Source organism: Sebastes umbrosus, chromosome 18 (assembly GCF_015220745.1).
Source record: "Sebastes umbrosus isolate fSebUmb1 chromosome 18, fSebUmb1.pri, whole genome shotgun sequence".
Lineage (NCBI taxonomy): Eukaryota > Metazoa > Chordata > Actinopteri > Perciformes > Sebastidae > Sebastes > Sebastes umbrosus.
In genome coordinates, this window is record NC_051286.1 from 19,103,224 (window position 1) to 19,350,219 (window position 246,996).

Sequence of the window (246,996 nt, forward strand, 5' to 3'; positions counted from 1 at the left end):
TCTTTGTATTTATCCTTGTGTACATGGAAAAACTATTTCTTCTTAATCGTATATCTCTACAAGTATCCAAATAATTGGTTCACAGAAATAGATCACCTTTTTCTAATGAGTCCAGCACACTTCAAACCAGCGAGAAGAGCTCAGACAAAACAAAAAACACAGATATCACTCCATAAATAACCAAAACTGTTTGAACTTTGGCAGGAAAATGCGTATTTATGTAGGACCCCATCGCCCAGTTTTCTGCAAGTTCATTAGTTTAAATCTCAGAACTTGTTTGAGCCAGGTTCAAAAGGGGCATTTTTTTAAACAGACATTTAAATCACTCAGTTTAAGATGTGTTATTTAGAAGTAATTTAACAAATCTACTCACATTACTTAACTGTCTAAAAAAATCTACTTAATTGTGATTGACAGTAGAAACAGCTTAATTAAATGCTCTTTAATGTCCACATCAATTTGTTCTATACAACGCTGTTTGCCACCAATTAATATCAAAGAGGAATAAGTGTACATGTATGCATGAGATGTGTGTATGGCTTCCCACGCGACCTGTTTTGCGGATAAATCATTTCCCCACTTCAGTATTATACAAGTTTGACAAGACAATCCATTCACAGCTCAGTGTCACAGTCTTCACTCTTGTCTTTCTTGTTTCGGTCATGTTTGCAGGCCGAAAAAGAAATCAAAAATCTGGCGGAGACCTCCAGATCTCTGGAGGAGAAGAAGAGGAGGCTGACTCAGATGCAGGCTCTCTATGTGAAGGAGCTTTCCTTTTTGTCTGGTATGTACAATTTGTGTTGCTGCATGTTGTTGCATTTTGTAGTAGTGAGTCTCACTTTGTGCCCTATGAGACCCCCAATAGTCCAGTTTTTGTCTTTTTTAGGAGGGGGAGAGGGGTCTTTATGAGGAGATAGCAGGTCAACAGTATATTTCACATAGAAGTGGTGTACTTCATCTGAAAGGGGCCCCAGTATGCAGAAATATTCAAATACACCATTTTAGAATTGGTGAAAATAACACATCTATACTGCATGCATAAAACTGCATGTTTTATGCCCAAAACTGCATGTGATTATCATAAAGTGGGCATGTCTGTAAATGGGAGACTCGTGGGTACCCATAGAACCCATTTCCATTCACATATTGAGGTCAGAGGTCAAGGGACCCTTTTTGAAAATGGCCATGCCAGTTTTTCCTCGCCAAAATGATCTATCGTTATTTAGCCTCCTCACTGACGAGCTAACATGACATGGTTTCTTTAGGTCCTTTCCAGTAGATTCCTTAGGTTTTGTAGTTTCATACGTTATCAGTACCTTCACTATAACTCTAAAACTGAGCCTTCTACAACCTCTGAAAGACAGTAAAGTCGGTCGGGATCGCATGTGAAATCGGTCTTGGGATTAATGGAAGCCTGTCACAGAGAATTACTTATGGTGACATGATGATGGTTAGATCATTGGATTTGCCATCAAATCTACTGCAAGTCTTGATCCGATAACCATGAATAATGAGCAGCGTAACACAGTTATTGCAATGAATAACAGCGTTTCCATTGCTAATGTCTGGATGAACAGAATATGTAATAGCACATACAGTTTGTGGCTGCCTTTACTGAAACTTGTGCCATATGAAATTTCACTTTTTTAGGGAAGCCGGACAAGCTGATTAAAAACAAGCTGAAGGAGATCTGCGAGAGGCAGAAAATCAGAGAAAAGGGGATGGAATGGAGGCCTTTCTTTTCCCATCTACTCCAGTCCCGAGCTGCTCTTCTGCAATCCATTACTCCCCAGTCCAAGCCCCCGCCCAAGCCCCTGTTACAGCCTAACTTCTACATGGCTCCGTCTCAGGCTAAGCCAACCATGACTGAATTCCGAAACAAGATCATGTCCCTGCTTCAGCCTAACCTACTGAGTGCTCCAGCCACATTTAATGTACAGACTTTCATGCCTCAACCAGTGTCCACTCCAGATCAGGCTGAGGCCACTGCACCCTCACTACAAGGTGGTCAACATCAGACAAAGATAGAGGCCCAACAGGAGATACTCAAAGAAACAGAGTGCCCAGTCCCAGCTCCACTTCCGGTCACTGCGGCCCAGGATGGAGCCCCACCTACATCCTCTTCCAGTAAGCCTCCTATTCAGCTTGCACAACCTTTTTCTCTTCCTCTGATTCGCTCCAAGAACGGCAGAATCATACTTCCCTCATCTCTGAAACCACGTAAGTTAAGACATCCTGCTCTGGCCATGATTTAATCCCTGAGTCAAATTATCTTCATTTATATGTATTATTTAGGGCTGTCAATCTATTAACATTTTTAATCGCAATTAATCAAGATTGTTCATAGTTAATCGCACACTTTTTATCTGTTCAAAATGTACCTTAAAGGGAGATTTGTCAAGTATTTAATATTCTTATCGACATGGAAGTGGACAAATATACTTGCTTTATGTAAATGTTTGTATATATTTATTATTGAAAATCAATTAAGAACACAAAATAATGATAAATATTGTCCAGAAATCCTCACAGGTACTGCATTTAGCATAAAAAATATGCTCAAATCAGCCCAACAGGCAACAACAGCTGTCAGTGTGTCAGTGTGCTGACTTGACTATGACTTGCCCCAAACTGCATGTGATTATCATAAAGATGGCATGTCTGTAAAGGGGAGACTTGTGGGTACCCATAGAACCCATTTTCATTCACATATCTTGAGTTCAGAGGTCAAGGGACCCCTTTGAAAATGGCCATGACAGTTTTTCCTCGCCGAAATTTAGCACAAGTATTGAGCGTTATTTAGCCTCCTTCGCAACAAGCTAGTATGTCATGGTTAATACCAATGGATTCCTCAGGTTTTTCTAGTTTCATATGATGCCAGTATCTTCAAAACTGAGCCCGCTACCACCTAGAAATTGCGTTAACACGTTAAAGTAATTAGTGGTATTAAAACGCATTAACTTTGACAGCCCTAGTATTGTATATTATTATTCTTACATATGTATTTTCCTCTCTTCTCACAGTTGGTCAAGGCTTCTATACACTCATGGTTATGAAACCCAAGGAGGAGGATGAAGGTAGCTCTTCAACTAAGACGCAACCTTCTGATGTGGACTCATCCACAAACCAGGACAAGAGCTTGTCTGAAAATGGCCACCCTTTTAATTCAGGAAGCAGTCAGGAGGACAAAACTGCACAATCCTCAAACTCTAAACCAAAGTGTTCAGGTGGAACAGTCCCCCTGGCTAAGCTCGCCCTCCTTAACAAATCAATCTTCATGCCGTCGGTGGCTCTGCAAGATGTGGAGAAGAGCCAGGAGGGGAGTGCGGCGCTGGCCCGGAAAAAAAAACTGTCAACTGCCTGCTTGAGTTTTCAGCGTGTGAAACAGGTTGCTACTTCTGTTGAGCCTGATCCTACTGGTGCCCCTCCTAGGTGCCCCAAACGCAGAGGCAGGCCTCGAAAGAACCCCGTAACCCCTGTTAGTGAAAATGAAAAACCTACTGGGGTAGAAGACGCCAGTAAAAGCGTCGGTGAAAGTGAAACGTCTGTTCCGGTTGAAGAAAAAGAAAAAATGACTATGGAGGTGACGAAGACGCAAGCCGAGGACTCCCCAGGAATGGTTGGTGATAACCCTGCGCCGGTCAAACGAGGCAAAGGAAGGCCTCCGAGGAAGAAGAAGAAGACCGCAACGCTATGGAGACCTCCGGTTGTGCGAGGAGGAAGTAGTCCATCTAAATCCAACGAGGACAGCCCTGTCAGAGTTCCTCGCAGTTTTAAAAGCCCAGTCTACACATCTCGGCCTTTAACCCGAGGCGCTTTAGGAAAAGACTTCCCCAGTGCCAAGAAACGCTCCTGGATAGACATGGAAAAGGAACTGGAACCAGATCTTGAATCCGATGTTGAATATGAATAGTCCTCACATCTTCCTGTAGCTGCAGAAGCCAACGCACACAATCAGTAAGTCTCAGAGCTGGACGCTGATCTTTTCTGTATATGTTGGCACAAAACTCAGTGGACTTTTTTCATACTATAGAGAGGCGTTTTTGTTATAAAGAATATAAGAGGAAGCATTAATTGACCTGCTGAATGTATGAATATAATGAATTCAGTTTCGATGTTATGTTTTCTAAGATTAATTTCTCTCACGTGTACTTCTCTTCAGAAACCACATATTGATTTATTCAAATCATGTTTTTTTGTTTTGTCATTTATTACTGATCTGTCTTATGCAAATGAAAATAAAACTCTACAGATTATGTAATTCCAGTACGTTAACGCCTTACAGTGTCTGTATCCTGATTAGGATCAGACAATACTCTGCTTCATTAACTCCGTAAGATGTTAACTTATGTCTTTTCCATTTTTATTGAGAGCTAGTGTGATGCATATATCCATTCTTGAGATTCTTGTTTTCCGTTATTAATTCAGTGAAGATGATCTGTAGTAGCACTTTATGTTTTTGGTAGAAAACCACCCATGATGTCTGTCTAGTAGCAGTAGTGATCTGTGTTCTTGGGAGCGGGAGATGGCTCAGTAATGTGCATATAAACCTGATGTGTCACAAACAATCAAGATAAATGCTGTTAGCCATATATTGTATGTATGAAAATAACCTCTGTAAATATTGTATTTCTTTTTTAATCGCAATACATTTACTTTGTGGATGGTTTTGAAACACTGGTTGTCCCGTTAACTTCAGTTCAATTGAAAATGTGAAAAATAATGTGGCCTTTATAATCAATAAAAACTACATGCATTTATTATGGCACTCTTCACTCACTCAAAAACAAACACATTTTGTATTAGTTTCATGTTTTTTGGACACAGAATTTAGCTGTTTTTGTGTAAATGGGGGAAAATACTCTCATACCATGTTTTGTCCACAACTCAGATATTCAGTTTACTGTCATAGAGGAGTAAAGGAACCAGAAAATATTCACATTTAAGAAGCTGGAATCAGAGAATTGTGACTTTTCTTTCTTAAAATGAAATACTCAAACCGATTTAATATATTATCAAAATAGTTGCAAATTAATTTAATAGTTGACAACTAATGGAATAATCGTTGCAGCTCTACATTTTAAACTGATCCCATCTTCAGTAATTCCTGCCTAAAACAGCAAAAATAGGAGCTTATCATGTGGGCAGAACACACTCAATAGAACATATCAGCAGCCTATTGTAGTTGCGTTATCATGGCAACACACCACAGTAACCTGTCCTGTCATGTCTGCTGTGAAGGATTACGCTATTTTCTTGATTAAATGAATTATTTTTCTTTACAATCTCATTATTACTTGACGCTTTGGCAATATAGTCCTTGTTACATTCATGCCAATATCATATTGAATTGAATGAACGTGAAGAAGAGCATTACAGAAATGTAATGAACTTTATCACAATGAAGCTTATTTTCAATGTTCTATTATTCGAGTTAAGCTAAGGTGTTCCTACTAATAACTGCAACTATATGGTTACTCTTAATGTGTATACATATACTGTATATTAGAGCTGTCAAAGTTAATGTGATAACGCGTTAACGCAAACCCTTAACACATTAATGCAATCAATATTTCGGAGGTTGTAGCGGGCTCAGGTTTAAAGCTAGAGTGAAGATACTGGTATCAGAAAACCAAAGGAATCCATGTCATACTACTGACCTCAAGATACGTGAATGAAAATGGGTTCTATGGGTACCCACGAGTCTCCCCTTTACAGACATGCCCACTTTATGATAATCACATGCAGTTTGGGGCAAGTCATAGTCAAGTCAGCACACTGACACACTGACAGCTGTTGTTGTCTGTTGGGCTGCAGTTTGCCATGTTATGATTTGAGCATATTTTTTATGCTAAATGCAGTACCTGTGAGGGTTTCTGGACAATATTTATCATTGTTTTGTGTTCTTAATTGATTTCCAATAATAAATATATACATACATTTGCATAAAACAAGCATACTGTATTTGTCCACTCCCATGTTGATAAGAGTATTAAATACTTGACAAATCTCACTTTAAGGTACATTTTGAATAGATAGAAATTGTGCGTTTTTGCGATTAATCGCGATTAAGACAATATAAGATATTCCTTTATTAGTCCCGCAGTGGGGAAATGTGCAGTGTACAGCAGCAAAGGGGATAGTGCAAAAAACAAGATGCATCAGCTAACACAGTAAAAAGAGTTAAACAAAGTGTAACAAAATATGAACCCTTTAAATAGAAGGAAGTATAAAAATAGGAGCAGTATATACAGTATTGACAATAAACAGACTATTAACAAAATTGCACAAGTGGAAAATGATATTGCACAGTGAGAACGAAATGAATGAATGAATGAAACTCCACCTGAAAATATCAGAAAATTAAGGAATATTAAGCCCTAATATATATATATATATATATATATTTATATTAATATACAATGAAAAAGTTAGTATACTGATTAAATCTACAGTCCCTGTTATGTGCAAATATATATTTCAAAGTTTAATGCTGGATTAAGTTTAACATCTCAGTTTCTCTAGGAGGATTGTGATTGGTCTGACGTCATCGAGTGGGCGTGGTCTATTTTTACAGGAAGACTCGTGGAGCAGCACGTGGTTCTTTCAATGCAAATGACACCTTACTTGTCAACCAAGCAGAATTTAGATAATGTTACAACCTGATATTGATTTACGATAATGATTGAAGGTAGGTACATTAGATAAAGTAGGACTGCAAGAAAAACTATGACTTTTACTGTGTTAAATTGGCATCAACATGCCTTTGGTGGATTTAATGATTCATTATCCTGTGCAGAAATACAACTTTAAATTACTTTAACGAAAGCAAATTTGCACATAAAAGAAGAAATGGCACATTATGCATGTAAAGATAAGCTGTATGGTCCAATCAGCAGACAAACAAAGTGCTGTTTGGTACACAAACATCCGCCATGCAGCTTTAAGACTGCCCACGGTCTCTCTCCCTCTCTCTCTCTCTCTGTAATCCTATTAAATCAATTATGTACAACAGCAAACAAAAGCAATCATTGATGTAATCATGAGACCGGTGCAGGTTGACATTAATCTGGTGATGTCACGCAGGAAAACAGCTGAGCAAGTCGGTGCAGATCGCAGTTTTGAGACATCATCAGTCCAGAGGTGGTGGGAGGCTGCAGGATGTGAAGAGACAGAATACAGCAGCAGAGACAGAGACAGAGGACAGCAGTAAACCCACTCAGGAGATTAGCGTCCACATGTCCCGGCAGCAGGAACACTGTCCGACTTTGTAAACCTCTCTATAGTCCGAGTGTGGTGGTGGGAGGAGCATTACAGGCTTCTCATTCACTCCTTCAGACCTGCACAGACACACAGTGGGCTGGATGGTGAGCAGATCTCAGAGCAGAGCCACCAGACAAGATGCCAGGAGATGGGTTCACCATTAAAACTCGCCTCAGGAATTTGCTTCGTTCTCCATCAACCAAACACAAGAAGAACAAGAAAGAGAGTCTCACCAGCAAGGTATTTATTCATCTACACTGTTAAGAATGTCCCAGTAGAATAACAGTAAAGAAGTGGCAGCAGGGTTTCCTTTATGCTACTGTAAAAATAACATTATTATACTGTCGCTGACATTTACAGCTTTGTACTGTTAATGAAAAATACAGTTTGAACTGTTTTTTTTATTAATTTCACAGTTAATTTACTGTTAAAAGATACATTATATAGCTGTTTTTCCACCTTTCTTTTACATTATCTTACTGATTTGTTTTAATGCACTATTTAGGTTGTATTTTTTACATACATTTTAATAAACATTATTTTTTGCCTATAGATGAATAGACTTAGCAGGTTACAGACATAGGAATAGTCACACTAAATACAATTAAAGGCACTTGTTAGGAAAAAGGCTATAATAAACTTGTTGAAACTTTTCCCATAATGTGTGTCTATAGCTGGCTACAAGCACAGAATGCAAACCAGAACAACATGTGAGTGAAGAACAATAAAGCTAATTCACTGATTTTACAATCATGTACAATGTACAAGCCTCACATGTGCAGATCAGGTCCCAGAGGTCAAACCATTCTGCATGAAGCTGTTACTGATGATACTTTAGACAGCTGATCAGCAGTAAAGTGCTGTTTTTTAAGAATGCATTATAGTTCAGTTAAAAAACGGCCTATGAGCGTAATTTAACAGGTTTTCTTTTGTATTAACAGTAAAGCACTGTTTTTTAGCAATAACAGGTTAATACTGTTGAAATCCTGCTGTAAATTAACAGCAATTGTTTACAGTGCAACAATACAACGACACACAGTGGCCAAAATAACTAAACATTAGCCTTAGATCCCAAACACAATATATATACATAGCACATAATATACTCAAAGAGATGATTGTACACAATCACATAAATATGTAGCGGAAAATATAGCATCTATTTATGTATGATATGTATAAGGATAAGGAGGCGCTCAGTTCGTTACAGTTGATTACAATAGATTGCGATGCAACAACAAAACATTTAAAGAAAAATAAGACAACAAAAGAAATAAGTGGGTAAATAAATATCTCACCTTACGACCCAAAAATGTCAATTACCAGCATATTTAAAAAATAAATAAAAAAAAATGGATGTCCAAGTCTTAAAGAAATCACCCATTTTACATTTCAATCTGTATGTTAAATACTCCATCCTCCCCAATATCAGTTTATGCCACGCCACAATTTATCATCGATCCATCTAAGCAATATATTTTTCCGGGCAGCAAATGTAAGAATGCTAAACAGCCTTCTTTGAGGAAAGACTTTAATACGAGGACTGGGTAGACCGAGAAGCAACATCTGAAGTTCAATGTCAAGGTGGACATTAAAAACCAAGTTAGGTTTACCAACAATTTTACCCCAGTACTCCTCAATGTGGATACATGACCACATATTTGCATTGATTATTGATCCAAACATCATAAGAAACATATAGAAAATGCAACAGTATATCTGTAAGGGCAGGAAAAGGTACTACTCTAATAATAATAATAAGGCACCCTTTATAATATTTTAGTTTATATAGTTACTTAATAGGTTGTAACTAATGTTAATAAATCATTTACTAATGCTTTATAGATTAGTTTTAAGCCATTCAAGATAACTTTTGAGTGGCCAGTTAGTGAAAAATCCATTTGAGTAATTGGACTGAAAATCTATTTATTAACAACTTTATTAAGCAGTTATTAATGACTTTTTTCACAACCTGGCAACTTGGGCTTAACGACTTTGAAAAAAAATATCTAATTGCAATTGCGAGTATTCTCATTTTCATTGAAAAACATATTACAATGATTCTGACATGATTTTTGCAGGGATCTGTTCCAAAGATGTTTTCTCTGTAGTCTGTAGAATATTTAAAATGGTATTTTTACACACATTTAGCCTTTGACAAATATTGCACCCCCAGTAGGCCATATTGCGATTTCAATTAAAATTTGATTAATTAAGCAGTTAATTATGCACTGGCAACCCTAAATTTGGAATGTTTTATAACTTGTCTGTTAAGACTATTAAATGGTTTTCTAAACTATTAATAAAGCCATTGGTTCCAACTTTTAATTAAAGGGGCCTTATCAGAAAGTTATACTCTAATATGAGACTCTAGAAAACCTTAAGCTCACAGTAGTTGAGTTGAAACTGTGTTTCTGCATTTATGTTTTTTATTATTCGCTACTAATATTTCATATATGTTAATAGGACACCATAGACTCAGGTACAACCATGTCACTCCAGAGAAATCAATGACACCTAACAGCTGCTTTATAATTCCCAAGACACACAGACAGACACACAGACGGCATGTCTTGCCAAGCCTTCTGTCACATCTGTTTAATGACTAGGTTAAACCTGATCTTTTACATCATGTTTTTACAACTTTTACACCCTAAAGATGAAATAATAATATCATTTATAATATATTTTGATAATAATTGTATCGTTTGCTTATCGAAACTGTTGAAGGCACATCATGCATTCTTGGTATAGATAATCCCTCAAACATTCCTCCAGATCCATTAAAACTCTTGAAAATCATCCTCTTCTGTGCTTGGAGATGCATTTTATTAAAGTGGAACCCACTAACATCACACAATGATGTCCTTTTGCAACTTATTTAGGACCCGATTGTTTACGAACAATGACAGCAGGGCTCTGTGGTCTGGCGTGGGGACAGTAGATGTTTTATTTTCAATGAATTGTGTTTGTACATTCCTGTTTTTTATAATCTCATCATCTGGGAACCATAAATATCTGTACAACATTTTGTGGCAATGCAATGACTGGATAAATTTGCTCTTGTTGGTGGTGCTAGATGAAAAATCAGGGGGGATCGGCAAAGTCCATAAGATTCACAAGTTTTTCTTCCGTCAAATCTGTCATGTACTATAAACCTGTCGATGTTTAAATAAAATTCATTCATTCATTTGAAAAAGATAGAGTAGATAGACCCTGAAAAAACAATTGAACAAAACTATCAAAAAATAAATAATATATAAAAAAATAACTACAAATAAAATAAATACATAATATATAAATAAATAAATCTAAATAAAATAAATAACTTTAAATAAAATAAAAATAAATAAATAAATAAACTCACATTGCAGGGAGATAATTGTTTTTTTTGTATCTTAAAAGTGACATTAAATTCAGTGTTTTGGAGATATAACAGCAGAACTCCTTTAAATTATCTGAACTAAAGTGGACACATTAGTTGAGCCATCGTCCTCACATGTTTCAACCAAACCAATCTATTTCTGTCTTTGATTCATTGACGGAGGTGCTTAGTTACATCACTGCTGCTTCAGTATTTATCCCTCCGTCAACCAACTCTACTTTCACTTCTCTGTGTGATTAAATCCTCAATAAAAAAAAAAAAATCCCTGCTTTGTGTCTCTCCAGGTGACTTTGGAGAAGGTGCTAGGAATCACAGCTTCAGGAAACAGTGGTCTGGCTTGTGACCCCCGATCTGGACGAGTCGCCTATCCTGCAGGGTAAGGAGAGAGAGAGAGAGAGAGAGAGAGAGAGAGAGAGAGAGAGAGAGAGAGAGAGAGAGAGAGAGAGAGAGAGAGAGAGAGAGAGAGAGAGAGAGAGAGAGAGAGAGAGAGAGAGAGAGAGAGAGAGACCATTTCTGCATCCTTATCTCGACATCTGACCTTTGACTTATCAACACTTCCTTATCATATCTAACTCACACAGGCGTTTAGTGTGCAAATTTATGTGTGTGTGTTATCTCTTCACTATCTCCGAGGAACTGAGGAGGAGAGCTCTGTGGGCTCTCTCATCAGAGAAACTCCAAAGCTTCTTTTTATCCTATCCTCAGGGAGGTTTCCTTTAACTCTCTCAGTGATGTAAAGAGCCTTGTGTGTAGTATTATTAATTCTGTGCAAACAGTGACACTAGCTGTGTTAACTTGCTCAGTGCAGAGGAAGAGAAATGTGAGCTGGAGTATTGAGATCTACAGCGGCGATGCTCGAGGCCTCAGCTGCTGCTGCACCACCACCAGGGTGAGAGCAGACTGTAAAAAAACAAGCACACTGGGCTGTAACAGAAACAGTGCACTGAGCCTCCTTTGTGTTGTTCTCAAATCTTCTGACAAAGCTGTATTAATACTAAGAAGGTCAATGGCTGTTTGCAGTATTGTTGCCTCACTGTGTAGCAACGTCTGTATGTGTGTGTGTGTGGTTCTGACTGTCATTCTAGCAAGCTTTATACTTCCCAAATTGTGCAGAGTCTGGCCACCCACCTGCCGTCTCAGTTTAAATCTGCACAGACTGTGGCACCAGGAATACAGTTTCCTGGCACCGAGCTACGTACCTGGCAGCTTAACAGGTGCTCTCATACAGGTTGTTTGAGGACGTTTTATTAGCGGGAAACAATGTGGTTATGGCTGAATAAAAGCTTCTCAGACTGCATTGTGGGGGATTGGATATCTCCTTCCTTTGGGTTCCTGCACACGTAGGGGTGGAAGGAAATGAGAAGGCAGATATATTGGCCAAACAATCATTAAAACAACACTTAATTAACATACAAATACAGTTAAGTAAATCATTAAGGGCTACATGCACAAAACCTGGCAAGAATACTGGGACTTAAGTGACACAGGGAGACATCTGTACAGTATTCAGACACATGTAGGAGCTGGTGGAATACGGAGCGGGAGCCCAAGGGAAGAGATGGTCATTACCCGTCTGAAAATAGGACATACAGGATTAAACCAAACACACCTTAGAATAGGGCAAGCACCCAACTGGACTATGCACGCACTGTAATAAACTGGAAACTGTCAAGCATGTTCTTATAGAGTGCAACAAATATGACGAAGAAAGAAGGGAATTGCTATCAGGAGTAAATTATATTACATATATTAATATTACAATGGGGAATCTGCTAGGAAAGACATCTTATAAGTACACAATCTTCTAATTAATTACTTAAAGGGACTGTTTGTAAGAATCAGAAATGCTTGTTAACAGCGACACTTGTGGCCGTTAAGTCAACGAAAGTCAGCGTCGGGCTTGCGCTTGTGCTCGCGCTTGTGCTCGCGCTTGTGCTCGCGCTTGTGCTCGCGCTTGTGCTCGCGCTTGTGCTCGCTCTAAATAGACATGAACGAGCATCGCTCAAAACAGTGAGGCGACGAAGGTCAGCTAAAACCACAATATCACTCTATATTTCACCTGCTTGGCAGTAATGTTAGCTGACCAGACGAAGGTCTCTCCATGAATCACTGCTGATCCTAGTGTTGGCTTTTCCTGCCTCAGCCTCCCGACCGCGGCCGGAGGGAACAGGGGAGACACCGGAGTTTTGGTTGGAGACAATAACGTTTCTCTCTGCGGAGCCCCGTCACTTCACAAGACACGGGAAACCTCTGTTGGTCTGGAGGAGCTGCAGCAGTTATTTCTGCACAAACGTCCATTCACGAGATATTCTCAGAGCTAAACTAACTGTTCTGCAGTTTGTAGTGTGCGCGCATGCACGTGAGGTGGAGCGAAAGAGCGAGAACGAGCACGGTGTGTGAGTGAAGGCAGGCAGGCAGAGGAGCAGAGTACAGCAGAGACTCCGGCCCTGGAGACCAAAGCTACGGTCCTCCGACCGCGGCCAACACTGTTTTGCAAGACGGGCTTCACTAGATAGAACTTTGCGGTTTTGGTGCTTCCGTGTAGTTTGTGTTGGAGTCTGAGTCTGAACAGCATATCCACACGCGAGCGCGCATGGGACACCGACCCGGTTTGATTTATACGTGTAAGAAGTTACAAACAGTCCCTTTAGGTAATTTCAGATTTTCACTAAAATGTGGTCGCAAACAGTTCGGATCTTTCTGCTACTTTATTTTACAGTTCAGAAATGCTTCTAATTGGCGTTCAACGTGTTATATGACCCACTTTTGTAGGAGTGTTTGTAAGAGTAAATGCATGAATGAGTACAGTGTTATTTAATTTCTTGTAATCATCTGGAAAAAAAACAGGTCACAGAATAAAGTTTAATTACGGATCAACTGAGATTTGTACTTGAAGGCTCACTTCTGTACATATTAGTTGCTATTAGAGTAATGCCCTATTGATTCCTGTGTTACATCAGAGTTTAAGTGTTTACAAGGTCATTGTTGATACCCAGTAAGTACTGTATGTTAAGCAATGCCACAAGTATGCACTGTGAAAAGAGAGTTCAATTATTCCTTGACCTTAAAATGTGTTATTTTCCACTCAGCCATGGACAAGTGTTTATATTTCTTGCAAACACCTTGACTAAATATATTGAAAAACACTTAAACTATTACCTCAGTATGAGGAATACATACCAAACATGAGTTTCTAGATCTGTTCCAAGTCAAATATTGTATTATATCATATTGTGAAAAAACACATATGGTGAATTCTGATTGTATTTTTCCGTGTGTAGATGTGTGGTAGTTTTGCTGAACCCCAAAAAGAAGAGAGAGCACCACATTATCAACACGTCAAGGTGAGTTGAACACCAATACAATCTGCATTTAAACAGGGATGACGTTTAACTGTCAAAACATGAGTCACGCTGAGCTGTCTTTCTCTCACTGTTCACAGAAAGACCATCACGGCTCTGTCCTTCTCCCCTGATGGCAAGTACTTGGTCACAGGAGAGGTGAGTGTTCTCATTTTTGGCTCTGCAGTTATCTGTTTTTTTCACAAGAATTCAACATCTTTCAGGCTGCAGAAGTCCAAGAAGTGAGCATATTTCATTGCGAATATCCCCGCAGGATGTAGGCCTACAGTCATTTTGTTAATAGTGATCATGCAGTGCTTATTGTGGAAGGGCCCAAGAAGACTGAGTAATGTCAGTCAAGCATCTGTAGTTCTGTTGTAGTTGGAGTGTTTCCCTCAACACAACACAACACACCTTAATCCGCCCCAGCCAATCAAAGCCGATTAAAGACTTCTGCGTGTAAGTGGATGAGCACGCAGTAGTTGCCATGACGGCAGAGACCAAAGTTCAAAAGATCAAACGCGATGAAAATCGTCTGTTTTTGGTGCCATTTAAAAAGATACCAAATGCCAAATTTTGTAGACTGCCACTGTGCAGTATTGGATTTTTTGAAAGTGATTTCCCTAAAAGCCTTGAAAGAGGAGAGGATATTCCTGAGTGAATGAGAAAAACTCATTGCACATCTTTTTTTTTTATACGTCTTTCTTTCCGTCTCCTTTGTATGCAGCTGAGTCTTCAGTTGAATGTCATCCATATTCAGCGTCCTTCAGGCCTGCTTTTCCTCTCACCTATTAACTCTGACCTTTGAAAGGTTGTTCTGTCGTTCTATAATAAGAGGCCTCGCAAATAGCCTGCTGACCTTTTGATCCCTGAGAGAGAATAATGTGAAGAGGTTGAGGGACAAGTAACTGTATACAGTGAGCAGAGGTCAGAGGAGTATAATCTCCCAGAGAGCTGGATAGACTGGACTGACAGGTGACTCTGTGTTGTTCCAGTGGATTGAAAGACTGGAGACACAATATAGCACTTAGACACAGATAGGAGCCCTTTCTTTAATAACAATGTTCTCACTTTGTTTCAACTACTCACTCTCTCCTCCTCCACATCCCTCTGTCCCTTTCACCAGAGCGGTCACCTGCCAGCGGTGAGACTGTGGGACGTGGCAGAGCGGAGACAGGTGGCGGAGCTCCAGCAGCACAAATATGGCGTCTCCTGCGTGGCTTTCTCCCCCAACGGCAAATACATTGTCAGTGTGGGAAACCAGCATGACATGATGGTCAACGTCTGGGTGTGGAAGGTACGCCTCACGGCCCACAATCAGCTCCTGTTTGCCAAGGCTGATGTTATTGCGCCATGGAAACACTCGATTGTGTTTGTCATATTGGTGCAAGTTAGACACACACTCACTCCTTGTTCTGTTAAAGGAATAATTCAACGTTTTGGAAAATGCGCTTATTTGCTCTCAGCTTCGCATAAAGACTGGAAACAGGGGAAAACAGCTATGTTGCGTCCGAAATTCCATACTAACATGCTCTTTAGTACGCTAAAACAGTATGTGAGATTTTTTAGTATGTCTGAAACCTTAGTATGAAACCAGTAGTACGCGAATTGCATACTATTTCCGGTGAAATATTACAGTATGCAACACTGGACTCTACGGTGGCATAAATATCCCACAATGCAATGTGGTAGTGACGACAATGTTCATAAAAGACATTGACAGACAGCTCTGTAACATCAATAGCGCTTCAATTTAACTGTAAGTATAAATATTTCACTTTGTTAAGTGTAATATATATTTTAAATTAAGTCGTTTAATGTCGTTTTGGTCACATGAGGTCAGTACGGGTTACCATGGTGATACGTCTCCAGCCGGCAAGGAGGCTCTCAGGAAGTAACGACGTAAATCACTGCTCAGTGCGTCCGAAAAGACACATACTACTGTTTATTCACACAAAAGTATGCTGAGCGAGAGTACACATATTGGTTATGTAGTGCATAGTATTTGACTTGAAGCACATTTTTTTAGCATATCAAAATGTGCTTCAGTTCACAGAATGATTTTTAACTTGTATTATTCTCTTGCAGAAAGATGTAGTTGTGGCTGCCAACAAGGTATCCAGTAAGGTGACAGGTGTGTCTTTCTCTGAGGACAGCTCCTACTTTGTCACTGTGGGGAACAGACATGTCAAGTTCTGGTATCTGGACCACTGCAAGGCCAGCAAGGTAACATGTAATGTTGGTGTGTCTTTTATAAAGTTTGTGTCAACCATGTTCCCTTTGCTTTAGTACTGCTTTGAGTAGGAGTCCTTTTTCTACCAAACATTTTTTTACACTGTATGAAAAAAATCATCGTTGCCTTGAAAATGGTCCGAGCTATAAAAACCATCACAGTTAAAGTGGGTGTTTGGTTTGTCACACTTCCTATTTCATTGTTATTTCATTGTTCCAGAGCTGAGTGTCTTCACATCAATGAACTTCACACAGGCGTCTTCACAACTTCACTACTGCTTACTGTGTAATCAAATAAAGAAACACTCACATAAAGAAATGGAGTATATTAAATTGGGTAATACAAGTCACACATTTTATTGTGAAATCCATTGCTTCTCATTTGGCCTTTTCTTTGTTCTTTTTCACACCGAGAAGTTCTGCTTTTAAAAAATTGGCACACAAAAATACAAATATTTAAGAAAAGATGGGGGTGTAATGTCGACATACTTCCGGTGTAAATGTAGCCAGTATTCTGCTTTAACCACTTGGAGTCTGAGCTTCGTCCGTCAGCTAACCCTCACCCCTCTGTGGTATTCAGGCCAACGCTCCTGTCCCTCTGCTGGGCCGCTCCGGGCTGCTGGGGGAGCTGAGGAACAACTTCTTCTGTGATGTGGCCTGTGGACGGGGCTCCACATCTGACTCCGTCTTCTGCATCACCTCCTCCGGCCTGCTGTGTGAGTTTAACAGCAAGAGGATGCTGGACAAGTGGGTGGACCTGCGGGTGAGTGGCTTCACAGGAAGCATCCAACAGTGGAGGAGAAGAGGTTGTTTTTGGCTCTTTAGCTACCACTACTTTTAATCTCATGTATTATTTACCCCATATCGGAGTGATGCAAGGGGATATTGATTGGGCTGTGTCATTCTACCTAATGTGGGTGCTAACATTTATTACTGTGTTTAAACCACAAAGGTTATATCTCAGCTAGCCTGTCTCTGTCTGAAGGTAAAAAAGTACCAGCAGCTCTAAAGCTCAGTATTTGAAGTTGAAGTCCCTTTTCTACCTTCAGAACAATCCTTTTACTGCCAACTATTCCTTTAAGATTGACATTAATAAGCGTGGTTTGAAAACTAAGTGGCATTAATTGCACATTTCCAACTTTGAAAGGCCATAAATGCTTCTCTAATAGTTTCTATGAAACATTCATTTAGTTTTTTTTATTAATTCAGTAGGTTGTCACCACCATTAATGGGACATTTCACTCATCTAATTTACCTTTACCGGTGTTAAATCTACAGTAGATTTATGTATCCATTACTGAGTGCTGTATAATAATAATAGAGCGCATGGTCAGTGTCCAGCTGTGGTGTTTAATCAAGAGGTGAAGATGAAGGTGTGTGAGTCCTGCTTCTGCCTTCTGTCGGAGGATCAAAGAGGGATTAGCAGCAGGGACGAGGACAAGTACAGGATGTGTTTGGAAATATTCCAATAAGGATGCATTTCTGTCTCACTGCAACCTTCTGTGACCTTTATCATTATTGACACACAGGACTGTTGTGGAATCCCCTGCACTTAATTATGAAACTATAATACTGGTGATTGTTGCTGGAGGTTGCTGTTACTTTGCCTTTTACCTTTTTGTTAACCACGACTTTATTGTGGACAGATTTCCCTCCCTGCTCCTGTACAGTAAACGATAGAGCCGTGAAAATGAGCTCATGTGTCTGTTGTGTTGTATCCTGCCTTGCAGACGGGCGTGGCCCAGTCTCTGTCTCTGTCTGAGGATATGATCTTCTGCGGCTGTGCCGATGGAACGGTGCGAGCCTTCAGCTCTGTCGACCTTCACTTCTCCTGCACGTTGCCGCGGCCGCACCCCCTCGGCTCTGATGTCTCGGCCATCACGGAAGCCAGGTGAGGAGGAGCTCAGGAGTACCGCGGCCTTTCCCTTGGCTGGGATCCACTGCAGGATAAAATGCTCCCAATTTATAGTGCCTCCTGTCTCAAGTGGCTCCATTTCACAGTTTAAATAACTCCTAGATGTTTCTAGCCAGAGAAATCTATAATGGATTTTGTGGTTCTTTAAGTAATGTAATATTTTAAGCTCTAAGTTACTACCACATCTGTTCCAAATCCAGACAGAGATATGATGGGAATATTATAGTAATATTATACAAGGCTTAAAATGATAAATTTTATTCAGTAGGCATACGTTTTAGCAATTTCTTTACTGTGTTTAAGAGCAATGTGACTGATTAAATTATTCAGTAGGCCTGCCCCGCCCCTGGTCAAAATGTATTACTATCTTTTGGAAAACATCTGACTCTGTACTCCAATCCCTCTCCAATCAGCCACCTGTTTTCCACCAAGACGGACGCCCGTTACCCAGACGCCATTGCTGTTACCTACGACCCCATCAGCCAGTGGCTCAGCTGTGTCTATAATGACCACAGTCTGTACGTGTGGGATGTGAGAGATGTCAACAGGGTGGGGAAGGTGCACTCTGCCCTCTTCCACGCTGCCTGTGTCGGGGACCTGGAGGTAAACAACGGAATGATACGCACCTCCAGATTCAGTGTGTAGTCAATAATTATTCAGTGGGTTGAATGTTGCATTGACTGGAACATTGGGGGATTGATCAATACCACCCCGGTGCCAAATTGGGCAGCTTTAGGCAGTTCATATCTCTACTGAACTCAGGACCAATTTGGGACACACTAATGGATATTATTATTATATTTTACAATTTGTAATTACAGTTAATATGTATATATTAATATTACACTCTTAGGGCGTTTTATATTAGGTACAATTGATTCGCTAGTTGTTCTGTACTCTTGTACACTTCCGTCATCATACACATGTATTTGATTATGCTGAGATCAGCTGTTCTAGTGGCGGAGCATCATAAAACACTTCATTCAAACTTGACAGAAACAAAATAAAACTCACCACAAAACTGTTGTTGTTAGTCTTTCCAACCATCACCAGCTCTGGTTTGGTCGAAATAAACCCGGGGGACTCAGTGAAATAAACCAAGTTTGATGTTAAAATATGTTTGCTCTAAACGTTATTTCCCCCGCTGTCTCTCTCTCTCTGCCCGCTGAGCAGCTGAGCGGCCCTCGTTCTTTGGAGGCAGGCCATTAAATTAGCTGAATAAAGTAACAAACATCGCCCAACCCCAATGCCTACTTTTGTATATATCTTAAGGACCTCTCGCCTGCCTTCCTGCTCTATCACCCATGGCCGTGCAGTTCAGAGGATGACATCAGTGCATGCTGCACGCATATATAGACAGGGGACTGACGGCGTTGAAAATAGTCTGCCAAAACTACTCTCTGACTGCTAACGTTACTCGCGTTAAATAGCAGTCCCTTTCCATGTTTTAGTAGAGTTGGCTTTCACACACTGCAGACCACCTTTTCAAGTGGACTCGAGTATGGATCAATGAACCGATCGATGAAGTACGCTACGGACGTTCACACTAACAAACGAACTGGACTTTGGGGTCAAGTGTACTTGGATCAAGTCCAGGGTCCCTGCTGTGAAAGCACCCTTACTTGTGTGTGAGTTTTTAACTTGCTAATGATAGGCAATAAAAGGCAATTCATGCTTTGCATTATAGATAGAACTTTGCAGCTTTTGAGCTGCAGTGATTCTGACTATAGTTATGAGTTATGGATGCAAAGGCTTGTCTAGGCTGGCCTTAGTCATTCACAATGAGCATTTTCACAACCAAAAACATGCATTTCAAATGGAAACGTACCAAAGCTGATGGTTACAGTTCTATGGTACAGCATTGGAGTTCTACATAATTGATATTCCCTGAACTCCAACCCAACTAAACACCTTCTCTCTCGTCCTTCCTCAGATGTTCCCAGATGTTCCTGGTGAATTTGGAGCTGGTTTGTCATCAGGTGCGTTCCTTAGCTGCTCGGCCGATAACACCATCAGACTGTGGCGCGTGAACGATTGGACACAAACTCCCGTTCATTCTCAGAACATCCTCAGCAGTGTGAGTTTGGCATCTGTATGTCTTCATGTCATACAAAAGAAAATGTTGACATTTCAGAAGCACAAATTCTCCCCCTGATGGGTTATTTCTCTATCGCTTTGCAGGATCTCCTGAATATAATCTACATAGACGGAAACACTAGCGCCTTGCTGGATCCAGAGTGTCTGACAAATATGAACGCAGACAAACCAGGAGATGGACCGACAGCAGAAAGCAAGACCGGCATCAGGACCATCTGTATCAGTCCAGACGGCAAACACCTGGCATCTGGAGATCGCAACGGGATGCTGAGGTAGGACAAGGAGGCTTAGACTGAGAGTGATGACTGACTTAGGTGACCTCCATCCTAAAAATAATATTTTGATTTTCACTCTACAGGGTTCATGACCTCAGCAGCTTGGAGGAGATTCTGAAAGTGGAGGCCCATGATGCTGAGATCCTCTGTCTGGAATACAGTAAACCAGAAACAGGTCAGTGTGTGCGTCTGTGACGGTGTCATAATGATAGCATGCAAGAAGAGTATCTGTGCGTCGGCTGTGTATACGATTATGTGATTAAGTTGTCTTATTACTGTCAGGTCTGAAGCTGCTGGCCACCGCTAGCAGGGACCGTCTGATCCACGTCTTGGACGCCGAGGATGACTACAGTCTGGTGCAGACACTCGACGAGCACTCCTCATCCATAACAGCCGTCCGCTTTGCTGGTGAGCCACTTGAGACTCTGTCAACATCTGACAGCTAATCTTTGCTTAATCCTCGCTTTCATCTCCATTCAGTCCCACTCTTTTATTTCGCTCGCAGCTCTGCTTGTTTAGATAATAGATGACAACGATACATGTGTTAGGTGGAGCTTTGTTTGTTATAAGCAAACCCTTTTCTGTTGTGTGCTTTTTTATGTTCTCTCAATTTGCATACTTGGCATCAGTTACTGCTCTTGATTTTGAAATTTGGATTAATTTAGTCTGATTTTTTTAAATCTTCTTTGTCTCTAGACTTTGCCTAAGATTGTAGAAAAAATATGATTAGTAGCTGACTGATGAAGACTGGTATATTTTTTTGCATCGCCTACAGGCCGTAATAACTCAATGTTTCTTAGTCATCATACAATTTTTGTCTTTGTTCTTCAGCCAATGACAACAAGGTGAGGATGATCAGCTGTGGGGCAGACAAGAGCATCTATTTCCGCACTGCACACAAGGTAAGACACGTCTGAGCAAAGATACAATCCATCGAACAGGTATTTTTCCACAGGTGGAATCTGTTGTAGAATATCCAATAAACACACACACGTTAACACACTAACTAATAATCTCCATCATATACCTAAACTTCAACTATATTGCTTGTTGTTAGGTAGAAATTGATTTTTCCAAGACTTATATGAGAAGATCGGTGTCACTCTCGTGTCTGTACACTAAATATGTAGCTGGAGCCAGCAGCCAGTTAGCTTAGCTTAGCACAAAGACTGGAAACAGGGGGAAACAGCTAGCCTGGCTCTGTCCAAAGATAGCAAAATCCGCCTACAAGCATCTCTAAAGCTCGATAATTAACACGTTAAATGTTGTTTGTTTATTCCAACTATTCCTTTAAATAATAAATGTATTACTCAACAAGTAATATAGTTCTAGTTTAAGTATATGACAGTGATTTTCAGCTACGCTTCGTTTCCACATAAGTCTTTGTACGTATGTGAGTCAAGCGGAAGTTCATTCATTCCTATGGGAACTTTTGTGATTTCCGATGTGTTTGCGAAACTCCTCCTTACGTTTTTTATTTTTTTCTCTCCATAATTTGCCTTTAGTACGTTGAAAATTCAGCAGATGACGGACAGACCTTATGCACTGTGTGCCACAGGAACTTCCTGTGGAATTAACAAATTAATAAACTGTTTGATGAATGTTATACAGCTCTATTTCTTTTTTAATAAGTGAAAAGCTTCACGGCATATATAGCAGTTCTGTGAACGATTTTGTCAAAAGACGTATGAACCACTATATGCAATCTATGTTACACAGCTGGCATGCTACCAATGTTAGATGATTTGCTTGCGTTGAACACTGGGGTGGTAATCCGTACACGGATTTATGGACACAAAACAAAACTGTGTGTAAATGAGGCGTTACTGCACTCGCTACATATTTACCGTACAGACATTAGAGAGCAGTATTGATCTTCTCATCTAACTCTCGTATTTACCAAAATGTCAAACTATTCTTTTAAGTTTTTTTGTCATAATCACATGACATTACAACATTTCATAAAAAGCTATACACAATTGAAGTCTGTCTTATGCTGCAGCTATTTTTACATCACTGTAAAATGCCTGGTTTCTCCTGACTTACTGCTTAATGTTGCTACAGAGGAACACTCTAATTATACAACAGAGTTACTTGCTTAACCAAGAATCATTTCCCAAAAAAAATCTCATAATTATTTCTTGCCATAAAAAGACACAATAGGGAGCTAATCTTGGTTCAGCATTCTTTGCTGCTTCATTGCTTTTTGACTAAAATTAATTATTAATGAATTAATTCCTCACACTAATGACTCACTGTGGAGCACGGCAGCAACACAATCTATTTAGCTTCTACAGCGTGTACCACAGGAGGAGGATTTGGACTACAGGTTGTATGCTAAAGGAGACATCCTGCTGCATGCTTTCCTCTAGATTTGCTTCTGGGTCACTGGGACAATTTCGTGTTCGGTCAGAGTTGCATAAGTTACAACATTCTTCGTAATCTTCATACACGATTCAGGCCACTGCAGTTACGTTTTGTAGAGCCCAATAAACAATGGCTTGTTAGTCTTCAGTAAAACCTCTCCTCAGCATCCAGACATTTATGGCGTGTTCATTTAAGAAACTTGTTGTGACAGGCCTGTGCTCCACGGAGAACGTAAATGAGCATCTTTCATGCAGCCTGCTGTCGAGCTCTGTGTTTTCAAGGTTTCTAAATGAACCACAGTTGTCTTTTTTGACCATGATTGGATGCGCAGACACTGATTTTTTTCTATGGCCCTAGTATTCATTCCGCCAAACTTTAACTGAGGAAAAATACTTAATGTTTAGCCTTTCATATATCCACTTTTAAGATGCACATATTTATATTGATTTAAACTGATCTCTGCGACTTTTAGATATCTGAAGGCATAGGTCAAGTTTGCTACTTTCTTTCCAAACAATGTTAATCATTTAGATGATTTCAATATGTGAATCCATAAAAGATGCTGAAACAGAATGACACGCCCAGTAGAATAACTGTAGGCCTATACCAATTCAAATATGAAGCGGTAAGCTGTCATTTTCAGATTATGTGACTTTGGTATCATAGCTTGCGTTTGAAATGCTGTATTTTGTATTTTTTGTACTCTATTGCTAAAGCTACAGCAGCCTTCCTTCTCAGCACAGACCTCCTGTTTACCTTCATCATGTGGAGTGACAGTAACCATCTCATTTTAAGTGCCACCGACACACAGGAGATGTGTCCTTGACCCGAGGCAAGTGACCAACCATGAGCCAGTGGTCAATGAAAAACCAGACAATCTCGTACAGATCTTTCTTTTTCTTTGCTGGAAAACACGCATTGATAATCTGTTCAAGAGGCTACAGCAGAGCAGTGAGTTTACTTTCTAAGGTGATTGAGGCTGTATGGAGTAAGCAGCCAGATCATGCTGATGTTCTACCGGGCAGAGAGCATCATTAGATATGGAATTACAGCATGGTTTGGCAACCTAACAGTGCAACTGAAAAAGGAGGCTTGCCAGCATGCACAAAAGCAGCTATGAAGGTAATAGGGAAGAAAGACAATGAGTCCATGTAGAGCCTGTACGAGCAGGCAGTTATGAAACAAGCAACAAAAATCATTGCGGACTCTTAACATCATCTCTTCTCTGAATAAATATAAACCTCAGCCATCAGGAAGAAGACTTTGTGTGCCAAAAGTTCAAATCAAACCACTTGAAAGCTATCGTTTGTTCCAGCCTCCATCAAGCTGCTGAACTCCTAACGCGAAATCTTAGTGCAACAGAGCAATGTGCAATAAATACTCAAGCATTTTAGCACTTTAATACTACATGTTCTTTTTTTTAAACTGCCGTGTTGTCAATGTCAAATGTCTCTTATGTTTGAGAAGTTGTTTTTGTGCAACGGACTGTATCACTGTGCCGAAGGCAAAATTTCTACCTGACAGTGTTTCTTTTTGTTTCGCAGACTGACAGAGGAACAGAGTTCAGGCGTTCTCACCACATGGTGAGGAAGGCCACGCTGCATGACATGAGTGTAGACCCCACCTGCAAGTACGCTGCTGTCGGCTGTCAGGACCGCTGCATCAGGTGAGTGTGCGTGTGTTTTTGAAGGTCCACGAAGTTAGCAATGGGAAACAACATTTTTTTCCTTCTGACTGCAGGATTTTCAACATCAGCAGCGGCAAGCAGAAGAAACTCTACAAGGGATCGCTGAGTGAGGACGGCAGTCTGCTCAGGGTAACATCACAGTCCGTACTCCACATGCCGTTCCCTCCCTATATACAGTACATACGGTATGTATTAACTCTTTTGTCTTCTGTCCTGGCAGGTCCAGCTCGATCCGTCAGGTCAATACGTGGCCACAAGCTGCTCCGATAAAAACATCAGCATCTTTGACTTCTTCACCGGGGAGTGTGTCGCCACTATGGGCGGACACTCTGGTAACAGAACACACACCTACACCTCACATGCACAAATGTTATGTTGTCAACCTGAGCTGTGAGTAAATTACACTTTTATAGCAGCAGGGAATCTATCACCTACAATTGACCCTTCGCTTAGTCCCGCTCCTCGAACTCAGACTGACCAATCATAGCGTAGCATTGGCTTAATACAGTAGTACTATACTATATACTATATATACTACTATACTGCAGGTATACTGAATGTATACACAGCCTGCTTTTGATTTTTAATGATTGCAACAGTGAATAAAGACGTACCCGGCTTTGCTGGAACAGTAGTGTTGTTGCCAGGTGACATGGTGGTTCACATTTACACTGATCTGTAGTCTTTAGCTTCTATCTTTATCTTTTTATTCTGTTTTCGCTGCTGAATCAGTTTAACATATTGTAGAATTTTCTGTCTGCTTCTCTCTGAAATCTCTTTTTTGTTTTTCTAAAAATTAGATGATTTTGCAGGGAGTGCAGTTAGGGACAGTGTGGGCTCTATGGTAGCTCTTAGCAAAGGGTCAACTGCCAGGAGCCATGATATAACTATCTTTGCCATATATTTTTGGTTTTGCAGAGATTGTGACCGGGATGAAGTTCACCAACGACTGCAAGCATCTGATTTCTGTGTCAGGGGACAGGTGAGTAACGGTCCTGTGTGTGTGTGGTCCTACTAGTGGCTCCCTTAGATTCACTTATTGGAGACAATCCAGCGTTTAGAATATTATAATTCAGTTGTATTTCTAAAAAAGATAACAAGCATTAGTTCTATATTTAAAATGAAAGACCTAATAACAAGGAGACATCCAAATATGAATAGCGCACTAGAATAAAAACTACTGTAGATAACCAGGATTGGAGCCGCAAATTAAAATCATCTTCAGCCTCTGCTGCCAGAGGAAATGAGTGGGGAAATGTGTTTGCAGACAGTTTCCTCAATAGTCGAGCTGAAATGAAACGTTGAATTTTTAATGCCTGAATGCTTTTATCTCCCAGCTGTATCTTTGTGTGGCGACTGGCTCCCGAACTGACAATCAGCATGAGAGAGAGGCTCTGCCAACTCCGACAAAATCCAAACACACCATTCTGCAACAAGACCCCCGGTCTCAGGTGACGACACACGCCACCTTTTACCACCTTTCATTGGTTACATTCAATCCATAAACCTGATGATGAAGTATAAAGACTGCCAGAACACTCACACTCTTCATATTGTCTGACACTCTGATCCTAGGCGAGAGGTGTACAGCGCCCCCACTCTGGCTGGTCTGTCCTCTGACAGCGACCGTGAGCATGAGGAGGAGGACGCAGCAGAGAACGACGACCCCAACGACCCTGAAGACGTCGCAGTCAATACATCCTCTGACAGCAGCCATGGAGACGAGGACACAGGTACTGTCTGATTATGAGCTGAATGAGACAACAAACACAGTGCTGCTGACTCTAAGCCAGGTGACTACATGTTGGTGCATTTAGGTGGAACCACTTGCGTTGAAGAGAATCTGCCATCTGTAATCCTGACCTTTATTCTCTCTGCGGAGTGCAGCTTTTGATAAAAGACATCAAACAAGTATTATTTCATTATTTTGAAGCGTGTGATTATTGTGTTTCTTTCATACAACAGGTGGCTCAGATGAAGGACAGGACTGGGAGCTGGCAAAGGTTGGTGGTTATATATTCAATGTGAAGCAACTTTTTTTTTTCAGTTTCAATTAAATACCAAACATTGGAAATGCTTTTTTTTAATGCTTTTGTAATAGAAACATTTAATGTGAAGACCATTTTCATTGCACCATCCAATCATTTTTCTATCTCGTCATTCCCATAGAAATATACTGGGCAGGAAATGTATTTTCTAAAGAGTGATGATGATTGAATGATAGACAACAAAGTGTGAAGAGTGTGATGAATGCTCTTTTTCTACATGTTTCGAAGGGCATCTTCTACTTGAACATGTTTTATTATTATTATTATTTCATCCTAAGTACATCCCATTTATGGAAAGTAAAGTACAGTATCATCATTCCCCTTAATTCAGTTCCTGACAAACACGTCATAGTTTTTAGTAACAGATGTAACAATCGGTACAAGCTTTACGTATGTAGAATGGACAGTTAATGAACCATTCAGCTGCTACTCCAGTCTACTGTCTCTTTTATTTTTCTCTCAGTACTTCAGAAGGACTGAAGTAGCTTAAGGATCTCGGGCTTCACTCCACCACACATGAGATTAAATCCTCTGTGATGTACTGGGGGAGGGGCGGGGGGGATACCCTGCTGAGTCTTAAAAGTGATAAAAGGAATATGTGAAATCCAATGTGTGGCTACTAAAAACTAGATCACACAACGTCATCTAAGATGTGAACAACTGTAGTAAATTGTCACTTTTAGTACTTGTCAACATTAATTTCCAGAACTGCTGGATGACATTTTTATGCCTCTGCGCCGGCGACAGCCGTGGCCGGAGGTATTATGTTCTGGGGTTGACTGTCCGTCTGTCCGGACCATTGTCGTGAACGCGATATCTCAGGGACGCTTGGAGGGAATTTTTTTTCAAATTTGGCACAAACATCCACTTGGACTCAAACTGATTATAATTTAGATCAAAGGTCAAGGTCACTGTGACCTTACGGCCATCCCATTCTCATGAAAGCGATATCTCAGGAACCCCTGGAGAGAATTGTATTACATCTGGCACAAACATCCACTTGGACAGTGCTGCTGCTGCACTACTGTACAGTACACACAAGTACCTCTACACATAACAAACAGCGACATCCGTCTGAGAATAACTAATAATAATATGAATGATATGAATATGAATAATGTCGTGGGATTATTCTTTATTTCATGGCCTAATTTGGGATTTATATATTATTATGACATACTTATAAAAAAACAAAGCATTCAAATACTGATTTGGAGGTTGATTACCATGGCAACGGTCAAAGCTTCGAAGCATTCGGATCAGTCCTAGACTCGAGGATGAACTGATTAGATTTTGGTGGTCAAAGGTCAAGGTCACTGTGACCTCTAAAAACGTTTTTTGGCCATAACTCAAGCATTCATATGCTAATTATGACAATTTCACAGAAATGTCTTTAACAGGATAAAATGATGAAGTGATGACATTTTGGACACGCATGGATGTAAACTGCAACTTTACACACACTAGGCGGTAATTCTACTTCATTCATGTCTTTTACAAGAGAAGTCGTGTCAACTTGTACATCTTCTGTATATCCTCTCTAGCACGGAGTCATCAGCCAGGTCACACCCGACCCCTCTAAACGTCCTCGGAGGCGCTGGTCTCATCGTATGGGCTCCATGGAGCTGAAGGTGAAATCCATGCTGGACCTAAGGCAGCTGGAGACCTTTGCTCCCAAGAAAAACCCCAACTGCTCCCCTCATGACCGAGAGAGACGGAGCATGTTCAGCCTCCAGGAGCCAGTGGTATGCGTGGATCTATGTGTAAGAGAGAGAAAGAGGATCCATGTGTGTGTAATTGCACTGTGCTAAGTCACCTCATTTTTCTGCAGCTGCAGTCGGAGGAGAGAGCCAAGAGGCATCGGGCCTGGCCACATGCTGACTGGCTGTCCTCGCACCCATCCAAGGGCATCAGGGGGGCCGATGGAGCCGTGCTGTACCCCGAGGAGGATGAGGGCGATGCAAGTCTGCAGGGCGGGTAAATCCCCACACATGCTTTCACTCCAGTGTTCACAATGACACCGAAAGAGAACAAAAGTGCTTTTCTATTCTTGGTTTAATGTATCCCTCCGCCCCTGTTCCTCATTGTTTCCAACCTCTCTTTGCTTTCATACGTCAGTGATTACATGGTGAAGGAGCAGCACTGCAGGATGCAAGGGCGAAGGATCCGCAGTGAGAGCAAGGAAAGCCGCAGCCTGGACAGCGCTTGCTCTCTGGGATACGACAGCAGGGAGTCCAGCCCGGATCCTGTCCTGGATGGTGAGGTTTTACTCTGGTGACAACAATAAAAGTCCAAAACGGTTCAAGCAATGCACAATAATGAGTGACATAAAGTTTCTTTTAATAATTTACTTTTGCTTGAATGAAAACACAAGAGTACAAGAAGCGAAGACAGAAGCCACTTCTGTAGGTGTACAACTTGTACATTTCTGACTTTAGCACCCCCTAGTGGTACTATCAGAAAAGATACTGTGGCAGACATCAATGCATGTTTCTCTTTTTGCCAAGATTGAACAAATTTCACCAGGATTGTACCATCTTCATTCATACAAAAACGACACTTAATTTAATTAAGTTTTTAATTTAAGATGCTAAAATCATAAAACATTTCTACACATAGCTGCTTTCAGTGAAGGTTTTTCACTCTTTTTCTTCAATAGCAGAGTGAGCTTGACTAAAACAGACTAATGTGGAATTTTAAACAGATATCAAAGTCACACTTGTATGCTGTATTTCAGTATCTCTATCTGTCTACATTTCTGTTTCAAGCTATAAATGCATTCTCAAAGTATGTCAAGTGCTGGATTTAAAATGAAAAGCTAAAATGTACATGAAAGCCGTGATATCTTTTTAACATACAGTAAAGCTGATTCCCCTCAGAGAGGGATTTGAGCACACAGAGGCTGGGATTTTTCTTTCAGTTTCAGACCTGATAGAAATGTGTCAGATAATACTACCACATAAGCCTGAGTGTTCTGGCTGCTCATTTGTTAAGGATTATCTGGTACCTACCTGTAGAGGTACCAAGGTCAAGGAGGGTTGTTTTCTCTCTGACATTTTTCTTCTTTGCACTTCTAGACTCTGCAGATGTGGAGTCCCTGAGCGAGGACAGCTCTGATGAGGAGAATGACGAGAGGAAGGAGGAAGATGAGCAAAGTTCAGAACTGACGAGTATGGATGAGGCTCTGAGGACAGTGACTGACAGGGCTGACGTCAGTCAAGAAGATTTCATCAAGCAGAACTTTGAGACATTGGAGGAGAGCAGCAGCAGCAGCAGCACGGGTAGGAGAGGCCAAACACTCACATGCTACTTTAAAAAAATAGTTCGACATTTTGGGGAAAACGCTTATTCTCTTTCTTGCTGAGTTAGTTGAGAAGATTAATACCGCTATCATATCTGTAGGTTAAATATGAAGCTACAGCCTGGAGATGTTTTTTTTAGCTTTGCATAAAGACTATAAGCAGGAGGAAACAAAACCTGGATCTGTCTAAGAAGAAAAATCCACCTACCACCTTTCTTCTTGTCTTATCTTGGCTGACCAGATTGGCAAACTCATGGTGGCTCCAGAAGGTCACTACGCCCGCCAAAGACATAGTCCGGCACATGAACCACTGTGAAAACACAGCTTGCTTTTTACACTTCACTTTTTGTCCAGATTAAACAAACAAGATATGATGTGTTAGTAGTAGTTAGTAAGTAGTCAGCTTTAGAGGTGCTGGTAAGTAGATATTTTACCCTTCGGACAGACCTGGACTAGCGGTTTTCCCGTTTCCAGTCTTTGTGCTAATCTAGGTCTCCTGGCTGCAGATATAACGGCTGGGCCACAGAGAGCTGGGTGTGTGCATCACGGAACCTCTTGTTTTTTTATTTCTGCGCCCATATTAACAGGTTAGAGCAGAGTGGCTCAGGCGCTGCTCGGCTGAGTGTCTGCTGAGATCCGAGAGATTCAAGGTCACGTCAATTTTTTCTGTGTGCCTGGAACAGTTTACAGCAAAAAAAAGACAGTGAAATTGACTTTTTTTGGTGGTATGATTGACATCATGCCAGCAACGTTACTCCAGTTTCGAAGTCCCTACCTGTAGAATATGTCACAGACATGAAGATTATTTATTTTTAACTCAACACTTCCTGTTTCTGTCTCAGAAAAAAAAACGCTGTGGTGTTTTTCCCTTGGACAATTCCTTCATTTATTAACACTGGGTTTTTATTCTGAAATATTTGCAAGACAGTGTTGTGGAAAATGCAGTGACTTTCACGGCTCCATAAATGAATAGAGTACCGGCTTTTTTTTTTCAATATTATATTTATTGTTTTTTGTTCATTTTGAAACAACATTCACAAACGTCCCCAATAATAACATTCTCGGTACAAAGAAACTCAAGAAAACTTAATATTAATATAAAATAAGGCAGTATAGATACAGGAAAAACATTATATACAAAAAAAATAGATAAATAAGTAAAAAGAATATACACAAGTAAAAAAAATTAATTAAAAACAATAAAATAAAATAAAAATCTATTTATATATACATATGTATATTGTACATATATACATACATACACATATATGCACACGCAGTATATACACATACAAAAACACATATACATATAATCAATTAAAACAAATCTGTGTACAATTCAGTCATCATCCTATTCTATCTCCCTATTAGAGTACCGGCTTTTAATCGTGGATTAATATTATTATTATTATTTATAAATGAGCATAAGCTTCTTAACCTTTTATTGTCTAAAATAAATACAAATAGCACTTATAATGACATGTAATGGCCATTATGAAAGGCAAACTATGTAGAAAGAAAGGGCTGACAGCTGCAGAAACACTGCCGGGGTGGACACAACACGCGTGAGAATCGCAGCAGTTCAGCGGGGCAACCGTCAAGTACTGCTCATGCAACCAGTGTGTCCCGGCCGTAAGACTTTCCATCTAACTCGGCAAGAAAATGAATACACTTAATTCCCAAAATGTTGAACTATTCCTTTAAATGACCTCACCACTCACATGCAAACGATATTGATTAGCCTCTCAGTTTCTCTTTCTCTTTCTCTCTGTGTCACTGTGTGTTGGTCTCCTCTCTCTGCCACTGTCTCCATTTTCCTTTTTGTTTTGTTTTTTTCCTAACGCTTGATGTCTGTCCACAGCTGAGCAGAGCAGAGTCCCTCGGCTCAGTATGTCTTCACGCTTCCTGGCCAGAGGACATAATAACAGGTACTGTTGACCACTTCAGACCAGTGTGGATTCACAGCTATAATTACAAGCCCATGTGGAATCACGCACACTGCTCTGCTAAACCATCTGTGTACCCTCCCGATGCAGCCAAGCTGTCAGTTTGAAATGACATTGTTATCTATGTTCGGGTAATTCTGTGTGTAGGAAGATTGTTTTTCATCCTTGGAAGTTTTTACTCTATTTGCTTTAAGAATGAATGTGCAGCGAGACATTTAACTGTAGGACACTGTATTATATAAAGAATACTTTTAACATTTGAGAAACATGCTATTCACTCTCTTGCAGAGTTACATGACGAGATGGAAACCCTTGTCACGTCTGTGTGCTAAATATGAAGCGACGACCAGCAGCCGGTTATCTTAGCTTCGCTTATCACAAAGACTGGACACAGGAAAACCGCTCCAAAGCTCACTAACTAACATGTTATATCTAGTTTGTTAAATCTGTACAAAAACTGAAGTGTAAAAACAAACAATTTTACTGGGTGGTATATGTGCCAGAGTATTTCTTGACCACTAACTTCATGGAGTCTCTGCTGGTTGCTTGGCAACTGCTCCTGGCCAAGAAATAGTCCAGCACATAACCCCCCTGTAAAATTGTGTTTACACTTTTTTGTACAGATGAAACAAATAAGATAATAACATGTTAATTAGTGCGTTGTTGGTGGTGGTGTTGGTAGGCAGATTTTGGTACTCATAGACAAGGCCGGCTAGCTGTTTCTTCGTTTCCAGTCTTTGTGCTAAGCTGTCTAAATGTAGTCTTGCATAGCCAGACCCAAAAGCCAAAGGTCTGCCTCCACACATTATCTTCAGGGTTTGGAAATTACCTTTTTTTTTTTACACCTGCCACTGTGGCTGGTTGTTTCTAAAACATACCAGCCACTAAATAGATTACCTTTGATTTTTTTGGCCGCTGAAGCAAATCTAGTAGCAACTTGCATATTTCACCAGCATTTGGCTGGTGGCTAGTGCTAATTTCTAACCCTGATATCATTCTGCTATGGGGGGAAAAACACTCTGGCTTGTTTGTATTTCTTTAAGCCAATCACAATTGTCTTGGGCGGCACTAAACTCAGGATGCAGCGACGGCGCGTTGCAAATTAGATAGCTCAGGTAGCAGAAAAGGAGGAGAATGCTGCGGCCAATGTCAGACTTATACCCACAGTCTACATCCGGTGAGTCAGACTAGTCCAAATTTAGAAAAATCCACCTACCAACACCTTTAAAGCTCAGTAATTAGCATGTAAATTGTAAAATCCATCAGCATGTTGTGGTCTTCTTATCTCACTCTCTGCAAGAAAGCGAATAAGCGTGTACTTCCCATATAGTATATGGTGTATTTGACTCCCCTGCTCCCTCTGACCCTGTAATGCCTTCTCTCTGTGTAGGGGCATATCTCTGTTTGCCAAAGTGCATGGAAAGGAACAAGGCAGCCACTCTGCCAAGCCCCCTGTGTCAAAAGTGCGGCCCTTGATGGAAGATAGCCAGAGCAGAAACACGGAAGACAAGACCCCCGTGTCCCCTGGCATGATCGAGGGGCCAAAGTAAGAAGAAAACACGGACTAGTAGGAGCCACTGGGGTTTATTTTTAGACAAGTGCTGCTTTGGCAGACTTGGATTAATGAATCATGAATACAAAAGATCAAAAAAGCTACTCTGTTTGCATAAATATATGATTCTAAAACATCAATAAATCCACATGGATGGAATACAAAATTATACTTGACAAAACCGGAGATTCCTGAGGTCAAACTAGGCTATTATGTTTACATAATACACTAGAAAATCATGCTGTTATTTACAGATTAATAATGGATAAGGATAAACAAGAGCAGGGAGAAACCGATTTCTCATCTAAAGTAATTATGCATGTGCAAATAAATGAATAACTTACTACAGTGGAGCCAAAATGTAGCACAAACACAAAGGAAAATGAAAACATAAAATCTACAAATTATTTTGGCTTGTTTTTGCCATTTTTGTGACTGAATTATTGTGTGCCAACTGATCTTAAAGCTGCTGTGTTGCCTCTCAGCAGGGCAGATGCTCCAGAGAGAGACTGTGCTCCGACACTTAGACCCCAGAAGAAGACGAAGACTTCAGGGTTCCACCTGTGGCGGCTGTCCAGCCCTCCGTCCAAAGCTCCGCAGCTGCTGGACAGTGGGACGTGTTTACAGAAATCACACTCTGCCCAGGACCTGGCCTCAGACCGTACGTTTCATCATCGTTTTGTTAATTTATTACTATAGATTTGCTGCCATTTCTGTAATAATTGGGTCAGATTATTCAGTGAGCTCCATTAGGTGCACATTGTGAGACAGTTTAACTGCCTCATGAGTGAATTTAAACATAATCTGCACGGGGATCTAATGTGAAATATCCCAAATAAACTACTCTGACTTTGGATAATAACCTGGAATTGGCAATAATAACTATATATGATGTAAAAATAAAAATTATCCAGTTAAGTCCTAACAATTTGACACAACATAATTAAATGCACTTCGATTTACTCAAAACAAATCTCCACTTCTCCATTTTCTCTCCAGCTCCTCGCTCCCCTGTGCCCTCTAGTGACCGAAGGGAGATGCGCAAGAGACCTCAGCATCTTTCCCTGGATCAGGACACTCCCAAGCCTTCCTTCCACTTTTCTTCCCCCTCCTCCGGGTCCCCCCAGTCTCCCCGTTCCCCTCTGCCCTGGGACAGCCCCAAACTCAAGCCCCCCCACTCGTACATGAACCCCACTGCCAGCTCCATGGCCAAAAGCAGCCGCTCCACCTCGTTGGGAGATGTGCTCCTGACTCCACCTCTCTCCCCCTCCTTCCTCAGGAGCAGGAGGTCATGTGGGGAGCTGGAGGTCGAACCTCCCCTGCTCTCCTCGTCTCCTGTCGCCGCTTTCCCCTCTACTGTCACATCAACATCACCCCCCTTAACATGTCCTCTACCAAACAGTCCCTCCCCAACTCCTCCCCATCCCACAGCTGCAGTTTCACCCACCCAGTTTCAGCCCTCCCGCATCCCGCTTCCCAAACAGCAACTCAGTCCTCGCCGCAGCCTCTGCCTGGAGGCGATGCCGAGGGCTTCCACTCCTACCGACGTCACACCTACTCCAGGAAACAGAGGTTAGACAGCCCAGCCATATACTGTAGATGTGACACATAAACGCACAAGCCAATTTCGGGGCCGATTCCCCCCCTCCCGACAATCGGCAATAAAGCCCAGATTTTTTGATAGTTCTAAAGATGATCTTTCCAGTTATTCCTGTAGTGTGAGGTATGTTAAGAGTGTTTTTTACATCCCCCGATTGGCTCGAAAGTCCATCCTGGGCGCACCGATCTCAAATCGTAAATATCATCATCTTCAATATTTACGATCGGATGCCCTGTTGTGTGTGGGGAATCCCGGGGACAACCGATGACGCAGTGACGTGTGAAAGAATGATAGCTTATTGAGAACCAAGCTGACTGAAGCGGAAGGACAATCACTGCATGAGCTAATGCAAAATGCAAAGTATAAAGTAGTAGTAAGATGGACCTCATAAGCTGAGGATCAACTTGTTGATTTGTGGCAACGACATGAGTGTTTATTTAACGTGTCTACATGACTTCATCCATCCTTTGTGAATTTTTAGTACAAAGTAGTACAATAGTGCAGTAGTGCTCAATACACACTATAGGAACAAAACTGTCCTTATGTGTGTGGTGTCTCACATTTTCAAAATCTGTTAAGATTTGAAAAATCTTTTAGTGTGTGCCAGCCTTAAGGAACTAAAAAGCAGATTACCTGTGTGTGATTTTGTGTTTATCTTGTTGTTATCAGCACCGGGCAGGAACATGTCTTTGGATCCTACTTTGCCAAGTTCACTACCAGTGAGGCAGAAGAGAGACTCTGTTTCAGAGAGGTACATTTTTAACACCACTTCAAAAACATTTTGCTGCATTTTCTATGAGACGTTTTTTAAAACTGATACACATTTCTTTCCCAGTGCCAAGGAGCCGTTACAGGTGGCCGTGGCCAAAGAGTGCCCTCTGGTGCCCGAACAGACCCACACAACGAGCTCAGATCCCCATCCAGGTCTGGCTTCCCAGAGCTCTTTTATCAACCTGTCTGTCGCTACCGTTCCTCCTCTCCATCACTGCATCTCTTCACACTGCTCGCCCTCTGCCTTCTGGCCTGTCTGTCAGTCTGATTGTCTGTCTCCCGTCCCTCCGTCTGTCTCTGTGCCGTCCTGCTGTCAACACTGTGATTACACGGGTGAGTCCACAGATGAAGGGGACGTTTGAATATCTACTCTTCTGGTTGATTTTGAGATCTGTTTGTTGAGGAAAACAAAACTTGGCAACCGGCTTCATATATTCCACTTGAACACTTGACATATCAAAAATAGCCGATATATATGTAGAGCCTGAGTTAACTGAAGCGCCACTACAGATTGTTTTCCCCTCACATTGCTCACATCCTCAGTCAATAAAAGTGTCTAATAGAGTCCAAATGCTGAGATGAATCTTAAAATAACTTCTTCATCCTGTTCTTCACGCTTCCATGCCTGCTGTTCTGTGGATGATAACTGCCTCACAAAGGCAAACAGATTTCATTTCATTTCAATTTTGAGAACACAGAAACCATAAATGCCATTAAGTGATATCCAGTCCACATTTGTACCTACCACTGTGTTTTTTGCCGGAGGATATAAGCTGTGAAATCGTTGTTCTCAGTTCCACGGCTCACACAGCTCCTGCTCTCTGGCTTTGTTCAGCAGCCTCCTCGTCTGTTCTTTTTTTTTTCTATAGTTTCTTTTCTGCTACCAAGTTTTTTTCTTGTTCTCCAACCTTTTGCTCAACGTTTACTGTGCGCCTACTTCGCTCGATAATGTGTGCAGACGCTGTACAGTCTGTGCGTCTTTGTGAACACTCGGATTTGCAACATGCTGCGCTGTACATGAAAGAGTTTCTCTCTCTCTCTCTCTCTCTCTTTCTGCAGATCACTCCATCACCTTGGAAACTTGTAGGCAGGCTGTTACGGAGCTTCACAACAGTCTGAGGAAAACTGCCATGCTCTATACTACGGTCAGTAAGTGTGTGTCTGTATGTGTGTGTGTAAAGAGTGTGTGAAGGTCAAGAGAGCCCGGAAGGAAAATATATCAGAAAGAGGGATAGGGAAGATAAAAGGGGAAAAGATAAAGATCATTTCTCACATATTACATGCCTGTTAATGCTGCCACTCTCATATTCCTCTTATTATCATAAATTGGACAAAAAGGAAAATTATTTGCTGGTTCCGCTGTCTAAAATGTGAGAATGTGCTGCTTTTCATTGTCTTAGTAACCTAAACGTTGTTTGCACACGTGGAGTTTTCCCTATAATCTGATGAGCAGATCAATCAGGGAGCGACACCGACAGACGGCCTTCCTGCCTGTTTTTCATATGTACGTATTCATTAACACCAGATGCTACAAAGCGGCCAAGAACCCAGTGAAGACCAGCAAGAAATGAGGAGCATCCTGTCAGGGGCCCTGTTCACGGTCAAGACTGAGCTGGACTCTCTGCCTCACCCCGTCTCACAGTGTGAAGGGCCCCGAGTGGACCACGGGGTCAAAGGTGAAGGAGAGAAGGCCCTGGCTCTGCTGGAGCAGTACGCCGAGCTGCTGCTGAAGTCTGTGGAGAGGAGACTCGACACCAAGACGTGAGGAGATGGACTGATGTGTATGTACACACAGTCAGACACACGCACACACACGGTAGTACTGTGAATCACACTCTTGTTATTTGCAGAGATCTTTTGAAACTTTATTTATGGACTGAATGCAGATGAGATGTCATTATATTTGGAGAAGCTGAAAGAAATGAATGCTGAGTATTATGCACAGGTACGAAAGGTTTCCTTATTTTTCAAGTTGCCATAACTCTTCTTTTTCTGTTTTCTACTTTTTAAAATCAACTTTCATACTGTAAGTGTAATAAATCATAATTATCATGAAGGGAGACACCAGAAGGACAAAGATGATGGAGTTACACGAAGAGCACAGGTAATCAAAAGATGTCTTGATCTTGAAAGATCAGAGCCTTGCCGGTAGTAAGGCTCTACGAATAAAAATGTTAAATATGTCCTTAGGGTGATATTAAAGCAAGAAACATTGGGCTATTAAAATCTAAAAGGTTTATGTTCTTGGGTGATATGAATGCACTCAGCAATTTTCATGGAAATGTGCAACACGTTCTCATCCCATCTCGTTACGTACCGCCACTTGGCCTCACTTTATTTTCGGCATCAAAAACACTATAGTTACCTCCGCCGAGGCCGAAGGCCTAGGAAGGAGGTTATGTTTTCACCAGCGTTGGTTTGTATGTTGTTTGTTGTTTTATTTTGATTGTTGGTTTGTTTGTTTATTTGTTAGTTTGTTGGTTTGTCCGTTTGCAGGATTACTCCAAAAGTTCGCAATGGATTTGAATGACATTTTTTGGAGGGGTGGGGTGTGGCACAATGAACAACCCATTAGTTTTTGGTGGCGATCCGGCTCATGATCCGGCTTCGTGAATTTTTTTTTTTTTTTGGCGGTATCGAACGCCGATGGCCGTGACAAAGACTCTGTATTTGACGCCCTGGAAATGAGAACGGGTTGACATTTCATGACTATTGTGCGAGAATATTTTGTACAATTAATACTTGGTTCCGATTGTTGCATTAAGGATGAATCACCCACTGGGTGAACCATATCACCAATTTCAATTTGGCCAGCTACAGAGACATTTTGCTCCAGACCAAATTGTTGGATGCAACTGACATCAGCATCCTTAGGCCCTGCTGCTAATGGGGCAAAACTGGTTCTGTTAGGTAGAGATGGATGCATTTAAGTGGGGGGTTGGAGGAAGTTAAGTTAAGGTGTGAGGATAGAAATGGTTATCTTGAGGTATGAGTGTCAGATGATGGACTTGTGAAGGTGTTTTGTTTAGGCTGTGTTATTCATATTTTTGTGCCAATGGTGTCTCCCCAATTGCAGAGTACTGTAGCCATGACTGATTGCTTTACTTATCTGTTAGTCTGTTTCCTTTTGTACATTTGTGCAAGTTTTCTTTGTGCTGATTTTAAGGTTTTATATTTCTCTGAAAGAGATTTTTATTCAAACTGTTGCACTGTACTTCTTTTAAAATAAATAATTAAAACATTGGACCAGATGACTGACTGATGATTTTATTTTTTTCATAATTAGTTAACAGAACCCTAATGGACATCTAATAACATAATAATAATTGGATTTTTTTTTGGGCAATATTAGCATGTTTAATTCTCAGTTAGCAATTTAAAGGGGAACACCACCCAAATTAAGAATTCCAGTATGTTATTTCCACGGCCTAGGAAAGTTCAATCAATATTTGTGAACATGAGCTCCTCTCTCTCTCTCAAAGCCAGAAACCAGAGAAGTAAGTCTCAAACTTGTGATGTCATAGGGTATAAAGTCTGGAGCTGCTCCATACACAATGAATGGAAAACTGATTTCATGGAAATGAGCTTTATTCTATTGTAATGTTGTCAGTTGTGAAACAGAAAATGTTCCCATATACATCTCTCTCCATTCATCATCTATGGAGCAGCACTTTATACCCTATGGCATCACAAGTTTGAGTTTCAGCACTCTTTGGAGAGTTTTTGGATTCGGGAGAGAGTTGTTCATGTTTACTAATCATTTTTGGACTGTCTTAGACCATAGGAATAATGTGTATACATTTTGAAAATGGGCGTAGCTCCCCTTTAATAATATAGAACATATTGTACACAATAAATACAGTAGCAGTAGCATCTACATAGAGAAGAAGATTAAAGCTTTGTGTGTGTTAAATGGTTAGCTATGTGGTAGAGGAAGTAGCATATTATAGAATGAGCTCAGCTCATGTCATAACTAATATTACATTACGTACTAACACACATTTGTTCGATCTTTAAGCATCATGATAAATAAACTGGAAAGTTTTACTTCCTGCAACATGTAGCCTGTATAGATAGCGTGTGTGTGTCTATATGTGTCTTTGTATGCATTTACATCACACTCATACATATCTGTGCCCTTGATGTGCTTTGTGAGTAATAATGTGCTTCCTATGGAAGTGTCTCCACATTGACGCAGGTGAGGACGACATCGTGCAGGATGTTGATTCTGTCGATCTGGTTGAGCTCTCTGACGCGGTGTCGGAACTCAAACAGCGGGATGTTGTTCACCGCCACCCTGAACGCCTCCTGAGTGCACAGGATCTTCATCTGGAACAGAGCACAACACCAATAATGTACTAACCTCCATCGAGGTGCATATGATTTAATCATGATTTCATTCAGGAAGAGTCATTCTGCAGGGCCAAATCTTCTAAATTGAAAAAAAGATGCATTTAATTAGGATGATTTAATGCAAAATGAAACCTTACTTAATTAAAAAATACAAAGTAAGATTGAAGGAAAAGAACCTAGTCATTATTGCTGCCAGTGCACATGGACACAGAGACAGACAGAATTAGCTCTTCCGATTAGTAACCTATTAGCGATGCCTGTAAAGCATAATTGTTATTGATGTTATTGAGCAACATGAGACCCCCACTGACCTCCAGGAGTCCTCCTGCAGTGCAGCACTTCCCTTATCTAGGACCCGATTGCACAAACGACTTTCCAACCCTTTCCATCTTTTTCCAAACGTTAGCCTGACGTTAACCATGAGAAAGTGACCTAGAGTCAGTTAAAGGCACCATGTGTAGCATTTTGAAACATCAACATAGTAAAAGTTTTACCACAAAGAAATGAGACTAAAAGATTAAAACGATTGTTATTTAATTTTCTTGTAAAAAAGCAATAGTGGATTAGTAGCAGACAATGACTCCAAATGAACGTGGTAATGATTTATTGATGTTGACATGCTACACATAGCAGCTTTAAGCATGACTTTTCAATCTACTGCCCCTTCTGATTCCTTTTTCTTGCGCTCACCTCAAAAGGGCTCCCTTGAGCGAAGGGGAAGGGTCCCTTCAGGTCCCTCTCCTCCGCGCCCCAGCGCTCACCCAGTTTGTGGTTGCGGATCAGCGCCTGTTTGCCCCCCTCACTAAAGCGAGGGTTGATGTGAAGGGCGATGTCGTTGCCTCTCAGAAAGTTCACTGTGAACCTGCGGAAAACCAAAACTAGTTAGACACTGATCATTGACACTGTATTGTTTCTTTTGTCTGTCCTCCACTAACAGGTCAGATTTGTATACTATACTTACAACTTTGAAACTAAAAATGAACTTAAAGGTCTTATTGATAACATTTTTATAGACGAATATTTAAAAAAAGGGAGAATGCGACCTCCAGTGGCTGAATGTTATCAACATTATCAATAGCACCTTTAAGAGAAAAATTTAAAAAAGGTACATAAAGGTAAAAGAATGGTTCAGAAAGAGATCTAAGTACATGTACTTAAGCTTACATTTTAGCGTTAGGTTTGACATGGCCCAAGATGGTCATCATCATCTTGTCGTAGACCCCTCGGGCCAGGTTCAAGTTGTATGGCACACTCTAAACAGCAAGAGTGAGAGAGAATAACATTAAAACAACCTGGATTATAAAGCAGCTAGTGATCAAACATATGTAGATCCATCAGTATTTTTTAGGGCTGTCAATTGATCAAAATGTTAATTGTGATTAATTACATGATTGTTCATAGTTAATCGTGATTCTTCGCAAATTAATCACACTTTTTTTATCTGTTCAAAATGTATCTTAAAGGGAGATATGTCAAGTATTTGATACTCTTATCAACATTGGAGTGGACAAATAGGCTTGCTTTATGCAAATGTATGTATTTATTATTGGAAATCAATTAACAAGACAAAATAAAGACAAATATTGTCCAGAAACCCTCACAGGTACTGCATTTAGCATAAGAAATATGCTCAAATCATAACATGGCAAACTGCAGCCCAACAGGCAACAACAGCTGTCAGTGTGTCAGCGTGCTGACTTGACTTTGACTTGCCCAAAACTGCATGTGATTATCATAAAGTGTGCATGTCTGTAAAGGGGAGACTCGTGGGTACCCATAGAACCCATTTACATTCACATATCTTGAGGTCAGAGGTCAAGGGACCCCTTTGAAAATGCCCATGACAGTTTTTCCTTAACAAAATTTTGCGTAACTCTGGAGCGTTATTTATTCTCCTTTCCGACAAGCTAATATGACCAATTGATTCATTCGGTTTTCTAGTTTCATATGGTGTCAGTATCTTCACTCTAGCTTAACTAGACTATAACTGAGCCCACTACAACCAACAAATCGCAGGTTGCGTTAATGCATTTTTATCACGTTAACTTTGACATCCCTAGTTTTTTTACATCTCTCCTTATCCTTCTCTTTAAGTCTCTGTCTCTCCTGGGCATTAGAAAAGAGACTGTAAGATGCATGCAAGTCAGATTCTTTGCATTTGACTCACAAGAGGTCCAGATGTGGGAGGAAGCCAGTGTGGAGGCATGATGGATGGATTCTGTCCAGGCCATCCTGACTGTCCCGGGTTATAAGGCCAACCAGGGTGAGCGGGCCACCCTGGTGCGTTTGGGCGGATGCCAGGAGCAGGTGCTGGGACTGGGTGGGGAGTTAGAGTTGGAGCTGGAGCAGGGACTTGAACAGGGACTTGAACAGGGACTTGAACAGGGACTTGAACAGGGACTTGAGCTTGAATTGGAGCTGATGGCTGGAGAGGCTGGTACTGGGGAGGCTGGTACTGGGGAGCCTGGTACTGGGGAGCCTGGTACTGGGGAGCCTGGTACTGGGGAGCCTGGTTCTGGGGAGGCTGGTACTGGGGAGACTGGTACTGGGGAGTCTGGTACTGGGGAGCCTGGTTCTGGGGAGCCTGGTACTGGGGAGCCTGGTTCTGGGGAGGCTGGTACTGGGTACCTCCCCAGCAAGGATTGCAGGGCTGCGGTGGAACCTGAGCATTAGCTGGAGCCTGGACTACGGTTGTGGTAGGTGCAGGGGCTGGTGCTACAGCTGGTTGTGTCCCAGGCCAGCAGGGAGTGTTTGGCTGGCCATTCCAGCACGGTGCGGGCTGGGCAGGCTGTCCCGGCTGTCCCGGCTGTCCCGGCCACCCGGGGAAACCAGCTCCAGACTGCGGCAGGCTCGGCCAAAGGCTGTTAGCCTGTGGGGCAGAACCAGAGGACGGGCAGCTGCCACACAGAGGGTCAGAGTGCTGAGAGGGAGGAGGAGAGGGGGAAGACGGAGAGAGAGAAGGGTCAGGGTCAGGGTCGGGGGCCAGGACGGAGATACGAGGAAGAGAGAGGGTTGACAGGATGGAGGACACCAACTTGCAGTTGCAAACAAGGCCGTTTGACATAAGCAAAAAAAATCAAGCATTCATATTTAGATGGAAAATGTGGAGGAAATAGCTGCAACGATTTGCGTCATTCTTACCAGTGTAGAGATCTGAGCATTTGGTGAGGTACTTACATCCATGCTGCCTGCCAGAACAAGATCAAGTACACTTTTATTTATTTTATAGCTATTACAAACAAGTCTCAGAGGACTAACAGACACAGAAAACTAAAGACAGAACAAAACCAAAATAGATCTTAGTCTGTAAATCACAAAGATAAATGCTATGGAAACTAAACAAATTTATTTTTACAAGATAGAGAACATGCACTGCAGTCAGACTGAGCTTTAATGAGCTGCAGATAGAGGAAACCTTCCTCTAGGTGACCACCAGAGGACTCTACAGCTTTTCAGGATGTCAAAGTATCAGCGAACGGTGCGCTGGCTGATTGTCTGTCTCCATATAGATATACATTGTAAACTGAAGCTTATTGGATGCCATGGAATGCACTAATTGAATGATGACCATAGAAAACATCCTGAGTCATGCAGAAGCATAATGGCATATTGATTCAGGGTTGTTTCAATGACTTATGTGCTCTTTAGAGAGGAATGTGTAGTAACAATGATTCTCTGGTGTCCAGGCCCTACCACTAATACACAGTTGTTCTTGTGACTGCAAATTCAATTACTGTTATAAAATGATCGAACTACCTAGTCTTGCTATTTCATTCTACCTATTAATGTTTGTTATTACCTGAGAAATACAACTTAACACAGAAAATAAGTTTTATTATAGGTGGTTACTTGCAAAATATTGTTAATGATTTAAAAGCATATTAATGTTATAATTATATACAGTGTATATTCATTGATTAATCTAGATAAGGGCTTTTATTTTATTTTATATAAATAAATATTTCATTTTATTTTATTTTTTAAAGTTTGTCAGTGTGACATATACAAACAGGTAACAAATAGGAGGGGAAAGAGGAGATATGTGAATGAATAAATAAGTGTGTTAATAAATGGTAATTGTAATAATGTTAATAAGTAAGTTCAATAACAACATAAACAATAAAAATAATAGTAAGGCAAAGAAAAAAGTAAATACTAATAATATTACTAAATAATAATAATAAAAAATGTAAAAAAAGTAAATGAATCAATTAATATTAAGGGGTTTGGTGTAGCCAGGGATGGGTAACATTACCAATCAACCAACAGCAATCAAACAGATTAACTACATACATACATATGAAGATAAATCATATTCTCATATTTAGATCAGTTCTATGACCCATTTGGTGCATCATTGCACTGCACACACCTTTCACTCTACAGCAGGACACCAGACCAGAACCCAGACTGTTCCTGGTACTAATGAATCTTCTAATATTGGATGAAAACAAGCTTTTTGGTTCTGATCCACAAAAATATGAACCATTTTGTATAAGCTGCCACAGATAAGATTAAGACTAGAAGTTACCTTTTCTCGTCTTTAGTCCTCAGGTGCACAGAAGGAGCAGGCTGCAGGCCGTGGTGTGGTTTAAGTGAATCAGTCGGCTTGTAGCCGAGCACATCGAAACACTCTTTTATAGCCCCAAACCCTTTCACTGCTTGGCCACTCCTCACCTCATCCCTCCACCGTCAGAACAAGAAATACCACACCCTCACATGTCACATAACATATGTGAATAAGACATAGTGGTAGATATGGTGGCGTTAAAGGTTTTAAATATGCAACTCAAATGTTATTGAGTTAACTTTATTGTCTAGGGCAGTGGTTCCCAAACTTTTTCACATCAAGGACCCCTAAACTGACAAAAAAGAGACCACGGACCCTGAAAGATTTTTGCTTTTAGATGTTTTATGTAATACAGACAGTATATTAAACCCATGACCAAAGTAGTTGTTACAGTAGTTACTTATGGATGGAATTATAGTGTAAATAAATGATTCCCCTTTTTGCTGGGGACCCCCTGGAGCCCCCTCAAGGACCCCACTTTGAAAACCACTAGTCTAGGAGGCTGCATTCCCAGATATCACTAAGTAATTAAAGTTATGATGATCTAATAAAATAAAGGAAAAGAAACTGGGGGAGGGTGTGAAAGGTTGGAAACAATATCAAAATATTGAAATGTCATGTAAAATGTTCTGTTCTCCAGCAGATGACATTCCCTTTCCGTACCTAGACTAGATCCACTGGCAGCACAATGATGTGTTTTTGTGCTGATGTGGTTCATGTCACCGTTGAGTAGTCATGGGACTGTGTAACACTCATGCCACATGTGTCTAGGCCACACAGAGTAACACAATTACAGCGGATAGACAAAGAAGTCAGGACTGTTTTCTGTACGTTCCTGTGATTCAGTCATCGACAGCTGAAAAGTCAGACATTACCGCTTCTTGGTTCACCCTCGGGTTAAGTCACTGCATTGGGTTCGGTTGTCATACTTCCGATTTAATATTTGTTGAATACGTTTACAAAGGCAGAGCTGTAAGTGTCTCACCTCTTCTAATGTTCAATTAAGATTCAAGATTCAAGGTTCTTTATTTGTCATTTGTCAATTCCAGCAAAGCAGTCATTGGCCATGGAAATCTTTTGTCTCAGGTTCCTTTAACAATGCTATATATATATATATATATATATATATATAAAAGGGGAAATCACACAAGCAAAATGATTATTTAAGGCATAAAATAGTGCAGTTAAAATAAATATAAACATAAGTAAGTATAAAATATGAATGTAAAATGAAATTTATAATTTTTTTGACGACAGTATTTCAGATGGGAAAACTGAATTTAAACAGGATTAAGTATGTATATGCATGATGAGAATTAATACTGTATATGTACATAGAGGTGCAAACAGGGATGTAGCATAGAGAAGTAATAAATATACTGTATGTATATACACAGAGGTGTGACAGTTTTTAAGACAGTAAAGTGACAATGGTAAAGTGAAAAGTATTGATTCTGGCATTTTTGATAATGTTTAACAGGAGAGTTGTCAGGTTCAAACTCAGCCAAAAAGATCTTCACGCAATCATCCAATAAATCTCCGGGGCAACCGCTTCAACAATGACAAAATATGAGGGATTCACACAGTTGCGCCGGTTGTCCTCACACCATCATTAGATTAGCAATCATCTGGGCTGAGAAATGTCAGAAATTGCAGAACTTCTTAGAATGCTAATACGTAATCCCCCGAGAATTCAGCGCCTGACGTTTATCCTACCGGGTCTTTAATTTTAAACTCCGTATGGAGACAGAAAAGGAAAAGTATCTTTTATATAGTAAATAGTGTATGCAATTCATTTTAACTCTTGCTGACGAGTTTGACCCTTTCATTTCACTTAAGTGGCCACTTGTGGTTAAAACATTTCATCTACAAGTACTACTTATTGTTGTGACATAGGCAGATCACCAGATCAGTCTTTGCTGTACTCAGGCAAAACTTTCATGCAAATGAGTGCAGCCAACAATACGGCTGTGTATGGCAAGAATCTGGTGATAAGATACATATCACGATACAGGAGTTATGATTCAGTATATTGCGATATATTGCAATACTGTAAGCAAGGCGATAAATAACGATTTATTAAATCTAATTTTAGGAAAACTGTCTATAACTACTGTATATATAATAAAGAACAGACCACCATATGCATGAAATCTGAGTAAAACAGTTTGCTTTTTTTATGCAATCAGAACAGTAGAATCTGCATTTATCACAGTTCCTGTAACATCTAACATCATGACACTATTTTGAGAGGACACACACACTGCGAGGGTGCATTGCTTTGCAAATAAAATAAAGTATTGACTGAGTTAATCTTTGTAAACTACTAATTAAAAATCAGTACCGTGTTTTTGTGAATAATATAACATAATATCACGATACTCTACACCCCTACCCATCAATGTGTTCTATTTAGTCCAGCTATAGACAATTTTATTTGTCACTAAGTGCATTTCTCAGAGCCAGTAGTTAGACAGCTTCCTGTTAGCAGGTTATTGCATCATAAACTGCTACCGCATACTGCTTCCAAGAGTACAAGTAAAAAAAAAATCATATTTGTCATTTGTATTCACCTCCACACTTTAGCAAACAGTGTTTTTAAATCTCTAAAATGTATGGGGAGACTGACACGACATAATCAGCTATTAAAAACAGTGGAATATTAGTCTACGTGTCTGCTTCCAGTAGGTATACGCAACACACTACCTGGCTAAAACTGTGTTATACTGTGTTATACTTTCATGTACAATACAGTACACATGTGCGCACACACACACACACACACACACACACACACACACTCAAAGTCATTAATTCTTCATGAGTGTATGAGAGCACCCTGCAGCCTGACCTCAGGAGGCCAGCTGTGGCTCACAGTGCCACATTAGGCAAGTGAAGGGTGCGGCCACGGTGCACAATTTGGGAAGTTGGAGCCTCTGGCTGTGTGTGTGTGTGGGTGTGCGCTCATGTTTGTGTGGCTGCACTCGAAATCTGTTGAACTGAGCATCTGTGCTGATTAGATCCTAATGTCTCATCATCTCCTATAAGCCGTTACGAGGCAAATTGTGTCGTTCTTTTGTTGTTGTTTTTTTCAATTGATTTTCAAGTGTTTTCAGAATTAAATGATAAACAGACAACTGTTTGTCATTTGCTTATGCACAACAGGGACTGGTGTCTATTACAGTAAACAATGAGATGTATAGGAAATGTTGCGGCAGTAATTGTATAGTTGTCAATACATTGATTCAATTATATATTTACCATTATATAAAGTAAGGCTGACATTGCACTCTTGACAATTAAAACAGAATGACATTTTCATTGAGTACAATTTAAAGCTGCACTAACCAATATTTTCATATGATATAGTATGTGAAAGAGGCCTGCGTAGTGACAAACCCAACTAAAAGCAGCTGTTTTCAGCAAAGATGGTCTGATAAAACTTACTGTGCGCTATCGGCCCAATTCTAAATGGCAAAAGTTAGCAACTAGCTGGTGAACATAATGGAACATTTAGCAGAGCCAGATATTTTCCTCAGGAGTAGGTGTAGACCAGCAGGCAACTCTGGGTCTGAAAAGTGAAGCCAATGTGAAAGTCCCTTAAAGTTGCATTCTTTCTAACGGCCAGCAGGGGGCGACTCCTCTGGTTGCAAAAAGAAGTCTGATTGTATAGAAGTCTATGAGAAAATGACTCTATTTCTCACTTGATTTATTACCTCAGTAAACATTGCTAGCATGAGTTTATGATTTCAATCGCTAGTTTCAAGTCTTCTTCAATACAGCATGATGTTCATTTAGTAAATTATGGTCCCATTTAGAGTCAAATAGACCATAAAGCAGGGGATGCTTTAGGGCGTGGCTACCTTGTGATAGACAGGTTGCTACCACGGTTTCTACTGGCTCCTGTCTGGGAGTTGTCCGTGTTTTCGTCTTACAACTTTAACCCTTTCACAGTGTGTCTTCAGTTCATGAAAGTCAATTATAACCTTTTTGGTCGCCTAAAAATGTCTTATTAAGCGTTACGTTGTACTTACTGTAGCTCCACCCTCCCGTGTCACTTCTGGTTGCACATACAACGACCAAAAACTCTGATGGCGATTGCAAAAATGCCGAACTCAAGGTTTCAAAACGGCAGTCCACAAACCTAATGGGTGACGTCACAGTGACTGTGACCACTTCTTATATACAGTCTATGGTGGAGACCAAAACAGAGCTAGAAAAGAGTGAATATTTTAATTCTTCAGGTGACCAGAAACAACTCCAAGTGAATGCTAATGTTGCTCCGTATCTGCTGGATGCATAAGTAGGCAATTAATATTGTTTAAATAGTAGACCTCACGTTGCAGTAATGCCTTTCATAGATCTAAAGGTAACACTTTACTGGAGAAATGTGTGTTTCTGCTTGCAAGGCATCAGATAAGCTACAACAACCTTGGATATGGTAATGAAACAGTGTCTCAAGGACACTTTAGTAGTGGTTGTTAAAAGTGAAGCTCAAACTCAGGCCTTGTGGTTGAAGGGTACGTCTCTTATACTTATTCACTACCTTTGTTGCACTAATGCAATACATTCCACATTGGAGAATCAAGGCCTCACCTCCCACGAGACTGGCATATTTGCTATTTAAAGAAATGTGAAGACATTTTCAAAATCGGTCAAACCATACCACCGTCTTATCATACCATATCTAGTCTTTGGGCACATGGGACTGGAAAAAACAGTAGTCCCATGTGCCCAAAGACTAGATATAGTAGTATAAGAAAATGACTGTATCTAACACTGAACTCATAACAAGTTGAATATCAAAGATATGCACACATATGCAGTACAAAAATATATTTCATATTGAAAAAATCGAATAAACACAATATTAGCATTTTTCCTCCTCATTTTTCAAAAATCCCGATTTTGACTATGAATAAAAGTGTGACATTTCATGTGTTCTAAATTTTTGGAAGTTGTACTGTTAGATACCTGCCCAAAGTATGTCCTTACCAAATTTCAAGACTTTTGACTAATCAGAACAAATGTTGTGGCATTTTTCCTTATCATACTAAATATACGTTTTGGGCACAAATGGTTAATCAACTTACTATATTGACAAAAGTACTCATTCATGGAGAGACTGCTGGAGAAAATCAGCCTGCATTGTCATATTCTCCAGCACAGTAACCAGGCTTTAGGCAACCACAAAATGAAGCTTCATGTGAGGATGGTGGGGAATTGTTTTGCTTGGGATGCATTATTGTCAGAAGAGATTTCTTGCCAAGAAACAATCCAGAACATTTGGTCCATGGTTAGTCTCCTGGTTTGCCTGTCTGAACTGGCAACACTTGTTTCCACAACTCTTCTATGAACTCAACCCAATCTGTGCCTATTGAATAATGAGATAAAGTAAAAAAAACTGCAATAAAAACACCATGCATAACAAATATAGCTCAAGTAGTTATTTGAATTGGGGAACAAATTACAGTGCTTCATTTGAGTGGATGGTTGCCATGTGGTCATGACATATGCTGTCTGATGGGAGAGGGAGTAATGATGTCACTTGTAGGAGATCTCCTTTTGGAGTTTCAACCAATGGGGGAGCTTAGCAAAAAGGAGGCGACCGTGAGGCGTGCTGCTGTTAGGCAGAAGAGAGCGTTCTGGCAGGAGCAGGGTTTTCCAAAGCGACGGCAGTGGCATTAGCCTCTGATAAGCTCTGGGCCTCATTCCAACACTTGCAACCTGCATCCTCTTTACATTTTCCCCTCCTCTTGACCACTTCTTTCCTAATAAAGGTGCAATAAAAGAGACAGTTCTACAAGTTAAACCCCACAATAGGTTAGAGGTCAAATTTGTGTTTTTCTATCCTGTGTGTCTAAAGATGCTTTGGTGCCTTCAATGAACGAGTGAACAAGAGAGATAAAATCAAAGAGTGTGTGAGAGCGAGTACGAGTGAGGGAGATGGTTTCAAAGAAAACTATATTGCTACAGTTGCCATGGGGACAGCAGCACGTTCTTGCAGGGACCTGAGTTTATGTTTACGTGTGTATCTTTGTTTGTGTGTAAAAAAATCATCATCCCGTCTGGACCACTATGAGATCAATTTAATATCACAAAGGATTACTCTGAGATGTCGTGGCTTATGTTTCAGACACAACCAGCAGCCACTGATACAAGTTACAGTTGGATGCACTATAGGAAACCATGTGCTCCCACAATCCACCACTAGATGGTGGTGTCAAATACTCACAGGGGGGGTGTAGCAGTCCTGTGGTGAGCACTAGTTGCTCCACGAAAGGCAATATGATTGTATGAGTCTGTAATCTATGGACTTATCTGGTCAGCTGACTCTTTCACAGCCAAATCATAGTGCATGACATGACCAGGCTAAAATGATCGGATGAAGCACTGTTAAGTGATATTCCACCCAAAATCTATCTTTTGAGCATAAAAAGCCAAAAACAAATGCAGTATAATCTACCTCAACCATCATCTTTATCATACAAATATGGCTAATTCCACTGCTTCCATGTCGTGTTATCAACCTACCCAAAGCTTTTTAAGGAACTATTTAGTGACACCTTTCAGGAGGGTGACTCTTTTGTTTCTCAAAGATATATTTTGGGTGAAGTCAATGGGCAACTCTGGGGTATGAAAAGTGAAGCCAAGGCAGAAGTGCCTTAAACTAGAAGATATCCAAGAGGGTGACTATGGATGGGAGCGAGGGCTGGGTATCATTTTCAGTTTTAGGAGGGACAAAGGCATCAAACTCTGATCAATGAAACACACTACCATATTACTGAGTGGTCTAAATGTAACTTTAGCTTTTTCTCTTAGACCACCAGGCGGCAATGTCTGGGTCTGAGAAGTGAAGCCAATGCAGAAGTGCCTTAAACTTGTATTCTTTCTAACAGCCAGCAGGGGGCGACTCCTCTGGTTGCAAAAAGATGTCTGATTGTATAGAAGTCGTGTCACTTCTGGTTATAAAAAATTAACAGGCCAAAAACCAAGATGGGGACGGCCAAAATGCCAAACTCCAGACTTCAAAACGAAAGTCCCTAAAGGGTGATGTCACAGTGACTAAGTCCACATCTTATATAGGCCTACAGTCTATGGGTGAAGTTCACAGCTCTTCACAATCCCAATATTTGCAGTATATTGAGCCCACTTACTAAAATGCATCACTAGGCTCCCCCATCTCCCCCCCAATGTGGCTAGTATAGATGTGGCTGTCCATAAAGCCCATAATAAGTGTAGCACAGCCTGGAATAGTCGTGAGCTGAAAGGGTGTTCCCACTGCACTGCACAGTCTTGGCTCTCATTTCCCAAAGGGATTTATGGGTGGTGGGTAGGGAGGCCGCATGGGAGACAGAGCAGGTGGGGACCGTATCATCACAAGAGGACAAATCACTGGAGCGAGGAAAAGATCTAGTCGCAAGGAAGAGTGTGTCAGTTTGCAAAGTGCAAGCCTATTTTTGTAAGCATCCATCTACGGTGGTTACACATGTGTAGCACATGTGTGCAAGTGAGAGCAGGAATGCATTTCTGAGTCATTCAAAGTCTCCACCTGTACGACCAGCTGTTGAAAGAGAGAAGGGGAGATGTATCCTTGCGAGCAAGTCGACTGGTGAGATTTATCGGGCTGATGAGCGGAGAAAGGGAAGGACATGTGGTAACAGCTCCCTCATTGATCTCCATGTTTAACAACAACACAAAGAGCTAGACCTTGGCATGATAATGGATACTCAGCTCTCTGCCTCCTCTCTCATTCTCTCTCCCTCAGTTAACCAGACAGTCAGACATAAGGACTTTCCTGTCACAGCGGGAGAAATTGACTCGTGCCCTCGCACATTCACTTACTGTAGTCTGGGGAAGAGCCCTGTGCTACAAATGGCACGTCGGGAACAGAGATGGGAGATCAATGAGGGCTGCGACACTGTCAGAGCTGGCAGAGACTGTCACACTGCGTGGATCCCCAGTGCTCTGGGGCTACAGCCTGTGTCTGGCTTCACTTGAGAAACACTTACATTTACACTCATGCTGAACATACTCTTTAGAAGCAGAACAATGATACAGCTTAATACAGTAATGCACTTAAAAGGATGTGAGGCAACAGATGAAGACATAGTAAAATACCCAAATATCATCATGCTTTATCGCCTAATCTTGAGACCCTGAGTCTCTGTGTCAACATGTGGTTGTAAAATATCTGTGCTTATATGTTGCAAATTCTTAAAATGTGTTTATTAAATTCCCAAAAAGCAGATATAGGTAGGCTACTATTCCAGCATAAAAAACTGTACACATTGCAAAGACACTGGAAGGAAAGAGGAGTTAATCGGCCTGCACACTGCAGATTTTATTTATGCCCCAGGGCCGCATATAGCAGCTCAATTCGACCATGTACAGTATAAATGAATAGCCGACATGATGAAATCATGACACAATCCTGTAGGCTATCATCTATCAACCTTACCACCAAAGTCTAACTTTAAGATTAAAACAATAAAAATATATATGAATTGTTCCCGGTCTTTGCTGTCCCTCCTCCTGGACTTCCCTGAATGATCTCTGGGGATCCACAGGCCCCAGGTTAGTAAACAGGCCTATGAAGCAGTTTCCCTGATTTCCTATAAAGATAGTTTTTCCTGTTTAGTTAGGATTAACTGTCCACGAGCTTCTATGTCAGTGTTTCCTGTCAGATGATCTCAAGTAACCCTCATCAACACTTTTTAAACTGGAGGCTATATAACACTATTAACGGTGCTCTATAGCCTCCAATGTCCAGAGCATTAATATAGCAGCAAACAACTATTTGATATGTAAAGATATACAGTGTGTTCCAATTCATGTACTTCCGGATGTACACTTCAATGTAGTGCACTTTGTGCACTCTGTACGTACTTGAGTAGTGCGTGAATTTCAACGGGGTAGGGTCGTCTCAAATCGAATATTCTGCGGTGCACTTACTGGACATGACGATCGCAACATTTCACCGCGGCTCGCTACCCGCCAAAATATCTTCTTCTTCTTCGGGGTTTTACGGCAGCTGGTATCCTTTGTGTTGCACTGCTGCCTCCTTCAGGTTCTACCCGTCCACTACCCGCCAAAATATCTGCCTGCTTTGTTGATCAATAATACACAAAAAATGAAAGCAAAGTGGAAATTACGCTATATCCATCAGTTAACTACACTATAGGGCTACTTTTAGCTATCTTTCTATGGAACATCCATAATTTTTTGCTAAAATTATAATTTTAACCATTTTTTCATAAGGCCTACATTTAGCTAGCTATCAATTTAAAACATTTATTCATTACTTTTAGCTATTTCAACCGTTTAGCTAACGTTACTCATCACTTTGAGCTAGGCTAACAGTAAGCTAACAGCAACATTATCTCTTACAACTCTATCAATTAACTAGGCTATAGGCCTACTTTTTTGCTATTTATTTTATTGAAATGTCCATTATTATAGCTAAAATTATCATTTTTAACCATTTATTCATTACTTTTAGCTAGGCTAACAGTAGGCTACCTGATCTCTTTTAACTACTAGCTATATCCATCAGTTAACTACACTATAGGGCTACTTTTAGCTATCTTTCTATGGGACATCCATAATTTTTTGCTAAAATTATAATTTTAACCATTTTTTCATAAGGCCTACATTTAGCTAGCTATCAATTTAAAACATTTATTCATTACTTTTAGCTATTTCAACCGTTTAGCTAACGTTACTCATCACTTTGAGCTAGGCTAACAGTAAGCTAACAGCAACATTATCTCTTACAACTCTATCAATTAACTAGGCTATAGGCCTACTTTTTTGCTATTTATTTTATTGAAACGTCCATTATTATAGCTAAAATTATCATTTTTAACCATTTATTCATTACTTTTAGCTAGGCTAACAGTAGGCTACCTGATCTCTTTTAACCTCTAGCTATATCCATCAATTAACTACGCTATAGGGCTACTTTTAGCTATCTTACAATGGAACATCCATCATTTTTAGCTAAAATTATAATTTTAACCATTTTTTCATAAGGCCTACATTTAGCTAGCTATCAATTTAAAACATTTATTCACTGCTTGTAGCTATTTCAACCGTTTAGCTAACGTTACTCATCACTTTGAGCTAGGCTAACAGTAAGCTAACGGAAACATTATCTTTTTCAACCCTATCAATTAACTAGGCTATAGGCCTACTTTTTGCTATTTACTTTATTTAAACATCCATTATTATAGCTAAAATGATAATTTTTAACCATTTATTCATTACTTTTATCTAGCCTAACAGTAGGCAACCTTATCTCTTTTAACTACTAGCTATATCCATCAGTTAACTACATTATAGGGCTACTTTTAGCTATCTTTCTATGAAACATCTGTAATTTTTAGCTAAAATGATAATTTCCAAACATTTTTCATAAAGCCTACATTTAGCTAGCTATCAATTTAAAACATTTATTCATTACTTTTAGCTATTTCAACCGTTTAGCTAACGTTACTCATCACTTTGAGCTAGGCTAACAGTAAGCTAACGGCAACATTATCTCTTTCAACCCTATCAATTAACTATGACCTACTTTTTGCTATTTATTTTATTTAAACATCCATTATTATAGCTAAAATGATCATTTTTAACCATTTATTCATTACTTTTAGCTATTTCAACCATTTAACCAACGTTACTCATCACTTTGAGCTAGCCTAACAGTAGGCTACCTTATCTCTTTTAACTACTAGCTATATCCATCAATTAACTAAACTATAGGCCTACTTTTTGCTATCTATTTTATTGAAACATCCGTTATTATAGCTAAAATTATAATTTTTAACCATTTATTCATTATTTTTAGCTATGTACTTACTAACCACTTTACTTTTTAACCTAGCTTAGCTAAGTGCTTGCTCACTAGTTATTTTTCACACACTCCCCATGGCAACACTATATTGGTCTCAGGTGTGTGTTAGGTGATTAATATGAGTTGTGTGTTGGACAGTGAACAGAAGACCTTCTCAGCTGGGAGCTCCACAGTAAAAGGTCTTTATAGTGAATGTAGGTGAGGGTCTAACTGAGGTAACGTCGACGTGAGACAGAGAGAGAGAGAGAGTCGTCCCTCTGCTCAGTACAGGTGCTCCTCTCTCTACATCTACATCTCCAGAGCTCTCTCCTCTCCTTCCTCTCCACCGCCTCGAACTGCGCTCATTCGCTCTCCTCCTCAACGAGCCCGGATGTAGCGCACAGTCAGGACCGCACAGTCCTCTCAGTGATAATAACATGGCGCTGGCAGACACATAACGGTGTCACACACACTGTAATAATAATAATATCCACTATAACAGACCAAAATAAGCGACGGGACATGTGAGCTCTTCAACCCCCCCGAGACAAGCAGGTAAGAGCATTTTTATTATTCGACAGACGCGCTTTGGACGATGGTTAAAAATGTGGCTGCTTCTTCTTCTTCTTCTTCTTGCAGGGGTGCAAAAGAAGCCGCTCTGCAAAGACGAAATGCATGTCTAAGGGTTTAGTTTTTGTGTCTGCGGGTTTAATGCATCACACAGAAACAGCAGTGTCATTCAGGAGCAGGTTTGTGTCGCTGCTTGTGGTGCATCCGTGCAGAAATGAATCAGTCATTTTGTAGTGTGCATGTGTTGTCATGGCTGTCAGGCTCTCCGTGCGTCGACCGCTGTCCTTGGTATTGAACTGGGGTGGGCATCACACCTATAAGCATGTTGCTAAATAGATTGTGAAGGCCTGGTTTCTCTTGAATGCTGTCATTGTTGCTCAAATGAGGAGGAATTGTGGTCGATGGCTGGAAAATAATGCACCTATATCCTTATAATGTAGCTCACAGTAGGCTATGGTGAGTTTATAGCCTTAATGGACTCTCATGTTGTTATATCTCTTTGTTTTATTGCAGCACTACTCCTCATTTATGACAGTGATGATGTCAGTGCACATGTATTTTGCACTGCCCATGTTTTTTTTTTTTTTTTTTGCTTGCAGCCCAGCCAGCCAGAGTGTGGAGTGTGTGCTGCTCAGGCTAATGTAGGCCAGGTATAAGGGCAGGAACAGATGGCTTGTTTTCAAGTTCAATGTGGCTTTCGGATTAGAATGTGTAGACGAAAATTAAAAGTGGTGGCTGGGCCCTCTGAGCTGGGGTTCCCCCTCATAAGCTCATAATCGCCCTAACAGCAACACTCCTATTAATAGGGGCAATAATAACATGTAGCACAACACCTCTAAAGCTGTCAGGAGGCCTATATTTTGCCCTAGAAGATGGATCATATACCAATGTTGCTTACTCTCATGTCCTATATATGTATAAAGGGAGCTAACTATGACCTACAGTCTACCATCCTAATGCAAAGTAATGGGGCTGAAACAGTCTATTAGTCAATCCGCAGAAAAGGAATCAACTATCTTTCATAGTTGATCAGTCTTTTTTTTGTAATTTTTCAAGCAAAAATATAAAACACTACCTAGATCTAGATCAAATGACCATTAATGGGGAGGGTATTGAAGTGATAGATGACTACAAATATTAAGGAACAATAATAGATGCCAAACTGTCATGGAATTTGAACACAGATGCTATCTATTAGAAAGGTCTGCAGCATCTATAATTAATGTTTAAACTGACATATATTGGTCCTCTTCTATCGCTCCTTTGTGGAGAGCATTTTAACCTTCTGTTCTATTGCCTGATACTTTTGATTGTCGGTGAATAATAAAAACAAACTGCTTAAGATAGTCAATTGCTGGACAACAGCATCATTTCATGACGATGACCTGTGAGTCCCAAGTGATGAGGAAAGGGCAGGCGATTATTAGAGAGGCATCACATACCCTATTTAGTTACCATCAGGTAGACGATATAGGGTGCCATCACTCCGAACCGATCGGGCTCGTAGATCATTTGTGACTACCAGTATTGCACTGTTGAACAAACTCTGAAACAAAAGAATGACTGAACCTCTGTGTGTGAGGATGCTGCACCTTATGACCTTATATGTAGAGCACTTTAATGATGTTGATATATTGTAATGATGATAATGATATGGTGAACAGGCCTATAGTAGGCTAATGTTGAGGTGTTCTGTTGTTGATGTCTGTTGTTGTTGTCGGTGGTTATATAGTTTTATATACAGTATATAGTCTTGCTTCTCTAATGTGAGGAGGAGGATTTGCTGCTTTTCTCTCCCTTATGTGATAGTAGCTTTGGATTTAGGTTCAAACAATACCTTTAAGGATGTCACCTTGTGGTTGAGGAAATTGTGAGGGTCATTTGGCAATGATTAATCAGAATATGGCTGGATAATCATCATCTAGGGTCGTATTTCAGCAGTTTGCATTTATTCACCATTGGATTAATTAAGGCAGCAGTTGGCCATTTCGGTCTTCAGGGCTGTCACTGCTGAAAAATATGTGGCATTTTACCTGCCGATGAATTACTCTATTGTCATACTATACCTTATAATATCAGTTTATATACAATAAATCTATCATATTCTTAGGGCTGTACCGCAATATTGCAATACCACGCTATTGATAAGCCAACCGCAGAGGATGCCAATTAACAGCCCAAACCGCTATGTTCACATTTTTTCCTTTTAAATTCTTTGCAATGGGAGCGCCGCATATTTCGCATATATCCAGAGCAAGTACTCTACCTTGTGCGGACATTTTTACTTCTGCGGATATTCCATATCATGGCAACCAGACGCAATCAAAGCGTCTCAGCTGAAAAGAAACCCCCACTGCCCCTCATTACCCTTCTGTGTTCTGCATTTAACAACAAACAAGTATTTCATTAGTTTTAAAACTGTCATCTTTGTCATTTAAAAAGCAACAATATACCTAATAATGGCCTTACATTAAAACTTATTTATACAGCATTAAAATCAGGATAAATTAGGTAATTTGCAAATAAATATTTAATAATACCGCATATCGCACTGTTGAGCCAACCATTGTCACTGCAGGGGAAATTCCTTGACTACCCTACATATTATTATATTCAGCAGAAAATTATGGTGGCTGAACTGACCATAACAGGTCCTTTCACTAAACTGCCGCACTTTGACCTCTATTCTTATGCCACCAGTTTTTTTTTTGCAGTCTTTCTGTAATGCATTTGTCTCCAAACCAAAGCAGAGATAACCTTGATATCATTATTCTCCCAGACTTAACAAAAAACTCCTCCAGAACCAAAATAGACATTATACAACTGTTCTCGCAGGCTGTGTGGTACTTCTTGTGACTAGTACACTGATCCTCACGTGTAAAATTGGTGGAGTGACCCTTTAAATATCGTTGATGGTGGTGTACGACCTTTCAGACCATCTGCATCTCCAGATCACACGTCATGGTGAAATCAGATAAAAGGTTCTCTTTGTTTGTCCTTTACAGACGATGGGATGCGTGTTATTTTAAAATTGGAAGAAACTTAGCTGAGTCAATGTGTCGGTCCGTGTTCGTACTCCCTGGTTATCCACTCTGTAATGTATTCGGTGGCAGCACCGAGCACAACAGCTTTACATAATGATCAAAGCTTGAGGGATGCCAGAGCATGGCTTCAGCCTGCAGTAATAATAATAATAACCTTTGAAGTTATCACAATCCCACAACCTCATTCCCTTCTCTCTCTTTCTGGTTGTCATTCTCTCTCAACCTTGCACGCAGACACATGCACAGACCCACTCGAAGGTCCTCTCCTGTTTAATGTTTCTGGATACGGGGTGAGTACTTAAAAAAGAGGATAGCGATAATGACCACATGACTAACTATTTTAGTCCCTATGGCTCTGCACTAGACTGCTCTTGCTGTCTATGAGGAGGCAGCCGTCCTCGCTCGCACACATTCACAATTACATAAGAGTCAGGGGGAGTCGTACAATGAATAATTTGACCAGAAGAAGGAAATCTAGCACCCTTTTTGCTATGCACACTGTATTACGTCTCCTCTATTGGTCCTTCAAGACTGACCTCATGTGGCCAACATCTCTATCGCTCTCTCTGTGGTTAAATAGTGTTTGAAATGCAAGGGTGGGAATGTGTTATCTGTAATTGAAGCGTCTGATTCAGCCCTTTATTTATATATAGGAGCCCCCTCGAAAAGACTCATTGGCCATTTTTAACCAAGTGTCTGGCGGACTTGCGCTGGTCGATCTCGCTAATCAAGGAGCGGAGTGAGGGAGCATGCAAACAAGGTTTCGGATAGAGGAGTGGAAGAGAAAGAGAGAAGTACAGAGAGGGAGGAAGACGGCGGAATAGATAGAGACGTGAGAAGAAAGGTTATTATGAGAGGAGGGCAGAGAAGAGGAAGAGCAGGACAGGTGACCATAGGAGAGGGGGGGGATGAGGATAGAGAGATGAGCTGCATCCCAGAAGGAATATCCAGATGGGTAAAGTATTGGGATAAAATGGGGGAGTGAAGAATAAAGATGAGGGGAAAAAGAAGGGGGAGAATAAGAGGATCAGAAGGCCGGAGACGAGTACAAAGAGTCTATAAAAGGAGTGCCTGTCTGTCTGTCTGTGTAGGGGGTCTTGCTTCCTCTCAGTCTGTCGCTTCTGCTCATTTCAGCTGCAGCCTAGCAGCCCGTCTGAACGCCACGCTCATCTTCAGATGTCAGCACTTTTGTCCCAGGTTATTGCATTTTGCTGTTTTTTGTCCCGGGATTAAAAAAAAAAAAAAAAGCTTCCCTTGTGTTTTCTGCATGACTTGGCATGTCAGTAACAAAATGAAGAGTGTGTATATGTGTGTGTATGTGAGGGAGAGATTGAGCGTATGAAAGAGACATTGTGACAGAGGAGGAGACATGAACAGGAAGCAATTTAGAGTGATATAGGAAGATATCATGTGTGTGCATATAGTAGGCTTCATGTTAGTGTCGTTACAAGCTGTAGAATGGATGTTACATATAGTAGTAAATGGTACAGGTTATGGGTGTAAGAAAATATCCATACACAGTATTATATTGTACAATACTGTATCGATTCTCCAAAACACTGTATCGATTTTTAATTAACCTCTTAAAAATCCGACAGCCCGCCGTCGGGCCCGGTCGCTATTCGATCTTTGGGAGGTTGTAGCGGGCTCAGTTTTAAAGCCAGAGTGAAGATACTGGCATCATATGAAACGAGAAAACCTAAGGAATCCATTGGCACCAACCATGTCGCGAAAGATGCTAAATAACACTCCACACTTATGCGAAATTCTGTCGAGGAAAAACTGGCATGACAATTTTCAAAGGTGTCCCTTGACCTCTGACCTCAAGATATATGAATGAAAATGGGTTCTATGGGTACCCACGAGTCTCCCTTTACGGACATGCCCACTTTATGATAATAACATGCAGTTTGTGGCAAAAAACATATAGTTTACACACAGTATAAATGTGTTATGTTTGCCTATTCTAAAATTGTGCATTTCTGTCCTTTATGCTATGATAGTTTTCCTAAAATGAATTGCTTACAGTGTAGCAATATATCGCAATATATTGAATTGTTACCCCTGTATCATGATGTGTATCGTATCGCCACATTCTTGCCAATACACAGCCCTAGTACAGGTGTTGCATCATGTCTTTATAATCTAAACTGGTGGTAAATTTACAATTAAGCTTTACGAATCAAAGTAGATCTTGCACAGCATCTCGTGTTATCTGACATTCAGCAGCCCAAATAAAGTGTCGTGGATCTAAAATGCTGTACTGCCTGTCTTTGAGCTGTGTCATGTCTGTGTCCTTACTCAGACAGAGAACACACATGCACACACACACACACACGCGCACACACACACACACACACTCACACTCACACACACTCACACTCACACTCACACACACACACACACACACACACACACACACTTAAAGAGTTAACCTAGATACTCCAATAGCATAGCAGAGGAGACACAGTCCACCATAACCTACATCCTCTACCGTTTTCTCAGTCTAACTTGTGTGTGTCTGCTCTCAATGAGGCTGTTCTACTTCTTTCCCGATTCCCCTCTTGTACGAAAGGCTGGAAAGGCCCGACTGGCTCTGTGCTGGCTCTCTGTGTGTGTGTGCCGTTGGTCATGGAGCTAAGGCATCAGAGGGCACCGATGAAGAGGCCCAGTGAAGCTTGAATACCCAGCGATGCCCTCAGGCCACCGAGCGCTGCATCTGCCTCTGTTGCTGCCCAGCACAGCGCTGGCCCTTCCAGCTCTGTCACCCGCCCTCCGGGCTGAGGGAGTTACGCTATTTCTGTGTGAGCGTGGTGGTGAACGTGTGTGTTTGTGAAGTGTTAACATGCCTCGACTTCCCTGAATGTTGGCAAAAAGGGAGGGTGATTCTGCATGGTTGTACATGTGCAATAGAGGCCTTACATTTCCTGTTTCTGTGTGTGTTTGTGTGCACGAATTGTACTGGTAAACTGCTGTAGTAACCAGTTGGAGCCTAATTCCAGTTTAATCACTATTAAAGCGATACCTGTTTAGAATGGGAAGCCTTAGAAAGCCAATTGCTGTGTCTGCGCCTTTCCCCCAGAGTGCTTTTTGAGACTGCGGTTTTAGGACTATGAATGTGCAACGTTTTCTTCATCTGTATCGATGCAAAAGAAAACCAGCGTCGCTCTCATTTGTTTCATTTCCACCATATTACACAGGTCAGTTCTGCCCTTTCAGGACAGCCCATTAAAAATTAAAGAGGCAGACTGGGAGTACATTTAGTTTCTAAAACATATTAACTCTCAAATAAATGTATGTCAGTGATAAAGAATATGTTCTTAATATGAGAATTAATCTAAAATGTAGTTTGAATAAAAGCAGACACAAAAGCTGGTGCCTACCTTGTTATATTCATTGTTCTCAACTTGATTTTGACTTAATCGACTCTTCCTATGTTGGGACGGCTGTGGCTCAGGAGTTAAAGCAGGTCATCCACAAATTGGAAGATCGGTGGTTCGTTCCACGGCTGCTCCAGTCCACATGTTGAAGTGTCCTTGGGCAAGATGCTGAACTCCAAGTTGCTCCTGCAGGCTGTGCCATCGGTGTGTGAATGAGCTTTTATGTGTGAATTTTGACATGTAGTGTAAAGCGCATTCAGTGGTCGGAAGACTAGAAAGGCGCTATATAAATGCAAGTTCATTTACTATTTACCAGTTTGGTTGAACTCTTAATACCTCAATTCCACTGCGTGCTACAGCTTGATTTGACTTAAATCGAATCACTTTTGGTACCAGGTACATTTCTAGATTTTGTTGTCCATTGCACGTAGTACCACGTCAATGTAGGTGTGATTCTTAGCTGATCGTCATAGCGACGCCACGTGAAACTGCCGTGACATCATCTTCAACGCGACGGCTGCACTTCATCCATTAACCACGTCATGGTATTGCGGTCTGCCATTTTTTAAAATCTCGATCAAGTGAATAAAAAAAATGTGGGCGTTATTGACGGTAGCTTGTAGGGGTGTCACGTTACCAGAAATGTAGTAGTCGATACCAATACCAGTGAAATTCCACGATTCTCGATACCAATTCGATACCGCGGAAAAAAACCAAAGTAAAACAATAAATCCCCTGTACTTCAACATACACTCCTTTATTACCGTTTGCATAAAACAGGTCATAATTCCCTCTCTATTATCTGTTTTATATTGCTGTGAAAATGTGTCCTTCAAACATGTATTTATTCAAGTTTCTCGCCAAAAACTACATTTACAAGATTACATTTGAACACATGATGTAGAATTTACCTTCGCCCAATACTGAATAGAGCCTGAACGCATCATAATGTAAATCAATGGCGTTACTGTAGACAAAAATTGGTTCTCGTGACAGCCTTGGTAATGTAGCATGGCTATTTAAAAAAGTGACGATTCTGGTGACGATTCTCTGACCAGGTCAATCAGTGGTCTGCGGTGTTTTGACTCCACCTTCTAGTATCGGTTCAGCTCGCTTGGAACCTCAACGGAGATGATACCAAAATAAGTAGCAGGTACTATCCACAACTTTTGTCAATAGAAAACCAAAAAAGAGTGAGTCGAGTTGAGTCGAGCCAGGGGAAAAGAGACATACTGTAAGTGTGAGCCTCACACAGACAGGGTTTTCACTGTTGTTTAAAATGCAATTTTACTGCAGTATTATTTAAACACTAAAAGTTGCAAAGCAAACCGTCATAAACACAACTCATAACCTGGAGCAGCAGCAGCAGTTCCTGCTATGCGTGCACAGCTAAATGCCGTTGGCAGTCTATTGCTTTGTCTATGAGATCCCTCTATATAATTACTTACTTCTTTTGTTACTCCTGGCAGTCTCTTCTACCTATCGTGAATACCGCAGGCCTCCAGATGGGCCCCAGACTTCCACAAAGCATGTCGACAGTGCCGCCGCACCTCATCTCATACGAAGTGTGAAAAAAGCCATTTTGCTCATTTCTATGGCCTAATGCGGCACGCTGACAGTGATTTTGCAATGAATTGTGAGACGAGTGAGATTGCAGCTCGTAATGTATTCATTATGTCAACTTTGTTAACAGGGTTATTGTTCTAGAGTGAAGATCAGTTCAGTGTATTTTATGACGTCTTAATGTGTTTGATGTATTTACACAATGGACAAGGCTCACACTGGGTAAATCACTCTATGGAGCTCATAAATCTTTATTGCTGCACATGTGCATATTTGTAACACCAGGTCCCAGTTCAGGATTACAACCATAAATTATGTCTCATTTCTTTCAATTCTCCTCTGGGTGTATTCTCTTCTTATAGAGATGCATTGTAGGGGTATGACGACCGTAAACATTAGTGCAAATGTAGACACTCATCAGATTTCGTCCTACTCAGTGACTGATCACGGAGGAAGTAGGAAGGAAGTTAAGAAGCGGAGTAAAGTATCCTGAAGGGATCCTTGAAGTCGATCAACGCTCTCCCATCATATTGCCAGCCAGTATAGCTTTCATAACAGTTGTCAGCAAGCTCTCGCTGTTTTGTTCTGTGATTTGAGATCAGTCAGGTGGAATTTCATCAAAGCAGACTTGAATAAGGACATTCATTATGGCTCAGCTTGATTCATTACCAACCCCCAGCTCCCCGCACCCCCATGGGGAGACTTCAAAGGGAACTGAGAGGTTGGAGATGCGGGCTGCTATCGCACTGAGGCTTACATCATAGCATCCTATCCGCCATCCGCACGATGTATCCCCCATCTGAGGGGCAATTATGAGACGGCGTGCAACATTGGCCCAAACCTGACCGTTGTGTACTTTCACCAGTCTGACCTTTAGGACATTGTTTCATTTGAGTATGATTGACTGTTTGCCCTCCTTTAGTTACTTTTTGATACTTCTAGTTTCTTGCCCGCAACCGTTGATTTTGTTGGCTGAAATGACGACTGCCGTTGTCAGATTTGATCAGCTGTAATCCAGCTAGCTAGCTAGCAAATTAAGCTAACGTTAGCTCCTTTAGTAGGTTGAAAACGCTGTCTCTTGCGGATAATGTTTCCAGCTGACTCATTTTAAAAAGGAGAATCTTATAAGGGGTCTTGAACACGAACTTGATGGTTATACATAGCTACATAATATTGACTTCCCATGTTGTAAACACGAGCTCACGAGTTTCATTTGAAGGCACCATATGGAAAAAATGTAATACAACATAACCATGTGTAGTTGCTTAGCTTAAATATTTGTTCATATTTTACTGTTAAAAGAGAAAATTAAGGGTTTTAGGATAAGAAGTAACTATATGTTTGGCAAATGTAACGTTATCTCAGGTAATGAGTTTGTCTGGGGTTGCTTGAGTGTAAACTAATACAATAAGGAGCAGGACTGAACTGCTAACATTCGCCTAAACAGTGGGCAAATACCTCACAGTGGATGTGTGACCTGTAACCCCACAAACTAAAGTAGACCATTAACAATTTACTGTAAGGCTTGGATACTAGATTTTAAGCTTTTTAGCCGAACATGCAATATTTGAAGCTTTGGTTGGTTCCTTAAATTCTTTCTTTTATGTTTTTGGTGATTGTGTCTATGTACTAAGGTTAAGGCTAAGGTAACCGCCAAATTGCGAAAACTTACAAAAACTCTTGCGAAAACTTGCTGCCCGACAACCTAACCTTAACCATTCAAGGTCAATGCCTAACCTTGACCATCTCACGAGAGTTTGCAATTTGTGCTTCACCTTTTAGACATGACCGTTTTTGGTTTTGGAAAGGCTAAAGAAGACACCACCCTCCAAACTCTTTGAATGCAGTGTATCGCTCTTACTACAGCCCCGAGCACGCGACTTGAACATGTAGAGAAATCAATAGTTTGGTAAGCCTGTTGTGCCTAGTTATGGTTGCTGAGCTATGATTGGATAATCACTGTTCAGGGGAGAGATTTAACAAATAGTCAACAGGACTAAATCCCTTTAATGTTAAGGTCTGATTTAACTAAACATCAAACCATAATAAGTCAAAGCGACTGAGCTTAAACTGGACAACTGCGTCCTCCTATTGACCAGCGAGTGCTTGGATCCCCATTCATTCTGACCAAATGAGTGAAATTCATTCAATCAGCATTTCAGAAGACAAATAGCATCCTGTTTCTAAGCTAATTATACAGAATAGATGACTTTCTGATTGGACGCAGTCAGTTGACAATGATTTATATGAGCCAAGACAATCTAATCTATCCCAACATTTGGTTTGTGGCTCTATAAAAATCGACTCCGTTCAGTTCCCAGAGTCAATTTTCTCAATCAAGATTCCTGCCATGCTTTTCGGTCAACGCGGTGGATGTGCTCATGTGTCAGCTGATGTGGCGTTGTAAACACAGACGAGTTTTTCTGGACAACAGTGTCGGAACTGTATTAGTATTCTGGGATGAGGATGATGGCTTGTGGGGATCTCCTGTCGAGCTCTGCTTCTTCTCTCACCATCCCTCCTCTTTTCTGCGACTACGTAGAATTTCTCATCCCTTGTCAGTCAAAAGCAGCGATCCGACCTAAATTTAGCACCGCTTGGAAACTTGACCATCACATAGATTAGCGTTCTGCGATGTGATGTCTTAATATGGCCAACGGCCCGGGAACCCAACACAACTTCGGGCATAAAAAAGTCCCTCATTATCCTCTCATGTCATCATCTGTGTGTGTGTTTGTCACTGTGTATATTTACTCTGATTCCCGCATGAGAGCACACACGGACATATGCAGCCGGACTCATGCATACTGTATGTGTGCACGACCGAATGCATATGCCCTCACATGAATACTCACATAACCCTAACCAGCCACACACACACACACACACAAATACACATTATGGCGGGCGGCTAATGACGTAGCGTAACACAGAGCACACAGATGCGCCGGCTGAATAGATTAAAGCGTTCATCCAGTGACACAGCTGTGCTCTCTTTGATGCCTGGGCATGAAACTGCAGGAAATTACAACAAAAGAGGGATGCAGAGACTTAGCTGATATAAAAAAAAGAGATCTGACGTGTATGGCATGTTAACGCTGTGTAACTTGTCAGAGCGGCAGCTGCAGGCAATGCTCTTGTAGTGCACCCATTAGATTGATTGATATACTTCTATATTTGTGGAGTGTAATGCTATAAGACCGATATAAAATCCTGAACTATTTGTTAGTATGTACCGGCCGACTATTCACAAATTACAACTACATCATGCACCTATTGTTTGCCGTCTAATAGCATTTAAAAGCAGGATTGTGCAGATGAACTGGTGTCTATATGTACAGGAAGCAGCATGCGTTTGGACTGACTTGCTAATTCGTAGCTGGGTTAAATGTAGCTTTCTATTAGTGTAAGGGGAGGCTAAATGTGCAGCATATAGGCTTGTTAGCTGTATGTACTCCATGGGGGTTTGTTGTGCGCCTGCTTGCCGGGCTGTTTTTTTTTTCGGAGGAGCTCCAGCAGCCTCGCAGGGTTCTGGTTGTGCGGCGTTCACAGCGCTAGCTCTAATTAAGCCAGGCACGAGTTTCTTTTAAACCCCCCGTGTGTTTAGGAAAAAAGAAAAGACAACTCCCTAAGTCAGCCGTGAGATGCAGGAAGAAGAGGAAGAGGAGGAGGAGGAGGAGGATGAGGAGGAGGAGGAAGCCGCATGCTGCTGAAATATAAATGGGCTGCACATCTTTGTTTGTTGTGAGTTTTACTGCAACAGAGCAAACAAAATGGTGGACCCCTCTAATGGCAACAGTTAATCCCAGATTTCTAATTGGTTAACAAAGGGATCATGTAATTCTAAAGTGATTATCCCTGAATCCATGTGGGTAGATTAGGTAATTGTCTTGTCACTCATGCGTTCCTCATGTAGCATCATATTCAGTCGCTTCCGTTTACAGTGTCTGGTTTAAAAATAGCATGACCTCCTTCACCTAAAAAGCCAGCAGCAGAAACTAGGTCCTTCACCTCTTTCAGCCCTGTAAGCATGCTGTCTCGTCTCTTCTGTAATGCTCCGGGAAAAAAAGGCAGTTCTCCTGATTGTGCAGTTATGCAGCATGCAACAATGCATTATGAATTATTTGGCTTTTGTTTTTCCCCCGCCGTTCTATTATCCTTCCAGCTAAGCCTCTTCATTTCCTCTGCCTCGTACGGCTGCGCCACTGTGCATTTCCCTCCCTGTAATTTATCCATCTGCAGAAATGGACCATGAGTGAGCGCGTGTGTGTGTGTGTGTGTATTTGTGTGCGTGTGTGCGTGCGCGCTGAGTAATAGGAAACGTTGTGTTTAAAGGGTGATGATTGCTCTAGCCCTCGTGGTTTACAAGCAGACAAGGTAATGATGGCTGCTACTTTCTCAGCTAGCTCCAGTCAATCCCCCTGAAGTGAGTGTGTGTGTGTGTGTGTGTGTGAGTGTGTGTGTATTTGTGTGCTAGTAGTGGGAAACGGATCTAAGAGCTGTCATGGTTTACACACAGTAGCTCGGGGTATTGCTGGATATCTTCATGAGCAACACAGTTTCTGAATGTGTTTTTTTTCTGCTGACTGAAATGACAAAAGCCTCGAGCTGATTTTATCAGCTGAAGCAAGCTACATCTAGCTAAGCTAACGTTAGCTCCAGGAATCAGTTGAATATGCTGTCTCCAGCTGTTTGATATTTCTTAAGTACGTTAACGCCACTTGTATCCCGTAACCCCACAAACTATTGTAGTTGTTTATAAAGTCTTCTTTGGTCTTGGAAGTAACGGTTACTACTGTAGGTAGTAAGCTATCCTGCCAGACATGCTAAGGATTGCAGCTTATGTTAGAGCAGATAAACACACCGTTTAATATAGCCTATTCCTTACATTTATTAGGAGTCACCGATGCGATACGATATTATCAAGGTACTTAAATCACGATATGATCTTGTTGCAATTTTAAACATTTGCAATATGCTGAGCATTGCAATAAGCTATATTGCGATTTATTACCTTTTTCCAACTGCAAATTATGCAGTTTGTCAACATCTGTTTTATCTAATAAGATACCATTTTCACTCTGTTCATCTCAGAGTTTTATACCTTGAGGTCAGAGGTCAAGGGACCCCTATGAAAATGGCCATGCCAGTTTTTCCTCACCAAAATTGAGTGTAACTTTGGAGCGTTATTTAGCATTTTTTCGCCGACAAGCTACCATGACACGGTTGGTATCAATGATACTATCTATGATATCAGTATCTTCATGCTAGCTTTAAGACTGAGCCCGCTACATCCTCTGAAAGACAGAATAGTGGCCAGGCCAGCTGGCAGGCCACCGGATTGTTAAGAGGTTAATAGTTCGATACTTGACTTGACTCGATACTTGACGTCCGTGTATCGATACACTATATTGCCACGCAAAATATCCCGATACTATGCTGTATACATTTTTTTCCCGACCCCTATCCTCTCGTATTTTATAGTTTTGGAAAGGCCAAATGAAATTCCCCACCCTCTAAAAACGGCCTCATGCACACTTCCTCAGTATGTGGAGAAATCAAAGCTTGACACCCCTGCCGTGCCAACTTGTCTCTCAGATCTCTCACATTATCAAGGATTTTAACGATTTTTTTTTAAATAAGTGGCATTAGTTAAGCATATAATTCGACATCTCACAGGAAAATTAGATTCCAGTGATTTGTGATGCATTTTGATGACATTGACATGAAAAATCAGTACATTACTGCTATTAGCTATCTTAGACTGTCCTTGAAAAAACAGACACGCATTATGCCTGCTACTTCACATCTTGCTCATGCCAATCATTGTCTTTGTCAGTACATCTGTGTGAAGTGTTTGTGTGGATGTGCTACAATGTATTTATAGCATTTATGTTGAAATATGTGATGGGCATATTCATTTGTGATCCTGTTTATGTAAAACATTACGTTGTAGTCAGAGATTATTGAGACTTTAAAGAAGAACGGTTTCATCAAATTATACTTTAAATGCTAAGATGAACTGATAAGATAGGACAGAGTGAAACAATGAGAGGAAAAGAAAAGACGAGTGAAGAGAAAGAGATGGGGGAAAAAATAAGCTTACTAGTTAAGCTGTGTGATATCTGAGAGTAAGAACACGCCCAGTCTCACTTTGTATGAGTTGCACATCTGATTTTAGCTCTGACAGTATTATCTTCTCCTACTTCTTATTCTTCCTGGGATACAATGAGTAAGGCAGGAGTAGTCAGAGAAAAATAGAGCCAAAGCAACCAGGGAAATACAGAAAAGGCTTTTGCTCCTTTTTACACTTCAATACCATTAAAGGGACTCAATGTAAGAATCAGAAATTGCTTGTTAAAAGCGACACCTGTGGCTGATAAGTCAACAACAGTCAGCGTCCTGTTGCTAGCGCTCATGAGCATAGGTCAAAACAGTGAGGCGACGCACATGTGATTGACAGCTAAAACCACAATATCACTATATATTTCACATGCTTGGCAGTAATGTTAGCTGACCAAAGGAAGGTCTCTCCATGAATCGAAGGCCAGGCCGATGTTGATTGTAGTGTTAGCTTTTCCTGCTGCAGCGTCCCGATCGTGGCCAGAAGGCAGAGGGGGGACACCGTAGTTTTGGTCGGAGACGATAATGTTACTCGCTCCGGAGCCCCCTCACTTCACTCAGCAGCAGGACACAAGACACGAGAAACCTCTTTTGGTTTTGAGAAGCTGCAGCATTTATTTCTGCACAAACGTCCACTGTACATTCACTTGATATTCTCAGAGCTAAACTAACTCTTGTGCTCCGCTGCTCGCTTGTTTCGCTGATGCTCGTGCACACACTCTCCCACAACACTAGTTTTCCTCCGACGTCGGGTCACATTCCTGTTTTGCAAAATGAGCTTCACTAGACATAACTTTGCTATAAATTATAAAATTGTGCTGTATCATTAAAAAGTGCAAATCTACAGATGGGAACTATTTGTACCAATAAAACAAACATATTGTGTCCATTACTCCCACCCATGTTAGTTTTGGGCCAACAGAAACTCTGATATGATTGTGACACAGCAAGTTCATTATTTCTAATTTGAAACACTTACTGAAAGTCAGCTTTAGACTCTGGATTTATTTGGACTATGCTAGTCTTGTTAATGTTCATTTTCTGAAAACTTTTAAGATCAATTACTTGAAATCTAGGCTATAAATGCTGTCAAGTTGAGTCCAAATGCAATTTGAATTCAATCACCTTCTGTTTATAGGTATTTAAGTGGTATTAACATTCAATAACATCACTGTGGGACTAATAAAGTATCATCTCATCTTATCTTAACATGATTCAAATTGAAATGTGTTTCTGTTTATCACTATGAAACAAGTCTGAAGTATTTTGATTGGAAAGTTTTAGAATATAGTTCCAATGGCATCTAAGAGTACAAATAATAGTAAGCATATGCTTAATTGGTGTTACGATTAAGAGGGGGTCGTTGGAAAATGTTCTCCCCTTTAAGGGGTCCCTGACCCCAAAAAGTTTGAGAACCCTACTTTAAAGCATTTCAAATGTTTATTTCTTGCCTACACAATTTTGCATTGTTAGCACTGATCAGTGACCTAGATATACATTTCATTTACCTGTTCATTTTTAGTTACTTTCCTCAGCGATTTAAGTCTTTTGGCCATTCTACTATCTCCAGCAAAAGTTGAATAGTCAAGCTTTTCGGTAGTCCATCCTTACTCTCTCCTATCCATAGTCCAGTGGTTTCTAAACACTTGGACTTGTGACCCTTAATACAAAAAAATGTCTACTTTTTGATTTGTTATTGACAAAGAAAGGATTTTTTTCTTTTTTGGTCCATGGTAAACATCTTGTGACCCCTTAGATTCATGTTGCAACCCCCTAGGCATGTCCTGACCCCCAGATAGGAAAGCCAGCGTTTCAGACACTCACTGTTGTAGTGCTGGTGGGTGCTGGCAGGAATCAGTGGCTATATGGGGTGTGCATATCTGTGGCTTTTCCACAGAGATTTGGCCTCACACTCACACACACACACACACACACACACACACACACACACATTCATGTACTCGCTCACATATCGACACGGTGGCCCTAATCCCAGCCCGTTATCAGCGAGCATCAGCGTGTGAAGTCATGTGGACTGGAATGAGTCAGGGGGCTGAGCCTCAAACTCTGTGCAGCTGAGATCCGCTGATGAGAGCATCTCCGCTGGACGCATGTCATCGTTTCACACCCGGACCCACTGCCGCCTAGCAGCCCACATTAGCTCCAAAGCTGTTTGGTGGAGAAAAGAGACCGGCTATATTTAGCCTTTCATGTAGACAAGGGACTCTGTAGTCGGGAGACCAGTCAAAAGTCATATGTAGTCACAATTCTCAGTGTTTACAGTTCTGACAGCTGCTGCACTACTACTAGATGTTTCATGGAACAAAAATTACGTCTGCCATTTGTTTTATCTTCCAGAAGACAAAGAGATGCTTTGTTTCTTGCCCTAGAGACTCTGGATAGAGAACAGATTTTGTTAATCCACAAATGTTTGTTTCAGCTTTTACTATTGAACATTGTAGTATGTGTTGGCACAAACCAGAAAATGAGCCGGTCTCTGTATCAATTCATCATTTTGCCATCAATGGAGGAGGTCCGGGATCTGTTCCATGCTGATATTGACATTCAGGTGCATCAGCTCAGTTTATACTAAGTGAATTAGAGAGAGTGTTTAGTCGCTCAATAGATCAATCTGAACTCATTACATATCTGTATTTGTTTGTTTTTCTGGAACATGACTCACTTTGTGCGCTCCACAAACTCAAGCAATATAGTACTGTCACCCTGTAGGTCAGTTCATGATGATGATTTTTAACCTTTGACCTCTGTGTTGATTATCTCATGCAGATTTACCTTTTAAAAGTATTGATTAGTGACATCATACAAATACATTTTAGATTTGCAATTCTACAATGCGACTTTATATAACATAATAATAATGTGTCAACACAAACTGAAAAATTCCAGAGACAAAGGGCTGAAGCAAGGCTGCTGAAATGAAAGGGAATATTTCAAAGACAACAGTAAAGTGAACATCAGCGTTACCTTTCCGAGATGAAAGGGGGCCGAGGGGGGAGTGATGCAGATGTGTCTTATTGAGCGCTGCTGAATCTGTTGCTGCTTCTTTGGAACTGGTTGAGTTTGCTACTTCGTTGTTAGTCTGCACTGAGTGACTGTATTATTATTTTGGACTGGTGCCTGAATTGAATTACGGCTTGTTAGATCAATAGAGCTGATACTTTTAGCCACTGACTGTCTTTTCTCTGTGGTGATGTTTTTCCGTGGCTTTTTCAGTATTTGCTTTCACAGAATCCACTGAACTATATTACACATTATGTTTGATACACAGTATCTATGTAATATAGATATTACAGTCTCCGTAGACGTAGTTTTATACTATTTCCAGACCTGCATTCTGAATCTTTACACTGTATTTGCACTGTGCCAGCAATGAGGAATTGTCTCGCAGAACCCAATATCATTCTGATGTAGTTATGTTGGACAACAGAGCCTGTTGGGGACATTGTTTATAACAAACTGAAACCATTGAGCATTGACTTTCTGTCCATAATCTTGTTTTCACATAGTTCCAGGAGATAGCTTCTCCCCTTATGAAAGTCAGTGAGATATAGGTCAACATTTTTATGCTGCTGATCAATGTTTGTTGCCCTAACAACATGAATACGTGGCTAACTGGTCTGACTGTCTATTACCTTTCAATCAGGTCAAGTATAAACATTACAAAATCATATGAATCTATAATAGCTACTCCAGACGCTGTTGGCTGAATCGTTGACTCATGTTGATGAAAACCATCTTGCCATTGATTTGGTTGTCCTGTTTGGCTCTCACTCTATCAGGGCTGTACCGAATAGTTCGAAGCTTCAAACAAAGTGACAAAGCAGCATCCGAATTAGTTATTAATAACTTACAGAAACATTGTGTGCAATAGTCCACCTTCCACCTTCTCTTCTCCTCTCTCTGTCACTCTCTCAGACACATACAGCGAGCGCTGCAGCGTTTGGTCCTCAGTCCGCACCTTCATGTATCTACGTTGACGAAACTGACGAGTTATGTTTATTATAGAAAGTTGACTTAAAAAAAAAAGACTAACTCGTTTAATCCGATGAATCACCTTATTCAAATTGAGGATTTAGGTTGTTTTTTTTCCCAGGGTGATGACGTCATAAAATATGACAACAGACATTCAAAGCTTCATTTGAAAACCTCAATAGAAGCTTTGAATGTAAAAAAAAAATGAAATTCGGTACATACCGGCACTCTAGATTCATTCATCTCCTGCAATCCCTATTTTACCTTCGAGGACAAGGATAACAGTTTAATAATATATTATTTGCTGGGGGGGGCACGTAATAGTGGTGCATTCATAGCTAACTATACAGTCTTGATAATCAGTCAGCAAGCCTGCAAAATCTAATTAAATTTTGGGTTTTATTTTTTTGAAAAAGTGACTTAATATCATAAAAAGTAACCCACAAAATGAACCCAGCAGGCCTGAGTAAATGTTTTTAGCAAAGTTTTCCATCATGTGCATCAACTTGTTAGCTTGAGTGTGTGCGGTTTAATGTTTCGGACGATGATTGGCTTTAAAAATGGCAACAGAAAGGAGAGCAGAAGGAACTAGTACGCAATACGCGACCAATAGGAAGCTTATATCCCAATGGTCTTTATGAGCAGCACCTGACATTCTGTTATAGTTGCTTCTTGCCTCTAAGAACAAAAGCACGATTATCATACAGGATGTGTTTGAGTGAACCCAAGTAGTCCAGTCAAAGGCCTGTCTCCTATATATTACTGTGCTCTCAATAGAATAGAAGAAGCTCAATCTGTTCAAGCCTGGCAAGACAGCGATAATGTAGGTCAACAGGTATAAAGCCTCCATTTACCATTTGCAGCTAAAGACAAGTGGGGTGGAAGAGGAGGCAGTGGGACGTAAGCATCATACAGAGAGAATGGATAGTGGAGGGGGAAGAGATAGAGAGGGCAGGAAGGCGCATGATTGGTCCACAGACTATAGTGGCGGTCTGATTAATGTTTTATAAGTATCACTACTCCGTTTGTAGGTTAGACTTATCTTTCCTCTCCCGTGTGTGGGCTAATGGTGGAGATGTGAGTCATACTGGGCTGTGTCGTTAAGATAACTCCCTGTATTGTGTGTCTGTGTGTTTGTGTGTGTGTGTGTGTGTGTGTGTCCAATACAATTAACCAGCAATACAATTAAGCAACATTACGTTTAATTTAGAGAGAATGAAAACATTTAATTTATAAAATTTGAGGTTGAACAGCAATCTTGTCAGATTTGTTTACGTTGCTATGGTTGCAGTTGTGCTGTGATGTAGAGCAGATACAGATGTGTTTACAGATGCCTTCCTGCTGAATTTTTTTTTTTATTGTTTTAGCATTAGGTTGCAAATTACTTAAGCTTATATTTAAATCATATTATAGTGAAATTTCACCTCAAATGGTAGATAAGTAGAAGTATAATAAGTCAAATACTGCACATGGAGCTGTTCATTGTTCTAAAATCCAGATCAAGATGTCCTGAGTCACCCGCATGCTGAACATCTATCTCCTCATTATTCCCCCTGTTTGCTCATGTTCTTTATCTTTTCCTTTCTGTCCACAAATACGTGGTCATATGACCTTTTGCTCTTTGAAACGAGGTCACACTGGTGCCTCTCCGCTGCATGTGTGTGCGGCTTTCTGAGGATTAATAGTCATACTAGAAGTGGCTCGAAGCGGTGGTGTTAACTGGATAGTCCTCCGCTGTTATGGTGAAAATCCCGGGCTGCATCATCTGTCAAAGCTGACGTTTTTCTTGGTGTCCTTGGCTGAAATGTGAGGGATTGATACCCTGTCGGAGCCATGTTATCCAGCTCATAAACAGCTTGCCACAGCTTTTACGGAGGCGTGACCCCTAATATACCAGCCCCACACATACTGTTGAACCTGTCCTGCTTTTTCACGTCTCAGTTAGAAAGAAAAGCTGTCGTTGAATGAAGAGATTTCTTGCTTATCAGTTGACCATTTGAAAAACCCTTTCCCCAAATTTTCAGATCATAGCTTTAGCAACTGTAACTACACACGGCAGGCCTGTCAAGTTTTGGACTTCCTCACATGCTGGAGTGATGCATGTGGCCGTTTTTTAAGAGCGAGTTTGGAGGGAAGCTTGCTACATACAGTGGTAACCTAGCCTTACTTCCAAGGTCAGCAACATTTCATTAGCTTAGTACATTTTGTGAAGTTATGTTAAAAAACATAAATCTAACCTCTGTCTTGCTTGTCCTACTGAGCTAAGCAGCTAACAGGGATACCAGACTAATTAGCTCTACACTGCAGTACAAGAATGTGTTTTTTATTTATTTCCATGTCTTCTACATGGATCATGGTGAGGACGCTGACTTTTTGTCTGGGACATGCAGCTAGCCTCAGTCTGTTTGCGCAGTATCATGCATGTAGCCAACAAGTGTATATTTACGATCCCTTTAAAGGTGCAGTGTGTAGGATTTGGCAATATCTAGCAGGGACGGGTCATGATTTTAGATTTTTCGAATAGTCGTTAAATTATAAAAAATCAAATAGTGTATGTGACCAGGGCGAGGCTGCCACGCCGCACTTGGTTTAAGGTTCCGAATGGCAGGCCGGGCCCGTTGGCACCGGACCACCCTCCCCGGGCCTCCCTGTGTCCGTGTGCAAGCGGCGCCGCGCCCTTCGTAGTTTCAGCAAGTAGAACAGCTGTTCCAGCAGCGGAGCATATCGTTTCAAAACCGACAGAAACAATTAAGGCGATTATTCGAATAATAATCAACTAATTCCCAGTGATTTTCGAATAGTATTTTTGCTTGAAATGCACATCCCTAGTATCTAGTAGTGTGGTTGCAGATTGCAACCTCCTAAAACGTGAAAGGCTCCCTCTAGAGCCACTGTTTGTTTTTTTCGTTCTGGGTTACTGTGGAAACATGGCGGAACAACATGGCGGACTCCGTGAAGAGGACGCACTCCCTATGTAGATATGAAGGGCTCATTCTAAGCTAAAACACGATTCTCAGTTTCAGGTGATTATACACTAAAGAAAACATAATTCTGAATATTATATTCCATTTCTGCCCATAAATCCTACACAGTGTTCCTTTAAAGGGTTCTTGTTTTAAGACGAGTCAGCTTGAAACATTAACAAGTCAGCCTTAGAAGGCGTTTTCATGCAAAGCATGAAGGTAACGTTGGCTTACTTAGCTAGCTACCTACAGCTGTCATTTCAGCTGAAATTAGAAGCCTGAGAGCCTGTCTGAAATCAAGGATGAAGTATTTCCAGTGGTAAATGTGCCACCATGATCACTGTAAACTGCATTATGTGCCGTGGGAGAATGGAAAGCTTGACAAGCGTAGCAACATTAACTAAGGGTGGGGGGGCTTAGCGAATGGTCAGATATAAAAGATAATTTTGTTCATATAGCAAAGGCTCATTCTTTTGCTCTCATGATAGATGTCTTACTCCTGCTCTGTAAGCACGTTGGCCATTGCCACTGTAAAACACACATATATGCACTTCCTTATCCACACACTGACATACATGCAGGAAACCTGCTGGGTGGTTGACTTTAATGCACACCTTTCATCAGCACTTTTTAGCTGGAGAACATTCATAAACAACAATACACGTAAACACGGCTCACACAGCTCTTCCCAGTGAAACGCTGCCACGCCGTGCAGTGGCTGGCTCCACAAATCCTTAACCTACATCTTTTACATCTCAGCTTTAACCATTTTCACATAACACCAGGAGGGAAGGCTTCTTGCCGAGCCATCAATAATAAACGATTAAGTTGAGGGTTTAACATGCTTGTGTAGATAATGGGGTGGAAAGGAGGAGGCTTTCAAAGAACAGAGTGCTTTCAGCCCAGAAAACCAGCAGCAGGAAGAGCAGAGTTTTTAATGGTCAGGACCTGAAGGCTGTGGGTTACTTTTCAAGCATCATCCGTCACAGATGGTTAATGACTTATTCAAAATTGTAATCCTCAATGCTAATGTACAGTATGTTATACATACAGTATATATTCTATAAAACGAAAAATGTATTATCATTTTGTGTCATTTAAAAAAATGGTGATCTATTTATTGATTACAAGTTAGGACAATGGTACACATTAAGGAATGCATTCACAAAGAGGTTAGTCAATCAATAATCTGCCCCAAAACGGGACAGTTGTTTTTCAGATCTTCATTATGATGACAGGAATAGCTCCTTTTCTTCTTTTGGTAGTTCAGGTTTCCCTCAGTAGAGGGTGGGAATCACCAGAGGCCCCACAATACCATATTATCACGATACGATATTATTGCGATTTTAAACATTTTGCATTATGCTGAGTATTGCGATAAGATATATTGCGATATATTGCAATTTATTATCTTTTTTCAACTGCAAATGATGCAGTTTGTCAACATCTGTTTTATTTCACTCTGTTCATCTCAGAGCTTTCATTCAGATATCTTGAGGTCAGAGGTCAAGGGACCCCTGTGAAAATGGCAATGACAGTTTTTCCTCGCCAAAATAACATTTGAGTGTTGTTTACATGGCAAAGACAGAAAATATAAATATTTGGTTTGGTACCAGAGGTTGCATCAACCAAATATTTTCCGTCAAAATGATGGAAAACGAGAAAGTCTAACGCAACTACTGGTTGGTACCAATGGATTCCTTAGGTTTCCAGTAGGTTTCCAGTATCTTCACTCTAGGTTAATAGTTTACATAATAAAAGATGGATACTTGACGTCAGCGTATCGATACAGTTTTGCCACGCAAAATATCGCGATACTATGTAGGGATGGGTCATGATTTTAGATTTTTCGAAGTCATTAAATTATAAAAAATCAACTAGTTTATGCAACTACGGTCCCGTCTTAAAAAATGCGTGGATTTTTGGAAATGAATCAAGTATTTCCCAGTGATTATCGAATAGTATTTATGCTTGGAATGCACATCCCTAATACTATTACTATACTATACTATACTATACTATTTTTTACCCCCACCCCGACTATGGATGCAATTTATGATGCAAACCCGGGGAGGATTTTGTAATTACAAGATAAAAGTGTCTTAGTAGATTGAAACTAGACTTAATTTGGTTTGAAATGAAAGTATTTTATACATCTAGGTGGTATATAACCGTTGTTTCAACATTATTTTAATGACTTCATTTCAATGCGTCACCTGCTACATGTTGAAATATAGTCATTATAGCCCAACTATTGAACTCAGGAGTATAGCTAGATGTAGTTTATTGCTCTCAACACCATTTAAATACTTGATAACAACACTGGAGCAAATCAGCAATAGCAGTAAAACGTAACGAAGGGCTCTGGATACTTTTGCACCGTGAGTAAATAAGTACAGTGCAGGCAGGTAATAACGGCGTAATGTGTGTCGCACATATTAATATATTTAATAGACACTATAGACATTTATCCACTAAGGCTGTGGCTCACTGGGCATCAATAGCTGACCATCACAAAAATCCACATAGACACATGCACACACACACTCACCCAGATGCTACATAAACAAATAGTCACAGAGCGCCCTGCAGCGTTGCCAGTCATTCTCTTTATGTCTGACTGCTTCTCATTGAAACGGCAAGTCTATGAAAAGACTGCTCTCAGTTTTGAAAAAAAAGCAACATTTGTCTGTGCAGTCTGGATGTGGATGGTGTCTGCATACAGATGTTAGCCCTGGGGCTCTGAAACTAACACCATATGGCAGGACCCTCTTTTCACGTGCTTGATCGTGTTGATAGCAGGACTGAATAATGGTTATTTCTTCTTTCTTTATCAGTGTAAAGGTACTGTTGTGCAGATGGAAACATGGCTTTATCTACGTTTGCTTGTTGGCTAAGGCATACAGCATGGTGGTGGACTTCCACTGTATTATTTTACATGCTGTGTTTGAACAACTAACAGCCACAAGAAACAGCAGGTCTCACAACAGGTGCCAAGGCAAGATAAGAATTGCTTGTACTGACTTTTATAAAAGTCTTTCTTGCTGTTTTATTTATTTATTGTTTCTCATTTTGGTTCCACTGTGAAGGTTATTATTTCTGTTGTGTTATTATGCCACATTTCAAACCCTGCAAATTCTTTCTGAATGGATGTTTGAATTGGAAAGCTGCATTTTTCAAAGTCTGGGCAGGAGGTGGACTGCAGGGAAACAATGCATCATGGAAGAGTTGAAAAACTTAATCTGTCACTAATAGATGCCTTTGGCTGTGTTGGCAGCAGAAAACATTGGTAATAGGTAAATTAGCCTACTACTTGTTTTGAAATATTGAAATGTTCCCCAAGAGTCTTTGGATTTATGGAGTGTATGTAAAAATCATGCCGGATTGAACCTTCAGGGTCTGTGTGAGTCATTGAAACATATACAGACTTATTTATCTTTCCAAGGGTTATGGCTACTAAAGATTGTATTTCATTTCATTTTTATTTCCAAAGCACAATAGGTATCCAGAGGTTTTCAAACTGGGAGGTGGCTTCCCCCGGAGGGTTGCAGGATAGTCGGCGTGGAGGGAGAGACATGAGGCAAAGATACTATGTCAGGTGAAAGGGACAGGTGCATGCCAATGTTCTAAAAACAACAAAAAGAAGTTATTGTTGTTTAACCCGATGATTTGGCCCTCATGTCAGCAGTTGGAGCTGCACCAGTTCAATATTGGAGATTCAATATTTTTTACCATGTCAATGAAACATTGATTGGAATTTGTCTTGGTGTGTACCAGTGTATGTGGAGCACAGCTCATGGAGGCAATTAAAGTACTTTAAAACCATTAGCGCCCGATAGCCACAATTTGCGTCTAAAATCATGCTCCTTCTTGGAGTCACAACTCAATCAAATCTGAACACATAGACATGATGCACATATTTTTAAGTTATATATATACATTTCCATAAATCCATTTGAAAATCATAGAATAATTACACTCCTTATGAATCCAGGACTTGCCTGAGAATCATCAAGTTTTTAGGTTTTCTTCTGTATCAAAGTATTGTAGTGATAGTTGTCTGTACATGCATGGGTGCATTGTAAAGGAACTGCTGATAGCTAATTCAGCATACTTTTAATGTTGCCAATTTGCCAAAAATGTAATCAATTATTTACTAAAGATATACAATTATACTTTGTCTGATGGGAGGCCCACACTGTCGCACTTTGAAAACCTCTATTCTAAACTGATCCGAACTTTCCACTGAAGTCATTTTGAATGCATTCAACTGTGCAGTTAAACTTGTAGTAGAGAATTAAACGGTCATTAATAATTTGAATGACTGACATTGAAGCAGGGATTCAAAACTTTTTGTTTATATAGGCTACTTGTTCAGGCGTAAGATGAAGTGTGAGATCAACAGGTGGATTTGGTATGTGGGTGTCATGTTGAAGCGGGCTACCATCCGAAGGCGAGGTTCTTGATTTGACAATCTATATTCCAACCTTTACCTACAGTATGGTTATGAACTTCATGTAGTAGCCAAAGAGAGATTGTCCATACAAGCAGCCGAAATGCTTTGCTTAACCTTAGTGAAAGGGTTAGGAGATTGGATATCTGAGAATGGACGTGTTGCTCCTTGACGTTGAAAGGAGACAGGGAGGCCCGTGATGGTATTTCGGGCACTATTAACTGGAAGCAGACCCAGAACAAGCTGGAGGGATAACATATTCCATCTAGCCTGGGAACGCCTCAGGAGGAGCTGGAGGATGTGGCTGGGGAAAAGGATGTCTGGGCTAATCTAGTAAGTGTCCAGCAGAAGACCAGGACCAGGATAAGTGGCGTAAAATGGATGGACAGCATTGGTCACAGCCATTCCCAATTTAACAAAATCCTGGTCTCTCAAATGATATGTGAAAGCACTAGCATCTCGGCTTTTGTGCCTTGCATGGTTCCTTGTAAGGCAGAAATAGTAGACACCAGAGACACTATCAGAGACGTAGTTTCAGTGCGCTTTAGTTTGACATTAATGTGCTTTTAAAGTCGGGACGCACAGCTGCACACATGGTCACACGTGCACACACTCTTCGTCAGACAGTGACACACACTCTCCTGTCCTCAGGACGGCACAGATCTCATTTAGATAACTCTCCTGATCTCTCAGTACCTCCCAGAGTCGCCCTCTCCTGCTATATTCATCCATTATGTCGCCACATGAGGAGATAGCAACAACTTTAGCTGATCCTTTCACCCGATAGTGAAAGATCAGCGGGAGACTTAAAGACGGTGTCTGAACTAGATACCTCAAATTCTCTTTACTTGTCTTTTGCAGTGATTTTGATGTTGCTAAACATTACGCCGCCAAAGAATCACAGCCTGTACTTTGCACTAAAACGCTTTGCAGGAATTACCATTTATCTCCCTAACAAGCATTCGTCTTGTGACAGTTATGATGTAGCCGCCCATTAGCCATGTGGAGGCTGCTATAGTGATGCTGTTAAAGAGTGGGGTACTTAGCATAGCCAAATCAGCCTCAACTGCCATAATTCTAGTTGTCTCTTTCTCTATTTAGTCTGCAGCTGCCCCTGCAGCTCCCCACCTCCAGAGCACTTACTGCATGTGTGTTTGTGCCGGGATAAGACCCTTGAAGGTGGCATGTGTATTTATATCCAGCAGTACTCGTGGAGGGGCGTGTCTGCTGCTCAAGTCTTTTAAACATCAAAAACATTCTCTCTTCCCATAATGCTAAAGCAGCTTTGCGGGCAAGTGGGCTGATATCAAAACCTCATGAGATATAGTAGTCAGCCACAGGCGACCTCCAGATTCGGATAATAAAAATAATTGCTAGTTGCACGCCCAACCATCTGACTCGTGTGTGAAGGGATGTCACACGTCCTGGATTGGAGAATGTAATCCACACTGTAAAAGATGAACAAAGGTCCGTCCCTGCTAGGTGTTATGGGGTACTTCAGATATCCTGCAATATTCATGTGATGTCTTCACTAAACTATGCCGTAGGAATGTCATGAATAACGATGTGTTTTGCTAGTAAGTCATTCATGAACATTATGAAAGTACTGAAACTGTCTACTTGTTTTTTTTTTGTTAAGAGACTTTCGTCATCCCTTAATGCCAGATCCAGAGTGTTTAGGTGTTTTGATTTCACAGAGGAAGTCGTTTTCTGCCTTGAATTTCTCATACAAATGTTTCACAGCCCATTTGTGCTGCTGTTTGTGGTGGAAAGACAATCTCTCGTTTGAACCTTCAAAGTGGTTAATTTTGAAACATATAACAGCCCAAACCTGTCGAAAAATGGAAATTCTGTGGACTGGAAGTTCATAATTCATACGATATGAGCTGTATGATAAATGATTCAATGTAAGAGCTGCATAAACTCTATGAAGCTATGGAACCTGGTTTCTGTACACTGCATTTAAAAGAATACTTCACCCACAAAATTACCATTTGTACAGCAATTAGGCACCCCGTGTTACCTTGAATTCATGAAGAAAACATAGTTTTTCTTGCATGCCTCCATGACGAACAAAGAAAACAAAGAAAAGTCTTGATAAATTGGAAGTAAGTGGGGGCAAAACTATATCAAAACATCTGTTTACAAACTCTCACACAACTCATGCAGAATAATCTAGTCATATCTTTGCTAAAACCTTACTATTTAAAACACTTCTGCATAATCATTCTCACGTTAGCGCAGGGGCGCTAAGTCCAAAGTGATTTAAATAGTAAGATTGTTAAACGCAGCCCCCATTTACTTCAATTCATCAAGACTTTTCTCTGTTTTTTGAATCTCCGTTCACAGTGGAGACTAGGGCTTCCCCCTCGTAGTCGATTAGTTGACTAATTGGTCATTTTGGTCTTAGTTGACTAAGATTTCTTTAGTTGATTAGTTGATTTTTATGCTTTTTCATGCTGAATGACTTATTTTCAAGAAACTTATGAGCACATGTGATTCTTCGTGGAGAAACTCAGTTTTACAGATCTGTCGATTAAATCAACTAATTGATTAGTCTCTGGTCGAGGATGGCCCTAATACAAATGGTCATTTTGTGGGTGAAGTATTTCTAAGACAAAAAAAACCATTGTGCTTCTCTGTCAGGTTTCATTCAGAAAAACAGATGAACAGAAATGTCAGCTCTTTGCTTTTATCAGTGCCTCTTCCATTAACAGTTTTAAAGGTGCAATGTGTAGGATTTAGAGGCATCTGGAGGCGAGGTAGCAGATTTCAACCAACTGAAACTTCTCCCATGTGCCAAGCGTGTAGAAGAACTATAGTGGCCAACACGAAAATGGCCCTATCTAGAGCCAGTGTTTGGTCTGTCCGTTCTGAGCTACTATAGAAAGATAGCGGCTGGTTCCGTGAAGAGGACCGCTCCCTATGTAGATATAAATTACTTATTCTAAGGTAGCGAAAACACATTGATTCTTATTTTCAGGTGGTTATACACTAAAGAAAGCATAGTTATGAATATTGTATTCCATTTCTGCCAATAGATCCCCCTAAATGCTACACACAGGTCCTTTAAACCATGAAAATACTGACACTGATTGGCTGTAATGAAGGTCAGATGTTCTTTCTTTTAGTCTCTCGAAATGAATGTTTTATTAAATTGCCTTACAGAGGTGCACCGTGTAATTACCCATGCACCCTCTACTCACTAACACACACCTCTCTCTCCCTCTGTGACAGCCTCGCACTGCCTGTGTGATAGTGTGTGTTTGCCCTCAGCACAGCGCCCGTCCCTGGCTGCCACAGCTAAACGTCCCCTCGGCGTCGGCAAACGGCCAGACTCTGTCACAGCCGCTGACTGGACCAGCTGTTTCTTTCTCTTTCTTCCATCTTATCTCCTCCGTCACACGATCTGTCTTCCTCTCTGTGAAAGAGGCAGTGATAGGGCGCCTGGTGGTGCAGCACTTGACACTAAAAGTTGATATCCACACATGCTGGCATCAGTGGGAGACAGTTTTGAGCGTGTTTGTGTGTATGTGTGTGTGTGTGTGTGTTTGACAGGGCAGCCGGGACACAAACACCATCCTGTGGATTGTGAGAACACAGAGGACACTTACACTCTCTGTTGTTTTTGCGGTGCTGGTGACAGACCGACAAGCGGGAGGAGGACAGTGAAGGTCAGATGGGTGCTCGGTTTGGGACGTGGCTGGTCAAACCCAGTTAGACAAACAATGAAAGTGAAATGGGATGGGTCCGGGCTTAAGCTGTCTGGCCGTGCCTTGGCCCAGGCTGCTGGCGTAGGCACTTTTTGGTGCCCTGTGCATCTCACATGGGGAGTTATCAGAGCGTGCAGGCAGAGAGAGTCATACTGTAGCGGAAGCTAGCAGTAGTAGTAGTAGTAGCAGCTCGCTGGGGGCTGCAGAGGGTCCTGGATCTGACCTGATTTGTCTATTCGATAACTTCACTGAAGTGTCGCTCCTCCGGGGAATCATTTGCTTCTAATTCAGCAATTATTGCCCAGGCTGGGGACTCGCTGTTTCATGTTTTGTTGAGAGAAAATTGAGGTGCATGATGGATTTATCAGGAGAGCAATTTGACATCAAAGTGTAACATCAGAGGATTGTCCTGGACTGTCTCACCATGGCTTACCCAGAGCACTTTGATTGGCTGAAAGAAACCGTCAGTTTTTGGCCAGGTAAGAGCAGTGATTTAATGAGTTTACATATGGGTTGAAATAAAAATTTAAGATGAGATCATCGGAGCCATAATTTAACACGCTGCAGCTTCCTGATCAGTCTTTAAATGTGATGTGAATGAGGGATGTTACACACTCCTCAGTGTGTTGTAAACACTGTGCGAATGATATAAAGCATCTTCTTCTTCAGCTGAAGTTGTTTACTGCTCTACAGATACATCTACGGGGAACGAGGGGGGGAAAACGCATGTCTGTGTAAACAGTTTTTGAGCCAATTAAATCATCTGAAGGAACAAGGTCTGGAGAGAACAAGTGAATGCAAATGGGACAGAACTGAACAGCGCACAACAAAGCGGGGCAGGACAAAAGAGGCGAGGGATAACAGAACCTAGACACCGCTGATGAGGAACACATTTTGCCTCACTTCTGTCACTCAAAACCAAGTAAAGCTGCATTTAAGAACACTGGGAAACACCTTGAACAAAAATGTACCATCAGGTTTTGGTTTTCCTGAAACATTTGACCTTTTAATTAAATCAAGCATTCCACCTCTTCCCTTTAGCGGCAAATGAAGCAGAGAACTTTGCCCCTCCCTCAACTTGTTTATCAGAAGGAACTTGTGTCCTTTTTCATGTTGCATTTTAAATTATGTATGAAATGTATTTGCATACTTGTGCATGAGTGAATGATCTGCATCTCAATACCAAATGATGCTTCTAAATTACAATCTAAAGGACACAGAATTAATGTGGTGTTTTGGAAAACACATGAATACGTCACGCTGCCGCAGAGCGCTTAGGAACCAAAAATAGACACGGTATATATACACACAACACCAACACACACACACAAACACACACACACACACATGCATGAAGCCATGTTTTGCTGTAGCGTGAGGCAGGTCCCAGTGAAAGTGTGTGTGTGTGTGTTGAGGTGTTGTACAAAAGGGGAAATGCCTGTGGAGGCTCAGATGGTGACAGATGGTTTGAAGACAAATCAGCCTGGGAGTCAGGATCTCTGATCTGGGACTAGTCGCCCCTTTAAGTATGTTTGTGTCAATATGTCAGTGTATATGTGGAGCGTGTGAGCTCTTATAAATGCTCTGCGTGGCTCTGTGTTTTGTGTTCACAGTTTGTTAAATTCACAGTTTGTGTAACGACACACTGAATGTGACAGTAGCAATAAAGTACATTTGTTCTAGGGCTGACAAAGTTAACACGACAATAATGCAAATTTGTTGTAACACCACTAATTTCTTTAACGCATTAATGCAACTTGCGTTTTTTTAGGTTGTAACGGGCTCAGTTTAAAGCTAGATTGAAGATACTGGTATCATATGAAACTAGAAAACCTAAGAAATCCATGTCATACTAGCTTTCCGCCAAGGAGGTTAAATAACAATCCAAACGTACGCTACATTTTGGCTAGGAAAAAATGTCATGGCAACATTCAAAGGGGTCCCTTGACCTCTGATCTCAAGATATGTGAATGAAAATGGTTTTATGGGTACCCACGAGTCTCCCCTTTACAGACATGCCCACTTTATGATAATCACATGCAGTTTTAGGCAACACTGACACACTGACAGCTGTTGTTGCCTGTTGGGCTTGAGTTTGTCATGTTATGATTTGATCATATTTTTATGCTAAATGCAGTACCTGTGAGGGTTTCTGGACAATATTTGTCATTGTTTTGTGTTGTTAATTGATTTCCAATAATAAATATATAAATATATTTGCATAAAGCAGCATATTTGTCCACTCCCATGTTAATAAGAGCACTAAATACATGACAAATCTCCCTTTAAGGTACATTTTGAAGAGATAAAAAATGTGCGGTTAATTTGACAATCATGCGATTAATCGTGATTAAATATTTTAATTGATTGACATCCCTAATTGTTTCATATTGATAATCGATTCATGGCAGAAGAATATGCATTTTCAGTTATAGCTTCACTCAGCTCTAGAGCCCTCAGAGCTGTGGTTCATGAGTGAACACGTACAACACAGCTCACTCCAGTCACACCTAGAATAATGGAGTTTCATAATCTCTGCCATATATTACCAGGCGCAATACCTCATCGGAGTGACATTGTTACTCTTTGGCAGAATAACCTTGCAGGCATTAGTCGGAAACTTCACAAAGTGCTTTACAATCCGCCCGTAAATTACAGCTCAAGAGGTGCTTATGTTGCAGCCAGGAGGAGTTGTATAGCAAGTCGTTCCTCGGGCCTATGCACGGAGGCAATTCCCAGAGGTCTCTACACTTAAAGTAGTCCAAACCTGCTTCAACTGTTGTGAGCTGCTAAAAGCTCTGTAACAGTAAGTTTGTGACCGAACATGCACCTCCATCTGCTGTCTTATATGCACTCGACAGTGTGTATGTGTGCACGCATGTGTTGTTGTGTCTCCTGGCAGTTGAGCCTGGCCTAGACGCCTTTAAGCCCCACTAGCCTTTAATAATCTCATTCTCAAGACGTACCATCTAGGTCAGGGGTTTCCATCGTCACTGTGGCTTCTTACAGACCACAGAGACGTTGAGGGATGGCGTCCCAAAAACATTTTTTGACTGTCTTAAAATGAAAGTTTAATAAACCTCTTGTCAAGCCAGCCGATTAGACTGTCAGGCTATTAGGCATTATCGGTCACTATAAGCACCATAGATGTGGGTCAATAGGGGCCTTCTAAACCCACTAGTAGGTTTTATCATCTTTTCACATGGTAGAAAGAAGGTTAAAGAACACAATAGCGACCTCTAGCGACTGTAGTAATTATGACAGGAGCAGATGCGGAAGTGAGGTGCTGTATAGACCGTGTAAAACCAACAATGTGTAGTTGTCTTTGTGTTCACAAGCGTTAAGTTTCACTTGTGAAATGTAGTTATCTTAAGCCAAAACACAATGTTTTTTCCTAAACTTAACCGAGTGATTTTGTTGCCTAAACCTAAAGAAGCCTTTTTGTTTGTGTTCATATTGTGACGTTTCATTCAGTTTTACGTGTTAAAACATGTTGCTTTTAAGTTTCGCTTTCACTTTTACAACGTAGTAGGCCCCGGATGCACCGATCCGACTTTTTCTGTCCCGATACCGATAGCAATACCTGGGCTTTGGGTGTGCCGATACCGAGTACCAATCCGATACCAGTGTTTAATTAATAAGCTGTAATGCTCACTGTGTGGAAATGACTGGGATCATTCTTTTATGTATAAGGCAACATCAGGCTTGACTTAATCATTGCTTTCCTAGCTTTGGAAAACAAAATGTGACCACTAAATATATAGATATAGATTTATGTAATTGCTCTTTATTATTAAAATAATAAATCATACACCAGCAACTTGTTAAAAAATTGTCAAAATTAACAATTCAAGTGTAAACCTTTTTAATGCAACAACAAATTGCACAACCCATTTCACAGGAAACCATACCTCCCTTAGTTACTGTTGCCGTTATAGCACGGCACAAAGTGATAACAGTGGCAGATTTACCACACAAAGTTTTTAGACCCAGTCTAATTATCGCTTCATCTACACATTGCTCCAAGGTAAAAAGGGCTTCAGCTACCGCATGTGTCAGCTGATGATTCAGCGCAAGGCTGCGATCAGGCCCAGTTTTAGTCACTGTGTGTTTCAGAGCGGCGACTGCAGACGGCAACTTTGTAGTCGATATTTACAAAATATTTGAGCGTTGCCTTCTGTCAGACTGTTCCTCTCCCAGGAGCTGTTGTTCAGCCTCATCCTTGACGTTGTCTTTATCGACTTTGTTTTTGGGAATGTCATTTCCAATCAGCACAATGTCTACATGTCCCAGTGTTTTCATCTCGCAGGAGCCACTTTGTGTACATGCTCTAAAAATAGCAACAAGGTCAGAAACCTTGGGTCGATTTGTGGAGGTTTAGCTGGACATCAGCCAGAAAGTGGAAAGGGTTGCTGACACGTCCGCATTGCATAAGAGATTTGTAGCTCAGCACAAAAAGGAAACGATTAGAGCTAAGGATTGTTAGGCTTTTGTTTTTTGCTGGTTATCTAAGGGGGATACCTGAGGGGAGTATTTGAGTCATGTGTTTTTCAGATTATGTGATGAATCAGGAGAAAGAGCAATCATGTGTTTCTTTAATGACCTACCTCTCCCTTAGATGTTTATACTAGTTTGTTTTTGTTAAAGGACCAAACCAGTAGTTTTGCATGTTTAAGTCAAATAACTATTATCTGCTTTACACCTTTCATTAGTGGCAGCTATTTACTTTGTGTTTACGAACTACTCTGAGGGTCGTCCAGCCCTGATCATCCAATGGTAGCGCTAACCCTGAGTTAGACTTAGAGTAATGGTGCATTTTTGTGTTGTTGTGTAGCTAAAACTGTCTTCTACTCTGAAGTCGACAAAATAATATTCGTAGGCCATTCAATGCAAATAACTGTCAAACTGAGTTTACCAAACATCGTAGCTTATGAATGCAATACTAAGTGGCAGCTGAATGATGGAGCTCTGTTGTCAGACCTTCACTTGAATGCACCACCAGGAAGGATTGACTTGCATGAATTGGGAAATGGTTATCAGTTGTAAGTTGTAAACTCATAGGATTCACTGGGCTGATGGTGCAAAACCACTGGTATGGTCCTTTAAATGCACAATTCAGTGGATGGTGTCATATGATATATGATAGTTGCATAAAAAGTTCTCTATAAGCTATATACTGTATACTGTATATATATATATATATATATATATATATATATATTAGTGCTGTCAATTGATTACATATTTAATTGCTATTAATCACAAATTAATCACACATTTTTTAGATTTATCAAGTTATTATTACTCTTATCAACATGGGAGTGGACAAATATGCTTGCTTTATGCAAATGTATGTATATAGTTATTATTGGAAATCAATTAACAATACAAAACAATGACAAATAATGTCCAGAAATGCTCATAGGTACTGCATTTAGCATAAAAAATACGCTCAAATCACAACGTGGCAAACTTTAGCATTTAGTCTCCTTTAGGACATGCTAGTATGACCAATGGATTCCTCAGGTTTCTAATTTCATATGATGCAAGTATCTTCACTCTAGCTTTAAAACTGAGCCTGCTACAACCTCTGAAATATTGATTGCGTTAAAAACATTAGTGGCCTAATGTCAACGCCTTATTATCACGTTAACTTTGACAGCCCTAATATATACCGTATATATATATATTAATATTATAGTCAATAATATATAATACTATAGTTAATATTTTGCACATTTAAATTTAAATGATTTGATTTATACATAACCTTGTCTATCTTTCCCTTTTTTCTAAAAAAGATATTTTTACTCACATTGGTGCAATACATCCTCGAGTCTTCACAGTGTAAACCGAAGCTGACAGTGAATGCAGCATAGAAAGCAGAGTTGTGTAAACATGCCTGTGGCATAAGGTTTCTATCTATGACTTAACACCTTTTTGATCCAGTATTGAGCTTTCTAAGGGCAGCAGTGTGCTGCATAATAATCTCTTGTGCTGTGATTGTGCTGCTGTATGCATCACAAAAGCCTTAAGTCTTCTCAGCTTCCATCCTCTCACCATGACTCTTTACATCTTTGTCTCTCCTCTTCCTGTTGTTCCCTCCATCCGTTCATTTCTCTATCTCTCTCTAACTTCCCCACTGTTCCCTGCTTCTGTTCTCATCTTCTGCCTCCACCATCCCCCCCCTCCTTCCTCTCCCTCTCCCATCAATCTATCTCTCCATCTTTCCTGTTTGAGGCCACTAATTTGGTCTGTCTGGCTCTCCTGCAGGGCACCAAAGGAAATGATTGAGAGAGATTTCCATGATTACATTTTTTGCTTTGTCTGTTTGAAGTTGCATTTAGAAATAGACTCTTTGGTGATTTCTGTCATTGCATCTACTCAGGAGGTACTGCCAAGTCAAAAGAGTTAATCATTTTTCACAACTCAAACTGATTAAGCACACTGACTTCATTAGCACTTTTTAATAACTTACCAGCATGTTTTTTAATATCTTATTCAACAATTGACCATTCACTAAATCTCCTGCTAATTCTCACATACACATATTGAAGCAGTGTGCATGGGGCTCTAATAAACTCTGAATCTTAGAATATTTGAGAGGGGTGACTTTTTTTAGGCTTTTCCAAAATCAAAAATACAAGAAAAACGTGTAAGAATTAAGCAATGAATTGTGTGTTTATCTACTCTTGCATAAATGTTAGCATGCCCGGATACTAGATAGAGTTATTAACTTACTACTCACAGTAGTAAATTGTTACTTCCAAAGACAAGGGGCATATTGTTGGCTAATATTATTTTGTGAGGTTACAGTTACATTACAAAAATACCTGTTCAGGACTGGAACATCCGCTGTGTGGGACTCAAGATGCTCCAGTAGTACAATGACAGCCAGTGCAAATATAAAATGTATATATATTTTCATATTAACAGGGGAACCATGTGCTTTTTATTCCTTAAGACAATCTAGACAGTAAATCCCCAAGCGGCTTCGCTGAAACCTTATGTGTTTGCTTAAAGTGAAGGTTTGTTGCTTATTTTGTGCACAATGCACATGTACTACACACATAAATAAATAAATGAATGTTTGGTATGGACTGGCACAGCAGACGTTATCTGTGCAAAAGCCATAACAGCGGAGGGGGAGAGAGAAAATAAGAAGGTGGGGGGGGAAGAAGGATGACTTTGTTTTCTCTGAGGACAATGCCTCCTAGAAGGGAATGACACAATAGACTCCATTCACAGCTACAACGACAACATCATGACATTTTGTTCCTATGACTGGACATCGTGCATCCGCCCATACCACCACTACCACAATGGGATTTCCAAACAGTTCCTCTTGGTGGTGGAGTAAAAGCACAGTGGCTACGTATCTAAATCACTATCAAAACCTTACATAACCCTCCCCACTATCCCCCCCACAATCCTAACTTGGCATCATTTTTCTTCTTTTTGTCTTCACTTCAGTGCATCCGTTTTTTTTCTTTTGATGTTTATGTTACGCAACCAAAGTGGACACTTGCTTTTTCTAGCATGTTTGGACATTTTTGCTTGTTCTTTGCTTGTTTGTATCCTGCAGCATTAGAAGGCTGTGAACTTAGCATGCTACAGATCAGCAGAGCAGCACAATACGTATAAAACATCAGTTTAAACCTGGCACTTACAGCCAATCAGTGTGTCACTATGTGGGACACTTCAACTGTGCCGCTGGCAGGCATGGCAAGTAAAATGTAGACTTTATAATAACCAGGGTGATTATCAGTTCAGTTGTCTTTCTTCTCATTATTGCCTGCTTTTAAATGCGATGTTCTCTATCATATAGTGCACCAGTGAGCCATCTGTGAGGCTCAGTATTGGATTGAAAGGCTGGTGAGGGATAGTTGGTAAGATGTTGAGAGATCCTCAGGCATATTTAGACAACTTCAAGTGTTGCTGCGCACCAAATCTCTACTAATTATTCTTTACTTTTACACAAGATAAACAAGTTTTATGGAGCTTTTTCAGGTTTGCTCGTTAACTCGAGCAGGAGGGTACAAACCGTCAGCTGCATTCACCATATAAAACTCATGGAAGGAGCTCCTTGAATAGTACCTGCTAATTAAATGTCCGAACTTGTATTTACTATTTACTTGTATTTACTTATATTTAATGTATTTACTCGTGCTCTGGTGTGTGCAACAAAACATATAATGCATGCCTTATGTTGTGTTGTAATTTCAGAGGAAAAGTGAACATTTGATAATGCTGTGATTCAAACTAGATTAATAACACACTCGTCTGCATCGGGATGTTCCCAGGGTCCTATGTTCCCCAGCTCAATATCCTCTTAATATGGAACATTAAGGAGACCTTTCAAAGATTTAGTGTTCTCAGGGCTGTCAATCGATTGAAATATTTAATCATGATTAATCGCATGAATGTCCATAGTTAATCGCGATTCAGCACCGGTTAATCACACATTTTTTATCTGTTCAACACGTACGTTAAAGGGAGATTTGTCAAGTTTTTAATACTCATATCAACATGGGAGTGGGCAAATATGCCTGCTTTATGCAAATGTATATATTTATTATTGGAAATCCATTGACAACACAAAACTATGACAAATATTGTTTAACATGGCAAACTCAAGCCCAACAGGAAACAACAGCTGTCAGTGTGTCAGTGTGCTGACTTGACTATGACTTGCCCCAAACTGCATGTGATTATCATAAAGTGGGCATGTCTGTAAAGGGGAGACTCGTGGGTACCCATAAAAACCATTTTCATTCACATATCTTGAGGTGAGAGGTCAAGGGACCCCTTAGAAAATGGTCATGCCAGTTTTTCCTCACCAAAATGTAGCATAAGTTTGGAGCATTATTTAGCGTCCTTTGCAACAAGCTAGTATGACATGGTTGGTACCAATGGATTCCTTATGTTTTTCTAGTTTCATATGATACCAGCATTAGCTTTAAAACTGAGTGGTGATTAGTGGCATTAAAACATTTTTTAATGTGTTATTATTGCGTTAACTTTGACAGCCCTAGTTCTTAGCAATGTTTTTTCTCCCTGGGTCAAATGTTCAATGTATGTTTCCCTGGGTATCCCAATTCCCAATATGTTGCAATCACCCACCTACAACTTATAGCCTACTCTTATACAGTACTCCTTAATACACCCTCAAATTTTTCAGGAAAGACTTTTGTTATTTATATGTCCACAGTAGCTGAACAGATTTTTACCATTCAAACTGCATTTGAAACGTCTATGTTCCTTTGTTCTTTTGCGATTTGAACTCCTAAGATGGCCGTCACCAATCCTTTAATGTTAGTTTATATCAAGAGACACCTAACCTGCTGTAGTGTCACACCTGCCATATACAGTTAGATATAAATAAAAGCACTCAAGGTCATAGTGCTGAAACCTCTGAAAAGGCAAGAACCTGCACTGACCTTCAAAATACTGTAGTAGAGTATTCAGACTATAGTCCATATTACAGACAGTATGCAGTCATGGATCCCTCTCTGTATTTATTTCATTAAAGTCAACCAATCAGTGTACTGATCTAGAGCTATCTTCTTTGTTTCGTCAGGTTTGCCAGGGTTTTCCAGCATGTTTGGGAAGAAGAAGAAACGGCTGGAGATCTCCGCTCCGTCTAACTTTGAGCACCGGGTCCACACGGGCTTCGACCAGCGGGAGCAGAAGTTCACCGGGCTGCCGCAGCAATGGCAGAGCCTCCTGGCGGACACTGCCAACCGGCCCAAGCCCATGGTGGACCCTTCCTACATCACCCCCATCCAGCTGGCACCAATGAAGGTAGAGTGTGTATGGACAGAGGGCGTCAAGCCTGAGCACTGGGGACAAATCATTATCATTTTCTGTGTCTTGCTCACCTCTCCTGCTCTTCATCCTTCTGTTTCTCACCCACGCCCCTGCCCTCTCTGTCTATAAGAACTTTCCTCCCCCACCCATCATTTTTACTTTTACTTTTCTATCTTTGCCTTCTCACTCTGTATAGCTATGTTTCACTTCAATATCGCTTTGTCTCACCACTCCATCCTCCACTTGTTATACTCTGTTTTTCTTCTGAGTCAAAATAGATCATTCTCCAGTGCCATCTGGCCACTTTACACTATTCAAATTGCCCTAGTATATGAAGTTACAGTCCTATTGTTGTACATTATGTTGCTTTAAACCTGCATTAAGCAATTTTGTGATATTAAAGTAACATTGAATGACTCCCTCATAGTGAAAAACTCTCTGAGAATTAACACCAGACAATATAACTTTTACAAATCAAACATTGAATTCATAAGCAATAAAATGAACTCATGCTCCAGTTTCACTTGGTCTGATACTGTATGACCAGTAGCTTTTGGTGGCTATTGTTGGCTTCAGTGGTTTTATCACAAAAGTAAAGTAGCAAAGGTTATACTGTAGATATCCACATTTTAACAAACAACTCAATCAGTTTTCTGTTGCTTCTAGCAAGAGTTCAGTCATGCAGTTCTACTATACTAACTATTCTTACTACCGAAGACAGACAAAAAGTCGCCCAAAATGATACAAAATAAAGACCTGCAATGTTTGCTAACATGTTAGCCACAAACACTTTTTTTTATTTCCGTCTGGAAACACAAGTAGAGTTTAATTAATTAAATGCTTTATTTGACTCCAACTAGTGCATCACAATTGTACAAGATACAAATATTTACCTTTTTCAGCTGAGATGTAACAACAGTTTTCCGGCTGTCTAGCTCTGTTTTGTGTGAAAGTTTAGTTTGTGAACATGCCCAAGGGTGTTAAATATCAGTATAACTAATCTATATTTGTATCCTAGTACAGGGATATTTGCAACCAGAGGCTGGTACAAAAACACAGAACATCGCTATGAATAAAACAAAACAACAACAACATATGTCGATCATAATGTAGTCACCAGGTATATGTACACAGATAGTGTCGAGGCAAAAAGCCCCCCAAAATGATACAAAAACAAAAACCTGCATAATTTTTTGAGCAGTTAAGCTGAAACCATAGGCCAGAGAATATGACTTAGATCTTTTTTTAGCAGACCTATGACACACTACATTCTCCAGGAGGACAGCAACATGACTTCAGTGGGATGCTCATGTTGTGTATGTAAGTAGACAAATGTTTGCTAACAGTTAATAAACCCATAGACTTTCTGCCCCCTGCTGGTCAACAATTGCTTAATGCAGCTTTAAAGACAACACCTCGTTTGACTCTTCCATTAGGTAATGTCACAATCTCACAAACCCTAATGCAAACTGATGTTTCTCTTTCATTCGGCTGTGTGATCTCTCTTTCTTACCTCCCCTGTGACTGTCTCCCCTTGTCTCTGAACCTTCTGAGTGTCTCCTCTGATGTGTTGTTGTTCATTGGTTCTTCTTAACGTATCACATCGACACATTTGATCTACTGAAAAATAGCTAATTATAGTCACTTACACACCAGAATGTTTGATAAAAATGCTCCTTAGTATTTCTGTGCACCTTTCTCTGGGTTGTAGCAGAACATATAATAGTTTGGAGGCCTTTCTCTTGCACATTGGAGGTATTGGAGGTTGTTTTAGGCCTCACAGGGGCACTGCTTAAAATGTGGTGTTGTATATCTTCCATTGTGCCGTCTGTGGTCCCATCATACTGCATGTGTGACCCACTGCCCTTCAGCTTTGAAATCTAGGAGCCTTTCCTGTGTGTGTTACAACACCTGCTTACACCATTTTGTTGACCTTGATAATACACTTGCCTCATAAACATGTCGATTTTAAACTCATGTTTTGATGTTGACATAAAGCACTGCAGCACTTTAACACATCTAAAACAATAAGACTAAAAGCACCATTGTGAGCATTAATCATCAAGCGAACTTGTGCATTAGTCTCTGAGGAACCACTTACAGGTCCTGCTGACAGGAAAATACATGATCAGACATCCACATAAGTCCTGTAAGAGAGAACAGCAATATGCCACAGGAGATATCTCTGAAGAGGGGGAAACAAGAAAATAATTCTCTTGCTCTCTTCACAGATATCTCCCAAGAAAGTCCGGTCATCCGAAACGCCGTTGCCCAAAGTATGACTTCCTCTTCCCTTCTGTTTTTAACCCCCCTCTCTTCTTCTTTTTTTTTTTTTTGTTGGTCGCTCTCACACAGTCACAACTTTTGTTTCCACATCTCTCCTCCGCTGCCTGCTGCCATGCATTCAGGTGGAGGTGGTGTGTCAGCAGGAGCAGGGAGAAACACTGAGAATGACTCCACACATGACATAACTACATTGCTCTGCCAAGTCTTTTCTTAGGCCTCATCTCCACTCTCCCTTTGTTTCATTCGCATGAGCCTCCCCAGAAATGAGGAGATTAACTGTAGCGGCATGCTCCCTTGTTTCTCCCCCCCTTTGCTGCTATGGAGCGCCATTGATAATGATGATGATAATCATAATGATGATAATGATGATGGTGATGATGATGGGTGCTGAGATGTGAAGTGCATGTTGCCATGACAGCTGATTCTGCTCTGCCGTAGGCCACCACTCTGTAGAAAATAGGTCAGAAAGGGTTTGCATGTGTTAGAAGAACCCTTTCTACGATCCACCTCTTGATCCAACCCAAACCAGCCTAGTCGGGCTCTCCTCTCCTCTCCTCTCCTCTCCTCTCCTCTCCTCTCCTCTCCTTCTCTCTTCTCTCCTCTCCTTCTATCTCCTCTCCTATCCTCTCCTTCTATCTCCTCTCCTATCCTCTCCTTCTATCTCCTCTCCTCTCCTCTCCTCTCCTCTCCTCTGGAGAACAAACATGATTTGGTCTGGATGGTTTGCAAGCTCTACATTTTTTTTCAGATAAAAAAGAGCATTTATAAATGTACGTACATCTGGAATCTTTATAATGAAAAAAAATACATTTAAAAAATATTAAATAAAAACTATTGACTGAGCAATGCATAAAACAGGTCACTCAAGGCAATTGCAAAACAAGTTTTGAGAGTAAAATTCTTTTTTTTCCTCCAGCTGTTTTGGCAGTTACTGAGCACTTGAGAAGGTGCCTGCCAACAGTTTTTAATCAAAAGGCTTAAACAGGGCATGCCCACACCTGTCAATATGTTTTTATAGCTCAATATAAAAAGAACTAATAGTGGAGGAGGTGGATTGTAAAATATGTGTCATGCTCCTCAATAACCAAAGTCACTGCCCCAGACAACTTTTGAACCAATGCCAAATTTCAGGAGGTAATTCATAATAGACGAGGAAATTTCAAAGGGACAAAAGAAGTGATGAAACCCAATAAGAGGAAACAAAAGTCTTTATGTGTAAAAATTAGGGCTGTCAAAGTTAACACGATAAAAACACGTTAACAAATTTGTTTTAACGGCACTAATTTATTTAACGCATGAACGCAACTTGCAATTTTTAAGGTTGTAGCAGGTTCAGTTTTAAGGCTAAAGTAAAGATACTGGCATCATATGAAACTATAAAACCTAAGGAATCCATTGGTACCAACCATGTCATACTAGCTTGTCACAAAGGAGGGACATTTCCAAAGGGGTCCCCTTGACCTCTGACCTCAAGATATATGACTGAAAATGGGTTCTATGGTACCCACGAGTCTCCCCTTTACAGACATGCCCACTTTATGATAATCACATGCAGTTTGGGGCAAGTCATAGTCAAGTCAGCACACTGACACACTGACAGCTGTTGTTGCCTGTTGGGCTGCAGTTTGCCATGTTATGATTTGAGCAGATTTTTTATGCTAAATGCAGTACCTGTGAGGGTTTCTGGACAATATTTGTCATTGTGTGTTGTTAATTGATTTCCAATAATAAATATATACATACATGTGCATTAAGCAAGCATATTTGCCCACTCCCATGTTGATAAGAGTATTAAATACTTAATTAATCTTCCTTTAAGGTACAATTTCAACAGATAAAAAATGTGTGATTAATTTGGAATTAATAGCGGTTAACTATGGACAATCATGTGATTAATCATGATTAGTTATTTGAATCAATTGACAGCCCTAGTAAAAACGTAGAGATCATTTTTAAAACACAAGGAGGACCAGCAGTTTTGCTGAAAAACAGTAGTTATTTGGGACTTTAGTTACTACTTGGGTAGGATGTGGGAATCACAAACATACTGTTCTGATTAAAATCACTGATCAGCACATGTGAATTTAAAATCACCCAGCCTCCCCTCGAGGAAAAAAATCCCATGTGAACGGGGCTCTAGTTGAAGTCTGATCACAGAAACGCTGTGGAAAGTAGTTTGATGTTAACTTAGAAGTCGGGGTCACTTCACTCCCACGTCAAATCCAAAGGATTTTGCATCGCTCTCACTCGCAGTGTGCATGCAAAGAATACAAACGAACACATTTGTGTGTAAGTCGTGTGTGAGCGCGCTAGTTTGAGGAAGCAAATGAAGGAAGTCTCGTTGCTTTGCTCAAAGTTAGTGACACTGATGAAACTATTCAGACCTGTTCTGTGCTTGCAAATCTGTCTCTTGACACTACAATAAATTTGACTTTCAGATTGTTTTCGTTGATTTTCTTGGTATTTAGTTGCTTCTCTGTCACGCATTTGTGTATATGCTAGTCTGTGTGTGTGTGTGTGTGTGTGACCCTGACTCCCAAGGTAGGCCGGGTTATTTATAGTGTCTCACCCATGGCCTGATATCCTTCTCCCCTGGTTGCCCTGACACTTGATTGACATAAGGCTTCCTCTGCTTGGCAGACTCCCCCAGCTCTGTCTACTAAGTGTGTGTGTGTGTATGTATCTGTGCATACACCAGGTGGGCATGGATGAAGCGGTCTCCAGGCTGGCAGACCTCCAGTGCTGTCCTCACCAAACAGTACAGAGGGACAGAGTACAGTAAAAGGTCAACATGACGTGTGTGTGTGTGCATGCGTGAACATATATTCTTCTGTGTATGTGTGTGTGTGTGTGTGTGCACGTAGAGCAGTTAGAGAGGTCATGATGCTGAAATAACTACTACCTCTGCCCTCTGGCGTGTGCACTCATCGTTTATTCACAAGGCTTGTAGCCTTGTTGTCAGACTGCTCATCTCGGCTGAGCATTAGTATTGCTTAAAGCCTTGGCTCTCATCTCTTTTCTCCCCCCACCCCCCGTCCTCACCCACCAGCCTTCAGCACACATGCTAATCCAGAAGTATAGGCTAACACCATGCCCTAACAGCATTTCCATGTTTTAAACATTGTGCTCTTAAAGCTTCTGCAGTCTGACAATTTGAAGTGTGTGGTGGTGCATGAGTAAGTGCGCTATAACTACGTCTGTGCAAAAAAAGTCTACATTTTTGTGTGCTCTTGTTTTGATGTTGACGTAGATGGTTTGTGTGTGTATGTGGGTGGCTTGTTGTGTGACACACGAGGTCACATGTGTGTTAATGTGTTGCATTCATTAGCGCCAGCAGGGGCAGCGCGGTGGCTATTATTAATGGCGGTCTCATGTTGCACCTTGACTTTGACACCCTCAAATTGTCGACTCCCATGGAGCTGAGGAGGTAATTTACCATGATGGCGTGTGTGTGTGTTTGTAGATCGGTGTGTGTGAATATGGGGTGTGTTGGCATTGCACGTATGTGGTTTGTGCTCGTGAGTGCCTGGGCCTGCTAATGCTATCTCCTTGTTCCTATTTTCTCATGTTTCCTCAACTGTGGGCCAGCATTAGCTGTTCTTGTAAATGAGAAAGGGAACGACCTGTGTAGGAAAGATGTAAAGAAGTTTAGTGGGAGCCGATTCTTCTGTTAGTGGTTTCTATTTCTTGCCTAAGTTAGATACTTTGCTACCTCTGTTTACAGGATACCTTTTTCCTCTGCTTGTGTCATTTGCATTATTTTGCATTTGGGGCCTTTGGAAGGTGCAGAGAAACTAAAATAGAATACGATTTCCTACATAGTCAATACTGCAATCAATTAGTAGTATTTTTAGTAGGGAGGCACCACGATACGATATTATCACGATACTTAAGTCATAATTTATTGTGATTTTAAAAATTTTGTGATATGCTGAGCATTGCATTTTGTCAACATGTTTTTTTAACTAATAAGATACAGTTTTCCCTCTGTTCATCTCAGAGTTTTCATTCACATATTTTGTGGTCAGAGGTCAGGGGACCCCTTTGAAAATGGCCATGCCAGGTTTTCTAGTTTCATATGACACCAGTATCTTCACTCTAGCTTCAAGACTGAGCCCGCTATGACCTCTGAAAGACAGAATAGCAGCCGTAGGATTGTTAAAGAGTATAGTTTATATGATCAAAGATCAATACTTGATGAATATTGCCATGCAAAATATCACAATACTATGCTGTATCGTGGTTCCCCCCACCCACAGTGCCAAAATAGAGTGCTACAGGAATGCATCCTAAAACCTGGAAATGAGTTAGCATTTTAGCACTTCCTGTTCCCTCATCTGGAAGTCAATGGTTTTTTTGAATGTGTTTTTAGTTAGATGCTTGAAATAAGATCTGTGATCAACACAAGCTGAAAAGATTTTAATGTTTTTTTCTATGATATAAGATACATCAATGAATAAATAAAAACTCATGAATTTTGAAACCTTTATGTGTCTTAAAAAAGGCGGTTGCTAACAAGTGGCTAAATGAGACTACTAAACATCATCACGCCGACACGTCCGCCTTTACAGCCTCTTTGTTTATACTTGTGCGACCGAGGTGTAGTTCCTTTATAGCCTAACGTTAGCTTTTTACTTCTGCCGATTGCATTTAAGCCTCAAAAATCATAGAAGTAGTGTTCATTTGTGAAGATTATCCTGCTGAACAAAACGTGTAAGTATCATAAATGTTTATTATAGCTTATTTTCTGCACTAATACAAAACCCAATGGAAAAATCCCATTGGCTTTTTGTCGAGGGGAACCAGGGCGATGCCAACTTCCTGGTTGGCCTACAAGAATATGTAATTTCTGGAGCAGTCTATAACTTGACAATATAACTGTGAAAAGATAAAGTGCTCAAGAGAGAAGCAGGAAGATGTGCCTGCAGTGAATTAATAACATCATTGTTATAATGGGATTCTATTAAACAAATGCAGTAAAGTTTATATCCCTTACACAAGGTCAGGGCAATGGCAGACAGTGCCAACTCACACAGAGAATAATATACTGAGTAGTAGTGGCCGATGAAGTAAAAGCCAAATTCCACCTTTTTATCAGTGTGCTGAAGAAAGAGTAAGGCTAAATGAGGAATGCTCATTTCCACTTTTACCCCATAGCATGTTTTATTTGAAAGCAATTTAAATTCTTTGTCTTGATCCCAGGGTTATCAAACAGCCCTCGAGGCATGGACATCAGCATCAGTAAGCCCGTTAGAGAGAAAAGAGAAAAAAAAGAACTTTGGTTTTTAAGACAAACCCATCATGATTCCTGAGTCCAACTTAAAAAGCTTATTCCTCGTAATTCTAGCCGTAGAAGAGTGTTCACAGATAATAAGTGAGCCTGGAGAGCTCACAAGGATAATATATGCGCATCATGTTTTAAAGGTGGATATTTCACCTCTTCTTCAAATAACACGCTCCTCTCCTTGATGAAGATCAAATCCGTTGTATCCTAATATCTGAATTCCTCTTATTATTCCTCCTGTCTGTGACAGCAAATACAGCAGAGCACTGACTGCTTATTTTCTAAAAATAAAATGAACATTAGAGCGCTTTTGTATTACCACCTAAGGTAGTTCGTTTTCAGCTTGAATTATGTGTCGTTTGACACTTACAGCAGGGCTTCGTAATAATATCAATTTCAGTCTGGCGGCGTGTGGGAGGGAAGTTAATGTGATAGCGGTTTAATGGCTTGAGTTGATCCACAGGTTTTCCTCACATGAATCAGATAAGGAGCAGTGAGGAACGGAGACATTTGAAGAAAATCAGACGTAAGAGATTAATATTATAGACCGAATGGATACAGGCAAATTAAAGCTGCATTTAGATAATTACATCTTCAAAGTAACAGACTGGTTTCAGATTCTTAGTGTAGATGGCGTTAAAGGGGAACAACGGGCATTTTTAAAACATTGATATTATTCTGGAGGCTGTATAACATTATGGAAAAAAGACTGTAACTTGCTCATGTTGCATATTGCGAGGCAACTAAACAGCAACTACCTGTCAGTGGCGATTTGAATGGAGTATAGATTTTCAACATTTGCAATATAAATAAATATGCTGTCACTTTCTAAATCTATTTTATGTTAACAATAAACACTAAATAAGACAAGGAAACTGTGTCAGAATTTACTGACTTCTTTCATTTTCCAGTATTTATGGTTTATGCAAGTGCTGTCCATTGGAACAGAGAAATCCATTGGAACGTAGAGATCCATGACAGGATTTGGGCAGCAGCTAGCTTGTAGCAGCTAGCTTGTAGCAGTCATGGATGTATTAAGAGAACTGGATACAGCGTTGGAGGCGGGGCCCCGTTCATTCCTATGAAAGTTGCTCAGTGGCGCATGATGCCAAAATGGCTTGACTTCCGACTGGAAAAGAACCCGGATCTTCTGGCAATCTTCCGCATCCATTATGCCCGTGGAGCAGGCGCAGTAGCGTCCGCTCAGTCACATGGCTCGGTCACGGGGGTCACAACGTCACGCTATCGTCACGGCTTGCCAACTCCCCCTCCCAGCCCTCTCTCTAGCCTCGGTCTGGGGCTCATTCACATGAACGGAAGAGATATAACTCTGGATGAGTTACAATATGTGCGTGCATGAGCAAGTTGCAGGATTTTTCCATCATGTTATATACCCTCCAGAAAAATATCAATGTTTTAAAAATGGCCGTTGTTCCCCTTTAAAGACGATGTTGGTACTAAATCTGTATTCGAGTCAGGATGGTGTTGTTTGGTGTTGCTGCTGCACGGCCTGCAGGGAGGGAACCATGTGGCAGGTGAGAGTACGACATGTACATCACACATGTTGAAAGCCAGTGAAGGTCCATGAATCAGATATGTGCATAATAAAGACTTAGAGGTAAAATCCACCCTAGGATAGACACACATATATATATATAAATCCGTGAGGAGTTATTATGCAATGAAGATGTACTTCTTCCCTCCATCCTGGCTTGTCTTTCTCTTCTCCTGTTTGTGATTTCATTTCATTGCATTTCCAAAAAATGACTGCTGACAACCTCCAGAGTGCATGCCTAAACTTCTTGCATTGAGCTGTGGGTTACATGTACTGTAGGTAGCGTAGGTGGAGAGAGCTCGCTGATATTTTTGGGTAGCTGAACATCTCGGTGCTGTCAAACCCATTATAGCTGCACTGAAAATATCTCATCCTTACATCACATTGGGAGGAGAAATAATGCAGCACAATGTGCCCAGAACTGTGAGGTACGCTGCCAGTAGCTGCTATTTAAGAATGTGTAGTGTTGATTTAGGGTTTAGGGTTGATTTGTTCATTTTGGTTTTGTTTGAAGAACAGTACAGCATTGCTGATTTACACTTTTTAGTGTTGCAGCTTCGGTGAAAAATCAAACTGTGACAGTTTTGCTATCAGATAACATGAAATGCAGTCTTCTTTACAGCAATTCATCCACAAAAGTCATATTTCAGTGAGTCTTCCACTCCTTGAGGGTGCGGGCGCCCTCGGCTGACTTTACTGTCTTTCAAAGGTTGTAGCAGGCTCAGTTTTAGAGCTAGAGTGAAGGCACTGGTATCACATGAAACTAGAAAACTTAAGGAATCCATTGGTACATGTCGTGAAGAACGCTAAATAACATTTGGCTAAATTTTAGTGAGGAAAAACGGGCATGGCAATTTTCAAAGGGGTCCCTTGACCTCTGACCTCAAGATATCCAAATGCAATGACCGTGCAGTTTTTTGCAATGCAGTATAAATGTGTTATTTTTGCCTTTTCTAAAAAAGGTTTCTGCATACTGGGGTCCCTAAATAGTCTTGGAATTACATAACTTGGGTATGACTGTAAAGCTGAGACTCTTGTGGATCCAATGAGCCCAACTGTATTCATGTGTGTTGATGTTAGTTCCCATAGTAGCCATTTTTATTGTATTGAGATAATTTTTTTAAACTTGGCCTCACTGTATAAAAGTACCTGTGGTGACCTCTAGTATAATCACAGCCTCATGAAACTTTACAGCCACAAACTACAGACCTAGGGCATTCAGAGGATGGATGGCTTTCCTAGGTATATTGACAAAAAGGGGGTTTCTGAGAAGTTTCCAGAACTGAAGTGCTCCCCATCAAATCACCGCGAAATGCAATTCTTGCAGAAATCTCCAAATGTGAAAAGTTTTTGATACCAAATCACAGCATGGCTTTTTCTATGGTGTTCCTCAAGGTCTTGGTGTCTTCATTTTGTATTTTGGAGGGATTATCAATCATTTTTATCAATTCTCAAGTGGTAAAAAATGGTTAAATTTAGCACCAAATCTGTGTAGCAAATGGTATCGACCCAAAAATTGCTGCAACAACTTATAAGACAAAATAGAGCATGGGAATGACCATCATATACTTCTATCATAATGTTCTAAACCCTATACACTTTCACAATTTATGTTGATTAATGAATTCATGTTTATTTCTTCTTTATGACTGTAAAAACTTGACATACAAATTAATCTTGAGGTTCCCAGCTTTCAGATGATGTATACCACTTCTATGTGACATCTACTGTTGACCTGCTATCTCCCCCTAAAACCCCCCCTGTACCACTCTAAAAAAGACCAAAATGGCTCGGCAGTAAAAAGAGGAGAGGAGTGGAAAAGGTTAAATGACACTGAATTTTCACATTTTTGACATTGGACATTTAGTCCAGGTCAGACAGTCCAGGTCGCGGTGTGTGTGACAGTGAGACAATGGAGTGGACTGGCACAGCGAGGGTAAAGTATAAGGCACGTGACAATGGGCATGACTCGCAAGGTGATAACTGGTACAGCGTTACTGTAAATGTCAGTGGGTCAGTGATGGCAGAACACAGCCGCCCACCTTCCCCCCACCAGCTCTCTGGCAGGTGACGGAGGAGGAAACTCGATCATCGGGTCTCTCAGAGGGTAGCTGCTGCGGGCGCAGAGGGCCAGACTTCCAGTCAAGCCGCGTCTGGATGCAGCTGCTGCCGGGCAGAGCGACTTATCATGGCGGGGGGGAGAGGAGCGGTGGTGGAGATCGGGACCGGTGCAAGCAGGAGAGAGACGGGGAGGCCGAGGCAGCTGAGGCAGCCGGTGGGAGCAGTGAAGGCTGAGGAGGCGGTGGTGTTTAAAACCCAGGCACAGACGATTCATAAACAGTCACAGGTGGGGTTGTTCGACTGTTTCTGTTTTGTGGTGTGCCAAGACTGCATGCTGGTATGCTGGCTATGCAGATTTGTCTGTGCAACAGGTCTCAGCTCTCACTGCCAGCAGTTCTCAGCACTTAGTGTAAACATATTAGACCAAACAGTGATGATGCAGGTAAGGCAGTAGTTGTTCCATTCAGCATTTATTCTGCCGTTTTGTGCTGACTTTGCAGAGATCTGGAGTTTAAAGGGTCACATGTTTCTATTTCTGTTGCATTCTTTACCCTGAAGTGTGACACACCGTGAATTATAGCTGTGCAGGTTGTTTTACTCATGTTTCTGGAGAGGGCAGGTTTGTGCTCCGAGCACTGTGCATGGCAGGAGTTATTTTTGTAGCTTTGCTGGGTTTGCTGTACGTATACATATGGAAACGGAGCTTAGAGAGATAGTGTTTCTGATTGAACAGGGTCACCCAGTCCTTGCTTCAGGGGGCAGAAATGCAATCTTGCGTCTTTATTGAATAGGGAGAAGTGGGCTATTATGGATCTTACATGTGCAAGCAGGGAGACGCTAATTCGAGGAGGATTTTTTATTGCAGTGTGTATTAATGATATTGGGCGAGCTCCAAGGCAAGTGGAGTGTCCAGACTGAGAATGAATGAGGTCTAGACAAGTGTTCGGATGTGGAGCAGCTCCAGAATCTCTAACACGGCCACTCATTACGAGTTGTCTTAACCCAAAAGCATGTCACGGTTTATTTTTTGGATGGCCGTTTTTGAAATGTGACAGTTGAATGCTTCCTCCATCACCATATAGATACAGACACACACATAAATACAGTATTTCTTTGCTCCAAATATGCCAAACTGCACTTGCTGCTCATGCACAATGACCGTGGCATTCATTCAACTTCTTAATGGACAGAAAAGAAAGTGGGACGCTGTGATCGATATATGCGTTTAATTTCAAGTTTGATTTGGCTCAGTATCTATGTATTGCACTCCATCTTACATTGATTTAGGATTAAATTGGTCAAAGCAGAAATAGACTTGAGGGAAAATAACTCCTGATTGATGCGTGTCTGCGCAGGCCTGCACCCTCATGCACACACAAACAGATAGAGAGAGCATCTGTCTTTCTTGGCACCGAGCTGAAGTGGATGGCATTGATTTAGACCCCTCTCATTCCTTCCTCCGCTCCGCTCCTCCTCCCTTGCTTTCTCACTTTGTCTTCTCTCGCGGCTGCCATTCACAGTCACACTCCGCAAATCACCTCTCACGGAGGCTTCGGAGCCACAGTCAGCGGGGGAATTTTGGCTTTTCTGCGACGTGGGTTTGCCAGGGCAGCTCAAAAATGTCCTGGCTAACAACCATCCTTCAGTGTCTGAATGTGGGTTGTTTTGGAAGGACATTTAGGCTGTGAATTTTAAATAGGGAAGGATTGTTGCAGGAAAAACTGATTTGAGATGCTGCAAGTTTGTAATGGATTTGAAGTGCTTTCCAACTTTAGGGTGAATTTTTCAAAATCCAGATCTTCTTGAACCTTGTGTCTTGTCAAGTTAGAATAAATGTGCTTATTCCTTTTATCCACAACTCTAACGTGGATATTTTTAAGTGAACCACATTATTTGAAAACCAGCATCATCACTGTTTACGAGCTAGTGTGTCTCAAAATGAAATAACACAGGCTCTATAAACATTATTTGCTTCCTTTGTTTCTCACTCGGTGGTGTGAGGTGATTTCATGACTGGACCTGCAGTATCCTCGTGTGGCCGGATAGAAAACTACAACCACACAATTAAATTTTTTTCAAATCATACTCTTCCTTTATCCCCGTGGAAGGATATTGAATGAAAATCGTTATCCATCCATCAGCATTTCAGGGGCAGATTAGAGTAAGCATCATTTTTATTGTTTCATAAGCCTCATCTGTGCTATTATTAGATCTATTTTAATGCCAGAAAATTCCTGACAAAATGAGTTTAATACACTTATACATGTACAAAAAATACAATTTAACAGTTTTCTTTTAAGGTAAATTATATATATTACCCCTGTATTGAATGCTATATTGTTTTCTATACTCTGTAAAATGCCAGAAGACAAGGATATCCATGCTGTAGAAATAGAAATATTACTGTAGCTTACTCTCAGCTAAGATCTAGTTATTGATTTTGATGCTTACTGCAGGACCTTTACTGTTTTCACTTTTATTTTTCCAAAATATCAAGCTGTGAGTCAGTGACAGACTAAGCTGTGTCTCAATTCAGATACTTCCGTTAGTACACTTCCATGTAGTACACACTGTGCACACTATGTACTTACTTGCGTGGTGTGTGAATTTCAACAGGGTAGTGTTATCTCAAATCTCACTTGGCTGTTTTGCACTCACCGGAAGCTCGGTAGATCAGCTGGTGATGCCACGGACATCACGGCGTATCGCCATTAATTCAATTCAGACGGGTAAATTAACCCAATAATGGCTTCTATCTGACTACAGTACAGTGGTAATATAAAAAAAACCCACATGTATAAATTAAATTTGTATAGTTTGGTGTTCGCCGTTTCAATCGCAACGTCTACAGCTTCCTCGCCCGCCATTTTCACAAGTTTGAAATAGGTTGGTGGCCCATCCCCTTCCGCTGCGTAGCAAAGATGGCAACCATTGAGGGTGAGAAGTGTCCATTTGGCCATACCTCTCAGTGTGAACGCACTTATGCACTCAGAATAGCAAGTGTAAGTGCGGAAGTATCCAAATTGAGTCTCAGTAATATAAAAAAAACCCACATGTATAAATTAAATTTGTATAGTTTGGTGTTCGCCGTTTCAATCGCAACGTCTACAGCTTCCTCGCCCGCCATTTTCACAAGTTTGAAATAGGTTGGTGGCCCATCCCCTTCCGCTGCGTAGCAAAGATGGCAACCATTGAGGGTGAGAAGTGTCCATTTGGCCATACCTCTCAGTGTGAACGCACTTATGCACTCAGAATAGCAAGTGTAAGTGCGGAAGTATCCAAATTGAGTCTCAGCATAAGAAGGCTACAGCCATGCTAGCGGCTCTGTGAGGCTGTACGTGCATGGTACTCAGCCAACTGGGGTGCTTCGAGCTGAATGCTTACGCCAGCATGCTAACATGCTGATGTTTAGCAGGTATGATGTTTACAATGTTCACCATTTTAGTTTAGTGTGTTTGCATCATACTATAAAAAGGCTTCAATCTATCTTTTGATAGTAACCTTGACAATTGCAAATGTAACATAGGAAGAAAGCGTGTATGTGTGTGTGTGTGTGTGTGTGTGCGACAGCAGTGGAATAGAAACTAGAGCAGAGAAGACGACAGGAGAGCGGTCTACTGAGTGGAAAAAGGAGTAGAAAGTGAGCGCTGAATGAGGATAGAAGGGGGTGGAGATGTGATGTAGAGGCTGACGGGGCTCAGATTAATGAGCGCCGGTGTGTAATTAATCTATAGCGGGCAGCTGTCTGTTTATCTGTCTCAGAGTTGACAAGAAGATAACTGAGGGACATCTAATTGATCCCCTCCTCTTCTTCTTCTTCTTCTTCTCCTTGCTCTCCGTCTCCGTCTCCTCTCTCCTCCTTTAGATCAGAAAGTTTCCTTGACAGTGACAGACTCACTTGGAAACTCCTTCGAAAAGAGATCATGTAATTGGTCACACTGGCAAAGGCACAGCAGTTTGTTTTATTCCACTTATTCTTGTTATATTTTCTAGCAATTTTTTTCCCAGCTATGTTTCTGAATCAACCTAAATCTGCCAGTGCTTAGAGGGATGGAAAAAAAGAATGGTGTCCAGGCTTTACTGCGCTAATATGCTTAAGGTCGGGGATTTGGTCTGATTGTATGTTTGTATTTCATTATGCTTCCGCCACTAATCCATTTTGCTGGAAATCATCCCTCATTCCATGCGTTGAACCCTGTGTGACTCATGGATCCTGGAGCTTGTAGCTGAGGCTCTACCCAGCTGAGGTCAAAGGTGACTGGGTCACACTGGTTTGAGCTGCCGGCTCGGGAGCTGTGGGGGTCGGAGGCATCTCGCCAAGAGGAGGAAAACATAGTCTCAAATACTCAGCAGCTCGTGTAAGGGGCTCCACAGACTGCCTTCAGCAGCATGATACGCATAAACACGCATAGACACGATACATTAATCCTACTGAGCACCACCAGAGGCTTCCTCTAGTTCTGTGTGGGCAAAAATGTACACAAATGCACGTGACAAAAAGGGAAATCCCTAACCCTATAGAAATATACTACTGAGATTTAAGCAGTTATTTAAGTAGTTCACAACCTTTTTTGCTTTTGAGCCCTTGAAATAATGCAATGTCTACTCGTGACCCCTCATTACGGAAGCCCTGAGCAAACATGATTCAAACATTCAACGGTTTTCTTGTTTTAAAACAAAAAGTTGTTTTCTTTTATTACTCATAATATTTGGGTCAGCTGACGGTAAATGCATTCAATCGGCCCAGATTGAGCTGACAGCATGGACGTATACATCCATGGCTTACAGTGATGGACTTGGTGAAGTTAGCGGAAGGATACGCATCTGATTATGTCTGGTTTTCAAAATAAGGGTACATACAAAATACATATATGTAAATAAGATTAAATGGATTATATTCACAAGCAGTATAAAACATGTGACCTATGTCCCTTATGTATTAAAAAGAAAATACCACTAAATTGTGAGGGAAATGTTTTATTCTTTGATTTTTGGTTGCTGAAAAACAATTAAATGATGTTTCCTGACAATGACTGATACATTTGAGTTGAAGACATATCTGACGACATACAGACACAAAATCCTTCCGCTAACTTCACCAAGTCCATCACTGTCAGCCATGGATGTATAGACCTCCATCACTGTCAGTTCACGCTGGGCTGTTGGAATGCATTTACCATTGGCTGCAATAAAAGTAATAAAAGAAAACAACCGGCTTCCGTACCTCACATCTATGAGTTCTATGAGCAGGTCAGTTACAGACAGATTTTCTGTTTTCAGACTGTTTCATTTGAATAGTTTTTAGTGGCATGAAGAGGTCAAACTAATAGTATTTCAAAAGAAAAAAAGATGAGATTAAAGAAAATTAACTTAATTTTTAAGCAGAATTTAGTTTTTTTTCTTTTGTTTCCTACCCTGATAATTATCTCATAACATCTTTTCTTATGTTCATCTTGTGACCATGGCCTGTATGTATAAAGCTGCTCAGAGTCATTTTAAATGTGTCAAAATGATGTAATTTTTTTGTTATTGTCACAATTAAGAATAGGTGCCATGCATGTATGCGAACAAGCATTCAGCTTCCAAATTATTTAAGAGGTCAATTAAGTCAGTTTTTGGAGTGACTAGAAAAGGTCATTAAATTATGTATTTAGCAATTATTAATTATGCAATTATTATTTAATTTTTATTATTTATTATTAGTTAAATAAATACAAGAATTTTGATGAGTTTTAAAGTCGATGAATAACAAAACATAGAAACTACAGATTAAACAGGTTCTGAATAGGTAAACTTGCTGTTAAACCTTTTACGCTAACGTTTAATGTTTAGGTTGACCCTTATGTTCTCTCTTTTGCAAAACAGAAACTATTAAAAATGTATTTTGTATTACATTCAAATATTTTATAAACCCTTCATAGATGAATATCACTTAAAATGGTTCATACAGCCTTCTTTTGGGATAGTCTTAGTTAGAACAAGGTGTGCATAAAGCTGTGATGATGGATGTGATATGTCAGCGACTGAATGGAAGCCTGCTATTGGCTGTGCTGGAAGGTGGGCATTTTGGGTACCCATAATTGTAGTCCTTATTTTATTCAATTTAGTTTTAGCTTCTTTATATAAAGCTTCTCAGTCACTTTATACTAAGGTTTTTTTTTTATACACACCAGCTGTGTTGTTGCCGTCCCCCAGGTATAGAATCATTGCATCACTTAACAGTAACAGTAAACTCTCTTGATCTCCCTTTATATTCCTTGTTTTCAATGTTTTGTTAGAGGCAAAGGCTTCTATACTTCCTTTCCCCTTATACAAAACACAGAAGCATTTGCTGTAAGACAGAATCATTTTCAATTCAACTTTCATTACTATGTATCATACTGTATGATGGTATTCACCTATTCAATGAGCAGCCTCTCCTCCTCCTCCGTGTTGAGATGATAGTTATTAACTAACAGGCAGCAGGATGGCCTGAGGAAACAGGTCAGCTCACAGCCTATTAATCATGGAAATGCTCCAAAATCCGCTCCTTGAATAATCCTGTTCATGTTTGCTGAGACCTCATCTGTAGTTTCACTAATAACATGTCAAGAAATCAGTGAAACTGCTCCGTGAAATCCTCCACTAAGTAATACAGGTGGGTCAACCTGTCAGCTTGCGTACTGATCTGAGGTCACATTCGGCTGGGTTTTGAGGTCAGGATTAGTCGTTCTAATTAATAACTGAGATGGGAGATATGTGCCCCCGGGGGAATCTTATTACCAGAAGCCTCGCTGTACTTTGTCCCTTAATCAGTGAAATTAACATCCACATCATTTTAATTCACGGTTATTTAATTCACAATGAATGTGTGGTGGTTCAGATATGAACTACTGAGTCAGTCCAGTAGAGAGCAGCAGAGCACTTCATGCTTCTCCCACGTTATACATACAAAACATTGCTGTCAAGGGAAAAGCTGACTGACTGCTCATTTTGACATTGCTTGACACTAAAACATTTTGTTATTACTTTAGATACAATTACATTTATGCCTGGCTTTATGATGATCTTTTCTTACAAGGCGTGACTACAGTTCTGATCAAATAATATTGACATTCTAGAGATTAGTATGAGAATACTGAGCTCACCTCAGGAACTGTGTCTTGACTTCAGTCCCTCTCCCATTAAATCAATTAACACTTAATATTTAAAGGACAAGGTTGGTAATATTCAATATTGTTTTTTACTGTCAACAAATCCCATGTTAAGACCAAACAATACATTGGTACTATTAAGTATTATCTGTGTAGCCAAAGCCTGATATAATCTCATTAGCTTATTGGCTAATTTAATAATAAACTAACAAGTTTATTAGATCATTCCTCTGTGCCATAGAGATCCATTGTTGTCCAAAAACACATTATTGAGCTACACCTTTGCACTGACCAACATTCATTATCATAAACGTGGGCACTGTAGTTTATTTTTGAGTCAGTCATACACCGTTCTGCTGCCGTAAATACTAGCGCACCAAATGTGTATTAATCCACAGCTGAAAATAGTCCCAAACAAATGAATCATTTGCTCATGTTTGAGTAATGATTGCTAAAAACTACAGTGTCCAGCTGTTTTAGGAAAATAATGAGCCCTTTAAAAAAAAAAAAAAATAGAACTATACATTTCTGAGCCATATTTAAAGATCTATCTTCAGTAGGAACTAATGGACTTGGAGAAGTACAGGCAGGGCAGAGTCAGAAAATATTGAAACTAACGCATCGTTGGTTTTGGTCTTTTTGACTGATTTATTGACAATAGGAAAAATATAGAATAAAACCAGCATTATCATTTAATGTTTATTTCTTGTTTCCCACCACTATGTTACTTGGTATGTGGTTAGAGTCTCCGCTGAGGTATTTTATGTGTGTTTGTGCAGAAACATTCTTGAAAACTCAAGAATAACAAACATTTCCACCGTGGTTGTTTTATACAGAACCATCTCCTTCTAAAACCTGATTAGGGCTGCCTCCAAAATCACCACGGTAACCCATGCCAACTTCATGTGACCAAAACGACAATTTGTGAGAATCAAAGTCTGAATTATTTTTTAAAATATATTACACCTAGCAAAGTGAAATCTTATACATACTCTTAAATCGAAGCGTTATTGATAATGACGAGTTTACAGAGCTCTCCGTCAACGTCTGTTATGAACGCCGTCATCACTACCGCATTGCATTGTGGGATATTTATGCCTCTGTAGTGTTCAGCATTGCCTACTGTAATATTTCACTGGAAATAGTATGCAATTCACGTACTATTGGTCTCATACCAAGGTTTCGGACATACTAAAAAATCTCAGATACTGTTTTTGGTACTAAATAGCATGTTAGTATGGAATTTTGAACGCAACCTAGATTTAGGATCACCTTGCTGTTATTTACATATTAACAAACAATTTAATTAAAATTGTTGTATATAATATCATAATTAGAAGTATGAGTAATATGTTGAAAAAAGTAATAATAACTTTATTTATATAGCACCTATCAAAACAAGGTTACAAAGTGCTTTACAATAAAAGCATGATAAAAATAATTAATAAAATAATAATAAATAAAATAAAATCAGAAGTGCACCATCAGTCAAGAAAAAGCCATAATATAAAAGTGAGTCTTAAAAAGAGATTTAAAGGAATATACTGAGTTTGCCTGTCTGAGATGAATGAATATATAAATTAATTTGATCAATTGCTTTACTTAAAAATAATATTTTGAATATATTCTGCTATTCAGTGATGACATTAGGCTTCCTCTTTTTAGTATTGTACACTTACCCTGAAATATTTTATTAAATAAACAATAGTAGTGGACAGTGGAGCATTTCATCTTAAGCAGTTTGTTGCTTTTACCACTAATATCCACCAGAGAGAGCTAGAGGATAAGAACACTTTAATTCTGCTGCTCACCTGAATCATGTGAGATTATCTATTTAAATGCGTGCTGTGAATTCGTGCATTGTTCTTAAAGATATGAGCCCCTTGTCTTGTACAGTATCACCTACATCAAAGTAGAGGCTGATACACCTCGCTGTTTTTATCACTCTGTGAATGATGGATGTTTACAAACAATATCTTCCCTCTTTGTTTATGCATCAGCTGTGGTAGCTGCTTATTAATCAGCACTGCAGGTCATGTTCGGCCCTCAGCCAGACACTCAAAGGAGAGTCGTGAGTAGTCTCTTTGTCTGCCGTCTCAAGGGCTCGCTGATATTATCTTCCTCAGACGGCCGTGAATACGCTACTGTTCACAAATTGGTCACTGATGCAAAGGGATACTGCACTTCAGGAGCAGCGGTGGGCTTTTTGATATAGAATGAGGGAGATAGAGAGAGAGAGAGAGAGAGAGAGAGAGAGAAAGAGAGAGAGAGAACGGTGCGATGTGGACAGAGGAAGAGAAGTATTTCTGTTGTAAGACATGCACAATAGTGTATTACAGCATGTCAGCAAACAGACAAAAAACATAATTTCTATGTGGTCGTGTTCTGGCAGGAGTTGAGAGTGGGTGTGTGGCGTAGGCGATGTTCTGCAGTGTGTGTGTGTGTGTGTGTGAGAGAGAGAGATAGAGAGAGAGAGAGAGAGAGAGAGAGAGAGAGAGAGAGAGAGAGTGGGGGTGTGGTAGGTGATGAGCTTTCATGTGTGACTAAAGACTCACGACTGGGAGGAGTTACACATCTGCCTCTGTTGTCGCGCATGTGTGTATTTCTCTAAATCTGCCAGGCTGTGTACTGTATATATCTCTTTGTGTTTGTGTGTGTGTGTGTGTGTGGATACATAAAGGTAGTTCCCATCCTATGTTTAGTCAGGCTGTTCTCATACACCGTTCGTAGCTATACCTACAAACAAGTAATGCACTGTAATCTGTATATACCCCACAAAATCAATTTGTATGTAATCCGAGTAATCGCGGAGCAGGAAGTATGAAGAGTGAGTCTCTGCGTAGTTGTCGAGGGAGGAGGTAGGGGCGGGTGGCTAGGTCAAAAAACATCGGACTTTCGCCCAGGAGACCGTTGCAAAGGAACGTATAATTGACTTTCACTTCTTAGCAATACAAGTTCTTTGCATAAACCTAATCAAGTAGTTTTATTTTGAATAGGCTGGAGCGGAAATTGACACGTGCATCACGTCTTTCTGGACATCTGTAGGAAAACGTGCGAAAAATGAGGAATAACTTTTTCGTAAGAAATCACAAGAACTGTTGTATGAGACCATCCATGTACAGGTTAGCAAATTCAGTGAAGGAAAAGGTAGAAAATATTCAGATACCAATCCATAACTGGACTGAAATAGACAACGTTTCAACAAGGGCTGAAACAATTGGCTGATTAATCAATTAGTGGATCAGCAGAAAGACATTTACACCCACTTCACGCCGTGATTGGTCAGCTGTGCAGAGGAGAGACTGTCTGAAAATGTGTTATCTCCCGTATTTAAACAATGGCGCATCTCCTTCCTTTATGACAGCAAGCTTTTTTTTCACTTTGCCTTCCAGTGTGGTCGTTCGGATCACCTACAGACAACACAAACTAGTTCTGAAAGAGGATATACAAACTTTTTCACCCCATACTGGAGGGTTTCAGTTAAAACAGTTAAAAGGGTGGAGAAGTTGTTTGATTTGTGTCAGATTCCCGACCAAAATCAAATGAAACAGCAGTGCAGAGGAGCGATGCAGCAGAGTCGCAGAGTCGCCGCTCCTCCTCCTCCCCCTCCTCTTCCTCCGGCCCCTCAGCGGTCCCGGGACCCTGCTGGCCAGTGAAGCGCAGCCTCCAAACCAGGGTTCTAGCTAGGAGTCACAGGAAGGGCAAGCTCATTAATTATCTCTCCCTCTCTTCCTCCCTCCATCCTCCCATCACACCCTCCCTTCATTACCAGCAAGGTTAATCCCCCCTTATCTCCCAATGAGCCTCATTTTTCATGGCTCCCTTTCTACGACACTTCCTCCCTCCCCTCCCTCGTCACCCTTTCTCCATCCCTTTCTATCTGTGGTTCCTCTTTCTCTTCCTTCTCAGCTGCTTTTCAGAGTTTCTTCTTCTGCTTCTCTATTGCTAGTTTTGCATCATCCCACTTAGATTGTTTTTTGTCACTCCTCCCACACATACTTTGTATTTCATCTGCTCTTCTCCCACCCATTTCCCTCTTTCCTCCTCTCCTCTCCTCTCCTCTCCTCTCCTCTCCTCAGCTTCTCCTCTCCTCTCCTCTCCTCTCCTCTCCTCTCCTCCCCCCCTCTCCTCAGCATCTCCTCTCCTCTCCTCTCCTCTCCTCTCCTGTCCTCTCCTCTCCTCTCCTCCCCTCCGTCTCCTCTCCTCTCCTCTCCCCACTGTGCTTACCTTGAACAGGCCGTAGTGAGTGGAGAGAGTAGATCTATTACAGCTTATCACTAAAGGACAGGCCAACGCCGCACGCCGGTGAAATATGGCTGCTGTCACAGCCGCCGCCGAACACGACCCGTGCACAGAGCTCGCAGAGCTGTAAGGACAGGGGGGAAGAGGGGAGAGGAGAAGGGGGGAAGGAGAGGGGGTGTACGGGAGCCAGTATCAGCCCCCTAATTCAAATTAATGGAAAGATTTTCAGTCTTGATGCCGACCGTTTGACAGTGATTTGGCACACAATTAACCTTGTCTCCCTCTCCCCTCTGCACTCTCATCACCTCCTCGCTTTCCTCCGCCGTGTGTTTTCTCCGACTCTCTCTATCCGCTGTACCTGTCACGCTCCCTGACACAGTCTTATTGATTATGAACCAAATGGAGATGACGATGTTTTATTAGATAACTGACACTCCCTACTGTTGTACGCCAATTGAATTAGCTCTCGACATCCGCGCAGCGTAACACGATGTGACTCTTCCTCATTTTAGGTTTCACACAAAGCACGCCATTCACAAATTCGTAGCACAGTTCAGAGGAAGTGTGAGGATAATTTTCATGACAATACCAGCAGCAGTGATCATTTGTAGCAGTTTTATTTGCATCGGTTAACAACATTGAGCTTTATTTATAAGGAAAATGCAGCTTAACATGAAGAGCAGAGTGTACGACCAAGCCTGCTCTATGCACCGCAAAACATCTGTCCAAGGCGTGATAGATTTCCACTCACCGACCTGTTTAAAAGACCATCCGTCCTGCAGCCTCCGCCTCTCAGCTAGTCTTTACTCGCTGCTTTTATAGGCCATTTCACCTTGGGTTCCAGGTCACGGCACCAAACAGCCTATAGCTCTCAAACAGAGGAGAACAACTGGAGTGTTAAAGCGGGAGAGGGGGGGAGGTGGACCAAGTAACAAAATAGAAGGAAGAGATGATGTGTGAAAGAAACAGCCTTAGTAATGAGTAAAGTCAGAAATAACCCCCCAAAAAAGTTGTGTCAGATTGGTTTAGGTTCAAGAACCTAAACCAAGTCCAGTTGCTGCTGATTTAACCCGTCCTCGGTCAGATACGCTAAAACAGGAAGAGAAAGGTGAGTTACTATAGCAACCCCCATGAATTGCTATCGTGAGCTTGTTCTGTAGGACTTATTGTATGGCTAGTTTTCCGTATTCTTTTCACAGAGTGATAAGTCACGTTCATGTTGTATTGTGGGAACCGTAATTACAAGGAGCCGAGTTATAGGCGCTACCGTATATACTGCTTGTATCTGTTTCACTCATAGACTGTATATAAAGACGGATGACGTGTCTCCACTTCCTCCCACTGTACAGAAGTGAAGCCAAAATATTCTGGATAGAGGAACTGCCATCTTGAGATTTTGACATCATTTGGAGCCAGAGACTGCGCAGTAGTGATCGGGGGCCTGGAGCCACGGTATCGAGGTCACCCGAACCAACTGAGAGCCGAGCACAGCCACAGCTAGCTAGCGAGAGAGAATCACAGCTGTCAATCATGACGTCACACCCCCTTTTTATAGCATCAAATAACTCATTAAAATCAAACTTGGAAACATCTTTGGGAAAAAACTATTTGACGTGTACTTTGACTTTTTATTTTATGTCCCATCCGCTAACATGGAGGGGACGGGATTTATGACCTATACTGCAGCCAGCCACCAGGGATCCAGATGTTTTGGCTTCACTTTTGGGGAGCTGTCATGTCGTCCATCTTTATATACAGTCTATGGTTTCACTTGGTAACAAACTACTAGTGTGACTACAAGGTTAGCACTATAGGGCTAACCACCTTGGAATAATCCACCCAGTATTTGTTGAGATGTTTCAGTCTTGGCTAAAAAGGTGGACAAACAGACAAACATTGCCGTCCCCAGAGCCACGCAACTAGCTTGGCTGAAAATGTGAAACAATGTGGAACCAATCAGCAGCAAGGGAGATTGATTTAACTGAAGAGCTCTCAGTCAACAGCTCTGTCAGACGTTCTTGTATGGGCGAAAGGGGAAAGAGAGTGTCCTTAACACTAAGCAATAATACTACTTTTAATAACTGTGGTAGCCCATTGAGCCACAGTCTCAGAGATAGATGAGATGAGAGGAAGGGAGTGTGTTTGCAGTGACAGTTTGCAGGTAGCTAAGTGAAGGCGTCTAGATGCATCCTTGTGTCAGCACAATGTTGCTGAGAGTCAATGATTATCCCCGCTTTTCTGAGTCTCTGCCTCAGCACATGTGACATGGACAAAGTACAGCGGAGACGTGTATGACAGTTATGTGACAGACAGCGAGGCGTGAGAGCTGTCAAAGGGTGTCAAAGAACTTGCTGACGTGACATTTGTTGGGTATAAGAGTGAGGTTCAGCAAACACCTTCAGAGGTGGGAAACACTAACAAGAATACATGCGAGTAATACAGCGGGTATATTGTAAACCGAAATTAATAATATGAGAGTTTTATCTCTAAAGCGTAATAGAAAATACTCATATGAATTGTGGTTATTTTAAGTCATCACATACCATATACCTTCTGTATCCAAAGTGCCTCACATTATGATGAGTGTGTGCGGTACATTTCTAGCAGTGGGAATTAAAAAGCTGTCCCTGTGGAACAGGCATGCTGGGTTACAGCTAGCTCATTTAGCTACTTGAATTCAGTTCAGTTTTATTGTACTCCATGGTAGTTGCAGCTTTGACAAACCCATTAATTTTATGATATTCTGGGGAATATATATATATATATATATATATATAGTTTTAGTTTTGAGGGATTTCTGCAGGCTTGTGAAAGCCATACGAGTTAGCATTGACAGGTGGGCGGGTAATTTGTGTGGATAGGGAGCTGAAAACTGACTGAGACCATAAAAACATCAAGGTGCAAATACACTAAATGCCTAAAGTATGATGGGCACTTTCATGACCAAGAATGTTAATCCTGAATGGAAAGTAGTGATGTAAAAGCAACACAAGGATTTCTAAAAAACAACCGAGATTGTGCAAAATATAACAAATCACAAGATAGATTTGATACTAGAGGTACTTTAAAGGCTCCGAAACACAGTCAGATATACAAAAATACAATTTTGCAGTTTTTTTTTCATCATCACAAAAAGCTCTCGGATAGATTATGTAAGAAATTCAAACAATAATCCCCACAGCTCAGCCTCCTCTCAGCACTCAGCAGTCACGCAACATGTTTCCATTGTTCTAATGCAGCGTTTCCTGCAATGTCCAAATAGAGAGACAGGTACATACAAGCTGTGTGTGTCTCTCATGATGTTCACTGTCTGGAGGTGGTGATCCTCACAGTCTACACCACAAAAACAGTATACGCGCACGCACATCATGCGTGAGTTTAGTTCAGAGAGTCCCGCTGTAGCACCAGTTCCCCATGACTCACGACACATCCGTGTAAAGGGCTTAACACAAGGTAGGAGGGGATAAGCAGCACCCCTGATGTTTAAGCTGCCTTTGCTTTGAAGCAGATGTGAGCATGTGTGTTCGGTCTCTCTCTCCTCCTCACTCTCTTTTTCGTTTGTGTGTGCGAGCGCATGCTGGTGTGTTCATGCACCTCACGAGTGCTAAACCACGCGTCACGACTATTAATGTATCCCGATCAGCCCACTGAAAAATTAAGCTAATCTGTTGCGAGGGAAATGGGGCAGGAATTAGCTCCTCCAATCCGACACCGGTTTTCCTTTTAGCATCTGAGGTACCCCGCCATTTATCTCCATGCATTTTCTAGCTGCATCCCAACTCACAACAACTAGTGGTTGTGTAGACTGATGCCTGCCGTTCTTTCAGATGACAAATACCGGTGTTCATTTATTTGCAAGTGATGATTAATTTCATACTTGTCACGAAGCCCTGATACACATGAATTGAAATTCCAGCCTGAAAATTGTTTTTTAGTTGACTGAAGTTGATTAAATGGGAATTTCAATTCATCTCATTCAGTTTTCAGCCAGGAATGATTTAACTGAAATTGAATGTACTGCAACCCAAAGTATCAGGGCTACCTCCATCAGACTCTCAGGCAGCAGACTCTCTTGTATGTTAAGTGTAAATGTGTTTGCTCTTCTCGTAGACCATTGTTCGAGGGAACCGGCCACCCAAAGATGCTTCCATCAACGGCCTGCTGGAGGATTTTGACAACATCTCAGTAACGCGCTCCAACTCCCTGCGTAAAGAGAGCCCGCCAGGCCCCCACCAGGCTGGGAGCAGCTCCAAACCTTCCGGGAGTGGTCACCCCAACGCCCCAGAGGAGAATGGATTCAACCATTACTATTCCCGCTACTCCTGTGACCTAGACACCTCCAGCAGGGACTTCTCTCTTGATCCCAACAAGCCAAGCTTCTCTATAGATGGAGACTGGGCAGTTGGGAGGCACTATCGATTCACTAAGCAGAATGGTCACTCGTACCCCATACGCAGCCCCTTCTACCCGGACGCCATGCCCCAAAAATCAGACTATGGCAAGCTTCCCCCGGACTACCACACCTACTTGGAGAGCAAAGGTCGCTCAGCCGATGAGGTGGCCTCCACGGTGGGGAGTGGTGTGGGCTCCAGCGGCTACTACCGGGCGTCTGTGGGTGGCTCGTCCAGCCAGGACTACCGGGACACTTCAGTAGGCACGCCTTCTCGTGCCTCGCTACACAGCGAGCAGATCAACTACCCGGACAGTGAGTGGAGCTACGGCGGCCTGCGGGACGAATACGAAAAGCGACCCAAGAGCTCCTATGTGACGCAGACTAGCCCCACGCCGGCTATAAGGCAGCGGTCTCGGTCAGGCTCTGGGCTGCAGGAGCCGAATGTCCCCTATGCGGCCAGCGGGGCTTTCAAGAACCCTCCACAGGCCCACCCATACAGCTCCTACACCTACCCTCGCCTCTCGGAGAGTCTCGGTAACTCACAGACCCTAACCAAGGTAACTACACCATCACAAAGACTAAGCATTCTAGTAATTTCTTATATATGAAAATTAGGGGGGTGTCAATCGATTAGAATATTTATAATTTGATTAATCGCGTGATTGTCCATAGTTAATAGCGATTAATCGCAAATTAATCGCACATTTTTTATGCTCAAAATGTACCTTAAAGGGAGATTTGTCAAATATTTAATACTCTTATCAACATGGGAGTGGACAAATATACTTGCTTTATGTAAATGTATGTATATATTTATTATTGGAAATCAATTAACACAAAACAATGACAAATATTGTCCAGAAACCCTCACAGGTACTGCATTTAGCATAAAAAAGTATGCTCAAATCATAACATGGCAAACTGCAGCCCAACAGACAACAACAGCTGTCAGTGTGTCAGTGTGCTGACTTGACTATGACTTGCCCGAAACTGCATGTGATTATCATAAAGTGGACATGTCTGTGAAGGGGAGACTCGTGGGTACCCATAGAACCCATTTTCATTCACATATCTTGAGGTCAGAGGTCAACGGACCCCTGTGAAAATGACTATAACAGTTTTTCCTCGCCAAAATTTAGCGTAAGTGAGATGTAGAGCGTTATTTAGCCTCCTTCGCGACAAGCCAGTATGACATGGATGGTACCAATGGATTCTTTAGGTTTTCTAGTTTCATATGATGCCAGTATCTGCACTCTAGCTTTAAAACTGAGCCCGCTGAGCTCGCTATTGCAAGTTGCGTTGATGCATTAAAGAAATTAGTGGCGTTAAAACAAATTTTCGTTAACGCGTTATTATCGCATTAACTTTGACAGCTCTAATGAAAATAGTTGTGACAGAAACTTTGACAGTGTTTACTTTCAACTGCTGAGCATATTGTATAAGCAACCAAATGGCTACAGTGGCTGTCCAGGAAGCATGTTTCAACACAGCACTCCACACATCCCTGACAAGCCTGTAGAAACATTTCAGAGAAAATTACACAGATGTGTCCCCACATTTAGTCCCACCTCCCATCCACCTGCAGTTCCTTTCAAATATTCAGGTTTTTTTTTCTTTCTCTGTATCTCTCTCTCTCTCTCTCCCTATGTTTCTAGTTCTCTCTCATTCTCACTCTATACATTTTTTCTGGCCTTCCTGCCAGATAGATGGTGTCAGCTGTTAATCTACTCTTCCCCAAAGGAGGCAGTCGCCGCCACATACAGAATTACCCCTCTTCTAGTCACTGTCTCTGCACACAGATCAATTAATGCTCATGCTGACCATCGACCAGAAGGCTCTGAATCACAGAAAGAGTTACAGAGACTAGACAAAGAGAGGCACAAAGGGATGTAGAGAACAAAAGAAAGAAGTGAAAGGCAGCGACATAGCAGGAAAATGAGAATACCAGAACAAGAGAAAGTAAAAGTAGACAAAAACTGTGTAATAATCTGCCACGTTTTGATAGTAATTGTGTGTTTTTACTATGATAAAAAGATACGAAACTTAAAAGTATTAAAACAAAGAAAGAGTGCAGACAATAAATAGAACATTATACAAAAATATGGACACAAATGTACACTTTTAGTAGTAATTTGCAAGAGAATATGGATTTAGCTATCTTAAACCTCTGGGACACAATGTTCCTAAGGTGTCATGAGAAGCTTAAATTGGAGTAACGTGTCTTGCTCTTCAGATATCTGCAGATTTCTGTTTATTTTTTTTACATTTTCATCAAATAAAGGCAAACATTTAAGGTTAAAAGAGGATATATTATGATGATAATTACAACCACAACAGATATCAGGCAAACTTCAGGTCAGATCAAATTTGTTAGAAAAGGTTACATTTACACAGCTGTGTGTCATCTGCATAGAAGTGTTTTTTTATGCAAATTCAAATTGTGCCGAGAGGCCACTTATAGTGTTCTGTGTGTGGAGAACAAAACTACACACAGATATGAATCTTAAACACTTCCATACATCATCGTATTGTCAGTACTCTTAACCAAAAATGTCACCAAAAATTAAACAAATCAGCAGATATCGCATATCAGCACCTCAAGATGATGAAAGTGCAAATTTTGAGGTTAGATTATATTATTATATTATTAGAGAGCTGCAGGAATGAGTCCTGAAATCCGGAAATGAGTTAGAATTTCATCACTTCTGGTTCCTTCGACTCGAAGTCAGTGTTTTTTTTAATGGGTTTTTAGTTAGATAATAGATAGATAATAATAATGTCTGTGGATAACACAAGCGTAAGAGATTTTAACGTTTTGTCCAATTACATAAAATATATGAATAAATAACTCACTTAATTTTGAAGCCTTTACATATCTTAAAAAAGGTGGTTGCTAACAAGCGGCTAAATGAGACTATAAAACAACATCATGAAGACACGTCCTCCTCTACAGCTTTGTTGTGTGTACTCACGCTCATGCGACCGTGGTGCAGTTCGTTTATAGCCTAACGTTAGCTTTTTACTTCTGGCGATTGCATTCATACATCAAAAATCATAAAAGTGGTGTTCATTTGTGAAGATTATGTTGCTGAACAAAACATGTAAGTATCCTAAACATTTGTTTGCTACAGAGCTTTTTTCTGCAATAATCTAAAATCAAATGAAAAAAATCTCATTGACTTTTTGTCGAGGGAACCCGTGCGATTCTAACTTCTGGGTTGGCCTACAAAAATACGTCATCCCTGCACCACTCTATACTCAGCAGATAGCCAGTAAAATATTACTGACATGACAAAAAATGCATAGTCAATATAAAATTTGATTGTTGGTAAAATTGCCCAGCAACATGACTTGCTATTAATGGCATGTTTCATAGCTTATAGCTTCCCATTGTGTATGAAACACCTGCACTGTAAGTATGTTGGCACTGGGAGAGCGTGGTGCAGCCTGTGATGTGCTCCAGTGGAGCGGTGGGAGAGACTGACATACCCAAGAGATTCTTCCACACAGAGACTCCACAGACAAGAACAAACAAACCCTCCATGCATTAGTGGCGGTGTAATGTAACCATATGTTTCCAATATAATATATTATTATACAGAAAGTTATACAGTAGTAGGGGGCAAAAGATGCTGCTAGTCATTGTAACAGCAGGGGTAAAACAGTGGTCATTATATGAGGTGCTCTTCATATGATTTCTTTATATATTCTTTAAATCATTCTCCAAAGCTTTCAGTGCCCCATTAGGCCCGTTACAGAGGTGTGTGTACCGCTATCACAGCTCGCCACCATCCCGCCGTCACACGCAGCGAGACCAGTAGCTGAGAGGAAAACTGGGTTTGCTGATGTAGATCCCAGGGTGCCTTGATGAAAAACCATTTAACCTGCATGCTTCAGTAAATAGCTACTCACAGAAAAAAAACAGCCACGGAGAATGCAAGAGTAGCAGGATTGGAAGTGATGCAGGGGGAAGGTCATTTTTCTTACATATTGTTTATTATTACCACTCGGAGTCGTCGTGCTTGAGGAGGCACATTTGCTTCCCTGAAAACGTACAGCGTGTGTCGGGAATGTAAAGATTTGACAAGATGCAGTCTCACGCAGAGCTTGTATATTGATCCAAAAAGATGTCAGACTATATTAGGTGTGTTTTTAATATTTGATTTGATGTTCTATGTAGTGTTTAAATCAAATTAAATATAGGCCATAGTAAAGAGTGGGCTGAGGAATCAATGCGCCCTAATTTGGCTCGTGATGTTTGGAGATTTTGCAGCAGTGGTATGAAAAAAAAAAAACAAGGAGTCATCTGGCAGCTTAAGAATCACTATTCTTCTCGGCTCATGGACCTTGTAACAAACCCACCCCGCTCTCTCCGCTCTCATTCTCCTCCTTTTCTTCTCTTTCCCTCATTCAGCCCACTCACACCACTGAAGTAAATCCTTCTTTTTCCCTGCTGTTGTTGGGAGCCGGTGGGGATGTAACAGTAGACAGCACGGAGACTTGGCCACACACAGACACACACTCCCTCTCGGTCGTCCTCCCTCTCTCTTTCCTCTCTCTCTCTCTCTCTCTCTGTGTTTTGTGGCAAGTGCGAGCTCAGTGCCGCAGCTCTCGGTGACAAATTGATGTTGCGGCACTTTCCCTTTCTGCAGCCTTAGCATAAAACTGGCCGAACGATGTTCCACCGCGGAATTCAATTTCACAGTTGAGTTAGGTTGTTGATTACCCTGCCAAACTCAGATTAATGCGCGTTTAACCAACATGGATCAGGAGACCCCTGGCTGACAGCCAGCCAGCGGTGCCGGCCAACGATAGGGGGGCGTGAGACTGGGCCGTCCCAGCAGCACCTCCCCCCCCCTACACCTGCCTGAGAGTGATTGATTAAAAGAGTTCACACCATGTAATTATACACCATCCCAACACATCAGGGCTCCTCCTCCCGCCCTGTCTAGGCATGTGTGTGTGTGTGTGTGTGTGTGTGTATATGTGTGTGTCTCTTTGTGTAATAGTAAAGAGAAAGAGTGATAGGCACAGAGAGATAGAAATAAAAGGAAAGAGAAAGAGGGAGTTTCTTTTATTATCCCCTCAGTCCTGCTGGTTGAAGAACAATTTTTGGAGGAGTGGAAAAGGTAATTTAATTTAATCTCCGCAGGACGGATGGAGTTTGATCTACTACTGTCTGTCTGTGTATTCTGTATTGTCCACCCACACTATACTTTTTTGTATTAGTAGATAAAGTTACACAAAGTAGCATACTTTCTACACCCTTTCATTCCTCTGCTAGTGTAAGAGGAACAGTGTGTAACATTTCAGGGGATCTATTAGTAGAAATAGAATATAATATTTATAACTATCTTTTCATTAGTGTACTATCACCTGAAACTAAGAATCGTGTGTTTTCTTTGGCTTAGAATGAGCGCTTCATATCTACATAGGGAGCGGATCCTCAAAATAAACCTTTGAGCAGCAGCTCTCACTTGTTTTCCTGAGGTAGACCATTAAATTAGCAAAATTAAAATTACAAAAATCGCCCAGAAATATCGCCTGAGGAAAAAAAAACTGACGATATACTATATAAAATTGCCGAAAGCCGATACATTTGTCCAATCGCCCAACCCTAGTACATAGATGGTGACTATAAAGCACTGAGTCACCACTACTCATTTGTAGTCAGAGATACTCCTCAAGGTTTTTGTGTATGTGTGTGCGTGCATTCGTGTGTGTACATCAGGCCTACTATGAGTCAGACCAGTTCAGCTGAGTCATACAACTGAGCTTTTAATAGTTCTCTCTACATTCTCACTGTGTGCGTGCGTACGGCGTGCGTGCGTGCGTGCGTGCGTGCGTGCGTGCGTGCGTGCGTGCGTGCGTGCGTGCGTGCGTGCGTGCGTGCGTGCGTGCGTGCGTGCGTGCGTGCGTGCGTGCGTGCGTGCGTGCGTGCGTGCGTGCGTGCGTGCGTGTGTGTGTGTACCTGTATTCATTCTCCAGTACTGCTTTAAAGGAGACTCAGGTGTTTCCAGGATCTTAAGGACGAGGTGTGTCCCAGATCCAGATGCTCCCTGGGCTCCTGGTTGATGAATGGAGTAGTTGAGGAGCATTGTGGGGTGCTGATGATAACGTATGGTCCCTGTCCTGTGGACTAAATGTCCTCTGTTAGGTCTGTCGGGGGCTAATGTACCTGCAGACATGCGTGGAAGTAGAGCTTGTGTGGTCATGCATTTACATCGATGCATCCAATACATCTTTCAGTAATTTACGCTATGCCAAATGTATACATTATACACAAGTCTAAGAGCAAAAGTCTAACTGCACAGGGCTGTTTCTTTAGATTTTGATCCATCAATCAAATAACCTCGACCTTGTGCTCTCTTCTCCAGGGTGACTACGAGCGTCCTGCACGTGACGGCAGTCCCCAGGTTACGGGTGGTGAAACCTACCCCCGAGGCCCCCTCAAGCAGCCTCAGAGCCACATCAAGCCGCCTGGCTACCCGCCAGTACACCTGCCCTACCCTCCTGTCTTTCACCATTACAAACCTTCACCCTACCATCACCCGCCCTCCCAGCCCAGCCCACCGTACACCCCTCAGGTACAGTATGTTCACCATGTTCACTCATACAAGTGATGACAAACATTTGAGAGATGCTCCCATCAGGGTTTTTGGGGACGATACAGATACAATTATAATTCATTTAAATAAGTTAAGATAAGTTCATGTTAAACTGCTTTTCTCCTGTTTGTAAAGATGTGACCAGAGAGATCTTGCGTAAGACATTCAAAGTATTGTCAATGTCCATGTATCTCCAAATTTGTGTGTGTTTATTTTGAAAATATTCTGATTCTGAAGCCAAATAAATAATTTAAAAAACATTTAATTGTCTGAAAACTGCATTGTAGCAAAGCTGAAAACAAGCCTGAAAAGCTGACATTTTGGAGATGCATGATTTTCACACTGACGATTGCGCTATAGATCAGGGTAGAATAATGCATTTTATGTTGTTTTGGAAGTCACTGTAGTTTAGTTAAATGGAAGTTTCAGGATTAATTCCAGTTTTTGGACTATCGACAGCTCAAAAGTCCCTTTTTAAAACAGAGGGAATTTCACCAAATACAATTCATGAATGAAAATATCAACACTATTTTATAGCCTTTCTCTGTTTCTCTTTCACTCTGTGCGTCTATGTGTGTTTTAAACACAGGGGGCCTACTCACAGCCTTCATCACCTTACATCCCCCCGGGGGCCTACCCGCCTCCTTCCTGGGGGTCCAGCTCCGACACTCAACCCTCCAGAGTCTCTCATGAGCAATTCAGAGCTGCACTTCAACTGGTGGTCAACCCAGGTGAGAAATGGACACTGAATAAGACACTTGCATATGTTTACATAAACATTTCTGTTTTATTTTTTCGGTCGTTGCATTTTAAAGCTGAGCTAATGTTTGTGTTTGACGACAGGCGACCCTCGGGAATACCTGGACAGCTTTATCAAAATCGGCGAGGGCTCCACGGGTATCGTGTGCATCGCCAGCGAGAAACACAGCGGCAAGCAGGTGGCTGTGAAGAAGATGGACCTCAGGAAACAGCAGAGGAGAGAGCTGCTCTTTAATGAGGTGTGAAACACTGACAGAGACGGGGCATAACTGCACCACACTTATCACCAGCATGCTCACACCTAAAGCGACACATTTTAACACTGATCCCTGGGTGTTATTAGTTTATACAACAACACATGTACTGTAGGTAAAGTATAGAGCTTTTATTGTTGACGTTGGATGTTATACTGCAACTGTAGGTCAGCTTGACCCACACAAATAAAGAGCATGACGCCCACTCCCCACATGTGAGATCAGAGCTAACGTTTGTCTGATTGCTGACTGCTCAAACAAGCAGCAGCAGAGATGAAACTGCTGTAAATAGCATCATTAAATATGGCTCATTTTGTGCCAAATAGATACAAATAAATCTCATATTCCCACAGCAAAACAGTAGCTTGCTTACTAATGAAAAAATATTTCCCTTTGCCTCCTATTTCCCTGACATATATCCACGGCAATCAAACCACTGGCACATTTTTTTCATCTGTAATTGCATTCATCTGCTAAAAATTAAGTAGTGTTCATCTGAAAACCCTAGGCAAGGGAATTATTCATAGCTGTCTCTGTTCACGTTATGCTAACTATTGAAAAATGAGCTCCATATCGTTTGCACTTGAAATGAATTATATTTGCAGACAAACTTCATGATTGCTTGTTTAGCAGAAAAATATGAATTGATTGAAGGGCGGACCTTGGATTTATTTCATCAAGCAATATTGCACTGTGTGTGTGTGTGTGTGTGTGGGAGGGAGCATGCATGTATGGTAGCATGTATGTACAGTGAACACAGATGTGAAGCAGTTGGGAACTAATTTGCTTTGTGTAATCCTATTAATTTCTGAATGTAATCCTTTTATAGTTAAGCCCCCAGAACGTGTTCACATTAGACAAAGGAAAGTTAAATTAATAAATAATTGAAATTACATGACTAAATTTAATAAATGATTGAAATAGTATATGATTTCTTCATAACACATTTAATATATGTACACGAATGTTTTTCAAATCAAAAATAAATAATTTATAGGCCAAGGTTTGTGATAGCTCCGTATCATGTGCCATTCCAATAAAAAACATAACATCCTCTTCTCTGTGTGTTTTAGGTGGTGATCATGAGGGACTACCATCACGAGAACGTGGTCGACATGTACAACAGCTATCTGGTGGGAGACGAGCTGTGGGTTGTCATGGAGTTTCTCGAGGGCGGGGCGCTCACTGACATTGTGACTCACACCAGGTAACCTCTCTTGAATATAGAAATACAGTTGTGTGTTCCAACTTGTGATTGACAGGTCGCTACCACGGCGTTGTCCGGTCTGGGTGTTGTCCTTGTCGTCGTCGTCTTACAACTTTAACCCTTTCACAGTGTGTTTTCAGTTCATGAAAGTTAATAATAACCTTTTTGGTCGACTAAAAATGTCTTATTCAGGGTTTGGTTGTACTTAGCTCCACCCTCTCGTGTCACTTCTGGTTGCAAAAAAACAAGATGTTGAACTTGAGGCTTCAAAACAGCAGTCCACAAACCAATGGGTGACGTCACGGTGACTACGTCCTTCTTCTTATATGCAGTCTATGGATGAGAGTGAGCGGGCGGGCAGGCGGGTGACAGCTCTCAGCAGAGCACTGGAACAAAAACATAGACGCTTCACCAACAGTATGATAAAAATGCTCTTCCCGTGTCTAGTCTGATAGTCTGTAGATATGTAGCCTCTCTCTCTGCCCGCTGAGCAGCATCTGAGCGGCTCTTGTTCTTCAGAGGCAGACCATTTAATTAGCAAAATAAAATGACAAACATCGCCCAAAAAAAACAACCGGCGATGTACTCAGCCAATCGCTGATATCTGATATATTCGTTCAATTGCACAACCCTAATCAGTACCACTCTCATATCTATCTGTTAAATATGAAGCTACAGCCAAGAGACAGTTATTTTAGCTTAGCATAAAGACTTGAAACAACGAAAAACAGCTAGTCTGGCTCTGTCTAAACGTAACCAGCACCTCTAGAGCTCAAAAACCAAAGTGTAAAAATGTGTTTTTTCATGAGGTTGCCAGACTACACTACGGATTAAACAAACATGATGTAACTGATGTTAATTATTGAGCTTTAGAGGTGCTGGTAGGTGGTTTTTGTTTCCCCTGTTTCCAGTCTTTGTGCCAAGCTAAGCCAACCGGCTGCTGGCTATTTATCAGACAGACATGAGAGCGGTATTAGGTCTTCTCATCTAACTCTTGGCAACAAAGAGCATAAGCACATTTCCCAAAATGACGAAGTATTCCTTTAAAACCCCTAACCTGTTTCGGACAGACTGTATTCAGGAGGATTGAAAAGGGAGATAAGAGCTCAAATAAATGAAATAAAATAAAAAGAAACTGATAAGATATATTTCTGCTGCCAAGATATAAGGCCACGGCTTTCATGTGTGTCGTTTGTGTGTGTGTGTGTTATTGTCAGTTGGGTTGAACGACTTGGCCTTGAGTGTGTATTTAAATGCCGAGACAGGAAGGCTCACGTCATTATGACTGACCGGATGCATGTGATGTTCTGGGGATGGTGGTGACATCAAAAGGGTTTACCTGGTAACCAGCGAGCAAAGCTGTGTTGTTAAGGATCATGAGGTCATTTTAATTTCCCCCACTCATCAGAAACTTCATAATGCTGGATGATTTCACAAGACAACGCAGAGAAACAAGCAGATGGGGGCTGTAATCCAGTCGTGCGTTTGATAGTGTTTAGGATTATTGTTCTCCAACTTTTCCCTAATTGCTTCTCTGTTGTTGAGTCGTGTTTCTGAGCCGCCGCCTCATTGTTTTAAGCTTACTTCGTGCTTGGTGTTTAATTACAGTCATTTGCGTTGGAGTGTCAGCATTAGCGCTGTGCGGTGTCGGATGCTAATAACACGCTTTGGTGAGGCTGAGCACCGCTGCTGCCGTGAAGTATCTCGAGCAGTCTCCCACACAGATGTTTGTGTGTTCAGTGTGTGTGTGTGTGTGTGAGAGCTTCAGTATACACACGAGTGCTTTTATAAGTACTAATGGAAATCTCAGTAAAGAGGATATTATTGGGCACACATGCTCTCTCTTTAACTCTCCCTTTTTCTGTTTGTGGAATTTCAAGTGGAAGTAAATGTATGTTTTAGTGTATTATTTCAATATTCAGAGAAAAGAAAGACATGTTTGTGAAATTGAACTTAGTAGCTAGATGTTTAGAAATCTCACTAAATTTAGTTTGGTCAGTAACCATAGAAACTGACCCTTTGATTTGATTATAATGATAATATAATGATAATATAAGGAATATGGCAGTGTGTTTTTTTTTCCCTTGGTAATTGCAGCCATATTTGTCCAGGTGAAAGCTTTGTGCTATTTCTGTTAAGCCTTTTGTTGTGGAAATAACTGCTGCCTGCCTCGCGTCGTGCAAGCCTCATCAGCTCGCTGGGTTGTTGGCAGCAAACACACACACGCCTGACAGACACACAGGCGAGTCAGCGGTGGCAGAACGAGCGTCCGTCTTCCTGAACTATTTCAATCACGTTCAGATTTCAATTATACTTTAGAGTTTGTTAATGAGCTGCACTTCACAGGGATTTTAACCAGTATAAGTGGAAAAGCATACAGTATGTGTGTGTGTGTGTGTGGACGGATGCCTGTACGTTTGTGTGTGCGAAGGTGCGTGTGTACGTCTCCTCCCCATGACAACCTTTTCAGGCTCATTAAAACTGTTTTTCACTTTGTGTTTGAAACAATTTTCTATTTCAGCGATCCTGTTTTCCGTTCAATTTCTGTGTGTGTGTGTGAGTGAGGGATGTGGGGGTGGGGCGGGTAGTAGCAGTATGAGGTGAATTGTTTTTGCGTACACGTCTCCATCCCATTCACTTTGAGTTAGCCAGTTGTTTTTCCATTAGCAGAAGGCCCATTTATATCTTGTGATTGTAAATGCATACATGTGTGACAATAAAATCTGCTGCAATCTGCAGTATGACGTGTGCATATCTATATATATGTGTGTGTGTGTGTGTGTGTGTGTGTGTGTGTGTGTGGCCTGGGGGTTGTTTATTCATATTGCAAGTTTATAAGTGACTACTCCAACAGTGGGATCTGTTAGACTGAGAGATGAGATGAAGAGAGAGGTGTGTGTGTGAGTGTTGAGAGAGTTAACAACGTATGGCCGTGTGTGTGTGTGTGTACTCTATATGCATGTACTACATATTTGTATGTTTCCTCGGTCTATGCTTGCAAATGAGCGTGTCTCTATTTCCGTACATGTATGTGAAGGCAGCTCAGAGCACACACTCACTCATAAACACACGGCATGGCCTGGCCAGCTGGGTCTAGATGTTAATGTTCAGTGGAGCTGTGAGTTTCTGTGTGAGCTCAGTCAGACGCACTGCATCGCCCTGTCTCTCCATATGGGACCCTCCTGCCTGCTCTGCCCATCACAGCTCCAGTCGCTGCAGGCTACAGGGGGGGGTGTTTTCAGAACTGATTTCTGCTCCATCTTAGTTGTGTTGAACTGTAATCTCTTTAGAATGACACCAAAAAAAGTGTGTTATTACTTTAAATATTAAATTAGCTTCTTTAGGTATTGGCTATATGGTCTTCATGTTGTAGTTTCTTTGGAAATTAGCGCAAATTTAGAAATACAAATTGATTTATGAGAATTAATTTTTTTACTTTTTAAAAAAAATAATGTGGTCCTCTTCCCTCACAACTACTTATCTTACTTTCCCCCTTCCCCCAATGCACCACAGAGAAAGAAAGTACAGAAAACACATAGATTAAAAGAAAAGATTAATACAATAGACTTGATTCTATAACCAGCAATGAAAACAAATATAATTTGATAAATACAAATGAAAACAAGTGATTAGAATAATAGGTTGCAGTGTCTTTAATAATTAATAATTAATTAGGATGACATGGGCTGATAAAGTTACCATGAACGTAAAGTTACTATTAACTACATCACAAGAGAGGGAAATAATAAAATCCAGGGTAAGAAAGAAATGTAATAAAAAATATAATAGTAAATAAATAGATAATAAACTAAAAGTCCCTCCACTGCTCTTCCAAAAAAAACTCATCTATCTATCCTCACCTCAGCCAAAAGAAAAATTACAATACCCTGCCTCTGTCATGACTCCCCCTCCCACTGACTGTATAGAAAGATGGACGACGTGTCTCCACTTCCTCCCACTGTACAAAAGTGAAGCCAAAATATCCCAGATACGGGAGCTGCCATCTTGACATTTTAATGTCATTTGGAGCCAGAGTCTGCGCAGTAGTGATCGGGGGGGCTGAAGCCGCGGTATCGTGGTCCCGCCGAGCCAATCACAAGCCGAGCACGGCCACAGCTTGTTAGCGAGAGCCACCTAGCTGTTACGTTAGTACCACGGTAGCTGTTTGGCTAGAAAGACACAACTAACAATAATACCTCTATAGCTACATTTAGGATCAAATTGACATGTTCACAGACTCGTGACGGTTATGGAAAGCTAAAGTTGACCATATATCAGCGTGGTAAGAACTACCTAAAATGACAGAAACCATCTTTGGGAAAAATGTATTTGGTATGTACTTTGACTTTTTAGTTTGGCCCATCCGCTAACATGGAGGGGGCGAGTTTGTGACCTTTACTGCAGCCAACCACCAGGGGGCGATCCAGATATTTTGGCTTCACCTTTGGGGAGCTGTCATATTATCCACCTTTATATACAGTCTATGGTGCCACCCTTTCATTTCCGTACAGTCCCTATAGTAAATGCTTCTCACATTTTCATTTGCGTTCTCACATTAGAACGCCTGAAAAACATTGAATGTTATAAATCATCCAATCTGATTTATCCATTTAATGTCCTCTACCAGTTATTTTGTGTATTTGTATGCATTTATAGTGTTAACTAAATGACAAGTCAAACATTAAAACAAAGAGTGCAATTTTATTAATGTTTTTTAAGTGAGTTTTTTGTTTTTATTACATTTCAACGTGTCAAATATTCTCCTACATGCTCATCTATTTTTATAGCCATTGGTGACACGTACTGTATTTACGTGTGTGTGTCTCCTCACAGGATGAATGAGGAGCAGATTGCTACGGTGTGTTTGTCGGTGCTGAGGGCTCTGTCCTACCTGCACACACAGGGCGTCATCCATCGCGACATAAAGAGCGACTCAATTCTCCTGACCAGCGATGGCAGGGTAAGTGCATATGATGAGTGTGTGTGTTTTTATATATGCGTTTAGATATATTATTCATTCATACTCCTCCCTTTGGGATGTTATTAAACCCGGAGATCCCCGTTTAAACAGGGATCTTACAGATACCCTAGGTATTAATAACCAATGCTGCTACCCTTGTTCCTGTCACTGGTGATATCAGTATAACACACACACGCACTCTCACACACTCACTGACCTTCTCCATGGGTGCCACTCCTGCCACTTGTCAACAGCCAGTGCCAGAAACTCATCATCATCAATTACCACTCGTGCCCCAGTAATTAAATCCTGCCTAATGCCTCCTAACGAGCTGATAAGACGTGATTAATTGAAGGCTAATTAACCACTAATACGGGAGATTAGTGTCTTCTATATGAAAGCTCTTCATCACAATGGGTCAGTGCACTTCTTGACATCAAACACAGCGGTTCTGACACACACCTACACGACGGAGAGTGGAACCTGAAGGCAACACGGTGTTTGTGTGTGTATGTTTTGCAGATCAAGCTATCAGACTTCGGCTTTTGTGCCCAAGTTTCCAAAGAGGTGCCCAAGAGGAAGTCCCTCGTGGGCACGCCCTACTGGATGGCACCAGAGGTCATCTCCAGACTACCTTATGGGACTGAGGTGAGGACGACACACCCACAGATGGATTAACACCGAGCCAGAGAGACTTTCCAGTATACTGTATGATTGTATGTTTTAATGTGCTGACTTCAGCTCCAGCACACAAGTTGAATGCTTTCTTGTGTATCCAGGTGGATATCTGGTCTTTGGGCATCATGGTGATCGAGATGGTGGACGGAGAGCCCCCCTACTTCAACGAACCCCCTCTGCAGGCCATGAGGAGGATACGAGACAACCTGCCCCCTCGGCTAAAAGAGTCGCACAAGGTACGAAAGACTTCAATGCAGTTTTTTTTTTACAATAAGCACAGAGGAAGGAAATTCAGAAGTCAAAGATGCATGATTTAATGAATGAATTATTTAAAAAATAAAAACTTGTTTTCAAATTACAATGCATTAGATATAGCTACGAACAATATATGAGAAAAGCCTGATTTTCTCAGTAGTAACAATCAAGTATTTACAATCAATCATAGACCAAATAAAGGACAAGCATTAAAGCATTTCTGTACGTCTCCAGGTGTCCTCGGTGCTGCGGTCCTTCCTGGACCTGATGCTGGTGAGGGAGCCCTCGCAGAGAGCAACGGCCCAGGAGCTCCTCCAGCACCCCTTCCTAAAGCTGTCTGGACCCCCTTCCTGCATCGTGCCCCTCATGAGACACTATCGCCACCGCTGACCTGCTGGCCCCAAAAAACCTGCCCTCCTCTACACTATAAAACACACACATACACACACTACCAGGGTGGCACTGCCCTCACCCAGCCAAAACACCCCCACCGCTTGGTGGAGCGCCACTAACACTCACACCTGTAACCGTGAAGTAGATTAGCTAAAGGCATATCTAAGAAATTACATTTTTAAAATAAAAAAACACACGACAGACAAAAGAAGAAAAAAAAATCGTCTACCATTTTGAAACTATGAACTGGAGTAGAAGAGCGCACCGTGCCAGAGGAGCTCGCTTAGACGTCCAGTAGAAAACGTGAGGGCTGGCTCGCCCTGCTGCTGCAGTCTTCTCTCTTCCCAGACTGTGAGTCCTCAGCTCCATTTAGAGTTGTAGTAGCCATCAAAACAAGAGCTTCAGAGGGGTGTGGCGAGCTGCTGACGCGGCGGAGGGACCGAGGGGCCCGGTGCTCTGCTCCAGACCAGAGCAGCAGAGGGCAGAGCAATCAGCGGCGTGCAGAGAGGCGTCTTTGACTGGTAATGACTGTTGTGTCGTCAGTCCATCTGAAGGACAGGCTGCTGCTCAGCTGCTCAAACAGAGACGAGCTCTCTTGTATCTCTCTCCTCACACACTAACAGTGAAAATGTATTTTAGAGAAACTTGTAAGTTTTTCTGTACAGTTTTGATAATTTGCAGTATTTTATCGTGTCGTAACCATTGTGATATGAGCAGTATTAAATAGAGTTTCTGCAGAGATCTTTCCTACTGTTTATAATCCAGTTTTTGCTTAAAGATATGAGATATCCCAAATAAACCCATCTAAACCTAACTGTTACTAAAAATACTAAATATATTTATTATCTTAACATTTGTAGACAGAACTTCCATTAAATGTTGGAAAAAAAGGGTAATGTCAGAATTTTGTATGACGTTTTAAAGTATTTATTTATTTATTGGAATTGAGGGTTTATTTTTTTGGTAGTGTGGCCTTTTTTTTGTTTATTTTGTTTTTGTTTTGATTTTGATTTACATTTCTAAAACATCACAGACAGTGCTATCAGTTGTTATATCATCCAAGCAATATCCAAAACCTATTTATGAAGCCCTGTATTGATGATACTGTAATTACACCATGCATTTAAATGTAGCACAGATGGAGTGGATTTGACGACAAAAAAAAGAGGATTTACTCTACGCAGACCTGTTTTCTTTTATATTAGGAGTCTCATCCTGTTTCTCTAAATGCCAAGAGGCGCCCATCCAAGACGCCCGCCTCCCGCACAGATTTTAGGATGCTGATAAAAGGTCTCGTTTTCTACTCACATCCTCACTGTCATCATCTCACTCCTTATCCCACCTCAGTCAGACGCACTACTCGCTATCACTGGAAATGCGCTGCCATTCTCATCTCTGGTCGGACCGGGAGAACAGTGTAATCCTCCCTCCCCGCATCGTTTTTACCCATCATTCACTGTGATATGTAAATATGACTGTGCATACGTGGATGTGAGTGTGTTCGTTTGTGTGTGTATGTCAAAGAGCAAAAGAGGTAGAGCGTGTTTATCTCTGTACAACATCTGAAAGTGTGTGTGTGTGTGTGTGCGTGCGCTGCTGGCTAATCCTTGACAATGTGTCAAGACTTGAATGAGTAACACTTATCTGTGGTGTTGGCTTGTACAGTGATATTGCATGTTTGTTATCAGTGAAGCTGGTTTCAATTAAAAAAAACGCCCATAAAAACATTGAGATGTGTTGCATGGATTTTTCCTTCATCACCCTCTGCAGTCTCCTCTTCTTCTTCTTCTTCTTCGCTCTCTGTGTCTCATATCAAGCAGAGATTTTTTTTTTTAAACAGCACACTGTCAGATTATTCAAGGGAGTTCCTTTCAGTCATCAACAGTTTTATTTTCTCTTTGTTGTTTGGGTCTTCCATATTCTCTAAATTCAACATTTCCAACTATTTCACCCTAACTTCACCTCCGAACAGAGAAGCAGAAAAGACACATCCATGGATCGGCGATGCCGTAATATACGAGGTTATTTCTCTTTCTTTCCTCTAAGCCATTTCCCTCTGAAACACTATAATGGGATATTGATTTCGCTCGGACAGAGAATGGAGCTTCTTTCTCAGAGAAAGATACCCCTGCCGACGGCCCAGTAAATAAAAGCAAAAGTACTGGGGGCCAGTGGGCCTGCAGGGCATCAATGAAGATCAAACTCAAGACTGTAGAGCCACTGAGTTACTATTAAGGTGAATAATGTAATACATCCACATCATCTGCTCCAAACACAGGACGTCAGCATCACATTAAAGGTACTATGATGACTCAAGATTGTGAATTTGTTCCTAAATAGCGAGTGTTAATGGTCTTGTTGCAAGCTTCAAGTAGCATCAATTACTTTTAATTGCTCCCATGTTGTTTTTTTTCATTAGATTGCATCATTTTCACAGCAGACCTTTTGGTACATCACTAAAAGAAAAGCACAGGTGTAATTAATATAAGTTAATTAATAACTTAAACCTGCAGTAGGCAGAATGTTTTTGGCGTCATTGGGCAAAAATGCCATAATAACCTTTCAGCATATTGTAATTCAAGTGTTCTGAGAGAAACCTAGACTTCTGCACCTCCTCATGGCTCTGTTTTCAGGCTTTAAAATATCTGACAGGAGACTTTGGCCAATCACAGTTCATGTCAGAGAGAGAGCGTTCCTATTGGCTGTTCATTCAACAGAGGCAGCTGTCAATCGTGAACTCCGATCAAATGGTCAAACTAGGCAGTGCTGATCAAATATGAATCAATATTCTGTTACTGTAATGCCTATTTCTCTCCTCAAATGTTTTCAGAAACATCTTGTAATGTACTGTTTAGCTGTAAAATGAGAAAGTTTGTGACCCGGCAGCCGTGTTGAGATCAGTTGAGGAAATACTTGATAATTGACAGCTGCTCAGAGACGGCAACACTCCAGCTTGGCTCTGATTGGTTGTTTTCCTCCAGTCTTTGAAATCTTGCAGATGCCATTAGGAACACTTGAGGACACAGAGGCACATTATTTTTTTTCAGATTACCTGTCTCATGCACTACTGTCAGGATATAGTGACCGTTTTATAAAAATATTTTTTTTTTAAATCATATTTGCTCTATTTCTACACACTGCCGCTTTAATTCAGGGCCATAGCCATGTTTATGGCCTTAGCTACCATTGAGGACAATGAGGTCATGTTCTTTGATTTTAACAACCTGAGGAGGTGTTTGTGGGAGTCAATATCTTTAAATGTGGCAAAACAATAAGTTGAATAAAAATTAAATTAAGATTTTTAGTATTTCTTTATCAATATTATATAGGCTATTACTAGCAGTGTGGACAAGTCTAAACAGATAAATAGGTGTTATGTAACAAGATGTATCTGGTCCAGGTCCCCTGTATGGTGCATGCTGCTCACCGTTGGCGTTTCTTACCGGATACACTTGAATGTAACATCTGACATCATTATTGACATTTGTTGCAGCTGCGTGTCAAAGTAGCTGAATGTTTGCTGCGGAAAAAAGGTCGCAGACGATGGATTTTAAACACTTTCGACGACAAAATTTCATGATAGAGAGTGAAATATGAAAATATAGCTAGATTATTTTGTTTTTATCACTTCTGTGTAATGTTCAAGGACTATTGCAGGAGAAAAGTTCAAAGAACTTGTTTCCAAATGAGGATATTTGCTCCACTGTTGGACATGAATGAAGCTCAGCAACAGGTGAGTTGTTCAAAATTAATTATGTGCTGGCAGTGTGTTTCTTTATTTGGGTTGTATCTCGAAGGTAACCCGAAAATTGTGAAATCTGATCTGCAAGAACTCTCGCGAGACTCGCGCCTATCCTAACCTCAACTATTCGAGATCAATGCCTCACCATCTCGCGAGAGTTTCCCCAATTCGCTGGTTCCCTTCTAGACAATACCCTTTATTTGTTGTAGCTTTGGGTGAACATATATGCTAACTTATTGGTGGTCAGCATCCCTCTCTGTGCTGAGGTTGTTGCATGAGGTCATGAGGTTGATTGTGAGCTGTTTATTTTTATTTTTTTATTTATTTTTTTCATTTTGTTTTTCCTTTATTTGGTTTTACTGAGACATTTACATAAACATACTTAATTAGATACAAATATGAAGTGAACCAACTTTTCCACTTTTTACAACGAAATTATAGAACACACAAATATAACATGGGGTGCTTTTCATGTGAAATAAGATAAAATAAATCATATAATAATAAAAAATTACATTTAGAAAAAAAGAAAAATTAAACAAAAGAAGAAGGGCGTTTTGAGGAAATATACTTTTGTCACTTTCTCCAAATTTCCTTAAATTTAGTTTCTTGAAGCCTCATTGAGAAAGTAATTCTTTCCATTACAAATATTTCATAAATTACATCATACCAGTTCTCCAATGATGGGGTGATTGAGAGCTCTTTCATCTCCAACATTTGGTTACATGGGGACGTGGTTGAGTGGTTCAAGTTGTTAAAGAAGAAACATACTGTAAAATACTGTTGTCTGATACTTTGTGTGCATCATTGTTCATGTATTGTCATAGCAACCTCGGCCAGGTGAATGTGTTGTTGTGTTCATGTCTGCTGCATTTCTAATTTCTCTGATCTTCTTGCATGTTTAATTGACCTCTAATAATTTGGTGATTTGTGACTGATGTTGATGTGTTTTTTTGTGTATCATTAGATGTTATGTGTTTATAAAGCTATCTATCTATTTATCTATCTATCTATCTATCCTGTTCCTGTAGTTTTGGTAATGTGGCCTATTTGTTACACCACTATATTCTGTCCCTCCACTGTTTTCTGACATTACTGATTTTTATTGGTGACTAATGTGTAAGAGTCAATCAAATCATAGCCTATACCATCCAAAATCAGTGAAACTGGGGATGGTTGTATTGTATTTTTTGCTGTAGAAACTACTCCTATCACTCTAAATACACGTGGCAATATAAATCAGATTAGAGTGAGTTGTTTTTTAGTTAATTGCTTTTCGTTCATTGTCACTACACACAGTCTATAGTGAGCTCACAACACAAATGTACATGATGTGATGAACACACCAACGCATAGACAATCTCCAGTCTCCCATAATGTTGATGTTGTGGTTTGTACAGATGTAGTGGGATTAATCTGGGCCTGGTCTGGTTTTAAAGGTGCTAAATGTGAGATTGGGAGCAATTCTATTGCCTTGATTTCAATGATTTTTTTCCTAAATGTTAACTTACATTAGTGTTAGAACATAGTTTGATTAACCAAAATGACCAACCAACCTAAAAACACAGATGTTTTCTTCAAAATAAACCTATCAGTACGGGTTCCTGACCATCGGAAAGCTAACAAACAAGGTTATCCACAATTTCAATACTTTTGGTCCAAAATAAATACATTTGCAAATTAGGTGATTTTTTTTTTTTATCCTTAAATCTTAATTTGCAAAAAAATAAAATGCATAAATTCAAATGTTATAAGGGAGACACTTCTTTACATCTCCTGAAGTTTTCTTGTTGCCTGAGATCGGTTGAGCAACACATATCAGCAGGGTTTCTTGCAAATTAAAGAGGACCTATTATGCTTATTTTCTGGTGCATACTTGTATTTTGGGGTTTCTACTAGAGCATGTTTAGATGCTTTAATGTTTAAAAAACGCTTTATTTTTCTCATACCAGCCTCTTTTCACCGCCTGTCTGAAACACTCTGTTTGAACTCCTGCCTCCTCCTCCTCCTCTGCTCTGATTGGTCAGCTGGCCCACTCTCTTGTGATTGGTCAACCAAACCAAACTCTTTGGACTCTGTTCCAGCTCCACTCTAAATAGCTTTATTTTGGGCGTTTCCAATCTAACCGCTTGGCAGGTTTTATGCAAATGTGTTACTTGGTGACGTCACCACGTTACGGAAGAAAAGTACTTCAAGCTAGGCATTTCAGGCAGTTCAGGAGCAGTGTTTCTGTGGGGGAGAGTAACTCCCTTTGGCGTGGACTTAAGGCTTTGTAACTTTATAGACCTTTTACATGCACGAAAATACTATAACACCCAGAGGGAAAGCGAAAAAGCACAAATGCATAACAGGTCCTCTTTAAGATTTAAGGACAAATAAAATCACCTAATTTACTATATCTTATTTATTTTGTTCCAAAGTATTGAAATTGTAGATAACCTTGTTTGTTAGCTTTCCGGTGGTCAGAAAACCATACCGATATGGTTATTTTTAAAGAAGATATCCGTGTCTTTAGGAGGGGTGGTCATCCAATATGGTTGGTCATTCTGGTTAATCAAACTATGTTCTAACACTCGCTCGTACAGGTCAACATGTAGGGACATTTTTCGTTCAAATCGAATGGGGTGAGTTGAGAAAGTGATTGATCTCTGACGGGATGCCGCCGTTTCATAAAGACCATTGATTCAAGATCATTTCCAAGAGTGACATGGCCCATCTGAGTGAAAAACTGGATTAGGGGCTTTGACTTAGATGACTTGTGACTGAAGATGATGCATGATGCCCACGCTGCTGAAACAAATAGGTGTAGCTGACACAAATGCTTTATTTATTTTCAATTAGACTTGTTCATATTGCGTTTCCTTTTGAAGGCCCAGAGTCAGACGACAAAATCAATACCTCATCCCTGCTTCGTCTCCTCTGACAGGAATATCCGTCACCTTTTTTCAAGTTGCGCTATTTCATTTGAACACTGTAGTCTTTTTTTATTTTTAATAAGGTTTGAAAGATTGAAGAGAGTGCACTGCAGTAATGTGATAGATAATAGGAATAACTTGACAGGTGTGTAGAGATGATTCCAGCAATTTATTTCAATGAACAGAAGAATACTGCACAAGATTGCATCAGCAGAGGTTTATGCATAGACTTTGATTCTGAAAATATTATACACATATTATTTTTTTCAATTTTAATAACCTCTCTTTTCATAAACACTCTCATATGGCATTCTGATAAATTCCTCACTATTTAGTACAGAATTTTCGTCAGATGTTTTTCTTCCTTTTTTTTGATATGTTCCATACATCGGCGTGGAGAAAAGATTTGTCGAAGTCAAAAGCAAAAACATCGCGACTCTGAATGCCACTGCACTGCACACACTACAAGACTTGTCCACTGTGAAACACTATGGCTGCATTCAAAAATGAAATAAAAGGGCTTCTTGAACAAAAAAAATATCAAGATTAGCAAATACAGAACCAACAATAGGTATTGAAATAATTTAGCAGCAGTTTTCAGAGAGAGAAAGAGGAGAAGACAGCAAACAGTTGGCAAAATGACAGCAGAAGCTCTGGCAAATTTCTTTCAAAGTTGGATAAAAATAGCTGACATGATAAACTAGGTCCCAGTGATGGAAACAAACAGGTAAACTGTAACCTCAAGTTGGTGTTTTTCAGATGACAACCACCAATCTGAACAAAAGTCAATCATATTTTCATAAAAGCATAAATTTCTGTTTTTATTTTCATTAAAATTCTAATAACAGTAATACAGACTATGAATTTATGGCGTTAAGATTCAATTCAGCAGTCGGGTGAATTAGGTTTTGGTGGGTTTACCCTGCAACTACATCCATGCTAGGCCCCGAGCTGTCCCATTAACTTGTGTTCTAGCTGTTCAAAAGTTCCAGTAGGCCTCCAGTACTTTTCTCTGTCAGGGATTCAGTCCATCGCACAGTACTTTTCCTCTGTGGTTTTAGGCCTGGGACTTTGAAGGAGACAAGTCTTTTATCAGGTTAGCTTTGGAGAGAGCTGAGGGAGACGCCGCCGCCGTGCTGCTGCCTACATGTTCTTGTACATGGAGCGATCTCTGGGCAGCTGGGGCTGGGCCGCCGTCAGCTTCAGGTGGAAGTGGTAGACGGTGATTGTGATGACGATTATGAGGAACAAAATGAAGCCCAGAATGAGGGGGAGGGTCTCCTCCAGACGCTCCCGCTGGTCAGTGATGCACTTGTAGGCTGCAGAAAGGGGAATAATGAACACAGTCAGCACACTGAGGTCACTGAACATGACGGACAAGGGTCTCCGAATTCATGGGTATCTTCTTTTTCGGGCTGGTTGATGATTCAATATTCTTTTCTAATGCCTTTCAATGGAATCGGATTGTGATGATATGATAAGAGCAGCAACCATAAATTGTCAACTATTAAATTAATCGACAACTATTTTGATAATCGATTAATCAGTTTGAGTCATTTTTTTAAGGAAAAATAGTGAAAATTCTCTGATTCCAGCTTCTTAAATGTGAATATTTTCTGGTTTCTTTGCACCTCTATTACAATAAACTGAAAATCTTTGAATTGTGGACAAAACAAGACATTTGATGACATCATCTTGGGCTTTGGGAAACACTGATCGACGTTTTCTGATATTTTATAGACCAAACAACTAATCGATTAATCAAAAAAATAATCAATAGATTAATTGACGATGAAAATAATCATTAGTTGCAGTGCTAGATATGATCATATCATGTTATTTTACAAAATTGTCTGACGTTTCATTGTTAATCTGTTGATTGTTTTCTTGATTAATTGTTTAGTCTATAAAATGGTGAAAAAAGCAACTCACAATTTCCTGAAGCCAAAGGTGAGGTCTTCAGATTAGTTTTGTCCGACCGGGGGTCCAAAATATTTTGACAGATTAAAGAAACCAGTAAATATTCACATGACTTTGGGCCATTTTTGCTTAAAAAAATACTTAAATATGAATTGATTATCAAAACAGTTGCGGATTAATTTGGCAGTTGACTAATAGATTAATCAAAAAATTGTTTCACTTCTAGTTTAACTGAATGATTTTAAAATAAATGACTACTTGGTTATCATCAGTAGCTGTAGACTGTAGTATGAACCACACTTTAATCTCATTGCCTCTTACAGGTTTAGTCAGTCAGGCATCAGTATTGGCTGATAACGGTATGTGTACATTATGTGCAGCGTGCTAGTTGTGTGCATGCATCTGTGAGTAGTATTTGAAAAATGGAGGTAGCATCTGTGTGTGTTTGCACTGAAGCAGCTGTCATTGAGGTTTTTATTCGCTAAATGACACAAATTTCACACAGATGCTTCTTCTCTCTTTCAGTTATACAATTTGTTTTGTTTTCCTATTTTGTGCTACGTTAAAAGACATGTTGGCGTTCACACATCTTTTCATGCTATAAGGTGGGAAGGAGGACACCTAAACAGTCTGTGTATGTGGTTTAAAGTTGAAGGTGCTTCTCCCTGTGGATGGCAGTAATGCACACTAGAAGGGAGGCAGTGAAGCATAGCACAGCCTAGTTTACAGCAGCTCAGAGCATATGATTCTTCCAAGGTGATTGGCTTCAGAGGACGGCCAGGTACATTGAGAATGTCTATAAAAGCTGCATTGAGGGCAAGGATATTACTGCACTCATAAAGCCCTAACCCCCACCCTTTCTCTCTTTACATCTCTTTTGTCCCTCTTGCATCCCCAACTCCTCATCCTGCAGCAATAACCCCCCAGAGAGGAGTGTGTGAGTCAGAGAGAGAGAGAGAGAGATAGATGTGTAGTTGTAACTACCTCACCCCCCAGGATTTCCCAGCATTATCATCATCACAGTGGCAGTGTGTGCGTGGCAAAGGTCGACTTGCATTTCGTGGCAGTGTGGCAATTTGTAGGTATAGGTTGTTCTTACGTTCACTGAAGATGAAGTCAGAGGAGATGTCGAAGGGCTGGATCTGGATGTCATACATGGAGACGGTGACGCCCTTCTGGTGGTCGCTTGAGATTAGGGTGAGAGTCTGCTGCGCTGCACACACATAGGATTGCCCGGCGGGGGTCACCAGGGCTGACAGGCTGTGGGTGTTGGCTGTGTGCTTCCCAGCTGGAGAGACAGGAGGAGTCATGAATGAATATGAAGTAAGCATGAAGGCATTGTAGTGTTTAGTGTGTGTGTGTGTGTGTGTGTGTGTTGTCTGTGTGAGTAATAGGCCTCCATGTAGGCCTATGTGAAAACGATATTCATGCAAATTCCATAATTTGAGACGATTTTCAGTATATAATTTGGTGGATCCACTGTGACCAAAAGCAATAGAAAGGGCAAAATAATAGGAAATAATTGTCCCAAAATAGAATAAAGTAAACATGCAAAAATATTTTTTAAATATTTAAAGTTGATAATAAAATAATTAAAACTTCATACATTTTTTTTTTTTTATTTTGATTTATGAAAGATGTTTTGTGGCGAGTTTATTGGTAGAGATTAATGCAGAATGGATTAATGTCCCCTTTTTATTTTTCACATATCACAATAATAATATAATAAATAAAACTACTACTACTAATAATAATTATATAAAAATCAAGTAAAACAATTGAATGTATTTTTATATACCGGTATTTTTCATTTTAAAGGCATTCTGCAATGCACCGTGCATCTAAAATCTGTAGTAATTCCAGTGAAATTTTCGATATACGTGGGTCGTAAATCCACGCATGAATCAACCAACCCTCTAATTCCCTCTGAATGCAAATGTGAAACATGAATGACAGCAAGTTGCGATCAAAGCAGGCGGGATGGAAATGTGCTGAGTTGCTTCTGTGCTGTACAGGCTCGGTGGAAGACTCACGGTTGTACGGGTTGTTGAAATGCGAGGTCTCCGAGGTGTCATAGACGAACTGGACCTTGCTAACCTTCCACACCTCAGTGCCCTTCTCACGGAAGTCCCGCAACACGCACAGACATACACACACACACACACATACAAGCGTCAAACTATTTTTTTCCACAGTGCTTAGGAAACATGTCCATCTTGACAAGTCTTTTTAGGCTTCTGTCCTCTGATCTATTCTGATGATGAATAATGTAATTGCCTTTCAACTAGAATATTCACCTTAATTCATGACATCAGTACAAGGGACATGATTCCACTATCGGTAATAGCATTTCATTCAAGGAAAAAAAAAAAAAAATTTGACATAACTATAAAGTAAATTTGTGAAAACTGATGAATGAGAACGTGTTGGCGTCTTGATATTCCCAGGAGATGATTCAGACTTTATAAATTGCATGTGATGATCCAGTATATGTATTATTGCCGTTTCCTCTGACGCTGTCTCAACCCACCTTAGAGAAGTAGATGCGGAGTGTGTAGGCGTTGTTCTTCCAGGAGATGTGGATCTCTGACTCCGTGCTCCCACATTTCCCCTCGATTTCTGCTCCAGTGGGCAGAGTGAACGATGCCACCTCGGTGATCAGCTGCAAAAACACACAACAGGCACAAGAATACAAAAAATTGACACATATGGACATATTGCTGATTGGAATGTGGCTGGAAGGAGTTCTAGCATTCCATTTTAGCATTTCATTTAGCATTCCATTTTTTACGCATTCCATTTTTACGCACTCCATTTTACGCACGAATTTACAGTGTAACCAAATATCCAGAAAGCAGTGCAAGATTATTCAAATGAGTTGTTCTTACACGCAAAAACAAAGAAAAAGTCGATTTAATTAATGATAAAGAAGTTTGATATCTGGAAAACGTGTTCTTTTTTCTTGATGATGCGTCTAAGACGTCAGCATTTTACGCACGAATTTACAGTGTAACCAAATATCCAGAAAGCAGTGCAAGATTATTCAAATGAGTTCTTCTTACACGCAAAAAACAAAAGAAAAGTCGATTTAATTAATGATAAAGAAGTTTGATATCGGAAAACGTGTTCTTTTTCTTGATGATGCGTCTAAGACGTCAGCATTTTACGCACGATTACACCCCCCCCCCCAAAAAAACAGTTTCCAAATACAATTCTAATGTACTCAACATCTTAATTATTCTTATTAATAACAGCAAAAACAGTCAATTTTAATAAATGGCAAAAATATTTTGCATGTAAAACAAAAATGTTTTCTAGTGCTGCAACCAGCCTTTACGCACGACGAATAAACCTATAAAGTCTTCAACACAAAGCAACATTTTATGCAGCTTTTGAAGCATCCACATGTATTAAAATGCACGAGGGGATTCCTTACGTCTATCCCATTGAGCGCGAGCACGTCATATGGCACGAGGAATCTGACGGCGAACTCCACCATCAAGCATGTCGTGCCGTTCTCCCGGACCGCGAAGATGGCTTTGTCTGGGTTGGTGGAGAGACCGGACAGGTTCTCTCCTTCATTCTCCGCCAGCACCACGGACAGCGACAGCACTCCTGATGACACAACACAATAGAGGAGTTGGAGGTGGAGGGGCACTTATGTCACACATGCCAAAACATGCACAATCAGCAGAAAAACAGCTGGGCTACTCTTAGTTTGGCTCACATCTTTTGGATCACCTCTGTTTCCACACAGCAAAGTCAAAATCAGGTGAAAAAGCCCTGAAGACTGAAATCTGCAGTATCAGGGGAGCAACAGCGCTCTACTGGCTGCAGACTAAACAACGTCAGAAAGAAGTGACGAACTGCAACATGTTTCAACCACTTTAGGAGGAAATAAGTCCATTTAAAACAACATGAGCTGACCAAAGTGCTTTACAGACATAGTGCAGAATACAAAACAGGTCAACAGAGCAGACAACAAAATCTCACACATCCACAGACAGAGACCAAGATATAAAATCCATGAGTAAAAAGACTGTTATAATGAGCATTTATAAAAAAAGGCCAATTAGTAATCACAATTCAAGTACATTCAAAAGCCAAAGAAAAGAGGTGTGCTTTGAAAAGACTCTGTATAGAGGGAGCAGATCTGATGTGTTCACCTGTGAAATATGGCAGAAAACACTCAGACTCTGTCATGCCTGAACACGCACAGAAGGTGCACAGGCATGCACGTACACACACACATAGACTCACTGCAGTGAGGAGTCACGACAGCTGCACACACACACACACACACACACACACACACACACACACACACACACACTCTCTTTCTCTCTCTTACCGAGCAGCAGAAGCCGGGCGCTCTCCGTGGTGCTGAAACCAAGTAGTCCCATCGCTATCAGCTTCCACTGCGCTGTACAAAGAGGGCTAAATGACTGGGCAGCCTGTGCGACAAGAAAGGGGAGAAAGGAAGAGAGAGGGGAGAGGAAGAGAAAGAGAGAGAGAGAGATAGAGAGAGGAGGAATGCCTCTACTCAGCGCCCAGTATATAGTCACGCTCTCAGATCATCATGAATGCAGCAAAAAAAAAATGTCTCCAGGTTTGGACGTGAGATCCGGTTTTCTGCTTCTGCAGGAGCAGCCGGCTCCGAGGAGTTGTGACCGTGCAAAACAGCAAAACAGCAAAACAGAACCGCCCTCTCTCCAAGGTTGACGGGGTTTTTAACCCAGTGACAGCTGCAGGACTGAGCTCCCTCCTCTACACATCATTACACATCAGGAATAATGGTCCTTCTTGAAAAGGAAAAAAAGTCCAGTCACCTGAATGTCTCTTGGAAGAGAAAAAGGAACACGGCGTGCAGTCTCGGTTTATTCCCGCAATGCTGTAGTCTCCATCTCTGTGGTAGCAGCTGTATAGGTTGGGCTGAAATGATGTATGTCTGGAGGGAAACGCCGACAAACACCCCCTCCCTCACCTCCCTCTCTCTCTCCTCTCTCTCAAACTCTTCTGCAAGGTTGCAGCTGAGTTCATGCTGCAAAAATCTCAAAATCTTCTTTTCAATATTATTCCATGGAGCTAGATTTTAGAGCATAAACGTGTCTAGTTGGGTATTGTAGAGAGTGTCAAGGCTATTAAGGAAAGCATTTCAGAAATGATGACACAAGTGAAACTGGCACTGAACCACTAGGGTATAATTTGTGGCTTGTTTTACGAATCATAATTCTGATACTAATTAGCCACACATAATGGCATGCCTTCATCTGACCCTTTTTTTTTTTTTATAAAGTACTGTAAATACTGTTCACAATAACTCTTCACACTATGTTCATTTCACATGTGAGATTTTATTCAGATTATTATTATTTATCAGTAATTGGAAGAAGGCAGACCATCTAGAAATCAACACTGAGAGATAAAGAAACACATTAAAAATTGTAGCACAACAAAAGTAAATGCTGTATTAAATAATTCACAATTTATTATCACCCCTCCACCTCTGATGCGACCCCCTCCACCCACTCCTCCAAAAGGAGGGGCAATATGCTGCTGAACACATGAGCAGGGCAAGTTGCACATTGCGCTTCACTCCATCTGCAGTATCACACTGGCAGGTTGCTGCATGTATACGCACATATAGTTTAGTACAGTATAGTAAAGTACTTTGAATTGGTGCTGATTTTTCCAATTATTCAGTCGTAGTTAAACAGCTTTAGGTTCGTTTTTACTCTCTTGATAGCGTCCGGATGTAAAATGGCAACTTTTTGCAGGGATATATTGTCACCACTCTGTTGTTGTACAGTAACGAGAACATTAGAGCCAGACGCTGCTGGATGCTCTGATCACTTTGCAAGCAAGACATTTGATTTTTTGAAGGTCACCGAAGATCACAAGACACATTTTGGAGGTGATTTTTTTTTTTAGAAAAGCAACGTAACTGAGTGATCATCTTTTTAAGCATGACGCACTTTGGGTTTTCATTTGAGAATGCCAAACTCGAACGTTTGACGGAGCTGATGCTGTGGATGCTGGGCTCACTTACTGCTCACCTGGGTGATCTTTTAACACCTGAGGAAAAGTTTCTGATCTTGGAATCCGCCCTGAAGTCAACATCGGATTCTCCGCCAGCTCTTTTTAGCGTCCTTTTTTTTTAAACTCCGGGGAAGTAAATCGGCGCGAGAGTTTGTTGCTCCACACTGAGAAAGTGGTGTTGATAGTAGCTGCAGTTGGTGCAGTGAACACGAGAGAGGTTCAGCCTTGCACCTCCTCGTGGTTCTGGATTTACGCACGGGCACCACACTGTAAACAATTGCTGTTAATTAACAGCAGGATTTCAACAGTATTAACCTGTTATTGCTAAAAACAGTGCTTTACTGTTAATACAAAAGAAAAGCTGTTAAATTACGCTCATAGGTCGTTTTTTAACTGAACTATAATGCTTTCTTAAAAAACATCACTTTACTGCTGATCAACTGTCTAAAGTATCATCAGTAACAGTTTCATGCAGTATTTGTTTAATTCTGGGACCTGATCTGCACATGTGAGGCTTGTACATTGTACATGATTGTAAAATCAGTGAATTAGCTTTATTGTTCTTCACTCACATGTTGTTCTGGTTTGCATTCTGTGCTTGTAGCCAGATATAGACAGACATTTTGGGAAAAGTGTGAACAAGTCTATTATAGCCTTTTTCCTAACGAGTGCCTTTAATTGTATTTAGTGTGACTATTCCTATGTCTGTAACCTGCTAAATCTATTCATCTAGGGTAAAAAAATAATGTTTATTAAAATGTATGTAAAAAAATACAACCTAAATAGTGCATTAAAACAAATCAGTAAGATAATGTAAAAGAAAGGTGAAAAACAGCTATATAATGTACCTTTTAAACAGTAAATTAACTGTAAAATACTGTGAAATTAATAAAAAACAAACAGTTCAAACTGTATTTTTCATTAACAGTACAAAGCTGTAAATTTCAGCGACAGTATAATAATGTTAATTTTACAGTAACATAAAGGCAACCCTGCTGCCAGTTCTTTACTGTTATTTTACTGGGAAATTCTTAACAGTGTGGTGTTCGGTCCGGAGGGGTAGGGCTGAGGATGCTGGTTGGCAGACTGCATCTTTTCTGATAGTAGCTGTCGTAAAATCTGCCCACTTTGAAATCTAACATTTTTGATGTTTCTGACCCTGGTTCAGAAACCAATATTTATGGTAAAATAAGTTGCTTGTTCTGTTTTTGTATGTTTTTGTATTTTGACATAATATGCTATATGGTTCAACCACTAATGAATCATATTTACATCTATACTCTGTGAATAGTATTAACTTGAACCTATAGGTCCTGTGTTGTGTGTGTTGGGTTGTGTCTTGAATATTGTTGTGTTTTGTTGCTGTCGCTTTTGATGTTGTAGTCATTGTTGGTAAAGATTGTAATGTGATTATGTACTGAAATGTAGCCTAACAGTTCAGAGTGATTTAAGTGGACTCCAGGAAGAATAGCTTGGCTTCAGCCACGGCTAATGGAGATCCGAATAAAAGATAAAGATAAAGTTTTACTTTTATTGGCAAGAATTGGAGACAGTAAGATGCCCAGGGAGAGGAAAATAGATTTTTTAGCCTCACAGCTCTGTTTAAGAGGAAGGAGGTGATCATCCACGGCTTTAGGATACTTAGAGTTGGAAGAATGTTCGGAAATCCTTGGAGGGGGTTTAGGGGTCAGGACTTTGGAGAAGACCAGCTCCTGTGTAGAAGAAGAGGAGCCGTCATTCTCTCTTTCAAACTCCTCTATAGAGTCCATCGAAGGCAACCCACTCTGCTTTACCCAAGGCCGTTGCCAAGTACAATTTTGAACCAATAGACAATCTGCATGATTACACGTTTGGAGGTCCTCAAGTTTATTCACTAAACATCCAACTCTTCTCTCAAACTTGTCATTTGTGTCACCACAACATCCCAAACTAAGTCGCGGCTGCACATTTCCCTGAGCGCCTCCATCTCCATCAGCCTCACGGCCCTTCTTGGAGTTAGTGAACGCAAAAAAGCACTCCGTGTGGCCGAGAAACTTTGCCACCTCAACAGCCCAGTTGCCAACTTTATTCTGCCTGTCTATCTGAAGACCTATGCTGCTTTCCAAATCGCATACTTTTTCGTTTTACTTCAGTACGAACTGCAGCTGCCCTTATAAAGTAGGTACTGTTGCATGCAGTATGCATACAATTGGGACATACAACTTTATACTTCATCATAACATTGCACAAACTTTGACCCTCTTGCTCATATATTCACTGCTCAGAGGAATGCGACCGGCTGTGCGCTCCAATACTCATACTACCACACTATTTAGTATGCCAGAAAAGATTTGTATATGTCAAATGCAGTATTTTTTTCTGGCTATTCTGACCCACAATCCTCTGCACAGCAGATATATATGAGCAAAAGGGTCAAAGTTCAAGGTGCAATGTTATGACAAAGCAGGTTGTCCCAATTGTGTGCATACTGCATGCAACAGTATTATGTACTTTGTATGGGCAGCTGCAGTACGTACTAAAAGTAAAAAGAAAAAGTATGCGATTTGGAACGCAGCCCTAGCCTCTTGAAAGCTCTCACCAAAAACTCCACCACAGGGAAGTGACCTGTCACTGCGGCGTACATCAGCGTGCTGTTGCCCCAGACGTCCACAATCTCAGAGTCTGTATTGTTTCGGATCAGGATCTTCACAACATCCAGGCGTGACTGTGCGCGGTGAACCCGGTGCCGTCCTGACTGTTCACATTGGCCCCTCTCTGCAGCAGAAGCTCTACAAACTTCCACTGAGTCTGGCTGTCAGGCAGCAGGACAGAAGAGATGAGCGGGGGTCTGTGCGTCCTCTGATCTGGAGTCCACAATCTGCCCATCCAGCGCGTCCAGAACAAACCTTGTCAGGTGGACTTTATCCTTGGACATCGCCTCCAGGAGGATCTTAGTGCCTGTTTGCCCATCGCACTTCCCCTGAGCCTTGAGCATGGTTCTGAAACGGGGCCAAAGACCTATCGGAGATATGTCATCCTTCTATAATATGGAGCAGGTTTGGAAACCTCTCGCCCCAAACGAGTGATGACAAAACAAACCCATCACCTCTGTTATATAGTGAAGGGGGAAACCACGGAGTTGCCTGGCAACACAAACATAATGACAGTGCTTTGTTCCTCTTTGTCATGGAAATACGTTGCTTGTAATGACAATTAAGAGCTTCTGCGCTGGAGCCGGCTCCGTAATCGAGAATGGATCTGTGATATGAGTTTATCCTGCACTTGAGTATGATCAGACTGCACCATTGCGCACTCCCCCTGTTCTGTATACATCTGGCCTCCAGACACAGGACGACCCCACTCGAGACATTTTCAAATCAAGTACACATAGCCCTTAAGGCACCCCACTTTATCTTCTGTATTCAATTAAACATGTTAATCTCTTGGTCAAGTCAAGCAGGAGGATTATGTTCTGAAAGAAAAAACAACAACTAAATGACTCACAATTCTACTTTGAAGAAATACAAATGAGTCATGTGGTTATGTCCCATTTTACACTTGGATTTATTGGTACTATAAAACAGTATTGAAGGATCTGGATAACAATAGTATTTTCATTGCTTTAAGTTCAACAATACAATGTAAATCCCAAAACACGCACAGAATGGTTTGTTGATAAGCTACAGTTCAAGCTACAATAGAAAACAAAGAGGAGATACAGTATCAAACATAATAATCTTACACTACACATTATATATAATGTATATATATATATATGTATTTATGAAGCTATATAGCTTCATATAAATAACCCCTTAATTTGGCATTTTATTATTCATGAAATAATTTGACCATCCTAGCAGACATTGAGTGGCACATTTGAAAGTGATTTATTACAGTCCAGCGACAGACAGATTTTTTTCTTTATTTTTGTCAGAGCATTTGATTTATTGATTGCTGTTGGGATGTAATGAGCATTTAAACAAATAGAACAAAAATGTATCAGAAGTCTTGACTAACCCTACCTTTTAAACTACATACATTCCAGTATACGAGGATATCCCATCTACCCTTTACAGCAAAATAATACAGAAAAAAAAAATCTTTACCAAGGTCAGGAGTATAAAATGAGTTTTGCAGGTACTTGTGATTACTGAACATTATTTTCAAGGAAAAGTTTAGCACAGCAGATACACAATCTCATGGGTATTTCCTAGTAATTAAGACAAAATATATGACTGGGAAATCTGGCATAATCAAATTGAACATCTATTTATCTTGATTCCTTTATATTCTTGTGTGCGTGTGCTTGTGCTTGTGTCTCGGTCTCAGTCGCTCACACCACCGTGGCAGGTCTGCGGTCCATCTCCTCCTCCAACTTCACCATCTGCTGCATGTCCTTGGCCTTCGAGGAAACAGAAAACACAGTTAGACAAACATACAGAAACTACACCTGTAGCACTTGCAGAAGAGCCTCATTTTGTCTTTAGTCTCCAGTTTTGACGTGTAAGTTTGACCTTCAGGTATAAATTCTGAATGTTATATTCATCAGTTTATCAGTAAGAGATTATTTCCTATTTATATTAGGAATTTCCTTGCATAGTTTTGCAGGCAATGACGTGTAATGGTTGCCACTAAATGTCTGCAGTGGGACACTGTCACATACTATGAAAGCAGATGATTATGAGCTGGAGTGAAAGCACAGTGGGACAGGTTGGGAGCTGGCTGTTTTTGCTTAGTAATAGCTGGTGAGTCATGGTGATAAATGACTCAAGCTGCTCGTTGGCACTGCTGACACCCTGAGAGCTGCAGACTACAAATGTGGGAATGGGATTTCACAATACAAAGAAAAATGACTCACTCTCTTTCTTTTTTTACATCTTGCAATCTCTTCAAAAGCAGACTTGTCGTGTACTATTTCCCTGCTTTAGTCAGTGGTGATTCACTTCAAGAATGCTCATTATAGTACACATTTAAATAGTAGGAAAATGCAGATTTTAACAGGCCTAGCAGAAAACTGAGGCGATGAAAAAAGGAGTAACATAACTGAGAGGTACAGTAGAAGGGAAAGAGATGGAAGGAAACATGATCACTGACAGAGACGTGGTATCAGAGGTAGAGTTGAGTGAGATGGAGATGCCTACCTTGAACCTGAACGTTTCTACTCTTTGTGGTGTACACTTAATAAATGATGATAATAGAAAATGGCGTACTCGGTGAAGGAGACCCACTCCCTATGTGTAGATATGAAGGGCTCAATCTAAGCTAACGAAATACAACAATTCTTATGTTCAGGTGATTATACACTCATAAAAACATAGTTATGAATATTATATTGCATATCTGCCAATACTTGCCCCTGAATTCTAAACACTGGTCCTTAAATCACAAAGAGTATACCTTTTCTGTACCGTAAAATGCCTGGTTTCCTTCTAGACCAGTGACATCTTTTTCTTTGGAGTGGGAATGTTTACTTTAAAAATAAATTAAACTGCTGCAGTAAGAAAAGACATCCAAAAAGTTGTATGATATTAATCCATTATTTATTTAAATAGGAGAATCCCCAGTATCATTTTAGCTAAACATTTTTAAAAGTAAATTGTACACAACTTACCCTCCTCCTATTATGCTGTTTTCATTTCCTTTTTTGTAATACTATACTATGACTTTTTTATGACTTTTTTCGACATACTATACTATGAGGTTTTATTTTTTTTTTACTATTTTTTGATATACTACAATATGACTCTTTTGATTTTTTTTATATACTATACTATTACTTTTTGGTATTTTTTCAAGATACTATACTATGAATTTTTTTTTTCCGACATACTTAACATTGACTTTTTGCATTTTTTTTTTTTCCATTTTAGAATATGACTTTTTTTTTTTCGCCATACTATACTATGACTTTTTTTCAATATACTATACTATGAGTTTTTAAAAACCTTTCCAGCCCCAGCCAGCCATACAAACGCAAAAGTCTGTCACTGAGTGAGTAGGCCTTTCCCATTTTCCAGTTTGCACCAGCTCGATTCCTTTCCTCGACTCCTCTTCTCGCGTCATAGTCCGCGGAGGAACACCGGTGTATCCTCGCTCATGGCTCCTCCGGCAAGCCTCTTCGCTCCTCGAAATGCATTTTAGGAATTGGGATGTCCTTCAAGATGGAGCGATGAGATCGGTTTCCGGGTCACGAGGAACAAGGAGACGAGGAGGCTCAAAATCGGGAAATGAGATGCAGGAAGTGAGTGACTGAATGATAAAGTTACACGATTGGTCGGCCGAGTGTTGGAGTATCCTCATTGGCCGTTGCTCTTTCAAAATAAAAAGGCGGGGAACAGTCCTTTGCTTGTTTTCAGGGGGGCGTGTCAGCAGTTCAATGTAACATTACACACTATTGTTGTTATGCATGTGCTATTGTTTATGTTCGTTAGAGTTACTTACTTACTACGTTGCTTCGTATTGTGTTACCGTGCATTCAAACGAAGCGCAAAGCAAATTTTCGCCATCTCCACCAGCCTCCTCTGTAACTTACTCATCTCTACCCTGTAGTTTACCGACCTTATCGACATTCTCTACACCACTGTCTGCTGCAATACATTAAGAAAGACCTACTGAATTTAACATTTTAGACATGACCACTCAAAAGTCTTTTGTGTAAAAATGTAGCCACAAATTCCCAAACTGACCATACACGGTCCAGCCATATACTCGGTTTTGACCGAGTCTTATTTCAACATACTATATTATGCCTTTTTTTAAATACTATACTAAACCTTTTTGATTTTTTTTCGACATACTATATTATTGCTGTTTATCAACATACTACACTATAAACTTTTTTTTGACATACTATACTATGACCATTTGGCCTTTTTTTCAACATACTAAACTACTGCTTTTTAATTTTTTTCGACATACTATACTATGACTTTTTAGCATTTTTTTTCGACATACTATACTGACTTTCTAGCATTTTTTTTCAACATTTTTTGACTTTTTTCAACATATTATTCTATGGCTTTTTAAATTTTTTTTTAATATACTATACTATGACTTTTTTTGTATTTGTTTCGACATACTATGACTTAGCATTTTTTTTCGACATACTGTGCTATGACTTTTTTTTATTTTTTCGACATACCATACTGTGGCTTTTTTTAAAATTGTTTTAACATACTATACTATGACTTTTTGGAATTGTTTTTTCGACGTATTATACTATGGCTTTTTTCCAACATACTATACTATGACCTTTTTGAATTTTTTCTGACATACTATACTATGTTGTTGTTTTTTACATTCTATTCTATGGCTTTTAAAAAAATCTTTTGACATACTATACTATGACTTTTTTGAATTTTTTTCGACAAACTATACTATGAAATTTTTTTATTTGTTCAACACACTACATTATGACTTTTTTTCAACATACTATACCATGGCCTTTTAATTTTTTTTTTACATAGTATGACTTTTTTCGACATACTATACTATGACTTTTTTGTCTTTTTTTCAACATACTATACTGTGACTTTTTTTCAACAAACTATACTCTGACTTTTTAGCATTTTTTTTACATGATATACTTTGACTTTTTGTTTTTTTCAACATACTTTACTATGACTTTTTTTTGACATACTATACAATGACTTTTATTTTTTCGATATACTATACTATGACTTTCTAAAAGAAATGTCGACATGCTATACTATGACTTTTTTTCATGACATTTTTCGACATGCTATGATCTTTTTTCATGAAATCTTTTTACATACTATACTATGACCTTTTTTTAATGAAATTTGTCAATATACTATACTGTGACTTTTTTCATGACATTTTTCAACATGCTATACTATGACTATTTTTTTCCGACTTACTATATTATGACTTTTGCATTTTTTTCAACATACTATGCTATGACTTTTTATCATTTTTTTGGACATACTATACTATGACTTTTTAGCATTTTTTTGACATACTATACTATGGCCTTTTTTTTGGACATACTATTCTATGGCTTTTTAATAATTATTTTTGACATTCTACAATATGACTTTTTTTTCGACATACTATATTATGACTATTTTTATTTTTTTTCCGACATACTATGCTATAGCCTTTTTTTCGACAAACTATGCTATGGCTTTTTAATTTTTTTTGACATAGTATACTATGGCTCTTTTTTTCGACAAACTATACTATGACTTTTTTTAATTTTTTCAACATACTACATTATGACTTTTTTCAACATACTATACCATGGCCTTTTACATTTTTTTTAACATACTATGACTTTTTATCATTTTTTGGACATACTACACTATGACTTTTTTGCTTTTTTTTAACTTACTAGAATATTCCTTTTTTCATTGTTTGGACATACTATACTTTCACCTCTTTTACAACGTTTTTTATGATTTTTTCCCCATACTTTACTATTACTTTTTTTGATTAAAAAAGTGTATCTCTTGGTTCCTCCCATAAAGTAAATACATGGACAAGTCAAACAGGAGGATCGTGTTCTGAAAAAAACAAAAGAACCCACAATTGCACTTTTAAGAAACGCAAATGAGCCATGTCGTTATGTCCCATTTTACACCTGGATTTATTGGTACACATACTATAAAACAGTATTAAAGGAGCTGGATAACAACAGTATTTTCATTGCTTTAAGTTCAACAATACAATATAAATACAAAAACACGCACAGAATGGTTTGTTGACAAGCTACAGTTCAAATAGAAAACAAAGAGGAGATACAGTAGAAACTGAGGAAATCAAATCGGTGACTTGCTCTGCAAAAATAATCGGCTTTTTTGACAAACTAGAGAGCCAAAGGTTACATGTAATCACACAACAGAAACATTCAACTAGTGCAAAAAAGCCTCTAACAAACATAATAATCTTAAACTACACATATCTAATATATATAATATATATATATATTCATTTATTTATATATATCTTCATATAAATAACCCCTTATTTTGGCATTTTATCATTCATAAAATAATTTTACCATCCTAACAGACATTGAGTGGCACATTTGAAAGCGATGGAATTAAAAGCACTTTTTACTCGTTTATCTCTGCACTAGATATGTGGTGAGAGCTTTATACTGTGTTGTGTGGTGCAGTAAGGGTAGACTGGGAAAACGGAGATAAAAAGAACAAACAAGAAAACCCAGTGGTTGATAAATGTCTTTCCCCAACATCCAACAGATCCACTCTATCCCCTGAGCCCTTGTATGACAGAACACAATTGGTCAAAAAGTAAATTAAACTACATACATTCCAGTATATACAAGAAAATCCCGTCTACCCTTTACGTGTGTTACAGCAGAATAATACAGAAAAAAATTAACAAGGCCAAAATTCCTCGGGGTGCTTTTATCCCCATGTTTTTTTGTTTTTTTTATCATCATCATTATGACTTTTGGTTGATTTTTGTTAGTGGTATGCCATGCAATGTGAACGCCTGGCATGATCATATGTGCACAAATACTACAGTACCCACAGGATTACTTCATACAGTAATAGTACTTCACGTCACATTTCTTTCTCGTCAGTGGCATTTTGTTACTATAGGGCTGTGGATAATAATGCTTCCTCAAGCCATTTGTAGTCCCATAAGAGGGAACCTGTGAGAGGGAACCTGTGAGACGGAACCTGTGAGAGGGAACCTGTTTGGGACACAGAGGGGTACAGGCCTTGTCTGAAATCCCTGGTGTGGAAAGTGTGCGGCAACCATGTCACAGGCTTTGTTACAAATTAGTCATAATTATTCAGTCTGATATCCCCTGACTGAAGGCGAGCAGGGAAACGATGAGGATTACAAGCTGAGGTTGCTAACGTGCAGTCAAGAAGCTATTAAGGGAGCACTTCACTTCAACAACGCCTTTAATGAGTGGGATACTGACTAGACGGGCTGGCTTTGACTTCTGTCTGCCAAAGTTCTTTTTCCGATGGTGATGGTCTGGTCAATTAACACAATGTATTAATGTGCTGCCAAGAATGGATTCACTGTGTTACCAGTGTATTACAGATTTGGCACAATTTCACTAGAATTTCAACTGCAAAACTCCTTAATGCAAAGTCCCATTTAATCCATCTTAACCTTTCACTTACTGGTAGATGTCCCCTTTTATTATATCATCGTATTTTCAGTTAGGTGTTGTAACGACTCATATTGCTGCCTTGGTTTTGTAGCGATCAACAATTTTATCACCACATTAAAGGCTAAAAAGGCAACCACATTTACTTATTTTGGTCACCGTCCTGATTTATTTTCTGTATTTTGTACACCTTAAGCTTTGAGGGAATCATGTGTTTGTTTGTTTTTTGCATAGTATACATGATTTTGAACCCCAAATTAGGAGTATAAAATGAGTTTTGCAGGTGTAAACTTGTAACGATTGAGCACAATTGTAAAAAAAATGACTATCACGTTGTTTTCAAGTAAAGGTTTAGCACAGCAGTTACACAATCTCTTGGGTATTTCCTAGAAATTAAAACAAAAATTTGACCGGGAAATCGTACATCATCAAAGTGAACATCTATTCATTGTGATCCCTTTATAGTCTTCTGACTCAGCAAGATAATAAGCCTTTTTACAGTCGGCTGTAACATTGTTGAACACAAAAAAAGTCAAGTTATACATCTTTGTGAAGTCACACAACTTGCATTGTTGGTATAGGTGACACAGGGGGTTTGCCACTCCTTCATACAGTGTTTTCTTTTTTTTTTTAAATACATTCTTACTGAAATTACAGAACCTACAGTAGTGCACTGCTACATTTCCATATTGTTATGATGGCCTATCACATACAAAGTGCTCAGGACAGGACTGGTGTGTAGCATACAGTGTATTTCACAAAGTTTATTCGTTTGTGCTGAAATGACATTAAATCTTATACATATTCTTCTCCCCTCTTCCACGCTGTTTCTGGAGCGGTTTAATCGGGTACCCATTTTTTAAAGAGAGAAATTAACAAAAAGTCAAAAAGGGAATGGATATCCACCTCCCGTGAGTGAATGTGTTTGTGCGTGTGTTGTGTGTGTGTGTGTGTCCACCAATAGCTGCAGCTTGTGTTGCCCATAGGATGCAGAGAACATTGAAGGTGATACAAAATTTAGATCTACGTACAGTGGAGAAGGGGATACGTTTGATTCTGTGTTGCTTTGTCTCCGAGGTAACATTTCCTCTCTCGAAAAGTGGTTAAACCCCCTGTCAAACAGTGATAAGCACCAGTGGCTCAGTGGTATAAAGTTAGTGGGTGGGGTTAAGGGTGCAGAAACTGAGTGGTGGGGGGGGGCTACTGTGTGTTTGTGTGTGAACATGACAGAAAAGTACAGAGACGGTGATGTAGGCAGGGTTAATGTCTCTAGGTTGTAGAGGGCTATCGCGGTGGAGTGTTTCTGCACCTGCATGTGTGTGTGTATGAGCGTACTTGTGTGTGTGTGCTTGTGTCTCGGTCTCAGTCGCTCACACCACCGTGGCAGGTCTGCGGTCCATCTCCTCCTCCAACTTCACCATCTGCTGCATGTCCTTGGCCTTCGAGGAAACAGAAAAAACAGTTAGACAAACACACAGGAACTACACCTGTAGCACTTGCAGAAGAGCCTCATTTTGTCTTTAGTCTCCAGTTTTGACGTGTAAGTTTGACCTTCAGGTATAAATTCTGAATGTTATATTCATCAGTTTATCAGTAAGAGATTATTTCCTATTTATATTAGGAATTTCCTTGCATAGTTTTGCAGGTAGTGACGTGTAATGGTTGCCACTAAATGTCTGCAGTGGGACACTGCCACATACTATGAAAGCAGATGATTATGAGCTGGAGTGAAAGCACAGTGGGACAGGTTGGGAGCTGGCTGTTTTTGCTTAGTAATAGCTGGTGAGTCATGGTGATAAATGACTCAAGCTGCTCGTTGGCACTGCTGACACCCTGAGAGCTGCAGACTACAAATGTGGGAATGGGATTTCACAATACAAAGAAAAATGACTCTCTTTCTTTTTTTACATCTTGCAATCTTTTCAAAGGCAGACCTGTCGTGTACTATTTCCCTGCTTTAGTCAGTGGTGATTCACTTCAAGAATGCTCATTATAGTACACATTTAAATAGTAGGAAAATGCAGATTTTAACAGGCCTAGCAGAAAACTGAGGCGATGAAAAAAGGAGTAACATAACTGAGAGGTACAGTAGAAGGGAAAGAGATGGAAGGAGACATGATCACTGACAGAGACGTGGTATCAGAGGTAGAGTTGAGTGAGATGGAGATGCCTACCTTGAACCTGTTTGTTTGCATGGTGTGATTTCAAAAGCTGTGCCGGAAGAAGCAAATCATATTAAAAACAAATGGATATGAGCATACATGTAAGACATGTACAGGTAATGGAGTGTGGAATATGGCAAAATAAAATGGAAGAGATGGAGATATGAGACCTTCATATGCAATGTGAACTATACTTTTTATGGAGTTTCTACTATTTGTAGTGAACACTTAATACACATAGGGCAGAGAGATTCAGTCCCCGAATAAATACTTCAATCCAAAGCTAAGTTACTGTATGAAGAAACATTGTACGCTGAGTCTCTGATTCTTTAATATGGACTTTGTGTTTATTCGTTGGGACCGACATTGTTGTTTGTCTGTAGAGTCTCCTGAGGCAATTCTGATGTCAGCTATGTGGAACACTTCCTGCAAAAATAATTAAGGTTTACATCCCATGTGACAGAAACTGCAGCCATTATCTAGAGAAGAAATCAGCCATTGAACTGCACTAGTCCCCAGTTTGGAGTTTCATTTACACTTAAAAAGCCAGTGGAGCACAAAGGACCATAAACTGAGCGATGTTCTGGTTTATGCAGGAAGTGGGTCCAATAAATGTGCTGTGCTTGGACATTTTTAGCAGCTGAGATGGAGAACGTCAGTAGTACATGGCAGTTGTCTTTAGCAAGTCCTTCTAAAATCTACAGTTTAATAGCAGGTCAATTTTGCCTGTAAGGTTCCTTTATTTTATCATACCTGCTCATTGAACTTCTCCAGTTTGTCCAACTGTTCTCTCTGGTTTTTCTGTAGCTGCTCCATCTCCTTCTGATGCTTCATGGCCAGCTGCAGACACACAAGGGACCAAATATTATGACCATTCACTTACTGTTTAGTACTATAAATAAGTAATAACTTGTATCAAGCCCCGACTAATAGTCAAAGATCGCTGAAAGCAACGGTTTGCTTTGATGTAAGCCTGGGTGTTTCTACATGAGCTAAATAGCAAACACAGTGTTAATTAATTGTGCAACATCAAAATCAAAAAGGTTTGGGAATTTTTGTCACCGTGATAAATAATGCTTGGATTATTGTCTAGACTGCATTTTTATATGCTTAATATCTAGGAGCAGAAGAGATTATACCTTTTCTCTAACAGTGAAATGCCTGATTTTGCTTCTAGACCAGTGACATATTTTTCTTTAGAAAGTGGGAATGTTTCCTTATATTTATACTGTTAAATTAAATTGAACTGAATTTGTATGGTATTAATCCATTATGCATTTAAAAAGGAGAATCCTTGGTATATTTAAGCTAAATATTTTAAAAAGTAAATTGTACACAACCTACCCTTTTCCTCTCATCTAGGAACTTCTTGGTGTTGCTGCTGTTTAACTCTCGCACTCTCCTAAATAGCACAAAGAGCAAGACCATGGTGTTAAAAGTGGCGCGACACAATCACAACAGCCAAGTCAACTTACTGCTGAATGATTACATGATACTAGATGGATACAGTCTATGTGTGACCCACCTCTCTCTCTCTGCTTTGTTTTTGATGGACTTGTCCTGGCTGATGGCTTTACTGTTTTCCATAGACATCTTGGCCTGGTTGGCACGCATCTCTTTGCTCGACCTGAAATTGTGAAAGAGGCCACATGTACTGTAAGAAACAACCTGCATTTACAGCAACCGTATTACTCGTAGCTTGATGTGACAGTTAGGCGATTGGGGGCTTCGGTTTAGCAATTCACAAGGTTGCTGCCCCTTCTGGATCTGGTCACCTACAGTAAATGGGTGTATACTGTACACATGCATCTGAATATGTGTGTATGGATGTGTGTGTTTGAGCCTCTCACCGTTCATGGATGAGTTTGAGCTGCATGGTCTGCTGCTCCTGGACAGTGGTCAGGAGTTTCTTGAGGTGTTCGCACTGCTGTGTGACGTGGCTGTCCTTCATCTCCTGCTCCTCGCTGCTATGACTACTGATCAACTCTGACCACTCTTTAGTGTGCTGTGCCGTGATGTCCTTTACCTGCAAATGCACACAGACGTTACATGTACACACCTCAGTCAATTATCCACAGCTGAGGCACTGGTCATCCTCAGCTAAAAACTTGTAAGGGATGCTGATTTTTGTGGTAAGAAGTTTTGTGTTACCTTAACTTTGTGATCAGCGATTTGTGTTTGGATCTTATCCTCTGTCTCCTTCTTCAGCTCTTGGCAGTTGTTTTCCCTGTGAGGAAACCACAACAATATAACAGTTTAAGACCATGCAAGTCAAATTCAATGGTATGTAAGTCATAGCATAGTACATCGAAAAAAAGTCATAGTATACTATGTCAAACACAGAGTCAGACAAAGGTATAGTATAGTCTGTCGGAAAAAAGTCATACTATAGTATTGTCGGAAAAAGTCATAAAGTCACAGCATAGTATGTAATAAAGTTGTATTATAATTACATAATAATAATAATACATTTTTGACCATAAACAAGGAGGTTTCTCCATGTTGCCAAAGTTACTACTTTAAACACAGTTAACACTGGCTCTGTCACTGAAGATGGAAACTGACTGGTATCCCTGAACCTGAATTAGCATATACAGCAAACCTGGGCAATGCAATGATTTTAATACATGCTTGATACTGTTCATCTTTTTTTGTTTTGTTTAACATGTTTGTTTCTATGGGCTGCACGGTGGTGCAGTGGTTAGCACTGGCGCAGGTTCGAATCCAACTTGGGGCCCTTCTGTCTGGAGTTTGCATGTTCTCTCTGTTAGCGTGGGTTTTCTCCTGGTACTCCGGCTTCCCCCCACAGTCCAAAAACATGCAGATTATGTTAATTGTTGACACTAAATTGCCCATAGGTGTGAATGTGAGTGTGAAGTCTGAGTCTATGAGTCTGTCTCTATGTGTCAGCCCTGCGATAGGCTGGCGACCTGTCCAGGGTGCCCCGCCTTCGCTCAATGTCAGCTGGGATCGGCTCCAGCCCCTCCGCGACCCCTAACGGGATAAGCGGTTGCAGATGATGGATGGATGTTTGTTTCTCTTTTTTTCAATTACCCTCTTTTCTTGATGGCTTTCTCTAGTAGTTTCTCCAGGGTCATCTTCTCCTTATCATGCTGAGACACCAGCTTGTCCACCTGGGTGCAGTGGGCTTTCTGCATTGTATTTTGATCCTATTGAAAAAATACAACATGCATCACACATTTATTAATACTGGGGAATGCAGTTGTGAGCTATGTTCTATGAGCAGATACGAGAATTAAGTCTAAAAACAGATATCATAGCAAAAACAGGCAGCTGCAATACGAAACTGTGATTTATTATTTTAAAAACACTGATATGTTGTTGTTGTCTACATCGAGTAATGAGCCTGCAGCTCTCTTTATTCAGTCAACAGGTCTCAATGGTAAGCTCTAGACAAAGGAAAAGCAACATTAACAAGTCTAATTTCTTACAAATAACTATTATATGGCCACATTTACGTGTTTGTAATGGACAGATTGTGTGTTTCTCTCTGTGTGTGTGTGTGTGTGTGTGTGTGTGTTGAATACAGAGATGAAGCAGTGGTCAGTGGAAGATGAAAGGTGGAGCGGCCCCCCTCGCTGTCTGTCTGTCCCTCTGACGACTGTCCACAATAAGCAGCAGACCAACAGACAGGTCGGCACTAAAACAATCACTCACCTTCGACTGTTTCTTCTTTAAAGTGTTGAGCTCCTTCTGTTGCTTTTTAAGCAATTTAAGGTACGTCTGCAGTGGGAGAAAAAGTATATTATTCATTGATCTTGTGCAGGTCATGTTGATTATAGCCTTTAAGCATAATAGCTGGGCATAAGCATTTTCTAGTAGCATGTATGTAGTACAGTATGCACAGTTATTTTATGAGGTAATTATGAGATCATTAGTGGTACAAAAGGGTGATTACAGTCGTTTAGTTTTACCAAGAGAAAAACAAAGTATTTACAAAATAATTGCATATACCAGTAAGTTGTACAAAAAGTAGAAGTGCAGTATTACTTTCTTGTTAATACTTCTATTTAGCTGTATGTATGTAATAATGCCTAATTTTAGTATTCAGTGATTATAACACTATCATGGTATATCCGTCACATTACACTTCCGTGCTTCGAATATTCACACCGTTTACTTTTTACCTCTATTGACCCCTGTGCGACATGTATGTGATTTCAGTTTCGGTGTCGGAGTTGATATTTATTACCTGCATCAGAAATGTGGCATCACGTAATGTTTCAGGGCGGAGTATGGGGAAATTTTGTCAGACGGAAACATAATGTGACCATACCTTTCGTTGTACAATTTCATGAGTACCTTACACCAATACCATCATTTAGTAATAACTCTAATAAATACTAAATCACCTCACCTACTTTGTAAATATTCATAGTTTACTTGGTAACTTACTTGATGAAACCTGATAAAAGCATACCTTCTTAGTACTTACTTAAATATCAATAATAAAAAACAATGACCTTCTGAACTAACAATTACTGCATTATGATGTATTCTGTAACTCTTCCACATTTATGATGTCTTCCAGACTGAGCTGTAGGAGCGCTGTAAGTGTGTTAAGAGTAAGGAGATGAGTTACCAACCTTCATTAGTTTTAAGTCTTCAATGCTGACATTAGGCAAGAGTACAGTATCTGAAGCAGCAGAGAAAAGTGAAGTTTAACTCCGTGTCCACACAGTGTACGTACAGTATGTATATGTTTGAAAATGTATATGTTAATATATATATACCCTTCTTGGTTTCTGCGCTGTTATTTTGGGCGGAGTTGGAGGTCTGGGCCATGTCTGAGCTGGCCTGCGGTGTCACATTGGCCTTCACAGTGTCTCCTTTACCCTTTCCCTTCTTGTCGTTCTTTGAGCTTCCACTGGGAACGTCTGCTATGTCGTTCTGCAAAGGGAAATGACTCATTTAGATGGTAAGGGACTGGTTTTTTTTTTATTGTATGGATGTAGGTATATCTGAGTACGGAGTTAAAAGCTTAGCTATGTGAGTTAACACTGGTTGTACCCAGTCAATCAGGTGCAAAACCAGTATGGAGCCCAGCATTTTCTATTAACTCAAACTGAAGCTTCAGATGTGTGTGTTTGTTGTCGTGTGTACCGTGTCAATCCCCAATGCCTTCATCTGGTCTGCTCTTTTTTCTGCTATGGTCAAGAACTTCTTTGGGTCCGATAGGGCATCCACAATGGCTGAAAGATACAAAATGATTTGTTAGTGTAGTCTAGGGAAAATAAGATATTGATAAATTGGTAGGTTGAAGAATTGGTCTTTGCTATGTGTATAAATAGCCCTTATGATGCACTCCAAACTACATGTATTTAAAGCTTACTGAAATTAAGATTAATAATTAAGAAAGAAATTTCTTTTGTGTATGGTAACCAAAATTTTATTTTGCAATAAGAGAGGCAGTGTTAGATTTAAAAAGTGGGTTAGATGTAATGTCACTCCGTTCACACAGATCCACAGAACTATCACTAAAGCTCTTGCATGATGAACTACAGTATACTAGTCAAGACTGGGCCTGGGGTAGGATATAACGTTTTTAAATAACACTGCTTCTTAAGGAAAGGATTTCTATTTTTGAGCTCAGTACAGTGCTGTGTGCACGGCAGGGAAGTGATTCTGGCAGCAGATCTTATAGAAGAAAGCTAATGGTTACAGTAATGGTTCCTCAGCGCAAGCCCCTTGGCTTTATTTAATGACATCTCCAATTGTCCTGCTCATTTGTATGCTTCTGCCTGTTTTAAACTGTCTATTACTGCAGATTCACTGTCATCATCATTTGCGCCATGCCATTACTCTGAATGTTCAAACCAACCCAAGGCACAGAGTAAGTGAGCGGGAGAGAGATTTGCCTTGCTCTCCTTTTTTTCTCTCCTCCCTACAGGCTACGGAAGCAACTTTATTATCAGCCATGAATAAAACAGAGCAGTAAAACAAAGTAAGTCGGTATGAAACAAACTTGTAATTCTGCTTTTACACAAGCAATATACATAAAGCTGTGTAATTATTGTATGTGTGTGTGTTCCTGTTCTCCTCACCTCCGAAGCCGTCGGGCACGTAGGTCTTGAGGATGATTTGGCAGAAGATGGTGGGCAACGACAGGGGCTTGTTGCCCTCGTTCCTCAGCGAGATGTGACGGTAGCCAGCCTGCAGGCCGTCCAGAGGCAGGATGCGCTGGCCAATCAGCTTGTTGTTGTCGTCGTAGACGGCGATGCGCAGTACTGCCAGATCTGGTAAGATCACCTAGGAGGTAGGGATGGAGGGTGGGAGGGAGAAGGAGCCAGAATAAAGGGGGGGAAAAAGATGGGTTGAGGAACAGGGGAGGTAAAGGGGTGTGAGGACAGAAAGCGAGACAGAAAATAAAAGTCACAGTTAGGAGTCGGTTGTCAGCCCTGTGGAACTGTGGGTAGTCTACTTAACTCATTCTGGTGTGAAAATAGGTAAATAAACTACAGTATTTCACAGCCTTTGCAGTAAAATGGTCTCTTTTTTTAAGCTAAAGCAGAAACTGCATCATTAAAGGGTGAAGGTCAAGGATGAAACTGTAGGGGACACTATCAGGGGGACGGTCACGGTGTGATAAAGGAAAAAGGCATGATAGTGCAGCGACACACAGCATATCTGACTACTGACAGGGCCATCTCCACAGCTAGTACACATACAGGGAGTGGAGTAAATCTTGTATATATATGTATGCGTGTGTGTAACTTGTGTCTGTGGATGAGCTTGTGTGCACACCCTTGAAAAAAAAAAAAAAAGAGAGCGAGAGTCTGAACTGGCCTTGTGTGTGGAGATAAGTGAACGGAGAGAAGAGGATGATTAATACCTAGACGAAGAGGAAGGTAAGAGATAAGACCGAAGAATACTCACTAGAGATGAATGGGTGGAAGCGCCCGCTTGTGTGTATGCTTACGCGAACGTAGCCTTGCTGATGTACTGCAGGTGTGTATTGTTCGCTCCGAGTCATCTTGACAGTGCTGCGTATGCATGCATGCATGCATGCAAAAGGTGTGGCGGTATTTGAGGGCATTTGTGTCTGTATGTGTGGATGTGAGAAACGAGTCTTGCCAGCAGCTCTGCGTGTGATGCCCCTCTGATAGCACTGTGTAAGTTTATGCGTGTGTGTGTGAGCAGAGCAGCACTGCGGCAGGCTGTGATTGATGGTGTGTGTTAGGAAGCTGGAGTCACAGTCATGGCTGAGAGACTCCTCATTCTGCTGAGAGCAGCACTATTACACACACACACATTTCTCTCTTTTGCTCTCTATATCTCCAATCTCTCTCTCCTTTATTCTCCCTTTTTTCTCTTCCTCCATCACTAATTGTTTGTTTCTCTGTTTGTTAATGCTGTCCCTTTCTTCATGCTGTCCTTTGATTTTTTCCCCCTTTCTTCCTCTCTGCAAACCAAAACACAGGCAAACTAGATGCCTTGTTCTTCCTCCTCTTGTCCCCCTCTCCGTTTTGATTTGTGATACTTTTGCAAATGACCACATTTTCAAGAGTATCCCAAATCACTCCCTCAGGTTATCTTTCTTTTTCCCCTCCACTGTTATTTTCTAGATTTTCAATCACCATTCTATTAGTCATTATTTTCTCTGTCTTTCCTTCCTCCTCTCTCATCATTGTTCTTGCTAGTACTGCCATCTTTTATTCGTCTTTTCCCCCCATCCTTCCCTCTTTCTTTCCCTGAGTAGCTTCCATCGTCATTGAGACCTTTCTTCCAATACAAATCATGTCTGTCCTCCATCCCTCTCCTTTTCCTCCTCCTGCTGCTCAAATACCACCGCTTTCATCACAATGCAGACTGCATTCAAATAAATGCAGCACATTTGTTTTACCTCACTGTATCCGTTATCTCCACCTCCTCTGCTCCCTCCCTCCTTCGCCTCGCCTCGCCTCACCCAAAAACCCCTTTTCCTGCCCTTCTCGCTACCTTTCTGAAGACGAAGGGCTCTTCGTTGTAGGCTGGGTTCAGTCCGTTGTTCATCACCATACGCGTGCGGAACTCTTTCCGGATGGTGTCCGTCGGCAGCCCGTACATGTCGACCTCAACATACGTGCCGATTTTCTTGTCTGACAGGAACTGTCCAGAGAACACCTGAAGTAAAAGGGGGGGGCAGCATTAGGACTATTTCTGAAGCCGTAGATTTCACAGGAATAATATTTAAGAAGTAATTATTCACTGTGATTGGATCTTGATACAGTAAGTATGAGGTACAAGCAAGCACTATCTACTAAAGTACCCACAATTGAAGTAAAGATACGTGTAATAAGACAACAGTTCTGTCTACCTGGAGTAGCATACAACACACCATGTTGTGAGAAAACCAAGCCTGGTACTAACCGTTGTATAAATACTAGGACTGTCAAAGTTAACCTGATAATAACATGTTAACGCAAATTTGGTTTAACACCACTAATTTCTTAAACGCATTATTTTAACTTGCGAATTTTAGGTTGTAGCGAGCTGAGTTTTAAAGCTAGAATGAAGATGTGTGAGTAGCATCATATGAGAAAAACCTAAGGAATCCACTGGTACCAACCATGCCATGCTAGCTTGTTGCGAAGGCGGTTAAATAATGCTCCAAACTTAGCTAAATTTTGGCAAGGAAAAACTGGCATGACCATTTTCAGAGGGGTCCCTTGACCTCTGACCTCAAGATATGTGAATGAAAATGGGTTCTATGGGTACCCACGAGTCTCCCCTTTACAGACATGCCCACTTTATGATAATCACATGCAGTTTGGGGCAAGTCATAGTCAAGTCAGCACACTGACACACTGACAGCTGTTGTTGCCTGTTGGGCTGCAGTTTGCCATGTTATGATTTGAGCATATTTTTTATGCTAAATGTAGTACATGTGAGGGTTTCTGGATAATATTTATCATTGCTTTGTGTTAATTGATTTCCAATAATAAATATATACATACATTTGCATAAAGCAGCATATCTGTCCACTCCCATGTTGATAAGAGTATTAAATACTTCCCTCCCTTTTAGGTACAATGTCAATTTTGAACAGATAAAAAATTGTGTGGTTAATTTGCGATTAATCCCAATTCAATATTTTAATCGATTGACTTCCCTAATAAATATGAGTACATTTATTTTTTATGGATAATAGTTTTATGCTAAAATACTGTAATTTCTTTTTATTAACAGGATTTAACAGTTTTCCTGCATGATTGAAGTGTCAGATGACCTGACCTGTACGCTGCAGGTTGCAGCGATGACTCCATCCACCGGCGTCTCTGAAAAAGGGTCAAACATCCTGTCTGACCGCCGCATGAAGTCAGGCTTCAGCAGGTATCTGATGCACACACACAGAAGATGAATATAAGGACACAACAAAAATCAATTTACCTTTTATATCAAATGTGGGAACACTCATGTTATGAAATACATAATCCTAATAATAAAATACAATGCTTCTAAAATATCTTTAGAATCAATTAAACTCTAAAACAATCTATCGAGAATAAAGATGTACAGCATGAGAAGGGAAGGCTTTGTGTGTAGGAGTGTGTGTGTTAACCCGGGGCCTAGCAGAGTGGTATTAGTAATGATGGGTGTCTGCAAAAGCCCTGATCTTCCCACATATGAGATTTCCAGCATTAGCAGTAAAATCTCTGCCCTCAGGGACAGTATTAGAGCCGAGGGACAGAGACAGCGATGGAGAAAGGAAGAGATAGATGACTGCAGAGAGCCTCAGAGGCGGGTTAAGAGGAGCCCGCTTCCCCAAAGCACTCATTGGCTCTTGCGGCAGACAGTAGCTACGGTCGCCGCTGGCAACCACTAATGAGATGTGACAAGCTTTAATTGATGAGCTTTGGAGAGGGGAGGAGGAGGGAGTGATGGGATGGATGGAAATGAGCTAAAGACAGGAGTGAGGAGCCGTTCTCACCCGCAGGAGCCGTTGTACTCATACTTTCCCTGGTTCAACTGCATGGCCAGATCTGAGAGAGAGAGAATGAGAGAAGTGTTAATGACCGGAGACACATATCAGGCTCTCACATTACTCACACAAACACCACATCTTAAAATAATCAACATTTCAGTTCATTAGCATCGTCTTCTGTGGAGCTTTTTGTATTTTTTTTTTTACATTTTTCTGACATCTCTCTCCTTTTCTCCCCTCTAACTGTTTCTCCCTCCATCACAGAAGCTCCACCTTTTGTGTGACCCCCCCTCCAGGCTCACACATGCTCCACTCCCAGCAGGCCATATGGTCCGACCATTTTTGCTTCTGGCCATGGAGCAGCAGCTGTTTTCCAACAGGCATCACTCACTGTATAGGTGTGTATGTGGCAGTTTACGAAAATGTGTGTGTAACAGAGAGTGAAAAACAGATGAAGTTGGTGAGTGGACTAGGAGGTGTGTGTGCACGCACGCTCAGGTTCATGCATGCATAACCTGATGCTGCAAGACAATAAATGGCCCAGTGAGATGCAGGATTTATTTTTATGTCACAAATATGGTGAAAATGTTTGCCTGATCTTGTTTATAGTGGACATAATTCTATAAAACAAGCAATGTGGCCAGAAATAGTACTATGGTTTCCCAAAACATTTGCTTAAAGCTGGAGTTGGTAACTTTGAGCAAATATGAAAAAAAAGTTGTTTTTATAAAACGGTAACTATATCCTGACAGTAGTGCATGAGACAGGTAATCTGTGAAAAAAGTCATGTTCCTCTGCCTCCTCCTATTGCTCCTAATGGCATCTTCAAGATTTCACAGACCGGAGGAAAACAACCAATCAGAGCCAAGCAGTCTCTAACACAGCAACCACTGCTCGCTAAACTGGCGAACTCTGATCAAACTATCAAACTAGTCAGCGTTGATCATATATGAAACAATATTCTGTTACTGTAATGCCTATTTCTAACCTCATATTTTTTCAGAGTAGTGTACTCTTTAGCTGTAACATGTTTGCTCCAGCCGGGTTCTCAACATGGCGGCCGGGTTACAAACTTTCTTATTTTACAGCCAAACAGTACACTACAAGATGATTCTGAAAACATTTCATATTTGATCAGCGCTGCCTACTTTGACTGTTTGATCAGAGTTTGCCAGTGACTGAAAGCTGCTCAGAGACTGCTTGGCTCTAGCTCGGCTGTGATTTGCTGTTTCTGTTCAGGCACGGTAGAAACTTGCAAATGCCATTAGGAGCACTAGGAGGAGGCAGAGGAACATTCATTTTTTTCCACAGATTACCTGTCTCATGCACTACGGTCAGGATATAGTGACATTCTACATAAATAATACATTTAGCTATTTAATTATAAAGTTAGCAACTGCAGCTTTACAGACTCAAATCAACACTTTTCTTTAAAAGTTCACACAAATCAAACCAAATCATAGATCTCGATGTGTGCAGTTTTCATTGGAACTATTTTTGTTAACCCATGAAAAACTGGAAAATCAATGGATTATCCAGGGGAGGTGGGACATTGTTTTGGAATTACTGGAGTTACATGTTGCTGTCAAGTATTTTGTATCCATTGTATTGGTATAGTGGTAGAAGTTTCAGGTGCAGATATCTGAAAACCTTCAAATAAAAGCTATCAACATGACTAGATAATACTAGCAGTAAGGGAGATAATGTGTTTTTTGTAATTGATTGAACTGTACATTTTAAACTAACATTTAATTAATCCAAACTGGATCTTCATTAAGTCCAAATGTCCTTCTTGTTCTTGTTATTTTTGGCATTTGTATATTTGGATGTGTGCATGTGATTGGTGGAGTAAGGGTTGTTAATTAGTGGGTCCATGTTCATCCTGACAACACATGCAGAAGATGCTTTCAGTGTGACGTCTGAATATGTGAGGTTAGAAGTTCACTGCATGCTGCAATTTCCTTGATCAGAGGGTTAATTGAGTGCTTGCATTTGTGCTTGTAATATGTATCTGCTGTGTGTGAGGTCAGAGGTCCCATGTTGTGTGCTGTGGTACCTGGGGTCTGGAAGTTGAGTGAGACCATCTGGCAGCCTGCGTTCCAGAAGATCTGAGGCATGTAATTACTGGAGTCCACCCGGCCTCCTTTGGGGTAGATACGGCTCATCTGACGCTTGTTGTAGCTGCACTGACGCTCAGGAAAAATAAAAAAAGAGAGGGAGAGCATGTGTGTTGCAGCACATGTGTGGGTATGCATGTGAGTGCTTGTGCGTGTGTGCGTCAAACAGACTGCAGGACTATTTTTAGTGTGAACAGCTTGGGTCAAGCAGTCCCATTGGAGAGAGAGAGAGAGAGGCAACGTTTATGTGTGTAGGTTTGTGTCAGGCCAAGTCACACAGTCCAAAGGCACACTGGCCTCTAGAGGCCTCCAGTTCTTTTCCGAAAGCAGAGTTGAAACAAATATGGATAAAAAACATCAGTTCTGACCCGCCCTTCACTTCTCATTTAGGTCACCTCAATACATTAAGTTAAAACTCTACATTCATCAGAAAGCTACATACATGTAGCTTCACGGTGTGGACCGTAACTGTGCTACAGGAAGAATAGTGGAATTCTCAGTAGTGGGGATCATAACAAAACATCCAAGATGTTGTTAAGTGGCTATAATCAATTTTTCTATAATCAATATTTGTATAATAATGAACATAGTGGGGCAGCTTAAAAAAACTGATATTTCCCTCAGAAGTTGTTAGAGATCAAAAACAGATCTTAAAGAGTGACTATTCACCAGGTGACCAGAAACACAACTCTAAAGGTTGCTCCATCACTGCTAGATGTGTAAATTAGCAACTGCGCGGCTATGACTTGAAAGGATACTTGACGAACTCTATGGCATTGGTCTTCAGATAGCCTAGACCGACAGACTCGTTAAAAGATGACATGTTATGGTGGATGTTCCTTTCTGAAAGACAGAGAAAATGGAATGAAAAGTGCTCATGGCATTTTGCTTTTGCCCAGAGCAACACACAGTGTACACACAGTGTACACACAGGCACAACTCACAGTAAAACTGTACAAAGATGCTAAATGAATAGAGGCCAGTTCCAAATGTTTATCTATGTATTCATGAACAAGAAACAGGATCACAGTAGAAACACACAAACAAGGAGGAAGTCAAAGCTCACCCTCTGCCACATCGAAACTCTGGAACTTGACGGGCTGTGCGTAGTTGACCATGGCTGAGAGCCATGGGTGGATGTTAGTGGTGGCTCCTACATAGGTGTACTGAGCTATCAGAGCCTCTTCAGAGTCCTCTGGCTCTTCCCCAGCCTGCACAGGACAGGTACAAAGCAGGGTTATTTTAGTAAACTGAAACTAAATTAAAAATTATATCTTTTAAGAAAACTAAACTGAAACGATATTGCCTGGTTAAAAAACTAATGAAAATGAATGTAAATTCATTTTTAGTTCTTTTAGCTAAAATATATCACTACCAAAAAAAGGAGACTGCATGCATTTCCGTCAACTCTCGTGACATTGAACCACAGAAACTGAACAGACTTGACATTCCGGGAGATGGTGCTATGCCGCAATTGCTTCACTAAAGCAGCGCAAAGATTAAAACCTAAACATGATTACAGCCATTCCTACACAGTTCTCCAACCATGCATTTTATATGTATATATATATACTTCTGAGACATATGTTTCACACAGACACACACACTTAAACTGGATCGGCCTGACGCATTAACCCATACATGACGTTTGGTTTATGCTAAGAAGTGATTAAGCGTGAGAGACTGTAAAAGTGAAGTGGCAGTAGTGAGCTCACCTTCTTGTTATTGTCTTGGTCAGATGCTTCTGAGATATCTGTGGCGTCTGTTGCTTCCGTGACTTCAGACACCTCTGTCACATCATCGTCAGGCACCTGAAAACGCAGACGGATAAAACACACACAAAGACAAAATGCTCTATTGAAAGTTCCCTCTCAAAATTCATGTCTGCACTTTAGTTCTTAAATGATAGACTTATTAAATGAAGCCTTTTTCTGTAGAGGCTCCTCGGCGGCTTTGGACTAGCCTGCCGGACGCCGTTAGACAGGCTGCGTCTGTTGATGCTTTTAAGATGCACCTTAATATGCACCCCATTTTTATTCTCTGGCTTTTAATTGTGTTTGTTAAAGTACTATATAAACTAAATAAACTTGAGACTTTAAAATGTATCTTGCATTTTAGAAAAAAAGACATTCCAGCCAATTCTTATTCCTAATTTAGTTATTTTAGTTTCAGTAAGCACTTCAGAACAGAAATATTTTGCTACATAGGTACAGTAAGGGTAGAGTGCTACTCTGCTATTGTTCTAAGGGCATATACAGTACTATGTACATCATTTCACTTGATCTTTGGAGTGGTTAGGTAGTGGAGCAAATCAAAGTTTGTCTCCACTCTATCATGGATACAAATGTTCATGTTGTACATTTTTTTTATCTTTTTGAATGTATAGGATTTGACATTAAAATTTCCCAATTTTGAGGCAGTTACTTGAGCAGTATACGAGGGGAATTGGCACAAGACATACTGCATTTATCAAACCTTTATGAGTTAGACCACTCTGTCCTATATTTAGGTAAAGTTAACTAAAGGAAGCAACAATTTATAGCTCTGAGGCCAGAGGTGAGGTGTACTTTACAGGAAGCTTAAGGCATTATTGGTTCATGGCAGTGTTAACGGTTAATTTGATCATTTCAGAAGCCAAACAATCTTCAAAGTGACAACTCACCTTCTTGATACTGTTGCTGCGTTCTTCCACTTTCGTCGAGCTGACAGCGTTACTCTGGGAAACACTATTGGTCTCTTTCTCAGTGGATGCCTCTGACAGAATGCTGGGGGTTTCTGAATTCAAAACCTTATCCTCCACCTCCTTTTCTCCTACACACACACATTAACACAGAGACATTTGTTTTGGAGCGCATATTTTCTCCAAATGTTAACATTTTTGCATGACTTGAAGCATTCAGTCTTTATTTGAACAAGCTGTGACACTAATCTTACTTTACAGTGTGCACGTGCTGCAGCTTTTTGAGGATTTGTTCTTTAAACATTGTGATCTTTATGAAATCAAATTAAAAGCCATTAAAATGACTGTTTACCAATCGTTTTCATTTCAAACATGATTGTTTAAAAGATCTTTGATAAGGTCACGTTGTATACATGTCAGCATAAAACGCCTTCTCCTCCATAACTCCTTTATAGCACACTAGGGATGTCACGAGAACCGATACTTCGGTACCAAGTCCATGCCAAAATTCTAAAAACGTGACGGTACTCTTTTTCTACCAAATGCGGGTGGATTTTCTGTTTGGCGAGTAACTCTCTGAAGGCTTCTGTCCTCTGCTCTCTTGTGTGTCGGAGTTTGACACACGCACACACAACAGCGCCTTCGAGATGTTGGATTTGTTTACTTTTTCAAAGATCCTTTATTAATTTGTTTGAGAAGAGGACTCACTCGTGGGGGGAAAAACTGAACTGAATTTCTATCTTTTGTTGTTTATTGCTAAATCTCTGAAAAGTGGTGCTTTTTTACTGTCATCAAAATATAATATTAGCATTTTAAATAAATATTTAATGGTCTAATAGTCTGTCACGTCAGTCAATTTAAACTGCTGCATGCAATCTGAGGATATACCATATATACAGAGTGTGTGCGTGTACAGCCTCTACTGTTTTCTTACTATAACTAATAGTGGAAATTCACTGGTATTGGTATCGACTACTAGATTTCTGGTGTCGTGAAATCCCTATAACACATACACACACACTCAGTCTTTTAGCTGACCGTTCTCTATTTCCTCTTCAATCTCCTCTCCCATAATGATGGCAGGGGTGTTGGTCTCTCCTGCCTCCATGTGTTTTTTAAAGGCCTCTAGTTGTTCTGTATGACACACACACAGACACAAACACAGGTCAACCCAGTAAACCATATAATGAACAGAGATTTAACAAGTCAACAACAGTCTGCATTGTGTACGTACTCTGTTCAACTTCAGGTTTCAAGCGTTTGTTTTTGATGAGGATTTTACGTTTGAGATCATTTGGAGAGGGTAAGGGACGCCCAGATTCAATCTGTCACAGGGAACATAATCACACATTTAAATAAAGAGGACTATCATCAAAATGCAATCAACTCTGAGAGACATTGTGAATCAGAGAGAGTATTTACCGGGTAGTTTTCCAGAGGCTGTTTGAGGAGGAACTCACCGAAGGTCTCCTCACAATACTTGGCCATCTTGTACTGCTGTGGTTTACTGGTGATACACACACACACATACAGAATGCATTGGGTCCACGTACTGTATCTATAAGAAAATGATAATAGCAAAACCATTATGCATTAACACCCCTGCTTATTACTAGTTACACATACCTGCAATGGTTTTCGAAGGACAAAATAACAGGGTAGTCTGAGGTCACAAAGGCTGTCTCCTTGATGGCTTGGATAACATCCTGTTGGAAAAGGAGGAAGAAGAGTTAAGTGAAGAAGAAAAAAATTAAGCAGGAAAAGACAAGAACGAAAAAGAGTACAAAGCTGTGATATATGCAATACCATTCTCTCAACACACGGGGGCAGGCATACCTCATGCAATACAATTGAAGCAGCCAGAAAAAGACTCAACTGTTGCAATGAGCAGTACTATATTGCTGTGTGTGTGTGTAAGGGTGTGTGTAAGGGTGTGTGTGTGTTCACCTTGAACAGGATGTCTGTGCACATGGCCTTGCCATGAGTGATAATGGGCTCCTGGTCCTCTCCTTTCCCATCCCAGCAGTCCAGCTCCACACATCTGACAGGATGGGAAGCACACAGAAACTGTACATGCATGTATCCACTGATGATGTATACGTCATATAATGTACATTGAGAAGCTTTAACTAAGCTGTTACCTGTTTAGACTGTTTGTATAAATGCAACGGGACGCATGTGTGCACACCCTCACACGTATTATACCATCATAACAGACCACGGCACACTTACGCACCTGCACCCAGACAGCAGGACCTGGCGGTACATCTCTACTGAAGACTTCCCTCCAAACTGTCGCCCTGTCAGGTAGGTGTTGTGGGAGGAGCTGATGAAGTAGTGGGCCAGCGGCTGTTCCATTTCCTGGTAAAGCTCCAGCCGGTCCAAGAAAACTGGAGCATTTTCGTCTGACATCAGGTACCGGCAGAACCCATCACTGGACATTTGACCTGGGGGAGGAGGACCGAGGGGGTGGGAGTTAATAGGATTGAGGATAAATCCAAATGTTTCTTTATTATATTAGAAAAATATAATGAACTTCCAAAAAACGGGCATTTCATACAGCCTGAACGTAGTATTATTACCTCTATAGAAACCAAAATTGTATTCGTTAATTAAAATAAAGTTTAAAATCATTGTGGATATGAAAACTCACATGACATAACATTTTGAGTACTATAACAGTCTTTTTGCTAGGCCGTTCATTATAATTAAAATGACTCTTTAATTAGTTATATAATCTTACTCATCTAAAATTGCAACATGTGCAAGCTCCAGGCTATAGATGATTGAAAATCAGATGTCGGCAGATCCGCTTTACAGCTTTCAGAGGTTTAACCATTTCATGATGCTTTGACCCGCTGAGTGTATATTTATTGAGGAGTTACCAGTTACCTGTTAACTGTTTGTTCATTTGTCGTAATGACAGGAACTGGGAAAACAAGACAGAGGCTGAAAAAAATCTATTTTGGCAGAGAACTGTCCAAAAACCTTATGCAAAATACTGTAGTTTCAAAGGTACACTGGCAGATGGCAGCACAGCCTAGAATATCTACAATGCCTCACGTTTCCCTCCACGCTTCTACTCTACCTTTCTTCTTCAGCTCATCATCTCGCTCATATTTCTCGATGATCTGCATGGCTCTCTTGGGGTCGTAGAACGGGAACAGGATCTCATTTAACCTAGGGTCACGCTGGTTCTGAGGAGCAACACGCACACACTGTTTAGTCCACACATGCATTGTCTATACATACAGTATACTTATTTCTTAACAAACTGGACAAATGCATCATCCACTGACACACAGGACAGGGGACAACTTAATGCAACATGGGAAAAAGGTACCAACAGTGCTCATTTCAAGACTGTAATTTCCTTATTTTGATTAATATCAATTAAATCAATACAGTTGCTTTTAATAACTTAATTATTGTGGTCTTAAATAGAGAGCACGCAGGTATAAAACAGGATGTAACAAACAACATTTGAATTCTAAGATGTTCAAAAAAGAAACTAACAGGTGCAGTGTTTTGCTTAAAAGCAAGGAAGTCGTAGGTGTTGGGGAGGTTCAAGGCAGCTCTTATCTCAACAAAACAACAGCATCAAAACATCATTATAATGCCAGCGCCCACTCACAAAGCCAGGTGGGAATTAATCTAACCAAAGGTTCGACTCCATTGGCGGGTCTAGATGCGTGATGCACAGGATTGGGCATGAAGCAGCACACACGCGACTTCACAGCGGAGGGACCAAGCAGGTATTCAACCAAACAGGAGAGAGCACAGCCACAGAAAAACAAGACACAGACAGCAGGAAACGAGATGAGCCGAGCAGGAAGCAACAGGACGGGAAACCTCTACCCTCCCGTTGCCATGGCAACACCAATCAGACACGAGGAAGGCAAGCCGCGGTAGGGAGAACACGGGGGAATGGGATGAGGGGCGGGGATGCAGAATAGGGGGAGCTGGTGGAAGTTGCCCTTGCAGGTTGACTGGAGGTTAAATACTTTGTCCACCTCATTAAAAGGACATTTAATGAGGGTCGGCTGATGTCCAGTCCGGGCTGTAGGGCAACTTCTACCCAGAGCAGGACGGGCGGCAATGCAGGGGGAGAGTTGCAGAGAGGCGGCGCCAGCAAGCAAAACACAGACAAGTTAATGAATGATAAAGAGCTTACTTCATTCAGAAAGCTGACTAACTGCTCTACAGTTAAATAATCAGTTTTGTTCCCATTGCTGCAAAGGAATTAATTAGAAAAAAAACAAACAAAATGTTATGCTTCTTAAAAAATAGACATCCTCAGTCATTCACACAGTCAGTCAGTTAAAATTAGCAAGCAGTCTTTAAAAAAAAGGGGATCATACTCAATAAATGTTACACGTTTAGTAATAACATGTTAATCTTCACTCGTAATTAATGTTGAACTGTGGAAGCAGGTTAGGCCGTCCAGACGTAGTTAGTGCAGCAGGCGCAGAAACATTTGTCCTGATTATTTCCAACAAGATGGAAGACCTCACACTTGGGGGAATATTTCAAAAGTGGATGTATCATTGTTCTATTTAGGTAACATGGGGAGAAACAATGCAAGGGTGCTACTGTTAAGTTGTTTATTTGGAGGATTGGTTCTAGTATTAATTTTGAGGTATAACGTTACAATTACAAAGAAGAGGGCAGGCAGGTTTAAAAAAAAAGAAAAAGGAGACTCACATGTTTTTGAAGAGTTCCTCTATGTCTGTGCGAGGGCAGATCTTCTGTGTGAGCGCGTAGAAAATGTCATAGGTGAAATCTGATGGTTCGATCTCATCATTCTGCGGAAGATAAACAAGCCCGCCGTTCGTTAACATGGGAGCTATAAACATACGGTTCAATGTGCCATATGAGCCGTCTGACCACTAGAGTCTGCAGTCAGTGTGGTCTGACCTTTCCACTGGGAAGGCCAAGATCCTTCAGAGCCTGAAAGATCCCCTTCTCGGTCTTTCCTGATGCAAATGTTCGAGTAATGCTGTAAAAGGGAGAGAGAGAGAGAGAGGAAGACAGGTAAAGAGGAGCAAAGCTGAGTGAGACAAATTACAGTAAAAAATGGGATGGCACAATGGTTGACCAAATATCCCATTCATTTACTCTTACCCTCTCACAGGAATCTTCCCATTCACATTGGTCTGGAAGCACATTCTCATCCAACTAGAGAAGGAAATGGAAAAAAAAAGCACAGATTAGAAAAAGGGCTGATTTCTTACCAGCATTATATCACACAGATTTTAGAGAAAAATTTAACTGAACTTAAAACTGTTCAGATAATTAAGATGAGATCATTAAGACATCAATCGCAGAACCCATCGGCTATCAGTCTGACGACGGATAAGCCTCTGGGGGCTATATTTCTGGTGTTCTGGTGTAGCCAGCGGATATCTGGGCCAAGACTTCCTCTTCTGTGCGCTGCTCATTGTTTATAGTCCGATTAGCAACTTGAGATACAAGAATGGAGTTGGAGTTGAGAGACGACGTGTACGACCGGATTGTTTTCACAAGTAGCCGGTTTACAAGCATTCAAGCGTTCAACCAAAGCCTGCTCGAAACGTGATTGGTCAATACTACTCTGACTACAAACGGAAACCAGATCGCTTCTTGACCCGTTGCCTACAAATTCTACATGTGAATGCAGAATGTGTTTATAGAGATTATTAAGACATGCTGGGAGTGTTGCTGTAAAAATGCACTTACTGTTTCTTGAGGCAGGTCATTGGACAGACGTTGTTGGCCTTGAAGTTGTGAATCACTGACCTCAAACCCTCGATCCACTTCTGCAAACAAAACAAGCACAGCATTCAGGACACACACGCTCAACACACTGACCCACCAACCAAAGTAGCCCACACAAACACGACACGAGAAGCCAAGAGAGTGTGCATTGTGTTTAGAAGTGAGTGTCTTTGGGGACGTAAACACAAGCAAATTAATTGCCTCTTAATTCTCTCACACACGCACACACACACAAACACACACAAACACGCACGGGCGAGTGCCTTGACAGGACAATCAGGAACACACATATGAGAATACACTCGCAGTGATAAACACAGTGAGCTGCTGCAAGGCTACGCGCAGTGACAGTAAACAAACAGCTAGAAGAAGGCCTTGTAACTTTACATGAATACACTGCTGCCTGCATCAACACAAACGTCACTGAAGATGATAATCTGAACAACTTTGACTGATTTGGTCTTTCCGTCTCTGAATGTCTTTGATTGTAACTCTCCCGTCTTTGTCCTCCGTCTGGCCTCCACTTCCACAGCAAATTATTACTGACATCATTATAAAAACATTAAACTAGATAACGGGTGCAGCAGGGGTGGTCTGTTCGGGCGTGAAGCCCTGTGTGCATGTGTGTGTGTGTGTGTGTGTGTGTGTGTGTTGTGAACGTGTGTCTGCTGATGTAAATAACTGTGTCATCTCCCGAGGTCTGCTACTTAGGGCCACCTGCATGCTGGGAAGTGGTGATGGTGTCATGGTGTGTTTGCGTCTGTGTGAGGGAGGGGGACCGAAATGGCAGGAATAAATGTGTGTGGCACAAGGACATGTACCTGGATCTAGGGGTATGTGTGGATGCGTGTGTGTTTGTGCCTCCCTGCTGAAGGCTGTTGCATGAATATCATTGGCAACCCTGTGGGCATGAAGCTCTCCAGAGCACCATCAACATCATTTGTAACACCTATCACCACCGAAACACCCTCTCATGGGAGATGCATAAACACCACCGCTGCAGTGCCAAATAAACAGATCTGTGCCCGGCACATGCATTTTCAGTTTGGTTTGAATCTGGCTGTTGGTATTGAGTTCTGGGGACTTTTTTTTTGTCAGAACTGACATTTTAAATACAAAATGTTTTCCTCACGGATAACAGTGTGCTGTGCCTTTAAATCATTCTTTTCTCAGCACTTGAATGATCTTCAGAGACAAACAATTGTGGATGACATAAACGATGACAGACGTACATTCATATTAACAACTATTTGTTTGTTATTTACTCTGGGTTGACAACCCTGAGGCGGAGGAAAATTACACTCACTTTCTGTTGTCAAAGTGCTTTTTCTTGCTTTGGCTCTGTGTCTTTCAATTACTGCTAAACCCTTGGGCCACACTGGATTTGTCACTAAATAGAAGATAGCTGACTTTTACTGTTTTCTTTTATTCCCCATTGGTTTTCTTTGCCTTGAGGTTGCCTGTAATGTTAAACAGTCATCCTAACCTTTGCCACAAGGTCAAAAGATAATGCTGGCGATATATTCGTCGCTTTTTATTTTCAACAAATCCCATAAAAAGACCAAAACAAACAATGGATTTATCCGACTAATAAGCCTGACAAAGTTTATTCCTCTTTGACATAGATCTACATTGTTGTCAGAAACTATTTAAACACATCAACGAGCCACACTGTTGTACTGGGTGATGTGTTTCTTTATCATTATGAACATAGGCGCTGTAGTTTATTTTGAGTCAGTCCCACATACACCATCCTGCTGCTGTAAATACTCACTAGCATACCGAATGTGTATTAATCTGCGGCTAAAAATAGTCCCCAACAAATGGGTACTGTTTTATAAAAACCGCAGTGCGCAGCTGTTTTTAGGAGATTATTTTGCCTTTTAAAAATGAAGCTATACATTTGTGACTCCTTTTAAAAGATTTACATCTTTAACAGGAACAAAAGGGCTTGGAGCCGACTCGAGTACCACGGACAGGGTAGGACAGGTTTTTATTGGATTTGTTGACAATAAGAAAATATAGAATAATGCTAATTATCTCATTTGAAGAATGGTGGACATTGGTTTTAATCTTCTTAGTGTAAAGCATTTCCATTATACCTCTACTGACACTGCAGTTTTTTGGTTCATCTGAGAAGTGTCATTCTTCAAATCCGGATAAATTCAGCTCCAGGAAATTGAAATTGAATCTACACATACAGTTGTGTATTGTGGGCTATACAGGTTGTGTGCAATCTTTGGAGGTTTGCCAGCAGGCAGGGGTCAGCAATAATATTAATGTCTGTTGATAAAAAGAGAGAGTAGAGAGTTGAGAGAGAGAGAGGACGGGGTGTCATCTGTCTCAGCCCAAAACAGAAATGAAGGGATGAGTGAGAAACAGAGAAAGTGATAAACAGAAGGTTGGATGGAGAGGTGTTTCTCTACTCAATAAGGCAGTCAGATTTCTCACAGAGCTTTTTCTTAGATGAGTGGGAAGAAAAATAGAGAGAGAAATGAAAGAGAGAGAGAGAGAGAGAGAGAGAGAGAGAGAGAGAGAGAGAGAGTAGACTAAGAGCGAGACAAAAAGGATCAGAAAATAACAGCAAAAGCAGAAGTGCAGGAGGCACACAGGGAGATAGAGATGGGGTGAGACACAGAAATGACTCATTCCAAATGTGTCTCTTTATCAGACTGAACCAAGGCCAGATCTGCCTTGTGTAGGAGTTGGTGTATGAACCATTCACCTGGCAATTTGCTTTGTTTCTGAAATAAATATGTGCTGTGTCGGGGTTCTTTTAGCCTTTATACTGTGTAATGTGGAAATGTTGAATGAATTAGAGGGGTACTCCAGGTGCTAAGCAGAGTTTACATTGGCTACGTTTCCAGACCACATATATGTTTTCTGACCATCGTGAACATTCATCTAAATAAGTAAATACAGATATACAATACACGTTGGATTTGTCCAAAACTGCACTGACTTTGGATATGAAAAAAAAATAGGGCTGCCAAAGTTAACGGGATAATAACGCGGTAACACAAGTTCGTTTTAACGCCACTAATTTCTTTAATGCATTAACGCAATCGATCTTTCGGAGGTTGTAGCGGGCTCAGTTTTAAAGCTAGAGTGAAGATACTGGCATCATATGAAACTAGAAAAACTTAAGGAATCCATTGTCATAGTAGCTTGTTGTGAAGGAGGATAAATAACACTCTAAATGTGCGCTAAATTTTGGCAAGGAAAAACTCAAGATATGTGAATGAAAATGGGTTCTGTGGGTACCCACGAGTCTCCTCTTTACAGACATGCCCACTTTATGATAATCACATGCAGTTTGGGGCAAGTCATAGTCAAGTCAGCACACTGACACACTGACAGCTGTTGTTGCCTGTTGGGCTGCAGTTTGCCATGTTATTATTTGAGCATATTGTTAATGCTAAATGCAGTACCTGTGAGGGTTTCTGGACAATATCTGTCATTGTTTTTTGTTGTTAATTGATTTCCAATAATAAATATATACATACATTTGCATAAAACAAGCATATTTGCCCACTCCCATGTTAATCAGAGTATTTAATACTTGACAAATCTCCCTTTAAGGTACATTTTGAACAGATAAAAAAATGTGTGATAAATCGTGATTAATCACGATTAAATATTTTAATCAATTGACAGTCCTAGAAAAAAAACTATTCTCAAGGTCTGCATGTCATCGGTATCATTTTAACATTTAACTTCCAAAGCACCAAAGCAGCGAGCAGTGGAAATATAGTGCATGCATGTATTTACCCTGGCTGTGTCGGGGCTCTCCGCCACCATGAACATGAAGTTAAGGTTGACCAGGTCTGTGCCGCTGCAGATGCAGATGATGCAGCCCTCCAAGTCTGCCTCCGTCTTTCCAAGGGCCTCGAATGATGCCAAGATCTTGGGTTCCTGAGAAAAAGAGAAAGCAAGAAAGTTTAGAAAAACTATGTCAGACAATACATGCCTAGAAAGACAAAAAAGAAATGAAGACGGAAAGAAAGATAGATAACAAATGAGAAGTAAAGTGGTGGTGTAGGCTGTCCAAGTGTTGAATAATCTCAGAAGTTAGAAGAGGAAATGCAAGGAATCTAAGTGGGAGGTTTTAATTTCATATTCTGGTATTGTTGCAGTAAATAGTCACTGACAAGAAAACACAATGGGAAATGAGTTTAGAGAGAAGGCAGTTGAAATGTTTAGTGGTGTTGTGGAAAAGCCTCAGGTTGTTGAAATGTATGATATACTGTATGGATAATGCTAGGGAGACTTTTAAAGCCCATATCAGCTAAAAAGGGATATAACGGACATGCATCATGGAGGAACAGATTACAATACTAAATACAAAAGAAATCTTTGCAGCTCGAAAAGTTCCATGAAGTCCAGATTTGGACGTGTTCGACAGTGCTGGAAAGCAACACTTCAGACACCACTTTACTGGAGTAGGAAGGAGAAGGTTGGCAGTCAAGTGTTAGTTACATTATGTAAGTTACATAAATTGGAATATGAAGAGGATTGGCTCATAGGATGTTCTGGTCGCTTCTGTTTGTTAAGTAAATGTGTGTGTGTGTGTAGTTTGGCTTAACTTCATTCAAAGCCAAAAAGCAATCACCATATAGTTGACAAATGCAAGGCTATGCAGGGGAACAGCTTTCTACTTAATTATGAATATTTATTTTAACCGTTTAGCCGATGGCGTTAACCGGTTAAAATGCTTAATGTCGGATAACAGTTAAACGGTTGATTATTAAAATGCATAATTCTGAGAGAAGGTTTCTATTTACTGGACATGTTGGACAGAGTTTTTGCCGAGAATACAAATACTTTGACACTCAAAAAAATGATTTGTTGTCTTCACTGTCAGTGGGTTTTAATGTCTGCACTGTACCAACATCTGCTTCTATCATGATGTTTAAGGGCTGAGTATGGGACAATGCAAATCAACAGGTTTCAGATCTTTTCTTTTCAATGCTGCCTTGTCAGTAAAACCAAAACTAACAACCAAAAAGCAGCAAAAACAAAAAGACTTGGATTTGGATTCTGATTGAGCACATAATAAATGTCAGGAAGATATAAAATATTATAAGAAAAATCACAGCAGGAAATGTCCAAAATGTTTGACATGTTATATTAACCCCATCCCGCCACTATTATCTAACAATATATTTGCATGTGAGGCTCCATAGAAAAACAAAACTGACCCTATTATCGGTCCAAACTACATCTTTTGGTGAAATGAATGGCTTTTACTTAATTCTGTTTCTTACTTTCCAAAGTCGCTCCACCAATAACATGATCTAATTCTACAATAAATAATAAAACCGACATTAAACACTTAAAAAACAAGACTTTAACTCTATTTTAGACATTTATATGCATTTATAAGACTTTGAATGAATTACAACAATCTATATTAAATGCTGATATTTGATTTGATTAAATTGCCTATATTTTTATAAGGCATTAGATATGACGTTTCTGACATTTAAAGACCTGCAGTTACCCTGGTTATGTTCCTCAGGATAATCTACGGTCGTCACCACAGTTTAGCATGACATGACTGCTAAAATCCATGAAAACATTCTCTCGCTATCAAAAACACAGCACGACTCCTCCCCGTCATCTTTTTCAGATTTCAGCCTGCCACCATCGTCGCCATGGAAGTGTGTAATGTATTTCGGTTATATGATTGAATTAACAGCAACAGGCAAACAGGCTCAGCCGTTTTAAAACCCCAGCCAGCAATCATCCAATGCCATTCATCTCTCCCTCGCTCATTGGATTATGTGAAACAGCTCTCGTGGGCTTGTGTAACCATGTTAGCCTCTGAGGAAAAGCCCGGTGTTTCTCTGTTGTTCTTAGTGTGCTACTTACAAGACAGTATACAGCGTTAGAACAAACAGGAGGAGCTGCTATCAGGCTGCAGGATCTGTATACGTGCCCTTACACATGTATACACACACACACACGTCCACACGGAGGCCCCGAGCAAACAGACCACCTCCTGCTGTCAACAGTACATATACAACCTGGTAATGCTTCTGTACACACCAGTGTCTCCTGTCAGGTGTTTGACTTTTCGTGGCTTGACAGGTTTGCATTCTAATTAGAAGCAGGAGTCCGCATGGGTATTCCCGTAACAGCTTTCATAATTCATCTGCTCTATACGTTGCCAAATACTACCACATAATGTGTCACTGTCAAGGCAAAACTGCATGAATCAATATTTAATATACAGAGAAATCATACAGATCTGTATATCTGGCTCCATACCAGCTAAAATAAATAACTGATTGGTTGCCAGCTGCTCTGAAAATACAGAATAATGCAGCTGGTCAGTGCATCATCAGCTGTTTCAAGATTAGTTTCCTATTAGAGGAGTGGGAAAAGTCATTCTGACAGAGACAGAACGTCTTATACCTATGAGGTTTTGCTCCCACAGTGTGAGCTCCTTAGCCCAGTCGTCCCCTGACAGCACATCATAATAGGCCCTGAAGCACAGTCTTTTCATTATTCCTCTCTGGGTCAAAAGCACACAAAAAATATTCAGATACATCCTGCAGCTATACCCGGGCACCGTTGTATAAATATTGATGAGTTTAATATTTCATGTTTATGTTCTGCTGGTGCCCCCTGGTGAATCCGGCAGAGAGAGAAGCTCAGGAGCGAGAACTCGACGGAGAGTCCCAGATCAGTCAGTCGATCGATGGAACACTCCGCCGTAGCCTCGGCTAATTAAAGCACGAATAACGTCTCCCCAGGACTTTACCACGGAGTGTCACTGTGGGAGCAAGAGATTGGATGTTGGGTGGGGATGTGCAGAGAGCGTGAACGTTGTAAAAACAGAAAGCGAGGAAATTGTCTTTCCTGAGGTCTCACCTTCGGGACGGCACCGACACGAATACTGTTGATGAGGGAACACTCGAGAACCTGGCCTTCCTGCAGGAGAGATACACAGAAAAAGATAAAGAGAATATAGGTAGAGGGAAGGATGTGATAGCAGGTGGAGACGGGGAAAAGATTAAGAAAACAAGACAGATGAGTCATAGTGCATTCTGTTTGTTTTTTGCAATCATTTCTTAATACACAGTGGCAACAGCACAATCTCTCAGCATCTGACAAGTTATTAACGTAGGTTATGATGAGTAACACCTACACGTCTGTCTCATAATCAAGTTTCCAATACCTATAACATTTCCTCCTTTGTTTATTGACGTCAGATTGGCAGATGAGCAGGTATAAACAATGCATAGAAAGATATTTGTTTGTCATGTTTCCAGGTTTTGATGTTGAGTTTGACTGCAATGGATCACCTATATTCTCCCCTTGTTGATTTTAATACCGTACCGGCATGTGCTGAAAATAACTGTCCATATAGAGGGAAGGAAATCAATCTAAAAATATGCTTTGGAAAATGGTCATTAGAAAGGATATGCAGTTAGTGTAGCACCATAGACTGTATATAAGAAGTGGATGTATTGTTTTTATTTACTCAATATCTCACACTTGTCTTCTGTCATGGTGATCAAACAGTGTTATTTGCTTTAGTACCAGACAATTTGAGTCCTGTAGCACAATGTAAATACTAATACCTCCAGGCCATGCCTTAAGTAAGAAGTCTTCTTATTCAAATTCACTTGTTACACAAAGCTTAACAAAGAATAACATAACATTCTGAATTTTTGACAAACATGCCACTGGGCTTCTTTCCTGAAGTAAAATTAGCACAATACCAGAATATAGCTTACTCTGTTTCTGAGTGGCAGTATTATGATTTCACCTATGGTTTGTGGACTACGGTTTTGAAGCCTTGAATTTGAAATTTTAGCTGTTGCCATCTTGGTTTTTGGCCGTTGCCATTGTTTTTTTTGCAACCAGAGGTGACACTAGAGGGTGGAGCTAAGTACGACAAAACGCTGAATAAGACATTTTTTAGGTTTTAATTAACTTTCATGAACTGAAAACACACTGTGAAAGGGTTCAAATTCAAAGACGAAAACACAGACCTACACCCTCGCCTGACAACACCATGGTAATGACCTGTCAATACAAGAAAGCTACGCCCTAAAGCATCCCCTGCTTTATGGTCTATTTGACTCTAAATGGGACCATAATTTACTAAATGAACATCATGCTGTATTTAAAAAGACTTGAAACTAGAGATTGAGACCATAAACTCATGTTTACAATGTTAACTGAGGTAATAAATCAAGTGAGAAGTAGGCTCATTTTCTCATAGACTTCTATATAATCAGACTTCTTTTTGCAACCAGAGGAGTCGCCCCCTGCTGGCTATTAGAAAGAATGCAAGTTTAGGGCACTTCAGCATTGGCTTCACTTTTCAGACCCGGAGGTTGCCCACTGTGTAACACACTAAAATCACCAGTATGGTCCTTTAAAGTTTTTTAAATATCTGAAAATATCCATTTATGCAACTAAATGTATTGTTTTTATTTACTCAATGTCTCACACGTCTTCTGTCACGGTGATCAAACAGTGTTATTTGCTTTAGTACCAGACAATTTGAGTCCTGTAGCACAATGTAAATACTAATACCCCCAGGCCATGCCTTAAGTAAGAAGTGTTCTTATTCAAATTCACTTGTTACACAAAGCTTAACAAAGAATAACATCAAAATCTGAATTTTTGACAAACATGCCACTGGGCTTCTTTCCTGAAGTAAAATTAGTACACTCTGTTTCTGAGTGGCAGTGTGATGATGATGCTTTATGATGCATTGTGATATGCTTCTTTTCCTTCTCCTATATGTTTCACAGGTTTCCAGGGACAAAGGAAAGCTTTTACTGATAATAAAAATACATTTTACTTTGGAAGACCCGCTGTTAGACAAGAGAATACACAAACAAGAAGAGATGGAGGCTATACCTTTCCCTCACTCTTCCAGCAGATGAAAAAGCCATACTCGTCCACCGTCATCTGACAGTTTGGCTCAAAGATGTACGGGTCCTGCAGAGGGGAACATTTTTTTTTCATAAGAGAGAGGGCTTCATTAGTCACGTGGTTTCATTTGACATGGGAAGACATTAAACAGTCAGCCTGTTTAACACAAGCAGGGCTTACGCAAGCAGATAAACAGATGTAGCTAATTCATTTTCTAAGATGTACCTGTCTGCCTAAAGACACAGAGAAATGCAAAAACATGCAAAGTATGCGCAAATACATTCAGTATGTACACACACACACACGTGTTGTGTGCGGAGGAGATGAAACCTATTGCTGGGGCAAACACGAAGTGAGATAAATGCGACTGCCACAAACTGTTAAATGCAAACATGATTTGGCTGGAAGTGCTGTGCTGTTAGATCCGGGGGACAACCCTGGGTGAGATGCATGTGTGATTGTGTACGTGTTTGAGCAAGATTAAAAGTGTGCTCGCACAGCCACTATGATGCTTCTGCACACACGTACTCTAATATTCCATCTATCAGCTTCTGTGCAACATGCAGCGGGCCTCTATTCAGCTCAACAGGAGTGTCGGAGCAGAAAATCTACCAACATCAGCTTGCTTATCTTACCCAAACATTTTTCACTCAGTTCAATCAGCTGCTGGAAGCTGTGATTGCACTGACGGATGACTAGTGTCAAAGTGTGTGTGTGTGTGTGTGTGTGTCCCCAACTCAAATCACACATCTGAGAGGGATAAAACATGAGGAAAAAAATAGAATAGGAGATGGCTGCTGGGTCACTCCAACTCTAATATTAGCAGTAGGGAACAGTGTGGCACACACACACATAACGTATTATTTCAGGATGTGGCTTCCATGAGATCACGGCTGCAAATAGCACTAATCCGGCTTTTATTTGGCTATATCATGTCATCTAAAAACCATCATAAAAACCAATTGAACAATCTTATTTCCATTCAGGAAATAGTGGGACTGCTCTAAGTGCAGTTAAAAGCTTGACTCTCTTTCATCTGAATTGGAACTGACAGAGGCTTCAGTCGCACATAGTGAAGCCAACCTCTATGAAAGAGACGGTCCCAAATGAGCCTCGACTGTTTAGAACATGCAGCAGGCTACTGTTACACTATCAGACGGCATGTTCTTGTAAAACTAAAAGGTTTATGGGAACACTCAGTCCTTCCACAGGCAAAGGAACAATTAGCTGGAGGTCCAGTCATCTCTGGGTGGATGTGGATGGATAGGCGGACACCCCTAGTTATGGTAGTCCGGCTCCCACTCAACATGTGTACATTCTTTATTAAGTGCCTGGGTAAGTGCAGCTCGGCGTGTCTCTCTTGTTCTGTCCCCTTCATACAATGATCGCTGAAACAATAACAGCAAACCCCAAAACCAGACTGTTTGGTCTGCATTAACTATATTAAGTTAAGCAACTTAAAAAAATATATGTTTGTTTACATCCACATGAAAGACCATCAAGAGGACATAACACACTAACACATAACCAAAGCGAGTCATTCACATGCACACAAACACACACTCATCCATACTCATGCCCTGGAGCCCCGAGCAAGCCAGATCAACATGAGGCATTGGCTGGCTGGGGGATGAAAACACAGGAAGTGTTGCATGTCATGCCACTCTGTCTCTTCTGACTGGCTGGTGCTCAACAGTGAAAGACAGAATTCAGTATTATTCATAATGCAAAAAAAAAAAGAATTATTCTTTCCTTATTTTGCTATTTCAGCCATGTTCTTATTTGCATTATATCCTAATTTTGCTGTTAGTGTTCAAGCCAAGTTTCTTCTTTTGTTCGTCATTTTTTTGTTTTGTCTTTTTTGTAAACAGCAACAAAGTATTTCAATATTCACCAGGTGAGCCTATTTCATGGATGGAGCGGATATTCTATTGGCATTTTCCACTCAGTCCAAATTACCAAACCAATATTATAATAGCCTGTGTGGGAGTTACAGTAAAATTTACCAATATCACGTAACATTTTGTGAAAAATAAAATGATTAGAATAACCAGCAGAAATAATTGTTTATCTGTTTTCACTGCATGACAACTCTGACCTGTTTTTCATCTGCCTTCATTAACTGGCTGTCAATTTGAGGCTGTTCAGTCCCCATGGAAACCAAACTCCAGCCAGATCTTAAGGGATTGATTTCCAATCAGTGAGACAATGAATGAAACACACACACACAAAAAAAGGAAGCCCGTGGCTGTTAGCATGACTGATCAGTAAAGATCTTTGACCTTTGACCTCCTTGCTTCTTGACTTGTCAGAAGAAGGGAAACTCATCTGAAATATCTAACTCCAAGACAAAAACTGATGAATTATTGGAAATCTATAGCTATTCTTAAAGTCTCTCCAACACTGTACTGTACAGACGTAAAGCGAAACAGAAAAGGTAAAGAAAACGTATCCACTACAGTTAATCAGATAACGAGTGACAGACAGGCAACATTAAAAAGACACAAGTAGAAAATTCAAGCAAGACAAGAAAAAGACAGGAACTAGCAGCACTGCATCTATACAAGAAAGGGAACAATATCACAACAAGAGCATTCTGGGACATGAAAATGCTCTTACAAATACGCCATGTCAGATATTCTTATTTTGGACAGGACTGTAATACCTACATGTAGCATTGAGAGACTTTATGTAAGGGATAATGCCTGACGAAGTGTCCGTTATCAGGAATTAATGGATGACGTGGAGGCCAAAACCGTCCGACGCAAAGGGCATTATAATGCTTATACCATGGTCACTTACTCTGCAGCCAATCAGAATCAAGTATTCACCCAAACCATGGTACTGTATAAGTAATGATAGAGATCCCCTATAAAGCTTTGAATTGCACTGAAAACTATGTAGGAACACACACGCACGCACGCACGCACGCACGCACGCACGCACGCACGCACGCACGCACGCACGCACGCACGCACGCACACACACACACACACACACACTACCTGTCTCTACCATCTGTCGCTCAATGGGGTTTCAGTCAGAAGAGAATGTTTTGTGGAAAAGATCCATGCTGTTAAGCATATTTGTGCCTGTGTGTGTGTGTGTGTGTGTGTGTGTGTGTGTGTCCTTATGAGAGGGACTGATCAAGAACATGTCTATGTCTGTGGGTGGACTTGGCGTACGTCATTTCAGTCAACGCAGATGTCCCCTGCAGGCTTTGTATTTGCCAGGCACAGGCAACAGAGCAGCAACACACTGAGGACTTTCTTCAGAAGCATGCCGGCCCAGTTTCATGGCTCGCTTTGACATGGCTGTAGATGTTCTCCCTATGCTATTTCAAGTACTCTTCTCTGCCTAGGAAGGATCCTCATCCCCCTACAGATGCCCACATAAACGGAGAGGACTGAGGGGATTTCCTGATATGTGCATTGGGTGTGTGTGTATATGTCTGTGTGCACGCGCGTGTGACACACTTTACCTTTGCTCGGAAAATGTCCTGGCTAAGTGTCCTGATTAAGTTAGTCAGAGGAAACGTGGGCAAGATACACAGAGGGTCATATACACACACAGCAAGATGGATATTTGGTGACACTAATGTTATTGGTAAATATTTGTCTATATCTTTTTTTAATTCTATTGGTATTGGATAAAGGCAATAACTATTCTTGCAGCTGTAACTAAGTGATAATTTAATATTATTCGGTTTTAAAAATCAGCTTTTTTTAATTCACTTTTCAGTGATTTATTTATATTTTTTAACTTAGATTTCATCTGTTGCTGTTGTTTATGTTGTTTTAGTGTTTTGTCTTTGGTAAAGCACTTTTTCATATCCTGCTGTATACAGTATTAATCTCAACTTGCTTGACTTTAAACTCAAACAAGCTGTGAGAAATATCTTCACTTCTTGCTTCCTCCAAAGCTGCTTTTCCACATTTCCCTACTGATTTCAATCATACTACGCAAATCCACTTACACCTATAACAAATCTACATACTAATGAAGAAAATGATTAATGATCTATATGTAAAAACAAAGGATACATTCACTAACTGAGATCACACACAGATAATCTTTTCAGGGTGCTGCTTAAGACTGTGGACGTGTTGCAGACAAGCAGTCGCCACGCTGAAGCTTATTAATGAGGCTGATCAATGTGGCCTGCCTACAGCTAGAGCTCTGACTACAACAATGACGTATCAGGTTATAAAGGAGACGCCTCTGCTACATTATGAGTGTGTGTGTGTGTGTGTGTGTGTGTGTGTGCACGCTAATGACTAACCGGGGGATGGTCATTAATGGTGAAGGATGATTAAAGGACAGAGCAAATAACCTGTAACAACAACGTTATTGACAAACTCATACAGCTTGCATCACAGGCTAAGCCCTTCATACGCTCATCACGGACATTACAACTTAAATCTTCACTTCATCAGAAGATGTCATGAGATGCTATAATGTATCATGAATTTTGCATAAACAGGTTAGGAGGCTGTTTATTTTGGCATTCTAAGCTGTTCTAGTCATCTATTTATTTATCACACAATGTAGAAACCTCATATGCACCCAAGAAATGCAACATTTTTTACCTCATCAAACCTGTCGAAGGAGGCGCCTTCCTGCATGAACTCGGGCAGGTGCTTCTGCCAGTTGAACTCGTAGGACTTCGTCATGGCTGCTCACAAACCTGACACACAAAAAGAGGAGGGAAAGAGAAAGAATTGGTGAAAAATCTGCAACAATCAGAGTTGTAAAGGCGGTTGGAGGTTTCAAGGACAGAAGGTGCGCCACATAAACCCACACAGTATGTCTTCTTCTTTCCTGTAGTCACAAAGAGATGCTGAATTCACTGAGCATAGCTACTGTACCTGACCCTCCAGGGAATCATCCAAAAATATCTTCTCCTGAGAAGTAGAGGAACTATGTAAAGCCATTTACCAATAAACAAGACGTCATATGCAAGATTTTAGGGTTATTTTGGGTTGGCACATACGTAAAACTTGGATATTTGCCGACTTCATCTCCAGAATACAAATTTGCCAGTCCTTAAATGTTTTGATGATGAATACTGAATCACAAATAATAAACAATTGGTCTAGTTTTCACTACGGAGAATGAATACTAATAAACAGGCTACAGCATCACAAAAGTTGTATGTGGTTTTTCAATAAGATCCACAATATTAATGATCGAGTGACAAAACCAGACCAGGGAAGGCAGTAATAACTTTCTGCAGTTGAACACAGAAAGTTCAAACTTCCAAGACCCCAACGGAGCGCCGGGTTTAATAACTGATGGGCGCATCCACAGCAATATAATTACCTCATGTATAAGGTGAGAAAGCCCAACTTTTCTTCTGACAAAATGTAATTAAGGGCGGCAGTAGGCAGAATATTTTTGGCATCACCGGGCAAAAATTCCATAATAACCATCCAGCATATTGTAATTCAAGTGTTCTGAGAGAAAACTAGACTTCTGCACCTCCTCATGATTCTGATTTCAGGCTTTACAAAATCTTGCCCGTGACGGGAGACTTTGGCCAATCACTTATTCTGTTACTGTAATGCCTATTTCTCGCCTCAAATGTTTTCAGAAATATCTTGTAGTGCACTGTTTAGCTGTAAAATGAGAAAGTTGAAAGACAGTAACAGAATATTGATTCATATTTGATCAGCACTGCCTAGTTTGACCGTTTGATCGGAGTTCCCGATTGATTGACAGCTGCTCAGAGATGGCAGGTTCCAGCTCGGCTCTGATTGGTTGTTTTCCTCCGGTCTGTGAAATCTTGCAGATGCCATTAAGAGCACCGGAGGACACAGACACACATGATTTTTCTCAGATTACCTGTCTCATGCACTACTGTCAAAATATAGACATTTAAAAAAAAAAAAAACTTTTTTTAAAATCATATTTGCTCCAACCTGCCTACCCCAGCTTTAAAAGAAATGCAGCTATAGCCATTATGTTGCACTTCCATAAAAGGAATAAAGTAAGCAACACACAAAAAAAGAGCTTAGCAGTTAAATGATGAACAGAAAAAGAGCAATGTATTTACATTTAAATACATAATTAAATTAGGTAATGTGATTTTAAACAAGGTCATGACCTCTTAAGTCTAGTTTAGCCTCGGGCCAGTGCAAAAGACATTAATGGACATTTCTAAAAGTAGAAACAAATCCATCACTGCTGTCATAAAATCTGATTTTGGCTCTTAATTGCTAATAATCACTTGATTATGCAGTAACTGGCAGCACAACAGCACAAGTTTTAACAGCACAACCCTCCTCCACAACCTCTCTAAGCACATCCAGTACCTTATTCAACCTCGCAGTATTTCAGTGCAATGTTTTATACAGCAAAGCAGACATTGTTGAGATATATATACATATATATATTTTATGTTTATGCTTGAAGGAAACCCTAGAAACTCTAGCTGCCAACAGGCCTTGCAATTCTAGGACTTACTCTTGGCTTTGCTTATTCCTAGAAATGTTGTTAATGTGACGGGCAGTAGGACATCTTCTATATATTTATAAAAGGGAGCAATTGACTGTGAAAGACCAGACTCTCCACCAGTAGCCTCACTACGCCAGAATGCAATGGAGCTGTAATATGTACAGTATAAGTACTGAAGTATAAGTAGGCAAGGCAGGTTGAGGGAACGTGGGAGCACCACATCATCACCGGATAACCCCTGGGTGGGACAGAACGACACAGGGTGAGCATATCTGACAGTTAAATAGTATCTGAGGTCGGAATTTTCCATTAAGCGTCTACTTTTATCTCGCACTTGGCCTGGAACAGTCTGGATGTGCCCTGTACCTCTTCTTCAAACACAAAAAGCAAGTCAGACTTGATTCATGTGACACACACACCTGCACGTGCAGCATCACGTTAAGCTATCCAGCTCAGAGAGGGGAGAGGGGGTCCTGACAGGAAACTGTAATATTGTTGATGACACCTCCCAAATATAGGCTCTCCTTACGTCAGCCGCAAATGTGCCAGGCAAAACTGAGAATGTGACATACTATGTATAGACTAAGAGCTCAGCCGGTATTAAGTCATTATGGGAATACTCTGAGGTGTGATTTGAGTTTGATAAGGAGGTGTTTCAGGGCGAACATTCCTTCTTGGTGATAACTTTTACAGGCAGTACATGCATTGTATGATATACAGAAAATCACATATAACATATAATCAAAACAATCATATACTTTCCAATCGGCATGGCTGTAATTTAGTCTCTAAAAATACTCCAAAGGTGTATTGAAGGTGTAATTTATTTCAGCGTTTTCACCGCAAGTTGTGTTGGTGAAAATGTCCACCTTCATGAGTCTGTGTGTGTGTGTGTGTGTATGTGTGTGTGTAGTTAGTGCAGAGATCTGAAGTACCACATTTCATGCAGAAACCACCCATTTTCCTCTAGGGATAAAAAGAGGGAAACTGAATGTTGATGGGTGAGATGACAAAGAGGTAGACAGAGGAGGGGTGATACAGAGAGAGAAAAAGAAATATGGACAAACAGAGAGTAAGTGCTTCAGAGATGGGAGGAGAGAAAGAGACATGAGAGAGAGAGGCAAGAGAAAATAAAAGCAGTGAACTTAAAGTAAGATATAAATCTGGCGAGAGGTACGGAGAGGTGAGAGACAGAAAGATGGAACAGAGAAGGTGAGGAGAGAGTGACATGAGAAAGCGTTAGAGATACAACAGAACAGTGGTGGGCAGGGAGAGATGGACAGCTGTGTGTGACAGAGGCTGGCTGGAGAGGCTAGAGGACAGGGTGGTGAGTACAGCGGGGGATGTCTGCTTTTGATGTGGGGAACACAGATCAGAGACAACATCAACAGAGGCTACAGAAAGCTACTAGCTGGGTGGGCTACAGTACACCCCCGGCGTGACAAATACAGATGAAGAAAGGCTACTGAGGTGACTGTAGGCTGTCATTATGAGAATACAGAGTGATTGAAAAAAAAGCTGCACAATCATACAGCAGCTGATAAGAGATAATGTCACTCCCCCATGTGCATGTTCATTAAAAGATACAATTACACTTTATACCAGAGTTGTTCTGATACCGATACCAGTATCGGATGTGCGTCTCATAATTCGGTATCGGGTATCTGCGAGTATGCCAGTCTACGCATCGATCCAAGGCCATCATTTATTAACTCAGAAAAAAATTAACATGTTTAACCGGATATCAATTCTTCTTCACTGCTCCAAAACAGTAGCCTTTACTGTGCAGTCGCCCTGGACGTATCATGGCTGCCACTATATTTCACAGTGGAAAATCCAACAAGTAAAACGTTGATATGTACAGTATGTAAGGCTTCTGTTTCGAGGGGTGACAGTAACCTAGTAGGGTGTGTGAATAAAGCACCCTGCAGGACAAATTATCACACAGGCTGTCCACTGAGGAGACACCTAAGAGAATATGGAATGGTTATTTATTCCTAGCTTCATTTATTTATGTTTTTTGTAACTGATAAACTGAATAATAAAAGAAAGTTCTGTCATTCATTCTCTGTATGTATTTGTTCATGTTTTACAAAGAGTTTAACCTGAGCCAGGCCATACAACAAAGATATTAATCAAATCACATCCATACATGGTCAGTAGTAAACAGCTGTTAAATAATAATAATAATAATAATAATAATAACGATAATAATAATAAGAAGAATAACTACTATATACTTTTTCTTGATCACACTGGTATCGGATCGGTACTCTGTATCGGCCGATACCTCAAGTTCAGGTATCGGAATTGGTATCAGGAAGGATTAAATTGTATCGGAACATCTCTACTTTAAACAGAGAGTGGACCAATCAGAAAATGAGAAAACATACTATTACTTCTTTTATTCGCTCAGCTCATTTTGGGTCCTGACCCAAAAGTGCAGTCTGCTTTACGTCACAGCGCTACCGGAGCTGTAGCAGCCAGGCCGGGTTAATACACCAAGTGATGTACAAAAAAGGAGCCAACTTTATCAAACCCAGCCCTCCACCATCTGTGGTGTCCTACCAGGGGACCGTAACACAGACACACACACATCCTGTCAGGGGAATGAAAACACAGATGCACACTTCCTGTGGAGATTAAGAACTGAGGCCAGGCAGGGTGCCAACAACACAACCCTCAGAGAGAAGGCTAGTGTAAATAGGCTGCACCCTTGTCTAAGCTTATTTAATAATAATAAACCAAATCTGACGGAAATGTTATAAATTCCTGAAAACCAGATTCAAAATAATTCAGATAGGACAAATGACATATCTAATTTGGACTAATTGGGTTGTGCTGTCCTGCCTGATGTTAGCCTAGATCTTGCCACTCTCAACAGTATGCATTAGATAACATTTTCCTCAGCGGGATGAGATCTGTCCAATAGCAGCGCGGCACGCTGAGGTTCTGTAAGGCCATGCCAGCGCCCACATCGGGCCTCTGAGCTCCTGGACGTGTGAGTGTGCACGTGAGGAGCTGAGGGAAGCTGACGGAAGCGAGTGAGGTCCGAGCCCCTTGTCCAACCCCTGACAGTGAGATAATTACGATAGATAGGAGCCCCGTGAGGCACGTTGTTCCCAGCCTCCTCATCTAAAATGGCAGCTAGGGTAACACCCAGCGGTCCCACACCTCATAAACTAAAATTAGGCTACAGCTACATCAGTCAGCCAGTGGTGGAAGGGTTGACTAGGGACACACTCAAACGGACAACACGCACAGAGAGGCACATCTGACGTGGCTGGCACAATAAGCAAAGCTCTCCTTTAATGCATAATCCACAACAGGTATTAAGTAAAAGGCTCCAACATACAAAAAACAACACATTTTGCAGCTCTGTCTAACCAAGTGAAACCACAGAAAACAGGCCTTTTGTAGTCAGACCTGGTTTCATGCCTCACTTGATCTTACAGCACAAATTATCACCTGGTATTTTTGGGTTTTACCGCAATCATGCACTCATTTAAAATGTGTCCCCATTCTAACTAATCTGAGTCAAGGTTTTGTTTTTTGATATTCAGTTATGGGGATAATGAGGATCTCCAAAGTACTTCATCTCTGCATTATCTCAAAATGATCTAGATTCACAAGGAGGTTCACAGGAGTTTAATTCTCAAATAAACAAGATGATACTTTAGATTCTGAGAGACCTGAATTAAGATTCATGGACTACTAGACACAGACAGTACAACCAATATTACTATTACAGTAAAACTTCAGATAATACAATACAATAATAATTCAAGACCATATTCTGTTTATTATTTTAATCATACCTTGAATGTGGTCTTGACTATAATAGCCAGAATACTACACTATGTATGTGCAATACTGTAGTGAATTATACTCCGAGTCTTTTGGGCAAAGGGTTCCATTGAACCTTAATTCATAACAGCTAGAAGATGATTGGCCAATATAAAAGCCGAACTGAAAAAAAAACTACTGCATCAATGGCTCACAAAAAGTATTACAAGTATTTAAATTCCAATTAAACATCATTTTCCTGCAGTCTTCTCCTTCTGTAGCCTCTGAAGCAGGAAAAACATTGTTTATCTGGAACAGCTGGTCGGAGTTAGAGCGTAAGATAGATGTTAACTATATGATGGTTTCCATCATACAACTTGCCAGTGATTGTCCAGGTGCTGCTTGTCTGACCATGTATGGCCTGACTCGAAACAATCTTAAAGTTGCAGTCTCAGTGTTTGATCTAGGCTGGACCAGGAATTATTGGCTTTACTGTTGTGCATACGCAGCATATTGTGTATTTGTTATCTTTCAGGGTCAAAATTGTACAACTTGGCTGATCAACAACAGACAGTTAAATATAATACAACATAACAGGAGAAAAATCAAAGGCAAAGCAAATGATTTTAACAGTGTAGCACTGAACACAACTTGTTAGGTGTATTTTTTTCCACAGCAGTGTCCTCCCCACTTTGTCTTTGAGTTTTGCTGCACTATATCTCCTGGACCTCACACTTATTTTCTCATCGGACTGAGGGTATGAAAAAAGTATTTTCCCAGAACATCAAACTTTACTTGTAAGTGCGTCGCTAAAGGGCATTTTGAAATAAACAAACACATTCTGAAACATCCATGATTCAGACCAGAGGCTAGCATCTCTGTTGGTTTGCAAATCAAAACATTAACTCACAAACTTCCCTTCATACTACACCCAATGACACCCTTTAAGTCCACTATTTGTAGATGTTTTTACAAACATAGCCTTCTTTTTTCCGTCTGTGGCTGTCAAACAATGAAGTAAAAAAACATTATTATTCTATTATTTGTAACTGTATTGATTTGTGAGATCAGTCTCAGAAGAGATGAGGTTGAAGAGGAAGATCATTGTTTTCACCTCTGGTTCCAGAAATCTGCATTTCTATTTACTTTATGTTTGTTATGTTTTTGTCCTCTCTACGGGACAATAGTTTTTGGTTTACCAAATGCTGGGCCCAAGTGCTGTTTCCATGATATTAATGAGCAGGTGAAGCCAGGTGACAGGCATCATCTATAATTGCTATCAGATTGTAAATCTACTTCAGTAATAAAGAGGATATGTGGATTAAAAGAAAGGAGATGGGTTTAAAGGCCCTTTACAAAAGACATCTTCAGGTACTCTGGCTCATTAAACCTCTTTTCAGGTTCAAAGAGGGTGGACCTCTGCTACTTAAAATAAATTAAAAGGAGGAAGTTGTCCCACCCATAGATGTCAATCAAGAGCAGTGTGTACATAACCACACCATTCTGAGAAAATATCCAATCAACTAAAATAAGTGAAAACAGCGGAGTAACATTCTTCGTTTCAAAAATGCAGCTGTGGGCTAAACTGGACCTAATTACTCTTATTATTATTAAAACAAGCACAGGTTTGGCTTAACTGCGTTTAAACCAAGTGCCTGAGTCACCCAACGCACTAGGCGTGTCTGATGGCTTCCCAGCATGCACTGGGGCAATGGAATTACAATTGTTATCATCATTTTATCGGTGTTGCTTTGCCGTTACTGGTGTTATTGTGTTCTGCAATGTTTCCACTGTTGTTCACATTTCCACATTGTTGTCGTGAATTAGTGATGTACGAGTGACTGCGATTACATCAGAGTGATGATACGTGCATGATTACTGAGGTTGTCACCCTTGGTTGTGATTTGCTGACTGGAGGCAACATTAATAGTGAATTCAGTTCCACCAATGAACCAATGAATGAACCATTTTCTCAAACAACTAGACAGTGATCGTTCACTCACTGCTTAAATAATCTAATAATGCTACACTATTACTGATTACTCTACATCAAAACAAAATAATCATACATCAAACAAATAGGGCTGACCCTTTTTAACAGATCATAACCTTCTGGAAGACAAATAAAACCACACAACCTAAACAAACTTGTGGTGTCTTTGTATGTATAAAATGGTAAACTCAACGTTTACCTGAAACTCTGCACTCAAATGAATGATTTGACACAAAAACCTGTTATTGTAAACTGGGCTTATTTCTATATTTGAGCCTTTTCAAAGTGAGATTATAGATCAAAAACAGCATTCTGATTATCCCTAATGTTCAAGTGGCTTGGATTTCTTTTTTAGAGTGCAGTGGAACCTAAGCCTGACAAATGATAATCATAATTTTTCCATCCAAAACGTTGTTCTGATTCAATGTTCTTTGCTTCTCCTAATCTGATAGGCAGCAGGCACACTTCAAACAGGACTTTCTAATATTACTTTATATCTGTCCATCATTGAAACACAATATAGGGAATCAATTACATACTGACCTGATTATATTCATTTCACTTGCCGCAGAGTGTCAAGAGAATTATGTTTGTTTAAGCACCGACCAAGCTTTGTCTAAATACCCCGGACACAAAGGAACGGATCATATTTTTCAGCAACGTTGCACTGTAATACTGCTCTACGCCCATGCTGCTGGGTCAGTTTTAGAAAAAGAAAATAACAGGAGGAACAAAGTGTACGTATGCAAGTCAAACGTGCTGGGACATTAATGTCTGGTATGATAGCAGCGTGGTCCTTGATGTTTTATTGCACATGTACATACCATACAATCACATTACTGTCTCACTGCTGCGTCCGGGTCTCTAATCTACACTGTACATATGACAGAGTGTCATCATGTCCTCTTACCTGTTTGTCTAGGATATTTACCTTGTCTTGTGGCTACTAGAGTGTGAAAGTGAAGGCACGAAACATACAGCTCTAATCTTTCTACGCAACAGACGGCTCCAAACTACAGACCAATGATGACAACAGTAGAAGTGTAACAATACAGAGATTCAACTGAAAATACTAAAAGCATTTTGCTTTTTTCATTACACACTTCATTCCTGTATGCATGCCTGCTGGAAGGCATAGAGAGACAGACACAGTGTGGACCCCCTACGCCGTTTCTTAATGTGCCTCTCCTTCAATAACACCATCAATCTTCCTCTCTCACTATCAGGGTCAGAGCAACCCTTGAGGCTGAAGCCATCTTAGGACACACACATCTACGAACTCACCTACACTGACTCTCTGCTACACATCCACTAAGAACAATTTCCTTGACGCCTATCACAATTGTCAAAAAAGTCAAATATGTGAACCTTTATGCATTTGTTTAATAGCTCTGACAATCACCTTCTAAGAGAGTTAACACAAAACAGCAATCTGTCATCGTCTCTAAAGAACGGTGAAAAGGCACGACTTAAACCAATGCTCTCTATTAATCATTAAAATCCAGCGTCACATAATGACTAGCATGTTAATTAAGCTGTAGGATTTTGTTGTCAATCATGATCGCATATTTTTTACTGGACTAGTCATAGTAAATGCAACTCAATTTTAAATGTATCCTCTGCCTGCACACATTTTAATCAAAGAAAGCAAATAACAGAGACATTTAGACACACTGATAACTTGTCATGCACGATAGTGTATTATTATGTATTCTGTAAGATGTTTGTGAAGGCATCATATTCCTCTGGAGATCACATTTCAGCTCCTGACAGATAGCGCTAATCATTTCCCACGCATTACCTCGCTCTGCTAGCCTTGTCAGTCGACACAAACAGCTTGTTTACCTCAAAGCACAGAGCAAAACACCAACGCTTGCAAGGGTTAGAGGTCAAATCCCACTGGGGCCCACTCTTTTGAACAATGCTTCCGTGGCACTTGATAGGTCCTTAACAAATTGCATATTTATGTACAACAAGTTGCATCATAAATCTACTGGCAAAGGCTCATTAAAGTTGAATATTGAAAAGCGTGGGCATAGTGAAGGATAGGTACGACTCTCAGGTCATCTCTTTATCCACACTGCCAGCCAGAAAACTGACGTTACAATTCTGAAAATCTGAGAAGTCCCCAACATTTGATATGTAGCTGAAGGAGTTAGGAAGTATTTTACATATAGAGAAAATAAGATTCACTATGTCAAACAGAGAGGGGATTTTTCAGAGAATTTGGCAACCAGTTGTTAGCCTGATTGAAAAATTAGAATGAATGATTAATGGCCTGACAGGTTAACTGTGTCAAGTGTCAATACCTTGTAACTGATGTGAAAAACTGTGTAACTTTTCCTTCTTAGAGTTACCGCCAATGTCTTTTTTGTTGTTTTTTTCCTGTGCATTTGTTGTTTGTGTGTTCGTTTGCTGTAATTCTATAATTTCAAATCAATAAAAAAAAATGGCATCAATTGACAATTTCCATAATAATTATTTTTACCTTAGTATCTACAATTAACATTGTTTCTAAAACTTTACCTTCGTCATGACTCACTATCAAATTGAATTAAAATTATATTCATAATCCCCGTGCATCACATCATATTGCAATTAAAATTGCATCTTAAGTATTCAAAATTAAAACAGCACTTTGGCAGACAGTTTGGAAAGAAAGCTCTGACGCACATGGTTGCTCCCCACTCCTGTTGTTGTTGGATGTGGAGAGACGGAAGGAGACAGAGCACAAGGTTTGGAGAAAACATTGAAACGAGATTAAGACGGATGTGAACCTTTAATTACTTTAAGATTTTTCAATGAATGCCCAGTTTGTCTATAGATGTCGCACGTTAAGCAGGAGTTTTACCGGACCAGTCTAATGTGTGCAGAAACAACAGATGTCTGTGTGGTTATCTAGCCTGGTGGATACGGTGCACATTATTTAATAAGGGGAACCACAGAGCCACTGGTCAGAGCCGGTTTTCACCAAGATATGAAACACCTTGCCTTGCATTGCCTCATCCGCATGGAACGTCCATCCAGTGTTGCCAGATCAGATTGCCATTTTCCAGGCCAATCACAACTTCAAACCTGCCCAATTCAATAAAGACAAGCCCTAATCATAACCTTGCCAGGAACCCATGTAAAACTGTAAGCTGCATCAAATAACCAAAGATAAAATGTTAGATAACTACGCTGTCACAACCCACAAAGAGTGCAATGAGACAACCAAATACACAAATCCCCATGTCTGTCAATGATGATAACGTCAAGGTAAGTAGGTCCTCCCTTATCCCTAACGACCATTGAATACAACTCATGTCAATCAAATATTTCTCAAATTAAATGAGACAATAATATGAGTGAGTGGACAGAATGAAGTTTACAGAATTTTGCATCCGTGTTTTGGATAGGGATGCACCGATGCCGATACCAGTATCGGGTATTGGGTCCGATACTGTGCTCATGTACTCCTACTCGCAAAACAGCTCCAATACAACGGCAGCGATACCACATTATGGCAGCGTGCCTTAACCTCTCTTCACCATTGTTCGTGTCCTATTGCACACGCTCACGCTCCACTTCCCCGACGGTGCGGGCGAGACGGGCCGGTGGTGCGCCCAAGCCCGCGGGGCCGGGATCCCACCTCAGCTGGCGCGTGCCGGCCCTCACTTTCATTGCGCCACGGGGTTTTGCTTGCACCCTCTGACTCGCGTGTGCGTTAGACTTCTTGGTCCGTGTTTCAAGATGGGTTGGGTTGATTGCAGACATCGCCGGAGACCCCTGGCGCCCTTCACGTGGGCCGAGCCCGGCCAGGGGGCACGATGCGGTTGGGGCACACTAAGGACAGTCCGCCCCGGTGACACTTTAGCCAGGGCCCAGGAAGCACCTTCGCCCTGAGCCTTTCCAAGCCGACATAGAGCGGGTCGCGGCGCACCGCCTTGTGTGCGGGATTCCCCAGCCTGCCGTGTGTCGCTCACACACTCCAACTGGCTGTTAACGAGGGTCTTTTGGCACAGAGAAGTACTCGTATCGGTACTCGTATTGGTACTCGGTATCGGCGAGTACCCAAATGTAAGTACTTGTACTCGGTCTGAAAAAGGTGGTATCTTTGCATCCCTAGTTTTGGTCCATAAAATGACAGCTTGTTTGGTTTGCCGAATGTTGACAACAACAGCCCAACTTAATCAAAAGTAGCCCAATTGGGCGGAAACCAGCCCAATCTAGCAACACTGCATTCATCTCATTACACCTCCACACACTTGCACCATGTCCGCTATATGACAAATAATATACCAAAGCTCATTTAAAAGTCTGAAAAAATGCCAAAATATGATATTGCTGCTGTACTTGCACTAGTCCCTGCCGAGAAATCAGAGCCCCTAGAGTGTGCACGCACACCTGCAGGGTTTCAGCACTGAGTAGGATCGGCAGGGGGGTGAGGTTAGGATGAGAGCAAAGGGGAGGAGAGGCCAGAGGGAGCCAACTCCTACAGACAGCACACTACACTGAGAGGTCCATGTTTAGGAGACACTTCTGTAGCCATGTTGTACTGTACTGTACTGTGTATGTGGCCACCTGTCAGAACAATGGAGGTTGGACACAGTAACATTACACCTCTACAAGAGCCCTTTGAAATTTTCGCTAAAATATGTCAGAAAGGTCCTAGACCATATTTTTTTTTGTATTCAACTGCATTATAAAGTGTTCCTGTCATTGTGAAACTCATCTGCACATAAGATCAGAGCAAAATAAGTGGAACACCTTAGAATACACTGCAATCTAACACAAACTATCATTGCAAAATGTACCGTTTTGTAGAATCAACATCTTCCTTATGTGATTTAAAGAGAAATTGAATAAAAACTTCCCAAGTACTGCAGGGCTTCTGGGTTGCATTATATTGAACAGGTGTTCATGCTTTTGTGGCACGTTTCCAGTATTCACACTAAAAGGAAATGCAAGAGAGATTAAAAAACACCACCTCAGGTCAACTGGTTTAGTTAAACAGCCAATGTTATGACCGCCGGCAAGACGACCACCAACCAGGATACACAGAATAAAAAAAGGGACACACACACAATATCCGGGAAGCAAACTTCAACGGGTTGCCCTTCTGAGGAGACATTGATTCAAGATCGTAGACAGACTACAACACTCTGGTGGTGGCAGGTTTGTTCTATTGCATTACTGTGAATTAGATTAAACTCTGCCCTATCAGACAGAATCCAGTTAACAGAAGGGCTCATGTTTGAGCATACTTTACTGCACACATCAGTCACACACCGCTCAGGCTGTGAGACAGAGAGCAATACCATAAAACTGCTACTGTTTACACTGATAAAGGTAGTCTTTAATTCAATGAGAGCCCTTAGCAAGGAACACGTTGGTTTTATTACACCAAGAAGACCTCTGTTCTCTGAGCAAACAGCACATATGGCAGTGAAATCAATGTTACTATCGACTGCATTTGTTTTTCAAATTTCATTTAGTCATTACATAACAGGATGGTGTAAGAGGGGCCAGTGATCGCTAAGCAAACATGTACTTACCTGAACAAGGATGGAGATCCTGTGTGTGTGACCTGTGTAAGGTATCTGATTTCACTGACTTTCACACCTCCTCAACTCGACTGAAGCCTAATGAAGCATGCCAACTTGTGGGCTACGTATTACTCAGAGGTGGATAGTAATGTTACATGTAAATTGTACTTGTCAAAGTAGTTTTAATGCAGCATTCTGTTTAGCCTTACTTGAGTGGATTTTTAGAGAAAAATCATTACTTTTACTCCGTTAAATTTGGATGCATTCATCGTCCTGCTTTTATTTATTTATTTATGCATTCACGGCCATGCTAAGAGGCAGGTGGTCAGCTGGTACCAGGTCTGCTGATGCTCTGTTATCCTACCGCAGCCACACCTCCACATGACTCCGTTCAAAGTCGCATGGCTGAAGCTACAGCAGGAGTAACGTTAAGGCTTTCAAATAACGCTGGCGGCTAATATTTACAGACGAATTGACAGCGTGAATAGCAGCGGTCTCCGGTTGTGAACGCTGGTCTGAAGTCAGTACTTCAGAGAACCGTGTTGACACTGAGCTGACAGAGAGCTGTAACAGTGTCTACTGTATTAATGCTAATAACTCTAAAGTATATCATGCTTCAGAACTACTACTGCTACTGCTGCTGCTTTCTGTTGTAATGTAAATATTCAAGTTAACATTATGCGTGCGGTATGTATTTAACTAGTCCTGCTCATTAGTGTAGCCTGATAAAGAGAGATCGAAAAGTAGAGACCAGATTATGCACATGAAAAAAACAGACAAACTGCTTTTATTTCATGTGGACATGACTGATATGTTTCAACCACAGAAGTTCTTCCTCAGGTCAAAGTAAAGAAGTGAATACACATGTATTTATTAGGCAATTAATGATGAAACCTCACAGCATTATCTCATCCTAATTAGCCAAATGAGTCATCTGATATGAGACATTTTCAGATTTGGACCTGAAAGAATTTTTCCTCAACACTACCCACCTCTGGTGTTACTACGCAAAACCTAGCATGTGGGGAACAATTGCTGAACAATCTGATTGCAGAGAGCAGCATGACTGAGGAGAGAGCGAGTAGAGGAGTGAGTGGAAAAAGCTGAATCGTGAGACCAACCGCTAATCACTACTGAAATTTTGCTTGTTTCAATTGATCCACATTTTGGCTGCACTCTGCTTAGTGACTGTCGAGTGTCATCTGAGGTTTCTGTGGTGCCTCCAGCAGAGTGTGACTTTGTGTGCGTGCGTGTGGCTGGGTATGTCTATGGTTGTCTGTGTCTGGGTGTTTGTCTATGCCCACGTCTGTTTGTGTCCATGTGTTTGTTAACCCATGCGTATTTAAGTTTGTTTTCCTTAGCCCACTTAGCCATATTAGCCCAAAGAGTCACTAACAGGAGTCTAAATCACTATTATTAGCCTACAGGTTGATGAGAAGATTGCACATTTTAATCTCAACACTGTTGGACAAACAGGGCATTCGAAAACAAGAGGCAGCATTTTTTCTTACTTCAACAACTGGAAGAAATAGGACCCAGTGGCCTTCCTTTAGCTACAGGCTCCATACAGACTTCAACAAAAACACAAGTAGATTACACAGAAATCTATCACTGATGGCACTTTCTTGTGTTTATTGTAAACTAACCTGGGGACGAATTCTTCAAAATGAAGTGGTCTGCTGCATGAAAAGTTTGATTTTGTCTAATGACTTATGTTTCTTTCAAAAAACAACTATATAAATGTTATTGTGCAAAGCACATAACTTTGAGTTATACAACTGCTCCAGAGAAGCTGGCTAACAGCAGATTGTGTCAGAGTATGTGCCGGGTCCCAGGTGCAAATGTGTCTAACAGAGAGGAAATAACAAGTGAACACTGTGGCAAATCACACACAGTCCAAAACCTTATACAATGGATTATGGGGAAACTTGCAGGTAAGGAGTGTTGAGTGACCACAAAAATGGATTCCAGCTCAGCACCACTCTCCATATTCTTGTTCTTAAATTACAAAATGCTGAACATTAATCAATCCTGCTTCATGCATCTCAGAAACATTTCTAAAATAAAATCTTTTTTATCAACTCCTGACCTCAATAGAGTAGTCAACGCTCTCATCTGCTCCCGTTTAGACTACTGCAACGCCCTTTATTCCGGTCTCTGCCAAACTTCAATACATCGCCTGCAACTAGTCCAAAACGCAGCTGCTAGACTGATCACGGGTACGAGGAGATTTGAGCACATCACTCCGGTTTTAGCTGCACTTCACTGGTTGCTTGTCAAATTTAGAATTGATTTTAAGATTTTATTATTAACTTTTAAAGCTCTGCATGGTTTGGAACCAAGCTACATCACTGAGCTCCTTACACCCTATGTGCCACCGCGTAACCTGAGGTCCGCTGACTTGGCTCTACTGGCTGTACCATGCAGGTCTAGGCTGGTGACTAAGGGTGACGGGGTCTTTGCCATCAATGCCCCTAGACTGTGGAACAGCATGCCTCAGGACCTCAGGTTAGCCAGCTCTACTACCAATTTTAAATCTCTTTTAAAAAAACATTTTTATAAAAAGGCTTTTTTAACTCCGTAAGGCAACAGCTTGGTGCACCTTTTAACCACACCTTATATTGTCCTCTTTTGGCTTATGTGTAGTAACTTATTGTTTTGATACCACTGGTTACAGGTTTTAGTTTTCTCATTGTTTGGTCTTTGTTTTGTTCTTTTATTGTTGTTATTATTTTGTCTGTATTTCATTGTATCTGTGCAAGCACTTTGAAACTATGTTTGGAAAGGTGCTATACAAATAAAGATTATTATTATTATTATTATAATCATGGTAGTTTCACCAGTCATAACTACTTACTGAGAGAAAAATTGAATTGCGGCCCTTTAAAGTGTGTGTAATATTTTCACATCAGATTCTCAAGAAAACAAATCTTGAAAGAGTCCTACTTCTCTCCTCCCCAATATGTCTAAAAGTTGTATTTAAAACTTTTACATTCCACAGTCTATAAGCAAGTTTCTGATCACACATTGATTGCAAATTAATCACACATTTATTATCTGTTCAAAATGTACCTTAAAAGGGAGATTTATCAAGTATTTAATACCTTTTTCAACATGGGAGTGGGCAAATATGCTTGTTTTATGCAAATGTATGTATATATTTATTATTGGAAATCAATTAACAACACAAAGCCATGATAAATATTATCCTCCAGAAACCCTCACAGGTACTGCATTTAGCATAACAAATATGCTCAAATCATAACATGGCAAACTCAAGCCAAACAGGCAACAACAGCTGTCAGTGTGTCAGTGTGCTGACTTGACTATGAGTTGACTTGAAATTAATTTAATTTAACACATTTATATCACGTTAACCTTGACAGCCCTAATATGTAGTAATTGATAATAGATAAAGATAAGAAAAAAAAACATTCTAATGTCAGTTGGCTGATGTAAGCTTTTTTGGGGGTTGAATGTACAAAAATCTGTAATCACTATTTGTTTCTCTGGGACTGCGGATGAGGAAGTAATATGCTGTTGAAGGGAAGAATGTCTTTTTCCAAGCCAAATGACCCTCTTCTACCCTCTTCTTTGCCTTTTATAGTTGAGGATCACCCTGCTCACTCTCGTTCCTCGGTCCCGGGTTACATAATTAAATTGAGCCTGGGATACTGGAAACTGGCTGTGTTTCACTCACACACGCCGACTACAGTGCCCAGCTGTGGTCAGAGAGAAATTATGTGCACACAAATGTCATACATACCATGTGCACGGGCGTCAATAAAAATAAGACTTTCCCACATTCAAATACAGCAGTGGGATCTCCCACACTTTCAAACTCAAAACCTTTCAGGTCAGTTAGTTTCCATGGTTCATTCCTACTGAACAGCAGATGAAGATGTAAATTAGTTCATAAAATACACCCATACTGGGACACGCACATCCACAAGCTCAAAGAGTTCTATATATAGTCATCTACGTCCACCCTCTGCCAAATTGAGTTACACAAAGAATTTAACACATGGTCTAATGGACCGAGCATCCACCTAATAAATGATGGCCTACAGCCTCTGCCAAATGTTGGATATTAGTGTGCATGTCAGAGGGAGTCTGCTGACCTGAGGGCCAATGACTCTCCTCACTGAGGGAATACTGAGGGCCCTCAGCGGGAACGCAAAGGAAGGAGGTGAGAGAGGGGGTAAGGGCTGTCCCCGGGTTATCGGCAATCTTAATCAGAGGTATTTGGAGCACTGCACGTTTGAGTGTGTGTGTTTGTGTGTGTGTGTGTGTGTGTGTGTGTGTGTTTGTGTGAGTGTGTGTGTGTGTGTGTGTGTGTGTGTGTGTGTTTGTGTGTCTGTTTAAAAAGGCACTTAGTCAGGGAGTTCCCTGAATTTAATGAGGTAGAGGGGCCAGGCTGACGCATTAGCACACTAAACCCAACCCTGTGACCGGGACACAGCTCTCTGGTTCAGAAGAATCTGTATCACAACTACTTTTTTTTGCAAGTATAAGGGGTGCTCAAGGAATAACTAAGTTATTGGGGAAAGACAAATTACAGAGAGCGGAACAAACTAACATTTTAGGGCAGATAAACTGTATCAGCGATGCAGAGCTGGGGGAATCTCTATTATGTACGGGGGAAAAGGAGTCTAAAATATAACTACAAATCCTCAGTCTTTGCACAGTGATGAATATGAGTAACTGAAGCCACCAAATGGAATATGGAAAAGACCATTCTTCACGAGTTGATGCTGAGGAGATGGTATCCGTGTCTGGTTAATAATAGAGACATTCCACCGGAACACTGGTATTAGAAAGACTTAAGTCTAGACAGTTGATTTTAAAAAGTGTTTGGACATACCATGGGTAGGAAATATATTGTTTTTTTAAAAATAGCACAGATATGAGTGATGTAGATGTGACTGAGGAGTGAGCCAGTGAGCAGCCTGTGTAAATGGCAGTACAATTTTTGTTCTGACAGACTGAAGACTGCAAAATGAATCTTCTGAAGTAGCACTTTCTTTTCTTTAACTTCTATTTCGATCCTAGCTCTTGCTCAGGAAGTAACATGTTTTGTCTGAACACAAGCCTTAGGTTATTTTCCGAAATTAGATATACAATTTCCTCTACTTAATAGTTTATATTTACACTGCATACTTTTCCTGTTCATATTGAAGAAGGCTATTTGACACCCATTTGATAATATTCCTGGAGGCATGTGAGGACACAGCGAGTATCGGACTCGAGGCTTAGTCTAATCTTGGCATAAATGGATTGATGTTTCTCTTGGAGGTGATGAAGGTAGGTGCAGGGCAACCTGCAAAGAGCCTGTTAATTTGGGCATGGACGTTAGGTAACTGGCCTTTGCAGAGCGATGCCTGCAGAGTGAAAATACCAACTTTTCCCTAAATTACTATGTTACATCACAGACCGCACTGCGCTGTGTGGCACTGTGCTGTGTGTGTGTGACAGTCTCATTTAGACCAGATTAGGGGGTCAAAGGTTTGGTTCGCCCAGCTACACATACCCTGCCGAAGGCTCTTCGGGGGCCAGGTTTGCCCAAACATGGTCAGAAATACTGAACATATACACACACACACAACATATTCTGGTTGACCTATGTGAAGTGTTTGAGAAGCCTCTGAGTTTCATTTAAAAAAGGACTCAATTTTCCTCAGATAAACTCCACTTGGAGTTTACGGTTTGTGCTGGCTACTGCAAAATGACACCGCGGGGTACCTCACACAGTATAATGGGATTCAAATTAATGGATACATCTCCAAGTTGGAAGAAAATTGTCACATGAAATTCTACCCAAAGATCCCTTCCACACATTTTTCTTCCTGCTGCCCATCTCAGAGGAGGACACGGGGACTGAGGGATAACCCAGCAAAAGGAAGATGGAAGACAAAAAATGAGTAATAAATAGAAGCTTGAGAGTTTGAGACAAGGGGAACCGGGCAGCAGGAGGACAGTGGGAGGGAGGAGGGGGTGCTCAAAAATATGGGATTTCTCCCTTTGCCCAAATAAGTACCTATAAAAAGAGCATTTGTGCCCAGCTGAGCTGCCGATAAGGCAGCCAGGGGAAAGGAGCTGTGGAAATAGAACATGTCCATATAGAGAGGGGAGCTGTGAGGAGAGGGAGCAGGAAGGGAGCATGAAGGGAGCAGGAAGGGGGCAAAGGTTAAATGCTTCCCCAGAATGTGTGCTTTCCACTGGCGTAAGAGTCCCCGAGTCCCTGCTGATTGACACAGCTTGAGGGCCTACTGTGAGCATGATTGAGCATGGGCGGCTGAACTATTGCCCAAGAAATTACTACCTTTTAGAAATCGCTTCCACATTCAAGTGCCATGTTTACAAATGTTTGAAAACACTAAATGATGACAGACTGGAGATTTTTTCATCAGGCTTTACAACTTCAGTCCGTGGTGGTTTTGACTACAAGACTGAGAAGAGAGAAGACCGAGACAGAAAGAGGAAAACCTGTCTTGACAAACACCCCACAGATGTTGCTCCTCTCTGACACCACTGGTCTCCATAGCAACCCTGCTGGCCAGTAATAGCCTCCAGCTCGCCTGGCTGCAGCGGGCGTCATAAAGACGCACACACACATGGACCATACACACGCAAACCGGCAAATTTCAGCCTCTGAATGGTGTGTATTTATAGGAGACAGAGGGACTCACTAGCCCACCCAGCCCAACAACCACCCCCTTAGGCATTACCAGAGAACACACATATCTAAACAGAGACCATCTACACCCATCATTAACAGCCCTGGCCACACACACACACACACACAGCCATAAAAACAGATCCACCAAGTCCCTTGATTCTAGTAAACAAGCCCTGTAATTGGCGATAACAGATAGCTGGGACTTCTACATTAGAGTTGGCTTGTGTTATTGCTTTCCTGGGTACGTGCAAAAAGGATTTGTTGATTAGTCTGCTTAATATTAAGATACACTCAATTTAACATGGAGAAACTGCTAATGGTTTTCTCTACATTTCGCGAGGCACCATCATGAAAACAGAAGATGGCTTCCTGAAACCAATGCTAATGGGTTCCCACATTCAAATTCTGCACAACATAGTTTTCATTCAGAACTGAAGCCTGTTGACAACAGGTGTCCTTGGCTACTAGGACACATCCTGTTAGAGTAAGCATACATGAATACAAAGATATTATTTCTTCAAAAAAATCTTATCCTGCCTCAGAGGAAGACAGAAGACTCCACTTTAACTACTGTATCCTATACTTATAGCTGAGTGTGTCAAGTGTCCCCACATAACACCTAGACATGCTCCATTCTCATTACCTTTTCTTTCATGCACTTTGTTTTAAACCATTTTAAATAGCAAAACATATAAAATTTCAACTGAACCGAATTGACATGCAACATATGTGGGGTTGCCAACTGTCTGTTGTTTAGCAATACTGTATAACAAGGTGTGTCTGAAAATGTCTATTTGGAGGATGGTTTGATCTGTCAAGCTGCTCTGTGATCATTCAGAGAGGCATCCAAACCTAACCCAGATTTTTGAAGGTAGTGTTAGAGGCACTTTTTTCACCCCATCAAGAGAAAACAGTGAATTCTGTTGAAATTCTAGGCCTTAATCTACCATATTGATTATCTTAACTTGCTGGACTATTCCTACACTGTCCAAATCAGGGATGCCCAAAGTGGGGCCCGTTTACCGAAGTTGGCCCACGATCAGGTTTGATTTGGCCCAGCCAGATGTTAGTAAAATTGTTTTTTAATTAAAAGGCCCACGGGATCGCCGACTTTACTGTCTTTCAGAGGGTGTAGCAGGCTCGGTTTTAGAGTTAGAGTGAATATACTGGTATCATATGAAACGAGACAAACTAAGGAATCCATTGGTAACCAAGTCATGCTAGCTTGGAGGAGACTAAATAACGCTCCAAAGATACATTACATTTTGGTAAGGAAAAACTGGCATGGCGATTTTCAAAAGGGGTCCCTTGACCTCTGACCCCAAGATATGTGAATGAAAATGGGTTTTATGGGTATCCACCAGTCTCCCCTTTACAGTCATGCCCACTTTATGATAATCACATGCAGTTTGGGACTAAAACATGCAGTTTCTTCAATACAGTGTTATTTTTTGCCTATTTTAAAAATGGTGTATTTGAATATTTCTGCATGCTGGAGCCCCAAACAGTCCTGGAAATGAATAAATTGAGTGTGACTGGAAATGAGCCCAATTGTATTCAGCAGGTGGGTTTTACCGGGTTGACTATTTAAAAGCTAAATTAATATTCAATAAGGGGAACTTGGGATTGTAGTACCATTTTGCATTTTAACAATACAATAGGTGTTTACTTTTGGCCCATGGCCCACCATCGAGTTCCAGTTTTGGCCTTCCAAGGAAAAAGTTTGGGCACCCCTGGTCTAGATCATTCATCCATCTAAAACAACAACAACAACACACTAATACTCATTATACTCATCAGCGCCGCTGTATGTAAACTGTATGCCCATTAATGTGCTATAAACCCTGTCGACTTCACACAATGCCTTTCCCTATACATCAACAGGAAATGACGCTCTGTTTCATACTGTAAAGGTGACAGCAATTTGCAGTTCAAGGCAGGCAGTGAACAGATGATTACGTAAAAGGATTGAAAAACACTGAAAGCCTCTAAACTGTATATGTGGGAGGTGAATCTGAGTGTACTTACCGGGTGACGGACAGAGGGACAGAAAAATTGAGGGGAGGGGAAACACTGGAGGACAGCACTGGACCACTCTAGAGAGAGATTAATTGAAGGAAAAGGAGAGAGAGGAAGGAAAGTGAGGGACAAAAAAAAGGACAAAAAATAAATTAGTGAAGTGTAATTTGCAGAAATCCACTGAACTTCATTATTCAGCTTCATCTTGTACACATACAGTAATATTAGATGCTTGTATTGCCTTTAGGGGAGACACTGACACACAAACACGTCTCTGCACAAGCATACGCACACTGGGGTGTAATCACTCGCCTCCCCCCTCGTGCTCCTCATCCTATTTGGCTTGTGCAGAATTTTAATCATTCCTCTGGCTGCTGCTTAATAAACTTTTAATAGGGAGCTGCTTCCCTTAAGAAAGGCTGCCTCCGTCAGAGAGAGTGGTGGAAATGAGCTGGCAAATTAGACAAACGGCACCACCTCCGCATCTGTTCTGCTGTAGCTTCTGAGCGGTAGGTATGTCACGTAGACTGAAGAGAGGGTACTAAAAGCTTCAAATGTAAATGTGAAGTACAGATCGGGTCAAAAGGACAGACAGAGAGACGGAGCGAGACAGGAACAAAGCAGCTATAGATGGAAAGGAGGATAATCCTCCACTTGGCAAGCCATCTTATCATTATGTCTGCACCGAGGACGAGACAAATTCCTTAACATTTCCTGTACTTAGCGGCGACTGTGATTTCTGCTTGTGTCTCTTGTCACCTCATCGCCACAGTTCCATCTTGCTTTGCCCGGCGCAGGACAGGAACTGTGGCGGTAATGGTTTCTTTATGCAGTCACTTTGCAAGATACTTTGGTCAGATAAGCGTAGAGACGGCAGGATAGATTTCAACTGCTAAGTGAGGGAAAATTGCTGTTCTGCAGATTGTATTTACATCTGGGATTATCAATGTTGATTTTTGTAAGCTTAGTATGAAAAAGTGTTTCCTGTGACTGGCCCCTTTGTTCCACTTTGCAGAAGGCTTATCATACAGTACATCTTCTGAAGAGGATGAAACAACAATGGTCTACATGAACCTATATCATTCATTTTATATATGGACTACAATATTGTAACATTTACCAAATATTTTATATTCTAATTTCATATCATTTCCATTTTTCTGTTTTCTTCTGTTGTTTTTTAAGGGCATTTTGGAAACCCAACCACATTTTTAATGCATTTTGCATCAAATAATGCTATCCAACAATGCATTCTAACAATGTTATCCAGGAAACACTTGCCACTCTGTTATTTCCATTGTTTGGTAATTTACACAAGCTCTCTTTCTATTACTTCCTGTATAGCCATTTCCTGGAGGATGTGTCTTTCCCAGAGGAACCATGTTTATAACCCTCTGAATCCCACATACACCCATAATAAAGAAGCTTTCAAAGTGATGTCCTTTTGCTAAATGTGGACCAATGTACCAAACAAATATATTATTGAGACTAAGTACTGCAAGGAAATTCTGACAATATAAAAGGAGGCATTCTTAATTATTACTCAGACTACACATATCTCGTTAAGATTAATGTCAGCTACTACTCACAATAATCTAATAATATGAATGAATGTATATTGTTTCCGTTACCTTAAATGACATATTTTTAGAAGTAAAAAGCACATGTAGTAGGAACCACTTCTGTCTCTCTGGGAGAAAGCAATTGGTCCAATGGGCACTTGTTATGCTCTCTTTGAGTGCTTGAATAGGTGGAGTGTGTAATCATTTAACAATGGTGTGAATTGAACAAACCGTGCCTCTCAGTCACCGTGAATCATTAATATGAAGGGCAGCAAGACGCCTCATCAAGGTGTGTACAAGGAATAGTCGGGCACTGAGCTGCATACAGACACATTTAAAAGGACCACAAGGGTTTGGAGTATAATATATTGTTCTGGATAACAGACTTTCACAGAAAATAATTTACTTCGTGAGGGAATTAAACACAGAACAAAATCAATTTGTAATCAGGAACTGATTTAAGGTGTCAATATTTCTGCAACAGGTAATCTTCTATTGATCCAGTCAATATTGACCCTGCTCCATCCATCTCGTCTTCTATCCATCTATCTTCCTCTCTCTTCCTCTCCATGTGGATGGGCCGCTCCCACAGTGGCAGCTTATGTGGATCAAATATTCTATATGTCAAGTGGCCTCAACGGGCCGAGAGTTGTTCACAGGCCTCTTCAGTCATGGGAGAGGATCAGAGGGTGCGCTCCGCACCAAAAAAGGGAAGCCGTGTCACATATACAGACAGAGACCGATATTTATGTTCTGCTGAGTGTTTTTGGTGAGAAGACGACAGTAGGATCCAAAAAGAGACACAGATAGACAGCTACAATAAATAGAGAACAGATTTATAGTAGGGCTGTCAAAGTTAACGCAATAATATCGCGTTAACGCCACTAATTTCTTTAACGCAACTTGCAATTCAGCCCCGCCACTATTCGATCTTTCGGAGGATGTAGAGGGCTCAATGATACAGGCATCATATGAAACTAGAAAACCGGAGGAATCCATTGGTATCAACCATGTCATACTAGCTTGTCGTGAAGGAAGCTAATTAACGCTCCCAACTTACGCTAAATTTTGGCGAGGATAAACTGGCGTGGCCAATTTCAAAGGAGTCCCTTAACTTCTGACATTATGATACAGTATGTGAATGAAAATGGGTTCTATGGGTACCCACGAGTCTCCCCTTTACAGACATGCCCACTTTATGATAATCACATACAGTTTTGGGGCAAGTCATAGTCAAGTCAGCACACTGACACACTGACAGCTGTTGTTGCCTGTTGGGCTGCCGTTTGCCATGTTATGATTTGAGCATATTTTTTATGCTAAATGCAGTACCTGTGAGGGTTTCTAGACAATATTTGTCATTGTTTTGTGTTGTTAATTGATTTTCCAATAATAAATACATACATTTGCATAAAGCAAGCATATTTGTCCACTCCCATGTTGATAAGAGTATTAAATACTTGACAAATCTCCCTTTAAAAAGGTGCATTTTGAACACATTTAGAAAAATGTGTGATTAATCGCAATTAACTATAGACAATCATGCGATTAAATGTTTTAATCGACTGAGCCATAATCTATATTGATAGCCAATCAAAATCCTCTCCATAGAAAACCAAAAAAATAATCATTAGCTCTAACACTGATTCTAGCTGGATCCCCTCAGGTAGGTACACAGCCACACCTAAGACAGCTAAGGTCTTAAACGTTATGTAAAAGTAATAAGAGTCCAGCCATAAAAAGTTATAAGTTAATAGTAAAAAATTTAAATAAATTCTTCAACCGACAGCAGCCGAAAATACGATTGATGTGCTACAATTTCCTTTTTAGTTTAAAGCCGAGTTTGATTTGATTTTGATTAAGACCAGTGAGCGCTAATAGCATAATTGAAAGTAACACTGTTTTGGTCACACAGAAGAACTAGACTAGCAAACTAGAGCGCCAAAGTGAAACCATGCACTCCCAGCAAACACCACTACCAGTATAGACCAGTGATGGATACACAATATCAAACAAAGACAGGATGAACTTTGCTACCTGATTGGCTCTCTCCCTCTTCCCTTTCTGTATGTGTGTGTGTGTATGTGTGTTTAGAGCATGTGTGTATTTTTAGAGGGTGCTATTCTGAGCACCATCCAGCAGTGCAGTAATAACTCCTTTGATTAGGGCAACAGGTGAGAGGCTGGTAATCTCACCCCCGCCTGCCAGATTTAAATGGTGTAAACAGTGGCAGTTCCACCATCATCACTCAACCAATGACGGCTCTACAGGGGAAACACACAGGGGTGCTGATTAAAAGGACAGCGCTGTTAACACAGCCAACCACGCACACACGCTCCCACAGGTATCACGAGATGGAATATGGCAGGGGAAGTGACATTAGCCATGTTACCTGGAATAGCCTAATCTAAAAATAACACGCATGCAAACTTTAACACACACACACACACATTCTGGGAAAATATGCTTATAAAATAAGGGTGACATCACTTGTAACGCCTGGAATAGTGGCATCTAAAAATAAATCTATTCATGTGATATATTAGAGTGAATAACCACAGTGACCGTAAGGGTGACAGCCACCAAAATGTTTCTTATAAACTAGCTTAGACGTGAAGAGAATGACTGGGTGGATCAAGAGCTAAGAGCATATGTCCTCGCCTCAGGAAATGGACGCAACCCGTGGTCTGACATGCAGCTCTCACTGTTGGCTGCTTTGCTGCTGCCATGAACGGCACCTGTCAGGGTATTGAGAGGATAACTCTCATGTCGTCCCCCTGATGTCAGCTATCTTCCTCTTCTATATTGCTCTATTGAAAGTCACAGTGAAGGGGACGTCAAACAACACCGAGCACTCTGAGAAAACCCGCCTCTTGTTTACGTGCAGCTGTTGTCCCACAGGGCGGCGGGGTTTCTGAGAGGGAAGAATTAGGGTCAAAGACCCTGGAAAGAGCTGATTCTGTGGCCAGAAAAATGAAGCAGTGAGACCTAAAAATAGGGAGGTTCATTCTAACACCATATTTTTGAGACCACTAGTTTCTGTACAGTATATACGAAGCAGCCGCCAGCAGCCAGATAGGATAGCAAAATCTGCCTACTAGCACCTTGAAAGCTCTACTAATTATTAACAGATTATTTGTCATTTCCAGTGGTGGGATGTAACTAAGGTACCCTGTTATGACATGAATGAGGAAGTTGGTTTTACACCCGTCCTCTGCGGTTCGACTGTCTGCTGCTGGGATTCCTTCTTCCTCTGCCAGCACTATGATGTATTATTGTAGATAGAGCATTATAGCAGTATATAAAGTAATTAAAATTAGTTCCACTTTTAAAAGCTGCAACATTAAAATGATGAACCCATTAATGCTTCAATAATTATAATGCAATAATATATGCTATTCTGAAATGGGCCATTCTGCATGAGTGCTTTTACTTTTGGTTCTCTAAGTATATTAATACTTTTGTACTTTTACTCGACTACAATTTTGAATTTAGGACTATTACTTGTCACTGAGTATTTTTACATTGTAGTATTGCTACTTTTACTGAAGCAAAAGATCTGAGTACTTCTTCGAACCACTACTCGTTTGTTTAATTCGCACACAAACCCAAGTGCAACACGTGTCATGTAGTGGTTTTACGATGGTTTATGTATCGTCTTGTCGTCCCTGTGAGGTTGTCAGGAAACCAGCCGAGACTCCAGGAAGTTACTGTCGCCCTGTTTTCAGTCTTTGTGCCTCTCGTGTACATTTTTGGCAAGAAAGTGAAAAAGGGGATTTCCCAAAATATCAAACTATTCTCTTTAAAATGTTTACTGCCTGTTTTACAGCTTTGTGAGATTCTGTCCTCTTTTCGTTCGGGTTATCAGCTTGGTTTCCATATCAATTTTGTTTAATTGGCATGGTATGAGTGAAATTAATAAACAAACTGCAGGCCACTACTTTTGTACAAATATTGCATAATCTGCAGCTGGTCCTATTATCTGCAGTGAACTGCTGACATTAATGAAGGCTCTTTCAAATTCAAAATTTTAATTTAAAATATTTAGTAAATAAATATTCTAAATCAAGGAACCATGAACTTATCCTAAACTAATCGTGTGGAGCCCCTCTGCATTTCAGTTTCTGCCAAAATTCACCAAAACACTATTCTGTTTTTTACCTATAATGATGATATTTGTATTTTCTGTATCTCTTTCACTATGTGAAATGTGCCCGGTTGGGAAAAAAATTGATTTTAAATACCTTTTTTACCATGTCTAATTATGATAAACAATAAAATATGTGATTTATATTTTAATAAAACCAACCAAAAGACCAGCACTGGCTTGAATGGATTGAATGACACTATTGAAACTATTTCTCACTCGTCTTCTCAGTAAAATGTGGGTGAAACTGAAATGGAAGGTAAAGATAAAAGGAGAGGCATCCTGATAGAAGCAGAGAACGATGGAAGAGGAGAGAAAAGCAGTCAGACACACGGAGAGAGAGAGAGAGAGAGAGAGAGAGAGAGAGATGCACACGCACAAAAACATTTCACATACACTTTGACTTTTCAATTTTTTTTCGTTTCTCTGTGATGCTGTCAGGAGCCAACTCCCTGAGGGGCAAAGAGAGAGGCAGCCAGAGAGAATAAAATCCAGGCAGAGAGAAAAAGGTGAGAGTTTTTCTACTTAGTGAGTCATAGAGCGACATTCACTCTTTTTGCCTTGGAGAATGATGATGGACGACTGTCTTAAAAGAAGGACAAAATAAGGCCTGCTGGGTCTCTCTGCACACACACACACCGGGACAGCACTTCTCCCACTCAAACAACGTGCTGGCTAATAATGGATTCAATTATTCAGCAGTGATGGAGTCACGACGGGACATGTTCTTTACTACCAATGATAGGAAACCATTCAACCTCAGCTAATACTGATAGCTATTACACAGCATCATCTGTGTTGGTATGACAACAACAAAACAATGTATAGATGAAGCCTTCAGTGTGACTTTAGCCCTTTTCAGACATGCAACATATAAAATCTATCTCTTTAAGTAATGCCATTTTGGCAGGGTCTGAAATTAGCACCCGCCACCCACCAAATGCGGGTACATTTTTGGCAGTGGCGGATAAAATCGTCAGGCCATCCGCTACTTTGGCAGGCAGGGAAAACGCTAGTGATGTGAATAGAGAAATCAGTTCCCGTTGAGAACCGGTTGCTAGTTGTCTGATTCCTTGGCATCTCATGCCTCCGTGACTATACATTCCTCTGTATCAATGCTTTCAAACAGTTACGTTTGCACAATGACGCATACGCATCTGCATCATGTTTCACGTAATGGCGCTACTACTACTAAACCTGAGAGAGGCACTCTATTCTTTCCTTGATAATGCTACACTGTGAACAACAAATCTGTGTTGAAATCAACAGGAGGAGAGTTAGTAACGTTACCCGTTAGAAGCCTGTGGGCAGCACAGTCATACTTGGTTAAATAACGGAGCTACTAACGTTTACGGAGGAACTTTATGGTTCAAGTTTTGTAAAAATGAGTATTGGGTGAAGGCAAATTCTAACGTTATGATGATGTGTTCAAATGTAATCTCGTAAAATTAGGTTTTTTGGTGAGAAACTTGAATTACAGTATAGTATTCTATATGGTAGAATACAGTTGTTTGAAGGAGATGTTTTCACAACAAAATAAATTAGATATTAGAGAGGAAATTATGACCTGTTAAACTTCATAACACTAACATTAGCTCCTAGCATCTTATAATACATAATTAAAACTACTAATGCCAAGATTTTTTTTAGTCAAAGCAAATATCTAAATAAAAATACAATAATTTATTTCCTCATCATTTGAATTGTGTTTTTATGCAAATAACCACTAAGTACAGTAAGTGTACAGTACCCTCACACCTCCGAAAAATAGGGCTCCCCCGAAGCTACAGAGTAATTCGAACACTGTAATTTACCATGCATATAATGTTTTTTGTAAAATATATCGAACATTGAATGACATCAGATCTAAAATATTATTCCTCCATTTAGCGCATAGATTTTAAAAGTGGCAGCTAAAATTCCCCGAGTAGCAGACAAAAAAAAAATACTTTCCTGCCAAAGTGGCAGGCAGTGAAAAACGTTAATTTCAGACCCTGCAATTTGGCTTTCAAACTTAAGTCTGAAGTTGTTACATCAATATTCCATTATGACTTTACTCAAACATGACATGATCATTACAGATGGAGCTGTAATTCCCACATGATATTTGGCATCTGGTTCATGAGCGGAGAGGAGCGGTGAGTTGGAAAATAACGTGTTCTCTGTTCCCTCACAGGCTGATGTTAATTTGTGATTCTCAATTCATATTTGCTCCAGTGCTAATTTGTAAGATTTTAATGAAATCAAACCCAGTTTTTGAAACTATTTATGGTTGGCATTATTTTTAAGGATAGCAATTCAAATGATTTACATTCTATAATTACCTCCCTATACAGTATATTAATTTCATCATTACACGGCTTTGTTGAATCCTTGATTCTAATGGTCGATTACGGCATTCTACGGTCTGTAATTTCTTTATAGCAGACCAAAGAGTGGAGAAGCAAAGAGACGAAACTGTTTTTTTTGGTTTTTATTACAATAGCCCTGCCGCCATTTTGGACAGAGAATGCCTATTATATATATATTTCTATTTTCCTTTTCGACACAGACCATTTCAGTAGAATATGAGGCGCAGACGCGTTGCTTTGCCTCTGGGCGCTGGTGTTGCAGTGGAAATGAACAATTGACTTTCATTTGCTGCTGCTATGTCTAACAGACCATTGCTATGGACGCAGTTCTGATGTCTCCCTGTGGGGTTTGGTTTTGCAACAAGGACAAGTTCGCTGTACATTATCCCTTACTTGTTAGTGGCAGAGTCTGACACTCCTGTGTTGGTTTCAAACTGCCTGCCTTCACACGAGGGATTCACAGGAAATGAGGCATGCATGTAAGCTGCTCTTCTGTTGGATTTCTGACACAAAGAGTGTTTGCTGCCTCCAGAACTGGGATCGGTGGTATTAAACCTGCTGGTACCACAGTAACCGCAGGCGTTGCAAAATCAACCACGACTTAAATTCTAAGGATTACAACTTTAAGTGTGTTGTTGAATATTCATACTCTGAGTTTAAAAAAAAAAAAGTAAATTAAACAAAACAAACAAAAAAAAAGCCTCATGAAACTTTACAGCCACAAACTAGAGACCTAGTGCATTCAGAGGATGGATGGCTTTCTGAGGGTTTCTGAGCAGTTTCCAGAACAGGTGTGCTCGCCGAAAAATCAAATTCTTGACAAAAGTTTTTCATACCAAATCACAGCATGGCTTTTTCTAAGGTGTACTTCAAGGTGTTGGTGTCTTAATGTGGTATTTTGTAGGGATTATTGATCATTTTTTATCGATTCTCGAGTGGTAACAAATGGTTAAATTTTGCACCAAATCGGTGTGACAAATGGTATCAACCCAAAAATTGCTGCAACAACTTATGAGACATAATAGAGCACTGGAATGGCCATTATATACTTCCATCATAATGTTCTAAGCCCTTATACACTTTCACAAGTTATTTTAATGAATTAATTAGTTACTTAATTCATTCATGTTTATTTCTGATTTACGCCTAGAACAACTTGCCACACAGTGCTGAGCAGTCATGACACCAGTCATACGATTCTACTTCTTATTGATGATTCCAACTCTGGCATCTTGTATAACCATCTCCATCAGCGGTGGTTGCACAAACCGAACGATTGAGTCAATTTCGGCTGAGCCAAGAATGATAAACTTGTTGTGAAATGATCAACCACTTCTTTATAAAACAACAACAGCTATTGTGTTTGGCGAATGGCCACTTTACACCTCTCATTCATATCTATTTCAGCCAATATTTCCTGTTGTTTAAGTCCTCTGCTTTCTACGAGACCTGACTCACTAATGGGCTATGGAGACGATGCATGTTGAAGCTGCTGGAAAGAGTTCTCACTGAGTAATTGCCTTCAGGATTAAGACAGTGCAGCTCGGAAAAACTGTATATATAATATGTGATGCTGTATATATCATTTCCTGTTATCCCTCATGTGGTATAATTGTCATTTTGTCATTTAGGGAAGAAAAAAAAAAGGTCTCCCAGCATTTGCCAATGTGAGATTTACAACACTCTTCTTATGATGTGCTTTGACTGTCACACTTTTCTAAACTTTACATTACTTCCACAGTTTGTTATGATAGCCGTCTAATGGATTAATGTGCTAAGTCCTGACGTTTGTTTAAATGACATGCGAGAAGTGTCTGAGGAAAAATGGCTGGTGGCCCTTTGACAAATATCTGGCACTGGTCGGAAATCCACTTGCATGAACTGTTTGTCTTTTATACCGTGTGTTTATACTCAGCCTAAAATTTGTTTGTTTCTCTCACTGCTAGAGTTCAGGGAGCGGTTTTTATTTTATGAGTTGCAAACTCATAACGCCTGAAGAAAAAAAAACGCCATTAAAATCCACTTTCAATACATGATAAGACACATAAATTAGGCCCATATTAGATACTTCATTGTGTTCCACTCAGGGATATCAGCATAAAACCAGGCATTCCCTCGCAGCCATTAGATTATGCAAGTCAATAACACAAAAATCTAGACAATTGTGCCATGCTCTGTATTCTGCATTTCAACTCATCTGAGCAGGATAAGTGATAAGCTCAGCAGCTAAATGTTACATAATTGCTTGGACTTGTTATCTGGTACAGTAGTGGGCTGATTAAAGATGCTCTTCTAGCACATACTGTACACACACACAACATCTATCTCTCTCTCCTTGCCCAGAGAGACAAGATCAGTGCTGTAAAAAATGAGGAAAAAGCAACATTCCTGCTGTTTATCTAGTCATCTGATCTGACCGGCGAGTCATGTGTTTGAGCCGTGTTACAGGCCTCGGCAGCATGCTTTAGGCTAACCCTAGCCTAATGTATTCTGCTATGTTTTCAGTTATTATTCTTTCACACTGCTCTCTATCTTAATGTGACTAAGCGGCATCCCCTCTGTGAAACACTAATGCTGCAGTTCTGCACACATTTGTAGACGGGGAAATGCTTATATATATATATATATGTGTGTGTCTCAAAACCGTTCTCGTTCCACAAACAGCATTGATTTTCTCTTTTTTCTCTGCTTTTTGAAAGCTTTGTTGTAGGAAAGGATGGCATCTGTGGTGATCAAAAGGACAGGTTGGATTTGGTTTGGTCTCTTTATGTCACACAAACAAATAAATCAATACATAAGTAGACACAAAAAAAAATCAATAGTTTAAATGTCTCTAAAAGGTGTCCCCCCTCTATATATTGACGGTGTGATGAATGCACTAATTATTTTGCTGACTTTGATGATCCTCACCAGTGTATTGTGAAGCCTTGTTCTCTCTATTATTGGACTGGCTGGGTAATAATAGCTATCCAAGAGAGGATGTTACAAAATCAAGTTTTGCATTCTGGAGCAGAGGTCGACAGTTTAATTGGAAGTGCAAATTGCGTTCACATGTATCCCCATAGTGGATTGAGCCATGGGTAAAGTGAACGTGCACACCGCGAGCGTGTGTGCATTTAAAAGGGAGGATGGAAAAATCAAAGAGCGTAGGGGTGGCTAATGGCTCTTCTTTTCAGTTGCAATGTATTTTTAGAGTCGCACGTGTAGCAGAGCTACAATTATTATCACTGAAGTGTTGTTTTTACTCTCCGAAGCCTCTTTCACACAAACCAGGACGCTCGCGCCGCCTGCTACTGAATCAGCTAAGCTAACGCTGCCAATTTTTTGTTAAGAAACAGTAAATATTGACTTGATGACGGCAGATCCCATCTGTTGGTGTCAGAGTAAACGGCTCTGTCTCTTTCTGTCTGCTTTTCCACCTCTCCCTCTCTCTCTCTCTCCTGCTGGCTGAGCGTCTGCAGAGAATACCCCTGTCATTATATTCACCCTCCAGCCACACTTACCCTTGCTGTGAAGACAAACTCTCTCATCATTGATCGCTCTCTTCTCTTTAAGCAGCAAATACTGCACTCACATATTAATCTACAACATCTGGACCAGTAAGGGTTGAGGTTGAGGTTTGATCAGTTGTGTTGAATTTGAAGCAGAGACTGATGGGAGTTTGAGTTTATCAGCACACAGAGAGCAGCAGGGCGATGCTGGGATTTACTGAGCCTTTCGGTCGTGTCACATGCCAGCAGAACTGAATATCCATAATGATAAAGTGTTTCATGTAGCATGTAGTAGGTTTTCTATGCAAGTGCTCACCCTAAGTGACCTTGTTAGTCTTTATAGGATAAGGATAGTTCGAAACCGTATACTATACTAGTATACGTACTAATTTGGCCAACATGTAGCATGTAGTATGCAAACAAAAGCAAAATCTACAGTCACGCTCACAGACCGCTATGAGCTGGCTGGAGCTCTCTCAAGAGACTGGTCTTGTAGACAAGAGGCTTTTATTTCCCTGTTGATGGATGGTTTGTTTAAATATCACAACATAAATGTCCATATTGAAATTAACGGGATCCTGTGGTTATCTGGCCTTTTGGAGTTGAAAAGCTCTACAATCGCCCATGGGCGTAGCTCGCTCGAGAGCCGGCCAGTCATGTTCACAGACCGGCGGCTACAGAGCAGCAGGCAGCGGCGAGGGAAAAGGCAGCCTCTGACGGGCCAAAGAGATACTTGCTGAGACAACAGGACCCTCCTTTTTAACATCTAATATTTGTGGGGATATCATTCCACTGTTTTGCTGCAGTAACTGAATATTGTTTATGTATTATATTTACGTTACAATCTCCCCTCGTTGATGATGCTGTCTGTCTTACTTACTTACTTCGCCATGAGCTGTTAGAATAAATTGTTTAAAGGGTGGTGGAGCTAAACATGCAGTATCTTATAAAGTAAAAAAACACTGATCATATACAAAAACAAAATCAAAGCTCAATAAGTTGTATTTTTTCGATAATATTGCAATAGTGGAATGAATTCAGTCTTTTAAGAGCTTGTTTAAAGGCTAAGGCCTGGCCCAGTATACTGCCAAATAAATCGATTTAACAGTTTCATACTACATACTACTGAGGAACGAAGTATGCAGTATGTAATGTATACTGTGGTTTCAAATATGTCCATTGACTACAAAACATTGAATTAAACCTTAATCGAGCAGTTACTGTGGCTTAAAGGTGCAGTGTGTAGGATCTGGCGGTATCTAGCAGTGATGTTGCAGATTGCAGCCAACAGAAGCCTCTCCCGTGTGCTAAGCGTGTAGGAGAACTACGGTGGTCATGCAAAAACGTGAATGGCCCTCTCTCGAGCCAGGTGTTGTAAGAGTAGCGTAGGTCATTTGGAGCAGAGGTGGGAAGTGAGTGGTAAAGCGAGAGAGAGAACGGCGGCGACGAGAGCAGGTAACGTTATCAACAACCAAGCAGGAAAAGTTCACAGAGTTTGGTTGGTTCGTTCTGGGCTACTGTGGAAACATTGCGGTGCAACATGCCGGACTCCGTGGAAGGGGATATATATATAGGTAGATATAAACAGCTCATTCTAAGGTAACGGAAACGCAACAACTTTTATTTTCAGGTGATTATACACTAAAGAAAACACACTTATTAATATCATATTCCATTTCTGCCAATAGATCCCCCTAATTGTTACACCTTTAAGTAGATGTAGACTTTCTTTTTACATTACAAAACTGTCTCAGCACATTTAGATTACCATGAAAGTGTTTTGGTTTTGCCATTTTCTCTCTACTTGTAGATTACATTTAAAGATGCAGTTCCTTTGAAAGTGACACCTCCTCTGCCTGGATTCAGCCTCGAGTGACTGTCACATCCATATTTTCAATGACTGTCAAGGTCTAAAAAAAGCCGCTGAGGGTAGGACAGCGTTTCAGGGTGCTGGATCCATGTAAACACTCGCAAAAGGAATTGATGTAGGTATGTTGACTCTGCTGCTGCCGCCGACACCGCTGCTAGTACAGGAACAGTTGATGCATGACTGCTGCTGCTGCTATACTAAACCATTTAAGTTTTCACCGTTTGGAGGGATCTGACGGAGGTGCTTCATAGGCGCCACTATTGAATCCAACTTTGGCTGAGCCTGATGTTCTTTATTATTACTTATGTTTTTTATATGAAAGAACACTGAGCCCAATGATTTTTTTGTCATAACACACAGAGCTCTCAATTTAGTACAGGAATGCTCTATTGAAGGTTCTCTATATGATAGTCAGAGTATTTATACAGCAGCAAACAACTTTTTGTAATATAAAACATATACAAATATAAAAATAGAGATAAAGTGGAGTAATGTCTACCTGAGCAGAGAATGAAGTCGCTCTCCCTCTGTGTGTGTTGTAATTCGAGCTTCTCTGTGCTTTGTTGAGGTCAGCCGAGGTCAGCTGATGACGCCATTCCGACCGACGGCGTCGTCGCGGAAGCGCCCACCCTCCGGTCACCCCCCATGGATATATAATAAGACCTGGATACAGTGCCGCTGCTCAGCCTTGTTTCCAATTTTGCACAGTGGCCACTGTATTGCAGTAAAAAATCCCCCAGTGGCCCAAAAAGCATTTACCCCATAGACAACTCAAACAGCAAACAATTTTGATTATGACTCTTTCTATTCTGAATTTTTTATCCATGGAGTTTTTATATTTATCAAACTTTCATTTAGCCGAGAAAAGCGATTTGAAATCTGTGACTTCATCACAATATAAAGTCTATGGGCCGAGTGGAAGCCCACAGGCAGGGCCATATTCAGTGGACCGCATACCCCGGAAGTAAATCCGGAAGCTAGAAAACACTTGATGTTCGCGCAAGGTGCCATCTTTGGGTTCGGTATCCAGTTCTAATAATATATCTATGTTCCCCTCAGGTAAACAGGTAAGGTTAGCTCTGTCAGCACTGTTGCCATTGTTCGCACTGTTAGCTGCGAGCTGCATAGAAATGCTCTGAATTTCAAATTTAGCACCTTTATATAAAACACTTTGACAAGTGAGTGCTCAAAGGATCTTTTATCAAATGTAATTAAACTGATATTGGTGACCTGAGCTTTGTCCCTTTATTGTATTTACAGATACACATACAGAAGAGGCAACCATAACAGGAGGAAATGCAGTTTCCCTGTTGTACCATGTACATGTTGAAATAAACGGAATCATGACCACAAAACTGAGAAACCTGAACCATGTCTGTTGTGAGTCATTTTATTCCTCATTGACCACAAAGAGGGGAACTCTGTTTCAGTCATATCTTTGCTAACATGCAGACACATTAGGACAAAATGGAAACACAGCAAGGGAGTGTTACGGTGACTGCCTCTTCATCTGAATTGGTAGGCCTTGAACCACTAGACAATTTTGGGCCAAGTTATATCATGTTTTATAAATAATCCCAACCAGTGGGGAGGCACTGATCAAAGGCTTGGTCAGGACCAATGACCTGGTAAAGTGGGAAGTCATATAAACATGATGTGTGCTATTAGAGTTCTGTGGTATCATAATCATAGATTACAGTGACGTCCAAAAATAGGGGAAAAAGTGAATAAGCTTACAGTGAGAAAGGCGTTGTACTGAAATATATTAAAAGTTGAATAACATATGTGTCCTACAACAAATTTAAGTTACAAGCATAACTTTCATTGGATTTTTCTAAAAGAGCCGTCTCTTCCCTGAGCACATATCACCGCTCAGTGCTGTGAATTTCAATATCAATACATATAAAATATGTTTAATATGTATAAAGCGTCAGATAGATCAAGGAAGTAGCCAGGAAATAACAGGGATCTGACATTTCAAAAGTCAGCGGGATAATCTCAGATATATAGCATATCTATTAGAGACAAAGCAATGTGTGAAATCTGTCTATACAGTATGAGATGAGATACTTTAGGATTTTAAAGTATCCAAATGTGCCTTATTTTTGTCGTTGCATTGATGCTTTGCTCATCATAGAAATAGCTGCAGGTTAGTGTTTTTGCAATTGTAAGACATGCAAGTTGATCTGTTGTAGGATTCAAGCTGTTAAACTAGACTTGTCTCACCCTCATCTTTTGTTTTTTAAAACAATAGCTCCACACCGAGAGTATTATAGTGGGATTTCCTATTCATCGTCGTATGTCATATGCTTAAATGCTTAAAGGGTACTTGCAATGAAGCAAATATAATTTGGGATAATGAAAATGTATGCCTCTCTCCTAAAATAAAGCTTTAAGCAAAATGAATCAGGCTCAGGCAACAGACAGCCCGCATGCTACACATTACATTATTAATACAGATTACATCATTAAAACAGAACATATTATAGAGAGAGCAATCACCTCTCAGCCCCATTACAGTTTTCTAGCTTGGCATGAAGGAGCATACAGCAGCAGCCACGCAGCCTGCTTATCAATGAGCGATGTCTGGCTGTGGATCGGCGAACGCTTGCACATCAGTCTTGCATGAAAGATACGGTGAAAAAACGGGCCCCTTGCTTTCATCATTCAGCACAAATCCAATAAAATGTCAGTCGTTTCCAGCTCGCGATGCAACTTGTTTGCAATGTTGAACACTTTGAAGAAAAAACGCCTCAACGCCTCTGATGAGACCCAGACGACAGAGTAGCAACAAGGCATAAAATAAGAGCCAGATGGATATGTGATGGCGGGAAAATCTTTATCATTCCTCACCTTCTTTATAGTTTTTTTTGCATCCAGAAACACATTAGATTATACACTGAGACATCCAGATTACATAACTTGCCAGGTGGACCTACAGGCAGGATGACGCCATATGTTTCATACACATTATGCATACACTTAAATCAATTGCTTTAATGCTTTAAGCTATTAATATGCAATCATGAACCGGATGCTCTGGAAAGAAGAAACTCATATTGAAGAGGTAGCCTGTATTATGCTAAATTTCTGGGAACAGATCCTTTTCATCAATTGCTACCAGATGGCAGCCAGCAGTGCTGTTAGACAGAACCTAACTGTCTGGGACTGAATAAAAATAACCCAAGAATAAGAAACGTGTATAGCTGCTGTGACCATTGGCAGTGAACAACCCCAGAAACTCACCAGTTCAGCATCAATAACTTTCAGCGGGAGAAGCTCATGTCTTGGCCTGCAGAGACAAAAAAGGACATACGGTAAGAAGGGGAGAGGATTTCATAAATCAGAGGCCTGAATCTGGACTTATTTGGCTGAGGTCTATAAACCCTGCTCTATAGTAGGAAGGGCAGGAGCGGAGACGAACCACACAGAGAGAGACGAGCACATCCCGCTACTTCCCTGCCAAGCAAAACATAAAGTAAATCACAATATCGACAAAACAGCTTCACAACAGCAGATTTTTTTGACATACTACCACAACACTAGGCCTGTCAGTTGGTGTGCCAGGCTGCTTGTCTGTTGGCCTATTAATCCATCTGTCTGTCTGTCTGCACTTCCACGTTCACAGATCTCTCCGTGAAGCCTTCAAACATCCACGAGGATGACTGACGGCTCTGTGAAGATCGCTGTGAGAAGAAACGGTGCTGTGATAAAAAATCTGATAACCCCATCAAAACAAAAGGGATCAAACGGAGGACAGCCAAGCTAATCAAGACCAGACCCTCCTCGCCAGCCATCAAAAAAGAAACAGGCAATCGAGATGTACATTAAACTGGCAGGCAAAAGGGACGGATTCCAACAAAGTCCCTCTGGAATAAAAACCTCTAACCTTCGAGCAATTCAATTTGATGCTGGCAAGTGCGCCACTGTGAAAACATAACAAACAGACAAAAAGAGATTTTCTCACTTCATTGCCGTTCGAACCAAACCCTGCAGCTACATTCAGGCTCACCATAGAAATACAAGCATCCCAAAAGATAACACTGGGCAATGTGTGCCTTAGACACAGATCATAGCCTAATAATACTGTATCTATGGCTGCAACACAGTCACATTTGTCAACCCTGAATCTGTAATAAACAGGCTTGGCATTATGTGCTAGGGTGTTGTTTTACTTCCCTCCTTCTCCATTACATGCTGTCATTTAATCCAAGAATCAAAATCTAGTTTTGTCGTTATAGCACCTCTGTGACTCAAAGCAAATTGTTATTCTGTCTGGCTAAATGCACAGAGATATCGGAAAAAATAACGCAATTTACCTTCAATCTATCCAATTCTGAACAGTAAATTAAATCGCCCCCCTCACTGCCTGTATTGAAAAGAGTACACGTACATGCTACACACTTCAAGCCCAACACATTACGGTGATTTCACTCAGGTTAGAGCAAAACAGCAACCATGCCATGTATGTGGTTACACAAAAAAACGGAATACGATATTTAATTTCTTAAAGCTATAATCAAAATTAGTGGCAAAGTTTCAAAGGTGTGCCAGTCATCACTCACAAAATCCTCTAATTCCTAAGAATATTATAGAATATCAGCGATATCAAAATGACATACAATTTTGAAATAATTTTGAATAATGGTTGTTTTTGCATTATAAGCTCCTCAAATCATTAAAACGTATAATAGCAGGTGATAAGCACGATCACAGTACAGTATTTGCAAAAAATAATAGGGATTATGATTAAAGCCCTAATCATGCAGCCATCCTATTACCAAATACAGCTGGATAGCACTGTACTGTGCAGCACCTCTTGAAAATAACAAAATAATTCCATCTGAGGCACTGAGTGCACCGAAGATATAGTACTTACAACGTCATCTGGCCCAAAAAAAGAAAATAATAAAAACACCTGCACACCCTCAGTTAGCCTTTAAGCTTCTTAGGCCGCCGCTATTCATCACAATGCCTCACAGTCCGGGTTTAAGCCACAGGTAAGGGATTGTTATTGTGTGAGGGAGGGTAATGTTTGCCTCTGTAATCACCAGCGAAACGTTTAAGCGGCAATGTCAATAAGCCAGAGCTGAATTTGTTTTTCTCTACATAATAGTTGTGATCTTTCATGGGCAGCAGAGGACACACTTTGGAAGGAGGGGTGGGGTGAGGAGACAACCTTCTGTAATTTTACAATAATAGACAATGACACACTCTGCTGCGGCCCCTGACCAAAAGCCTGTTGAGATTAGATTAGGTGGCCAAACAACGTTAAGATAAACTGTAATACACCTGTGCTACATTTTTACAAGAAGAAAATATGGCTCCTCTGCAAATATGGCTCATAATGTATAAGTGGAAGTCGGTGTGAACAGGTGGAATAGACGAACAAGCTTGTTCCGGCGCCATCTATACACACATTCATCAATTAATTTTTTGAAGGCTGCCAAGCCAAGCGAAACCTTGAACAAAATATTACATTATGAGCTATTTGCACGGCAAATAAGCCTACGGAGTTACCCGCAGGTTATTCCTGAACAAATAACACTCTCTGCCTCCTGATTGTGTGTGATAAAACAGGTTTTGAAAATAGAAACCTGTCTGACTCTATGTCAAACTAAGCAACGCTTTAGATACACATCAGAGAAAGCCACTTTATATTAGGGGATGCACCGATACTGATAGCGGATCAGATATCCGGCCGATACTGACTCAAATAGCTGGATCGGGTATCGGTGACTATGGGGACGATCTATTCAACTCAATTCTATGTTTATATACTATATACATTATATAATGGAATTTTAATTCCTGTTTAAGTTTTGACCAATATGTTGCTGCATTAAATAGGTTATTATTCCTGTTAATTTTTAATTATTATTTTTTTGCTGGTGTACAATTTACTATTTTAATGACAAATAACAATTCACTAAATATATTTATGTATTTCTTTGTTACATTTTGTTTTCCAAAGTTAGGAAAGCAATGTTTAAGTCAAGCCTGATGATGCCTTACACATAAAAGAATGATCTCAGTAACTTCCACACAGACAGGCATACATCCTATTAATTAAAGACTGGTACTCGATATCGGCTGATACCCAAAGCCCAGGTATCACTATCAGTATCTGGACTGAAAGGGTCGGATTGGTGTATCCCTACTTTATATATATATACAGTATATCTTCCCCTTAATAAAAATGGATGAGAAGTTCTAAATAATAAACTGACATTGATTTAACCTAGAATCAATGTCAAGGTATCAACACTGAAATCTAACATCTTTATCACTCATTCATTTGATGCAAATGGGCTGAATGCACTGAAAACTGACCAAACCAACATCATTTTGGTAGACATAACACCAAAATCTCATACTAATTTAACATCTTACTGCTCATTGGTTAATCACTGATATGACATTGAAGATAGACACTGTTTTGTGAGGAACTAGAGCTTTCTGGTTGCCCTGACAAGTGAATCAAAGACACCTTGCTGTCTGGGATGTATGCATGGCAGCTGCAGCTCCCAGATTCACTTAGCTACTACTTACACGACTATAGCTTTGGATGCACCAGTTTAACCAGATTTAATTAACATTATATTAAGATTCTTTGGCAGGTCAATATGGAGGGTGAATAATGCAGTGCAGCAAGCCACAATGTACACACATCTGTGTAAATATAAGACATAAAAAAAACATAATTTGTGGTAGACATAACACCAAAATCTCATACTAATTTAACATCTCACTGCTCATTGGTTAATCACTGATTTGACATTGAAGATAGACACTGTTTTGTGAGAAACTAGGACTAGGATCAAAGACACCTTGCTGTCTGGGATTTGTATGCATCTTAGCAGATTTAATTAACATTATATTAAGATTATTTTAGCAGGTGAATAGGAGACGAATAATGCAGTGCAGCAAGCCACAATGTACACACACATCTGTGTAAATATAAGACATAAAAAAACATCGATTTTGGTAGACATAACACCAAAATATCATACTAATTTAACATCTTAACTGCTCATTGGTTAATCACTCATATGACATTGAAGATAGACTTAAATAGACACTGTTTTGTGAGAAACTGGGACTTTCTGTGTATGTATGGCAGCTGCAACTCCCAGATTCACTTATAGCTATACCTACACGACTATAGCTTTGGATGCACCAGTTTAACAGATTTAATTAACATTATATTAAGATTCTTTTAGCAGGTGAATAGGAGGGTGAATAATGCAGTGCAGCAAGCCAGAATGTACACACATCTGTGTAAATATAAGACATAAAAAAACATCAATTTTGATAGACATAACACCACACTGAAATCTAACATCTTTTTCACTCATTCATTTGATGCAAATGGGCTGAATGCACTGAAAACTGAAACAATTTTGGTAGACCTATCACCAAAATCTCATACCAATTTAACATTTGAACTGCTCATTGGTTAATCACACATATGACATTGAAGATAGACTTAAATAGACACTGTTTTGTGAGAAACTAGGACTTTCTATGCATGCATGGCAGCTGCAGCTCCCAGATTCACTAAACTACTACCTACACGACTATAGCTTTGGATGCACCAGTTTAACAGATTGAATTAACATTATATTAAGATTATTTTAGCAGGTGTAATAATGCAGTGCAGCAAGCCACAATGCGCACACATCTGTGCAAATATAAGACATAAAAAACACCAGTCTGTGTCGGTTTGTCGGTTGACTTTTATAGCCAGTGTGTGCAGCAGCACTGTGCAGCAGTGTGTGCAGTGTGCCTGCTGCTGCCATCGGCCGGCTGGCTTCTTCTGATCTGTCCCGCTATACAGCAGCTAGCTCAACTGGGCTAGCCTCCACAGAAACATCAATAAATAACCCCTCTTGCATTTGCACAAAGTTACCAAGCCGTGGCGGCTCTCTGTTGTTTCTATATTTTACCTGGAAGAGAAGAAGCCACACCGCCGAGCAGCAGAAAGCGAGAGTAAATTCAAAATGCTAAAAGGTCCGTTTTAATGCGTCTGTCTGGCTGTAAGCTAGCTAGCAATTAAGCTACTGTCTCCAGCTGTGTGTGTGTGTGCAGAGAGAGGATGTCTGAATGATGAGAGAGAGGAGGAGGTGATGGAGTTTAAATGAAAGGTCCTGTCTCAACACTGCAGCTAAACATACACCAAGTCAACACCGCCTCTAGCTTACACTGTGAACATTCCATTCCAATATTCCAACGTGCAATATTCCATTCCATTCTAGCAGCTATGAAAGACAGTTGTTTGTTTCTTACGTGATGTCGGTGTTGGAGACAGGGACGGGTTTAATCCGATGGTTTGCAGAGTCCTGGTTGGGATTTTCCTCTCTCTGTCTGTCTGTGTCTCTTCTGTGTTGTCTTCCAGCTGCTGCTCCTTCTCTATCCCGTCTCTCTTCCTCCGTCTGTCTTGCTCTCCGTCTCCGTCTCCGTGTCCCCGCTGCTGCCGGAGTGTCCCGGTGCTTCTTGTACCACTCGCCCTCCAGTGGAGAATCAACTGAGTGAATGGAGGATGCCTTTGGGTTGGCAGAGAGAGTGAGTCATCCAGCAGAACCAGACCCTCAGCTCCTCCCTTTGCTTCTCTCTCTCTCTCTCTCTCTCTCTCTAACAGCTGACTACTGTAGCAGCCATGCGTTGATCTCTAGACAAACACTGCCTCACTCCTCCTCCCTTTGTAATCATGCTCCTCTGTTTTTAATATACAGCAGGCTACTGTGTGTGTGTGTGTGTGTGTGTGTGTGTGTGTGTGTGACTCACTCATTATAGTGACTTCATTGCACTTTATTTTCATTTATGGCATCACCTCGTATTGGATGGTTTTATTGTAGTGATGATGTAGTAGCTAGAAGTTTTTTTTTTTTTTTTTTATGAAATATAGATTACCAGTCTGTTTAGGCCAGGGGTCAGCAACCTTTACTATCAAAAGAGCCATTTTTAGGCAAATAAAAAAAAATCTGCCTGGAGCATTTGAGCATTGTGATGAAGGTAACACAGCTTATAGTGTGAGTATATAGTATTTAAGTTTAATGCAGTGAGGGCCAAAGTGCAAATGTAGTATTAGGGTCACATTAAGGGAAAAAACTTAATTTTGAGATTACGAGAATAAAGTCATAATATTACGAGAATAAAGTCATAACTTTACGTGAAAAAAAATCGGAATATTACGAGAATAAAGTCATAACTTTATGTGAAAAAAGTCGTAGTATTACGAGAATAAAGTCATAACTTTACGTGAAAAAAATTCGTAATATTACGAGTATAAAGTCATAACTTTACGAGAAAAGAAGTCGTAATATTACGAGAAAAAGTCAGAAGTTTACGAGAATAAAGTCATAACTTTACAAGAAAAAAGAAAATAACACATCAAATTACTACTTTATAATATTATGACTTTATTCTCATAATACTATGACTTCTTTTCTCGTAAACCTAAGACTTTATTCTCAAAATCTCAGATTTATTTTTTTTCCTAAATGTGGCACTAATACTCTGTCGTACTGTTGTACCGTCATACCATAGACCTACAACAATGATAAATAAAATTGAAAATTTAAACAAAAAAACAGTTAGTCATTTCCACTAATTTTTAAAAGAATTCACAGGGAGCCACTGGAGAGGAGCTAAAGAGCCGCATGTGGCTCCAGAGCCGCAGGTTGCTGACCCCTCGTTTAAGCTGACATTAATCTTTTTAACCAGAATTATGTTTAGCTGAATCACAATGAAGTCAGTTAGCCTATAAGAGGGTAAAGTTAGATTAGTTATTTTCATTGACATAACTCTTGCTGTGATATATTTTGATGTAAATCAGCAACAGGATGGACACTTTAGCTATAACTGCAAGTGTAAAATGGGAAGGTAGACTTTGGGAAGTTATAGTTAAGTAAAATGCATCTTCTGTGAAAAATGGTGACGCATTTTCGCACGTTATCGCAGTTTCACAAGTGTGTTGGATAACTACAGCGGCCTTCAGGTAACAAAAAATGTGAAAGGCTCTCTCTAGAGCCAGTGTTTGGTTTGTCCATTCTGGGTTACTGTAGCAACATGGCGCAGCTACATGGCTGACTCAAGCCCCCAGGAAGAGCGCCAGGCTTTGAAGAAAATTGTATTAGTGGCCAAACAGCGGTACTTCAACTTCCGTGTCCGTCACGTGATGCCATTGGGCCCAAAAATACTTTTTCCCATAGACTTACATTGGGAAAGTACGACGGAGTATTAGGGCCACATTGAGGGGAAAAAACCCTGAGATTTCGAGAATAAAGTCAAATTTATCACAAGAATAAAGTCATAATATTACGAGAATAAAGTCATAACTTTATGAAGTTCATAAATCAGCGGATCATTTTTTTTTTAGGTGAATCAACTTCCCATTATGAACACTTGAATAGCCCTTATTTAAATCATCAGGTCCAAAAAGTTGTAAAATGCACTAATAGCCGAATCCAGAGTTATTTTCCTTCCTCCGTTCATGTGAATGGGACCCAGATCGAGGCTAGAGTGAGGGCTGGGAGGCGAAGTTGAAGGACTACTACTGCACCTGCTCTATCGGCCCAATGTATGCGGAAGATCGTTGGATGATCCGGATACTTTATCACTCGGCAGTCGAGCCATTTTGGCTTCCATGTGCCACTGAGCAACTCTCATAGGAATGAATGAGAGCCCGCCTACAACGCTATATCCAGTTGTCTTTATACATCCATGGGCTACTGTAAAAAACATGGCGGAGCCACATGGCGGACTCTGTGGAGAGGACCCGCTGTCTATGTAGATATGAAGGGCTCATTCTAAGCTAAAGAAAACACGATTCTTAGTTTCAGGTGATTATACACTAATGTAGACATAGTTGTGATATTATAATCCATTTCTGCCAATATATCCCCCAAAACGTTACACACTGTTCCTTTAAACGGCTGTGCCAGCTATTTAGTATTGTTCATCTATGAAGTTAAGAGACTTGTGAGGGACAGAGCTAAAAAGAACGGTCAAAACAGATGCAGCAGAGACAGAGATATCCTAACTTTCCTAACACTAGACCATTAGACATTAGACCCTCCCTGCCAGGCCAAAGCCTACACATTTCAAACTCAGCACTCCCAGTTTGTAGCACAGGCACTGACCCAAAATAACCCTGATGACCTCATCAAGGCTGTTTTTTTCCAACTTTAGAAACTTCCTCCAGAGCCACAGAAGAAATTATACAACTATTTTCACAGGCTAAGTACTACCCCCAATGACAAGTAAATTGATGTTCATTAGAAAAAATCGATGGAGTATCCCTGCAACCACTGCGTGAATTTATTGTTTCCCAATCGCTGTGCCACAGAATACAAAAGTAAAAGAAACCTGCTGAACCATTAAAAGGAAAATCCCTCTGATACAGTGCCTGCTCTTGCATTTCTGTGCTTATGAAGACTAAATTGTCTAGACAAGATGTGATGAAAGAATGGTGAGGAAAGAAAGGACACTGTGCTTTTCCTCATCCCTCTAAAGAGGGCACTTTTTTAGGCCATGGTTTTAGGGATAATGTTTGAATAACAATCAGAATTGGACTCTAGATTAAGGTTTAATGTTAGCATTACTCTAGGGTTATGTCTTGGGTTTAGGATTAAGACTGGATTAGGTTTAGATTAGGATATTTAGGACAAAGTGGAGAGGGCTAAGATTTAAAGCTGTCAGTGAAGATCCTTTCAAGTAGTACAGCATATCTGTAAATGTCTCCATGCATTTATGTGTGTGTCTGCTTAGTGTACCTTCCGAGCAGCACCCTGTGGTCCTCTCCTCTTCTGCTGTCCTGGAGTGCCTCATTAAAGCCCAGTTACAGGACGCCTCCTCCTCCTCCTCTTCCTCGCAGCAGATGGACAGACGCAGGGTGATAATATTCCTGGGAGTTTGTTTATATAACCCAGAGAATCTTATTAAAAAGTCGCTCTCCTTCCGTCTTGAACTCGGGGTTAATTAGCTCACTTCCTAGTTGCCGGCATGCACGGAGGCCTCTGAATGGTCACGGTGGTTGTTACGGGCGACCAGGCTTGTCTTATCTCCTGTTGCCTGTTGGGATTCTGCTGAGGAGCTGAGACTGAGAGGGACACAGTGTTTATGAAGTCTGAAAAACACACACACACTCACACAAGCAGCGCACTACACACAGCTGAAAAATCCCACTATACAGCACATGGAGACAAGCTGTGAGGGCACACATGGCTACGCAGACATAGTGGGCTTTTACACAGAAAACAACAGGCACGTCACTGACACTCACACAATGTGTAACAAGCTTTGTTTGAAAATGTGTTGAAGATTAAAAACGTGTTAACACTGGGCATGCTCAGAGCAAAATAGTGGCAGCAGATATACCATACTTGAAACTTGTGTGGATCTTTTCAAAATAAAAGTGATTAATTTGACTTTTTAGGCACATGGTGTATTGCACAAACATGCCCACGAACATGTGCACATACTCTACATTCTCATTTGATAAGCTATGACACAAATAGTCTTGCATTGCTGGACAATAGTCCACACTATGTTAGTGCATAGTGATATTAAGGCAAATTTGAATGACTCATGAAGTCTAACAATTCATGTTATCAGTCTTTAAGTGGTGACAAGTGATTCAGTCATGAAAGTGCTCTAATTCATGTTCCTCTTAGGGATATTTCAAAGAAATTGTTACCTAGGAGATGATGAGAAGTAGGTCGTCAAGGCCTTCCCCCTGCCCCTGAGTGTGACATACATACCACACAAGCACTCTCGCCTACATACATACAGTACATACATGCCAAGTCGCTCCACATTTGCTGCCAAACACACTCTCTATAGCTGGCTTTGGATCAATATTTCACATGTGACCTGCTTTCTTGTGATGCAGTTATTTAATTTTCAACACATTTTCAGTCTCTATTGTCCTCTTATTCTCCAGCATCGTTATCCTGTCTTTGCTATGTTACAAAGACTGTGGGTTAAATGGGACCTATTATGCTTTTGTGCTTTTTCCCTTTCCTTTATCGTGTTGTATAGTTGTTTGTGAATGTAAAAGGTCTGCAAAGATACAAAGCCCAAAGTCCAGGCCAAAGGGAGTTATTCTCCCTCACAGAAACACTGCTCCTGAACTGCCTGAAACGTATTGCTTGAAGTCCCGCCTTTTCTTCTGCAACGTGGTGATGTCACCAAGTAACACATTTTCATAATACCTTCCTAGCGGCTAGTTTGGCACGTCCTCAAACAAAGCTAGTTAGAGCGGAGCTGGAGTGGAGTCCAAAGAGTTTGGTTTGATTTGGTTGACCAATCACAAGAGTGGGCCAGCTGACCAATCAGAGCAGACTGGGCTTTTCGGGAAGGGCAGGAGCTCGAACGGAGCGTTTCAGACAGAGGGTAAAAAGAAGTGCTGCCGCACAGCCGGTATGAGATAAATAAAGCGTTTTTTGAACATTAAAGCATGCAAACATGTTCTAGTAGAAACGCAAAATACAAGTAGGAACCTGAAAACAAGCATAATAGGTCCTCTTTAACAATGAAATCTCTATTTCAAGTAAAAATAAGAAAGCATGACGAGACAATGACAAGTGACACATTTGAAGGCAAACAAAATGCAAACAAAACCCGCAAAAGGGCTG

The 246,996-nt window shown here is 40.6% G+C and overlaps 5 protein-coding genes and 1 long non-coding RNA gene across 12 annotated transcripts; 3 read left to right on the forward strand and 3 right to left on the reverse strand.

The window, feature by feature from the left end:
* Window positions 1–6,547: 6,547 nt before the first annotated feature.
* mapkbp1 (mitogen-activated protein kinase binding protein 1) lies at window positions 6,548–37,726 on the forward strand. 2 transcript variants are annotated; one of them, XM_037750376.1, is made up of 34 exons: window positions 6,548–6,691; window positions 7,087–7,503; window positions 10,933–11,024; window positions 13,930–13,992; window positions 14,091–14,148; window positions 15,116–15,286; window positions 16,078–16,215; window positions 16,802–16,984; window positions 17,952–18,112; window positions 18,550–18,739; window positions 20,070–20,213; window positions 20,318–20,505; window positions 20,592–20,683; window positions 20,791–20,916; window positions 21,340–21,410; window positions 24,420–24,541; window positions 24,616–24,691; window positions 24,783–24,894; window positions 25,481–25,544; window positions 25,900–26,013; window positions 26,138–26,295; window positions 26,528–26,565; window positions 28,155–28,355; window positions 28,442–28,587; window positions 28,729–28,868; window positions 29,688–29,891; window positions 31,773–31,839; window positions 33,248–33,403; window positions 33,895–34,070; window positions 34,409–34,981; window positions 35,679–35,760; window positions 35,845–35,933; window positions 36,840–36,925; window positions 37,306–37,726. In XM_037750376.1, the coding sequence occupies exons 2-34, from the start codon at window positions 7,402–7,404 to the stop codon at window positions 37,543–37,545; spliced, it is 4,623 nt and encodes a 1,540-aa protein (XP_037606304.1). In that variant the 5' UTR covers window positions 6,548–6,691; window positions 7,087–7,401; the 3' UTR covers window positions 37,546–37,726. The 2 variants fall into 2 exon arrangements, with proteins under 2 accessions (XP_037606304.1, XP_037606305.1); XM_037750377.1 differs by having other exon boundaries at window positions 33,898–34,070.
* An 814-nt stretch (window positions 37,727–38,540) lies between these two features.
* LOC119476831 (galectin-3) lies at window positions 38,541–44,732 on the reverse strand. Its single transcript, XM_037750393.1, has 6 exons — window positions 44,665–44,732; window positions 43,275–43,321; window positions 42,301–43,053; window positions 41,298–41,386; window positions 40,824–40,995; window positions 38,541–40,109 (listed from the first exon to the last, which is right to left on the reverse strand). The coding sequence occupies exons 2-6, from the start codon at window positions 43,314–43,316 to the stop codon at window positions 39,951–39,953; spliced, it is 1,215 nt and encodes a 404-aa protein (XP_037606321.1). The 5' UTR covers window positions 43,317–43,321; window positions 44,665–44,732; the 3' UTR covers window positions 38,541–39,950.
* A 10,985-nt stretch (window positions 44,733–55,717) lies between these two features.
* pak5 (p21 protein (Cdc42/Rac)-activated kinase 5) lies at window positions 55,718–138,946 on the forward strand. Of its 4 annotated transcripts, none has more exons than XM_037750390.1 (12): window positions 55,718–56,092; window positions 94,920–95,143; window positions 97,381–97,425; window positions 121,821–122,660; window positions 128,481–128,690; window positions 129,301–129,442; window positions 129,555–129,709; window positions 130,798–130,931; window positions 135,765–135,891; window positions 136,414–136,539; window positions 136,671–136,805; window positions 137,059–138,946. In XM_037750390.1, the coding sequence occupies exons 2-12, from the start codon at window positions 94,940–94,942 to the stop codon at window positions 137,212–137,214; spliced, it is 2,274 nt and encodes a 757-aa protein (XP_037606318.1). In that variant the 5' UTR covers window positions 55,718–56,092; window positions 94,920–94,939; the 3' UTR covers window positions 137,215–138,946. The 4 variants fall into 4 exon arrangements, with proteins under 4 accessions (XP_037606318.1, XP_037606316.1, XP_037606317.1 ...); XM_037750388.1 differs by lacking the exon at window positions 55,718–56,092 and adding an exon at window positions 85,407–85,818; XM_037750389.1 differs by lacking the exons at window positions 55,718–56,092; window positions 97,381–97,425 and adding an exon at window positions 85,410–85,818.
* A 1,645-nt stretch (window positions 138,947–140,591) lies between these two features.
* LOC119476834 lies at window positions 140,592–174,825 on the forward strand. Its single transcript, XR_005204116.1, has 5 exons — window positions 140,592–140,950; window positions 170,006–170,059; window positions 170,168–170,354; window positions 173,284–173,427; window positions 174,284–174,825. It is a non-coding gene; the product is annotated as an uncharacterized LOC119476834 (long non-coding RNA).
* Window positions 144,025–150,739, reverse strand: lamp5 (lysosomal associated membrane protein family member 5). Its single transcript, XM_037750395.1, has 6 exons — window positions 150,146–150,739; window positions 149,231–149,409; window positions 148,325–148,456; window positions 147,828–147,924; window positions 146,894–147,082; window positions 144,025–145,193 (listed from the first exon to the last, which is right to left on the reverse strand). Exons 1-6 carry the CDS (start codon window positions 150,195–150,197, stop codon window positions 145,018–145,020), a joined length of 825 nt encoding a protein of 274 aa, XP_037606323.1. The 5' UTR covers window positions 150,198–150,739; the 3' UTR covers window positions 144,025–145,017.
* Window positions 160,400–242,317, reverse strand: LOC119476827 (1-phosphatidylinositol 4,5-bisphosphate phosphodiesterase beta-4-like). 3 transcript variants are annotated; one of them, XM_037750380.1, is made up of 40 exons: window positions 241,646–242,317; window positions 236,603–236,648; window positions 219,945–220,012; window positions 198,064–198,161; window positions 193,460–193,540; window positions 191,453–191,512; window positions 188,345–188,488; window positions 184,535–184,614; window positions 183,941–183,994; window positions 183,734–183,815; window positions 183,521–183,621; window positions 182,991–183,048; window positions 181,905–182,013; window positions 181,053–181,263; window positions 180,764–180,857; window positions 180,443–180,522; window positions 180,239–180,323; window positions 180,051–180,141; window positions 179,855–179,950; window positions 178,799–178,947; window positions 177,852–177,947; window positions 177,203–177,347; window positions 176,895–176,979; window positions 176,076–176,200; window positions 174,026–174,077; window positions 173,329–173,431; window positions 172,054–172,218; window positions 170,160–170,364; window positions 169,219–169,307; window positions 168,849–169,005; window positions 168,702–168,751; window positions 167,773–167,838; window positions 167,149–167,264; window positions 166,246–166,321; window positions 165,945–166,120; window positions 165,620–165,721; window positions 165,439–165,496; window positions 164,848–164,934; window positions 164,107–164,143; window positions 160,400–163,371 (listed from the first exon to the last, which is right to left on the reverse strand). In XM_037750380.1, the coding sequence occupies exons 4-40, from the start codon at window positions 198,145–198,147 to the stop codon at window positions 163,295–163,297; spliced, it is 3,726 nt and encodes a 1,241-aa protein (XP_037606308.1). In that variant the 5' UTR covers window positions 198,148–198,161; window positions 219,945–220,012; window positions 236,603–236,648; window positions 241,646–242,317; the 3' UTR covers window positions 160,400–163,294. The 3 variants fall into 3 exon arrangements, with proteins under 3 accessions (XP_037606308.1, XP_037606310.1, XP_037606311.1); XM_037750382.1 differs by lacking the exon at window positions 241,646–242,317 and adding an exon at window positions 241,306–241,558; XM_037750383.1 differs by lacking the exon at window positions 164,107–164,143.
* Between the last annotated feature and the right edge of the window lie 4,679 nt (window positions 242,318–246,996).

Excerpts from the sequence above, each read along its gene's own strand:
- mapkbp1 (XM_037750376.1), top strand. The coding sequence starts at position 7,402 with ATGCCAGGAGATGGGTTCACCATTAAAACTCGCCTCAGGAATTTGCTT. Across the intron at positions 34,071-34,408 it reads CCAGGACCTGGCCTCAGACC|CTCCTCGCTCCCCTGTGCCC; the intron begins GTACGTTTCATC and ends TTTTCTCTCCAG. Across the intron at positions 36,926-37,305 it reads CTGCCATGCTCTATACTACG|ATGCTACAAAGCGGCCAAGA; the intron begins GTCAGTAAGTGT and ends CATTAACACCAG.
- LOC119476831 (XM_037750393.1), bottom strand. The coding sequence starts at position 43,316 with ATGGATGTAAGTACCTCACCAAATGCTCAGATCTCTACACTG. Across the intron at positions 41,387-42,300 it reads CTCCCACATCTGGACCTCTT|AGTGTGCCATACAACTTGAA; the intron begins GTGAGTCAAATG and ends CTTGCTGTTTAG. Across the intron at positions 40,110-40,823 it reads CTCAAGGGAGCCCTTTTGAG|ATGAAGATCCTGTGCACTCA; the intron begins GTGAGCGCAAGA and ends GCTCTGTTCCAG.
- pak5 (XM_037750388.1), top strand. The coding sequence starts at position 85,764 with ATGGCTTACCCAGAGCACTTTGATTGGCTGAAAGAAACCGTCAGTTTT. Across the intron at positions 85,819-94,919 it reads AACCGTCAGTTTTTGGCCAG|GTTTGCCAGGGTTTTCCAGC; the intron begins GTAAGAGCAGTG and ends TTGTTTCGTCAG. Across the intron at positions 97,426-121,820 it reads CCGAAACGCCGTTGCCCAAA|ACCATTGTTCGAGGGAACCG; the intron begins GTATGACTTCCT and ends CTCTTCTCGTAG.
- lamp5 (XM_037750395.1), bottom strand. The coding sequence starts at position 150,197 with ATGGGACTACTTGGTTTCAGCACCACGGAGAGCGCCCGGCTTCTGCTG. Across the intron at positions 147,925-148,324 it reads TCCGCATCTACTTCTCTAAG|GACTTCCGTGAGAAGGGCAC; the intron begins GTGGGTTGAGAC and ends TGCGTGTTGCGG. Across the intron at positions 147,083-147,827 it reads TTTCAACAACCCGTACAACC|CTGGGAAGCACACAGCCAAC; the intron begins GTGAGTCTTCCA and ends CTGTCTCTCCAG.
- LOC119476827 (XM_037750380.1), bottom strand. The coding sequence starts at position 198,147 with ATGACGAAGTCCTACGAGTTCAACTGGCAGAAGCACCTGCCCGAGTTC. Across the intron at positions 180,523-180,763 it reads GCACAGACATCCTGTTCAAG|GATGTTATCCAAGCCATCAA; the intron begins GTGAACACACAC and ends CTTTTCCAACAG. Across the intron at positions 177,348-177,851 it reads ACCAAGACAATAACAAGAAG|GCTGGGGAAGAGCCAGAGGA; the intron begins GTGAGCTCACTA and ends TGTCCTGTGCAG.